This window comes from Heterodontus francisci, chromosome 8, assembly GCF_036365525.1.
Source record: "Heterodontus francisci isolate sHetFra1 chromosome 8, sHetFra1.hap1, whole genome shotgun sequence".
Classification (NCBI taxonomy): domain Eukaryota; kingdom Metazoa; phylum Chordata; class Chondrichthyes; order Heterodontiformes; family Heterodontidae; genus Heterodontus; species Heterodontus francisci.
Window position 1 is genome coordinate 124594778 of NC_090378.1, and position 288358 is coordinate 124883135.

The 288358-nt window shown below is 40.9% G+C and overlaps 1 gene segment (V, D, J or C); it reads left to right on the plus strand.

Annotated features, from left to right (window-relative positions):
• The first annotated feature begins 2494 nt into the window (after positions 1–2494).
• On the plus strand, positions 2495–231998 carry LOC137373143 (immunoglobulin lambda constant 1-like). The segment is given in 3 exon segments: positions 2495–2579; positions 2766–2897; positions 229772–231998. Coding segments are annotated over 3 exon segments (510 nt in total).
• Positions 231999–288358: the final 56360 nt, after the last annotated feature.

The following is a 288358-nucleotide window of genomic DNA, read 5'->3' on the forward strand; positions in this document are numbered from 1 at the left end:
GGGGGTGAGGGGTCTTTAGGAACAGTGATCAAAGGCTTGGGTGAAAGGATGGAGTTTGATGGAGCAGAGAGAGACCCGAAGAGGGGGGAGGGATTAATAGCGGGGTGTTCAGAGAGCAGGGCCGAGGCATCTGAAGACCCTGCTGTCAATGGTGGGATGAAGGAAGCAGCGATGGGCAGGAGAGCAGACTCAGAAGATGGAAGAGCGAGGGAGGGAATGTGAGTATGCTGGAGGAGGCAGAGGTAGGGAGGAGTGAGGCTATGGAGGGAAACAGAGGTCATTGAGATCATGAGTAACAGGGTCAGTGAGGTCAGGGATAGTGATGGTGTGAGACAGGGTATGGACGACTGCATTTCAGACATGTTGGAGTTTATGGAGCGTGGATGAAGGAAGCCGCAAGAGGACATAAGAATAAACCAGTCAGGAGGCGAGACAAGCAGGGATAAGGGTTTGTGTGGTCAAGAGGCTGACGTAGTGTAGAGACGGGCAATGTTGTGGAGATGGAAAAAACAGGCTGAAATGATGGAGAGGATGTGGAGCTTGAAGCTCAGCTACTGGATGTCCAGTGGGACGGAGGCCCATGTTTACTGGTCCCTATTGGAGGTCCAGTGGGACGGAGGCCCATGTTTACTGGTCCCTATTGGAGGTCCAGTGGGACGGAGCCCCATGTTTACTGGTCCCTACCAGAGATTCCAGTGGGACGGAGGCCCATGTTTACTGGTCCCTATTGGAGGTCCAGTGGGAAGGAGGCCTATGTTTCCTGGTCCCTATTGGAAGTCCAGTGGGAAGGAGGCCCATGTTTACTGGTCCCTACTGGAGGTCCAGTGGGAAGGAGGCCCATGTTTACTGGTCCCTATTGGAAGTCCAGTGGGAAGGAGGCCCATGTTTACTGGACCCTATTGGAAGTCCAGTGGGAAGGAGGCCCATGTTTATTGGTCCCTTTTGGAGGTCCAGTGGGGAGGAGGTGCATGTTTACTGGTCCCTATTGGAGGTCCAGTGGGAAGGGGGCCCATGTTTACTGGTCCCTATTGGAGGTCCAGTGGGAAGGAGGCCTATGTTTACTAGTCTCTACCAGAGAATCCAGTGGGAAGGAGGCCCATGTTTACTGGTCCCTTTTGGAGGTCCAGTGGGGAGGAGGCCCATCTTTACTGGTCCCTATTGGAGGGTCCAGTGGGAAGGAGGCCCATGTTTACTGGTCCCTATTGGAGGTCCAGTGGGTAGGAGGCCCATGTTTACTGGTCCCTATTGGAGGTCCAGTGGAACATGGACACCACGGTTGATGTGGAGGACAGCTCCTTCATGTTGTAAATATGTGACTATCCGTCCCTCATCCCAGTAAAACTCCATGATGTGCAGCCTGACCATGGAAGGGGATGGAGAGGGGACGGGATTAGAACATGTTATGAGCTGACAGGATGGGGCAGTGGGTCAGACCCTGTCCTGTCCCTCCAGCTCACGCTGATGGGGTGAGGATCTCCTCTCTCTGCTGGGCTTTCACGAAATGAACTTTCTGTACAAACCAGTCCCAGTGAGAATAGACCAACAGCACAGAACTGCCCTAAATTTCACAATAATCTGCCAGTTTTACCGAGAGAGGCCAAAGCATGGTCACTGTGAGGAATGGGGCCTTACTCCAGGAGAAGGCATGCTTCTGGGGTCAAGGGTTAACATACACTGGTGGGGCAGAGCAGAGGAAGTTTGACCCTTCATTTAACTGTGCTCCACCTGGGAGACTGTGGGAAAGAGAGGACGATGTGGAGGCTGTGAGACAGAGAGAGATAGAGAGGGAGGCATTTAACTGCTGCACCAGGCCTCAAAGTGTTCCAGTCTCCAGTAATAACTCCTGTTATAGAGATCAGATACAGAATTACAGAACAATGGAGGGTGGGAGAGAGAGATGAGTAGGCACAGAGACAAAGACAGAGAGAGGGAAAGAGAGAGAGAGAGAGAGACAGGGAAAGAGGGAGGGAGACAGGGAGAGAAGGAGAGAGCAAAACAGGGAGAGTGAGATTGGCAGAACAAGACAGAGAGAGAGAGATGAGTAGGCAGAGAGACAAAGACAGAGAGAGAGAGAGATACAGAAAGAGAATGAGAGAGAGAGAGGGGGAACAGAGAGTGGGGAGAGAGAGAGACAGTAAGAGATAGGGATGGAGAGATGCAGAAAAAGGAAGAAAGAGATGGGGAAAGAGAGAGAGAGACAAGGAGAGTGAGAGAGGGGGAGTGAGAAGGATTGCAGGAATGTGGGCGAGAGAGAGACTGAGCCAGTGAGAGGGAGAGGGAGAAAGAGGGATGGGGATAGAAGGAGAGGGGCAGAGAGAGAGAGGGGGTGAGAAAGAGTGGGAGGGAGGTAGTGAGGGAAACAGAATGAGAGAAGAGGAAGTGAGAGTTGCTGACGTGCCTTTCTCTGGGTGATGCCATTTACATACTGAGAAACAGGCAGTCAGACTCTCACAGGCTGCAGCTTTATAAAGCAGAGCCCAGTGAAGGAAGAGTTTATCAGTAACCAGGCACAGAGACAGGAGCAGGCACCATGATTTCACCCATCCAGCTGATCTGGCCTCTGGCATTCTGCGTCGCAGGTACAAAGCTCTCTCCTTCCATGTTTAATATTTTCCTGCTGTTTATTTCAGTCCAATTCTACTGACTTGTGATTGGACGGAAAATGCTGAAACAAGAGGAACGGTCACTGTCTCTAATAATATCTCATTTTACCGGGTCTTTCTGTGACAGTTCTTACTTCACTCTGTTTCTCTGTTACCCCTCAGGTATCAGTGGAGACACCATCATGACCCAGTTTCCACCGGCACTGTCAGTGACACTGGGGCAGAACGCAACTATCACCTGTACGGCCAGCCAGTCCGTAGGCAAATATGTAGCTTGGTATCAGCAGCGAGAAGGTCAGAAACCCACTCTCCTGATCTATTTTGCAACAACTCGTTACACAGGAATATCGGAACGATTCACCGGAACTCAACAGAACACCAAATACACTCTGACAATCAGTAATGTACAGAATGAGGATGTTGCAGATTATTACTGTCAGCAGTTTGACAGCTACCCTCTACACAGTGAGACAGAGCCTTACAAAAACCTCAATACACACAGTCCCACCTCCCGCACTGACACATCCCACAGTTATATATAATATATAATATTGGACACACAGTCCCACCTCCTGTACTGACACATCCCACTGTTATACATAATATATAATAATGGACACACAGTCCCACCTCCTGTACTGACACATCGCACAGTTATACCTTCTATATAATAATGGACACACAGTCCCACCTCCTGTACTGACACATCGCACAGTTATACCTTCTATATAATAATGGACACACAGTCCCACCTCCTGTACTGACACATCCCACACTTATATCTAACATATAATAATGGACACACAGTCCCACCTCCTGTACTGACACATCCCACAGTTATATATAATATATAATAATGGACACAAAGTCCCACCTCCTGTACTGACACATCCCACAGTTATATATAGTATATAATATTGGACAGACAGTCCCACCTCCTGGACTGACACATCCCACAGTATATATAATATATAATAATGGACACACAGTCCCACCTCCTGTACTGACACATCCCACAGTTATATATAATATATAATACTGGACACACAGTCCCACATCCTGTACTGAAACATCCCACAGTAAAAAATAATATATAATAATGGACACACAGTCCCACCTCCTGTACTGACACATCCCACACTTATAGCTAACATATAATAATGGACACACAGTTCCACCTCCTGTCCTGACACATCCCACACTTATATCTAACATATAATAATGGACACACAGTCCCACCTCCTGTACTGACACATCCCACACTTATATCTAACATATAATAATGGACACACAGTCCCACCTCCTGTCCTGACACATCCCACACTTATATCTAACATATAATATTGGACACACATTCCCACCTCCTGTACTGACACATCCCAAACTTATATCTAACATATAATAATGGACACACAGTCCCACCTCCTGTACTGACACATCCCACAGTTATAAATAATATATAATAATGGACACAAAGTCCCACCTCCTGTACTGACACATCCCAAAGTTATATATAATATATAATAATAGACACACAGTCCCACCTCCTGCACTGACACATCCCACAGTTATATATAAGATATAATAATGGACACACAGTCTCACCTCCTGTACTGACACATCCCACAGTTATATATAATATATAATAATGAACACACAGTCCCACCTCCTGTACTGACAGATACCACAGTTATATATAATATATAATAATGGACACACAGTCCCACCTCCTGTACTGACAGATACCACAGTTATATATAATATATAATAATGGACACACAGTCCCACCTCCTGTACTGACACATCCCACAGTTATAAATAATATATAATAATGGACACAAAGTCCCACCTCCTGTACTGACACATCCCAAAGTTATATATAATATATAATAATAGACACACAGTCTCACCTCCTGTACTGACACATCCCACAGTTATAAATAATATATAATAATGGACACAAAGTCCCACCTCCTGTACTGACACATCCCAAAGTTATATATAATATATAATAATAGACACACAGTCTCACCTCCTGTACTGACACATCCCACAGTTATAAATAATATATAATAATGGACACACAGTCCCACCTCCTGCACTGACACATCCCACAGTTATATATAATATATAATAATGGACACACAGTCCCACCTCCTGTACTGACACATCCCACAGTTATATATAATATATAATAATGGACACACAGTCCCACCTCCTGTACTGACACATCCCACAGTTATATATAATATATAATAATGGACACACAGTCCCACCTCCAGTACTGACACATCCCACAGTTATATATAATATATAATAATGGACACACAGTCCCACCTCCAGTACTGACACATCCCACAGTTAAATATAATGTATAATAATGGACACACAGTCCCACCTCCTGCACTGACACATCCCACAGTTATATATAATATATAATAATGGACACACAGTCCCACCTCCTGCACTGACACATCCCACAGTTATATATAATATATAATAATGGACACACAGTCCCACCACCTGCACTGACACATCCCACAGTTATATATAATATATAATAAAGGACACACAGTCCCACCTCCTGTACTGACACATCCCACAGTTATATATAATATATAATAATGGACACACAGTCCCACCTCCTTTACTGACACATCCCACAGTTATATATAATATATAATAAAGGACACAGTCCCACCTCCTGTACTGACCCATCCCACAGTTATATATAATATATAATAATGGACACACAGTCCCACCTCCTTTACTGACACATCCCACAGTTATATATAATATATAATAAAGGACACAGTCCCACCTCCTGTACTGACACATCCCACAGTTATATATAATATATAATAATGGACACACAGTCCCACCTCCTTTACTGACACATCCCACAGTTATATATAATATATAATAATGGACACACAGTCCCACCTCCTGTCCTGACACATTTCCCAGTTATATATAATACATAAGAATGGACACACAGTCCCACTTCCTGTACTGACACATCCCACAGTTATATATAATATATAATAATGGACACACAGTCCCACCTCCTGCACTGACACATCCCACAGTTATATATAATATATAATAATGGACACACAGTCCCACCACCTGCACTGACACATCCCACAGTTATATATAATATATAATAAAGGACACACAGTCCCACCTCCTGTACTGACACATCCCACAGTTATCTATAATATATAATAATGGACACACAGTCCCACCTCCTGTCCTGACACATCCCACAGTTATATATAATACATAATAATGGACACACAGTCCCACTTCCTGTACTGACACATCCCACAGTTATATATAATAGATAATAATGGACACACAGTCCCACCTCCCGTACTGACACATCCCACAGTTATATATAATATATAATAATGGACACACAGTCCCACCTCCTGTACTAACACATCCTACAGTTATATATAATATATAATAATGGACACACAGTCCCACCTCCTGTCCTGACACATCCCACAGTTATATATAATACATAATAATGGACACACAGTCCCACCTCCTGTCCTGACACATCCCACAGTTATATATAATACATAATAATGGACACACAGTCCCACCTCCAGTACTGACACATCCCACAGTTATATATAATATATAATAATGGACACACAGTCCCACCTCCTGTCCTGACACATCCCACAGTTATATATAATATTTAATAATGGACACACAGTCCCACTTCCTGTACTGACACATCCCACAGTTATATATAATAGATAATAATGGACACACAGTCCCACCTCCTGTACTGACACATCCCACAGTTATATATAATATATAATAATGGACACACAGTCCCACCTCCTGTACTAACACATCCTACAGTTATATATAATATATAATAATGGACACACAGTCCCACCTCCTGTCCTGACACATCCCACAGTTATATATAATACATAATAATGGACACACAGTCCCACCTCCTGTACTGACACATCCCACAGTTATATATAATATATAATAATGGACACACAGTCCCACCTCCTGTCCTGACACATCCCACAGTTATATATAATACATAATAATGGACACACAGTCCCACCTCCAGGACTGACACATCCCACAGTTATATATAATACATAATAATGGACACACAGTCCCACTTCCTGTACTGACACATCCCACAGTTATATATAATAAATAATAATGGACACACAGTCCCACCTCCTGTACTGACACGTCCCACATTTATATATAATATATAATATTGGAAACAAAGTCCCACCTCCTGTACTGACACATCCCACAGTTATATATAATAGATAATAATGGACACACAGTCCCACCTCCTGTACTGACACATCCCACAGTTATATATAATAGATAATAATGGACACACAGTCCCACCTCCTGTACTGACACATCCCACAGTTATATATAATAAATAATAATGGACACACAGTCCCACCTCCTGTACTGACACATCCCACAGTTATATATAATATATAATATTGGAAACAAAGTCCCACCTCCTGTACTGACACATCCCACAGTTATATATAATAGATAATAATGGACACACAGTCCCACCTCCTGTACTGACACATCCCACAGTTATATATAATATATAATATTGGAAACAAAGTCCCACCTCCTGTACTGACACATCCCACAGTTATCTATAATATATAGTAATGGACACACAGTCCCACCTCCTGTACTGACACATCCCACAGTTATATATAATAAATAATAATGGACACACAGTCCCACCTCCTGTACTGACACGTCCCACATTTATATATAATATATAATAATGGACACACAGTCCCACCTCCTGTACTGACACATCCCAAAGTTATATATAATATATAATAATAGACACACAGTCCCACCTCCTGCACTGACACATCCCACAGTTATATATAAGATATAATAATGGACACACAGTCTCACCTCCTGTACTGACACATCCCACAGTTATATATAATATATAATAATGAACACACAGTCCCACCTCCTGTACTGACAGATACCACAGTTATATATAATATATAATAATGGACACACAGTCCCACCTCCTGTACTGACAGATACCACAGTTATATATAATATATAATAATGAACACACAGTCCCACCTCCTGTACTGACAGATACCACAGTTATAAATAATATATAATAATGGACACAAAGTCCCACCTCCTGTACTGACACATCCCAAAGTTATATATAATATATAATAATAGACACACAGTCCCACCTCCTGCACTGACACATCCCACAGTTATATATAATATATAATAATGAACACACAGTCCCACCTCCTGTACTGACAGATACCACAGTTATATATAATATATAATAATGAACACACAGTCCCACCTCCTGTACTGACAGATACCACAGTTATAAATAATATATAATAATGGACACAAAGTCCCACCTCCTGTACTGACACATCCCAAAGTTATATATAATATATAATAATAGACACACAGTCCCACCTCCTGCACTGACACATCCCACAGTTATATATAATATATAATAATGGACACACAGTCTCACCTCCTGTACTGACACATCCCACAGTTATATATAATATATAATAATGAACACACAGTCCCACCTCCTGTACTGACAGATACCACAGTTATAAATAATATATAATAATGGACACAAAGTCCCACCTCCTGCACTGACAGATACCACAGTTATATATAATATATAATAATGGACACACAGTCCCACCTCCTGTACTGACAGATACCACAGTTATATATAATATATAATAATGGACACAAAGTCCCACCTCCTGTACTGACACATCCCACAGTTATAAATAATATATAATAATGGACACAAAGTCCCACCTCCTGTACTGACACATCCCAAAGTTATATATAATATATAATAATAGACACACAGTCCCACCTCCTGCAATGACACATCCCACAGTTATATATAAGATATAATAATGGACACACAGTCTCCCCTCCTGTACTGACACATCCCAAAGTTATATATAATATATAATAATGGACACACAGTCACACCTCCTGTACTGACACATCCCACAGTTATAAATAATATATAATAATGGACACAAAGTCCCACCTCCTGTACTGACACATCCCAAAGTTATATATAATATATAATAATAGACACACAGTCCCACCTCCTGCAATGACACATCCAACAGTTATATATAAGATATAATAATGGACACACAGTCTCCCCTCCTGTACTGACACATCCCAAAGTTATATATAATATATAATAATAGACACACAGTCCCACCTCCTGCACTGACACATCCCACAGTTATATATAAGATATAATAATGGACACACAGTCCCACCTCCCGCACTGACACATCCCACAGTTATATATAATATATAATAATGGACACAAAGTCCCACCTCCTGTACTGACCCATCCCACAGTTATATATAATATATAATAATGGACACACAGTCCCACCTCCTGTACTGACACATCCCACAGTTATATATAATATATAATAATGAACACACAGTCCCACCTCCTGTACTGACAGATACCACAGTTATATATAATATATAATAATGGACACACAGTCCCACCTCCTGTACTGACAGATACCACAGTTATATATAATATATAATAATGGACACACAGTCCCACCTCCTGGACTGACTCATCCCACAGTTATAGATAATATATAATAATGGACACACAGTCCCACCTCCTGGACTGACACATCCCACAGTTATATATAATATATAATAATGAACACACAGTCCCACCTCCTGTACTGACAGATACCACAGTTATATATAATATATAATAATGGACACACAGTCCCACCTCCTGTACTGACACATCCCACAGTTATATATAATATATAATAATGAACACACAGTCCCACCTCCTGTACTGACAGATACCACAGTTATATATAATATATAATAATGGACACACAGTCTCACCTCCTGTACTGACACATCCCACAGTTATATATAATATATAATAATGAACACACAGTCCCACCTCCTGTACTGACAGATACCACAGTTATATATAATATATAATAATGGACACAAAGTCCCAACTCCTGTACTGACCCATCCCACAGTTATATATAATATATAATAATGGACACACAGTCCCACCTCCTGTACTGACAGATACCACAGTTATATATAATATATAATAATGGACACAAAGTCCCAACTCCTGTACTGACCCATCCCACAGTTATATATAATATATAATAATGGACACACAGTCCCACCTCCTGTACTGACTCATCCCACAGTTATATATAATATATAATAATGGACACACAGTCCCACCTCCTGTACTGACACATCCCACAGTTATATATAGTATATAATAATGGACACACAGTGCCACCTCCTGTACTGACACATCACACAATTATATATAGTATATAATAATGGACACACATTCCCACCTCCAGGATTGACACGTCCCACAGTTATATATAATAGATAATAATGGACACACAGTCCCACCTCCTATACTGACACATCCCACAGTTATATATAATATATAATAATGGACAGACAGTCCCACCTCCTGCACTGACATATGCCGCAGTTATATAGAAGATATAATAATGGACACACAGTCCCACCTCCTGTACTGACATATCCCACAGTTATATATAATATATAATATTGGACAGACAGTCCCACCTCCTATATTGACACATCCCACAGTTATATATAATATATAATAATGGACACACAGTCCCACCTCCTGTACTGACACATCCCACAGTTATAAATAATATATAATAATGGACACAAAGTCCCACCTCATGTACTGACACATCCCAAAGTTATATATAATATATAATAATAGACACACAGTCCCACCTCCTGCACTGACACATCCCACAGTTATATATAAGATATAATAATGGACACACAGTCTCACCTCCTGTACTGACACATCCCACAGTTATATATAATATATAATAATGGACACACAGTCGCACCTCCTGCACTGACACTTCCCACAGTTATATATAATATATAATAATGGACACACAGTCCCACCCCCTTTACTGACACATCCCACACTTATATCTAATATATAATAATGGTCACACAGTCCCACCTCCTGTCCTGACACATCCCACAGTTATATATAATACATATTAAAGGACACACAGTCCCACCTCCTGCACTGACAGATACCACAGTTATATATAATATATAATAATGGACACAAAGTCCCACCTCCTTTACTGACACATCCCACAGTTATATATAATATATAATAAAGGACACACAGTCCCACCTCCTGTACTGACCCATCCCACAGTTATATATAATATATAATAATGGACACACAGTCCCACCTCCTTTACTGACACATCCCACAGTTATATATAATATATAATAAAGGACACACAGTCCCACCTCCTGTACTGACCCATCCCACAGTTATATATAATATATAATAATGGACACACAGTCCCACCTCCTGTATTGACACATCCCACAGTTATATATAATATATAATAAAGGACACACAGTCCCACCTCCTGTACTGACCCATCCCACAGTTATATATAATATATAATAATGGACACACAGTCCCACCTCCTTTACTGACACATCCCACAGTTATATATAATATATAATAATGGACACACAGTCCCACCTCCTTTACTGACACATCCCACAGTTATATATAATATATAATAAAGGACACAGTCCCACCTCCTGTACTGACCCATCCCACAGTTATATATAATATATAATAATGGACACACAGTCCCACCTCCTTTACTGACACATCCCACAGTTATATATAATATATAATAATGGACACACAGTCCCACCTCCTGTACTGACCCATCCCACAGTTATATATAATATATAATAATGGACACACAGTCCCACCTCCTTTACTGACACATCCCACAGTTATATATAATATATAATAAAGGACACACATTCCCACCTCCTTTACTGACACATCCCACAGTTATATATAATATATAATAAAGGACACAGTCCCACCTCCTGTACTGACCCATCCCACAGTTATATATAATATATAATAATGGACACACAGTCCCACCTCCTTTACTGACACATTCCACAGTTATATATAATATATAATAATGGACACAAAGTCCCACCTCCTGTACTGACACATCCCACACTTATATCTAACATATAATAATGGTCACACAGTCCCACCTCCTGTCCTGACACATTTCCCAGTTATATATAATACATAAGAATGGACACACAGTCCCACTTCCTGTACTGACACATCCCACAGTTATATATAATATATAATAAAGGACACACAGTCCCACCTCCTGCACTGACACATCCCACAGTTATATATAATATATAATAATGGACACACAGTCCCACCACCTGCACTGACACATCCCACAGTTATATATAATATATAATAAAGGACACACAGTCCCACCTCCTGCACTGACACATCCCACAGTTATATATAATATATAATAATGGACACACAGTCCCACCTCCTGCACTGACACATCCCACAGTTATATATAATATATAATAAAGGACACACAGTCCCACCTCCTGCACTGACACATCCCACAGTTATATATAATATATAATAAAGGACACACAGTCCCACCTCCTGCACTGACACATCCCACAGTTATATATAATATATAATAAAGGACACACAGTCCCACCTCCTGCACTGACACATCCCACAGTTATATATAATATATAATAATGGACACACAGTCCCACCACCTGCACTGACACATCCCACAGTTATATATAATATATAATAAAGGACACACAGTCCCACCTCCTGCACTGACACATCCCACAGTTATATATAATATATAATAATGGACACACAGTCCCACCTCCTTTACTGACACATCCCACAGTTATATATAATATATAATAAAGGACACAGTCCCACCTCCTGTACTGACCCATCCCACAGTTATATATAATATATAATAATGGACACACAGTCCCACCTCCTTTACTGACACATCCCACAGTTATATATAATATATAATAATGGACACACAGTCCCACCTCCTGTACTGACCCATCCCACAGTTATATATAATATATAATAATGGACACACAGTCCCACCTCCTTTACTGACACATCCCACAGTTATATATAATATATAATAAAGGACACACATTCCCACCTCCTTTACTGACACATCCCACAGTTATATATAATATATAATAAAGGACACAGTCCCACCTCCTGTACTGACCCATCCCACAGTTATATATAATATATAATAATGGACACACAGTCCCACCTCCTTTACTGACACATCCCACAGTTATATATAATATATAATAATGGACACAAAGTCCCACCTCCTGTACTGACACATCCCACACTTATATCTAACATATAATAATGGTCACACAGTCCCACCTCCTGTCCTGACACATTTCCCAGTTATATATAATACATAAGAATGGACACACAGTCCCACTTCCTGTACTGACACATCCCACAGTTATACATAATATATAATAAAGGACACACAGTCCCACCTCCTGCACTGACACATCCCACAGTTATATATAATATATAATAATGGACACACAGTCCCACCACCTGCACTGACACATCCCACAGTTATATATAATATATAATAAAGGACACACAGTCCCACCTCCTGCACTGACACATCCCACAGTTATATATAATATATAATAATGGACACACAGTCCCACCTCCTGCACTGACACATCCCACAGTTATATATAATATATAATAAAGGACACACAGTCCCACCTCCTGCACTGACACATCCCACAGTTATATATAATATATAATAAAGGACACACAGTCCCACCTCCTGCACTGACACATCCCACAGTTATATATAATATATAATAAAGGACACACAGTCCCACCTCCTGCACTGACACATCCCACAGTTATATATAATATATAATAATGGACACACAGTCCCACCACCTGCACTGACACATCCCACAGTTATATATAATATATAATAAAGGACACACAGTCCCACCTCCTGCACTGACACATCCCACAGTTATATATAATATATAATAATGGACACACAGTCCCACCTCCTGCACTGACACATCCCACAGTTATATATAATATATAATAATGGACACACAGTCCCACATCCTGCACTGACACATCCCACAGTTATATATAATATATAATAAAGGACACACAGTCCCACCTCCTGCACTGACACATCCCACAGTTATATATAATATATAATAATGGACACACAGTCCCACCACCTGCACTGACACATCCCACAGTTATATATAATATATAATAAAGGACACACAGTCCCACCTCCTGCACTGACACATCCCACAGTTATATATAATATATAATAATGGACACACAGTCCCACCTCCTGCACTGACACATCCCACAGTTATATATAATATATAATAAAGGACACACAGTCCCACCTCCTGTACTGACACATCCCACAGTTATATATAATATATAATAAAGGACACACAGTCCCACCTCCTGTACTGACACATCCCACAGTTATATATAATATATAATAATAGACACACAGTCCCACCTCCTGTCCTGACACATCCCACAGTTATATATAATATATAATAATGGACACACAGTCCCACCTCCAGTACTGACACATCGCACAGTTATCTATAATATATAGTAATGGACACACAGTCCCACCTCCTGTACTGACACGTCCCACAGTTATCTATAATATATAATAATGGACACACAGTCCCACCTCCTGTCCTGACACATCCCACAGTTTTATATAATACATAATAATGGACACACAGTCCCACTTCCTGTACTGACACATCCCACAGTTATATATAATATATAATAATGGACACACAGTCCCACCACCTGCACTGACACATCCCACAGTTATATATAATATATAATAAAGGACACACAGTCCCACCTCCTGTACTGACACATCCCACAGTTATATATAATATATAATAAAGGACACACAGTCCCACCTCCTGTACTGACACATCCCACAGTTATATATAATATATAATAATAGACACACAGTCCCACCTCCTGTCCTGACACATCCCACAGTTATATATAATATATAATAATGGACACACAGTCCCACCTCCAGTACTGACACATCGCACAGTTATCTATAATATATAATAATGGACACACAGTCCCACCTCCTGTACTGACACATCCCACAGTTATATATAATAGATAATAATGGACACACATTCCCACCTCCAGTACTGACACATCCCACAGTTATATATAATATATAATAATGGACACACAGTCCCACCTCCGGTACTGACATTTCCCACAGTTATGTATAATATATAATATTGGACAGACAGTCCCACCTCCTGCACTGACACATCCCACAGTTATATATAATATATAATAAAGGACACACAGTCCCACCTCCTGCACTGACACATCCCACAGTTATATATAATATATAATAAAGGACACACAGTCCCACCTCCTGTACTGACACATCCCACAGTTATATATAATATATAATAATGGACACAAATTCCCACCTCCTGTACTGACCCATCCCACAGTTATATATAATATATAATAATGGACACACAGTCCCACCTCCTTTACTGACACATCCCACAGTTATATATAATATATAATAATGGACACAAAGTCCCACCTCCTGTACTGACCCATCCCACAGTTATATATAATATATAATAATGGACACACAGTCCCACCTCCTTTACTGACACATCCCACTGTTATATATAATATATAATAATGGACACAAATTCCCACCTCCTGTACTGACCCATCCCACAGTTATATATAATATATAATAATGGACACACAGTCCCACCTCCTGTCCTGACACATCCCACAGTTATATATAATACATAAGAATGGACACACAGTCCCACATCCAGTACTGACACATCCCACAGTTATATATAATATATAATAATGGACACACAGTCCCACATCCTGTCCTGACACATCCCACAGTTATATATAATATATAATAATGGACACACAGTCCCACCTCCTGTACTGACATATCCCACAGTTATATATAATATATAATAATGGACACACAGTCCCACCTCCTATACTGACACATCCCGCACTTATATTTAACGTATAATAATGGACACAAAGTCCCACCTCCTTTACTGACACTTCCCACAGTTATATATAATATATAATAATGGACACACAGTCCCACATATTGTCCTGACACATCCCACAGTTATATATAATATATAATAATGGACACACAGTCCCACCTCCTGTATTGATACATCCCACAGTTATATATAATAAATAATAATGGACACACAGTCCCACCTCCTATACTGACACTTCCCGCACTTATATATCATAAAAAATAAAGGACACACAGTCTCACCTCCTGTACTGACACATCCCACAGTTATATATAATAGATAATAATGGTCACACAGTCCCACCTCCTGTCCTGACACATTTCCCAGCTATATATAATACATAAGAATGGACACACAGTCCCACCTCCTGTACTGACACATCCCACAGTTATATATAATATATAATAAAGGACACACAGTCCCACCTCCTGCACTGACACATCCCACAGTTATATATAATAGATAATAATGGACACACAGTCCCACCTCCAGTACTGACACATCCCACAGTTATCTATAATATATAATAATGGACACACAGTCCCACCTCCTGTCCTGACACATCCCACAGTTATATATAATACATAATAATGGACACACAGACCCACCTCCGGTACTGACATTTCCCACAGTTATGTATAATATATAATATTGGACAGACAATCCCACCTCCTGCACTGACACATCCCACATTTATATATAATATATAATAATGGACACACAGTCCCACCTCCTGCACTGACAGATACCACAGTTATATATAATATATAATAATGGACACACAGTCCCACCTCCTTTACTGACACATCCCACAGTTATATATAATATATAATAATGGACACAAAGTCCCACCTCCTGTACTGACCCATCCCACAGTTATATATAATATATAATAATGGACACACAGTCCCACCTCCTTTACTGACACATCCCACACTTATATCTAACATATGATAATGGTCACACAGTCCCACCTCCTGTCCTGACACATCCCACAGTTATATATAATACATAAGAATGGACACACAGTCCCACCTCCTGTACTGACACATCCCACAGTTATATATAATATATAATAAAGGACACACAGTCCCACCTCCTGCACTGACACATCCCACAGTTATATATAATAGATAATAATGGACACAAAGTCCCACATCCAGTACTGACACATCCCACAGTTATCTATAATATATAATAATGGACACACAGTCCCACCTCCTGTACTGACACATCCCACAGTTATATATAATATATAATAATGGACACACAGTCCCACATCCTGTACGGAGACATCCCACTGTAAAAAATAATATATAATAATGGACACACAGTCCCACCTCCTGTACTGACACATCCCACACTTATATCTAACATATAATAATGGACACACAGTCCCACCTCCTGTCCTGACACATCCCACAGTTATATCTAACATATAATAATGGACACACATTCCCACCTCCTGTCCTGAAACATCCCACACTTATATCTAACATATAATAATGGACACACATTCCCACCTCCTGTACTGACACTTCCCAAAGTTATATATAATATATAATAATAGACACACAGTCCCACCTCCTGTACTGACACATCCCAAAGTTATATATAATATATAATAATGGACACAAAGTCCCACCTCCTGCACTGACACGTCCCACAGTTATATATAATATATAATAATAGACACACAGTCCCACCTCCTGTACTGACACATCCCACAGTTATATATAATATATAATAATGGACACACAGTCCCACCTCCTGTACTGACACATCCCACAGTTATATATAATATATAATAATGGACACACAGTCCCACCTCCTGTACTGACACATCCCAAAGTTATATATAATATATAATAATGGACACAAAGTCCCACCTCCTGCACTGACACATCCCAAAGTTATATATAATATATAATAATAGACACACAGTCCCACCTCCTGTACTGACACATCCCAAAGTTATATATAATATATAATAATGGACACAAAGTCCCACCTCCTGCACTGACACGTCCCACAGTTATATATAATATATAATAATAGACACACAGTCCCACCTCCTGTACTGACACATCCCACAGTTATATATAATATATAATAATGGACACACAGTCCCACCTCCTGTACTGACACATCCCAAAGTTATATATAATATATAATAATGGACACAAAGTCCCACCTCCTGCACTGACACATCCCAAAGTTATATATAATATATAATAATGGACACACAGTCCCACCTCCTGTACTGACACATCCCAAAGTTATATATAATATATAATAATAGACACACAGTCCCACCTCCTGTACTGACACATCCCACATTTATAAATAATATATAATAATGGACACAAAGTCCTACCTCCTGTACTGACACATCCCAAAGTTATATATAATATATAATAATAGACACACAGTCCCACCTCCTGTACTGACACATCCCACAGTTATATATAATATATAATAATGGACACACAGTCCCACCTCCTGTACTGACACATCCCAAAGTTATATATAATATATAATAATGGACACAAAGTCCCACCTCCTGCACTGACACATCCCAAAGTTATATATAATATATAATAATGGACACACAGTCCCACCTCCTGTACTGACACATCCCACAGTTATATATAATATATAATAATGGACAGACAGTCTCACCTCCTGTCCTGACACATCCCACAGTTATATATAATATATAATCATGGACACACAGGCCCACCTCCTGCACTGACATCTGCCGCAGTTATATAGAAGATATAATAATGGACACATTGTACAGCGAGCTCGCCACTGGTATCAGACCCACCGGCCGTCCATGTCTCCGTTATAAAGACGTCTGCAAACGTGACATGAAATCGTGTGACATTGATCACAAGTCGTGGGAGTCAGTTGCCAGCATTCGCCAGAGCTGGCGGGCAGCCATAAAGACAGGGCTAAATTGTGGCGAGTCAAAGAGACTTAGTAGTAGGCAGGAAAAAAGACAGAGGCGCAAGGGGAGAGCCAACTGTGCAACAGCCCCAACAAACAAATTTCTCTGCAGCACCTGTGGAAGAGCCTGTCACTCCAGAATTGGCCTTTATAGCCACTCCAGGCGCTGCTTCACAAACCACTGACCACCTCCAGGCGCGTATCCATTGTCTCTCGAGATAAGGAGGCCCAAAGAACGAATAATGGACACACAGTCCCACCTCCTATACTGACACATCCCACAGTTACATATAATATATAATAATGGACACACAGTCCCAGCTCCTGTACTGACACATCCCACAGTTACATATAATATATAATAATGGACACACAGTCCCACCTCCTGCACTGACACATCCCACAGTTATATATAATATATAATAAAGGACACACAGTCCCACCTCCTGCACTGACACATCCCACAGTTATATATAATAGATAATAATGGACACACAGTCCCACCTCCAGTACTGACACATCCCACAGTTATCTATAATATATAATAATGGACACACAGTCCCACCTCCTGTCCTGACACATCCCACAGTTATATATAATACATAATAATGGACACACAGACCCACCTCCGGTACTGACATTTCCCACAGTTATGTATAATATATAATATTGGACAGACAGTCCCACCTCCTGTCCTGACACATCCCACAGTTATATATAATACATAATAATGGACACACAGACCCACCTCCGGCACTGACATTTCCCACAGTTATGTATAATATATAATATTGGACAGACAGTCCCACCTCCTGCACTGACACATCCCACAGTTATATATAATATATAATAAAGGACACACAGTCCCACCTCCTGCACTGACAGATACCACAGTTATATATAATATATAATAATGGACACAAATTCCCACCTCCTGTACTGACCCATCCCACAGTTATATATAATATATAATAATGGACACACAGTCCCACCTCCTTTACTGACACATCCCACAGTTATATATAATATATAATAATGGACACAAAGTCCCACCTCCTGTACTGACCCATCCCACAGTTATATATAATATATAATAATGGACACACAGTCCCACCTCCTTTACTGACACATCCCACACTTATATCTAACATATGATAATGGTCACACAGTCCCACCTCCTGTCCTGACACATCCCACAGTTATATATAATATATAATAATGGACACACAGTCCCACCTCCTGTACTGACACATCCCACAGTTATATATAATATATAATAATGGACACACAGTCCCACCTCCTGTACTGACACATCCCACAGTTATATATAATATATAATAAAGGACACACAGTCCCACCTCCTGCACTGACACATCCCACAGTTATATATAATAGATAATAATAGACACACAGTCCCACATCCTGTACGGAGACATCCCACTGTAAAAAATAATATATAATAATGGACACACAGTCCCACCTCCTGTACTGACACATCCCACACTTATATCTAACATATAATAATGGACACACAGTCCCACCTCCTGTCCTGACACATCCCACACTGATATCTAACATATAATAATAGACACACAGTCCCACCTCCTGTCCTGAAACATCCCACACTTATATCTAACATATAATAATGGACACACATTCCCACCTCCTGTACTGACACATCCCACAGTTATATATAATATATAATAATGGACACAACGTCCCACCTCCTGTACTGACACATCCCAAAGTTATATATAATATATAATAATAGACACACAGTCCCACCTCCTGTACTGACACATCCCACAGTTATATATAATATATAATAATGGACACACAGTCCCACCTCCTGTACTGACACATCCCACAGTTATATATAATATATAATAATGGACACACAGTCCCACCTCCTGTACTGACACATCCCACAGTTATATATAATATATAATAATGGACACACAGTCCCACCTCCTGTACTGACACATCCCACAGTTATATATAATATATAATAATGGACACACAGTCCCACCTCCTGTACTGACACATCCCACAGTTATATATAATATATAATAATGGACACACAGTCCCACCTCCTGTACTGACACATCCCAAAGTTATATATAATATATAATAATGGACACAAAGTCCCACCTCCTGCACTGACACATCCCAAAGTTATATATAATATATAATAATAGACACACAGTCCCACCTCCTGTACTGACACATCCCACAGTTATATATAATATATAATAATGGACACACAGTCCCACCTCCTGTACTGACACATCCCAAAGTTATATATAATATATAATAATGGACACAAAGTCCCACCTCCTGCACTGACACATCCCAAAGTTATATATAATATATAATAATAGACACACAGTCCCACCTCCTGTACTGACACATCCCAAAGTTATATATAATATATAATAATGGACACAAAGTCCCACCTCCTGCACTGACACGTCCCACAGTTATATATAATATATAATAATAGACACACAGTCCCACCTCCTGTACTGACACATCCCACAGTTATATATAATATATAATAATGGACACACAGTCCCACCTCCTGTACTGACACATCCCACAGTTATATATAATATATAATAATGGACACACAGTCCCACCTCCTGTACTGACACATCCCAAAGTTATATATAATATATAATAATGGTCACAAAGTCCCACCTCCTGCACTGACACATCCCAAAGTTATATATAATATATAATAATGGACACACAGTCCCACCTCCTGTACTGACACATCCCAAAGTTATATATAATATATAATAATAGACACACAGTCCCACCTCCTGTACTGACACATCCCACATTTATAAATAATATATAATAATGGACCCAAAGTCCTACCTCCTGTACTGACACATCCCAAAGTTATATATAATATATAATAATAGACACACAGTCCCACCTCCTGTACTGACACATCCCACAGTTATATATAATATATAATAATGGACACACAGTCCCACCTCCTGTACTGACACATCCCAAAGTTATATATAATATATAATAATGGACACAAAGTCCCACCTCCTGCACTGACACATCCCAAAGTTATATATAATATATAATAATGGACACACAGTCCCACCTCCTGTACTGACACATCCCACAGTTATATATAATATATAATAATGGACAGACAGTCTCACCTCCTGTCCTGACACATCCCACAGTTATATATAATATATAATCATGGACACACAGGCCCACCTCCTGCACTGACATCTGCCGCAGATATATAGAAGATATAATAATGGACACATTGTACAGCGAGCTCGCCACTGGTATCAGACCCACCGGCCGTCCATGTCTCCGTTATAAAGACGTCTGCAAACGTGACATGAAATCGTGTGACATTGATCACAAGTCGTGGGAGTCAGTTGCCAGCATTCGCCAGAGCTGGCGGGCAGCCATAAAGACAGGGCTAAATTGTGGCGAGTCAAAGAGACTTAGTAGTTGGCAGGAAAAAAGACAGAGGCGCAAGGGGAGAGCCAACTGTGCAACAGCCCCAACAAACAAATTTCTCTGCAGCACCTGTGGAAGAGCCTGTCACTCCAGAATTGGCCTTTATAGCCACTCCAGGCGCTGCTTCACAAACCACTGACCACCTCCAGGCGCGTATCCATTGTCTCTCGAGATAAGGAGGCCCAAAGAACGAATAATGGACACACAGTCCCACCTCCTATACTGACACATCCCACAGTTACATATAATATATAATAATGGACACACAGTCCCACCTCCTGTACTGACACATCCCACAGTTACATATAATATATAATAATGGACACACAGTCCCACCTCCTGTACTGACACATCCCACAGTTATATATAATATATAATGATGGACACACAGTCCCACCACCAGTACTGACATATCCCACAGTTATATATAATATATAATATTGGAAAGACAGTTCCACCCCCTTTGCTGACACATCCCATACTTATATCTAACATATAATAATGGACACACAGTCCCACTTCCTGTACTGACACATCCCACAGTTATATATAATATATAATAATGGACACACAGTCCCACCTCCTGCACTGAAACATCCTACAGTTATATATAATATACAATAATGGACACACAGTCCCACCTCCTGTACTGACACATCCCACAGTTATATCTAACATATAATAATGGTCACACAGTCCCACCTCCTGTCCTGACACATCCCACAGTTATATATAATACATAAGAATGGACACACAGACCCACCTCCGGTACTGACATATCCCACAGTAATATATAATATATAATAATGGACACACAGTCCTACATCCTGTACTGACACATCCCACAGTTAGATATAATATATAATAATGGACACACAGTCCCACATCCTGTCCTGACACATCCCACAGTTATATATAATATATAATAATGGACACACAGTCCCACCTCCTGTATTGATACATCCCACAGTTATATATCATAAAAAATAAAGGACACACAGTCTCACCTCCTGTACTGACACATCCCACAGTTATATATAATAGATAATAATGGTCACACAGTCCCACCTCCTGTCCTGACACATTTCCCAGTTATATATAATACATAAGAATGGACACACAGTCCCACCTCCTGTACTGACACATCCCACAGTTATCTATAATATATAATAATGGACACACAGTCCCACCTCCTGTCCTGACACATCCCACAGTTATATATAATACATAATAATGGACACACAGAACCACCTCCGGTACTGACATTTCCCACAGTTATGTATAATATATAATATTGGACAGACAGTCCCACCTCCTGCACTGACACATCCCACAGTTATATATAATATATAATAAAGGACACACAGTCCCACCTCCTGCACTGACAGATACCACAGTTATATATAATATATAATAATGGACACAAATTCCCACCTCCTGTACTGACCCATCCCACAGTTATATATAATATATAATAATGGACACACAGTCCCACCTCCTTTACTGACACATCCCACAGTTATATATAATATATAATAATGGACACAAAGTCCCACCTCCTGTACTGACCCATCCCACAGTTATATATAATATATAATAATGGACACACAGTCCCACCTCCTTTACAGACACATCCCACACTTATATCTAACATATGATAATGGTCACACAGTCCCACCTCCTGTCCTGACACATCCCACAGTTATATATAATACATAAGAATGGACACACAGTCCCACCTCCTGTACTGACACATCCCACAGTTATATATAATATATAATAAAGGACACACAGTCCCACCTCCTGCACTGACACATCCCACAGTTATATATAATATATAATAATGGACACACAGTCCCACATCCAGTACTGACACATCCCACAGTTATCTATAATATATAATAATGGACACACAGTCCCACATCCTGTACGGAGACATCCCACTGTAAAAAATAATATATAATAATGGACACACAGTCCCACCTCCTGTACTGACACATCCCACACTTATATCTGACATATAATAATGGACACACAGTCCCACCTCCTGTCCTGACACATCCCACACTGATATCTAACATATAATAATAGACACACAGTCCCACCTCCTGTCCTGAAACATCCCACACTTATATCTAACATATAATAATGGACACACATTCCCACCTCCTGTACTGACACATCTCACAGTTACATATAATATATAATAATGGACACAAAGTCCCACCTCCTGTACTGACACATCCCACAGTTATATATAATATATAATAATGGACACAAAGTCCCACCTCCTGTACTGACACATCCCAAAGTTATATATAATATATAATAATAGACACACAGTCCCACCTCCTGTACTGACACATCCCACAGTTATATATAATATATAATAATGGACACAAAGTCCCACCTCCTGTACTGACACATCCCAAAGTTATATATAATATATAATAATAGACACACAGTCCCACCTCCTGTACTGACACATCCCACATTTATAAATAATATATAATAATGGACACAAAGTCCTACCTCCTGTACTGACACATCCCAAAGTTATATATAATATATAATAATAGACACACAGTCCCACCTCCTGTACTGACACATCCCACAGTTATATATAATATATAATAATGGACACAAAGTCCCACCTCCTGTACTGACACATCCCAAAGTTATATATAATATATAATAATAGACACACAGTCCCACCTCCTGTACTGACACATCCCACAGTTATATATAATATATAATAATGGACACAAAGTCCCACCTCCTGTACTGACACATCCCAAAGTTATATATAATATATAATAATGGACACACAGTCCCACCTCCTGTACTGACACATCCCACATTTATAAATAATATATAATAATGGACACAAAGTCCTACCTCCTGTACTGACACATCCCAAAGTTATATATAATATATAATAATAGACACACAGTCCCACCTCCTGTACTGACACATCCCACAGTTATATATAATATATAATAATGGACACACAGTCCCACCTCCTGTACTGACACATCCCACAGTTATATATAATATATAATAATGGACACACAGTCCCACCTCCTGTACTGACACATCCCAAATTTATATATAATATATAATAATGGACACAAAGTCCCACCTCCTGCACTGACACATCCCAAAGTTATATATAATATATAATAATGGACACACAGTCCCACCTCCTGTACTGACACATCCCACAGTTATATATAATATATAATAATGGACAGACAGTCTCACCTCCTGTCCTGACACATCCCACAGTTATATATAATATATAATCATGGACACACAGGCCCACCTCCTGCACTGACATCTGCCGCAGTTATATAGAAGATATAATAATGGACACATTGTACAGCGAGCTCGCCACTGGTATCAGACCCACCGGCCGTCCATGTCTCCGTTATAAAGACGTCTGCAAACGTGACATGAAATCGTGTGACATTGATCACAAGTCGTGGGAGTCAGTTGCCAGCATTCGCCAGAGCTGGCGGGCAGCCATAAAGACAGGGCTAAATTGTGGCGAGTCAAAGAGACTTAGTAGTTGGCAGGAAAAAAGACAGAGGCGCAAGGGGAGAGCCAACTGTGCAACAGCCCCAACAAACAAATTTCTCTGCAGCACCTGTGGAAGAGCCTGTCACTCCAGAATTGGCCTTTATAGCCACTCCAGGCGCTGCTTCACAAACCACTGACCACCTCCAGGCGCGTATCCATTGTCTCTCGAGATAAGGAGGCCCAAAGAACGAATAATGGACACACAGTCCCACCTCCTATACTGACACATCCCACAGTTACATATAATATATAATAATGGACACACAGTCCCACTTCCTGTACTGACACATCCCACAGTTACATATAATATATAATAATGGACACACAGTCCCACCTCCTGTACTGACACATCCCACAGTTATACATAATATATAATGATGGACACACAGTCCCACCACCAGTACTGACATATCCCACAGTTATATATAATATATAATATTGGAAAGACAGTTCCACCCCCTTTGCTGACACATCCCATACTTATATCTAACATATAATAATGGACACACAGTCCCACCTCCTGTACTGACACATCCCACAGTTATATATAATATATAATAATGGACACACAGTCCCACCTCCTGCACTGAAACATCCTACAGTTATATATAATATACAATAATGGACACACAGTCCCACCTCCTGTACTGACACATCCCACAGTTATATCTAACATATAATAATGGTCACACAGTCCCACCTCCTGTCCTGACACATCCCACAGTTATATATAATACATAAGAATGGACACACAGACCCACCTCCGGTACTGACATATCCCACAGTAATATATAATATATAATAATGGACACACAGTCCTACATCCTGTACTGACACATCCCACAGTTATATATAATATATAATAATGGACACACAGTCCCACATCCTGTCCTGACACATCCCACAGTTATATATAATATATAATAATGGACACACAGTCCCACCTCCTGTACTGACATATCCCACAGTTATATATAATATATAATAATGGACACACAGTCCCACCTCCTATACTGACACATCCCGCACTTATATTTAACGTATAATAATGGACACAAAGACCCACCTCCTTTACTGACACTTCCCACAGTTATATATAATATATAATAATGGACACACAGTCCCACATATTGTCCTGACACATCCCACAGTTATATATAATATATAATAATGGACACACAGTCCCACCTCCTGTATTGATACATCCCACAGTTATATATAATAAATAATAATGGACACACAGTCCCACCTCCTATACTGACAATTCCCGCACTTATATATCATAAAAAATAAAGGACACACAGTCTCACCTCCTGTACTGACACATCCCACAGTTATATATAATAGATAATAATGGACACACAGTCCCACCTCCTGTACTGACGCATCCCACAGTTATATATAATATATAATAATGGACACACAGTCCCACCTCCTGTACTGACACATCCCACAGTTATATATAATATATAATAATGGACACACAGTCCCACATCATGTACTGACACAACCCACAGTAAAAAATAATATATCATAATGGACACACAGTCCCACCTCCTATACTGACACATCCCACAGTTATATATAATATATAATAATGGGCACACAGTCCCACCTCCTGTACTGACACATCCCACTGTTATATATAATATATAATAATGGACACACAGTCCCACCTCCTGTACTGACACATCCCACAGTTATATATAATATATAATAATGGACACACAGTCCCACATCATGTACTGACACAACCCACAGTAAAAAATAATATATCATAATGGACACACAGTCCCACCTCCTATACTGACACATCCCACAGTTATATATAATATATAATAATGAACACACAGTCCCACCTCCTGTACTGACACATCCCACAGTTATATATAATATATAATAATGGACACACAGTCCCACATCATGTACTGACACAACCCACAGTAAAAAATAATATATCATAATGGACACACAGTCCCACCTCCTATACTGACACATCCCACAGTTATATATAATATATAATAATGAACACACAGTCCCACCTCCTGTACTGACACTTCCCACAGTTATATATAATATATAATAATGGACACACAGTCCCACCTCCTGTACTGACACTTCCCACAGTTATATATAATATATAATAATGGACACACAGTCCCACCTCCTGTACTGACACTTCCCACAGTTATATATAATATATAATAATGGACACACAGTCCCACCTCCTGTACTGACACATCCCACAGTTATATCTAATATATAATAATGGACACACAGTCTCACCTCCTATACTGACACATCCCACAGTTTTCTATAATAGATAATAATGGACACACAGTCCCACCTCCTGTACTGACACATCCCACAGTTATATATAATATACATTAATGGACACACAGTCCCACCTCCTGTACTGACACATCCCACAGTTATATATAATATACAATAATGGACACACAGTCCCACCTCCTGTACTGACACATCCCACAGTTATATATAATAGATAATAATGGACACACAGTCCCACCTCCTGTACTGACACATCCCACAGTTATATATAATATATAATAATGGGTACACAGTCCCACCGCCTGCACTGACACATCCCACAGTTATATATAATACATAATAATGGACACACAGACCCACCACCGGTACTGACATATCCCACAGTTATACATAATATATAATATTGGACAGACAGCCCCACCCCCTTTACTGACACATCCCATACTTATATCTAACATATAATAATGGTCACACAGTCCCACCTCCTGTACTGACACATCCCACAGTTATCTATAATATATAATAATGGACACACTGTCCCACCTCCTGTACTGACACATCCCACAGTTATATTTAATATATAATAATGGACACACAGTCCCACCTCCTGTACTGACACATCCCACAGTTATATATGATATACAATAATGGACACACAGTCCCACATCCTGTACTGACACATCCCACACTTAAATCTAACATATAATAATGGACACACAGTCCCACCTCCTGTACTGACACATCCCACAGTTATATATAAAGTAAAATAATGGACACACAGTCCCACCCTCCTGTACTGACACATCCCACAGTAATATCTAATATATAATAATGGACACACAGTCTCACCTCCTGTACTGACACATCCCACAGTTATATATAACAGATAATAATGGACACACAGTCCCACCTCCTGGACTGACACATCCCACAGTTATATATAACCTACAATAAGGGACACACAGTCCCACCTCCTGTACTGACACATCCCACAGGTATATATAATAGATAATAATGGACACACAGTCCCACCTCCTGTACTGACACATGCCACAGTTATATATAATATATAATTATGGACACACAGTCCCACCTCCTGTACTGACACTTCCCACAGTTATATATAATATATAATAATGGACACACAGTCCCACCTCCTGTACTGACACTTCCCACAGTTATATATAATATATAATAATGGACACACAGTCCCACCTCCTGTACTGACACTTCCCACAGTTATATATAATATATAATAATGGACACACAGTCCCACCTCCTGTACTGACACATCCCACAGTTATATCTAATATATAATAATGGACACACAGTCTCACCTCCTATACTGACACATCCCACAGTTTTCTATAATAGATAATAATGGACACACAGTCCCACCTCCTGTACTGACACATCCCACAGTTATATATAATATACATTAATGGACACACAGTCCCACCTCCTGTACTGACACATCCCACAGTTATATATAATATACAATAATGGACACACAGTCCCACCTCCTGTACTGACACATCCCACAGTTATATATAATAGATAATAATGGACACACAGTCCCACCTCCTGTACTGACACATCCCACAGTTATATATAATATATAATAATGGGTACACAGTCCCACCGCCTGCACTGACACATCCCACAGTTATATATAATACATAATAATGGACACACAGACCCACCACCGGTACTGACATATCCCACAGTTATACATAATATATAATATTGGACAGACAGCCCCACCCCCTTTACTGACACATCCCATACTTATATCTAACATATAATAATGGTCACACAGTCCCACCTCCTGTACTGACACATCCCACAGTTATCTATAATATATAATAATGGACACACTGTCCCACCTCCTGTACTGACACATCCCACAGTTATATTTAATATATAATAATGGACACACAGTCCCACCTCCTGTACTGACACATCCCACAGTTATATATGATATACAATAATGGACACACAGTCCCACATCCTGTACTGACACATCCCACACTTAAATCTAACATATAATAATGGACACACAGTCCCACCTCCTGTACTGACACATCCCACAGTTATATATAAAGTAAAATAATGGACACACAGTCCCACCCTCCTGTACTGACACATCCCACAGTAATATCTAATATATAATAATGGACACACAGTCTCACCTCCTGTACTGACACATCCCACAGTTATATATAACAGATAATAATGGACACACAGTCCCACCTCCTGGACTGACACATCCCACAGTTATATATAACCTACAATAAGGGACACACAGTCCCACCTCCTGTACTGACACATCCCACAGGTATATATAATAGATAATAATGGACACACAGTCCCACCTCCTGTACTGACACATGCCACAGTTATATATAATATATAATTATGGACACACAGTCCCACCTCCTGTACTGACACATCCCACAGTTATATATAATATATAATAATGGACACGCAGTCCCACCTCCTGTACTGACACATCCCACTGTTATATATAATATATGATAATGGACACACAGTCCCATCGCCTGTACGGTCACATCCCACAGTTATATATGATATACAATAATGGACACACAGTCCCACATCCTGTACTGACACATCCCACACTTAAATCTAACATATAATAATGGACACACAGTCCCACCTCCTGTACTGACACATCCCACAGTTATATATAAAGTTAAATAATGGACACACAGTCCCACCCTCCTGTACTGACACATCCCAAAGTAATATCTAATATATAATAATGGACACACAGTCTCACCTCCTGTACTGACACATCCCACAGTTATATATAATAGATAATAATGGACACACAGTCCCACCTCCTGGACTGACACATCCCACAGTTATATATAACCTACAATAAGGGACACACAGTCCCACCTCCTGTACTGACACATCCCACAGGTATATATAATAGATAATAATGGACACACAGTCCCACCTCCTGTACTGACACATGCCACAGTTATATATAATATATAATTATGGACACACAGTCCCACCTCCTGTACTGACACATCCCACAGTTATATATAATATATGATAATGGACACACAGTCCCATCGCCTGTACGGTCACATCCCACAGTAATATATAATGTATAATAATGGACACACAGTCTCACCTCCTGTACTGACACATCCCACAGTTATATATAATATATAAGAATGGACACACAGTCCCACCTCCTGTACTGACACATCCCACAGTTACATATAATATATAATAATGGACACACAGTCCCACCTCCTGTACTGACACATCCCACTGTTATATATAATATATGATACTGGACACACAGTCCCATCGCCTGTACGGTCACATCCCACAGTTATATATAATATATAATAATGGACACACAGTCTCACCTCCTGTACTGATACATCCCACAGTTATATATAATATATAATAATGGACACACAGTCCCACCTCCTGTACTGACACATCCCACAGTTATATATAATATATAATAATGGACACACAGTCCCACCTCCTGTACTGACACATCCCACAGTTACATATAATATGTAATAATGGACACACAGTCCCACCTCCTGTACTGACACATCCCACAGTTACATATAATATATAATAATGGACACACATTCCAACTCCTGTACTGACACATCCCACAGTTACATATAATATATAATAATGGACACACAGTCCCACCTCCTGCACTGACACATCCCACAGTTATATATAATATATAATAATGGACACTCAGTCCCACCTCCTGTACTGACACATCCCACAGTTATATATAATATATAATAATGGACACACAGTCCCACCTCCTGCACTGACACATCCCACAGTTACATATAATATGTAATAATGGACACACAGTCCCACCTCCTGTACTGACACATCCCACAGTTACATATAATATATAATAATGGACACTCAGTCCCACCTCCTGTACTGACACATCCCTTAGTTATATATAATATATAATAATGGACACATAGTCCCACCTCCTGCACTGACACATCCCACAGTTACATATAATATATAATAATGGACACACATTCCAACTCCTGTACTGACACATCCCACAGTTACATATAATATATAATAATGGACACTCAGTCCCACCTCCTGTACTGACACATCCCTTAGTTATATATAATATATAATAATGGACACACAGTCCCACCTCCTGGACTGACACATCCCACAGTTACATATAATATATAATAATGGACACAGTCCCACCTCCTGTACTGACACATCCCACAGTTATATATAATATACAATAATGGACACACAGTCCCACATCCTGTACTGACACATCCCACAGTTATATAAAATATACAATAATGGACACACAGTCCCACCTCCTGTACTGACACATCCCACAGTTATATATAATATATAATAATGGACACACAGTCCCACATCCTGCACTGACACATCCCACAGTTATATATAATAAATAATAATGGACACACAGTCCCACCTCCTGTACTGATACATCCCACAGTTATATATCATGTATAATAATGGACACACAGTCCCACATCCTGTACTGACACATCCCACACTTATATCTAACGTATTATAATGGACACACAGTCCCACATCCTGCACTGACACTTCCCACAGTTATATATAATATATAATAATGGACAAACAGTCCCACCTCCTGTACTGACACATCCCACAGTTACATATAATATATAATAATGGACACACAGTCCCACCTCCTGTACTGACACATCCCACAGTTACATATAATATATAATAATGGACACACAGTCCCACCTCCTGTACTGACACATCCCACAGTTACATATAATATATAATAATGGACACACAGTCCCACCTGCTGTACTGACACATTCCACAGTTACATATAATATATAATAATGGACACACAGTTCCAACTCCTGTACTGACACATCCCACAGTTACATATAATATATAATAATGGACACACAGTCCCACCTCCTGTACTGACACATCCCACAGTTACATATAATATATAATAATGGACACACAGTCCCAACTCCTGTACTGACACATCCCACAGTTACATATAATATATAATAATGGACACAGTCCCATCTCCTGTACTGACACATCCCACAGTTATATATAAGATACAATAATGGACACACTGTCCCACATCCTGTAATGACACAACCCACAGTTATATATAATATACAATAATGGACACACAGTCCCATCTCCTGTACTGACACATCCCACAGTTATATATAATATATAATAATGGACACACAGTCCCACCTCCTGTACTGACAAATCCCACAGTTATGTATAATATATAATAATGGACACACAGTCCCACCTCCTGTACTGACACATCCCACAGTTACATATAATATATAATAATGGACATACAGTCCCACCTCCTGTACTGACACATCCCACAGTTACATATAATATATAATAATGGACACACAGTCCCACCTCCTGTACTGACACATCCCACAGTTACATATAATATATAATAATGGACACACAGTCCCACCTCCTGTACTGACACATCCCACAGTTATATATAATATATAACAATGGACACACAGTTCCACCTCCTGTACTGACACTTCCCACAGTTACATATAAAATATAATAATGGACACACAGTCCCACCTCCTGTACTGACACATCCCACAGTTATATATAATATATAATAATGGACACACAGTCCCACCTCCTGTACTGACACATCCCACAGTTATATATAATATACAATAATGGACACACAGTCCCACATCCTGTAATGACACATCCCACAGTTATATATAATATACAATAATGGACACACAGTCCCACCTCCTGTACTGACACATCCCACAGTTATATATAATATATAATAATGGACACACAGTCCCACATCCTGCACTGACACATCCCACAGTTATATATAATAAATAATAATAGTGGACACACTGTCCCACCTCCTGTAATGATACATCCCACAGTTATATATCATGTATAATAATGGACACACAGTCCCACATCCTGAACTGACACGTCCCACAGTTAAAAATAAATAATAATGGACACACAGTCCCACCTCCCATACTGACACATCCCACACTTATATCTAACGTATAATAATGGACACACAGTCCCACATCCTGCACTGACACTTCCCACAGTTATATATAATATATAAGAATGGACACACAGTCCCACCTCCTTTACTCACAGATCCCACAGTTATATACAATATACAATTATGGACACACAGTCCCACATCCTGTACTGACACATTCCACACTTATATATAAAAAATGATAATGGACATACAGTCCCACCTCCTGTACTGACACATTTCACAGTAATATATAATATATAATAATGGACACACAGTCTCACCTCCTGTACTGACATATCCCACAGTTATATATAATATATAAGAATGGACACACAGTCCCACCTCCTGTACTGACACATCCCACAGTTACATATAATATATAATAATGGACACACAGTCCCACCTCCTGGACTGACACATCCCACAGTTACATATAATGGATAATAATGGACACACAGTCCCACCTCCTGTACTGACACATCCCACAGTTACATATAATATATAATGATGGACACACAGTCCCACCACCAGTACTGACATATCCCACAGTTATATATAATATATAATATTGGAAAGACAGTTCCACCCCCTTTGCTGACACATCCCATACTTATATCTAACATATAATAATGGACACACAGTCCCACCTCCTGTACTGACACATCCCACAGTTATATATAATATATAATAATGGACACACAGTCCCACCTCCTGCACTGAAACATCCTACAGTTATATATAATATACAATAATGGACACACAGTCCCACCTCCTGTACTGACACATCCCACAGTTATATCTAACATATAATAATGGTCACACAGTCCCACCTCCTGTCCTGACACATCCCACAGTTATATATAATACATAAGAATGGACACACAGACCCACCTCCGGTACTGACATATCCCACAGTAATATATAATATATAATAATGGACACACAGTCCTACATCCTGTACTGACACATCCCACAGTTATATATAATATATAATAATGGACACACAGTCCCACATCCTGTCCTGACACATCCCACAGTTATATATAATATATAATAATGGACACACAGTCCCACCTCCTGTACTGACATATCCCACAGTTATATATAATATATAATAATGGACACACAGTCCCACCTCCTATACTGACACATCCCGCACTTATATTTAACGTATAATAATGGACACAAAGACCCACCTCCTTTACTGACACTTCCCACAGTTATATATAATATATAATAATGGACACACAGTCCCACATATTGTCCTGACACATCCCACAGTTATATATAATATATAATAATGGACACACAGTCCCACCTCCTGTATTGATACATCCCACAGTTATATATAATAAATAATAATGGACACACAGTCCCACCTCCTATACTGACACTTCCCGCACTTATATATCATAAAAAATAAAGGACACACAGTCTCACCTCCTGTACTGACACATCCCACAGTTATATATAATAGATAATAATGGACACACAGTCCCACCTCCTGTACTGACACATCCCACAGTTATATATAATATATAATAATGGACACACAGTCCCACCTCCTGTACTGACACATCCCACAGTTATATATAATATATAATAATGGACACACAGTCCCACATCATGTACTGACACAACCCACAGTAAAAAATAATATATCATAATGGACACACAGTCCCACCTCCTATACTGACACATCCCACAGTTATATATAATATATAATAATGGGCACACAGTCCCACCTCCTGTACTGACACATCCCACAGTTATATATAATATATAATAATGGACACACAGTCCCACCTCCTGTACTGACACATCCCACAGTTATATATAATATATAATAATGGACACACAGTCCCACATCATGTACTGACACAACCCACAGTAAAAAATAATATATCATAATGGACACACAGTCCCACCTCCTATACTGACACATCCCACAGTTATATATAATATATAATAATGAACACACAGTCCCACCTCCTGTACTGACACATCCCACAGTTATATATAATATATAATAATGGACACACAGTCCCACATCATGTACTGACACAACCCACAGTAAAAAATAATATATCATAATGGACACACAGTCCCACCTCCTATACTGACACATCCCACAGTTATATATAATATATAATAATGAACACACAGTCCCACCTCCTGTACTGACACTTCCCACAGTTATATATAATATATAATAATGGACACACAGTCCCACCTCCTGTACTGACACTTCCCACAGTTATATATAATATATAATAATGGACACACAGTCCCACCTCCTGTACTGACACTTCCCACAGTTATATATAATATATAATAATGGACACACAGTCCCACCTCCTGTACTGACACATCCCACAGTTATATCTAATATATAATAATGGACACACAGTCTCACCTCCTATACTGACACATCCCACAGTTTTCTATAATAGATAATAATGGACACACAGTCCCACCTCCTGTACTGACACATCCCACAGTTATATATAATATACATTAATGGACACACAGTCCCACCTCCTGTACTGACACATCCCACAGTTATATATAATATACAATAATGGACACACAGTCCCACCTCCTGTACTGACACATCCCACAGTTATATATAATAGAAAATAATGGACACACAGTCCCACCTCCTGTACTGACACATCCCACAGTTATATATAATATATAATAATGGGTACACAGTCCCACCGCCTGCACTGACACATCCCACAGTTATATATAATACATAATAATGGACACACAGACCCACCACCGGTACTGACATATCCCACAGTTATACATAATATATAATATTGGACAGACAGCCCCACCCCCTTTACAGACACATCCCATACTTATATCTAACATATAATAATGGTCACACAGTCCCACCTCCTGTACTGACACATCCCACAGTTATCTATAATATATAATAATGGACACACTGTCCCACCTCCTGTACTGACACATCCCACAGTTATATTTAATATATAATAATGGACACACAGTCCCACCTCCTGTACTGACACATCCCACAGTTATATATGATATACAATAATGGACACACAGTCCCACATCCTGTACTGACACATCCCACACTTAAATCTAACATATAATAATGGACACACAGTCCCACCTCCTGTACTGACACATCCCACAGTTATATATAAAGTAAAATAATGGACACACAGTCCCACCCTCCTGTACTGACACATCCCACAGTAATATCTAATATATAATAATGGACACACAGTCTCACCTCCTGTACTGACACATCCCACAGTTATATATAACAGATAATAATGGACACACAGTCCCACCTCCTGGACTGACACATCCCACAGTTATATATAACCTACAATAAGGGACACACAGTCCCACCTCCTGTACTGACACATCCCACAGGTATATATAATAGATAATAATGGACACACAGTCCCACCTCCTGTACTGACACATGCCACAGTTATATATAATATATAATTATGGACACACAGTCCCACCTCCTGTACTGACACATCCCACAGTTATATATAATATATAATAATGGACACGCAGTCCCACCTCCTGTACTGACACATCCCACTGTTATATATAATTTATGATAATGGACACACAGTCCCATCGCCTTTACGGTCACATCCCACAGTTATATATGATATACAATAATGGACACACAGTCCCACATCCTGTACTGACACATCCCACACTTAAATCTAACATATAATAATGGACACACAGTCCCACCTCCTGTACTGACACATCCCACAGTTATATATAAAGTTAAATAATGGACACACAGTCCCACCCTCCTGTACTGACACATCCCACAGTAATATCTAATATATAATAATGGACACACAGTCTCACCTCCTGTACTGACACATCCCACAGTTATATATAATAGATAATAATGGACACACAGTCCCACCTCCTGGACTGACACATCCCACAGTTATATATAACCTACAATAAGGGACACACAGTCCCACCTCCTGTACTGACACATCCCACAGGTATATATAATAGATAATAATGGACACACAGTCCCACCTCCTGTACTGACACATGCCACAGTTATATATAATATATAATTATGGACACACAGTCCCACCTCCTGTACTGACACATCCCACAGTTATATATAATATATGATAATGGACACACAGTCCCATCGCCTGTACGGTCACATCCCACAGTTATATATAATGTATAATAATGGACACACAGTCTCACCTCCTGTACTGACACATCCCACAGTTATATATAATATATAAGAATGGACACACAGTCCCACCTCCTGTACTGACACATCCCACAGTTACATATAATATATAATAATGGTCACACAGTCCCACCTCCTGTACTGACACATCCCACTGTTATATATAATATATGATACTGGACACACAGTCCCATCGCCTGTACGGTCACATCCCACAGTTATATATAATATATATTAATGGACACACAGTCTCACCTCCTGTACTGACACATCCCACAGTTATATATAATATATAATAATGGACACACAGTCCCACCTCCTGTACTGACACATCCCACAGTTATATATAATATATAATAATGGACACACAGTCCCACCTCCTGTACTGACACATCCCACAGTTACATATAATATGTAATAATGGACACACAGTCCCACCTCCTGTACTGACACATCCCACAGTTACATATAATATATAATAATGGACACACATTCCAACTCCTGTACTGACACATCCCACAGTTACATATAATATATAATAATGGACACACAGTCCCACCTCCTGCACTGACACATCCCACAGTTATATATAATATATAATAATGGACACTCAGTCCCACCTCCTGTACTGACACATCCCACAGTTATATATAATATATAATAATGGACACACAGTCCCACCTCCTGCACTGACACATCCCACAGTTACATATAATATGTAATAATGGACACACAGTCCCACCTCCTGTACTGACACATCCCACAGTTACATATAATATATAATAATGGACACTCAGTCCCACCTCCTGTACTGACACATCCCTTAGTTATATATAATATATAATAATGGACACACAGTCCCACCTCCTGCACTGACACATCCCACAGTTACATATAATATATAATAATGGACACACATTCCAACTCCTGTACTGACACATCCCACAGTTACATATAATATATAATAATGGACACTCAGTCCCACCTCCTGTACTGACACATCCCTTAGTTATATATAATATATAATAATGGACACACAGTCCCACCTCCTGGACTGACACATCCCACAGTTACATATAATATATAATAATGGACACAGTCCCACCTCCTGTACTGACACATCCCACAGTTATATATAATATACAATAATGGACACACAGTCCCACATCCTGTACTGACACATCCCACAGTTATATAAAATATACAATAATGGACACACAGTCCCACCTCCTGTACTGACACATCCCACAGTTATATATAATATATAATAATGGACACACAGTCCCACATCCTGCACTGACACATCCCACAGTTATATATAATAAATAATAATGGACACACAGTCCCACCTCCTGTACTGATACATCCCACAGTTATATATCATGTATAATAATGGACACACAGTCCCACATCCTGTACTGACACATCCCACACTTATATCTAACGTATTATAATGGACACACAGTCCCACATCCTGCACTGACACTTCCCACAGTTATATATAATATATAATAATGGACAAACAGTCCCACCTCCTGTACTGACACATCCCACAGTTACATATAATATATAATAATGGACACACAGTCCCACCTCCTGTACTGACACATCCCACAGTTACATATAATATATAATAATGGACACACAGTCCCACCTCCTGTACTGACACATCCCACAGTTACATATAATATATAATAATGGACACACAGTCCCACCTGCTGTACTGACACATTCCACAGTTACATATAATATATAATAATGGACACACAGTCCCAACTCCTGTACTGACACATCCCACAGTTACATATAATATATAATAATGGACACACAGTCCCACCTCCTGTACTGACACATCCCACAGTTACATATAATATATAATAATGGACACACAGTCCCAACTCCTGTACTGACACATCCCACAGTTACATATAATATATAATAATGGACACAGTCCCATCTCCTGTACTGACACATCCCACAGTTATATATAAGATACAATAATGGACACACTGTCCCACATCCTGTAATGACACAACCCACAGTTATATATAATATACAATAATGGACACACAGTCCCATCTCCTGTACTGACACATCCCACAGTTATATATAATATATAATAATGGACACACAGTCCCACCTCCTGTACTGACAAATCCCACAGTTATGTATAATATATAATAATGGACACACAGTCCCACCTCCTGTACTGACACATCCCACAGTTACATATAATATATAATAATGGACATACAGTCCCATCTCCTGTACTGACACATCCCACAGTTACATATAATATATAATAATGGACACACAGTCCCACCTCCTGTACTGACACATCCCACAGTTACATATAATATATAATAATGGACACACAGTCCCACCTCCTGTACTGACACATCCCACAGTTATATATAATATATAACAATGGACACACAGTTCCACCTCCTGTACTGACACATCCCACAGTTACATATAATATATAATAATGGACACACAGTCCCACCTCCTGTACTGACACATCCCACAGTTATATATAATATATAATAATGGACACACAGTCCCACCTCCTGTACTGACACATCCCACAGTTATATATAATATACAATAATGGACACACAGTCCCACATCCTGTAATGACACATCCCACAGTTATATATAATATACAATAATGGACACACAGTCCCACCTCCTGTACTGACACATCCCACAGTTATATATAATATATAATAATGGACACACAGTCCCACATCCTGCACTGACACATCCCACAGTTATATATAATAAATAATAATAGTGGACACACTGTCCCACCTCCTGTAATGATACATCCCACAGTTATATATCATGTATAATAATGGACACACAGTCCCACATCCTGAACTGACACGTCCCACAGTTAAAAATAAATAATAATGGACACACAGTCCCACCTCCCATACTGACACATCCCACACTTATATCTAACGTATAATAATGGACACACAGTCCCACATCCTGCACTGACACTTCCCACAGTTATATATAATATATAAGAATGGACACACAGTCCCACCTCCTTTACTCACAGATCCCACAGTTATATACAATATACAATTATGGACACACAGTCCCACATCCTGTACTGACACATTCCACACTTATATATAAAAAATGATAATGGACATACAGTCCCACCTCCTGTACTGACACATTTCACAGTAATATATAATATATAATAATGGACACACAGTCTCACCTCCTGTACTGACATATCCCACAGTTATATATAATATATAAGAATGGACACACAGTCCCACCTCCTGTACTGACACATCCCACAGTTACATATAATATATAATAATGGACACACAGTCCCACCTCCTGGACTGACACATCCCACAGTTACATATAATGGATAATAATGGACACACAGTCCCACCTCCTGTACTGACACATCCCACAGTTACATATAATATATAATAATGGACACACAGTCCCACCTGCTGTACTGACACATCATACAGTTATATATAATATATAATAATGGACACACAGTCCCACCTCCTGCACTGACACATCCCACAGTTATATATAATATACAATAATGGACACAAAGCCCCACATCCTGCACTGACACATCCCACAGTTATATATAATAAATAATAATGGACACACAGTCCCACCTCCTGTACTGATACATCCCACAGTTACATATCATGTATAATAATGGACACACAGTCCCACATCCTGCACTGACACATCCCACAGTTATATATAATAAATAATAATGGACACACAGTCCCACATCCTGCACAGACACATCCCACAGTTATATATAACATATAATAATGGACACACAGTCCCACATCCTGAACTGACACGTCCCACAGTAATATATAATAAATAATAATGGACACACAGTCCCACCTCCTATACTGACACATCCCACACTTATATCTAACGTATAATAATGGACACACAGTCCCACCTCCTGTACTGACACTTCCCACAGTTATATATAATATATAATAATGGACACACAGTCTCACCTCCTGTACTGACACATCCCACAGTTATATATAATATATAATAATGGACACACAGTCCCACCTCCTGTACTGACACATCCTACAGTTATATATAATATACAATAATGGACACACAGTCCCACCTCCTGTACTGACACATCCCACAGTTATATATAATATATAATAATGGACACACAGTCCCACCTCCTGTACTGTCACATCCCACAGTTATATATAATATACAATAATGGACACACAGTCCCACATCCTGTAATGACAAATACCACAGTTATACATAATATACAATAATGGACACACAGTCCCACCTCCTGTACTGACACATCCCTCAGTTATATATAATATATAATAATGGACACACAGTCCCACATCCTGTACTGACACATCCCACAGTTATGTATAATATATAATAATGGACACACAGTCCCACATCCTGTACTGACACATCCCACAGTTATATATAATATACAATAATGGACACACAGTCCCACCTCCTGAACTGACACATCCCACAGTTATATATAATATATAATAATGGACACACAGTCCCACATCCTGCACTGACACATTCCACAGTTATATATAATATATAATAATGGACACACAGTCCCACCTCCTGTCCTGACATATCCCACAGTTATATATAATATATAATAATGGACACACAGTCCCTCCTCCTGTACTGACACATCCCACAGTTATATATAATATATAATAATGGACACACAGTCCCACCTCCTGTACTGACACATCCCACACTTATTTATAATATATAATTATGGACACACAGTCCCACCTCCTGTACTGACATATCCCACAGTTATATATAATAATGGACACACAGTCCCACCTCCTTTACTGACACATCCCACAGTTATATATAATATACAATAATGGACACACAGACCCACCTCCTGTACTGACACATCCCACAGTTATATATAATATATAATAATGGACACACAGTCCCACATCCTGCACTGACACATCCCACAGTTATATATAATAAATAATAATAGTGGACACACTGTCCCACCTCCTGTACTGATACATCCCACAGTTATATATCATGTATAATAATGGACACACAGTCCCACATCCTGTACTGACACATCCCACAGTTATATACAATATACAATTATGGACACACAGTCCCACATCCTGTACTGACACATTCCACACTTATATATAATATATGATAATGGACATACAGTCCCACCTCCTGTACTGACACATCTCACAGTAATATATAATATATAATAATGGACACACAGTCTCACCTCCTGTACTGACACATCCCACAGTTATATATAATATATAAGAATGGACACACAGTCCCACCTCCTGTACTGACACATCCCACAGTTACATATAATATATAATAATGGACACACAGTCCCACCTCCTGGACTGACACATCCCACAGTTACATATAATGGATAATAATGGACACACAGTCCCACCTCCTGTACTGACACATCCCACAGTTACATATAATATATAATAATGGACACACAGTCCCACCTCCTGTACTGACACATTATACAGTTATATATAATATATAATAATGGACACACAGTCCCACCTCCTGTACTGACACATCCCACAGTTACATATAATATATAATAATGGACACACAGTCCCACCTCCTGTACTGACACATCCCACAGTTATATATAATATATAATAATGGACACACACTCCCACCTCCTGTACTGACACATCCCACAGTTATATATAATAGATAATAATGGACACACAGTACTACCTCCTGTCCTGACACATCCCACAGTTATATATAATATATAATAATGGACACACATCCCACCTCCTCTACTGACACATCTCACAGATACATATAATATATAATAATGGACACACAGTCCCACCTCCTGTACTGACACATCCCACAGTTACATATAATATATAATAATGGACACACAGTCCCACCTCCTGCACTGACACATCCCACAGTTATATATAATATACAATAATGGACACACAGCCCCACATCCTGTACTGACACATCCCACAGTTACATATAATATATAATAATGGACACATCAATCCCACATCCTGCACTGACACATTCCACAGTTATATATAATAAATAATAATGGACACACAGTCCCACCTCCTGTACTGATACATCCCACAGTTACATATCATGTATAATAATGGACACACAGTCCCACATCCTGCACTGACACATCCCACAGTTATATATAATAAATAATAATGGACACACAGTCCCACATCCTGCACAGACACATCCCACAGTTAGATATAACATATAATAATGGACACACAGTCCCACATCCTGAACTGACACGTCCCACAGTAATATACAATAAATAATAATGGACACACAGTCCCACCTCCTATACTGACACATCCCACACTTATATCTAACGTATAATAATGGACACACAGTCCCACCTCCTGTACTGACACTTCCCACAGTTATATATAATATATAATAATGGACACACAGTCTCACCTCCTGTACTGACACATCCCACAGTTATATATAATATATAATAATGGACACACAGTCCCACCTCCTGTACTGACACATCCTACAGTTATATATAATATACAATAATGGACACACAGTCCCACCTCCTGTACTGACACATCCCACAGTTATATATAATATATAATAATGGACACACAGTCCCACCTCCTGTACTGACACATCCCACAGTTATATATAATATACAATAATGGACACACAGTCCCACATCCTGTAATGACAAATACCACAGTTATACATAATATACAATAATGGACACACAGTCCCACCTCCTGTACTGACACATCCCTCAGTTATATATAATATATAATAATGGACACACAGTCCCACATCCTGTACTGACACATCCCACAGTTATGTATAATATATAATAATGGACACACAGTCCCACATCCTGTACTGACACATCCCACAGTTATATATAATATACAATAATGGACACACAGTCCCACCTCCTGAACTGACACATCCCACAGTTATATATAATATATAATAATGGACACACAGTCCCACATCCTGCACTGACACATTCCACAGTTATATATAATATATAATAATGGACACACAGTCCCACCTCCTGTCCTGACATATCCCACAGTTATATATAATATATAATAATGGACACACAGTCCCTCCTCCTGTACTGACACATCCCACAGTTATATATAATATATAATAATGGACACACAGTCCCACCTCCTGTACTGACACATCCCACAGTTATTTATAATATATAATTATGGACACACAGTCCCACCTCCTGTACTGACATATCCCACAGTTATATATAATAATGGACACACAGTCCCACCTCCTTTACTGACACATCCCACAGTTGTATATAATATATAATAATGGACACACAGTCCCACCGCCTGTACTGACACATCCCACAGTTATATATAATATATAATAATGGACACACAGTCTCACCTCCTGTACTGACACATCCCACAGTTATATATAATATATAAGAATGGACACACAGTCCCACCTCCTGTACTGACACATCCCACAGTTACATATAATATATAATAATGGACACACAGTCCCACCTCCGGTACTGCCACATCCCACAGTTACATATAATATATAATAATGGACACACAGTCCCACCTCCTGTACTGACACATCCCACAGTTATATATAATATGTAATAATGGACACACAGTCCCACCTCCTGCACTGACACATCCCACAGTTATATATAATATATAATAATGGACACACAGTCCCACCTCCTGTACTGACACATCCCACAGTTATATATAATATACAATAATGGACACACAGTCCCACCTCCTGAACTGACACATCCCACAGTTATATATAATATATAATAATGGACACACAGTCCCACATCCTGCACTGACACATTCCACAGTTATATATAATATATAATAATGGACACACAGTCCCACCTCCTGTCCTGACATATCCCACAGTTATATATAATATATAATAATGGACACACAGTCCCTCCTCCTGTACTGACACATCCCACAGTTATATATAATATATAATAATGGACACACAGTCCCACCTCCTGTACTGACACATCCCACAGTTATTTATAATATATAATTATGGACACACAGTCCCACCTCCTGTACTGACATATCCCACAGTTATATATAATAATGGACACACAGTCCCACCTCCTTTACTGACACATCCCACAGTTGTATATAATATATAATAATGGACACACAGTCCCACCGCCTGTACTGACACATCCCACAGTTATATATAATATATAATAATGGACACACAGTCTCACCTCCTGTACTGACACATCCCACAGTTATATATAATATATAAGAATGGACACACAGTCCCACCTCCTGTACTGACACATCCCACAGTTACATATAATATATAATAATGGACACACAGTCCCACCTCCGGTACTGCCACATCCCACAGTTACATATAATATATAATAATGGACACACAGTCCCACCTCCTGTACTGACACATCCCACAGTTATATATAATATGTAATAATGGACACACAGTCCCACCTCCTGCACTGACACATCCCACAGTTATATATAATATATAATAATGGACACACAGTCCCACCTCCTGTACTGACACATCCCACAGTTATATATAATATACAATAATGGACACACAGTCCCACATCCTGTACTGACACATCCCACAGTTATATATAATATACAATAATGGACACACAGTCCCACATCCTGGACTGACACATCCCACAGTTATATATAATATACAATAATGGACACAAAGTCCCACCTCCTGTACTGACACATCCCACATTTATATATAATATACAATAATGGACACACAGTCCCACCTCCTGTCCTGACACATCCCACAGTTATATGTAATATACAATAATGGACACACAGTCCCACCTCCTGTACTGACACATCCCACATTTATATATAATATATAATAATGGACACACAGTCCCACATCCTGCACTGGCACATCCCACAGTTATATATAATAAATAATAATGGACACACAGTCCCACCTCCTGTACTGACACATCCCACAGTTATATATAATAAATAATAATGGACACACAGTCCCACATCCTGCACTGACACATCCCACATTTATATATAATAAATAATAATGGACACACAGTCCCACATCCTGCACTGACACATCCCACAGTTATATATAATAAATAATAATGGACACACAGTCCCACCTCCTGTACTGACACATCCCACAGTTATATATAATAAATAATAATGGACACACAGTCCCACATCCTGCACTGACACATCCCACAGTTATATATAATATATAATAATGGACAGACAGTCCCACATCCAGAACTGACACGTCCCACAGTTATATTTAATAAATAATAATGGACACACAGTCCCAACTCCTATATTGACAAATCCCACACTTATATCTAACTTATAATAATGGACACACAGTCCCACCTCCTGTACTGACACTTCCCACAGTTATATATAATATATAATAATGGAAACAAAGTCTCACCTCCTGTACTGACACATCCCACAGTTATGTATGATATATAATAATGGACACACAGTCCCACCTCCTGTACTGACACATCCTACAGTTATATATAATATACAATAATGGACACACAGTCCCACCTCCTGTACTGACACATCCCACAGTTATATATAATATATAATAATGGACACACAGTCCCTCCTCCTGTACTGACACATCCCACAGTTATATATAATATATAATAATGGACACAGAGTCCCACCTCCTGTACTGACACATCCCACAGTTATATATAATATATAATAATGGAAACACAGTCCCACCGCCTGTACTGACACATCCCACAATTATATCTTCTAGATAATAATGGATACACAGTCCCACATCCTGCACTGACACATCCCACAGTTATATATAATATATAATAATGGAAACACAGTCCCACCGCCTGTACTGACACATCCCACAATTATATCTTCTAGATAATAATGGATACACAGTCCCACATCCTGCACTGACACATCCCACAGTTATATATAATATATAATAATGGACACATCAGTCCCAACTCCTGTACTGACACATTCCACAGTTATATATAATATATAATAATGGACACACAGTCCCACCTCCTGCACTGAGACATCCCACAATTATATCTTCTAGATAATAATGGATACACAGTCCCACCTCCTGCACTGACACATCCCACAGTTATATATAATATACAATAATGGACACATCAGTCCCACATCCTGCACTGACACATTCCACAGTTATATATAATAAATAATAATGGACACACAGTCCCACCTCCTGTACTGATACATCCCACAGTTACATATCATGTATAATAATGGACACACAGTCCCACATCCTGCACTGACACATCCCACAGTTATATATAATAAATAATAATGGACACACAGTCCCACATCCTGCACAGACACATCCCACAGTTATATATAACATATAATAATGGACACACAGTCCCACATCCTGAACTGACACATCCCACAGTAATATATAATAAATAATAATGGACACACAGTCCCACCTCCTATACTGACACATCCCACACTTATATCTAACGTATAATAATGGACACACAGTCCCACCTCCTGTACTGACACTTCCCACAGTTATATATAATATATAATAATGGACACACAGTCTCACCTCCTGTACTGACACATCCCACAGTTATATATAATATATAATAATGGACACACAGTCCCACCTCCTGTACTGACACATCCTACAGTTATATATAATATACAATAATGGACACACAGTCCCACCTCCTGTACTGACACATCCCACAGTTATATATAATATATAATAATGGACACACAGTCCCACCTCCTGTACTGACACATCCCACAGTTATATATAATAAATAATAATGGACACACAGTCCCACATCCCGCACTGACACATCCCACCGTTATATATCATGTATAATAATGGACACACAGTCCCACATCCTGTCCTGACACATCCCACAGTTATATATAATAAATAATAATGGACACACAGTCCCACACCTGCACTGACACATCCCACAGTTATATATAATATATAATAATGGACACACAGTCCCACATCCAGAACTGACACGTCCCACAGTTATATTTAATAAATAATAATGGACACACAGTCCCAACTCCCATACTGACAAATCCCACACTTATATCTAACTTATAATAATGGACACACAGTCCCACCTCCTGTACTGACACTTCCCACAGTTATATATAATATATAATGATGGACACACAGTCCCACCTCCTGTACTGACACATCCCACAGTTATATATAATATATAATAATGGACACACAGTCCCACCTCCTGTACTGACACATCCCACAGTTATATATAATATACAATAATGGACACACAGTCCCACCTCCTGTACTGACACATCCCACAGTTATATATAATATATAATAATGGACACACAGTCCCACCTCCTGTACTGACACATCCCACAGTTATATATAATATATAATAATGGACACACAGTCCCTCCTCCTGTACTGACACATCCCACAGTTATATATAATATATAATAATGGACACACAGTCCCACCTCCTGTACTGACACATCCCACAGTTATATATAATATATAATAATGGACACACAGTCCCACCTCCTGTACTGACACATCCCACAGTTATATATAATATATAATAATGGACACAAAGTCCCACCTCCTGTACTGACACATCCCACAGTTATATATAATATATAATAATGGACACACAGTCCCACCTCCTGTACTGACACATCCCACAGTTATATATAATATATAATAATGGAAACACAGTCCCACCTCCTGTACTGACACATCCCACAGTTATATATAGTATATAATAATGGACACACAGTCCCTCCTCCTGTACTGACACATCCCACAGTTATATATAATATATAATAATGGACACACAGTCCCACCTCCTGTACTGACACATCCCACAGTTATATATAATATATAATAATGGAAACACAGTCCCACCGCCTGTACTGACACATCCCACAATTATATATAATATATAATAATGGACACACAGTCCCACCTCCTGCACTGAGACATCCCACAATTATATCTTCTAGATAATAATGGATACACAGTCCCTCCTCCTGTACTGACACATCCCACAGTTATATATAATAAATAATAATGGACACACAGTCCCACACCTGCACTGACACATCCCACAGTTATATATCATGTATAATAATGGACACACAGTCCCACATCCTGTACTGACACATCCCACAGTTATATATAATAAATAATAATGGACACACAGTCCCACACCTGCAGTGACACATCCCACAGTTATATATAATATATAATAATGGACACACAGTCCCACATCCAGAACTGACACGTCCCACAGTTATATATAATATATAATAATGGACACACAGTCCCACCTCCTGTACTGACACTTCCCACAGTTATATATAATATATAATAATGGAAACACAGTCTCACCTCCTGTACTGACACATCCCACAGTTATATATAATATATAATAATGGAAACACAGTCTCACCTCCTGTACTGACACATCCCACAGTTATATATAATATATAATAATGGACACACAGTCCCACCTCCTGTACTGACACATCCCACAGTTATATATAATATATAATAATGGACACACAGTCCCACCTCCTGTACTGACACATCCCACAGTTATATATAATATATAATAATGGAAACACAGTCCCACCGCCTGTACTGACACATCCCACAGTTATATATAATATATAATAATGGACACACAGTCCCACCTCCTGCACTGACACATCCCACATTTATATATAAAAGATAATAATGGACACTCAGTCCCTCCTCCTGTACTGACACATTCCACAGTTATATATAATAGATAATAATGGACACACAGTCCCACCTCCTACACTGACATATCCCGCTGTAATATATAATATATAATAATGGACACACAGACACTGCTCCTGTACAGAAACATCCCACAGTTATATATAATATATAATAATGGACAGACAGTCCCACATCCTGCACTGACACATCCCACAGTTATAAATAATATATAATAATGGACACACAGTCCCACCTCCTGCACTGACACATCCCACAATTATATATTAAAAAAAAATTGGACACACAGTCCCTCCTCCAGTTCTGACATTTCCCTCAGTAATATATAATCAATAATAATGGACACACAGTCCCACCTCCTGTACTGACACATCCCACAGTTATATATAATATATAATAATGGACACAGAGTCCCATCTTCTGTACTGACACGTCCCACAGTTGTCTATAATATATTATAATGGACACAAAGTCCCACCTCCTTCACTGACATATCCCACAGTTATCTATAATATATAATAATGGACACACAGTCCCACCTCCTATACTGACATATCCCTCAGTTATATATAATATATAACAATGGACACACAGTCCCACCTCCTGTACTGACACATCCCACAGTTATGTATCATGTATAATAATGGACACGCAGTCCCACATCCTGTACTGACACATCCCACAGTTATATATAATATATAATAATGGACACACAGTCCCTCCTCCTGTACTGACACATCCCACAGTTATATATAATATATAATAATGGACACACAGTCCCACCTCCTTCACTGACATATCCCACAGTTATATATAATATATAATAATGGACACACAGTCCCTCCTCCTGTATGGACACATCCCACAGTTATATATAATATATAATAATGGACACACAGTCCCTCCTCCTGTACTGACACATCCCACAGTTATATATAATATATAATAATGGACACACAGTCCCTCCTCCTGTACTGACACATCCCACAGTTATATATAATATATAATAATGGACACACAGTCCCACCTCCTTCACTGACATATCCCACAGTTATATATAATATATAATAATGGACACACAGTCCCTCCTCCTGTATGGACACATCCCACAGTTATATATAATATATAATAATGGACACACAGTCCCACCTCCTTCACTGACATATCCCACAGTTATATATAATATATAATAATGGACACACAGTCCCTCCTCCTGTATGGACACATCCCACAGTTATATATAATATATAATAATGGACACACAGTCCCTCCTCCTGTATGGACACATCCCACAGTTATATATAATATATAATAATGGACACACAGTCCCTCCTCCTGTACTGACACATCCCACAGTTATATATAATATATAATAATGGACACACAGTCCCTCCTCCTGTACTGACACATCCCACAGTTATATATAATATATAATAATGGACACACAGTCCCACCTCCTTCACTGACATATCCCACAGTTATATATAATATATAATAATGGACACACAGTCCCTCCTCCTGTATGGACACATCCCACAGTTATATATAATATATAATAATGGATACACAGTCCCACCTCCTGTACTGACACATCCCACAGTTATATATAATATATAATAATGGACACACAGTCCCTCCTCCTGTACTGACACATCCCACAGTTATATATAATATATAATAATGGACACACAGTCCCACCTCCTTCACTGACATATCCCACAGTTATATATAATATATAATAATGGACACACAGTCCCTCCTCCTGTATGGACACATCCCACAGTTATATATAATATATAATAATGGATACACATTCCCACCTCCTGCACTGACACTTCCCACAGTTATATATAATAGATAATAATGGATACACAGTGCCACCTCCTGTACTGACACATCCCACAGTTATATCTAATATATAATAATGGACACACAGTCCCACCTCCTTCACTGACACATCCCACAGTTATATATAATATATAATAATGGAAACACAGTCCCTCTTCCTTTTCTGACACATCCCACATTTATATATAATATATAATAATGGACACACAGTCCCACCTCCTGCACTGAGACATCCCACAGTTATATCTTCTGGACAATAATAGATACACAGTCCCTCCTCCTGCACTGACACATCCCACAGTTATATATAATATATAATAATGGACACACAGTCCCACCTCCTGCACTGACATATCCCACAGTTATATATAATATATATAAATGCACACACAGTCCCACCTCCTGTACTGACACATCCCACAGTTATATATAATATATAATAATGGACACACAGTCCCACCTCCTGCACTGACATATCCCACAGTTATATATAATATATATAAATGCACACACAGTCCCACCTCCTGTACTGACACATCCCACAGTTATATATAATATATAATAATGGACACACAGTCCCACCTCCTGCACTGACACATCCCACAGTTATATCTTCTGGACAATAATAGATACACAGTCCCTCCTCCTGCACTGACACATCCCACAGTTATATATAATATATAATAATGGACACACAGTCCCACCTCCTGCACTGACATATCCCACAGTTATATATAATATATATAAATGCACACACAGTCCCACCTCCTGTACTGACACATTCCACAGCTTTATATAATATATAATAACGGACACACAGTCCCACCTCCTGTACTGACACATTCCACAGCTTTATATAATATATAATAACGGACACACATTCCCATCTCCTGCACTGACACATCCCACAGTTATATATAATATATAATAATGGACACACAGTCCCACCTCCTGTACTGACACATTCCACAGCTTTATATAATATATAATAACGGACACACATTCCCATCTCCTGCACTGACACATCCCACAGTTATATCTAATATATTATAATGGACACACAGTCCCTCCTCCTGCACTGACACATCCCACAGTTATATATAATCGCTAATAATGGACACACAGTCCCAGCTCCTGAACTGACACGTCCCACAGTAACATATAATAAATAATAATGGACACACAGTCCCACCTCCTGCACTGAAACCTCCCACAGTTATATATAATATATTATAATGGACACACAGTCCCACCTCCTGTACTGACACGTCACACAGTTGTAAATAATATATAGCAATGGACACACAGTCCCACCTCCTGTACTGAAACATCCCACAGTTATATATAATAGATAATAATGGACACACAGTCCCACCTCCTGTACTGACATATCCCACAGGTATATATAATAAATAATAATGGACACACAGTCCCTCCTCCTGTACTGACACATCCCACAGTTATATATAATATATAATAATGGACACAGAGTCCAATCTTCTGTACTGACACGTCCCACAGTTGTATATAATATATTATAATGGACACACAGTCCCACCTCCTGTCCTGACATATCCCACAGTTATATATAATATATAATAATGGACACACAGTCCCACATCCTGCACTGACACATCCCACAGTTATAAATAATATATAATAATGGACACACAGTCCCACCTCCTGCACTGACACATCCCACAATTATATATTTTAAAAAAATTGGACACACAGTCCCTCCTCCACTTCTGACATTTCCCTCAGTAATATATAATCAATAATAATGGACACACAGTCCCACCTCCTGTACTGACACATCCCACAGATATATATAATATATAATAATGGACACAGAGTCCCATCTTCCGTACTGACACGTCCCACAGTTGTCTATAATATATTATAATGGACACAAAGTCCCACCTCCTTCACTGACATATCCCACAGTTATCTATAATATATAATAATGGACACACAGTCCCACCTCCTATACTGACATATCCCACAGTTATATATAATATATAACAATGGACACACAGTCCCACCTCCTGTACTGACACATCCCACAGTTATGTATCATGTATAATAATGGACACGCAGTCCCACCTCCTGTATTGACACATCCCACAGTTATATATAATATATAATAATGGACACACAGTCCCACCTCCTGTACTGACACATCCCACAGTTATATATAATATATAATAATGGACACACAGTCCCACCTCCGATACTGAAACCTCCCACAGATATATATAATATATTATAATGGACACACAGTGCCACCTTCTGTCTGAAACATCCCACAGTTATATATAGTGTGTAAAAATGCACACACAGTCCCTCCTCCTGTACTGAAACATCCCACAGTTATATATAATAGATAATAATGGACACACAGTCCCACCTCCTGTACTGACATATCCCACAGTTATATATAATAAATAATAATGGACACACAGTCCCTCCTCCTGTACTGACACATCCCACAGTTATATATAATATATAATAATGGACACAGAGTCCAATCTTCTGTACTGACACGTCCCACAGTTGCATATAATATATTATAATGGACACACAGTCCCACCTCCTGTCCTGACATATCCCACAGTTATATATAATAAATAATAATGGACACACAGTCCCACACCTGCACTGACACATCCCACAGTTATATATAATATATAATAATGGACACACAGTCCCACATCCAGAACTGACACGTCCCACAGTTATATTTAATAAATAATAATGGACACACAGTCCCAACTCCTATACTGACAAATCCCACACTTATATCTAACTTATAATAATGGACACACAGTCCCACCTCCTGTACTGACACTTCCCACAGTTATATATAATATATAATGATGGACACACAGTCCCACCTCCTGTACTGACACATCCCACAGTTATATATAATATATAATAATGGACACACAGTCCCACCTCCTGTACTGACACATCCCACAGTTATATATAATATACAATAATGGACACACAGTCCCACCTCCTGTACTGACACATCCCACAGTTATATATAATATATAATAATGGACACACAGTCCCACCTCCTGTACTGACACATCCCACAGTTATATATAATATATAATAATGGACACACAGTCCCTCCTCCTGTACTGACACATCCCACAGTTATATATAATATATAATAATGGACACACAGTCCCACCTCCTGTACTGACACATCCCACAGTTATATATAATATATAATAATGGACACACAGTCCCACCTCCTGTACTGACACATCCCACAGTTATATATAATATATAATAATGGACACAAAGTCCCACCTCCTGTACTGACACATCCCACAGTTATATATAATATATAATAATGGACACACAGTCCCACCTCCTGTACTGACACATCCCACAGTTATATATAATATATAATAATGGAAACACAGTCCCACCTCCTGTACTGACACATCCCACAGTTATATATAGTATATAATAATGGACACACAGTCCCTCCTCCTGTACTGACACATCCCACAGTTATATATAATATATAATAATGGACACACAGTCCCACCTCCTGTACTGACACATCCCACAGTTATATATAATATATAATAATGGAAACACAGTCCCACCGCCTGTACTGACACATCCCACAATTATATATAATATATAATAATGGACACACAGTCCCACCTCCTGCACTGAGACATCCCACAATTATATCTTCTAGATAATAATGGATACACAGTCCCTCCTCCTGTACTGACACATCCCACAGTTATATATAATAAATAATAATGGACACACAGTCCCACACCTGCACTGACACATCCCACAGTTATATATCATGTATAATAATGGACACACAGTCCCACATCCTGTACTGACACATCCCACAGTTATATATAATAAATAATAATGGACACACAGTCCCACACCTGCAGTGACACATCCCACAGTTATATATAATATATAATAATGGACACACAGTCCCACATCCAGAACTGACACGTCCCACAGTTATATATAATATATAATAATGGACACACAGTCCCACCTCCTGTACTGACACTTCCCACAGTTATATATAATATATAATAATGGAAACACAGTCTCACCTCCTGTACTGACACATCCCACAATTATATATAATATATAATAATGGAAACACAGTCTCACCTCCTGTACTGACACATCCCACAGTTATATATAATATATAATAATGGACACACAGTCCCACCTCCTGTACTGACACATCCCACAGTTATATATAATATATAATAATGGACACACAGTCCCACCTCCTGTACTGACACATCCCACAGTTATATATAATATATAATAATGGAAACACAGTCCCACCGCCTGTACTGACACATCCCACAGTTATATATAATATATAATAATGGACACACAGTCCCACCTCCTGCACTGACACATCCCACATTTATATATAAAAGATAATAATGGACACTCAGTCCCTCCTCCTGTACTGACACATTCCACAGTTATATATAATAGATAATAATGGACACACAGTCCCACCTCCTACACTGACATATCCCGCTGTAATATATAATATATAATAATGGACACACAGACACTGCTCCTGTACAGAAACATCCCACAGTTATATATAATATATAATAATGGACAGACAGTCCCACATCCTGCACTGACACATCCCACAGTTATAAATAATATATAATAATGGACACACAGTCCCACCTCCTGCACTGACACATCCCACATTTATATATAATATGTAATTATGGACACACAGTCCCACCTCCTGCACTGACACATCCCACAATTATATATTTAAAAAAAATTGGACACACAGTCCCTCCTCCAGTTCTGACATTTCCCTCAGTAATATATAATCAATAATAATGGACACACAGTCCCACCTCCTGTACTGACACATCCCACAGTTATATATAATATATAATAATGGACACAGAGTCCCATCTTCTGTACTGACACGTCCCACAGTTGTCTATAATATATTATAATGGACACAAAGTCCCACCTCCTTCACTGACATATCCCACAGTTATCTATAATATATAATAATGGACACACAGTCCCACCTCCTATACTGACATATCCCTCAGTTATATATAATATATAACAATGGACACACAGTCCCACCTCCTGTACTGACACATCCCACAGTTATGTATCATGTATAATAATGGACACGCAGTCCCACATCCTGTACTGACACATCCCACAGTTATATATAATATATAATAATGGACACACAGTCCCTCCTCCTGTACTGACACATCCCACAGTTATATATAATATATAATAATGGACACACAGTCCCACCTCCTTCACTGACATATCCCACAGTTATATATAATATATAATAATGGACACACAGTCCCTCCTCCTGTATGGACACATCCCACAGTTATATATAATATATAATAATGGACACACAGTCCCTCCTCCTGTACTGACACATCCCACAGTTATATATAATATATAATAATGGACACACAGTCCCTCCTCCTGTACTGACACATCCCACAGTTATATATAATATATAATAATGGACACACAGTCCCACCTCCTTCACTGACATATCCCACAGTTATATATAATATATAATAATGGACACACAGTCCCTCCTCCTGTATGGACACATCCCACAGTTATATATAATATATAATAATGGACACACAGTCCCACCTCCTTCACTGACATATCCCACAGTTATATATAATATATAATAATGGACACACAGTCCCTCCTCCTGTATGGACACATCCCACAGTTATATATAATATATAATAATGGACACACAGTCCCTCCTCCTGTATGGACACATCCCACAGTTATATATAATATATAATAATGGACACACAGTCCCTCCTCCTGTACTGACACATCCCACAGTTATATATAATATATAATAATGGACACACAGTCCCTCCTCCTGTACTGACACATCCCACAGTTATATATAATATATAATAATGGACACACAGTCCCACCTCCTTCACTGACATATCCCACAGTTATATATAATATATAATAATGGACACACAGTCCCTCCTCCTGTATGGACACATCCCACAGTTATATATCATATATAATAATGGATACACAGTCCCACCTCCTGTACTGACACATCCCACAGTTATATATAATATATAATAATGGACACACAGTCCCTCCTCCTGTACTGACACATCCCACAGTTATATATAATATATAATAATGGACACACAGTCCCACCTCCTTCACTGACATATCCCACAGTTATATATAATATATAATAATGGACACACAGTCCCTCCTCCTGTATGGACACATCCCACAGTTATATATAATATATAATAATGGACACACAGTCCCTCCTCCTGTATGGACACATCCCACAGTTATATATAATATATAATAATGGATACACATTCCCACCTCCTGCACTGACACATCCCACAGTTATATATAATATATAATAATGGACACACAGTCCCACCTCCTGTACTGACACATCCCACAGTTATATATAATAGATAATAATGGATACACAGTGCCACCTCCTGTACTGACACATCCCACAGTTATATCTAATATATAATAATGGACACACAGTCCCACCTCCTTCACTGACACATCCCACAGTTATATATAATATATAATAATGGAAACACAGTCCCTCTTCCTTTTCTGACACATCCCACATTTATATATAATATATAATAATGGACACACAGTCCCACCTCCTGCACTGAGACATCCCACAGTTATATCTTCTGGACAATAATAGATACACAGTCCCTCCTCCTGCACTGACACATCCCACAGTTATATATAATATATAATAATGGACACACAGTCCCACCTCCTGCACTGACATATCCCACAGTTATATATAATATATATAAATGCACACACAGTCCCACCTCCTGTACTGACACATCCCACAGTTATATATAATATATAATAATGGACACACAGTCCCACCTCCTGCACTGACATATCCCACAGTTATATATAATATATATAAATGCACACACAGTCCCACCTCCTGTACTGACACATCCCACAGTTATATATAATATATAATAATGGACACACAGTCCCACCTCCTGCACTGACATATCCCACAGTTATATATAATATATATAAATGCACACACAGTCCCACCTCCTGTACTGACACATCCCACAGTTATATATAATATATAATAATGGACACACAGTCCCACCTCCTGCACTGACATATCCCACAGTTATATATAATATATATAAATGCACACACAGTCCCACCTCCTGTACTGACACATCCCACAGTTATATATAATATATAATAATGGACACACAGTACCACCTCCTGCACTGACATATCCCACAGTTATATATAATATATATAAATGCACACACAGTCCCACCTCCTGTACTGACACATTCCACAGCTTTATATAATATATAATAACGGACACACATTCCCATCTCCTGCACTGACACATCCCACAGTTATATATAATATATAATAATGGACACACAGTCCCACCTCCTGTACTGACACATTCCACAGCTTTATATAATATATAATAACGGACACACATTCCCATCTCCTGCACTGACACATCCCACAGTTATATCTAATATATTATAATGGACACACAGTCCCTCCTCCTGCACTGACACATCCCACAGTTATATATAATCGCTAATAATGGACACACAGTCCCAGCTCCTGAACTGACACGTCCCACAGTAACATATAATAAATAATAATGGACACACAGTCCCACCTCCTGCACTGAAACCTCCCACAGTTATATATAATATATTATAATGGACACACAGTCCCACCTCCTGTACTGACACGTCACACAGTTGTAAATAATATATAGCAATGGACACACAGTCCCACCTCCTGTACTGAAACATCCCACAGTTATATATAATAGATAATAATGGACACACAGTCCCACCTCCTGTACTGACATATCCCACAGGTATATATAATAAATAATAATGGACACACAGTCCCTCCTCCTGTACTGACACATCCCACAGTTATATATAATATATAATAATGGACACAGAGTCCAATCTTCTGTACTGACACGTCCCACAGTTGTATATAATATATTATAATGGACACACAGTCCCACCTCCTGTCCTGACATATCCCACAGTTATATATAATATATAATAATGGACACACAGTCCCACATCCTGCACTGACACATCCCACAGTTATAAATAATATATAATAATGGACACACAGTCCCACCTCCTGCACTGACACATCCCACAATTATATATTTTAAAAAAATTGGACACACAGTCCCTCCTCCACTTCTGACATTTCCCTCAGTAATATATAATCAATAATAATGGACACACAGTCCCACCTCCTGTACTGACACATCCCACAGTTATATATAATATATAATAATGGACACAGAGTCCCATCTTCTGTACTGACACGTCCCACAGTTGTCTATAATATATTATAATGGACACAAAGTCCCACCTCCTTCACTGACATATCCCACAGTTATCTATAATATATAATAATGGACACACAGTCCCACCTCCTATACTGACATATCCCACAGTTATATATAATATATAACAATGGACACACAGTCCCACCTCCTGTACTGACACATCCCACAGTTATGTATCATGTATAATAATGGACACGCAGTCCCACCTCCTGTATTGACACATCCCACAGTTATATATAATATATAATAATGGACACACAGTCCCACCTCCTGTACTGACACATCCCACAGTTATATATTATATATAATAATGGACACACAGTCCCACCTCCTGCACTGCAAGATCCCACAGTTATATATATTATATAATAATGGACACACAGTCCCATCTTCTGTACTGACACGTCCCACAGTTGTCTATAATATATTATAATGGACACAACGTCCCACCTCCTTCACTGACATATCCCACAGTTATCTATAATATATAATAATGGACACACAGTCCCACCTCCTATACTGACATATCCCACAGTTATATATAATATATAACAATGGACACACAGTCCCACCTCCTGTACTGACACATCCCACAGTTATGTATCATGCATAATAATGGACACACAGTCCCACCTCCTGTACTGACAATTCCGACAGTGATACATAATATATAATAATGGACGCACAGTCCCATCTTCTGTACTGACACGTCCCACAGTTGTATATAATATATTATCATGGATACACAGTCCCTCCTCCTGTACTGACACATCCCACAGTTATAGATAATATATAATAATGGACACACAGTCCCTCCTCCTGTACTGACACATCCCACAGTTATATATAATATATAATAATGGACACACAGTCCCACCTCCTTCACTGACATATCCCACAGTTATATATAATATATAATAATGGACACACAGTCCCTCCTCCTGTATGGACACATCCCACAGTTATATATAATATATAATAATGGACACGCAGTCCCACCTCCTGTACTGACAATGCCGACAGTGATACATAATATATAATAATGGACACACAGTCCCACCTCCTTCACTGACATATCCCACAGTTATATATAATATATAATAATGGACACACAGTCCCTCCTCCTGTATGGACACATCCCACAGTTATATATAATATATAATAATGGACACACAGTCCCTCCTCCTGTATGGACACATCCCACAGTTATATATAATATATAATAATGGACACGCAGTCCCACCTCCTGTACTGACAATGCCGACAGTTATATATAATATATAATAATGAACACACAGTCCCACCTCCTGTACTGACACATCCCACAGTTATATCTAATAGATATAATGGATACACAGTCCCTCTTCCTTTTCTGACACATCCCACATTTATAGATAATATATAATAATGGACACACAGTCCCTCCTCCTGTATGGACACATCCCACAGTTATATATAATATATAATAATGGACACACAGTGCCACCTCCTGTACTGACACATCCCACAGTTATATCTAATAGATATAATGGATACACAGTCCCACCTCCTGCACTGACATATCCCACAGTTATATATAATATATAATAATGAACACACAGTCCCACCTCCTGTACTGACACATCCCACAGTTATATATAATATATAATAATGAACACACAGTCCCACCTCCTGTACTGACACATCCCACAGTTATATATAATATATAATAATGGACACACAGTCCCACCTCCTGTACTGACACATTCCACAGCTTTATATAATATATAATAATGGACACACATTCCCATCTCCTGCACTGACACATGCCACAGTTATATCTAATATATTATAATGGACACACAGTCCCTCCTCCTACACTGACACATCCCACAGTTATATATAATCGCTAATAATGGACACAGTCCCACCTCCTGAACTGACACGTCCCACAGTTATATATAATATATAATAATGGACACACAGTCCCACCTCCGATACTGAAACCTCCCACAGATATATATAATATATTATAATGGACACACAGTGCCACCTTCTGTCTGAAACATCCCACAGTTATATATAGTGTGTAAAAATGCACACACAGTCCCTCCTCCTGTACTGAAACATCCCACAGTTATATATAATAGATAATAATGGACACACAGTCCCACCTCCTGTACTGACATATCCCACAGTTATATATAATAAATAATAATGGACACACAGTCCCTCCTCCTGTACTGACACATCCCACAGTTATATATAATATATAATAATGGACACAGAGTCCAATCTTCTGTACTGACACGTCCCACAGTTGCATATAATATATTATAATGGACACACAGTCCCACCTCCTGTCCTGACATATCCCACAGTTATATATAATAGATAATAATGGACACACAGTCCCACCTCCTGCACTGACTAATCCCAGATTTATATCTCATAGATAAAAATGGATACACAGTCCCACCTCCTGTACTGACATATCCCACAGTTATATATAATATATAATAATGGACACACAGTCCCACCTCCTGCACTGACATGTCCCACAGTTATATATAATATATAATAATGGACACAGAGTCCAATCTTCTGTACTGACACGTCCCACAGTTGCATATAATATATTATAATGGACACACAGTCCCACCTCCTGTCCTGACATATCCCACAGTTATATATAATAGATAATAATGGACACACAGTCCCACCTCCTGCACTGACTAATCCCAGAGTTATATCTCATAGATAAAAATGGATACACAGTCCCACCTCCTGTACTGACATATCCCACAGTTATATATAATATATAATAATGGACACACAGTCCCACCTCCTGCACTGACACATCCCACAGTTATATATAATAAATAATAATGGACACACAGTCCCTCCTCCTGTACTGACACATCCCACAGTTATGTATAATATATAATAATAGACACAGAGTCCCATCTTCTGTACTGACACGTCCCACAGTTGTATATAATATATTATAATGGACACACAGTCCCACCTCCTGTCCTGACATATCCCACAGTTATATATAATAAATAATAATGGACACACAGTCCCTCCTCCTGTACTGACACATCCCACAGTTATACATAATTTATAATAATGGACACACAGTCCCACCTCCTTCACTGACATATCCCACAGTTATATATAATATATAATAATGGACACACAGTCCCACCTCCTATACTGACATATCCCGCTGCAATATATAATATATAATAATGGACATACAGACACACCTCCTGTACAGAAACATCCCACAGTTATATATAATATATAATAATGGACAGACAGTCCCACCTCCTGTACTGACACATCCCACAGTTATATATAATATATAATAATGGACACACAGTCCCAGTTCCTGTACTGACACATCCCACAGTTATATATAATATATAATAATGGACAGACAGTCCCACATCCTGTACTGACACATCCCACATTTATATATAATATGTAATAATGGACACACAGTCCCACCTCCTGCACTGACCATCCCACATTTATATATAATATATAATAATGGACACACAGTCCCACCTCCTGTACTGACACATCCCACAGTTATATATAATATATAATAATGGACAGACAGTCCCACCTCCTGTACTGACACATCCCACAGTTATATATAATATATAATAATGGACACACAGTCCCACCTCCTGTACTGACACATCCCACATTTATATATAATATGTAATAATGGACACACAGTCCCACCTCCTGCACTGACCATCCCACATTTATATATAATATATAAAATTGGACACACAGTCCCTCCTCCTCTTCTGACATTTCCCTCAGTAATATATAATAAATAATAATGGACACACAGTCCCACCTCCTGTACTGACGCATCCCACAGTTATATATAATATATAATAATGGACACAGAGTCCCACCTCCTGTACTGACACATCCCACAGTTATATATAATATATCATAATGGACACACAGTCCCACCTCCTGTACTGACGCATCCCACAGTTATATATAATATATAATAATGGACACAGAGTCCCACCTCCTGTACTGACACATCCCACAGTTATATCTAATAGATAATAATGGACACACAGTCCCACCTCCTGTACTGACTATTGCCACAGTTATATCTAATAGATAATAATGGACACACAGTCCCACCTCCTGTACTGACACATCCCACACTTATATATAATGTATAATAGTGGACACACAGTCCCAACTCCTGTAATGACATATCTCATAGTAATATATAATATATAATAATGGACACAAAGTCCCACCTCCTCGTCTGACATATCCCACACTAATATATAATAAATAATAATGGACACACAGTCCCAACTCCTTCACTGACACATCCCACAGTTATATATAATATATAATAATGGACACACAGTCCCACCTCCTGTACTGACACATCCCACAGTTATATATAATATATAATAATGGACACACAATCCCACCTCCTGTAATGACACATCCCACAGTTATATATAATATATAATAATGGACACACAGTCCCACCTCCTGTAATGACACATCCCACAGTTATAAATAATATATAATAATGGACACACAGTCCCACCTCCTGCACTGACACATCCCAAAGTTATGTATAATATATAATAATGGACACACAGTCCCACCTCCGGTACTGACACGTCCCACAGTTATATATAATATATAATAAAGGACACACAGTCCCACCTCCTGCACTGCAACATCCCACAGTTATATATAATATATAATAATGGACACACAGTCCCACCTCCTGTACTGACACATCCCACAGTTATATATAATATATAATAATGGAAACACAGTCCCACCTCCTGCAATGACACATCCCACAGTTATATATAATATATAATAATGGACACACAGTCCCACATCCTGTACTGACACATCCCACAGTTATATATTATATATAATAATGGACACACAGTCCCACCTCCTGCAATGACACATCCCACAGTTATATATAATATATAATAATGGACACACATGCCCTCCTCCTATACTGACACATCCCACAGTTACATATAATATATAATTATGGACACAAGGTCAGAGATCCTGATCTGACACATCCCACAGTTATATTTAATGTATAATAATGGACACACAGTCCCACCTCCTGTACCGACACATCCCACATTTATATATAATAGATAATAGTGGACACACAGTCCCACCTCCTGTAATGACATATCTCACAGTAATATATAATATATAATAATGGACACACAGTCACTCCTCCTGCACAGACACATCCCACAGTTATATATAATATATAATAATGGACACACAGTCCCACCTCCTACGCTGATATATCCCGCTGTAATATATAATATATAATAATGGACACACAGACACAGCTCCTGTACAGAAACATCCCACAGTTTTATATAATATATAATAATGGACAGACAGTCCCACATCCTGTACTGACACATCCCACAGTTATAAATAATATATAATAATGGACACACAGTCCCACCTCCTGCACTGACACATCCCACATTTATATATAATATGTAATAATGGACACACAGTCCCACCTCCTGCACTGACACATCCCACAATTATATTTTTTTCAAAAATTGGACACACAGTCCCTCCTCCACTTCTGACATTTCCCTCAGTAATATATAATAAATAATAATGGACACACAGTCCCACCTCCTGCACTGACACATCCCTCAGTTATATATAATATATAATAATGGACACAGAGTCCCATCTTCTGTACTGACACGTCCCACAGTTGTCTATAATATATTATAATGGACACAAAGTCCCACCTCCTTCACTGATATATCCCACAGTTATCTATAATATATAATAATGGACACACAGTCCCACCTCCTATACTGACATATCCCACAGTTATATATAATATATAACAATGGACAAACAGTCCCACCTCCTGTACTGACACATCCCACAGTTATGTATAATATATAATAATGGACACATAGTCCCACATCCTCTTCCGACATATCCCACAGTAATATATAATATATAATAATGGACACACAGTCCCACCTCCTGCACTGACACGTCCCACAGTTATATATTATATATAATAATGGACACACAATCCCACCTCCTGTAATGACACACCCCACAGTTATATATAATATATAATAATGGACACACAGTCCCACCTCCTGTATTGACACATCCCACAGTTATATATAATATATAATAATGGACACATAGTCCCACATCCTCTTCCGACATATCCCACAGTAATATATAATATATAATAATGGACACACAGTCCCACCTCCTGCACTGACACGTCCCACAGTTATATATTATATATAATAATGGACACACAATCCCACCTCCTGTAATGACACACCCCACAGTTATATATAATATATAATAATGGACACACAGTCCCACCTCCTGTATTGACACGTCCCACATTTATATATAATATATAATAATGGACACACAGTCCCACCTCCCGCACTGACACATCCCACAGTTATATATAATAAATAATAATGGACACACAGTCCCACCTCCTGTACTGACACATCCCACAGTTATATATAATATATAATTATGGACACACAGTCCCACCTCCTGTACTGACACATCCCACAGTTATATATAATATATAATAATGGACACATAGTCCCACCTCCTTTACTGACACATCCCACAGTTTTAGATAATATATAATAATGGACACACAGTCCCACCTCCTGTATTGACACATCCCACAGTTATATATAATAAATAATAATGGACGCACATTCCCACCTCCTGTACTGACACATCCCACAGTTATATATAATATATAATAATGGACACACAGTCCCACCTCCTGTACTGACACATCCCACAGTTATATATAATATATAATAATGGACACACAGTCCCACCTCCTGTACTGACACATCCCACAGTTATATATAATATGTAAAAATGGACACACACTCCCACCTCCTGTACTGACACATCCCACAGTTACATATAATATATAATAATGGACACACAGTCCAACCTCCTGTACTGACACATCCCACAGTTATACATAATATGTAAAAATGGACACACAGTCCCACCTCCTGCAATGACACATCCCACAGTTATATGTTATATATTATAATGGACACACAGTCCCACATCCTGTACTGACACATCCCACAGTTATATATTATATATAATAATGGACACACAGTCCGACCTCCTGTACTGACACGTCCCACAGTTATATATAATACATAATAATGGACACACAGTCCCACCTCCTGTAATGACACATCCCACAGTTATATATAATATATAATAATGGACACACAGTCCCACCTCCTGTAATGACACATCCCACAGTTATATATAATATATAATAATGGACACACAGTCCCACCTCCTGTAATGACACATCCCACAGTTATATATAATATATAATAATGGACACACAGTCCCACCTCCTGCACTGACATACCCCTCAGTAATATATAATATATAATAATGGACACACAGTCACACCTCCTGTAATTACATCTCCCACAGTTATATATAATATATAATAATGGACACATAGTCCCACCTCCTGTACTGACACATCCCACAGTTTTAGATAATATATAATAATGGACACACAGTCCCACCTCCTGTATTGACACATCCCACAGTTATATATAATAAATAATAATGGACGCACAGTCCCACCTCCTGTACTGACACATCCCACAGTTTTAGATAATATATAATAATGGACACACAGTCCCACCTCCTGTATTGACACATCCCACAGTTATATATAATAAATAATAATGGACGCACAGTCCCACCTCCTGTACAGACACATCCCACAGTTATATATAATATATAATAATGGACACACAGTCCCACCTCCTGTACTGACACATCCCACAGTTTTAGATAATATATAATAATGGACACACAGTCACACCTCCTGTAATTACATCTCCCACAGTTATATATAATATATAATAATGGACACATAGTCCCACCTCCTGTACTGACACATCCCACAGTTCTAGATAATATATAATAATGGACACACAGTCCCACCTCCTGTACTGACACATCCCACAGTTATACATAATATGTAAAAATGGACACACAGTCCCACCTCCTGTACTGACACATCCCACAGTTTTAGATAATATATAATAATGGACACAGAGTCACACCTCCTGTAATTACATCTCCCACAGTTATATATAATACATAATAATGGACACACAGTCCCACCTCCAGTACGGACACATCCCACATTTATATATAATATATTATAATGGACACACAGTCCCACCTCCTGCACTGACATACCCCTCAGTAATATATAATATATAATAATGGACACACAGTCACACCTCCTGTAATTACATCTCCCACAGTTATATATAATATATAATAATGGACACACAGTCCCACCACCTGTACTGATACGTCCCACAGTTATATATAATATATAATAATGGACACACAGTCCCACCTCCTGTACTGACACAGCCCACAGTTATATATCATATATAATAATGGACACACAATCCCACCTCCTGTAATGACACAGCCCACAGTTATATATAATATATAATAATGGACACACAGTCCCACCACCTGTACTGACACAGCCCACAGTTATATATCATATATAATAATGGACACACAGTCCCACCTCCTGCACTGACACATCCCACAGTTATATATAATATATAATAATGGACACACAGTCCCACCTCCTGTAATGACACAGCCCACAGTTATATATAATATATAATAATGGACACACAGTCCCACCTCCTGCAATGACACATCCCACAGTTATATATAATATATAATAATGGACACACAGTCCCACATCCTGTACTGACACATCCCACAGTTATATATTATATATAATAATGGAAACAAAGTCCCACCTCCTGTACTGACACATCCCACAGTTATATATAATAAATAATAATGGACACACAGTCCCAACTCCTTCACTGACACATCCCACAGTTATATATAATATATAATAATGGACACACAGTCCCACCTCCTGTACTGACACATCCCACAGTTATATATAATATATAATAATGGACACACAATCCCACCTCCTGTAATGACACATCCCACAGTTATATATAATATATAATAATGGACACACACTCCCACTTCCTGTACTGACACATCCCACAGTTATATATAATATATAATAATGGACACACAGTCCCACCTCCTGTACTGACACATCCCACAGTTATATATAATATATAATAATGGACACACAGTCCCACCTCCTGTACTGACACATCCCACAGTTATATATAATATATAATAATGGACACACAGTCCCACCTCCTGCACTGACACATCCCAAAGTTATGTATAATATATAATAATGGACACACAGTCCCACCTCCGGTACTGACACGTCCCACAGTTATATATAATATATAATAATGGACACACATTCCCACCTCCTGCACTGCAACATCCCACAGTTATATATAATATATAATAATGGACACACAGTCCCACCTCCTGTACTGACACATCCCACAGTTATATATAATATATAATAATGGACACACAGTCCCACCTCCTGCAATGACACATCCCACAGTTATATATAATATATAATAATGGACACACAGTCCCACATCCTGTACTGACACATCCCACAGTTATATATTATATATAATAATGGAAACAAAGTCCCACCTCCTGTACTAACACATCCCACAGTTATATATAATAAATAATAATGGACACACAGTCCCATCTCCTGCACTGACACATCCCACAGTTATATATAATATATAATAATGGACACACAGTCCCACCTCCTGTACTGACTCATCCCACAGTTATATATAATATATAATAATGGACACACAATCCCACCTCCTGTAATGACACATCCCACAGTTATATACAATATATAATAATGGACACACAGTCCCACCTCCTGCAATGACACATCCCACAGTTATATATAATATATAATAATGGACACACAGTCCCACATCCTGTACTGACACATCCCACAGTTATATATTATATATAATAATGGAAACAAAGTCCCACCTCCTGTACTGACACATCCCACAGTTATATATAATAAATAATAATGGACACACAGTCCCACCTCCTGCACTGACACATCCCACAGTTATATATAATATATAATAATGGACACACAGTCCCACCTCCTGTACTGACACATCCCACAGTTATATATAATATATAATAATGGACACACAGTCCCACCTCCTGTACTGACACGTCCCACAGTGATATATAATATATAATAATGGACAGACCGTCCCACCTCCTGTACTGACACATCCCACAGTTATATATAATATATTATAATTGACAGACAGTCCCACCTCCTGAACTGACATACCCCACAGTAATATACAATATATAATAATGGACACACAGTCCCACCTCCTCTCATGACATATCCCACAGTTATATATAATATATAATAATGGACACACCGTCCCACCTCCTTTACTGACACGTCCCACAGTTATATATAATATATATGAATGGACACACAGTCCCACCTTCTGTATGACACATCCCACAGTTATATATAATATATAATAATGGTCACACAGTCCCACCTCCTGTCCTGACACTTCCCACAATTATATATAATATATAATAATGGACACACTGTCCCACGTTCTGTATGACACTTCCCACAGTTATATACATTCTATAATAAAGGACACGCAGTCCCACCTCCTGTCCTGACACTTCCCTCAGTTATATATAATATATAATAATGGACACACAGTCCCACCTTCTGTATGACACATCCCACAGTTATATATAATAAATAATAATAGACACACAGTCCCACCTCCTGTACTGACACATCCCACAGTTATATATAATATATAATAATGGACACACAGTCCCACATCCTGTACTGACACATCCCACAGTTATATATTATATATAATAATGGAAACAAAGTCCCACCTTCTGTATGACACATCCCACAGTTATATATAATAAATAATAATAGACACACAGTCCCACCTCCTGTACTGACACATCCCACAGTTATAAATGATATATAATGATGGACACACAGTCGCACCTCCTGTACTGACACATCCCACAGTTATACATCATATGTAAAAATGGACACACAGTCCCCCCTAGTGTACTGACACATCCCACAGTTATATATAATATATAATAATGGACTCAGAGTCCCACCTCCTGTACTGACACATCCCACAGATATACATAATATGTAAAAATGGACACACAGTCCCACCTCCTGTACTGACACATCCCACAGTTATATATAATATATAATAATGGACACACAGTCCCACCTCCTGTACTGACACATCCCACAGTTATATATAATATATAATAATGGACACACAGTCCCACCTCCTGCAATGACACATCCCACATTTATATATAATATATAATAATGGACGCACAGTCCCACATTCTGGACTGACACATCCCACAGTTATATATTATATATAATAATGGACACACAGTCCCACCTCCTTTACTGACACGTCCCACAGTTATATATAATATATAATAATGGACACACAGTCCCACCTCCTGTACTGACACGTACCACAGTTATATATAATATATAATAATGGACACACAGTCCCACCTCCAGTCAGGACACATTCCACAGTTATGTATAATATATTATAATGGACAGACCGTCCCACCTCCTGCACTGACACATCCCAAAGTTATGTATAATATATAATAATGGACACACAGTCCCACCTCCGGTACTGACACGTCCCACAGTTATATATAATATATAATAATGGACACACATTCCCACCTCCTGCACTGCAACATCCCACAGTTATATATAATATATAATAATGGACACACAGTCCCACCTCCTGTACTGACACATCCCACAGTTATATATAATATATAATAATGGACACACAGTCCCACCTCCTGCAATGACACATCCCACAGTTATATATAATATATAATAATGGACACACAGTCCCACATCCTGTACTGACACATCCCACAGTTATATATTATATATAATAATGGAAACAAAGTCCCACCTCCTGTACTAACACATCCCACAGTTATATATAATAAATAATAATGGACACACAGTCCCATCTCCTGCACTGACACATCCCACAGTTATATATAATATATAATAATGGACACACAGTCCCACCTCCTGTACTGACTCATCCCACAGTTATATATAATATATAATAATGGACACACAATCCCACCTCCTGTAATGACACATCCCACAGTTATATACAATATATAATAATGGACACACAGTCCCACCTCCTGCAATGACACATCCCACAGTTATATATAATATATAATAATGGACACACAGTCCCACATCCTGTACTGACACATCCCACAGTTATATATTATATATAATAATGGAAACAAAGTCCCACCTCCTGTACTGACACATCCCACAGTTATATATAATAAATAATAATGGACACACAGTCCCACCTCCTGCACTGACACATCCCACAGTTATATATAATATATAATAATGGACACACAGTCCCACCTCCTGTACTGACACATCCCACAGTTATATATAATATATAATAATGGACACACAGTCCCACCTCCTGTACTGACACGTCCCACAGTGATATATAATATATAATAATGGACAGACCGTCCCACCTCCTGTACTGACACATCCCACAGTTATATATAATATATTATAATTGACAGACAGTCCCACCTCCTGAACTGACATACCCCACAGTAATATACAATATATAATAATGGACACACAGTCCCACCTCCTCTCATGACATATCCCACAGTTATATATAATATATAATAATGGACACACCGTCCCACCTCCTTTACTGACACGTCCCACAGTTATATATAATATATATGAATGGACACACAGTCCCACCTTCTGTATGACACATCCCACAGTTATATATAATATATAATAATGGTCACACAGTCCCACCTCCTGTCCTGACACTTCCCACAATTATATATAATATATAATAATGGACACACTGTCCCACGTTCTGTATGACACTTCCCACAGTTATATACATTCTATAATAAAGGACACGCAGTCCCACCTCCTGTCCTGACACTTCCCTCAGTTATATATAATATATAATAATGGACACACAGTCCCACCTTCTGTATGACACATCCCACAGTTATATATAATAAATAATAATAGACACACAGTCCCACCTCCTGTACTGACACATCCCACAGTTATATATAATATATAATAATGGACACACAGTCCCACATCCTGTACTGACACATCCCACAGTTATATATTATATATAATAATGGAAACAAAGTCCCACCTTCTGTATGACACATCCCACAGTTATATATAATAAATAATAATAGACACACAGTCCCACCTCCTGTACTGACACATCCCACAGTTATAAATGATATATAATGATGGACACACAGTCGCACCTCCTGTACTGACACATCCCACAGTTATACATCATATGTAAAAATGGACACACAGTCCCCCCTAGTGTACTGACACATCCCACAGTTATATATAATATATAATAATGGACTCAGAGTCCCACCTCCTGTACTGACACATCCCACAGATATACATAATATGTAAAAATGGACACACAGTCCCACCTCCTGTACTGACACATCCCACAGTTATATATAATATATAATAATGGACACACAGTCCCACCTCCTGTACTGACACATCCCACAGTTATATATAATATATAATAATGGACACACAGTCCCACCTCCTGCAATGACACATCCCACATTTATATATAATATATAATAATGGACGCACAGTCCCACATTCTGGACTGACACATCCCACAGTTATATATTATATATAATAATGGACACACAGTCCCACCTCCTTTACTGACACGTCCCACAGTTATATATAATATATAATAATGGACACACAGTCCCACCTCCTGTACTGACACGTACCACAGTTATATATAATATATAATAATGGACACACAGTCCCACCTCCAGTCAGGACACATTCCACAGTTATGTATAATATATTATAATGGACAGACCGTCCCACCTCCTGTACTGACACATCCCACAGTTATATATAATATATTATAATTGACAGACAGTCCCACCTCCTGAACTGACATACCCCACAGTAATATACAATATATAATAATGGACACACAGTCCCACCTCCTCTCATGACATATCCCACAGTTATATATAATATATAATAATGGACACACCGTCCCACCTCCTTTACTGACACGTCCCACAGTTATATATAATATATATGAATGGACACACAGTCCCACCTTCTGTATGACACATCCCACAGTTATATATAATATATAATAATGGTCACACAGTCCCACCTCCTGTCCTGACACTTCCCACAATTATATATAATATATAATAATGGACACACTGTCCCACGTTCTGTATGACACTTCCCACAGTTATATACATTCTATAATAAAGGACACGCAGTCCCACCTCCTGTCCTGACACTTCCCTCAGTTATATATAATATATAATAATGGACACACAGTCCCACCTTCTGTATGACACATCCCACAGTTATATATAATAAATAATAATAGACACACAGTCCCACCTCCTGTACTGACACATCCCACAGTTATATATAATATATAATAATGGACACACAGTCCCACATCCTGTACTGACACATCCCACAGTTATATATTATATATAATAATGGAAACAAAGTCCCACCTTCTGTATGACACATCCCACAGTTATATATAATAAATAATAATAGACACACAGTCCCACCTCCTGTACTGACACATCCCACAGTTATAAATGATATATAATGATGGACACACAGTCGCACCTCCTGTACTGACACATCCCACAGTTATACATCATATGTAAAAATGGACACACAGTCCCCCCTAGTGTACTGACACATCCCACAGTTATATATAATATATAATAATGGACTCAGAGTCCCACCTCCTGTACTGACACATCCCACAGATATACATAATATGTAAAAATGGACACACAGTCCCACCTCCTGTACTGACACATCCCACAGTTATATATAATATATAATAATGGACACACAGTCCCACCTCCTGTACTGACACATCCCACAGTTATATATAATATATAATAATGGACACACAGTCCCACCTCCTGCAATGACACATCCCACATTTATATATAATATATAATAATGGACGCACAGTCCCACATCCTGGACTGACACATCCCACAGTTATATATTATATATAATAATGGACACACAGTCCCACCTCCTTTACTGACACGTCCCACAGTTATATATAATATATAATAATGGACACACAGTCCCACCTCCTGTACTGACACGTCCCACAGTTATATATAATATATAATAATGGACACACAGTCCCACCTCCAGTCAGGACACATTCCACAGTTATGTATAATATATTATAATGGACACACAGTCCCACCTCCTGCACTGACATACCCCACAGTAATATATAATATATAATAATGGACACACAGTCCCACCTCCTGTAATGACATATCCCACAGTTATATATAATATATAATAATGGACACACAGTCCCACCTCCTGTACTGACACATCCCTCAGTTATATATAATATATAATAATGGACACACAGTCCCACCTCCTGTACTGACACATCCCACAGTTATATATAATATATAATAATGGACACATAATCCCACCTCCTGTAATGACACATCCCACAGTTATATATAATATATAATAATGGACACACAGTCCCACCTCCTGCAATGACACATCCCACAGTTATATATAATATATAATAATGGACACACAGTCCCACATCCTGTACTGACACATCCCACAGTTATATATTATATATAATAATGGAAACAAAGTCCCACCTCCTGTACTGACACATCCCACAATTATATATAATAAATAATAATGGACACACAGTCCCACCTCCTGCACTGACACATCCCACAGTTATATATAATATATAATAATGGACACACAGTCCCACCTCCTGTACTGACACATCCCACAGTTATATATAATATATAATAATGGACACACAGTCCCACCTCCTGTACTGACACTTCCCACAGTGATATATAATATATAATAATGGACAGACCGTCCCACCTCCTGTACTGACACATCCCACAGTTATATATAATATATTATAATTGACAGACAGTCCCACCTCCTGAACTGACATACCCCACAGTAATATACAATATATAATAATGGACACACAGTCCCACCTCCTTTACTGACACGTCCCACAGTTATATATAATATATAATAATGGACACACAGTCCCACCTCCTGTACTGACACGTCCCACAGTTATATATAATATATAATAATGGACACACAGTCCCACCTCCAGTCAGGACACATTCCACAGTTATGTATAATATATTATAATGGACACACAGTCCCACCTCCTGCACTGACATACCCCACAGTAATATATAATATATAATAATGGACACACAGTCCCACCTCCTGTAATGACATATCCCACAGTTATATATAATATATAATAATGGACACACAGTCCCACCTCCTGTACTGACACATCCCTCAGTTATATATAATATATAATAATGGACACACAGTCCCACCTCCTGTACTGACACATCCCACAGTTATATATAATATATAATAATGGACACATAATCCCACCTCCTGTAATGACACATCCCACAGTTATATATAATATATAATAATGGACACACAGTCCCACCTCCTGCAATGACACATCCCACAGTTATATATAATATATAATAATGGACACACAGTCCCACATCCTGTACTGACACATCCCACAGTTATATATTATATATAATAATGGAAACAAAGTCCCACCTCCTGTACTGACACATCCCACAATTATATATAATAAATAATAATGGACACACAGTCCCACCTCCTGCACTGACACATCCCACAGTTATATATAATATATAATAATGGACACACAGTCCCACCTCCTGTACTGACACATCCCACAGTTATATATAATATATAATAATGGACACACAGTCCCACCTCCTGTACTGACACGTCCCACAGTGATATATAATATATAATAATGGACAGACCGTCCCACCTCCTGTACTGACACATCCCACAGTTATATATAATATATTATAATTGACAGACAGTCCCACCTCCTGAACTGACATACCCCACAGTAATATACAATATATAATAATGGACACACAGTCCCACCTCCTCTCATGACATATCCCACAGTTATATATAATATATAATAATGGACACACCGTCCCACCTCCTTTACTGACACGTCCCACAGTTATATATAATATATATGAATGGACACACAGTCCCACCTTCTGTATGACACATCCCACAGTTATATATAATATATAATAATGGTCACACAGTCCCACCTCCTGTCCTGACACTTCCCACAATTATATATAATATATAATAATGGACACACTGTCCCACGTTCTGTATGACACTTCCCACAGTTATATACATTCTATAATAAAGGACACGCAGTCCCACCTCCTGTACTGACACTTCCCTCAGTTATATATAATATATAATAATGGACACACAGTCCCACCTTCTGTATGACACATCCCACAGTTATATATAATAAATAATAATAGACACACAGTCCCACCTCCTGTACTGACACATCCCACAGTTATATATAATATATAATAATGGACACACAGTCCCACATCCTGTACTGACACATCCCACAGTTATATATTATATATAATAATGGAAACAAAGTCCCACCTTCTGTATGACACATCCCACAGTTATATATAATAAATAATAATAGACACACAGTCCCACCTCCTGTACTGACACATCCCACAGTTATAAATGATATATAATGATGGACACACAGTCCCACCTCCTGTACTGACACATCCCACAGATATACATAATATGTAAAAATGGACACACAGTCCCACCTCCTGTACTGACACATCCCACAGTTATATATAATATATAATAATGGACACACAGTCCCACCTCCTGTACTGACACATCCCACAGTTATATATAATATATAATAATGGACACACAGTCCCACCTCCTGCAATGACACATCCCACATTTATATCTCATAGATAAAAATGGATACACAGTCCCACCTCCTGTACTGACATATCCCACAGTTATATATAATATATAATAATGGACACACAGTCCCACCTCCTGCACTGACATGTCCCACAGTTATATATAATATATAATAATGGACACAGAGTCCAATCTTCTGTACTGACACGTCCCACAGTTGCATATAATATATTATAATGGACACACAGTCCCACCTCCTGTCCTGACATATCCCACAGTTATATATAATAGATAATAATGGACACACAGTCCCACCTCCTGCACTGACTAATCCCAGAGTTATATCTCATAGATAAAAATGGATACACAGTCCCACCTCCTGTACTGACATATCCCACAGTTATATATAATAAATAATAATGGACACACAGTCCCTCCTCCTGTACTGACACGTCCCACAGTTGTATATAATATATTATAATGGACACACAGTCCCACCTCCTGTACTGACACATCCCACAGTTATGTATAATATATAATAATAGACACAGAGTCCCATCTTCTGTACTGACACGTCCCACAGTTGTATATAATATATTATAATGGACACACAGTCCCACCTCCTGTCCTGACATATCCCACAGTTATATATAATAAATAATAATGGACACACAGTCCCTCCTCCTGTACTGACACATCCCACAGTTATACATAATTTATAATAATGGACACACAGTCCCACCTCCTTCACTGACATATCCCACAGTTATATATAATATATAATAATGGACACACAGTCCCACCTCCTATACTGACATATCCCGCTGCAATATATAATATATAATAATGGACATACAGACACACCTCCTGTACAGAAACATCCCACAGTTATATATAATATATAATAATGGACAGACAGTCCCACCTCCTGTACTGACACATCCCACAGTTATATATAATATATAATAATGGACACACAGTCCCAGTTCCTGTACTGACACATCCCACAGTTATATATAATATATAATAATGGACAGACAGTCCCACATCCTGTACTGACACATCCCACATTTATATATAATATGTAATAATGGACACACAGTCCCACCTCCTGCACTGACCATCCCACATTTATATATAATATATAATAATGGACACACAGTCCCACCTCCTGTACTGACACATCCCACAGTTATATATAATATATAATAATGGACAGACAGTCCCACCTCCTGTACTGACACATCCCACAGTTATATATAATATATAATAATGGACACACAGTCCCACCTCCTGTACTGACACATCCCACATTTATATATAATATGTAATAATGGACACACAGTCCCACCTCCTGCACTGACCATCCCACATTTATATATAATATATAAAATTGGACACACAGTCCCTCCTCCTCTTCTGACATTTCCCTCAGTAATATATAATAAATAATAATGGACACACAGTCCCACCTCCTGTACTGACGCATCCCACAGTTATATATAATATATAATAATGGACACAGAGTCCCACCTCCTGTACTGACACATCCCACAGTTATATCTAATAGATAATAATGGACACACAGTCCCACCTCCTGTACTGACTATTGCCACAGTTATATCTAATAGATAATAATGGACACACAGTCCCACCTCCTGTACTGACACATCCCACACTTATATATAATGTATAATAGTGGACACACAGTCCCAACTCCTGTAATGACATATCTCATAGTAATATATAATATATAATAATGGACACAAAGTCCCACCTCCTCGTCTGACATATCCCACACTAATATATAATAAATAATAATGGACACACAGTCCCAACTCCTTCACTGACACATCCCACAGTTATATATAATAAATAATAATGGACACACAGTCCCTCCTCCTGTACTGACACATCCCACAGTTATGTATAATATATAATAATAGACACAGAGTCCCATCTTCTGTACTGACACGTCCCACAGTTGTATATAATATATTATAATGGACACACAGTCCCACCTCCTGTCCTGACATATCCCACAGTTATATATAATAAATAATAATGGACACACAGTCCCTCCTCCTGTACTGACACATCCCACAGTTATACATAATTTATAATAATGGACACACAGTCCCACCTCCTTCACTGACATATCCCACAGTTATATATAATATATAATAATGGACACACAGTCCCACCTCCTATACTGACATATCCCGCTGCAATATATAATATATAATAATGGACATACAGACACACCTCCTGTACAGAAACATCCCACAGTTATATATAATATATAATAATGGACAGACAGTCCCACCTCCTGTACTGACACATCCCACAGTTATATATAATATATAATAATGGACACACAGTCCCAGTTCCTGTACTGACACATCCCACAGTTATATATAATATATAATAATGGACAGACAGTCCCACATCCTGTACTGACACATCCCACATTTATATATAATATGTAATAATGGACACACAGTCCCACCTCCTGCACTGACCATCCCACATTTATATATAATATATAATAATGGACACACAGTCCCACCTCCTGTACTGACACATCCCACAGTTATATATAATATATAATAATGGACAGACAGTCCCACCTCCTGTACTGACACATCCCACAGTTATATATAATATATAATAATGGACACACAGTCCCACCTCCTGTACTGACACATCCCACATTTATATATAATATGTAATAATGGACACACAGTCCCACCTCCTGCACTGACCATCCCACATTTATATATAATATATAAAATTGGACACACAGTCCCTCCTCCTCTTCTGACATTTCCCTCAGTAATATATAATAAATAATAATGGACACACAGTCCCACCTCCTGTACTGACGCATCCCACAGTTATATATAATATATAATAATGGACACAGAGTCCCACCTCCTGTACTGACACATCCCACAGTTATATCTAATAGATAATAATGGACACACAGTCCCACCTCCTGTACTGACTATTGCCACAGTTATATCTAATAGATAATAATGGACACACAGTCCCACCTCCTGTACTGACACATCCCACACTTATATATAATGTATAATAGTGGACACACAGTCCCAACTCCTGTAATGACATATCTCATAGTAATATATAATATATAATAATGGACACAAAGTCCCACCTCCTCGTCTGACATATCCCACACTAATATATAATAAATAATAATGGACACACAGTCCCAACTCCTTCACTGACACATCCCACAGTTATATATAATATATAATAATGGACACACAGTCCCACCTCCTGTACTGACACATCCCACAGTTATATATAATATATAATAATGGACACACAATCCCACCTCCTGTAATGACACATCCCACAGTTATATATAATATATAATAATGGACACACAGTCCCACCTCCTGTAATGACACATCCCACAGTTATAAATAATATATAATAATGGACACACAGTCCCACCTCCTGCACTGACACATCCCAAAGTTATGTATAATATATAATAATGGACACACAGTCCCACCTCCGGTACTGACACGTCCCACAGTTATATATAATATATAATAAAGGACACACAGTCCCACCTCCTGCACTGCAACATCCCACAGTTATATATAATATATAATAATGGACACACAGTCCCACCTCCTGTACTGACACATCCCACAGTTATATATAATATATAATAATGGAAACACAGTCCCACCTCCTGCAATGACACATCCCACAGTTATATATAATATATAATAATGGACACACAGTCCCACATCCTGTACTGACACATCCCACAGTTATATATTATATATAATAATGGACACACAGTCCCACCTCCTGCAATGACACATCCCACAGTTATATATAATATATAATAATGGACACACATGCCCTCCTCCTATACTGACACATCCCACAGTTACATATAATATATAATTATGGACACAAGGTCAGAGATCCTGATCTGACACATCCCACAGTTATATTTAATGTATAATAATGGACACACAGTCCCACCTCCTGTACCGACACATCCCACATTTATATATAATAGATAATAGTGGACACACAGTCCCACCTCCTGTAATGACATATCTCACAGTAATATATAATATATAATAATGGACACACAGTCACTCCTCCTGCACAGACACATCCCACAGTTATATATAATATATAATAATGGACACACAGTCCCACCTCCTACGCTGATATATCCCGCTGTAATATATAATATATAATAATGGACACACAGACACAGCTCCTGTACAGAAACATCCCACAGTTTTATATAATATATAATAATGGACAGACAGTCCCACATCCTGTACTGACACATCCCACAGTTATAAATAATATATAATAATGGACACACAGTCCCACCTCCTGCACTGACACATCCCACATTTATATATAATATGTAATAATGGACACACAGTCCCACCTCCTGCACTGACACATCCCACAATTATATTTTTTTCAAAAATTGGACACACAGTCCCTCCTCCACTTCTGACATTTCCCTCAGTAATATATAATAAATAATAATGGACACAGAGTCCCATCTTCTGTACTGACACGTCCCACAGTTGTCTATAATATATTATAATGGACACAAAGTCCCACCTCCTTCACTGATATATCCCACAGTTATCTATAATATATAATAATGGACACACAGTCCCACCTCCTATACTGACATATCCCACAGTTATATATAATATATAACAATGGACAAACAGTCCCACCTCCTGTACTGACACATCCCACAGTTATGTATAATATATAATAATGGACACATAGTCCCACATCCTCTTCCGACATATCCCACAGTAATATATAATATATAATAATGGACACACAGTCCCACCTCCTGCACTGACACGTCCCACAGTTATATATTATATATAATAATGGACACACAATCCCACCTCCTGTAATGACACACCCCACAGTTATATATAATATATAATAATGGACACACAGTCCCACCTCCTGTATTGACACATCCCACAGTTATATATAATATATAATAATGGACACATAGTCCCACATCCTCTTCCGACATATCCCACAGTAATATATAATATATAATAATGGACACACAGTCCCACCTCCTGCACTGACACGTCCCACAGTTATATATTATATATAATAATGGACACACAATCCCACCTCCTGTAATGACACACCCCACAGTTATATATAATATATAATAATGGACACACAGTCCCACCTCCTGTATTGACACGTCCCACATTTATATATAATATATAATAATGGACACACAGTCCCACCTCCCGCACTGACACATCCCACAGTTATATATAATAAATAATAATGGACACACAGTCCCACCTCCTGTACTGACACATCCCACAGTTATATATAATATATAATTATGGACACACAGTCCCACCTCCTGTACTGACACATCCCACAGTTATATATAATATATAATAATGGACACATAGTCCCACCTCCTTTACTGACACATCCCACAGTTTTAGATAATATATAATAATGGACACACAGTCCCACCTCCTGTATTGACACATCCCACAGTTATATATAATAAATAATAATGGACGCACATTCCCACCTCCTGTACTGACACATCCCACAGTTATATATAATATATAATAATGGACACACAGTCCCACCTCCTGTACTGACACATCCCACAGTTATATATAATATATAATAATGGACACACAGTCCCACCTCCTGTACTGACACATCCCACAGTTATATATAATATGTAAAAATGGACACACAGTCCCACCTCCTGTACTGAAACATCCCACAGTTACATATAATATATAATAATGGACACACAGTCCAACCTCCTGTACTGACACATCCCACAGTTATACATAATATGTAAAAATGGACACACAGTCCCACCTCCTGCAATGACACATCCCACAGTTATATGTTATATATTATAATGGACACACAGTCCCACATCCTGTACTGACACATCCCACAGTTATATATTATATATAATAATGGACACACAGTCCGACCTCCTGTACTGACACGTCCGACAGTTATATATAATACATAATAATGGACACACAGTCCCACCTCCAGTACGGACACATCCCACATTTATATATAATATATTATAATGGACACACAGTCCCACCTCCTGTAATGACACATCCCACAGTTATATATAATATATAATAATGGACACACAGTCCCACCTCCTGTAATGACACATCCCACAGTTATATATAACATATAATAATGGACACACAGTCCCACCTCCTGTAATGACACATCCCACAGTTATATATAATATATAATAATGGACACACAGTCCCACCTCCTGCACTGACATACCCCTCAGTAATATATAATATATAATAATGGACACACAGTCACACCTCCTGTAATTACATCTCCCACAGTTATATATAATATATAATAATGGACACATAGTCCCACCTCCTGTACTGACACATCCCACAGTTTTAGATAATATATAATAATGGACACACAGTCCCACCTCCTGTATTGACACATCCCACAGTTATATATAATAAATAATAATGGACGCACAGTCCCACCTCCTGTACAGACACATCCCACAGTTATATATAATATATAATAATGGACACACAGTCCCACCTCCTGTACTGACACATCCCACAGTTATACATAATATGTAAAAATGGACACACCGTCCCACCTCCTGTACAGACACATCCCACAGTTATATATAATATATAATAATGGACACACAGTCCCACCTCCTGTACTGACACATCCCACAGTTTTAGATAATATATAATAATGGACACACAGTCACACCTCCTGTAATTACATCTCCCACAGTTATATATAATATATAATAATGGACACATAGTCCCACCTCCTGTACTGACACATCCCACAGTTTTAGATAATATATAATAATGGACACACAGTCCCACCTCCTGTACTGACACATCCCACAGTTATACATAATATGTAAAAATGGACACACAGTCCCACCTCCTGTACTGACACATCCCACAGTTTTAGATAATATATAATAATGGACACAGAGTCACACCTCCTGTAATTACATCTCCCACAGTTATATATAATACATAATAATGGACACACAGTCCCACCTCCAGTACGGACACATCCCACATTTATATATAATATATTATAATGGACACACAGTCCCACCTCCTGCACTGACATACCCCTCAGTAATATATAATATATAATAATGGACACACAGTCACACCTCCTGTAATTACATCTCCCACAGTTATATATAATATATAATAATGGACACACAGTCCCACCACCTGTACTGATACGTCCCACAGTTATATATAATATATAATAATGGACACACAGTCCCACCTCCTGTACTGACACAGCCCACAGTTATATATCATATATAATAATGGACACACAATCCCACCTCCTGTAATGACACAGCCCACAGTTATATATAATATATAATAATGGACACACAGTCCCACCACCTGTACTGACACAGCCCACAGTTATATATCATATATAATAATGGACACACAGTCCCACCTCCTGCACTGACACATCCCACAGTTATATATAATATATAATAATGGACACACAGTCCCACCTCCTGTAATGACACAGCCCACAGTTATATATAATATATAATAATGGACACACAGTCCCACCTCCTGCAATGACACATCCCACAGTTATATATAATATATAATAATGGACACACAGTCCCACATCCTGTACTGACACATCCCACAGTTATATATTATATATAATAATGGAAACAAAGTCCCACCTCCTGTACTGACACATCCCACAGTTATATATAATAAATAATAATGGACACACAGTCCCAACTCCTTCACTGACACATCCCACAGTTATATATAATATATAATAATGGACACACAGTCCCACCTCCTGTACTGACACATCCCACAGTTATATATAATATATAATAATGGACACACAATCCCACCTCCTGTAATGACACATCCCACAGTTATATATAATATATAATAATGGACACACATTCCCACTTCCTGTACTGACACATCCCACAGTTATATATAATATATAATAATGGACACACAGTCCCACCTCCTGTACTGACACATCCCACAGTTATATATAATATATAATAATGGACACACAGTCCCACCTCCTGTACTGACACATCCCACAGTTATATATAATATATAATAATGGACACACAGTCCCACCTCCTGCACTGACACATCCCAAAGTTATGTATAATATATAATAATGGACACACAGTCCCACCTCCGGTACTGACTCGTCCCACAGTTATATATAATATATAATAATGGACACACATTCCCACCTCCTGCACTGCAACATCCCACAGTTATATATAATATATAATAATGGACACACAGTCCCACCTCCTGTACTGACACATCCCACAGTTATATATAATATATAATAATGTTCCGCACCTGAAGCTAAAGACCAGTTCTATGAACAACTCCATAACATCATTAGCAGCATCCCCAACACCGAACACCTATTCCTGCTGGGGGACTTTAATGCCAGGGTTGGGGCCGACCATGACTCATGGCCCTCCTGCCTTGGGCGCTATGGCGTTGGAAGGATGAATGAGAACGGGCAGAGACTGCTTGAGTTGTGTACCTATCATAACCTCTGCATCACCAACTCGTTCTTTCACACTAAACCCTGTCACCAGGTTTCATGGAGGCACCCAAGATCACGTCGTTGGCACCAGCTAGACCTCATTGTCACAAGGCGAGCCGCCTTAAACAGTGTTCAAATCACACGCAGCTTCCACAGTGCGGACTGCGACACCGACCACTCCCTGGTGTGCAGCAAGGTTAGACTCAGACCAAAGAAGTTGCATCATTCCAAGCAGAAGGGCCACCCGCGCATCAACACGAGCAGAATTTCTCACCCACAGCTGTTACAAAAATTTCTAAATTCACTTGTAACAGCCCTTCAAAACACTCCCACAGGGGATGCTGAGACCAAGTGGGCCCACATCAGAGACGCCATCTATGAGTCAGCTTTGACCACCTACGGCAAAAGTGCGAAGAGAAATGCAGACTGGTTTCAATCTCATAATGAAGAGCTGGAACCTGTCATAGCCGCTAAGCGCATTGCACTTTTGAACTACAAGAAAGCCCCCAGCGATTTAACATCCGCAGCACTTAAAGCAGCCAGAAGTACTGCACAAAGAACAGCTAGGCGTTGCGCAAACGACTACTGGCAACACCTATGCAGTCATATTCAGCTGGCCTCAGACACCGGAAACATCAGAGGAATGTATGATGGCATGAAGAGAGCTCTTGGGCCAACCATCAAGAAGATCACCCCCCTCAAATCTAAATCGGGGGACATAATCACTGACCAACGCAAACAGATGGACCGCTGGGTTGAGCACTACCTAGAACTGTACTCCAGGGAGAATGCTGTCACTGAGACTGCCCTCAATGCAGCCCAGCCTCTACCAGTCATGGATGAGCTGGACATACAGCCAACCAAATCGGAACTCAGTGATGCCATTGATTCCCTAGCCAGCGGAAAAGCCCCTGGGAAGGACAGCATTACCCCTGAAATAATCAAGAGTGCCAAGCCTGCTATACTCTCAGCACTACATGAACTGCTATGCCTGTGCTGGGACGAGGGAGCAGTACCCCAGGACATGCGCGATGCCAACATCATCACCCTCTATAAAAACAAAGGTGACCGCGGTGACTGCAACAACTACCGTGGAATCTCCCTGCTCAGCATAGTGGGGAAAGTCTTTGCTCGAGTCGCTCTGAACAGGCTCCAGAAGCTGGCCGAGCGCGTCTACCCTGAGGCACAGTGTGGCTTTCGTGCAGAGAGATCGACTATTGACATGCTGTTCTCCCTTCGTCAGATACAGGAGAAATGCCGTGAACAACAGATGCCCCTCTACATTGCTTTCATTGATCTCACCAAAGCCTTTGACCTCGTCAGCAGACGTGGTCTCTTCAGACTACTAGAAAAGATCGGATGTCCACCAAAGCTACTAAGTATCATCACCTCATTCCATGACAATATGAAAGGCACAATTCAACATGGTGGCTCCTCATCAGAGCCCTTTCCTATCCTGAGTGGTGTGAAACAGGGCTGTGTTCTCGCACCCACACTTTTTGGAATTTTCTTCTCACTGCTGCTTTCACATGCGTTCAAATCCTCTGAAGAAGGAATTTTCCTCCACACAAGATCAGGGGGCAGGTTGTTCAACCTTGCCCGTCTAAGAGCGAAGTCCAAAGTACGGAAAGTCCTCATCAGAGAACTCCTCTTTGCTGACGATGCTGCTTTAACATCTCACACTGAAGAATGCCTGCAGAGTCTCATCGACAGGTTTGCGTCTGCCTGCAATGAATTTGGCCTAACCATCAGCCTCAAGAAAACGAACATCATGGGGCAGGATGTCAGAAATGCTCCATCCATCAATATTGGCGACCATGCTCTGGAAGTGGTTCAAGAGTTCACCTACCTAGGCTCAACTATCACCAGTAACCTGTCTCTAGATGCAGAAATCAACAAGCGCATGGGTAAGGCTTCCACTGCTATGTTCAGACTGGCCAAGAGAGTGTGGGAAAATGGCGCACTGACACGGAACACAAAAGTCCGAGTGTATCAGGCCTGTGTCCTCAGTACCTTGCTCTACGGCAGCGAGGCCTGGACAACGTATGCCAGCCAAGAGCGACGTCTCAATTCATTCCATCTTCGCTGCCTTCGGAGAATACTTGGCATCAGGTGGCAGGACTATATTTCCAACACAGAAGTCCTTGAAGCGGCCAACATCCCCAGCTTATACACACTACTGAGTCAGCGGCGCTTGAGATGGCTTGGCCATGTGAGCCGCATGGAAGATGGCAGGATCCCCAAAGACACATTGTACAGCGAGCTCGCCACTGGTATCAGACCCACCGGCCGTCCATGTCTCCGTTATAAAGACGTCTGCAAACGCGACATGAAATCGTGTGACATTGATCACAAGTCGTGGGAGTCAGTTGCCAGCATTCGCCAGAGCTGGCGGGCAGCCATAAAGACAGGGCTAAATTGTGGCGAGTCGAAGAGACTTAGTAGTTGGCAGGAAAAAAGACAGAGGCGCAAGGGGAGAGCCAACTGTGCAACAGCCCCAACAAACAAATTTCTCTGCAGCACCTGTGGAAGAGCCTGTCACTCCAGAATTGGCCTTTATAGCCACTCCAGGCGCTGCTTCACAAACCACTGACCACCTCCAGGCGCGTATCCATTGTCTCTCGAGATAAGGAGGCCCAAAAGAAAGAAAGAAAGAAATAATAATGGACACACAGTCCCACCTCCTGCAATGACACATCCCACAGTTATATATAATATATAATAATGGACACACAGTCCCACATCCTGTACTGACACATCCCACAGTTATATATTATATATAATAATGGAAACAAAGTCCCACCTCCTGTACTAACACATCCCACAGTTATATATAATAAATAATAATGGACACACAGTCCCATCTCCTGCACTGACACATCCCACAGTTATATATAATATATAATAATGGACACACAGTCCCACCTCCTGTACTGACTCATCCCACAGTTATATATAATATATAATAATGGACACACAATCCCACCTCCTGTAATGACACATCCCACAGTTATATACAATATATAATAATGGACACACAGTCCCACCTCCTGCAATGACACATCCCACAGTTATATATAATATATAATAATGGACACACAGTCCCACATCCTGTACTGACACATCCCACAGTTATATATTATATATAATAATGGAAACAAAGTCCCACCTCCTGTACTGACACATCCCACAGTTATATATAATAAATAATAATGGACACACAGTCCCACCTCCTGCACTGACACACCCCACAGTTATATATAATATATAATAATGGACACACAGTCCCACCTCCTGTACTGACACATCCCACAGTTATATATAATATATAATAATGGACACACAGTCCCACCTCCTGTACTGACACGTCCCACAGTGATATATAATATATAATAATGGACAGACCGTCCCACCTCCTGTACTGACACATCCCACAGTTATATATAATATATTATAATTGACAGACAGTCCCACCTCCTGAACTGACATACCCCACAGTAATATACAATATATAATAATGGACACACAGTCCCACCTCCTCTCATGACATATCCCACAGTTATATATAATATATAATAATGGACACACCGTCCCACCTCCTTTACTGACACGTCCCACAGTTATATATAATATATATGAATGGACACACAGTCCCACCTTCTGTATGACACATCCCACAGTTATATATAATATATAATAATGGTCACACAGTCCCACCTCCTGTCCTGACACTTCCCACAATTATATATAATATATAATAATGGACACACTGTCCCACGTTCTGTATGACACTTCCCACAGTTATATACATTCTATAATAAAGGACACGCAGTCCCACCTCCTGTCCTGACACTTCCCTCAGTTATATATAATATATAATAATGGACACACAGTCCCACCTTCTGTATGACACATCCCACAGTTATATATAATAAATAATAATAGACACACAGTCCCACCTCCTGTACTGACACATCCCACAGTTATATATAATATATAATAATGGACACACAGTCCCACATCCTGTACTGACACATCCCACAGTTATATATTATATATAATAATGGAAACAAAGTCCCACCTTCTGTATGACACATCCCACAGTTATATATAATAAATAATAATAGACACACAGTCCCACCTCCTGTACTGACACATCCCACAGTTATAAATGATATATAATGATGGACACACAGTCGCACCTCCTGTACTGACACATCCCACAGTTATACATCATATGTAAAAATGGACACACAGTCCCCCCTAGTGTACTGACACATCCCACAGTTATATATAATATATAATAATGGACTCAGAGTCCCACCTCCTGTACTGACACATCCCACAGATATACATAATATGTAAAAATGGACACACAGTCCCACCTCCTGTACTGACACATCCCACAGTTATATATAATATATAATAATGGACACACAGTCCCACCTCCTGTACTGACACATCCCACAGTTATATATAATATATAATAATGGACACACAGTCCCACCTCCTGCAATGACACATCCCACATTTATATATAATATATAATAATGGACGCACAGTCCCACATCCTGGACTGACACATCCCACAGTTATATATTATATATAATAATGGACACACAGTCCCACCTCCTTTACTGACACGTCCCACAGTTATATATAATATATAATAATGGACACACAGTCCCACCTCCTGTACTGACACGTCCCACAGTTATATATAATATATAATAATGGACACACAGTCCCACCTCCAGTCAGGACACATTCCACAGTTATGTATAATATATTATAATGGACAGACCGTCCCACCTCCTGTACTGACACATCCCACAGTTATATATAATATATTATAATTGACAGACAGTCCCACCTCCTGAACTGACATACCCCACAGTAATATACAATATATAATAATGGACACACCGTCCCACCTCCTTTACTGACACGTCCCACAGTTATATATAATATATATGAATGGACACACAGTCCCACCTTCTGTATGACACATCCCACAGTTATATATAATATATAATAATGGTCACACAGTCCCACCTCCTGTCCTGACACTTCCCACAATTATATATAATATATAATAATGGACACACTGTCCCACGTTCTGTATGACACTTCCCACAGTTATATACATTCTATAATAAAGGACACGCAGTCCCACCTCCTGTCCTGACACTTCCCTCAGTTATATATAATATATAATAATGGACACACAGTCCCACCTTCTGTATGACACATCCCACAGTTATATATAATAAATAATAATAGACACACAGTCCCACCTCCTGTACTGACACATCCCACAGTTATATATAATATATAATAATGGACACACAGTCCCACATCCTGTACTGACACATCCCACAGTTATATATTATATATAATAATGGAAACAAAGTCCCACCTTCTGTATGACACATCCCACAGTTATATATAATAAATAATAATAGACACACAGTCCCACCTCCTGTACTGACACATCCCACAGTTATAAATGATATATAATGATGGACACACAGTCGCACCTCCTGTACTGACACATCCCACAGTTATACATCATATGTAAAAATGGACACACAGTCCCCCCTAGTGTACTGACACATCCCACAGTTATATATAATATATAATAATGGACTCAGAGTCCCACCTCCTGTACTGACACATCCCACAGATATACATAATATGTAAAAATGGACACACAGTCCCACCTCCTGTACTGACACATCCCACAGTTATATATAATATATAATAATGGACACACAGTCCCACCTCCTGTACTGACACATCCCACAGTTATATATAATATATAATAATGGACACACAGTCCCACCTCCTGCAATGACACATCCCACATTTATATATAATATATAATAATGGACGCACAGTCCCACATCCTGGACTGACACATCCCACAGTTATATATTATATATAATAATGGACACACAGTCCCACCTCCTTTACTGACACGTCCCACAGTTATATATAATATATAATAATGGACACACAGTCCCACCTCCTGTACTGACACGTCCCACAGTTATATATAATATATAATAATGGACACACAGTCCCACCTCCAGTCAGGACACATTCCACAGTTATGTATAATATATTATAATGGACACACAGTCCCACCTCCTGCACTGACATACCCCACAGTAATATATAATATATAATAATGGACACACAGTCCCACCTCCTGTAATGACATATCCCACAGTTATATATAATATATAATAATGGACACACAGTCCCACCTCCTGTACTGACACATCCCTCAGTTATATATAATATACAATAATGGACACACAATCCCACCTCCTGTAATGACACATCCCACAGTTATATATAATATATAATAATGGACACACAGTCCCACCTCCTGCAATGACACATCCCACAGTTATATATAATATATAATAATGGACACACAGTCCCACCTCCTGTACTGACACATCCCACAGTTATATATAATATATAATAATGGACACATAATCCCACCTCCTGTAATGACACATCCCACAGTTATATATAATATATAATAATGGACACACAGTCCCACCTCCTGCAATGACACATCCCACAGTTATATATAATATATAATAATGGACACACAGTCCCACATCCTGTACTGACACATCCCACAGTTATATATTATATATAATAATGGAAACAAAGTCCCACCTCCTGTACTGACACATCCCACAATTATATATAATAAATAATAATGGACACACAGTCCCACCTCCTGCACTGACACATCCCACAGTTATATATAATATATAATAATGGACACACAGTCCCACCTCCTGTACTGACACGTCCCACAGTGATATATAATATATAATAATGGACAGACCGTCCCACCTCCTGTACTGACACATCCCACAGTTATATATAATATATTATAATTGACAGACAGTCCCACCTCCTGAACTGACATACCCCACAGTAATATACAATATATAATAATGGACACACAGTCCCACCTCCTCTCATGACATATCCCACAGTTATATATAATATATAATAATGGACACACCGTCCCACCTCCTTTACTGACACGTCCCACAGTTATATATAATATATATGAATGGACACACAGTCCCACCTTCTGTATGACACATCCCACAGTTATATATAATATATAATAATGGTCACACAGTCCCACCTCCTGTCCTGACACTTCCCACAATTATATATAATATATAATAATGGACACACTGTCCCACGTTCCGTATGACACTTCCCACAGTTATATACATTCTATAATAAAGGACACGCAGTCCCACCTCCTGTACTGACACTTCCCTCAGTTATATATAATATATAATAATGGACACACAGTCCCACCTTCTGTATGACACATCCCACAGTTATATATAATAAATAATAATAGACACACAGTCCCACCTCCTGTACTGACACATCCCACAGTTATATATAATATATAATAATGGACACACAGTCCCACATCCTGTACTGACACATCCCACAGTTATATATTATATATAATAATGGAAACAAAGTCCCACCTTCTGTATGACACATCCCACAGTTATATATAATAAATAATAATAGACACACAGTCCCACCTCCTGTACTGACACATCCCACAGTTATAAATGATATATAATGATGGACACACAGTCCCACCTCCTGTACTGACACATCCCACAGATATACATAATATGTAAAAATGGACACACAGTCCCACCTCCTGTACTGACACATCCCACAGTTATATATAATATATAATAATGGACACACAGTCCCACCTCCTGTACTGACACATCCCACAGTTATATATAATATATAATAATGGACACACAGTCCCACCTCCTGCAATGACACATCCCACATTTATATATAATATATAATAATGGACGCACAGTCCCACATCCTGGACTGACACATCCCACAGTTATATATTATATATAATAATGGACACACAGTCCCACCTCCTTTACGGACACGTCCCACAGTTATATATAATATATAATAATGGACACACAGTCCCACCTCCTGTACTGACACGTCCCACAGTTATATATAATATATAATAATGGACACACAGTCCCACCTCCAGTCAGGACACATTCCACAGTTATGTATAATATATTATAATGGACACACAGTCCCACCTCCTGCACTGACATACCCCACAGTAATATATAATATATAATAATGGACACACAGTCCCACCTCCTGTAATGACATATCCCACAGTTATATATAATATATAATAATGGACACACAGTCCCACCTCCTGTACTGACACATCCCTCAGTTATATATAATATACAATAATGGACACACAATCCCACCTCCTGTAATGACACATCCCACAGTTATATATAATATATAATAATGGACACACAGTCCCACCTCCTGCAATGACACATCCCACAGTTATATATAATATATAATAATGGACACACAGTCCCACCTCCTGTACTGACACATCCCACAGTTATATATAATATATAATAATGGACACACAGTCCCACCTCCTGTAATGACACATCCCACAGTTATATATAATATATAATAATGGACACACAGTCCCACCTCCTGCAATGACACATCCCACAGTTATATATAATATATAATAATGGACACACAGTCCCACATCCTGTACTGACACATCCCACAGTTATATATTATATATAATAATGGAAACAAAGTCCCACCTCCTGCAATGACACATCCCACAGTTATATATAATATATAATAATGGAAACAAAGTCCCACCTCCTGCACTGACACATCCCACAGTTATATATAATATATAATAATGGACACACAGTCCCACCTCCTGTACTGACACATCCCACAATTATATATAATAAATAATAATGGACACACAGTCCCACCTCCTGCACTGACACATCCCACAGTTATATATAATATATAATAATGGACACACAGTCCCACCTCCTGTACTGACACATCCCACAGTTATATATAATATATAATAATGGACACACAGTCCCACCTCCTGCACTGACACATCCCAAAGTTATGTATAATATATAATAATGGACACACAGTCCCACCTCCGGTACTGACACGTCCCACAGTTATATATAATATATATGAATGGACACACAGTCCCACCTCCTGCACTGCAACATCCCACAGTTATATATAATATATAATAATGGACACACAGTCCCACCTCCTGTACTGACACATCCCACAGTTATATATAATATATAATAATGGACACACAGTCCCACCTCCTGTACTGACACATCCCACAGTTATATATAATAAATAAATATTGACACAAAGTCCCACCTCCTGTAATGACACATCCCACAGTTATATATAATATATAATAACGGACACACAGTCCCACCTCCTGTATTGACACATCCCACAGTTATATATAATAAATAATAATGGACACACAGTCCCACCTCCTATACTGACACATCCTTCAGTTATATATAATATATAATAATGGACACACAGTCCCACCTCCTGTACTGACACATCCCACAGTTATATATAATATATAATAATGGACACACAGTCCCACCTCCTGTACTGACACATCCCACAGTTATACATAATATGTAAAAATGGACACAGAGTCCCACCTCCTGTACTGACACATCCCACAGTTATATATAATATATAATAATGGACACACAGTCCCACCTCCTGCAATGACACATCCCACATTTATATATAATATATAATAATGGACACACAGTCCCACCTCCTGTACTGACACGTCCCACAGTTATATATAATATATAATAATGGACACACAGTCCCACCTCCAGTCAGGACACATCCCACAGTTATATATACTATATAATAATGGACACACAGTCCCACCTCCTGCACTGACACATCCCAAAGTTATGTATAATATATAATAATGGACACACAGACCCACCTCCGGTACTGACACGACCCACAGTTATATATAATCTATAATAATGGACACACAGTCCCACCTCCTGCACTGCAACATCCCACAGTTATATATAATATATAATAATGGACACACAGTCCCACCTCCTGTACTGACACATCCCACAGTTATATATAATATATAATAATGGACACAGAGTCCCACCTCCTGTATTGACACATCCCACGGTTATATATAATAAATAAAAATTGACACAAAGTCCCACCTCCTGTAATGACACATCCCACAGTTATATATAATATATAATAACGGACACACAGTCCCACCTCCTGTATTGACACATCCCACAGTTATATATAATAAATAATAATGGACACACAGTCCCACCTCCTATACTGACACATCCCACAGTTATATATAATATATAATAATGGACACACAGTCCCACCTCCTGTACTGACACATCCCACAGTTATATATAATATATAATAATGGACACACAGTCCCACCTCCTGTACTGACACATCCCACAGTTATACATAATATGTAAAAATGGACACACAGTCCCACCTCCTGTACTGACACATCCCACAGTTATATATAATATATAATAATGGACACACAGTCCCACCTCCTGCAATGACACATCCCACATTTATATATAATATATAATAATGGACACACAGTCCCACATCCTGGACTGACACATCCCACAGTTATATATTATATATAATAATGGACACACAGTCCCACCTCCTTTACTGACACGTCCCACAGTTATATATAATATATAATAATGGACACACAGTCCCACCTCCTGTACTGACACGTCCCACAGTTATATATAATATATAATAATGGACACACAGTCCCACCTCCAGTCAGGACACATCCCACAGTTATATATACTATATAATAATGGACACACAGTCCCACCTCCTGCACTGACACATCCCAAAGTTATGTATAATATATAATAATGGACACACAGACCCACCTCCGGTACTGACACGACCCACAGTTATATATAATCTATAATAATGGACACACAGTCCCACCTCCTGCACTGCAACATCCCACAGTTACATATAATATATAATAATGGACACACAGTCCCACCTCCTGTACTGACACATCCCACAGTTATATATAATATATAATAATGGACACAGAGTCCCACCTCCTGTATTGACACATCCCACGGTTATATATAATAAATAAAAATTGACACAAAGTCCCACCTCCTGTAATGACACATCCCACAGTTATATATAATATATAATAACGGACACACAGTCCCACCTCCTGTATTGACACATCCCACAGTTATATATAATAAATAATAATGGACACACAGTCCCACCTCCTATACTGACACATCCCACAGTTATATATAATATATAATAATGGACACACAGTCCCACCTCCTGTACTGACACATCCCACAGTTATATATAATATATAATAATGGACACACAGTCCCACCTCCTGTACTGACACATCCCACAGTTATACATAATATGTAAAAATGGACACACAGTCCCACCTCCTGTACTGACACATCCCACAGTTATATATAATATATAATAATGGACACACAGTCCCACCTCCTGCAATGACACATCCCACATTTATATATAATATATAATAATGGACACACAGTCCCACATCCTGGACTGACACATCCCACAGTTATATATTATATATAATAATGGACACACAGTCCCACCTCCTTTACTGACACGTCCCACAGTTATATATAATATATAATAATGGACACACAGTCCCACCTCCTGTACAGACACGTCCCACAGTTATATATAATATATAATAATGGACACACAGTCCCCCCTCCAGTCAGGATACATCCCACAGTTATATATAATATATTATAATGGACACACGGTCCCACCTCCTGCACTGACATACCCCACAGTAATATATAATATATAATAATGGACACACAGTCCCACCTCCTGTAATGACATATCCCACAGTTATATATAATATATAATAATGGACACACAGTCCCACCTCCTGTACTGACACATCCCTCAGTTATATATAATATACAATAATGGACACACAATCCCAAATCCTGTAATGACACATCCCACAGTTATATATAATGTATAATAATGGACACACAGTCCCACCTCCTGCAATGACACATCCCACAGTTATATATAATATATAATAATGGACACACAGTCCCACCTCCTGTACTGACACATCCCACAGTTATATATAATATATAATAATGGACACATAATCCCACCTCCTGTAATGACACATCCCACAGTTATATATAATATATAATAATGGACACACAGTCCCACCTCCTGCAATGACACATCCCACAGTTATATATAATATATAATAATGGACACACAGTCCCACATCCTGTACTGACACATCCCACAGTTATATATTATATATAATAATGGAAACAAAGTCCCACCTCCTGTACTGACACATCCCACAGTTATATATAATAAATAATAATGGACACACAGTCCCACCTCCTGCACTGACACATCCCACAGTTATATATAATATATAATAATGGACACACAGTCCCACCTCCTGTACTGACACATCCCACAGTTATATATAATATATAATAATGGACACACAGTCCCACCTCCTGCACTGACACATCCCAAAGTTATGTATAATATATAATAATGGACACACAGTCCCACCTCCGGTACTGACACGTCCCACAGTTATATATAATATATAATAATGGACACACAGTCCCACCTCCTGCACTGCAACATCCCACAGTTATATATAATATATAATAATGGACACACAGTCCCACCTCCTGTACTGACACATCCCACAGTTATATATAATATATAATAATGGACACACAGTCCCACCTCCTGTATTGACACATCCCACAGTTATATATAATAAATAAATATTGACACAAAGTCCCACCTCCTGTAATGATACATCCCACAGTTATATATAATATATAATAACGGACACACAGTCCCACCTCCTGTATTGACACATCCCACAGTTATATATAATAAATAATAATGGACACACAGTCCCACCTCCTATACTGACACATCCTACAGTTATATATAATATATAATAATGGACACACAGTCCCACCTCCTGTACTGACACATCCCACAGTTATACATAATATGTAAAAATGGACACAGAGTCCCACCTCCTGTACTGACACATCCCACAGTTATATATAATATATAATAATGGACACACAGTCCCACCTCCTGCAATGACACATCCCACATTTATATATAATATATAATAATGGACACACAGTCCCACCTCCTGTACTGACACGTCCCACAGTTATATATAATATATAATAATGGACACACAGTCCCCCCTCCAGTCAGGACACATCCCACAGTTATATATACTATATAATAATGGACACACAGTCCCACCTCCTGCACTGACACATCCCAAAGTTATGTATAATATATAATAATGGACACACAGACCCACCTCCGGTACTGACACGTCCCACAGTTATATATAATCTATAATAATGGACACACAGTCCCACCTCCTGCACTGCAACATCCCACAGTTATATATAATATATAATAATGGACACACAGTCCCACATCCTGTACTGACACATCCCACAGTTATATATAATATATAATAATGGACACAGAGTCCCACCTCCTGTATTGACACATCCCACAGTTATATATAATAAATAAAAATTGACACAAAGTCCCACCTCCTGTAATGACACATCCCACAGTTATATATAATATATAATAACGGACACACAGTCCCACCTCCTGTATTGACACATCCCGCAGTTATATATAATAAATAATAATGGACACACAGTCCCACCTCCTATACTGACACATACCACAGTTATATATAATATATAATAATGGACACACAGTCCCACCTCCTGTACTGACACATCCCACAGTTATATATAATATATAATAATGGACACACAGTCCCACCTCCTGTACTGACACATCCCACAGTTATACATAATATGTAAAAATGGACACACAGTCCCACCTCCTGTACTGACACATCCCACAGTTATATATAATATATAATAATGGACACACAGTCCCACCTCCTGCAATGACACATCCCACATTTATATATAATATATAATAATGGACACACAGTCCCACATCCTGGACTAACACATCCCACAGTTATATATTATATATAATAATGGACACACAGTCCCACCTCCTTTACTGACACGTCCCACAGTTATATATAATATATAATAATGGACACACAGTCCCACCTCCTGTACAGACACGTCCCACAGTTATATATAATATATAATAATGGACACACAGTCCCCCCTCCAGTCAGGACACATCCCACAGTTATATATAATATATTATAATGGACACACGGTCCCACCTCCTGCACTGACATACCCCACAGTAATATATAATATATAATAATGGACACACAGTCCCACCTCCTGTAATGACATATCCCACAGTTATATATAATATATAATAATGGACACACAGTCCCACCTCCTGTACTGACACATCCCTCAGTTATATATAATATACAATAATGGACACACAATCCCAAATCCTGTAATGACACATCCCACAGTTATATATAATGTATAATAATGGACACACAGTCCCACCTCCTGCAATGACACATCCCACAGTTATATATAATATATAATAATGGACACACAGTCCCACCTCCTGTACTGACACATCCCACAGTTATATATAATATATAATAATGGACACACAATCCCACCTCCTGTAATGACACATCCCACAGTTATATATAATATATAATAATGGACACACAGTCCCACCTCCTGCAATGACACATCCCACAGTTATATATAATATATAATAATGGACACACAGTCCCACCTCCTGTACTGACACATCCCACAGTTATATATAATATATAATAATGGACACACAATCCCACCTCCTGTAATGACACATCCCACAGTTATATATAATATATAATAATGGACACACAGTCCCACCTCCTGCAATGACACATCCCACAGTTATATATAATATATAATAATGGACACACAGTCCCACCTCCTGCACTGACACATCCCAAAGTTATGTATAATATATAATAATGGACACACAGTCCCACCTCCGGTACTGACACGTCCCACAGTTATATATAATATATAATAATGGACACACAGTCCCACCTCCTGCACTGCAACATCCCACAGTTATATATAATATATAATAATGGACACACAGTCCCACCTCCTGTACTGACACATCCCACAGTTATATATAATAAATAATAATGGACACACAGTCCCACCTCCTGTAATGACACATCCCACAGTTATATATAATATATAATAACGGACACACAGTCCCACCTCCTGTATTGACACATCCCACAGTTATATATAATAAATAATAATGGACACACAGTCCCACCTCCTATACTGACACATCCCACAGTTATATATAATATATAATAATGGACACACAGTTCCATCTCCTGGACTGACACGTCCCACAGTTATATATAATATATAATAATGGACACACAGTCCCACCTTCTGTACTGACACATCCCACAGTTATACATAATATGTAAAAATGGACACACAGTCCCACCTCCTGTACTGACACATCCCACAGTTATATATAATATATAATAATGGACACACAGTCCCACCTCCTGCAATGACACATCCCACATTTATATATAATATATAATAATGGACACACAGTCCCACATCCTGGACTGACACATCCCTCAGTTATATATTATATATAATAATGGACACACAGTCCCACCTCCTTTACTGACACGTCCCACAGTTATATATAATATATAATAATGGACACACAGTCCCACCTCCTGTTCTGACACAACCCACATTTATATATAATATATAATAATGGACACACAGTCCCACCTCCTGCAATGACACATCCCACATTTATATATAATATATAATAATGGACGCACAGTCCCACACCCTGGACTGACACATCCCACAGTTATATATTATATATAATAATGGACACACAGTCCCACCTCCTTTACTGACACGTCCCACAGTTATATATAATATATAATAATGGACACACAGTACCACCTCCTGTACTGACACGTCCCACAGTTATATATAATATATAATAATGGACACACAGTCCCACCTCCAGTCAGGACACATCCCACAGTTATATATAATATATTATAATGGACACACAGTCCCACCTCCTGCACTGACATACCCCACAGTAATATATAATATATAATAATGGACACACAGTCCCACCTCCTGTAATGACATATCCCACAGTTATATATAATATATAATAATGGACACACAGTCCCACCTCCTGTACTGACACATCCCTCAGTTATATATAATATACAATAATGGACACACAATCCCACCTCCTGTAATGACACATCCCACAGTTATATATAATATATAATAATGGACACACAGTCCCACCTCCTGCAATGACACATCCCACAGTTATATATAATATTTAATAATGGACACACAGTCCCACCTCCTGTACTGACACATCCCACAGTTATATATAATATATAATAATGGACACACAATCCCACCTCCTGTAATGACACATCTGACAGTTATATATAATATATAATAATGGACACACAGTCCCACCTCCTGCAATGACACATCCCACAGTTATATATAATATATAATAATGGACACACAGTCCCACATCCTGTACTGACACATCCCACAGTTATATATTATATATAATAATGGAAACAAAGTCCCACCTCCTGTACTGACACATCCCACAGTTATATATAATAAATAATAATGGACACACAGTCCCACCTCCTGCACTGACACATCCCACAATTATATATAATATATAATAATGGACACACAGTCCCACCTCCTGTACTGACACATCCCACAGTTATATATAATATATAATAATGGACACACAGTCCCACCTCCTGTATTGACACATCCCACAGTTATATATAATAAATAAAAATTGACACAAAGTCCCACCTCCTGTAATGACACATCCCACAGTTATATATAATATATAATAACGGACACACAGTCCCACCTCCTGTATTGACACATCCCACAGTTATATATAATAAATAATAATGGACACACAGTCCCACCTCCTATACTGACACATCCCACAGTTATATATAATATATAATAATGGACACACAGTTCCATCTCCTGGACTGACACGTCCCACAGTTATATATAATATATAATAATGGACACACAGTCCCACCTTCTGTACTGACACATCCCACAGTTATACATAATATGTAAAAATGGACACACAGTCCCACCTCCTGTACTGACACATCCCACAGTTATATATAATATATAATAATGGACACACAGTCCCACCTCCTGCAATGACACATCCCACATTTATATATAATATATAATAATGGACACACAGTCCCACATCCTGGACTGACACATCCCTCAGTTATATATTATATATAATAATGGACACACAGTCCCACCTCCTTTACTGACACGTCCCACAGTTATATATAATATATAATAATGGACACACAGTCCCACCTCCTGTTCTGACACAACCCACATTTATATATAATATATAATAATGGACACACAGTCCCACCTCCTGCAATGACACATCCCACATTTATATATAATATATAATAATGGACGCACAGTCCCACACCCTGGACTGACACATCCCACAGTTATATATTATATATAATAATGGACACACAGTCCCACCTCCTTTACTGACACGTCCCACAGTTATATATAATATATAATAATGGACACACAGTACCACCTCCTGTACTGACACGTCCCACAGTTATATATAATATATAATAATGGACACACAGTCCCACCTCCAGTCAGGACACATCCCACAGTTATATATAATATATTATAATGGACACACAGTCCCACCTCCTGCACTGACATACCCCACAGTAATATATAATATATAATAATGGACACACAGTCCCACCTCCTGTAATGACATATCCCACAGTTATATATAATATATAATAATGGACTCACAGTCCCACCTCCTGTACTGACACATCCCTCAGTTATATATAATATACAATAATGGACACACAATCCCACCTCCTGTAATGACACATCCCACAGTTATATATAATATATAATAATGGACACACAGTCCCACCTCCTGCAATGACACATCCCACAGTTATATATAATATTTAATAATGGACACACAGTCCCACCTCCTGTACTGACACATCCCACAGTTATATATAATATATAATAATGGACACACAATCCCACCTCCTGTAATGACACATCTGACAGTTATATATAATATATAATAATGGACACACAGTCCCACCTCCTGCAATGACACATCCCACAGTTATATATAATATATAATAATGGACACACAGTCCCACATCCTGTACTGACACATCCCACAGTTATATATTATATATAATAATGGAAACAAAGTCCCACCTCCTGTACTGACACATCCCACAGTTATATATAATAAATAATAATGGACACACAGTCCCACCTCCTGCACTGACACATCCCACAATTATATATAATATATAATAATGGACACACAGTCCCACCTCCTGTACTGACACATCCCACAGTTATATATAATATATAATAATGGACACACAGTCCCACCTCCTGTATTGACACATCCCACAGTTATATATAATAAATAAAAATTGACACAAAGTCCCACCTCCTGTAATGACACATCCCACAGTTATATATAATATATAATAACGGACACACAGTCCCACCTCCTGTATTGACACATCCCACAGTTCTATATAATAAATAATAATGGACACACAGTCCCACCTCCTATACTGACACATCCCACAGTTATATATAATATATAATAATGGACACACAGTCCCACCTCCTGCACTGACACATCCCACAGTTATATATAATATATAATAATGGACACACAGTCCCACCTTCTGTACTGACACATCCCACAGTTATACATAATATGTAAAAATGGACACACAGTCCCACCTCCTGTACTGACACATCCCAAAGTTATATATAATATATAATAATGGACACACAGTCCCACCTCCTGCAATGACACATCCCACATTTATATATAATATATAATAATGGACACACAGTCCCACATCCTGGACTGACACATCCCACAGTTATATATTATATATAATAATGGACACACAGTCCCACCTCCTTTACTGACACGTCCCACAGTTATATATAATATATAATAATGGACACACAGTCCCACCTCCTGTTCTGACACAACCCACATTTATATATAATATATAATAATGGACACACAGTCCCACCTCCTGCAATGACACATCCCACATTTATATATAATATATAATAATGGACGCACAGTCCCACACCCTGGACTGACACATCCCACAGTTATATATTATATATAATAATGGACACACAGTCCCACCTCCTTTACTGACACGTCCCACAGTTATATATAATATATAATAATGGACACACAGTACCACCTCCTGTACTGACACGTCCCACAGTTATATATAATATATAATAATGGACACACAGTCCCACCTCCAGTCAGGACACATCCCACAGTTATATATAATATATTATAATGGACACACAGTCCCACCTCCTGCACTGACATACCCCACAGTAATATATAATATATAATAATGGACACACAGTCCCACCTCCTGTAATGACATATCCCACAGTTATATATAATATATAATAATGGACACACAGTCCCACCTCCTGTACTGACACATCCCTCAGTTATATATAATATACAATAATGGACACACAATCCCACCTCCTGTAATGACACATCCCACAGTTATATATAATATATAATAATGGACACACAGTCCCACCTCCTGCAATGACACATCCCACAGTTATATATAATATTTAATAATGGACACACAGTCCCACCTCCTGTACTGACACATCCCACAGTTATATATAATATATAATAATGGACACACAATCCCACCTCCTGTAATGACACATCTGACAGTTATATATAATATATAATAATGGACACACAGTCCCACCTCCTGCAATGACACATCCCACAGTTATATATAATATATAATAATGGACACACAGTCCCACATCCTGTACTGACACATCCCACAGTTATATATTATATATAATAATGGAAACAAAGTCCCACCTCCTGTACTGACACATCCCACAGTTATATATAATAAATAATAATGGACACACAGTCCCACCTCCTGCACTGACACATCCCACAATTATATATAATATATAATAATGGACACACAGTCCCACCTCCTGTACTGACACATCCCACAGTTATATATAATATATAATAATGGACACACAGTCCCACCTCCTGTATTGACACATCCCACAGTTATATATAATAAATAAAAATTGACACAAAGTCCCACCTCCTGTAATGACACATCCCACAGTTATATATAATATATAATAACGGACACACAGTCCCACCTCCTGTATTGACACATCCCACAGTTCTATATAATAAATAATAATGGACACACAGTCCCACCTCCTATACTGACACATCCCACAGTTATATATAATATATAATAATGGACACACAGTCCCACCTCCTGCACTGACACATCCCACAGTTATATATAATATATAATAATGGACACACAGTCCCACCTTCTGTACTGACACATCCCACAGTTATACATAATATGTAAAAATGGACACACAGTCCCACCTCCTGTACTGACACATCCCAAAGTTATATATAATATATAATAATGGACACACAGTCCCACCTCCTGCAATGACACATCCCACATTTATATATAATATATAATAATGGACACACAGTCCCACATCCTGGACTGACACATCCCACAGTTATATATTATATATAATAATGGACACACAGTCCCACCTCCTTTACTGACACGTCCCACAGTTATATATAATATATAATAATGGACACACAGTCCCACCTCCTGTACTGACACGTCCCACAGTTATATATAATAAATAATAATGGACACACAGTCCCCCCTCCAGTCAGGACACATCCCACAGTTATATATAATATATTATAATGGACACACGGTCCCACCTCCTGCACTGACATACCCCACAGTAATATATAATATATAATAATGGACACACAGTCCCACCTCCTGTAATGACATATCCCACAGTTATATATAATATATAATAATGGACACACAGTCCCACCTCCTGTACTGACACATCCCTCAGTTATATATGATATACAATAATGGACACACAATCCCACCTCCTGTAATGACACATCCCACAGTTATATATAATATATAATAATGGACACACAGTCCCACCTCCTGCAATGACACATCCCACAGTTATATATAATATGTAATAATGGACACACAGTCCCACCTCCTGTACTGACACATCCCACAGTTATATATAATATATAATAATGGACACACAATCCCACCTCCTGTAATGACACATCCCACAGTTATATATAATATATAATAATGGACACACAGTCCCACCTCCTGCAATGACACATCCCACAGTTATATATAATATATAATAATGGACACACAGTCCCACATCCTGTACTGACACATCCCACAGTTTTATATTATGTATAATAATGGAAACAAAGTCCCACCTCCTGTACTGACACATCCCACAGTTATATATAATAAATAATAATGGACACACAGTCCCACCTCCTGCACTGACACATCCCACAGTTATATATAATATATAATAATGGACACACAGTCCCACCTCCTCTACTGACACATCCCACAGTTATATATAATATATAATAATGGACACACAGTCCCACCTCCTGCACTGACACATCCCAAAGTTATGTATAATATATAATAATGGACACACAGTCCCACCTCCGGTACTGACACATCCCACAGTTATATATAATATATAATAATGGACACACAGTCCCACCTCCTGCAATGACACATCCCACAGTTATATATAATATATAATAATGGACATGCAGTCCCACATCCTGTACTGACACATCCCACAGTTATATATTATATATAATAATGGAAACAAAGTCCCACCTCCTGTACTGACACATCCCACAGTTATATATAATAAATAATAACGGACACACAGTCCCACCTCCTATACTGACACATCCCACATTTATATATAATATATAATAATGGACACACAGTCCCACCTCCTGTACTGACACGTCCCACAGTTACATATAATATATAATAATGGACACACAGTCCCACCTCCTGTACTGACACATCCCACAGTTATATATAATAAATAATAATTGACACACAGTCCCACCTCCTGTAATGACACATCCCACAGTTATATATAATATATAATAATGGACACACAGTCCCACCTCCTGTACTGACACATCCCACAGTTATATATAATATATAATAATGGACACACAGTCCCAACTCCTGCACTGACACATCCCAAAGTTATGTATAATCGCTAATAATGGACACACAGTCCCACCTCCGGTACTGACACGTCCCACAGTAACATATAATAAATAATAATGGACACACAGTCCCACCTCCTGCACTGAAACCTCCCAGAGTTATATATAATATATTATAATGGACACACAGTCCCACCTCCTGTACTGACACGTCACACAGTTGTAAATAATATATAGCAATGGACACACAGTCCCACCTCCTGTACTGAAACATCCCACAGTTATATATAATAGATAATAATGGACACACAGTCCCACCTCCTGTACTGACATATCCCACAGGTATATATAATAAATAATAATGGACACACAGTCCCTCCTCCTGTACTGACACATCCCACAGTTATATATAATATATAATAATGGACACAGAGTCCAATCTTCTGTACTGACACGTCCCACAGTTGTATATAATATATTATAATGGACACACAGTCCCACCTCCTGTCCTGACATATCCCACAGTTATATATAATATATAATAATGGACACACAGTCCCACATCCTGCACTGACACATCCCACAGTTATAAATAATATATAATAATGGACACACAGTCCCACCTCCTGCACTGACACATCCCACAATTATATATTTTTAAAAAATTGGACACACAGTCCCTCCTCCACTTCTGACATTTCCCTCAGTAATATATAATCAATAATAATGGACACACAGTCCCACCTCCTGTACTGACACATCCCACAGTTATATATAATATATAATAATGGACACAGAGTCCCATCTTCTGTACTGACACGTCCCACAGTTGTCTATAATATATTATAATGGACACAAAGTCCCACCTCCTTCACTGACATATCCCACAGTTATCTATAATATATAATAATGGACACACAGTCCCACCTCCTATACTGACATATCCCACAGTTATATATAATATATAACAATGGACACACAGTCCCACCTCCTGTACTGACACATCCCACAGTTATGTATCATGTATAATAATGGACACGCAGTCCCACCTCCTGTATTGACACATCCCACAGTTATATATAATATATAATAATGGACACACAGTCCCACCTCCTGTACTGACACATCCCACAGTTATATATAATATATAATAATGGACACACAGTCCCACCTCCGATACTGAAACCTCCCACAGATATATATAATATATTATAATGGACACACAGTGCCACCTTCTGTCTGAAACATCCCACAGTTATATATAGTGTGTAAAAATGCACACACAGTCCCTCCTCCTGTACTGAAACATCCCACAGTTATATATAATAGATAATAATGGACACACAGTCCCACCTCCTGTACTGACATATCCCACAGTTATATATAATAAATAATAATGGACACACAGTCCCTCCTCCTGTACTGACACATCCCACAGTTATATATAATATATAATAATGGACACAGAGTCCAATCTTCTGTACTGACACGTCCCACAGTTGCATATAATATATTATAATGGACACACAGTCCCACCTCCTGTCCTGACATATCCCACAGTTATATATAATAAATAATAATGGACACACAGTCCCACACCTGCACTGACACATCCCACAGTTATATATAATATATAATAATGGACACACAGTCCCACATCCAGAACTGACACGTCCCACAGTTATATTTAATAAATAATAATGGACACACAGTCCCAACTCCTATACTGACAAATCCCACACTTATATCTAACTTATAATAATGGACACACAGTCCCACCTCCTGTACTGACACTTCCCACAGTTATATATAATATATAATGATGGACACACAGTCCCACCTCCTGTACTGACACATCCCACAGTTATATATAATATATAATAATGGACACACAGTCCCACCTCCTGTACTGACACATCCCACAGTTATATATAATATACAATAATGGGCACACAGTCCCACCTCCTGTACTGACACATCCCACAGTTATATATAATATATAATAATGGACACACAGTCCCACCTCCTGTACTGACACATCCCACAGTTATATATAATATATAATAATGGACACACAGTCCCTCCTCCTGTACTGACACATCCCACAGTTATATATAATATATAATAATGGACACACAGTCCCACCTCCTGTACTGACACATCCCACAGTTATATATAATATATAATAATGGACACACAGTCCCACCTCCTGTACTGACACATCCCACAGTTATATATAATATATAATAATGGACACAAAGTCCCACCTCCTGTACTGACACATCCCACAGTTATATATAATATATAATAATGGACACACAGTCCCACCTCCTGTACTGACACATCCCACAGTTATATATAATATATAATAATGGAAACACAGTCCCACCTCCTGTACTGACACATCCCACAGTTATATATAGTATATAATAATGGACACACAGTCCCTCCTCCTGTACTGACACATCCCACAGTTATATATAATATATAATAATGGACACACAGTCCCACCTCCTGTACTGACACATCCCACAGTTATATATAATATATAATAATGGAAACACAGTCCCACCGCCTGTACTGACACATCCCACAATTATATATAATATATAATAATGGACACACAGTCCCACCTCCTGCACTGAGACATCCCACAATTATATCTTCTAGATAATAATGGATACACAGTCCCTCCTCCTGTACTGACACATCCCACAGTTATATATAATAAATAATAATGGACACACAGTCCCACACCTGCACTGACACATCCCACAGTTATATATCATGTATAATAATGGACACACAGTCCCACATCCTGTACTGACACATCCCACAGTTATATATAATAAATAATAATGGACACACTGTCCCACACCTGCAGTGACACATCCCACAGTTATATATAATATATAATAATGGACACACAGTCCCACATCCAGAACTGACATGTCCCACAGTTATATATAATATATAATAATGGACACACAGTCCCACCTCCTGTACTGACACTTCCCACAGTTATATATAATATATAATAATGGAAACACAGTCTCACCTCCTGTACTGACACATCCCACAGTTATATATAATATATAATAATGGAAACACAGTCTCACCTCCTGTACTGACACATCCCACAGTTATATATAATATATAATAATGGACACACAGTCCCACCTCCTGTACTGACACATCCCACAGTTATATATAATATATAATAATGGACACACAGTCCCACCTCCTGTACTGACACATCCCACAGTTATATATAATATATAATAATGGAAACACAGTCCCACCGCCTGTACTGACACATCCCACAGTTATATATAATATATAATAATGGACACACAGTCCCACCTCCTGCACTGACACATCCCACATTTATATATAAAAGATAATAATGGACACACAGTCCCACCTCCTACACTGACATATCCCGCTGTAATATATAATATATAATAATGGACACACAGACACTGCTCCTGTACAGAAACATCCCACAGTTATATATAATATATAATAATGGACAGACAGTCCCACATCCTGCACTGACACATCCCACAGTTATAAATAATATATAATAATGGACACACAGTCCCACCTCCTGCACTGACACATCCCACATTTATATATAATATGTAATTATGGACACACAGTCCCACCTCCTGCACTGACACATCCCACAATTATATATTAAAAAAAAATTGGACACACAGTCCCTCCTCCAGTTCTGACATTTCCCTCAGTAATATATAATCAATAATAATGGACACACAGTCCCACCTCCTGTAATGACACATCCCACAGTTATATATAATCAATAATAATGGACACACAGTCCCACCTCCTGTAATGACACATCCCACAGTTATATATAATCAATAATAATGGACACACAGTCCCACCTCCTGTAATGACACATCCCACAGTTATATATAATCAATAATAATGGACACACAGTCCCACCTCCTGTACTGACACATCCCACAGTTATATATAATATATAATAATGGACACACAGTCCCTCCTCCTGTATGGACACGTCCCACAGTTGTCTATAATATATTATAATGGACACAAAGTCCCACCTCCTTCACTGACATATCCCACAGTTATCTATAATATATATTAATGGACACACAGTCCCACCTCCTATACTGACATATCCCTCAGTTATATATAATATATAACAATGGACACACAGTCCCACCTCCTGTACTGACACATCCCACAGTTATGTATCATGTATAATAATGGACACGCAGTCCCACATCCTGTACTGACACATCCCACAGTTATATATAATATATAATAATGGACACACAGTCCCTCCTCCTGTACTGACACATCCCACAGTTATATATAATATATAATAATGGACACACAGTCCCACCTCCTTCACTGACATATCCCACAGTTATATATAATATATAATAATGGACACACAGTCCCTCCTCCTGTATGGACACATCCCACAGTTATATATAATATATAATAATGGACACACAGTCCCGCCTCCTGTACTGACACATCCCACAGTTATATATAATATATAATAATGGACACACAGTCCCTCCTCCTGTACTGACACATCCCACAGTTATATATAATATATAATAATGGACACACAGTCCCTCCTCCTGTATGGACACATCCCACAGTTATATATAATATATAATAATGGACACACAGTCCCTCCTCCTGTACTGACACATCCCACAGTTATATATAATATATAATAATGGACACACAGTCCCTCCTCCTGTACTGACACATCCCACAGTTATATATAATATATAATAATGGACACACAGTCCCACCTCCTTCACTGACATATCCCACAGTTATATATAATATATAATAATGGACACACAGTCCCTCCTCCTGTATGGACACATCCCACAGTTATATATAATATATAATAATGGATACACAGTCCCACCTCCTGTACTGACACATCCCACAGTTATATATAATATATAATAATGGACACACAGTCCCTCCTCCTGTACTGACACATCCCACAGTTATATATAATATATAATAATGGACACACAGTCCCACCTCCTTCACTGACATATCCCACAGTTATATATAATATATAATAATGGACACACAGTCCCTCCTCCTGTATGGACACATCCCACAGTTATATATAATATATAATAATGGACACACAGTCCCTCCTCCTGTATGGACACATCCCACAGTTATATATAATATATAATAATGGATACACATTCCCACCTCCTGCACTGACACATCCCACAGTTATATATAATATATAATAATGGACACACAGTCCCACCTCCTGTACTGACACATCCCACAGTTATATATAATAGATAATAATGGATACACAGTGCCACCTCCTGTACTGACACATCCCACAGTTATATCTAATATATAATAATGGACACACAGTCCCACCTCCTTCACTGACACATCCCACAGTTATATATAATATATAATAATGGAAACACAGTCCCTCTTCCTTTTCTGACACATCCCACATTTATATATAATATATAATAATGGACACACAGTCCCACCTCCTGCACTGAGACATCCCACAGTTATATCTTCTGGACAATAATAGATACACAGTCCCTCCTCCTGCACTGACACATCCCACAGTTATATATAATATATAATAATGGACACACAGTCCCACCTCCTGCAGTGACATATCCCACAGTTATATATAATATATATAAATGCACACACAGTCCCACCTCCTGTACTGACACATCCCACAGTTATATATAATATATAATAATGGACACACAGTCCCACCTCCTGCACTGACATATCCCACAGTTATATATAATATATATAAATGCACACACAGTCCCACCTCCTGTACTGACACATCCCACAGTTATATATAATATATAATAATGGACACACAGTCCCACCTCCTGCACTGACACATCCCACAGTTATATCTTCTGGACAATAATAGATACACAGTCCCTCCTCCTGCACTGACACATCCCACAGTTATATATAATATATAATAATGGACACACAGTCCCACCTCCTGCACTGACATATCCCACAGTTATATATAATATATATAAATGCACACACAGTCCCACCTCCTGTACTGACACATTCCACAGCTTTATATAATATATAATAACGGACACACATTCCCATCTCCTGCACTGACACATCCCACAGTTATATATAATATATAATAATGGACACACAGTCCCACCTCCTGTACTGACACATTCCACAGCTTTATATAATATATAATAACGGACACACATTCCCATCTCCTGCACTGACACATCCCACAGTTATATCTAATATATTATAATGGACACACAGTCCCTCCTCCTGCACTGACACATCCCACAGTTATATATAATCGCTAATAATGGACACACAGTCCCAGCTCCTGAACTGACACGTCCCACAGTAACATATAATAAATAATAATGGACACACAGTCCCACCTCCTGCACTGAAACCTCCCACAGTTATATATAATATATTATAATGGACACACAGTCCCACCTCCTGTACTGACACGTCACACAGTTGTAAATAATATATAGCAATGGACACACAGTCCCACCTCCTGTACTGAAACATCCCACAGTTATATATAATAGATAATAATGGACACACAGTCCCACCTCCTGTACTGACATATCCCACAGGTATATATAATAAATAATAATGGACACACAGTCCCTCCTCCTGTACTGACACATCCCACAGTTATATATAATATATAATAATGGACACAGAGTCCAATCTTCTGTACTGACACGTCCCACAGTTGTATATAATATATTATAATGGACACACAGTCCCACCTCCTGTCCTGACATATCCCACAGTTATATATAATATATAATAATGGACACACAGTCCCACATCCTGCACTGACACATCCCACAGTTATAAATAATATATAATAATGGACACACAGTCCCACCTCCTGCACTGACACATCCCACAATTATATATTTTAAAAAAATTGGACACACAGTCCCTCCTCCACTTCTGACATTTCCCTCAGTAATATATAATCAATAATAATGGACACACAGTCCCACCTCCTGTACTGACACATCCCACAGTTATATATAATATATAATAATGGACACAGAGTCCCATCTTCTGTACTGACACGTCCCACAGTTGTCTATAATATATTATAATGGACACAAAGTCCCACCTCCTTCACTGACATATCCCACAGTTATCTATAATATATAATAATGGACACACAGTCCCACCTCCTATACTGACATATCCCACAGTTATATATAATATATAACAATGGACACACAGTCCCACCTCCTGTACTGACACATCCCACAGTTATGTATCATGTATAATAATGGACACGCAGTCCCACCTCCTGTATTGACACATCCCACAGTTATATATAATATATAATAATGGACACACAGTCCCACCTCCTGTACTGACACATCCCACAGTTATATATAATATATAATAATGGACACACAGTCCCACCTCCTGCACTGCAACATCCCACAGTTATATATAATATATAATAATGGACACACAGTCCCATCTTCTGTACTGACACGTCCCACAGTTGTCTATAATATATTATAATGGACACAAAGTCCCACCTCCTTCACTGACATATCCCACAGTTATCTATAATATATAATAATGGACACACAGTCCCACCTCCTATACTGACATATCCCACAGTTATATATAATATATAACAATGGACACACAGTCCCACCTCCTGTACTGACACATCCCACAGTTATGTATCATGTATAATAATGGACACACAGTCCCACCTCCTGTACTGACAATTCCGACAGTGATACATAATATATAATAATGGACACACAGTCCCATCTTCTGTACTGACACGTCCCACAGTTGTATATAATATATTATCATGGATACACAGTCCCTCCTCCTGTACTGACACATCCCACAGTTATAGATAATATATAATAATGGACACACAGTCCCTCCTCCTGTACTGACACATCCCACAGTTATATATAATATATAATAATGGACACACAGTCCCACCTCCTTCACTGACATATCCCACAGTTATATATAATATATAATAATGGACACACAGTCCCTCCTCCTGTATGGACACATCCCACAGTTATATATAATATATAATAATGGACACGCAGTCCCACCTCCTGTACTGACAATGCCGACAGTGATACATAATATATAATAATGGACACACAGTCCCACCTCCTTCACTGACATATCCCACAGTTATATATAATATATAATAATGGACACACAGTCCCTCCTCCTGTATGGACACATCCCACAGTTATATATAATATATAATAATGGACACACAGTCCCTCCTCCTGTATGGACACATCCCACAGTTATATATAATATATAATAATGGACACGCAGTCCCACCTCCTGTACTGACAATGCCGACAGTTATATATAATATATAATAATGAACACACAGTCCCACCTCCTGTACTGACACATCCCACAGTTATATCTAATAGATATAATGGATACACAGTCCCTCTTCCTTTTCTGACACATCCCACATTTATAGATAATATATAATAATGGACACACAGTCCCTCCTCCTGTATGGACACATCCCACAGTTATATATAATATATAATAATGGACACACAGTGCCACCTCCTGTACTGACACATCCCACAGTTATATCTAATAGATATAATGGATACACAGTCCCACCTCCTGCACTGACATATCCCACAGTTATATATAATATATAATAATGAACACACAGTCCCACCTCCTGTACTGACACATCCCACAGTTATATATAATATATAATAATGAACACACAGTCCCACCTCCTGTACTGACACATCCCACAGTTATATATAATATATAATAATGGACACACAGTCCCACCTCCTGTACTGACACATTCCACAGCTTTATATAATATATAATAATGGACACACATTCCCATCTCCTGCACTGACACATGCCACAGTTATATCTAATATATTATAATGGACACACAGTCCCTCCTCCTACACTGACACATCCCACAGTTATATATAATCGCTAATAATGGACACAGTCCCACCTCCTGAACTGACACGTCCCACAGTTATATATAATATATAATAATGGACACACAGTCCCACCTCCGATACTGAAACCTCCCACAGATATATATAATATATTATAATGGACACACAGTGCCACCTTCTGTCTGAAACATCCCACAGTTATATATAGTGTGTAAAAATGCACACACAGTCCCTCCTCCTGTACTGAAACATCCCACAGTTATATATAATAGATAATAATGGACACACAGTCCCACCTCCTGTACTGACATATCCCACAGTTATATATAATAAATAATAATGGACACACAGTCCCTCCTCCTGTACTGACACATCCCACAGTTATATATAATATATAATAATGGACACAGAGTCCAATCTTCTGTACTGACACGTCCCACAGTTGCATATAATATATTATAATGGACACACAGTCCCACCTCCTGTCCTGACATATCCCACAGTTATATATAATAGATAATAATGGACACACAGTCCCACCTCCTGCACTGACTAATCCCAGAGTTATATCTCATAGTTAAAAATGGATACACAGTCCCACCTCCTGTACTGACATATCCCACAGTTATATATAATATATAATAATGGACACACAGTCCCACCTCCTGCACTGACATGTCCCACAGTTATATATAATATATAATAATGGACACAGAGTCCAATCTTCTGTACTGACACGTCCCACAGTTGCATATAATATATTATAATGGACACACAGTCCCACCTCCTGTCCTCACATATCCCACAGTTATATATAATAGATAATAATGGACACACAGTCCCACCTCCTGCACTGACTAATCCCAGAGTTATATCTCATAGATAAAAATGGATACACAGTCCCACCTCCTGTACTGACATATCCCACAGTTATATATAATATATAATAATGGACACACAGTCCCACCTCCTGCACTGACACATCCCACAGTTATATATAATAAATAATAATGGACACACAGTCCCTCCTCCTGTACTGACACATCCCACAGTTATGTATAATATATAATAATAGACACAGAGTCCCATCTTCTGTACTGACACGTCCCACAGTTGTATATAATATATTATAATGGACACACAGTCCCACCTCCTGTCCTGACATATCCCACAGTTATATATAATAAATAATAATGGACACACAGTCCCTCCTCCTGTACTGACACATCCCACAGTTATACATAATTTATAATAATGGACACACAGTCCCACCTCCTTCACTGACATATCCCACAGTTATATATAATATATAATAATGGACACACAGTCCCACCTCCTATACTGACATATCCCGCTGCAATATATAATATATAATAATGGACATACAGACACACCTCCTGTACAGAAACATCCCACAGTTATATATAATATATAATAATGGACAGACAGTCCCACATCCTGTACTGACATATCCCACAGTTATATGTAATATATAATAATGGACACACAGTCCCACCTCCTGTACTGACACATCCCACAGTTATATATAATATATAATAATGGACACACAGTCCCAGCTCCTGTACTGACACATCCCACAGTTATATATAATATATAATAATGGACAGACAGTCCCACATCCTGTACTGACATATCCCACAGTTATATATAATATATAACAATGGACACACAGTCCCACCTCCTGTACTGACACATCCCACAGTTATATATAATATATAATAATGGACACACAGTCCCACCTCCTGTACTGACACATCCCACATTTATATATAATATGTAATAATGGACACACAGTCCCACCTCCTGCACTGACCATCCCACATTTATATATAATATATAAAATTGGACACACAGTCCCTCCTCCTCTTCTGACATTTCCCTCAGTAATATATAATAAATAATAATGGACACACAGTCCCACCTCCTGTACTGACGCATCCCACAGTTATATATAATATATAATAATGGACACAGAGTCCCACCTCCTGTACTGACACATCCCACAGTTATATCTAATAGATAATAATGGACACACAGTCCCACCTCCTGTACTGACTATTGCCACAGTTATATCTAATAGATAATAATGGACACACAGTCCCACCTCCTGTACTGACACATCCCACACTTATATATAATGTATAATAGTGGACACACAGTCCCAACTCCTGTAATGACATATCTCATAGTAATATATAATATATAATAATGGACACAAAGTCCCACCTCCTCGTCTGACATATCCCACACTAATATATAATAAATAATAATGGACACACAGTCCCAACTCCTTCACTGACACATCCCACAGTTATATATAATATATAATAATGGACACACAGTCCCACCTCCTGTACTGACACATCCCACAGTTATATATAATATATAATAATGGACACACAATCCCACCTCCTGTAATGACACATCCCACAGTTATATATAATATATAATAATGGACACACAGTCCCACCTCCTGTACTGACACATCCCACAGTTATAAATAATATATAATAATGGACACACAGTCCCACCTCCTGCACTGACACATCCCAAAGTTATGTATAATATATAATAATGGACACACAGTCCCACCTCCGGTACTGACACGTCCCACAGTTATATATAATATATAATAAAGGACACACAGTCCCACCTCCTGCACTGCAACATCCCACAGTTATATATAATATATAATAATGGACACACAGTCCCACCTCCTGTACTGACACATCCCACAGTTATATATAATATATAATAATGGAAACACAGTCCCACCTCCTGCAATGACACATCCCACAGTTATATATAATATATAATAATGGACACACAGTCCCACATCCTGTACTGACACATCCCACAGTTATATATTATATATAATAATGGACACACAGTCCCACCTCCTGCAATGACACATCCCACAGTTATATATAATATATAATAATGGACACACATGCCCTCCTCCTATACTGACACATCCCACAGTTAAATATAATATATAATTATGGACACAAGGTCAGAGCTCCTGATCTGACACATCCCACAGTTATATTTAATGTATAATAATGGACACACAGTCCCACCTCCTGTACCGACACATCCCACATTTATATATAATAGATAATAGTGGACACACAGTCCCACCTCCTGTAATGACATATCTCACAGTAATATATAATATATAATAATGGACACACAGTCACTCCTCCTGCACAGACACATCCCACAGTTATATATAATATATAATAATGGACACACAGTCCCACCTCCTACGCTGATATATCCCGCTGTAATATATAATATATAATAATGGACACACAGACACAGCTCCTGTACAGAAACATCCCACAGTTTTATATAATATATAATAATGGACAGACAGTCCCACATCCTGTACTGACACATCCCACAGTTATAAATAATATATAATAATGGACACACAGTCCCACCTCCTGCACTGACACATCCCACATTTATATATAATATGTAATAATGGACACACAGTCCCACCTCCTGCACTGACACATCCCACAATTATATTTTTAAAAAAAATTGGACACACAGTCCCTCCTCCACTTCTGACATTTCCCTCAGTAATATATAATAAATAATAATGGACACACAGTCCCACCTCCTGCACTGACACATCCCTCAGTTATATATAATATATAATAATGGACACAGAGTCCCATCTTCTGTACTGACACGTCCCACAGTTGTCTATAATATATTATAATGGACACAAAGTCCCACCTCCTTCACTGATATATCCCACAGTTATCTATAATATATAATAATGGACACACAGTCCCACCTCCTATACTGACATATCCCACAGTTATATATAATATATAACAATGGACAAACAGTCCCACCTCCTGTACTGACACATCCCACAGTTATGTATAATATATAATAATGGACACATAGTCCCACATCCTCTTCCGACATATCCCACAGTAATATATAATATATAATAATGGACACACAGTCCCACCTCCTGCACTGACACGTCCCACAGTTATATATTATATATAATAATGGACACACAATCCCACCTCCTGTAATGACACACCCCACAGTTATATATAATATATAATAATGGACACACAGTCCCACCTCCTGTATTGACACATCCCACAGTTATATATAATATATAATAATGGACACATAGTCCCACATCCTCTTCCGACATATCCCACAGTAATATATAATATATAATAATGGACACACAGTCCCACCTCCTGCACTGACACGTCCCACAGTTATATATTATATATAATAATGGACACACAATCCCACCTCCTGTAATGACACACCCCACAGTTATATATAATATATAATAATGGACACACAGTCCCACCTCCTGTATTGACACGTCCCACATTTATATATAATATATAATAATGGACACACAGTCCCACCTCCCGCACTGACACATCCCACAGTTATATATAATAAATAATAATGGACACACAGTCCCACCTCCTGTACTGACACATCCCACAGTTATATATAATATATAATTATGGACACACAGTCCCACCTCCTGTACTGACACATCCCACAGTTATATATAATATATAATAATGGACACATAGTCCCACCTCCTTTACTGACACATCCCACAGTTTTAGATAATATATAATAATGGACACACAGTCCCACCTCCTGTATTGACACATCCCACAGTTATATATAATAAATAATAATGGACGCACATTCCCACCTCCTGTACTGACACATCCCACAGTTATATATAATATATAATAATGGACACACAGTCCCACCTCCTGTACTGACACATCCCACAGTTATATATAATATATAATAATGGACACACAGTCCCACCTCCTGTACTGACACATCCCACAGTTATATATAATATGTAAAAATGGACACACAGTCCCACCTCCTGTACTGACACATCCCACAGTTACATATAATATATAATAATGGACACACAGTCCAACCTCCTGTACTGACACATCCCACAGTTATACATAATATGTAAAAATGGACACACAGTCCCACCTCCTGCAATGACACATCCCACAGTTATATGTTATATATTATAATGGACACACAGTCCCACATCCTGTACTGACACATCCCACAGTTATATATTATATATAATAATGGACACACAGTCCGACCTCCTGTACTGACACGTCCCACAGTTATATATAATACATAATAATGGACACACAGTCCCACCTCCAGTACGGACACATCCCACATTTATATATAATATATTATAATGGACACACAGTCCCACCTCCTGTAATGACACATCCCACAGTTATATATAATATATAATAATGGACACACAGTCCCACCTCCTGTAATGACACATCCCACAGTTATATATAATATATAATAATGGACACACAGTCCCACCTCCTGTAATGACACATCCCACAGTTATATATAATATATAATAATGGACACACAGTCCCACCTCCTGCACTGACATACCCCTCAGTAATATATAATATATAATAATGGACACACAGTCACACCTCCTGTAATTACATCTCCCACAGTTATATATAATATATAATAATGGACACATAGTCCCACCTCCTGTACTGACACATCCCACAGTTTTAGATAATATATAATAATGGACACACAGTCCCACCTCCTGTATTGACACATCCCACAGTTATACATAATATGTAAAAATGGACACACCGTCCCACCTCCTGTACAGACACATCCCACAGTTATATATAATATATAATAATGGACACACAGTCCCACCTCCTGTACTGACACATCCCACAGTTTTAGATAATATATAATAATGGACACACAGTCACACCTCCTGTAATTACATCTCCCACAGTTATATATAATATATAATAATGGACACATAGTCCCACCTCCTGTACTGACACATCCCACAGTTTTAGATAATATATAATAATGGACACACAGTCCCACCTCCTATACTGACACATCCCACAGTTATACATAATATGTAAAAATGGACACACAGTCCCACCTCCTGTACTGACACATCCCACAGTTTTAGATAATATATAATAATGGACACAGAGTCACACCTCCTGTAATTACATCTCCCACAGTTATATATAATACATAATAATGGACACACAGTCCCACCTCCAGTACGGACACATCCCACATTTATATATAATATATTATAATGGACACACAGTCCCACCTCCTGCACTGACATACCCCTCAGTAATATATAATATATAATAATGGACACACAGTCACACCTCCTGTAATTACATCTCCCACAGTTATATATAATATATAATAATGGACACACAGTCCCACCACCTGTACTGATACGTCCCACAGTTATATATAATATATAATAATGGACACACAGTCCCACCTCCTGTACTGACACAGCCCACAGTTATATATCATATATAATAATGGACACACAATCCCACCTCCTGTAATGACACAGCCCACAGTTATATATAATATATAATAATGGACACACAGTCCCACCACCTGTACTGACACAGCCCACAGTTATATATCATATATAATAATGGACACACAGTCCCACCTCCTGCACTGACACATCCCACAGTTATATATAATATATAATAATGGACACACAGTCCCACCTCCTGTAATGACACAGCCCACAGTTATATATAATATATAATAATGGACACACAGTCCCACCTCCTGCAATGACACATCCCACAGTTATATATAATATATAATAATGGACACACAGTCCCACATCCTGTACTGACACATCCCACAGTTATATATTATATATAATAATGGAAACAAAGTCCCACCTCCTGTACTGACACATCCCACAGTTATATATAATAAATAATAATGGACACACAGTCCCAACTCCTTCACTGACACATCCCACAGTTATATATAATATATAATAATGGACACACAGTCCCACCTCCTGTACTGACACATCCCACAGTTATATATAATATATAATAATGGACACACAATCCCACCTCCTGTAATGACACATCCCACAGTTATATATAATATATAATAATGGACACACATTCCCACTTCCTGTACTGACACATCCCACAGTTATATATAATAAATAATAATGGACACACAGTCCCACCTCCTGTACTGACACATCCCACAGTTATATATAATATATAATAATGGACACACAGTCCCACCTCCTGTACTGACACATCCCACAGTTATATATAATATATAATAATGGACACACAGTCCCACCTCCTGCACTGACACATCCCAAAGTTATGTATAATATATAATAATGGACACACAGTCCCACCTCCGGTACTGACACGTCCCACAGTTATATATAATATATAATAATGGACACACATTCCCACCTCCTGCACTGCAACATCCCACAGTTATATATAATATATAATAATGGACACACAGTCCCACCTCCTGTACTGACACATCCCACAGTTATATATAATATATAATAATGGACACACAGTCCCACCTCCTGCAATGACACATCCCACAGTTATATATAATATATAATAATGGACACACAGTCCCACATCCTGTACTGACACATCCCACAGTTATATATTATATATAATAATGGAAACAAAGTCCCACCTCCTGTACTAACACATCCCACAGTTATATATAATAAATAATAATGGACACACAGTCCCATCTCCTGCACTGACACATCCCACAGTTATATATAATATATAATAATGGACACACAGTCCCACCTCCTGTACTGACACATCCCACAGTTATATATAATATATAATAATGGACACACAATCCCACCTCCTGTAATGACACATCCCACAGTTATATACAATATATAATAATGGACACACAGTCCCACCTCCTGCAATGACACATCCCACAGTTATATATAATATATAATAATGGACACACAGTCCCACATCCTGTACTGACACATCCCACAGTTATATATTATATATAATAATGGAAACAAAGTCCCACCTCCTGTACTGACACATCCCACAGTTATATATAATAAATAATAATGGACACACAGTCCCACCTCCTGCACTGACACATCCCACAGTTATATATAATATATAATAATGGACACACAGTCCCACCTCCTGTACTGACACATCCCACAGTTATATATAATATATAATAATGGACACACAGTCCCACCTCCTGTACTGACACGTCCCACAGTGATATATAATATATAATAATGGACAGACCGTCCCACCTCCTGTACTGACACATCCCACAGTTATATATAATATATTATAATTGACAGACAGTCCCACCTCCTGAACTGACATACCCCACAGTAATATACAATATATAATAATGGACACACAGTCCCACCTCCTCTCATGACATATCCCACAGTTATATATAATATATAATAATGGACACACCGTCCCACCTCCTTTACTGACACGTCCCACAGTTATATATAATATATATGAATGGACACACAGTCCCACCTTCTGTATGACACATCCCACAGTTATATATAATATATAATAATGGTCACACAGTCCCACCTCCTGTCCTGACACTTCCCACAATTATATATAATATATAATAATGGACACACTGTCCCACGTTCTGTATGACACTTCCCACAGTTATATACATTCTATAATAAAGGACACGCAGTCCCACCTCCTGTCCTGACACTTCCCTCAGTTATATATAATATATAATAATGGACACACAGTCCCACCTTCTGTATGACACATCCCACAGTTATATATAATAAATAATAATAGACACACAGTCCCACCTCCTGTACTGACACATCCCACAGTTATATATAATATATAATAATGGACACACAGTCCCACATCCTGTACTGACACATCCCACAGTTATATATTATATATAATAATGGAAACAAAGTCCCACCTTCTGTATGACACATCCCACAGTTATATATAATAAATAATAATAGACACACAGTCCCACCTCCTGTACTGACACATCCCACAGTTATAAATGATATATAATGATGGACACACAGTCGCACCTCCTGTACTGACACATCCCACAGTTATACATCATATGTAAAAATGGACACACAGTCCCCCCTAGTGTACTGACACATCCCACAGTTATATATAATATATAATAATGGACTCAGAGTCCCACCTCCTGTACTGACACATCCCACAGATATACATAATATGTAAAAATGGACACACAGTCCCACCTCCTGTACTGACACATCCCACAGTTATATATAATATATAATAATGGACACACAGTCCCACCTCCTGTACTGACACATCCCACAGTTATATATAATATATAATAATGGACACACAGTCCCACCTCCTGCAATGACACATCCCACATTTATATATAATATATAATAATGGACGCACAGTCCCACATCCTGGACTGACACATCCCACAGTTATATATTATATATAATAATGGACACACAGTCCCACCTCCTTTACTGACACGTCCCACAGTTATATATAATATATAATAATGGACACACAGTCCCACCTCCTGTACTGACACGTCCCACAGTTATATATAATATATAATAATGGACACACAGTCCCACCTCCAGTCAGGACACATTCCACAGTTATGTATAATATATTATAATGGACAGACCGTCCCACCTCCTGTACTGACACATCCCACAGTTATATATAATATATTATAATTGACAGACAGTCCCACCTCCTGAACTGACATACCCCACAGTAATATACAATATATAATAATGGACACACAGTCCCACCTCCTCTCATGACATATCCCACAGTTATATATAATATATAATAATGGACACACCGTCCCACCTCCTTTACTGACACGTCCCACAGTTATATATAATATATAATAATGGTCACACAGTCCCACCTCCTGTCCTGACACTTCCCACAATTATATATAATATATAATAATGGACACACTGTCCCACGTTCTGTATGACACTTCCCACAGTTATATACATTCTATAATAAAGGACACGCAGTCCCACCTCCTGTCCTGACACTTCCCTCAGTTATATATAATATATAATAATGGACACACAGTCCCACCTTCTGTATGACACATCCCACAGTTATATATAATAAATAATAATAGACACACAGTCCCACCTCCTGTACTGACACATCCCACAGTTATATATAATATATAATAATGGACACACAGTCCCACATCCTGTACTGACACATCCCACAGTTATATATTATATATAATAATGGAAACAAAGTCCCACCTTCTGTATGACACATCCCACAGTTATATATAATAAATAATAATAGACACACAGTCCCACCTCCTGTACTGACACATCCCACAGTTATAAATGATATATAATGATGGACACACAGTCGCACCTCCTGTACTGACACATCCCACAGTTATACATCATATGTAAAAATGGACACACAGTCCCCCCTAGTGTACTGACACATCCCACAGTTATATATAATATATAATAATGGACTCAGAGTCCCACCTCCTGTACTGACACATCCCACAGATATACATAATATGTAAAAATGGACACACAGTCCCACCTCCTGTACTGACACATCCCACAGTTATATATAATATATAATAATGGACACACAGTCCCACCTCCTGTACTGACACATCCCACAGTTATATATAATATATAATAATGGACACACAGTCCCACCTCCTGCAATGACACATCCCACATTTATATATAATATATAATAATGGACGCACAGTCCCACATCCTGGACTGACACATCCCACAGTTATATATTATATATAATAATGGACACACAGTCCCACCTCCTTTACTGACACGTCCCACAGTTATATATAATATATAATAATGGACACACAGTCCCACCTCCTGTACTGACACGTCCCACAGTTATATATAATATATAATAATGGACACACAGTCCCACCTCCAGTCAGGACACATTCCACAGTTATGTATAATATATTATAATGGACACACAGTCCCACCTCCTGCACTGACATACCCCACAGTAATATATAATATATAATAATGGACACACAGTCCCACCTCCTGTAATGACATATCCCACAGTTATATATAATATATAATAATGGACACACAGTCCCACCTCCTGTACTGACACATCCCTCAGTTATATATAATATACAATAATGGACACACAATCCCACCTCCTGTAATGACACATCCCACAGTTATATATAATATATAATAATGGACACACAGTCCCACCTCCTGCAATGACACATCCCACAGTTATATATAATATATAATAATGGACACACAGTCCCACCTCCTGTACTGACACATCCCACAGTTATATATAATATATAATAATGGACACATAATCCCACCTCCTGTAATGACACATCCCACAGTTATATATAATATATAATAATGGACACACAGTCCCACCTCCTGCAATGACACATCCCACAGTTATATATAATATATAATAATGGACACACAGTCCCACATCCTGTACTGACACATCCCACAGTTATATATTATATATAATAATGGAAACAAAGTCCCACCTCCTGTACTGTCACATCCCACAATTATATATAATAAATAATAATGGACACACAGTCCCACCTCCTGCACTGACACATCCCACAGTTATATATAATATATAATAATGGACACACAGTCCCACCTCCTGTACTGACACATCCCACAGTTATATATAATATATAATAATGGACACACAGTCCCACCTCCTGTACTGACACGTCCCACAGTGATATATAATATATAATAATGGACAGACCGTCCCACCTCCTGTACTGACACATCCCACAGTTATATATAATATATTATAATTGACAGACAGTCCCACCTCCTGAACTGACATACCCCACAGTAATATACAATATATAATAATGGACACACAGTCCCACCTCCTCTCATGACATATCCCACAGTTATATATAATATATAATAATGGACACACCGTCCCACCTCCTTTACTGACACGTCCCACAGTTATATATAATATATATGAATGGACACACAGTCCCACCTCCTGTCCTGGCACTTCCCTCAGTTATATATAATATATAATAATGGACACACAGTCCCACCTTCTGTATGACACATCCCACAGTTATATATAATAAATAATAATAGACACACAGTCCCACCTCCTGTACTGACACATCCCACAGTTATATATAATATATAATAATGGACACACAGTCCCACATCCTGTACTGACACATCCCACAGTTATATATTATATATAATAATGGAAACAAAGTCCCACCTTCTGTATGACACATCCCACAGTTATATATAATAAATAATAATAGACACACAGTCCCACCTCCTGTACTGACACATCCCACAGTTATAAATGATATATAATGATGGACACACAGTCGCACCTCCTGTACTGACACATCCCACAGTTATACATCATATGTAAAAATGGACACACAGTCCCCCCTAGTGTACTGACACATCCCACAGTTATATATAATATATAATAATGGACTCAGAGTCCCACCTCCTGTACTGACACATCCCACAGATATACATAATATGTAAAAATGGACACACAGTCCCACCTCCTGTACTGACACATCCCACAGTTATATATAATATATAATAATGGACACACAGTCCCACCTCCTGTACTGACACATCCCACAGTTATATATAATATATAATAATGGACACACAGTCCCACCTCCTGCAATGACACATCCCACATTTATATATAATATATAATAATGGACGCACAGTCCCACATCCTGGACTGACACATCCCACAGTTATATATTATATATAATAATGGACACACAGTCCCACCTCCTTTACTGACACGTCCCACAGTTATATATAATATATAATAATGGACACACAGTCCCACCTCCTGTACTGACACATCCCACAGTTATATATAATATATAATAATGGACACACAGTCCCACCTCCTGCAATGACACATCCCACATTTATATATAATATATAATAATGGACGCACAGTCCCACATCCTGGACTGACACATCCCACAGTTATATATTATATATAATAATGGACACACAGTCCCACCTCCTTTACTGACACGTCCCACAGTTATATATAATATATAATAATGGACACACAGTCCCACCTCCTGTACTGACACGTCCCACAGTTATATATAATATATAATAATGGACACACAGTCCCACCTCCAGTCAGGACACATTCCACAGTTATGTATAATATATTATAATGGACACACAGTCCCACCTCCTGCACTGACATACCCCACAGTAATATATAATATATAATAATGGACACACAGTCCCACCTCCTGTAATGACATATCCCACAGTTATATATAATATATAATAATGGACACACAGTCCCACCTCCTGTACTGACACATCCCTCAGTTATATATAATATACAATAATGGACACACAATCCCACCTCCTGTAATGACACATCCCACAGTTATATATAATATATAATAATGGACACACAGTCCCACCTCCTGCAATGACACATCCCACAGTTATATATAATATATAATAATGGACACACAGTCCCACCTCCTGTACTGACACATCCCACAGTTATATATAATATATAATAATGGACACATAATCCCACCTCCTGTAATGACACATCCCACAGTTATATATAATATATAATAATGGACACACAGTCCCACCTCCTGCAATGACACATCCCACAGTTATATATAATATATAATAATGGACACACAGTCCCACATCCTGTACTGACACATCCCACAGTTATATATTATATATAATAATGGAAACAAAGTCCCACCTCCTGCAATGACACATCCCACAGTTATATATAATATATAATAATGGAAACAAAGTCCCACCTCCTGCACTGACACATCCCACAGTTATATATAATATATAATAATGGACACACAGTCCCACCTCCTGTACTGAGACATCCCACAATTATATATAATAAATAATAATGGACACACAGTCCCACCTCCTGCACTGACACATCCCACAGTTATATATAATATATAATAATGGACACACAGTCCCACCTCCTGTACTGACACATCCCACAGTTATATATAATATATAATAATGGACACACAGTCCCACCTCCTGCACTGACACATCCCAAAGTTATGTATAATATATAATAATGGACACACAGTCCCACCTCCGGTACTGACACGTCCCACAGTTATATATAATATATATGAATGGACACACAGTCCCACCTCCTGCACTGCAACATCCCACAGTTATATATAATATATAATAATGGACACACAGTCCCACCTCCTGTACTGACACATCCCACAGTTATATATAATATATAATAATGGACACACAGTCCCACCTCCTGTACTGACACATCCCACAGTTATATATAATAAATAAATATTGACACAAAGTCCCACCTCCTGTAATGACACATCCCACAGTTATATATAATATATAATAACGGACACACAGTCCCACCTCCTGTATTGACACATCCCACAGTTATATATAATAAATAATAATGGACACACAGTCCCACCTCCTATACTGACACATCCTTCAGTTATATATAATATATAATAATGGACACACAGTCCCACCTCCTGTACTGACACATCCCACAGTTATATATAATATATAATAATGGACACACAGTCCCACCTCCTGTACTGACACATCCCACAGTTATACATAATATGTAAAAATGGACACAGAGTCCCACCTCCTGTACTGACACATCCCACAGTTATATATAATATATAATAATGGACACACAGTCCCACCTCCTGCAATGACACATCCCACATTTATATATAATATATAATAATGGACACACAGTCCCACCTCCTGTACTGACACGTCCCACAGTTATATATAATATATAATAATGGACACACAGTCCCACCTCCAGTCAGGACACATCCCACAGTTATATATACTATATAATAATGGACACACAGTCCCACCTCCTGCACTGACACATCCCAAAGTTATGTATAATATATAATAATGGACACACAGACCCACCTCCGGTACTGACACGACCCACAGTTATATATAATCTATAATAATGGACACACAGTCCCACCTCCTGCACTGCAACATCCCACAGTTATATATAATATATAATAATGGACACACAGTCCCACCTCCTGTACTGACACATCCCACAGTTATATATAATATATAATAATGGACACAGAGTCCCACCTCCTGTATTGACACATCCCACAGTTATATATAATAAATAAAAATTGACACAAAGCCCCACCTCCTGTAATGACACATCCCACAGTTATATATAATATATAATAACGGACACACAGTCCCACCTCCTGTATTGACACATCCCACAGTTATATATAATAAATAATAATGGACACACAGTCCCACCTCCTATACTGACACATCCCACAGTTATATATAATATATAATAATGGACACACAGTCCCACCTCCTGTACTGACACATCCCACAGTTATATATAATATATAATAATGGACACACAGTCCCACCTCCTGTACTGACACATCCCACAGTTATACATAATATGTAAAAATGGACACACAGTCCCACCTCCTGTACTGACACATCCCACAGTTATATATAATATATAATAATGGACACACAGTCCCACCTCCTGCAATGACACATCCCACAGTTATATATAATATATAATAATGGACACACAGTCCCACATCCTGTACTGACACATCCCACAGTTATATATTATATATAATAATGGAAACAAAGTCCCACCTCCTGTACTGACACATCCCACAGTTATATATAATAAATAATAATGGACACACAGTCCCACCTCCTGCACTGACACATCCCACAGTTATATATAATATATAATAATGGACACACAGTCCCACCTCCTGTACTGACACATCCCACAGTTATATATAATATATAATAATGGACACACAGTCCCACCTCCTGCACTGACACATCCCAAAGTTATGTATAATATATAATAATGGACACACAGTCCCACCTCCGGTACTGACACGTCCCACAGTTATATATAATATATAATAATGGACACACAGTCCCACCTCCTGCACTGCAACATCCCACAGTTATATATAATATATAATAATGGACACACAGTCCCACCTCCTGTACTGACACATCCCACAGTTATATATAATATATAATAATGGACACACAGTCCCACCTCCTGTATTGACACATCCCACAGTTATATATAATAAATAAATATTGACACAAAGTCCCACCTCCTGTAATGATACATCCCACAGTTATATATAATATATAATAACGGACACACAGTCCCACCTCCTGTATTGACACATCCCACAGTTATATATAATAAATAATAATGGACACACAGTCCCACCTCCTATACTGACACATCCTACAGTTATATATAATATATAATAATGGACACACAGTCCCACCTCCTGTACTGACACATCCCACAGTTATACATAATATGTAAAAATGGACACAGAGTCCCACCTCCTGTACTGACACATCCCACAGTTATATATAATATATAATAATGGACACACAGTCCCACCTCCTGCAATGACACATCCCACATTTATATATAATATATAATAATGGACACACAGTCCCACCTCCTGTACTGACACGTCCCACAGTTATATATAATATATAATAATGGACACACAGTCCCCCCTCCAGTCAGGACACATCCCACAGTTATATATACTATATAATAATGGACACACAGTCCCACCTCCTGCTCTGACACATCCCAAAGTTATGTATAATATATAATAATGGACACACAGACCCACCTCCGGTACTGACACGTCCCACAGTTATATATAATCTATAATAATGGACACACAGTCCCACCTCCTGCACTGCAACATCCCACAGTTATATATAATATATAATAATGGACACACAGTCCCACATCCTGTACTGACACATCCCACAGTTATATATAATATATAATAATGGACACAGAGTCCCACCTCCTGTATTGACACATCCCACAGTTATATATAATAAATAAAAATTGACACAAAGTCCCACCTCCTGTAATGACACATCCCACAGTTATATATAATATATAATAACGGACACACAGTCCCACCTCCTGTATTGACACATCCCGCAGTTATATATAATAAATAATAATGGACACACAGTCCCACCTCCTATACTGACACATACCACAGTTATATATAATATATAATAATGGACACACAGTCCCACCTCCTGTACTGACACATCCCACAGTTATATATAATATATAATAATGGACACACAGTCCCACCTCCTGTACTGACACATCCCATAGTTATACATAATATGTAAAAATGGACACACAGTCCCACCTCCTGTACTGACACATCCCACAGTTATATATAATATATAATAATGGACACACAGTCCCACCTCCTGCAATGACACATCCCACATTTATATATAATATATAATAATGGACACACAGTCCCACATCCTGGACTGACACATCCCACAGTTATATATTATATATAATAATGGACACACAGTCCCACCTCCTTTACTGACACGTCCCACAGTTATATATAATATATAATAATGGACACACAGTCCCACCTCCTGTACAGACACGTCCCACAGTTATATATAATATATAATAATGGACACACAGTCCCCCCTCCAGTCAGGACACATCCCACAGTTATATATAATATATTATAATGGACACACGGTCCCACCTCCTGCACTGACATACCCCACAGTAATATATAATATATAATAATGGACACACAGTCCCACCTCCTGTAATGACATATCCCACAGTTATATATAATATATAATAATGGACACACAGTCCCACCTCCTGTACTGACACATCCCTCAGTTATATATAATATACAATAATGGACACACAATCCCAAATCCTGTAATGACACATCCCACAGTTATATATAATGTATAATAATGGACACACAGTCCCACCTCCTGCAATGACACATCCCACAGTTATATATAATATATAATAATGGACACACAGTCCCACCTCCTGTACTGACACATCCCACAGTTATATATAATATATAATAATGGACACACAATCCCACCTCCTGTAATGACACATCCCACAGTTATATATAATATATAATAATGGACACACAGTCCCACCTCCTGCAATGACACATCCCACAGTTATATATAATATATAATAATGGACACACAGTCCCACCTCCTGCACTGACACATCCCAAAGTTATGTATAATATATAATAATGGACACACAGTCCCACCTCCGGTACTGACACGTCCCACAGTTATATATAATATATAATAATGGACACACAGTCCCACCTCCTGCACTGCAACATCCCACAGTTATATATAATATATAATAATGGACACACAGTCCCACCTCCTGTACTGACACATCCCACAGTTATATATAATAAATAATAATGGACACACAGTCCCACCTCCTGTAATGACACATCCCACAGTTATATATAATATATAATAACGGACACACAGTCCCACCTCCTGTATTGACACATCCCACAGTTATATATAATAAATAATAATGGACACACAGTCCCACCTCCTATACTGACACATCCCACAGTTATATATAATATATAATAATGGACACACAGTTCCATCTCCTGGACTGACACGTCCCACAGTTATATATAATATATAATAATGGACACACAGTCCCACCTTCTGTACTGACACATCCCACAGTTATACATAATATGTAAAAATGGACACACAGTCCCACCTCCTGTACTGACACATCCCACAGTTATATATAATATATAATAATGGACACACAGTCCCACCTCCTGCAATGACACATCCCACATTTATATATAATATATAATAATGGACACACAGTCCCACATCCTGGACTGACACATCCCACAGTTATATATAATATATAATAATGGACACACAGTCCCACCTCCTGCAATGACACATCCCACATTTATATATAATATATAATAATGGACACACAGTCCCACCTCCTGTACTGACACGTCCCACAGTTATATATAATATATAATAATGGACACACAGTCCCCCCTCCAGTCAGGACACATCCCACAGTTATATATACTATATAATAATGGACACACAGTCCCACCTCCTGCACTGACACATCCCAAAGTTATGTATAATATATAATAATGGACACACAGACCCACCTCCGGTACTGACACGTCCCACAGTTATATATAATCTATAATAATGGACACACAGTCCCACCTCCTGCACTGCAACATCCCACAGTTATATATAATATATAATAATGGACACACAGTCCCACATCCTGTACTGACACATCCCACAGTTATATATAATATATAATAATGGACACAGAGTCCCACCTCCTGTATTGACACATCCCACAGTTATATATAATAAATAAAAATTGACACAAAGTCCCACCTCCTGTAATGACACATCCCACAGTTATATATAATATATAATAACGGACACACAGTCCCACCTCCTGTATTGACACATCCCGCAGTTATATATAATAAATAATAATGGACACACAGTCCCACCTCCTATACTGACACATACCACAGTTATATATAATATATAATAATGGACACACAGTCCCACCTCCTGTACTGACACATCCCACAGTTATATATAATATATAATAATGGACACACAGTCCCACCTCCTGTACTGACACATCCCACAGTTATACATAATATGTAAAAATGGACACACAGTCCCACCTCCTGTACTGACACATCCCACAGTTATATATAATATATAATAATGGACACACAGTCCCACCTCCTGCAATGACACATCCCACATTTATATATAATATATAATAATGGACACACAGTCCCACATCCTGGACTGACACATCCCACAGTTATATATTATATATAATAATGGACACACAGTCCCACCTCCTTTACTGACACGTCCCACAGTTATATATAATATATAATAATGGACACACAGTCCCACCTCCTGTACAGACACGTCCCACAGTTATATATAATATATAATAATGGACACACAGTCCCCCCTCCAGTCAGGACACATCCCACAGTTATATATAATATATTATAATGGACACACGGTCCCACCTCCTGCACTGACATACCCCACAGTAATATATAATATATAATAATGGACACACAGTCCCACCTCCTGTAATGACATATCCCACAGTTATATATAATATATAATAATGGACACACAGTCCCACCTCCTGTACTGACACATCCCTCAGTTATATATAATATACAATAATGGACACACAATCCCAAATCCTGTAATGACACATCCCACAGTTATATATAATGTATAATAATGGACACACAGTCCCACCTCCTGCAATGACACATCCCACAGTTATATATAATATATAATAATGGACACACAGTCCCACCTCCTGTACTGACACATCCCACAGTTATATATAATATATAATAATGGACACACAATCCCACCTCCTGTAATGACACATCCCACAGTTATATATAATATATAATAATGGACACACAGTCCCACCTCCTGCACTGACACATCCCAAAGTTATGTATAATATATAATAATGGACACACAGTCCCACCTCCGGTACTGACACGTCCCACAGTTATATATAATATATAATAATGGACACACAGTCCCACCTCCTGCACTGCAACATCCCACAGTTATATATAATATATAATAATGGACACACAGTCCCACCTCCTGTACTGACACATCCCACAGTTATATATAATAAATAATAATGGACACACAGTCCCACCTCCTGTAATGACACATCCCACAGTTATATATAATATATAATAACGGACACACAGTCCCACCTCCTGTATTGACACATCCCACAGTTATATATAATAAATAATAATGGACACACAGTCCCACCTCCTATACTGACACATCCCACAGTTATATATAATATATAATAATGGACACACAGTTCCATCTCCTGGACTGACACGTCCCACAGTTATATATAATATATAATAATGGACACACAGTCCCACCTTCTGTACTGACACATCCCACAGTTATACATAATATGTAAAAATGGACACACAGTCCCACCTCCTGTACTGACACATCCCACAGTTATATATAATATATAATAATGGACACACAGTCCCACCTCCTGCAATGACACATCCCACATTTATATATAATATATAATAATGGACACACAGTCCCACATCCTGGACTGACACATCCCTCAGTTATATATTATATATAATAATGGACACACAGTCCCACCTCCTTTACTGACACGTCCCACAGTTATATATAATATATAATAATGGACACACAGTCCCACCTCCTGTTCTGACACAACCCACATTTATATATAATATATAATAATGGACACACAGTCCCACCTCCTGCAATGACACATCCCACATTTATATATAATATATAATAATGGACGCACAGTCCCACACCCTGGACTGACACATCCCACAGTTATATATTATATATAATAATGGACACACAGTCCCACCTCCTTTACTGACACGTCCCACAGTTATATATAATATATAATAATGGACACACAGTACCACCTCCTGTACTGACACGTCCCACAGTTATATATAATATATAATAATGGACACACAGTCCCACCTCCAGTCAGGACACATCCCACAGTTATATATAATATATTATAATGGACACACAGTCCCACCTCCTGCACTGACATACCCCACAGTAATATATAATATATAATAATGGACACACAGTCCCACCTCCTGTAATGACATATCCCACAGTTATATATAATATATAATAATGGACACACAGTCCCACCTCCTGTACTGACACATCCCTCAGTTATATATAATATACAATAATGGACACACAATCCCACCTCCTGTAATGACACATCCCACAGTTATATATAATATATAATAATGGACACACAGTCCCACCTCCTGCAATGACACATCCCACAGTTATATATAATATTTAATAATGGACACACAGTCCCACCTCCTGTACTGACACATCCCACAGTTATATATAATATATAATAATGGACACACAATCCCACCTCCTGTAATGACACATCTGACAGTTATATATAATATATAATAATGGACACACAGTCCCACCTCCTGCAATGACACATCCCACAGTTATATATAATATATAATAATGGACACACAGTCCCACATCCTGTACTGACACATCCCACAGTTATATATTATATATAATAATGGAAACAAAGTCCCACCTCCTGTACTGACACATCCCACAGTTATATATAATAAATAATAATGGACACACAGTCCCACCTCCTGCACTGACACATCCCACAATTATATATAATATATAATAATGGACACACAGTCCCACCTCCTGTACTGACACATCCCACAGTTATATATAATATATAATAATGGACACACAGTCCCACCTCCTGTATTGACACATCCCACAGTTATATATAATAAATAAAAATTGACACAAAGTCCCACCTCCTGTAATGACACATCCCACAGTTATATATAATATATAATAACGGACACACAGTCCCACCTCCTGTATTGACACATCCCACAGTTATATATAATAAATAATAATGGACACACAGTCCCACCTCCTATACTGACACATCCCACAGTTATATATAATATATAATAATGGACACACAGTTCCATCTCCTGGACTGACACGTCCCACAGTTATATATAATATATAATAATGGACACACAGTCCCACCTTCTGTACTGACACATCCCACAGTTATACATAATATGTAAAAATGGACACACAGTCCCACCTCCTGTACTGACACATCCCACAGTTATATATAATATATAATAATGGACACACAGTCCCACCTCCTGCAATGACACATCCCACATTTATATATAATATATAATAATGGACACACAGTCCCACATCCTGGACTGACACATCCCTCAGTTATATATTATATATAATAATGGACACACAGTCCCACCTCCTTTACTGACACGTCCCACAGTTATATATAATATATAATAATGGACACACAGTCCCACCTCCTGTTCTGACACAACCCACATTTATATATAATATATAATAATGGACACACAGTCCCACCTCCTGCAATGACACATCCCACATTTATATATAATATATAATAATGGACGCACAGTCCCACACCCTGGACTGACACATCCCACAGTTATATATTATATATAATAATGGACACACAGTCCCACCTCCTTTACTGACACGTCCCACAGTTATATATAATATATAATAATGGACACACAGTACCACCTCCTGTACTGACACGTCCCACAGTTATATATAATATATAATAATGGACACACAGTCCCACCTCCAGTCAGGACACATCCCACAGTTATATATAATATATTATAATGGACACACAGTCCCACCTCCTGCACTGACATACCCCACAGTAATATATAATATATAATAATGGACACACAGTCCCACCTCCTGTAATGACATATCCCACAGTTATATATAATATATAATAATGGACACACAGTCCCACCTCCTGTACTGACACATCCCTCAGTTATATATAATATACAATAATGGACACACAATCCCACCTCCTGTAATGACACATCCCACAGTTATATATAATATATAATAATGGACACACAGTCCCACCTCCTGTACTGACACATCCCTCAGTTATATATAATATACAATAATGGACACACAATCCCACCTCCTGTAATGACACATCCCACAGTTATATATAATATTTAATAATGGACACACAGTCCCACCTCCTGTACTGACACATCCCACAGTTATATATAATATATAATAATGGACACACAATCCCACCTCCTGTAATGACACATCTGACAGTTATATATAATATATAATAATGGACACACAGTCCCACCTCCTGCAATGACACATCCCACAGTTATATATAATATATAATAATGGACACACTGTCCCACATCCTGTACTGACACATCCCACAGTTATATATTATATATAATAATGGAAACAAAGTCCCACCTCCTGTACTGACACATCCCACAGTTATATATAATAAATAATAATGGACACACAGTCCCACCTCCTGCACTGACACATCCCACAATTATATATAATATATAATAATGGACACACAGTCCCACCTCCTGTACTGACACATCCCACAGTTATATATAATATATAATAATGGACACACAGTCCCACCTCCTGTATTGACACATCCCACAGTTATATATAATAAATAAAAATTGACACAAAGTCCCACCTCCTGTAATGACACATCCCACAGTTATATATAATATATAATAACGGACACACAGTCCCACCTCCTGTATTGACACATCCCACAGTTATATATAATAAATAATAATGGACATACAGTCCCACCTCCTATACTGACACATCCCACAGTTATATATAATATATAATAATGGACACACAGTCCCACCTCCTGCACTGACACATCCCACAGTTATATATAATATATAATAATGGACACACAGTCCCACCTACTGTACTGACACATCCCACAGTTATACATAATATGTAAAAATGGACACACAGTCCCACCTCCTGTACTGACACATCCCAAAGTTATATATAATATATAATAATGGACACACAGTCCCACCTCCTGCAATGACACATCCCACATTTATATATAATATATAATAATGGACACACAGTCCCACATCCTGGACTGACACAACCCACAGTTATATATTATATATAATAATGGACACACAGTCCCACCTCCTTTACTGACACGTCCCACAGTTATATATAATATATAATAATGGACACACAGTCCCACCTCCTGTACTGACACGTCCCACAGTTATATATAATAAATAATAATGGACACACAGTCCCCCCTCCAGTCAGGACACATCCCACAGTTATATATAATATATTATAATGGACACACGGTCCCACCTCCTGCACTGACATACCCCACAGTAATATATAATATATAATAATGGACACACAGTCCCACCTCCTGTAATGACATATCCCACAGTTATATATAATATATAATAATGGACACACAGTCCCACCTCCTGTACTGACACATCCCTCAGTTATATATGATATACAATAATGGACACACAATCCCACCTCCTGTAATGACACATCCCACAGTTATATATAATATATAATAATGGACACACAGTCCCACCTCCTGCAATGACACATCCCACAGTTATATATAATATGTAATAATGGACACACAGTCCCACCTCCTGTACTGACACATCCCACAGTTATATATAATATATAATAATGGACACACAATCCCACCTCCTGTAATGACACATCCCACAGTTATATATAATATATAATAATGGACACACAGTCCCACCTCCTGCAATGACACATCCCACAGTTATATATAATATATAATAATGGACACACAGTCCCACATCCTGTACTGACACATCCCACAGTTATATATTATGTATAATAATGGAAACAAAGTCCCACCTCCTGTACTGACACATCCCACAGTTATATATAATAAATAATAATGGACACACAGTCCCACCTCCTGCACTGACACATCCCACAGTTATATATAATATATAATAATGGACACACAGTCCCACCTCCTCTACTGACACATCCCACAGTTATATATAATATATAATAATGGACACACAGTCCCACCTCCTGCACTGACACATCCCAAAGTTATGTATAATATATAATAATGGACACACAGTCCCACCTCCGGTACTGACACATCCCACAGTTATATATAATATATAATAATGGACACACAGTCCCACCTCCTGCAATGACACATCCCACAGTTATATATAATATATAATAATGGACATGCAGTCCCACATCCTGTACTGACACATCCCACAGTTATATATTATATATAATAATGGAAACAAAGTCCCACCTCCTGTACTGACACATCCCACAGTTATATATAATAAATAATAACGGACACACAGTCCCACCTCCTATACTGACACATCCCACATTTATATATAATATATAATAATGGACACACAGTCCCACCTCCTGTACTGACACATCCCACAGTTATATATAATAAATAATAATTGACACACAGTCCCACCTCCTGTAATGACACATCCCACAGTTATATATAATATATAATAATGGACACACAGTCCCACCTCCTGTACTGACACATCCCACAGTTATATATAATATATAATAATGGACACACAGTCCCAACTCCTGCACTGACACATCCCAAAGTTATGTATAATATATAATAATGGACACACAGTCCCACCTCCGGTACTGACACGTCCCACAGTTATATATAATATATAATAATGGACACACAGTCCCACCTCCTGCACTGCAACAACCCACAGATTTATATAATATATAATAATGGACACACAATCCCACCTCCTGTAATGACACATCCGACAGTTATATATAATATATAATAATGGACACACAGTCCCACCTCCTGCAATGACACATCCCACAGTTATACATAATATATAATAATGGACACACAGTCCCACATCCTGTACTGACACATCCCACAGTTATATATTATATATAATAATGGAAACAAAGTCCCACCTCCTGTATTGACACATCCCACAGTTATATATAATAAATAATAATGGACACACAGTCCCACCTCCTATACTGACACATCCCACAGTTATATATAATATATAATAATGGACACACAGTCCCACCTCCTGTAATGACATATCCCACAGTTATATATAATATATAATAATGGACACACAGTCCCACCTCCTGTACTGACACATCCCTCAGTTATATATGATATACAATAATGGACACACAATCCCACCTCCTGTAATGACACATCCCACAGTTATATATAATATATAATAATGGACACACAGTCCCACCTCCTGCAATGACACATCCCACAGTTATATATAATAAATAATAATGGACACACAGTCCCACCTCCTGCACTGACACATCCCACAGTTATATATAATATATAATAATGGACACACAGTCCCACCTCCTCTACTGACACATCCCACAGTTATATATAATATATAATAATGGACACACAGTCCCACCTCCTGCACTGACACATCCCAAAGTTATGTATAATATATAATAATGGACACACAGTCCCACCTCCGGTACTGACACATCCCACAGTTATATATAATATATAATAATCGACACACAGTCCCACCTCCTGCACTGCAACATCCCACAGTTATATATAATATATAATGATGGACACACAGTCCCACCTCCTGTACTGACACATCCCACAGTTATATATAATAAATAATAATGGACACACAGTCCCACCTCCTGTAATGACACATCCCACAGTTATATATAATATATAACAACGGACACACAGTCCCACCTCCTGTATTGACACATCCCACAGTTATATTTAATAAATAATAATGGACACACAGTCCCACCTCCTATACTGACACATCCCACAGTTATATATAATATATAATTATGGACACACAGTTCCACCTCCTGCAATGACACATCCCACATTTATATATAATATATAATAATGGACACACAGTCCCACATCCTGGACTGACACATCCCACAGTTATATATTATATATAATAATGGACACACAGTCCCACCTCCTTTACTGACACGTCCCACAGTTATATATAATATATAATAATGGACACACAGTCCCACCTCCTGTACTGACACGTCCCACAGTTATATATAATATATAATAATGGACACACAGTCCCCCCTCCAGTCAGGACACATCCCACAGTTATATATAATATGTTATAATGGACACACGGTCCCACCTCCTGCACTGACATACCCCACAGTAATATATAATATATAATAATGGACACACAGTCCCACCTCCTGTAATGACATATCCCACAGTTATATATAATATATAATAATGGACACACAGTCCCACCTCCTGTACTGACACATCCCTCAGTTATATATAATATACAATAATGGACACACAATCCCACCTCCTGTAATGACACATCCCACAGTTATATATAATGTATAATAATGGACACACAGTCCCACCTCCTGCAATGACACATCCCACAGTTATATATAATATATAATAATGGACACACAGTCCCACCTCCTGTACTGACACATCCCACAGTTATATATAATATATAATAATGGACACACAATCCCACCTCCTGTAATGACACATCCCACAGTTATATATAATATATAATAATGGACACACAGTCCCACCTCCTGCAATGACACATCCCACAGTTATATATAATAAATAATAATGGACACACAGTCCCACATCCTGTACTGACACATCCCACAGTTATATATTATATATAATAATGGAAACAAAGTCCCACCTCCTGTACTGACACATCCCACAGTTATATATAATAAATAATAATGGACACACAGTCCCACCTCCTGCACTGACACATCCCACAGTTATATATAATATATAATAATGGACACACAGTCCCACCTCCTGTACTGACACATCCCACAGTTATATATAATATATAATAATGGACACACAGTCCCACCTCCTGCACTGACACATCCCAAAGTTATGTATAATATATAATAATGGACACACAGTCCCACCTCCGGTACTGACACGTCCCACAGTTATATATAATATATAATAATGGACACACAGTCCCACCTCCTGCACTGCAACATCCCACAGTTATATATAATATATAATAATGGACACACAGTCCCACCTCCTGTACTGACACATCCCACAGTTATATATAATAAATAATAATGGACACACAGTCCCACCTCCTGTAATGACACATCCCACAGTTATATCTCATATATAATAACGGACACACAGTCCCACCTCCTGTATTGACACATCCCACAGTTATATATAATAAATAATAATGGACACACAGTCCCACCTCCTATACTGACACATCCCACAGTTATATGTAATATATAATAATGGACACACAGTTCCACCTCCTGTACTGACACGTCCCACAGTTATATATAATATATAATAATGGACACACAGTCCCACCTTCTGTACTGACACATCCCACAGTTATATATAATAAATAATAATTGACACACAGTCCCACCTCCTGTAATGACACATCCCACAGTTATATATAATATATAATAATGGACACACAGTCCCACCTCCTGTACTGACACATCCCACAGTTATATATAATATATAATAATGGACACACAGTCCCAACTCCTGCACTGACACATCCCAAAGTTATGTATAATATATAATAATGGACACACAGTCCCACCTCCGGTACTGACACGTCCCACAGTTATATATAATATATAATAATGGACACACAGTCCCACCTCCTGCACTGCAACAACCCACAGTTATATATAATATATAATAATGGACACACAATCCCACCTCCTGTAATGACACATCCGACAGTTATATATAATATATAATAATGGACACACAGTCCCACCTCCTGCAATGACACATCCCACAGTTATACATAATATATAATAATGGACACACAGTCCCACATCCTGTACTGACACATCCCACAGTTATATATTATATATAATAATGGAAACAAAGTCCCACCTCCTGTATTGACACATCCCACAGTTATATATAATAAATAATAATGGACACACAGTCCCACCTCCTATACTGACACATCCCACAGTTATATATAATATATAATAATGGACACACAGTCCCACCTCCTGTAATGACATATCCCACAGTTATATATAATATATAATAATGGACACACAGTCCCACCTCCTGTACTGACACATCCCTCAGTTATATATGATATACAATAATGGACACACAATCCCACCTCCTGTAATGACACATCCCACAGTTATATATAATATATAATAATGGACACACAGTCCCACCTCCTGCAATGACACATCCCACAGTTATATATAATATGTAATAATGGACACACAGTCCCACCTCCTGTACTGACACATCCCACAGTTATATATAATATATAATAATGGACACACAATCCCACCTCCTGTAATGACACATCCCACAGTTATATATAATATATAATAATGGACACACAGTCCCACCTCCTGCAATGACACATCCCACAGTTATATATAATATATAATAATGGACACACAGTCCCACATCCTGTACTGACACATCCCACAGTTATATATTATGTATAATAATGGAAACAAAGTCCCACCTCCTGTACTGACACATCCCACAGTTATATATAATAAATAATAATGGACACACAGTCCCACCTCCTGCACTGACACATCCCACAGTTATATATAATATATAATAATGGACACACAGTCCCACATCCTCTACTGACACATCCCACAGTTATATATAATATATAATAATGGACACACAGTCCCACCTCCTGCACTGACACATCCCAAAGTTATGTATAATATATAATAATGGACACACAGTCCCACCTCCGGTACTGACACATCCCACAGTTATATATAATATATAATAATGGACACACAGTCCCACCTCCTGCAATGACACATCCCACAGTTATATATAATATATAATAATGGACATGCAGTCCCACATCCTGTACTGACACATCCCACAGTTATATATTATATATAATAATGGAAACAAAGTCCCACCTCCTGTACTGACACATCCCACAGTTATATATAATAAATAATAACGGACACACAGTCCCACCTCCTATACTGACACATCCCACATTTATATATAATATATAATAATGGACACACAGTCCCACCTCCTGTACTGACACGTCCCACAGTTACATATAATATATAATAATGGACACACAGTCCCACCTCCTGTACTGACACATCCCACAGTTATATATAATAAATAATAATTGACACACAGTCCCACCTCCTGTAATGACACATCCCACAGTTATATATAATATATAATAATGGACACACAGTCCCACCTCCTGTACTGACACATCCCACAGTTATATATAATATATAATAATGGACACACAGTCCCAACTCCTGCACTGACACATCCCAAAGTTATGTATAATATATAATAATGGACACACAGTCCCACCTCCGGTACTGACACGTCCCACAGTTATATATAATATATAATAATGGACACACAGTCCCACCTCCTGCACTGCAACAACCCACAGTTATATATAATATATAATAATGGACACACAATCCCACCTCCTGTAATGACACATCCGACAGTTATATATAATATATAATAATGGACACACAGTCCCACCTCCTGCAATGACACATCCCACAGTTATACATAATATATAATAATGGACACACAGTCCCACATCCTGTACTGACACATCCCACAGTTATGTATTATATATAATAATGGAAACAAAGTCCCACCTCCTGTATTGACACATCCCACAGTTATATATAATAAATAATAATGGACACACAGTCCCACCTCCTATACTGACACATCCCACAGTTATATATAATATATAATAATGGACACACAGTCCCACCTCCTGTAATGACATATCCCACAGTTATATATAATATATAATAATGGACACACAGTCCCACCTCCTGTACTGACACATCCCTCAGTTATATATGATATACAATAATGGACACACAATCCCACCTCCTGTAATGACACATCCCACAGTTATATATAATATATAATAATGGACACACAGTCCCACCTCCTGCAATGACACATCCCACAGTTATATATAATAAATAATAATGGACACACAGTCCCACCTCCTGCACTGACACATCCCACAGTTATATATAATATATAATAATGGACACACAGTCCCACCTCCTCTACTGACACATCCCACAGTTATATATAATATATAATAATGGACACACAGTCCCACCTCCTGCACTGACACATCCCAAAGTTATGTATAATATATAATAATGGACACACAGTCCCACCTCCGGTACTGACACATCCCACAGTTATATATAATATATAATAATCGACACACAGTCCCACCTCCTGCACTGCAACATCCCACAGTTATATATAATATATAATGATGGACACACAGTCCCACCTCCTGTACTGACACATCCCACAGTTATATATAATAAATAATAATGGACACACAGTCCCACCTCCTGTAATGACACATCCCACAGTTATATATAATATATAACAACGGACACACAGTCCCACCTCCTGTATTGACACATCCCACAGTTATATATAATAAATAATAATGGACACACAGTCCCACCTCCTATACTGACACATCCCACAGTTATATATAATATATAATTATGGACACACAGTTCCACCTCCTGCAATGACACATCCCACATTTATATATAATATATAATAATGGACACGCAGTCCCACATCCTGGACTGACACATCCCACAGTTATATATTATATATAATAATGGACACACAGTCCCACCTCCTTTACTGACATGTCCCACAGTTATATATAATATATAATAATGGACACACAGTCCCACCTCCTGTACTGACACGTCCCACAGTTATATATAATATATAATAATGGACACACAGTCCCCCCTCCAGTCAGGACACATCCCACAGTTATATATAATATGTTATAATGGACACACGGTCCCACCTCCTGCACTGACATACCCCACAGTAATATATAATATATAATAATGGACACACAGTCCCACCTCCTGTAATGACATATCCCACTGTTATATATAATATATAATAATGGACACACAGTCCCACCTCCTGTACTGACACATCCCTCAGTTATATATAATATACAATAATGGACACACAATCCCACCTCCTGTAATGACACATCCCACAGTTATATATAATGTATAATAATGGACACACAGTCCCACCTCCTGCAATGACACATCCCACAGTTATATATAATATATAATAATGGACACACAGTCCCACCTCCTGTACTGACACATCCCACAGTTATATATAATATATAATAATGGACACACAATCCCACCTCCTGTAATGACACATCCCACAGTTATATATAATATATAATAATGGACACACAGTCCCACCTCCTGCAATGACACATCCCACAGTTATATATAATATATAATAATGGACACACAGTCCCACATCCTGTACTGACACATCCCACAGTTATATATTATATATAATAATGGAAACAAAGTCCCACCTCCTGTACTGACACATCCCACAGTTATATATAATAAATAATAATGGACACACAGTCCCACCTCCTGCACTGACACATCCCACAGTTATATATAATATATAATAATGGACACACAGTCCCACCTCCTGTACTGACACATCCCACAGTTATATATAATATATAATAATGGACACACAGTCCCACCTCCTGCACTGACACATCCCAAAGTTATGTATAATATATAATAATGGACACACAGTCCCACCTCTGGTACTGACACGTCCCACAGTTATATATAATATATAATAATGGACACACAGTCCCACCTCCTGCACTGCAACATCCCACAGTTATATATAATATATAATAATGGACACACAGTCCCACCTCCTGTACTGACACATCCCACAGTTATATATAATAAATAATAATGGACACACAGTCCCACCTCCTGTAATGACACATCCCACAGTTATATCTCATATATAATAACGGACAGACAGTCCCACCTCCTGTATTGACACATCCCACAGTTATATATAATAAATAATAATGGACACACAGTCCCACCTCCTATACTGACACATCCCACAGTTATATGTAATATATAATAATGGACACACAGTTCCACCTCCTGTACTGACACGTCCCACAGTTATATATAATATATAATAATGGACACACAGTCCCACCTTCTGTACTGACACATCCCACAGTTATATATAATAAATAATAATTGACACACAGTCCCACCTCCTGTAATGACACATCCCACAGTTATATATAATATATAATAATGGACACACAGTCCCACCTCCTGTACTGACACATCCCACAGTTATATATAATATATAATAATGGACACACAGTCCCAACTCCTGCACTGACACATCCCAAAGTTATGTATAATATATAATAATGGACACACAGTCCCACCTCCGGTACTGACACGTCCCACAGTTATATATAATATATAATAATGGACACACAGTCCCACCTCCTGCACTGCAACAACCCACAGTTAGATATAATATATAATAATGGACACACAATCCCACCTCCTGCAATGACACATCCGACAGTTATATATAATATATAATAATGGACACACAGTCCCACCTCCTGCAATGACACATCCCACAGTTATACATAATATATAATAATGGACACACAGTCCCACCTCCTGCACTGACACATCCCACAGTTATATATTATATATAATAATGGAAACAAAGTCCCACCTCCTGTATTGACACATCCCACAGTTATATATAATAAATAATAATGGACACACAGTCCCACCTCCTATACTGACACATCCCACAGTTATATATAATATATAATAATGGACACACAGTCCCACCTCCTGTAATGACATATCCCACAGTTATATATAATATATAATAATGGACACACAGTCCCACCTCCTGTACTGACACATCCCTCAGTTATATATGATATACAATAATGGACACACAATCCCACCTCCTGTAATGACACATCCCACAGTTATATATAATATATAATAATGGACACACAGTCCCACCTCCTGCAATGACACATCCCACAGTTATATATAATATGTAATAATGGACACACAGTCCCACCTCCTGTACTGACACATCCCACAGTTATATATAATATATAATAATGGACACACAATCCCACCTCCTGTAATGACACATCCCACAGTTATATATAATATATAATAATGGACACACAGTCCCACATCCTGTACTGACACATCCCACAGTTATATATTATATATAATAATGGAAACAAAGTCCCACCTCCTGTACTGACACATCCCACAGTTATATATAATAAATAATAATGGACACACAGTCCCACCTCCTCTACTGACACATCCCACAGTTATATATAATATATAATAATGGACACACAGTCCCACCTCCTCTACTGACACATCCCACAGTTATATATAATATATAATAATGGACACACAGTCCCACCTCCTGCACTGACACATCCCAAAGTTATGTATAATATATAATAATGGACACACAGTCCCACCTCCGGTACTGACACATCCCACAGTTATATATAATATATAATAATCGACACACAGTCCCACCTCCTGCACTGCAACATCCCACAGTTATATATAATATATAATGATGGACACACAGTCCCACCTCCTGTACTGACACATCCCACAGTTATATATAATAAATAATAATGGACACACAGTCCCACCTCCTGTAATGACACATCCCACAGTTATATATAATATATAACAACGGACACACAGTCCCACCTCCTGTATTGACACATCCCACAGTTATATATAATAAATAATAATGGACACACAGTCCCACCTCCTATACTGACACATCCCACAGTTATATATAATATATAATTATGGACACACAGTTCCACCTCCTGCAATGACACATCCCACATTTATATATAATATATAATAATGGACACACAGTCCCACATCCTGGACTGACACATCCCACAGTTATATATTATATATAATAATGGACACACAGTCCCACCTCCTTTACTGACACGTCCCACAGTTATATATAATATATAATAATGGACACACAGTCCCACCTCCTGTACTGACACGTCCCACAGTTATATATAATATATAATAATGGACACACAGTCCCCCCTCCAGTCAGGACACATCCCACAGTTATATATAATATGTTATAATGGACACACGGTCCCACCTCCTGCACTGACATACCCCACAGTAATATATAATATATAATAATGGACACACAGTCCCACCTCCTGTAATGACATATCCCACAGTTATATATAATATATAATAATGGACACACAGTCCCACCTCCTGTACTGACACATCCCTCAGTTATATATAATATACAATAATGGACACACAATCCCACCTCCTGTAATGACACATCCCACAGTTATATATAATGTATAATAATGGACACACAGTCCCACCTCCTGCAATGACACATCCCACAGTTATATATAATATATAATAATGGACACACAGTCCCACCTCCTGCAATGACACATCCCACAGTTATATATAATAAATAATAATGGACACACAGTCCCACATCCTGTACTGACACATCCCACAGTTCTATATTATATATAATAATGGAAACAAAGTCCCACCTCCTGTACTGACACATCCCACAGTTATATATAATAAATAATAATGGACACACAGTCCCACCTCCTGCACTGACACATCCCAAAGTTATGTATAATATATAATAATGGACACACAGTCCCACCTCCGGTACTGACACATCCCACAATTATATATAATATATAATAATGGACACACAGTCCCACCTCCTGCAATGACACATCCCACAGTTATATATAATATATAATAATGGACACACAGTCCCACATCCTGTACTGACACATCCCACAGTTATATATTATATATAATAATGGAAACAAAGTCCCACCTCCTGTACTGACACATCCCACAGTTATATATAATAAATAATAATGGACACACAGTCCCACCTCCTGCACTGACACATCCCACAGTTATATATAATATATAATAATGGACACACAGTCCCACCTCCTGTACTGACACATCCCACAGTTATATATAATATATAATAATGGACACACAGTCCCACCTCCTGCACTGACACATCCCAAAGTTATGTATAATATATAATAATGGACACACAGTCCCACCTCCGGTACTGACACGTCCCACAGTTATATATAATATATAATAATGGACACACAGTCCCACCTCCTGCACTGCAACATCCCACAGTTATATATAATATATAATAATGGACACACAGTCCCACCTCCTGTACTGACACATCCCACAGTTATATATAATAAATAATAATGGACACACAGTCCCACCTCCTGTAATGACACATCCCACAGTTATATCTCATATATAATAACGGACACACAGTCCCACCTCCTGTATTGACACATCCCACAGTTATATATAATAAATAATAATGGACACACAGTCCCACCTCCTATACTGACACATCCCACAGTTATATGTAATATATAATAATGGACACACAGTTCCACCTCCTGTACTGACACGTCCCACAGTTATATATAATATATAATAATGGACACACAGTCCCACCTTCTGTACTGACACATCCCACAGTTATACATAATATGTAAAAATGGACACACAGTCCCACCTCCTGTACTGACACATCCCACAGTTATATATAATATATAATAATGGACACACAGTCCCACCTCCTGCAATGACACATCCCACATTTATATATAATATATAATAATGGACACACAGTCCCACATCCTGGACTGACACATCCCACAGTTATATATTATATATAATAATGGACACACAGTCCCACCTCCTTTACTGACACGTCCCACAGTTATATATAATATATAATAATGGACACACAGTCCCACCTCCTGTTCTGACACATCCCACATTTATATATAATATATAATAATGGACACACAGTCCCACCTCCTGCAATGACACATCCCACATTTATATATAATAAATAATAATGGACGCACAGTCCCACACCCTGGACTGACACATCCCACAGTTATATATTATATATAATAATGGACACATAGTCCCACCTCCTTTACTGACACGTCCCACAGTTATATATAATATATAATAATGGACACACAGTCCCACCTCCTGTACTGACACGTCCCACAGTTATATATAATATATAATAATGGACACACAGTCCCACCTCCAGTCAGGACACATCCCACAGTTATATATAATATATTATAATGGACACACAGTCCCACCTCCTGCACTGACATGCCCCACAGTAATATATAATATATAATAATGGACACACAGTCCCACCTCCTGTAATGACATATCCCACAGTTATATATAATATATAATAATGGACACACAGTCCCACCTCCTGTACTGACACATCCCTCAGTTATATATAATATACAATAATGGACACACAATCCCACCTCCTGTAATGACACATCCCACAGTTATATATAATATATAATAATGGACACACAGTCCCACCTCCTGCAATGACACATCCCACAGTTATATATAATATTTAATAATGGACACACAGTCCCACATCCTGTACTGACACATCCCACAGTTATATATAATATATAATAATGGACACACAATCCCACCTCCTGTAATGACACATCCGACAGTTATATATAATATATAATAATGGACACACAGTCCCACCTCCTGCAATGACACATCCCACAGTTATATATAATATATAATAATGGACACACAGTCCCACATCCTGTACTGACACATCCCACAGTTATATATTATATATAATAATGGAAACAAAGTCCCACCTCCTGTACTGACACATCCCACAGTTATATATAATAAATAATAGTGGACACACAGTCCCACCTCCTGCACTGACACATCCCACAGTTATATATAATATATAATAATGGACACACAGTCCCACCTCCTGTACTGACACATCCCACAGTTATATATAATATATAATAATGGACACACAGTCCCACCTCCTGCACTGACACATCCCAAAGTTATGTATAATATATAATAATGGACACACAGTCCCACCTCCGGTACTGACACATCCCACAGTTATATATAATATATAATAATGGACACACAGTCCCACCTCCTGCACTGCAACATCCCACAGTTATATATAATATATAATAATGGACACACAGTCCCACCTCCTGTACTGACACATCCCATAGTTATATATAATAAATAATAATGGACACACAGTCCCACCTCCTGTAATGACACATCCCACAGTTATATATAATATATAATAACGGACACACAGTCCCACCTCCTGTATTGACACATCCCACAGTTATATATAATAAATAATAATGGACACACAGTCCCAAATCCTATACTGACACATCCCACAGTTATATATAATATATAATTATGGACACACAGTTCCACCTCCTGCAATGACACATCCCACATTTATATATAATATATAATAATGGACACACAGTCCCACATCCTGGACTGACACATCCCACAGTTATATATTATATATAATAATGGACACACAGTCCCACCTCCTTTACTGACACGTCCCACAGTTATATATAATATATAATAATGGACACACAGTCCCACCTCCTGTACTGACACGTCCCACAGTTATATATAATATATAATAATGGACACACAGTCCCCCCTCCAGTCAGGACACATCCCACAGTTATATATAATATATTATAATGGACACACGGTCCCACCTCCTGCACTGACATACCCCACAGTAATATATAATATATAATAATGGACACACAGTCCCACCTCCTGTAATGACATATCCCACAGTTATATATAATATATAATAATGGACACACAGTCCCACCTCCTGTACTGACACATCCCTCAGTTATATATAATATACAATAATGGACACACAATCCCACCTCCTGTAATGACACATCCCACAGTTATATATAATGTATAATAATGGACACACAGTCCCACCTCCTGCAATGACACATCCCACAGTTATATATAATATATAATAATGGACACACAGTCCCACCTCCTGTACTGACACATCCCACAGTTATATATAATATATAATAATGGACACACAATCCCACCTCCTGTAATGACACATCCCACAGTTATATATAATATATAATAATGGACACACAGTCCCACCTCCTGCAATGACACATCCCACAGTTATATATAATATATAATAATGGACACACAGTCCCACATCCTGTACTGACACATCCCACAGTTATATATTATATATAATAATGGAAACAAAGTCCCACCTCCTGTACTGACACATCCCACAGTTAAATATAATAAATAATAATGGACACAGAGTCCCACCTCCTGCACTGACACATCCCACAGTTATATATAATATATAATAATGGACACACAGTCCCACCTCCTGTACTGATACATCCCACAGTTATATATAATATATAATAATGGACACACAGTCCCACCTCCTGCACTGACACATCCCAAAGTTATGTATAATATATAATAATGGACACACAGTCCCACCTCCGGTACTGACACGTCCCACAGTTATATATAATATATAATAATGGACACACAGTCCCACCTCCTGCACTGCAACATCCCACAGTTATATATAATATATAATAATGGACACACAGTCCCACCTCCTGTACTGACACATCCCACAGTTATATATAAAAAATAATAATGGACACACAGTCCCACCTCCTGTAATGACACATCCCACAGTTATATATAATATATAATAACGGACACACAGTCCCACCTCCTGTATTGACACATCCCACAGTTATATATAATAAATAATAATGGACACACAGTCCCACCTCCTATACTGACACATCCCACAGTTATATGTAATATATAATAATGGACACACAGTTCCACCTCCTGTACTGACACGTCCCACAGTTATATATAATATATAATAATGGACACACAGTCCCACCTTCTGTACTGACACATCCCACAGTTATACATAATATGTAAAAATGGACACACAGTCCCACCTCCTGTACTGACACATCCCACAGTTATATATAATATATAATAATGGACACACAGTCCCACATCCAGAACTGACACATCCCAAAGTTATGTATAATATATAATAATGGACACACAGTCCCACCTCCGGTACTGACACGTCCCACAGTTATGTATAATATATAATAATGGACACACAGTCCCACCTCCTGCACTGCAACATCCCACAGTTATATATAATATATAATAATGGACACACAGTCCCACCTCCTGTACTGACACATCCCACAGTTATATATAATATATAATAATGGACACACAGTCCCACCTCCTGTATTGACACATCCCACAGTTATATATAATAAATAATAATTGACACAGAGTCCCACCTCCTGTAATGACACATCCCACAGTTATATATAATATATAATAACGGACACACAATCCCACCTCCTGTAATGACACATCCGACAGTTATATATAATATATAATAATGGACACACAGTCCCACCTCCTGCAATGACACATCCCACAGTTATATATAATATATAATAATGGACACGCAGTCCCACATCCTGTACTGACACATCCCACAGTTATATATTATATATAATAATGGAAACAAAGTCCCACCTCCTGTACTGACACATCCCACAGTTATATATAATAAATAATAACGGACACACAGTCCCACCTCCTATACTGACACATCCCACAGTTATATGTAATATATAATAATGGACACACAGTCCCACCTCCTGTACTGACACGTCCCACAGTTACATATAATATATAATAATGGACACACAGTCCCACCTCCTGTATTGACACATCCCACAGTTATATATAATAAATAATAATTGACACACAGTCCCACCTCCTGTAATGACACATCCCACAGTTATATATAATATATAATAATGGACACACAGTCCCACCTCCTGTACTGACACATCCCACAGTTATATATAATATATAATAATGGACACACAGTCCCACCTCCTGCACTGACACATCCCAAAGTTATGTATAATATATAATAATGGACACACAGTCCCACCTCCGGTACTGACACATCCCACAGTTATATATAATATATAATAATGGACACACAGTCCCACCTCCTGCACTGCAACATCCCACAGTTATATATAATATATAATAATGGACACACAGTCCCACCTCCTGTAATGACACATCCGACAGTTATATATAATATATAATAATGGACACACAGTCCCACCTCCTGCAATGACACATCCCACAGTTATATATAATATATAATAATGGACACACAGTCCCACATCCTGTACTGACACATCCCACAGTTATATATTATATATAATAATGGAAACAAAGTCCCACCTCCTGTATTGACACATCCCACAGTTATATATAATAAATAATAATGGACACACAGTCCCACCTCCTATACTGACACATCCCACAGTTATATATAATATATAATAATGGACACACAGTCCCACATCCTGTACTGAAACATCCCACAGTTATATATAATATATAATAATGGACACAGAGTCCCACCTCCTGTATTGACACATCCCACAGTTATATATAATAAATAAAAATTAACACAAAGTCCCACCTCCTGTAATGACACATCCCACAGTTATATATAATATATAATAACGGACACACAGTCCCACCTCCTGTATTGACACATCCCACAGTTATATATAATAAATAATAATGGACACACATTCCCACCTCCTATACTGACACATCCCACAGTTATATATAATATATAATAATGGACACACAGTCCCACCTCCTGTACTGACACATCCCACAGTTATATATAATATATAATAATGGACACACAGTCCCACCTCCTGTACTGACACATCCCACAGTTATACATAATATGTAAAAATGGACACACAGTCCCACCTCCTGTACTGACACATCCCACAGTTATATATAATATATAATAATGGACACACAGTCCCACCTCCTGCAATGACACATCCCACATTTATATATAATATATAATAATGGACACACAGTCCCACATCCTGGACTGACACATCCCACAGTTATATATTATATATAATAATGGACACACAGTCCCACCTCCTTTACTGACACGTCCCACAGTTATATATAATATATAATAATGGACACACAGTCCCACCTCCTGTACTGACACGTCCCACAGTTATATATAATAAATAATAATGGACACACAGTCCCGCCTCCAGTCAGGACACATCCCACAGTTATATATAATATATTATAATGGACACACGGTCCCACCTCCTGCACTGACATACCCCACAGTAATAAATAATATATAATAATGGACACACAGTCCCACCTCCTGTAATGACATATCACACAGTTATATATAATATATAATAATGGACACACAGTCCCACCTCCTGTACTGACACATCCCTCAGTTATATATGATATACAATAATGGACACACAATCCCACCTCCTGTAATGACACATCCCACAGTTATATATAATATATAATAATGGACACACAGTCCCACCTCCTGCAATGACACAACCCACAGTTATATATAATATATAATAATGGACACACAGTCCCACCTCCTGTACTGACACATCCCACAGTTATATATAATATATAATAATGGACACACAATCCCACCTCCTGTAATGACACATCCCACAGTTATATATAATATATAATAATGGGCACACAGTCCCACCTCCTGCAATGACACATCCCACAGTTATATATAATATATAATAATGGACACACAATCCCACCTCCTGTAATGACACATCCCACAGTTATATATAATATATAATAATGGACACACAGTCCCACCTCCTGCAATGACACATCCCACAGTTATATATAATATATAATAATGGACACACAGTCCCACCTCCTGTACTGACACATCCCACAGTTATATATAATATATAATAATGGACACACAGTCCCACCTCCTGCACTGACACATCCCAAAGTTATGTATAATATATAATAATGGACACACAGTCCCACCTCCGGTACTGACACATCCCACAGTTATATATAATATATAATAATGGACACACAGTCCCACCTCCTGCACTGCAACATCCCACAGTTATATATAATATATAATAATGGACACACAGTCCCACCTCCTGTAATGACACATCCCACAGTTATATATAATATATAATAACGGACACACAGTCCCACCTCCTGTAATGACACATCCCACAGTTATATATAATATATAATAACGGACACACAGTCCCACCTCCTGTATTGACACATCCCACAGTTATATATAATAAATAATTATGGACACACAGTTCCACCTCCTGTACTGACACGTCCCACAGTTATACATAATATATAATAATGGACACACAGTCCCACCTTCTGTACTGACACATCCCACAGTTATATATAATAAATAATAATGGACACACAGTCCCACCTCCTGTAATGACACATCCCACAGTTATATATAATATATAATAACGGACACACAGTCCCACCTCCTGTGTTGACACATCCCACAGTTATATATAATAAATAATAATGGACACACAGTCCCACCTCCTATACTGACACATCCCACAGTTATATATAATATATAATTATGGACACACAGTTCCACCTCCTGTACTGACACGTCCCACAGTTATATATAATATATAATAATGGACACACAGTCCCACCTTCTGTACTGACACATCCCACAGTTATACATAATGTGTAAAAATGGACACACAGTCCCACCTCCTGTACTGACACATCCCACAGTTATATATAATATATAATAATGGACACACAGTCCCACCTCCTGCAATGACACATCCCACATTTATATATAATATATAATAATGGACACACATTCCCACATCCTGGACTGACACATCCCACAGTTATATATTATATATAATAATGGACACACAGTCCCACCTCCTTTACTGACACGTTCCACAGTTATATATAATATATAATAATGGACACACAGTCCCACCTCCTGTTCTGACACATCCCACATTTATATATAATATATAATAATGGACACACAGTCCCACCTCCTGCAATGACACATCCCACATTTATATATAATATATAATAATGGACGCACAGTCCCACACCCTGGACTGACACATCCCACAGTTATATATTATATATAATAATGGACACACAGTCCCACCTCCTTTACTGACACGTCCCACAGTTATATATAATATATAATAATGGACACACAGTCCCACCTCCAGTCAGGACACATCCCACAGTTATATATAATATATTATAATGGACACACAGTCCCACCTCCTGCACTGACATACCCCACAGTAATATATAATATATAATAATGGACACACAGTCCCACCTCCTGTAATGACATATCCCACAGTTATATATAATATATAATAATGGACACACAGTCCCACCTCCTGTACTGACACATCCCTCAGTTATATATAATATACAATAATGGACACACAATCCCACCTCCTGTAATGACACATCCCACAGTTATATATAATATATAATAATGGACACACAGTCCCACCTCCTGCAATGACACATCCCACAGTTATATATAATATTTAATAATGGACACACAGTCCCACCTCCTGTACTGACACATCCCACAGTTATATATAATATATAATAATGGACACACAATCCCACCTCCTGTAATGACACATCCGACAGTTATATATAATATATAATAATGGACACACAGTCCCACCTCCTGCAATGACACATCCCACAGTTATATATAATATATAATAATGGACACACAGTCCCACCTCCTGCACTGACACATCCCAAAGTTATGTATAATATATAATAATGGACACACAGTCCCACATCCTGTACTGACACATCCCACAGTTATATATTATATATAATAATGGAAACAAAGTCCCACCTCCTGTACTGACACATCCCACAGTTAAATATAATAAATAATAATGGACACACAGTCCCACCTCCTGCACTGACACATCCCACAGTTATATATAATATATAATAATGGACACACAGTCCCACCTCCTGTACTGACACATCCCACAGTTATATATAATATATAATAATGGACACACAGTCCCACCTCCTGCACTGACACATCCCAAAGTTATGTATAATATATAATAATGGACACACAGTCCCACCTCCGGTACTGACACGTCCCACAGTTATATATAATATATAATAATGGACACACAGTCCCACCTCCTACACTGCAACATCCCACTGTTATATATAATATATAATAATGGACACACAGTCCCACCTCCTGTACTGACACATCCCACAGTTATATATAATATACAATAATGGACACACAGTCCCACCTCCTGTATTGACACATCCCACAGTTATATATAATAAATAATAATTGACACACAGTCCCACCTCCTGTAATGACACATCCCACAGTTATATATAATATATAATAACGGACACACAATCCCACCTCCTGTAATGACACATCCGACAGTTATATATAATATATAATAATGGACACACAGTCCCACCTCCTGCAATGACACATCCCACAGTTATATATGATATATAATAATGGACACGCAGTCCCACCTCCTGTACTGACACATCCCACAGTTATATATAATATATAATAATGGACACACAGTCCCACCTCCTGTACTGACACATCCCACAGTTATATATAATAAATAATAACGGACACACAGTCCCACCTCCTATACTGAAACATCCCACAGTTATATATAATATATAATAATGGACACACAGTCCCACCTCCTGTACTGACACGTCCCACAGTTACATATTATATATAATAATGGAAACAAAGTCCCACCTCCTGTACTGACACATCCCACAGTTATATATAATATATAATAATGGACACACAGTCCCACCTCCTGCAATGACACATCCCACAGTTATATATGATATATAATAATGGACACGCAGTCCCACATCCTGTACTGACACATCCCACAGTTATATATTATATATAATAATGGAAACAAAGTCCCACCTCCTGTACTGACACATCCCACAGTTATATATAATATATAATAATGGACACACAGTCCCACCTCCTATACTGACACATCCCACAGTTATATATAATGTATAATAATGGACACACAGTCCCACCTCCTGCAATGACACATCCCACAGTTATATATGATATATAATAATGGACACGCAGTCCCACATCCTGTACTGACACATCCCACAGTTATATATTATATATAATAATGGAAACAAAGTCCCACCTCCTGTACTGACACATCCCACAGTTATATATAATATATAATAATGGACACACAGTCCCACCTCCTGTACTGACACATCCCACAGTTATATATAATAAATAATAACGGACACACAGTCCCACCTCCTATACTGACACATCCCACAGTTATATATAATATATAATAATGGACACACAGTCCCACCTCCTGTACTGACACGTTCCACAGTTATATATAATAAATAATAACGGACACACAGTCCCACCTCCTATACTGACACATCCCACAGTTATATATAATATATAATAATGGACACACAGTCCCACCTCCTGTACTGACACGTCCCACAGTTACATATAATAAATAATAATTGACACACAGTCCCACCTCCTGTAATGACACATCCCACAGTTATATATAATATATAATAACGGACACACAATCCCACCTCCTGTAATGACACATCCGACAGTTATATATAATAAATAATAATTGACACACAGTCCCACCTCCTGTAATGACACATCCCACAGTTATATATAATATATAATAATGGACACACAGTCCCACCTCCTGTACTGACACATCCCACAGTTATATATAATATATAATAATGGACACACAGTCCCACCTCCTGCACTGACACATCCCAAAGTTATGTATAATATATAATAATGGACACACAGTCCCACCTCCGGTACTGACACGTCCCACAGTTATATATAATATATAATAATGGACACACAGTCCCACCTCCTGCACTGCAACATCCCACAGTTATATATAATATATAATAATGGACACACAATCCCACCTCCTGTAATGACACATCCGACAGTTATATATAATATATAATAATGGACACACAGTCCTACCTCCTGTAATGACACATCCCACAGTTATATAAAATATATAGTAATGGACACACAGTACCACATCCTGTACTGACGCATCCCACAGTTATATATTATATATAATAATGGAAACAAAGTCCCACCTCCTGTATTGACACATCCCACAGTTATATATAATAAATAATAATGGACACACAGTCCCACCTCCTATACTGACACATCCCACAGTTATATATAATATATAATAATGGACACACAGTCCCACATCCTGTACTGACACATCCCACAGTTATATATTATATATAATAATGGAAACAAAGTCCCACCTCCTGTACTGACACATCCCACAGTTATATATAATAAATAATAATGGACACACAGTCCCACCTCCTATACTGACACATCCCACAGTTATATATAATATATAATAATGGACACACAGTCCCACCTCCTGTATTGACACATCCCACAGTTATATATAATAAATAATAATTGACACACAGTCCCACCTCCTGTAATGACACATCCCACAGTTATATATAATATATAATAATGGACACACAGTCCCACCTCCTGTACTGACACATCCCACAGTTATATATAATAAATAATAATGGACACACAGTCCCACCTCCTGCACTGACACATCCCAAAGTTATATATAATATATAATAATGGACACACAGTCCCACATCCTGCACTGACACATCCCACAGTTATATATAATAAATAATAATGGACAGACAGTCCCACCTCCTATACTGACACATCCCACAGTTATATATAATATATAATAATGGACACACAGTCCCACATCCTGTACTGACACGTCCCACAGTTATATATAATATATAATAATGGACACACAGTCCCACCTCCTGTAATGACACATCCCACAGTTATATATAATATATAATAATGGACACACAGTCCCACATCCTGCACTGACACATCCCACAGATATATATAATAAATAATAATGGACACACAGTCCCACCTCCTATACTGACACATCCCACAGTTATATATAATATATAATAATGGACACACAGTCCCACATCCTGCACTGACACATCCCACAGTTATATATAATAAATAATAATGGACACACAGTCCCACCTCCTATACTGACACATCCCACAGTTATATATAATATATAATAATGGACACACAGTCCCACATCCTGTACTGACACGTCCCACAGTTATATATAATAAATAATAATGGACACACAGTCCCACCTCCTATACTGACACATCCCACAGTTATATATAATATATAATAATGGACACACAGTCCCACATCCTGTACTGACACGTCCCACAGTTATATATAATATATAATAATGGACACACAGTCCCACATCCTGTACTGACACGTCCCACAGTTATATATAATATATAATAATGGACACACAGTCCCACATCCTGTACTGACACGTCCCACAGTTATATATAATATATAATAATGGACACACAGTCCCACCTCCTGTAATGACACATCCCACAGTTATACATAATATGTAAAAATGGACACACAGTCCCACCTCCAGTACTGACACATCCCACAGTTATATATAATATATAATAATGGACACACAGTCCCACCTCCTGCAATGACACATCCCATATTTATATATAATATATAATAATGGACACACAGTCCCACATCCTGGACTGACACATCCCACAGTTATATATTATATATAATAATGGACACACAGTCGCACCTCCTTTACTGACACGTCCCACAGTTATATATAATATATAATAATGGACACACAGTCCCACCTCCTGTACTGACACGTCCCACAGTTATATATAATATATAATAATGGGCACACAGTCCCACCTCCAGTCAGGACACATCCCACAGTTATATATAATATATTATAATGGACAAACAGTCCCACCTCCTGCACTGACATACCCCACAGTAATATATAATATATAATAATGGACACACAGTCCCACCTCCTGTCATGACATATCCCACAGTTATATATAATATATAATAATGGACACACAGTCCCACCTCCTGTACTGACACATCCCTCAGTTATATATAATATACAATAATGGACACACAATCCCACCTCCTGTAATGACACATCCCACAGTTATATATAATATATAATAATGGACACACAGTCCCACCTCCTGTACTGACACATCCCTCAGTTATATATAATATACAATAATGGACACACAATCCCACCTCCTGCAATGACACATCCCACAGTTATATATAAAATATAATGATGGACACACAGTCCCACCTCCTGTACTGACACATCCCACAGTTATATATAATAAATAATAATGGACACACATTCCCACCTCCTGTACTGACACATCCCACAGTTACATATAATTTATAATAATGGACACAAAGTCCCACCTCCTGTACTGTCACATCCCACAGTTATATATAATATAATATAATGGACAGACAGTCCCACCTCCTGCACTGACATACACAACAGTAATATATAATATATAATAATGGACACACAGTCCCACCTCCTGTGATGACACATCCCACAGTTATATATAATATATAATAATGGACACACAGTCCCACCTCCTGTACTGACACATCCCACAATTATGTATAATATATAATAGTGGACACACTGTCCCACCTCCTGTAATGACATATCCCACTGTAATATATAATATATAATAATGGACACACAGTCCCACCTCCTGTGCAGACACATTCCACAGTGAGATATAATATATAATAATGGACACACAGGCCCACCTCCTGTACTGACACATCCCACAGTTATATATAATTTATAATAATGGACACAAAATCCCACCTCCTGTACTGACATAATGCACAGTTATATACAATATATAATAATGGACACACAGTCCCAACTCCTATACTGACATATCCCACTTTAATATATAATATATAATAATGGACACACCGTTCCACCTCCTGTCCAGACAAATCCCACAGTTATGTATAATATATTATAATGGACAGACAGTCCCACCTCCTGTACAGACACATCCCACAGTTATATATAATATATAATAATGGACAGACAGTCCCACATCCTGTACTGACACATCCCACAATTATATATAATACATAATAGTGGACAGACAGTCCCACCTCCTGCAATGACATATCCCACATTTATACATAATATATAATAATGGACACACAGTCCCACCTCCTGTAATGACACATCCCACAGTTATATATAATATATAATAATGGACATGCAGTCCCACCTCCTGTACTGACACATCCCACAGTTATATATTATATATAATAATGGACATGCAGTCCCAAATCCTGGACTGACACATCCCACAATTATATATAATACATATTAGTGGACACACAGTCCCACCTCCTTTTCTGACACATCCCACAGTTATATATAATATATAATAATGGACATGCAGTCCCACCTCCTGTAATGACACATCCCACAGTTATATATAATATATAATAATGGACACACAGTCCCACCTCCTGCAATGACACATCCCAGAGTTATATATAAAATATAATAATGGACAAACGGTCCCACATCCTGTACTGACACATCCCACAGTTATATATCATATATAATAATGGAAACAAAGTCCCACCTCCTGTACTGACACATCCCACAGTTATATATAATAAATAATAATGGACACACATTCCCACCTCCTGCACTGACACATCCCACAGTTATACATAATATGTAAAAATGGACACACAGTCCCACCTCCTGTACTGACACTTCCCACAGTTACATATAATTTATAATAATGGACACAAAGTCCCACCTCCTGTACTGTCACATCCCACAGTTATATATAATATAATATAATGGACAGACATTCCCACCTCCTGCACTGACATACACAACAGTAATATATAATATATAATAATGGACACACAGTCCCACCTCCTGTGCAGACACATCCCACAGTTATATATAATATATAATAATGGACACACAGTCCCACCTCCTGTGCAGACACATCCCACAGTTATATATAATATATAATAATGGACACACAGTCCCACCTCCTGTGCAGACACATCCCACAGTTATATATAATATATAATAATGGACACACTGTCCCACCTCCTGTAATGACATATCCCACTGTAATATATAATATATAATAATGGACACACAGTCCCACCTCCTGTGCAGACACATTCCACAGTTATATATAATATATAATAATGGACACACAGGCCCACCTCCTGTACTGACACATCCCACAGTTATATATAATTTATAATAATGGACACAAAGTCCCACCTCCTGTACTGACATCATGCACAGTTATATATAATATATAATAATGGACACACAGTCCCACCTCCTATACTGACATATCCCACTGTAATATATAATATATAATAATGGACACACAGTCCCACCTCCCGCACTGACACATCCCACAGTTATGTATAATATATTATAATGGACAGACAGTCCCACCTCCTGTACAGACACATCCCACAGTTATATATAATATATTATAATGGACAGACAGTCCCACCTCCTGTACAGACACATCCCACAGTTATGTATAACATATTATAATGGACAGACAGTCCCACCTCCTGTACAGACACATCCCACAGTTATATATAATATATTATAATGGACAGACAGTCCCACATCCTGTACTGACACATCCCACAATTATATATAATACATAATAGTGGACAGACAGTCCCACCTCCTGCAATGACATATCCCACATTTATACATAATATATAATAATGGACACACAGTCCCACCTCCTGTAATGACACATCCCACAGTTATATATAATATATAATAATGGACATGCAGCCCCACCTCCTGTACTGACACATCCCACAGTTATATATTATATATAATAATGGACATGCAGTCCCAAATCCTGGACTGACAAATCCCACAATTATATATAATATATAATAGTGGACACACAGTCCCACCTCCTGTACTGACACATCCCACAGTTATATATAATATATAATAATGGACATGCAGTCCCACCTCCTGTACTGACACATCCCACAGTTATATATTATATATAATAATGGACATGCTGTCCCAAATCCTGAACTGACACATCCCACAATTATATATAATATATAATAATGGACATACAGTCCCACCTCCTGTACTGACGCATCCCACAATTATATATAATATATAATAGAGGAAACACAGTCCCACCTCCTCTAATGACATATCCCACTGTAATATATAATAAATAATAATGGACACACAGTCCCAACTCCTCTTCTGACATATCCCACAGTAATATATAATATATAATAATGGACACACAGTCCCACCTCCTGTATTGACACGTCCCACAGTGATATATGATGTAAAATAATGGACACACAGTCCCAACTCCTCTTCTGACATATCCCACAGTAAGATATGATATATAATAATGGACACACAGTCCCACCTCCTGCACTGACACGTCCCACAGTTATATATAATATATAATAATGGACACACAGTCCCACCTCCTGCACTGACATACCCCACAGTTATATATTATATATAATAATGGACACACAGTCCCACCTCCGTCACTGACACATCCCACAGTTATGTATAATAATGGACACTCAGTCCCACCTCCTGTACTGACACGTCCCACAGTTATATATAATATATAATAATGGACACACAATCCCACTTACTGTAATGACACGTCCCACAGTTATATATAATACATAATAATGGACACACAGTCCCACCTCCTGCAATGACACATCCCATAGTTATATAAAACATAAAATATTGGACACACAGTCCCACATCCTGTACTGACACATCCCACAGTTATATATAATTTATAATAATGGACACAAAGTCCCACCTCCTGTACTGACATCATGCACAGTTATATATAATATATAATAATGGACACACAGTCCCACCTCCTATACTGACATATCCCACTGTAATATATAATATATAATAATGGACACACCGTTCCACGTCCTGTCCAGACACATCCCACAGTTATGTATAATATATTATAATGGTCAGACAGTCCCACCTCCTGTACAGACACATCCCACAGTTATATATAATATATAATAATGGACAGACAGTCCCACATCCTGTACTGACACATCCCACAATTATATATAATACATAATAGTGGACAGACAGTCCCACCTCCTGCAATGACATATCCCACATTTATACATAATATATAATAATGGACACACAGTCCCACCTCCTGTAATGACACATCCCACAGTTATATATAATATATAATAATGGACATGCAGCCCCACCTCCTGTACTGACACATCCCACAGTTATATATTATATATAATAATGGACATGCATTCCCAAATCCTGGACTGACAAATCCCACAATTATATCTAATATATAATAGTGGACACACAGTCCCACCTCCTGTACTGACACATCCCACAGTTATATATAATATATAATAATGGACATGCAGTCCCACCTCCTGTACTGACACATCCCACAGTTATATATTATATATAATAATGGACATGCTGTCCCAAATCCTGAACTGACACATCCCACAATTATATATAATATATAATAATGGACATACAGTCCCACCTCCTGTACTGACACATCCCACAATTATATATAATATATAATAGAGGAAACACAGTCCCACCTCCTCTAATGACATATCCCACTGTAATATATAATAAATAATAATGGACACACAGTCCCAACTCCTCTTCTGACATATCCCACAGTAATATATAATATATAATAATGGACACACAGTCCCACCTCCTGTATTGACACGTCCCACAGTGATATATGATATAAAATAATGGACACACAGTCCCAACTCCTCTTCTGACATATCCCACAGTAAGATATGATATATAATAATGGACACACAGTCCCACCTCCTGCACTGACACGTCCCACAGTTATATATATAATATAATAATGGACAGACCGTCCCACCTCCTGTACTGACACATCCCACAGTTATATATAATGTATTATAATGGACAGACAGTCCCACCTCCTGCACTGACATACCCCACAGTTTTATATTATATATAATAATGGACACACAGTCCCACCTCCGTCACTGACACATCCCACAGTTATGTATAATAATGGACACTCAGTCCCACCTCCTGTACTGACACCTCCCACAGTTATATATCATATATATGAAGGAAACACAGTCCCACCTCCTGTACTGACACATGCCACAGTTATATATAATATATAATAATGGACACACAATCCCACTTCCTGTAATGACACGTCCCACAGTTATATATAATACATAATAATGGACACACAGTCCCACCTCCTGCAATGACACATCCCATAGTTATATAAAACATAAAATATTGGACACACAGTCCCACATCCTGTACTGACACATCCCACAGTTATATATTATATATAATAATGGACATACAGTCCCACCTCCTGCACTGACACATCCCACAGTTATAAATAATATATAATAATGGACACACGGTCCCACCTCCTGCACTGACACATCCCACAGTTATATATCATATATAATAATGGACACACAGTCCCACCTCCTGTACTGACACATCCCACAGTTATATATAATATATAATAATGGACACACAGTCCCACCTCCTGCACTGACACATCCCAAAGTTATGTATAATATATAATAATGGACACACAGTCCCACCTCCGGTACTGACACATCCCAAAGTTATATATAATATATAATAATGGACACACAGTCCCACCTCCTATATTGACACATCCCACAGTTATATATAATAAATAATAATTGACACACAGTCCCACCTCCTGTAATGACACATCCCACAGTTATACATAATATATAATAACGGACAAACAGTCCCACCTCCTGTATTGACACATCCCACAGTTATATATAATAAATAATAATGGACACACAGTCCCACCTCCTATACTGACACATCCCACAGTTATATATAATATATAATAATGGACACACAGTCCCACCTCCTGTACTGACACGTCCCACAGTTATATATAATATATAATAATGGACACACAGTCCCACCTCCTGTACTTACACATCCCACAGTTATACATAATATGTAAAAATGGACACACAGTCCCACCTCCTGTACTGACACATCCCACAGTTATATATAATATATAATAATGGACACACAGTCCCACCTCCTGCAATGACACATCCCACATTTATATATAATATATAATAATGGACACACAGTCCCACATCCTGGACTGACACATCCCACAGTTATATATTATATATAATAATGGACACACAGTCCCACCTCCTTTACTGACACGTCCCACAGTTATATATAATATATAATAATGGACACACAGTCCCACCTCCTGTACTGACACGTCCCACAGTTATATATAATATATAATAATGGACACACAGTCCCACCTCCAGTCAGGACACATCCCACAGTTATATATAATATATTATAATGGACAAACAGTCGAACCTCCTGCACTGACATACCCCACAGTAATATATAATATATAATAATGGACACACAGTCCCACCTCCTGTCATGACATATCCCACAGTTAAATATAATATATAATAATGGACACACAGTCCCACCTCCTGGACTGACACATCCCTCAGTTATATAGAATATACAATAATGGACACACAATCCCACCTCCTGTAATGACACATCCCACAGTTATATATAATATATAATAATGGACACACAGTCCCACCTCCTGCAATGACACATCCCACAGTTATATATAAAATATAATAATGGACAAACAGTCCCACATCCTGTACTGACACATCCCACAGTTATATATAATAAATAATAATGGACACACATTCCCACCTCCTGCACTGACACATCCCACAGTTACATATAATTTATAATAATGGACACAAAGTCCCACCTCCTGTACTGTCACATCCCACAGTTCTATATAATAAATAATAATGGACACAAAGTCCCACCTCCTGTACTGTCACATCCCACAGTTATATATAATATAATATAATGGACAGACAGTCCCACCTCCTGCACTGACATACACAACAGTAATATATAATATATAATAATGGACACACAGTCCCACCTCCTGTGCTGACACATCCCACAGTTATATATAATATATAATAATGGACACACAGTCCCACCTCCTGTACTGACACATCCCACAATTATGTATAATATATAATAGTGGACACACTGTCCCACCTCCTGCAATGACATATCCCACTGTAATATATAATATATAATAATGGACACAGAGTCCCACCTCCTGTGCAGACACATTCCACAGTTATATATAATATATAATAATGGACACACCGTTCCACCTCCTGTCCAGACACATCCCACAGTTATGTATAATATATTATAATGGACAGACAGTCCCACCTCCTGTACAGACACATCCCACAGTTATATATAATATATAATAATGGACAGACAGTCCCACATCCTGTACTGACACATCCCACAATTATATATAATACATAATAGTGGACAGACAGTCCCACCTCCTGCAATGACATATCCCACATTTATACATAATATATAATAATGGACACACAGTCCCACCTCCTGTAATGACAAATCCCACAGTTATATATAATATATAATAATGGACATGCAGTCCCACCTCCTGTACTGACACATCCCACAGTTATATATTATATATAATAATGGACATGCATTCCCAAATCCTGGACTGACACATCCCTCAATTATATATAATATATATTAGTGGACACACAGTCCCACCTCCTGTACTGACACATCCCACAGTTATATATAATATATAATAATGGACATGCAGTCCCACCTCCTGTAATGACACATCCCACAATTATATATAATGTATAATAATGGACACACAGTCCCACCTCCTGCAATGACACATCCCACAGTTATATATAAAATATAATAATGGACAAACAGTCCCACATCCTGTACTGACACATCCCACAGTTATATATCATATATAATAATGGAAACAAAGTCCCACCTCCTGTACTGACACATCCCACAGTTATATATAATAAATAATAATGGACACACATTCCCACCTCCTGCACTGACACATCCCACAGTTATACATAATATGTAAAAATGGACACACTGTCCCACCTCCTGTACTGACACATCCCACAGTTACATATAATTTATAATAATGGACACAAAGTCCCACCTCCTGTACTGTCACATCCCACAGTTATATATAATATAATATAATGGACAGACAGTCCCACCTCCTGCACTGACATACACAACAGTAATATATAATATATAGTAATGGACACACAGTCCCACCTCCTGTGCAGACACATCCCACAGTTATATATAATATATAATAATGGACACACAGTCCCACCTCCTGTATTGACACATCCCACAGTTATATATAATAAATAATAATTGACACACAGTCCCACCTCCTGTACTGTCACATCCCACAGTTATATATAATATAATATAATGGACAGACAGTCCCACCTCCTGCACTGACATACACAACAGTAATATATAATATATAATAATGGACACACAGTCCCACCTCCTGTGCAGACACATCCCACAGTTATATATAATATATAATAATGGACACACAGTCCCACCTCCTGTCAGGACACATCGCACAATTATGTATAATATATAATAGTGGACACACTGTCCCACCTCCTGTAATGACATATCCCACTGTAATATATAATATATAATAATGGACACACAGTCCCACCTCCTGTGCAGACACATTCCACAGTTATATATAATATATAATAATGGACACACAGGCCCACCTCCTGTACTGACACATCCCACAGTTATATATAATTTATAATAATGGACACAAAGTCCCACCTCCTGTACTGACATCATGCACAGTTATATATAATATATAATAATGGACACACAGTCCCACCTCCTATACTGACATATCCCACTGTAATATATAATATATAATAATGGACACACCGTTCCACCTCCTGTCCAGACACATCCCACAGTTATGTATAATATATTATAATGGACAGACAGTCCCACCTCCTGTACAGACACATTCCACAGTTATATATAATATATAATAATGGACAGACAGTCCCACATCCTGTACTGACACATCCCACAATAATATATATTACATAATAGTGGACAGACAGTCCCACCTCCTGCAATGACATATCCCACATTTATACATAATATATAATAATGGACACACAGTCCCACCTCCTGTAATGACACATCCCACAGTTATATATAATATATAATAATGGACATGCAGCCCCACCTCCTGTACTGACACATCCCACAGTTATATATTATATATAATAATGGACATGCAGTCCCAAATCCTGGACTGACACATCCCACAATTATATATAATATATAATATTGGACACACAGTCCCACCTCCTCTAATGACATATCCCACTGTAATATATAATAAATAATAATGGACACACAGTCCCACCTGCTCTTCCGACATATCCCACAGTAATATATAATATATAATAATGGACACACAGTCCCACCTCCTGTACTGACACGTCCCACAGTGATATATGATATAAAATAATGGACACACAGTCCCAACTCCTCTTCTGACATATCCCACAGTAAGATATGATATATAATAATGGACACACAGTCCCACCTCCTGCACTGACACGTCCCACAGTTATATATATAATATAATAATGGACAGACCGTCCCACCTCCTGTACTGACACATCACACAGTTATATATAATATATTATAATGGACAGACAGTCCCACCTCCTGCACTGACATACCCCACAGTTATATATTATATATAATAATGGACACACAGTCCCACCTCTTGTACTGACACGTCCCACAGTTATATATCATATATATGAAGGAAACACAGTCCCACCTCCTGTACTGACACATGCCACAGTTATATATAATATATAATAATGGACACACAATCCCACCTCCTGTAATGACACGTCCCACAGTTATGTATAATACATAATAATGGACACACAGTCCCACCTCCTGCAATGACACATCCCATAGTTATATAAAACATAAAATATTGGACACACAGTGCCACATCCTGTACTGACACATCCCACAGTTATATATTATATATAACAATGGACACACAGTCCCACCTCCTGGACTGACACATCCCACAGTTATAAATAATATATAATAATGGACACACGGTCCCACCTCCTGCACTGACACATCCCACAGTTATATATCATATATAATAATGGACACACAGTCCCACCTCCTGCACTGACACATTCCACAGTTATATATAATATATAATAATGGACACACAGTCCCACCTCCTGTACTGACACATCCCACAGTTATATATAATATATAATAATGGACACACAGTCCCACCTCCTGCACTGACACATCCCACAGTTATATATAATATATAATAATGGACACACAGTCCCACATCCGGTACTGACACGTCCCACAGTTATATATAATATATAATAATGGACACACAGTCCCACCTCCTGCACTGCAACATCCCACAGTTATATATAATATATAATAATGGACACACAGTCCCACCTCCTGTACTGACACATCCCACAGTTATATATAATATATAATAATGGACACACAGTCCCACCTCCTATATTGACACATCCCACAGTTATATATAATAAATAATAATTGACACACAGTCCCACCTCCTGTAATGACACATCCCACAGTTATATATAATATATAATAACGGACACACAGTCCCACCTCCTGTATTGACACATCCCACAGTTATATATAATAAATAATAATGGACACACAGTCCCACCTCCTGTACTGACACATCCCACAGTTATATATAATATATAATAATGGACACATAGTCCCACCTCCTGTACTGACACGTCCCACAGTTATATATAATATATAATAATGGACACACAGTCCCACCTCCTGTACTGACACATCCCACAGTTAAACATAATATGTAAAAATGGACACACAGTCCCACCTCCTGTACTGACACATCCCACAGTTATATATAATATATAATAATGGACACACAGTCCCACCTCCTGCAATGACACATCCCACATTTATATATAATATATAATAATGGACACACAGTCCCACATCCTGGACAGACACATCCCACAGTTATATATTATATATAATAATGGACACACAGTCCCACCTCCTTTACTGACACGTCCCACAGTTATATATAATATATAATAATGGACACACAGTCCCACCTCCTGTACTGACACGTCCCACAGTTATATATAATATATAATAATGGACACACAGTCCCACCTCCAGTCAGGACACATCCCACAGTTATATATAATATATTATAATGGACAAACAGTCCCACCTCCTGCACTGACATACCCCACAGTAATATATAATATATAATAATGGACACACAGTCCCACCTCCTGTCATGACATATCCCACAGTTATATATAATATATAATAATGGACACACAGTCCCACCTCCTGTACTGACACATCCCTCAGTTATATAGAATATACAATAATGGACACACAATCCCACCTCCTGTACTGACACATCCCACAGTTATATATAATATATTATAATGGACAAACAGTCCCACCTCCTGCACTGACATACCCCACAGTTATATATAATATAGAATAATGGACACACAGTCCCACCTCCTGTCATGACATATCCCACAGTTATATATAATATATAATAATGGACACACAGTCCCACCTCCTGTACTGACACATCCCTCAGTTATATAGAATATACAATAATGGACACACAATCCCACCTCCTGTACTGACACATCCCACAGTTATATATAATATATTATAATGGACAAACAGTCCCACCTCCTGCACTGACATACCCCACAGTTATATATAATATATAATAATGGACACACAGTCCCACCTCCTGTCATGACATATCCCACAGTTATATATAATATATAATAATGGACACACAGTCCCACCTCCTGTACTGACACATCCCTCAGTTATATAGAATATACAATAATGGACACACAATCCCACCTCCTGTACTGACACATCCCACATTTATATATAATACATAATAATGGACACACATTCCCACCTCCTGTGCTGACACATCCCACAGTTATACATATTATGTAAAAATGGACACACTGTCCCACCTCCTGTACTGACACATCCCACAGTTACATATAATTTATAATAATGGACACAAAGTCCCACCTCCTGTACTGTCACATCCCACAGTTATATATAATATAATATAATGGACAGACAGTCCCACCTCCTGCACTGACATACACAACAGTTATATATAATATATAATAATGGACACACAGTCCCACCTCCTGTACTGACACATCCCACAATTATGTATAATATATAATAATGGACACACCGTTCCACCTCCTGTCCAGACACATTCCACAGTTATATATAATATATAATAATGGACACACCGTTCCACCTCCTGTCTAGACACATCCCACAGTTATGTATAATATATTATAATGGACAGACAGTCCCACCTCCTGTACAAACACATCCCACAGTTATATATAATATATAATAATGGACAGACAGTCCCACATCCTGTACTGACACATCCCACAATTATATATAATACATAATAGTGGACAGACAGTCCCACCTCCTGCAATGATATATCCCACATTTATACATAATATATAATAATGGACATGCAGTCCCACCTCCTGTACTGACACATCCCACAGTTATATATAATATATAATAATGGACAGACAGTCCCACCTCCTGTACAAACACATCCCACAGTTATATATAATATATAATAATGGACAGACAGTCCCACATCCTGTACTGACACATCCCACAATTATATATAATACATAATAGTGGACAGACAGTCCCACCTCCTGCAATGATATATCCCACATTTATACATAATATATAATAATGGACACACAGTCCCACCTCCTGTAATGACACATCCCACAGTTATATAGAATATATAATAATGGACATGCAGTCCCACCTCCTGTACTGACACATCCCACAGTTATATATTATATATAATAATGGACATGCATTCCCAAATCCTGGACTGACACATCCCACATTTATACATAATATATAATAATGGACACACAGTCCCACCTCCTGTACTGACACATCCCACAGTTATATATAATACATAATAATGGACACACAGTCCCACCTCCTGCAATGACACATCCCACAGTTATATATAAAATATAATAATGGACAAACAGTCCCACATCCTGTACTGACACTTCCCACAGTTATATATCATATATAATAATGGAAACAAAGTCCCACCTCCTGTACTGACACATCCCACAGTTATATATAATATATAATAATGGACACACAGTCCCACCTCCTGCAATGACACATCCCACAGTTATATATAAAATATAATAATGGACAAACAGTCCCACATCCTGTACTGACACATCCCACAGTTATATATAAAATATAATAATGGACAAACAGTCCCACATCCTGTACTGACACATCCCACAGTTATATATAATAAATAATAATGGACACACATTCCCACATCCTGTACTGACACATCCCACAGTTATATATAATAAATAATAATGGACACACAGTCCCACCTCCTGTACTGACACATGCCACAGTTACATATAATTTACAATAATGGACACAAAGTCCCACCTCCTGCACTGTCACATCCCACAGTTATATATCATATAATATAATGGACAGACAGTCCCACCTCCTGCACTGACATACACAACAGTAATATATAAGATATAATAATGGACACACAGTCCCACCTCCTGTGCAGACACATTCCACAGTTATATATAATATATAATAATGGACACACAGGCCCACCTCCTGTACTGACACATCCCACAGTTATATATAATTTATAATAATGGACACACAGGCCCACCTCCTGTACTGACACATACCACAGTTATATATAATATATAATAATGGACACACAGTCCCACCTCCTGTACTGACACATCCCACAATTATATATAATATATAATAGAGGAAACACAGTCCCACCTCCTGTGCAGACACATTCCACAGTTATATATAATATATAATAATGGACACACAGGCCCACCTCCTGTACTGACACATCCCACAGTTATATATAATATATAATAATGGACACACAGGCCCACCTCCTGTACTGACACATACCACAGTTATATATAATATATAATAGAGGAAACACAGTCCCACCTCCTGTGCAGACACATTCCACAGTTATATATAATATATAATAATGGACACACAGTCCCACCTCCTGTACTGACACATCCCACAATTATATATAATATATAATAGAGGAAACACAGTCCCACCTCCTGTGCAGACACATTCCACAGTTATATATAATATATAATAATGGACACACAGTCCCACCTCCTGTACTGACACATCCCACAATTATATATAATATATAATAGAGGAAACACAGTCCCACCTCCTGTGCAGACACATTCCACAGTTATATATAATATATAATAATGGACACACAGTCCCACCTCCTGTACTGACACATCCCACAGTTATATATAATATATAATAGAGGAAACACAGTCCCACCTCCTGTACTGACACATCCCACAGTTATATATAATATATAATAATGGACACACAGGCCCACCTCCTGTACTGACACATACCACAGTTATATATAATATATAATAGAGGAAACACAGTCCCACCTCCTGTGCAGACACATTCCACAGTTATATATAATATATAATAATGGACACACAGTCCCACCTCCTGTACTGACATGTCCCACAGTTATATATAAAATATAATAATGGACACACACTCCCACCTCCTGCAATGACATATCCCACAGTTATATATAATATGTAATAATGGACACACAGTCCCACTTCCTGTAATGACACATCCAACAGGTATATATAATATATAATAATGGACACACAGTCCCACCTCCTGTACTGACACATCCCACAGAGATATATAATATATAATAATGGACACACAGTCCCACCTCCTGTACTGACACATCCCACAGGTATATATAATATATAATAATGGACACACAGGCCCACCTCCTGTAATGACACATACCACAGTTATATATAATATATAATAGAGGTAACACAGTCCCACCTCCTGTGCAGACACATTCCACAGTTATATATAATATATAATAATGGACACACAGTCCCACCTCCTGTACTGACATGTCCCACAGTTATATATAAAATATAATAATGGACACACACTCCCACCTCCTGCAATGACATATCCCACAGTTATATATAATATGTAATAATGGACACACAGTCCCACTTCCTGTAATGACACATCCCACAGGTATATATAATATATAATAATGGACACACAGTCCCACCTCCTGTACTGACACATCCCACAGAGATATATAATATAATATAATGGACAGACAGTCCCACCTCCTGCACTGACATACACAACAGTTATATATAATATATAATAATGGACACACAGTCCCACCTCCTGTACTGACACATCCCACAATTATGTATAATATATAATAATGGACACACCGTTCCACCTCCTGTCCAGACACATTCCACAGTTATATATAATATATAATAATGGACACACAGTTCCACCTCCTGTCTAGACACATCCCACAGTTATGTATAATATATTATAATGGACAGACAGTCCCACCTCCTGTACAAACACATCCCACAGTTATATATAATATATAATAATGGACAGACAGTCCCACATCCTGTACTGACACATCCCACAATTATATATAATACATAATAGTGGACAGACAGTCCCACCTCCTGCAATGATATATCCCACATTTATACATAATATATAATAATGGACATGCAGTCCCACCTCCTGTACTGACACATCCCACAGTTATATATAATATATAATAATGGACAGACAGTCCCACCTCCTGTACAAACACATCCCACAGTTATATATAATATATAATAATGGACAGACAGTCCCACATCCTGTACTGACACATCCCACAATTATATATAATACATAATAGTGGACAGACAGTCCCACCTCCTGCAATGATATATCCCACATTTATACATAATATATAATAATGGACACACAGTCCCACCTCCTGTAATGACACATCCCACAGTTATATAGAATATATAATAATGGACATGCAGTCCCACCTCCTGTACTGACACATCCCACAGTTATATATTATATATAATAATGGACATGCATTCCCAAATCCTGGACTGACACATCCCACATTTATACATAATATATAATAATGGACACACAGTCCCACCTCCTGTACTGACACATCCCACAGTTATATATAATACATAATAATGGACACACAGTCCCACCTCCTGCAATGACACATCCCACAGTTATATATAAAATATAATAATGGACAAACAGTCCCACATCCTGTACTGACACTTCCCACAGTTATATATCATATATAATAATGGAAACAAAGTCCCACCTCCTGTACTGACACATCCCACAGTTATATATAATATATAATAATGGACACACAGTCCCACCTCCTGCAATGACACATCCCACAGTTATATATAAAATATAATAATGGACAAACAGTCCCACATCCTGTACTGACACATCCCACAGTTATATATAAAATATAATAATGGACAAACAGTCCCACATCCTGTACTGACACATCCCACAGTTATATATAATAAATAATAATGGACACACATTCCCACATCCTGTACTGACACATCCCACAGTTATATATAATAAATAATAATGGACACACAGTCCCACCTCCTGTACTGACACATCCCACAGTTACATATAATTTATAATAATGGACACAAAGTCCCACCTCCTGCACTGTCACATCCCACAGTTATATATCATATAATATAATGGACAGACAGTCCCACCTCCTGCACTGACATACACAACAGTAATATATAAGATATAATAATGGACACACAGTCCCACCTCCTGTGCAGACACATTCCACAGTTATATATAATATATAATAATGGACACACAGGCCCACCTCCTGTACTGACACATCCCACAGTTATATATAATTTATAATAATGGACACACAGGCCCACCTCCTGTACTGACACATACCACAGTTATATATAATATATAATAATGGACACACAGTCCCACCTCCTGTACTGACACATCCCACAATTATATATAATATATAATAGAGGAAACACAGTCCCACCTCCTGTGCAGACACATTCCACAGTTATATATAATATATAATAATGGACACACAGGCCCATCTCCTGTACTGACACATCCCACAGTTATATATAATATATAATAATGGACACACAGGCCCACCTCCTGTACTGACACATACCACAGTTATATATAATATATAATAGAGGAAACACAGTCCCACCTCCTGTGCAGACACATTCCACAGTTATATATAATATATAATAATGGACACACAGTCCCACCTCCTGTACTGACACATCCCACAATTATATATAATATATAATAGAGGAAACACAGTCCCACCTCCTGTGCAGACACATTCCACAGTTATATATAATATATAATAATGGACACACAGTCCCACCTCCTGTACTGACACATCCCACAATTATATATAATATATAATAGAGGAAACACAGTCCCACCTCCTGTGCAGACACATTCCACAGTTATATATAATATATAATAATGGACACACAGTCCCACCTCCTGTACTGACACATCCCACAGTTATATATAATATATAATAGAGGAAACACAGTCCCACCTCCTGTACTGACACATCCCACAGTTATATATAATATATAATAATGGACACACAGGCCCACCTCCTGTACTGACACATACCACAGTTATATATAATATATAATAGAGGAAACACAGTCCCACCTCCTGTGCAGACACATTCCACAGTTATATATAATATATAATAATGGACACACAGTCCCACCTCCTGTACTGACATGTCCCACAGTTATATATAAAATATAATAATGGACACACACTCCCACCTCCTGCAATGACATATCCCACAGTTATATATAATATGTAATAATGGACACACAGTCCCACTTCCTGTAATGACACATCCCACAGGTATATATAATATATAATAATGGACACACAGTCCCACCTCCTGTACTGACACATCCCACAGAGATATATAATATATAATAATGGACACACAGTCCCACCTCCTGTACTGACACATCCCACAGGTATATATAATATATAATAATGGACACACAGTCCCACTTCCTGTAATGACACATCCCACAGGTATATATAATATATAATAATGGACACACAGTCCCACCTCCTGTACTGACACATCCCACAGAGATATATAATATATAATAATGGACACACAGTCCCACCTCCTGCACTGACACATCCCACAGTTATATATAATATATTATGATGGACACACAGTCCCACCTCCTGTACTGACACATCCCACAGAGATATATAATATATAATAATGGACACACAGTCCCACCTCCTGTACTGACACATCCCACAGAGATATATAATATATAATAATGGACACACAGTCCCACCTCCTGCACTGACACATCCCACAGTTATATATAATATATTATGATGGACACACAGTCCCACCTCCTGTACTGACACATCCCATAGTTATATATAATATATTATGATGGACACACAGTCCCACCTCCTGTACTGACACATCCCACAGAGATATATAATATATAATAATGGACACACAGTCCCACCTCCTGCACTGACACATCCCACAGTTATATATAATATATAATAATGGACACACAGTCCCACCTCCTGTACTGACACATCCCACAGAGATATATAATATATAATAATGGACACACAGTCCCACCTCCTGTACTGACACGTCCCACAGTTATATATAATACATAATAATGGACAGACCATCCCACCTCCTGCACTGACACATCCCACAGTTATATATAATATATTATGATGGACACACAGTCCCACCTCCTGTCATGACATATCCCACAGTTATATATAATATATAATAATGGACACACAGTCCCACATCCTGTACTGACACATCCCACAGTTATATATAATATATAATAATGGACACACAGTCCCACCTCCTGGACTGACACGTCCCACAGTTATATATAATATATAATAATGGACAGACAGTCACACCTCCTGTACTGACACATCCCACAGTTACATATAATATATAACAATGAACACACAGTCCCACCTCCTGTACTGACATGTCCCACAGTTATATATAATATATAATAATGTACACACAGTCCCACCTCCTGTATTGACACATCCCACAGTTATATATAATATATTATAATAGACACACAGTCCGACCTCCTGCACTGACATACCCCACAGTTATATATAATCTATAATAATGGACACACAGCCCCACCTCCTGCAATGACATATCCCACAGTTATATATAATATATAATAATGGACACACAGTCCCACCTCCTGTACTGACACATCCCACAGATATATATAATATATAATAATGGACACACAGTCCCACCTCCTGTACTGACACGTCCCACAGTGATACATAATATATAATAATGGACACACAGTCCCACCTCCTGCACTGACACGACCCACAGTGATATATAATATATAATAATGGACACACAGTCCCACCTCCTGCACTGACACGACCCACAGTTATATATAATATATAATAATGGACAGACAGTCACACCTCCTGTACTGACACATCCCACAGTTACATATAATATATAACAATGAACACACAGTCCCACCTCCTGTACTGACATGTCCCACAGTTATATATAATATATAATAATGTACACACAGTCCCACCTCCTGTATTGACACATCCCACAGTTATATATAATATATTATAATAGACACACAGTCCGACCTCCTGCACTGACATACCCCACAGTTATATATAATCTATAATAATGGACACACAGTCCCACCTCCTGCAATGACATATCCCACAGTTATATATAATATATAATTATGGACACACAGTCCCACCTCCTGTACTGACACATCCCACAGATATATATAATATATAATAATGGACACACAGTCCCACCTCCTGTACTGACACGTCCCACAGTGATACATAATGTATAATAATGGTCACTCAGTCCCAACCCCTGCACTGACACGTCCCACAGTTATATATAATATATAATAATGGACAGACCATCCCACCTCCTGCACTGACATATCCCACAGTTATATATAATATATAATAATGGACACACAGTCCCACATTCTGTACTGACACATCCCGCAGTTATATATTGTATATAATAATGGACACACAGTCCCACCTCCTGGACTGACACATCCCACTGTTATAAATAATATAAAGTAATGGACACACGGTCCCACCTCCTGCACTGACACATCCCACAGTTATATATAATATATAATAATGGACACACAGTCCCACCTCCTCTACTGACACATCCCACAGTTAGATATCATATATAATAATGGACACACAGTCCCACCTCCTGTACTGACACATCCCACAGTTATATATAATATATAATAATGGACACACAGTCCCACCTCCTGCACTGGCACATCCCACAGTTATATGTAATATATAATAATGGACACACAGTCCCACCTCCTGTACTGACACATCCCACAGTTACATATAATTTATAATAATGGACACAAAGTCCCACCTCCTGTACTGACAAACACAACAGTAATATATAATATATAATAATGGACACACAGTCCCACCTCCTGTGCAGACACATCCCACAGTTATATATAATATATAATAATGGACACACAGTCCCACCTCCTGTACTGACACGTCCCACAGTTATATATAATATATAATGACGGACACACAGTCCCACCTCCTGTATTGACACATCCCACAGTTATATATAATAAATAATAATGGACACACAGTCCCACCTCCTATACTGACACATCCCACAGTTATATATAATATATAATAATGGACACACAGTCCCACCTCCTGTACTGACACGTCCCACAGTTATATATAATATATAATAATGGACACACAGTCCCACCTCCTGCACTGACACATCCCAAAGTTATGTATAATATATAATAATGGACACACAGCCCCACCTCCTGTACTGACACGTCCCACAGTTATATATAATATATAATAATGGACACACAGTCCCACCTCCTGCACTGACACGTCCCACAGTTATATATAATATATAATAATGGACACACAGTCCCACCTCCTGTACTGACACGTCCCACAGTTATATATAATACATAATAATGGACACACAGTCCCACCTCCTGTATTGACACATCCCACAGTTATATATAATAAATAATAATTGACACACAGTCCCACTTCCTGTAATGACACATCCCACAGTTATATATAATATATAATAATGGACACACAGTCCCACCTCCTGTACTGACACGTCCCACAGTTATATATAATATATAATAACGGACACACAGTCCCACCTCCTCTATTGACACATCCCACAGTTATATATAATAAATAATAATGGACACACAGTCCCACCTCCTATACTGACACATCCCACAGTTATATATAATATATAATAATGGACACACAGTCCCACCTCCTGTACTGACACGTCCCACAGTTATATATAATATATAATAATGGACACACAGTCCCACCTCCTGTACTGACACATCCCACAGTTATATATAATATATAATAATGGACACACAGTCCCACCTCCTGCAATGACACATCCCACATTTATATATAATAAATAATAATGGACACACAGTCCCACCTCCTGCACTGACACATCCCACAGTTATATATAATATATAATAATGGACACACAGTCCCACCTCCTGTACTGACACGTCCCACAGTTATATATAATATATAATAATGGACACACAGTCCCACCTCCTGTACTGACACATCCCACAGTTATATATAATATATAATAATGGACACACAGTCCCACCTCCTGCAATGACACATCCCACATTTATATATAATAAATAATAATGGACACACAGTCCCACCTCCTGCACTGACACATCCCACAGTTATATATAATATATAATAATGGACACACAGTCCCACCTCCTGCACTGACACATCCCACAGTTATATATAATATATAATAATGGACACACAGTCCCACCTCCTGTGCTGACACATCCCACAGTTATATATAATAAATAATAATGGACACACAGTCCCACCTCCTGCACTGACACGTCCCACAGTTATATATAATATATAATAATGGACACACAGTCCCACCTCCTGTACTGACACATCCCACAGTTATATATAAAATATAATAATGGACACACACTCCCACCTCCTGCAATGACATATCCCACAGTTATATATAATATGTAATAATGGACACACAGTCCCACTTCCAGTAATGACACATCCCACAGGTATATATAATATATAATAATGGACACACAGTCCCACCTCCTGTACTGACACATCCCACAGAGATATATAATATATAATAATGGACACACAGTCCCACCTCCTGTACTGACACATCCCACAGGTATATATAATATATAATAATGGACACACAGTCCCACTTCCTGTAATGACACATCCCACAGGTATATATAATATATAATAATGGACACACAGTCCCACCTCCTGTACTGACACATCCCACAGAGATATATAATATATAATAATGGACACACAGTCCCACCTCCTGCACTGACACATCCCACAGTTATATATAATATATTATGATGGACACACAGTCCCACCTCCTGTACTGACACATCCCACAGAGATATATAATATATAATAATGGACACACAGTCCCACCTCCTGTACTGACACATCCCACAGAGATATATAATATATAATAATGGACACACAGTCCCACCTCCTGCACTGACACATCCCACAGTTATATATAATATATTATGATGGACACACAGTCCCACCTCCTGTACTGACACATCCCATAGTTATATATAATATATTATGATGGACACACAGTCCCACCTCCTGTACTGACACATCCCACAGAGATATATAATATATAATAATGGACACACAGTCCCACCTCCTGCACTGACACATCCCACAGTTATATATAATATATAATAATGGACACACAGTCCCACCTCCTGTACTGACACATCCCACAGAGATATATAATATATAATAATGGACACACAGTCCCACCTCCTGTACTGACACGTCCCACAGTTATATATAATACATAATAATGGACAGACCATCCCACCTCCTGCACTGACACATCCCACAGTTATATATAATATATTATGATGGACACACAGTCCCACCTCCTGTCATGACATATCCCACAGTTATATATAATATATAATAATGGACACACAGTCCCACATCCTGTACTGACACATCCCACAGTTATATATAATATATAATAATGGACACACAGTCCCACCTCCTGGACTGACACGTCCCACAGTTATATATAATATATAATAATGGACAGACAGTCACACCTCCTGTACTGACACATCCCACAGTTACATATAATATATAACAATGAACACACAGTCCCACCTCCTGTACTGACATGTCCCACAGTTATATATAATATATAATAATGTACACACAGTCCCACCTCCTGTATTGACACATCCCACAGTTATATATAATATATTATAATAGACACACAGTCCGACCTCCTGCACTGACATACCCCACAGTTATATATAATCTATAATAATGGACACACAGCCCCACCTCCTGCAATGACATATCCCACAGTTATATATAATATATAATAATGGACACACAGTCCCACCTCCTGTACTGACACATCCCACAGATATATATAATATATAATAATGGACACACAGTCCCACCTCCTGTACTGACACGTCCCACAGTGATACATAATATATAATAATGGACACACAGTCCCACCTCCTGCACTGACACGACCCACAGTGATATATAATATATAATAATGGACACACAGTCCCACCTCCTGCACTGACACGACCCACAGTTATATATAATATATAATAATGGACAGACAGTCACACCTCCTGTACTGACACATCCCACAGTTACATATAATATATAACAATGAACACACAGTCCCACCTCCTGTACTGACATGTCCCACAGTTATATATAATATATAATAATGTACACACAGTCCCACCTCCTGTATTGACACATCCCACAGTTATATATAATATATTATAATAGACACACTGTCCGACCTCCTGCACTGACATACCCCACAGTTATATATAATCTATAATAATGGATACACAGTCCCACCTCCTGCAATGACATATCCCACAGTTATATATAATATATAATTATGGACACACAGTCCCACCTCCTGTACTGACACATCCCACAGATATATATAATATATAATAATGGACACACAGTCCCACCTCCTGTACTGACACGTCCCACAGTGATACATAATGTATAATAATGGTCACTCAGTCCCAACCCCTGCACTGACACGTCCCACAGTTATATATAATATATAATAATGGACAGACCATCCCACCTCCTGCACTGACATATCCCACAGTTATATATAATATATAATAATGGACACACAGTCCCACATTCTGTACTGACACATCCCACAGTTATATATTGTATATAATAATGGACACACAGTCCCACCTCCTGGACTGACACATCCCACTGTTATAAATAATATAAAGTAATGGACACACGGTCCCACCTCCTGCACTGACACATCCCACAGTTATATATAATATATAATAATGGACACACAGTCCCACCTCCTCTACTGACACATCCCACAGTTAGATATCATATATAATAATGGACACACAGTCCCACCTCCTGTACTGACACGTCCCACAGTTATATATAATATATAATAATGGACACACAGTCCCACCTCCTGCACTGGCACATCCCACAGTTATATGTAATATATAATAATGGACACACAGTCCCACCTCCTGTACTGACACATCCCACAGTTACATATAATTTATAATAATGGACACAAAGTCCCACCTCCTGTACTGACAAACACAACAGTAATATATAATATATAATAATGGACACACAGTCCCACCTCCTGTGCAGACACATCCCACAGTTATATATAATATATAATAATGGACACACAGTCCCACCTCCTGTACTGACACGTCCCACAGTTATATATAATATATAATAACGGACACACAGTCCCACCTCCTGTATTGACACATCCCACAGTTATATATAATAAATAATAATGGACACACAGTCCCACCTCCTATACTGACACATCCCACAGTTATATATAATATATAATAATGGACACACAGTCCCACCTCCTGTACTGACACGTCCCACAGTTATATATAATATATAATAATGGACACACAGTCCCACCTCCTGCACTGACACATCCCAAAGTTATGTATAATATATAATAATGGACACACAGCCCCACCTCCTGTACTGACACGTCCCACAGTTATATATAATATATAATAATGGACACACAGTCCCACCTCCTGCACTGACACGTCCCACAGTTATATATAATATATAATAATGGACACACAGTCCCACCTCCTGTACTGACACGTCCCACAGTTATATATAATACATAATAATGGACACACAGTCCCACCTCCTGTATTGACACATCCCACAGTTATATATAATAAATAATAATTGACACACAGTCCCACCTCCTGTAATGACACATCCCACAGTTATATATAATATATAATAATGGACACACAGTCCCACCTCCTGTACAGACACGTCCCACAGTTATATATAATATATAATAACGGACACACAGTCCCACCTCCTCTATTGACACATCCCACAGTTATATATAATAAATAATAATGGACACACAGTCCCACCTCCTATACTGACACATCCCACAGTTATATATAATATATAATAATGGACACACAGTCCCACCTCCTGTACTGACACGTCCCACAGTTATATATAATATATAATAATGGACACACAGTCCCACCTCCTGTACTGACACATCCCACAGTTATATATAATATATAATAATGGACACACAGTCCCACCTCCTGCAATGACACATCCCACATTTATATATAATAAATAATAATGGACACACAGTCCCACCTCCTGCACTGACACATCCCACAGTTATATATAATATATAATAATGGACACACAGTCCCACCTCCTGTACTGACACGTCCCACAGTTATATATAATATATAATAATGGACACACAGTCCCACCTCCTGTACTGACACATCCCACAGTTATATATAATATATAATAATGGACACACAGTCCCACCTCCTGCAATGACACATCCCACATTTATATATAATAAATAATAATGGACACACAGTCCCACCTCCTGCACTGACACATCCCACAGTTATATATAATATATAATAATGGACACACAGTCCCACCTCCTGCACTGACACATCCCACAGTTATATATAATATATAATAATGGACACACAGTCCCACCTCCTGTGCTGACACATCCCACAGTTATATATAATAAATAATAATGGACACACAGTCCCACCTCCTGCACTGACACATCCCACAGTTATATATAATATATAATAATGGACACACAGTCCCACCTCCTGTGCTGACACATCCCACAGTTATATATAATATATAATAATGGACACACAGTCCCACCTCCTGCACTGACACATCCCAAAGTTATGTATAATATATAATAATGGACACACAGTCCCACCTCCGGTACTGACACGTCCCACAGTTATATATAATATATAATAATGGACACACAGTCCCACCTCCTGCACTGCAACATCCCACAGTTATATAGAATATATAATAATGGACACACAGTCCCACCTCCTGTACTGACACATCCCACAGTTATATATAATATATAATAATGGACACACAGTCCCACCTCCTGTATTGACACATCCCACAGTTATATATAATAAATAATAATTGACACACAGTCCCACCTCCTGTAATGACACATCCCACAGTTATATATAATTTATAATAATGGACACAAAATCCCACCTCCTGTACTGACATAATGCACAGTTATATACAATATATAATAATAGACACACAGTCCCAACTCCTATCCTGACATATCCCACTGTAATATATAATATATAATAATGGACACACCGTTCCACCTCCTGTCCAGACACATCCCACAGTTATGTATAATATATTATTATGGACAGACAGTCCCACATCCTGTACTGACACATCCCAAAATTATATATAATACATATTAGTGGACAGACAGTCCCACCTCCTGCAATGACATATCCCACATTTATACATAATATATAATAATGGACACACAGTCCCACCTCCTGTAATGACACATCCCACAGTTATATATAATATATAATAATGGACATGCAGTCCCACCTCCTGTACTGACACATCCCACAGTTATATATTATATATAATAATGGACATGCAGTCCCAAATCCTGGACTGACACATCCCACAATTATATATAATATATATTAGTGGACACACAGTCCCACCTCCTGTACTGACACATCCCACAGTTATATATAATATATAATAATGGACATGCAGTCCCACCTCCTGTAATGACACATCCCACAGTTATATATAATATATAATAATGGACACACAGTCCCACCTCCTGCAATGACACATCCCACAGTTTTATATAAAATATAATAATGGACAAACAGTCCCACATCCTGTACTGACACATCCCACAGTTATATATCATATATAATAATGGAAACAAAGTCCCACCTCCTGTACTGACACATCCCACAGATATATATAATAAATAATAATGGACACACATTCCCACCTCCTGCACTGACACATCCCACAGTTATACATAATATGTAAAAATGGACACACAGTCCCACCTCCTGTACTGACACATCCCACAGTTACATATAATTTATAATACTGGACACAAAGTCCCACCTCCTGTACTGTCACATCCCACAGTTATATATAATATAATATAATGGACAGACAGTCCCACCTCCTGTACTGACACATCCCACAGTAATATATAATATATAATAATGGACACACAGTCCCACCTCCTGCACTGACACATCCCAAAGTTATGTATAATATATAATAATGGACACACAGTCCCACCTCCGGTACTGACACGTCCCACAGTTATATATAATATATAATAATGGACACACAGTCCCACCTCCTGCACTGCAACATCCCACAGTTATATATAATATATAATAATGGACACACAGTCCCACCTCCTGTACTGACACATCCCACAGTTATATATAATATTTAATAATGGACACAGAGTCCCACCTCCTGTATTGACACATCCCACAGTTATATATAATAAATAATAATTGACACACAGTCCCACCTCCTGTAATGACACATCCCACAGTTATATATAATATATAATAATGGACACACAGTCCCACCTCCTGTTTTGATACATCCCACAGTTATATATAATAAATAATAATTGACACACAGTCCCACCTCCTGTAATGACACATCCCACAGTTATATATAATATATAATAATGGACACACAGTCCCACCTCCTGTATTGACACATCCCACAGTTATATATAATAAATTATAATGACACACAGTCCCACCTCCTGTACTGACACATCCCACAGTTATATATAATATATAATAATGGACACACAGTCCCACCTCCTGTATTGACACATCCCACAGTTATATATAATAAATAATAATTGACACACAGTCCCACCTCCTGTAATGACACATCCCACAGTTATATATAATATATAATAACGGACACACAGTCCCACCTCCTGTATTGACACATCCCACAGTTATATATAATAAATAATAATGGACACACAGTCCCACCTCCTATACTGACACATCCCAAAGTTATATATAATATATAATAATGGACACACAGTCCCACCTCCTGTACTGACACGTCCCACAGTTATATATAATATATAATAATGGACACACAGTCCCACCTCCTGTACTGACACATCCCACAGTTATATATAATATATAATAATGGACACACAGTCCCACCTCCTGCAATGACACATCCCACATTTATATATAATAAATAATAATGGAAACACAGTCCCACCTCCTGCACTGACACATCCCACAGTTATATATAATATATAATAATGGACACACAGTCCCACCTCCTGCACTGACACATCCCACAGTAATATATAATATATAATAATGGACACACATTCCCACTTCCTGCACTGACACATCCCAAAGCTATGTATAATATATAATAATGGACACACAGTCCCACCTCCAGTACTGACACGTCCCACAGTTATATATAATATAAAATAATGGACACACAGTCCCACCTCCTGCACTGCAACATCCCACAGTTATATATAATATATAATAATGGACACACAGTCCCACCTCCTGTACTGACACATCCCACAGTTATATATAATATATAATAATGGACACACAGTCCCACCTCCTGTATTGACACATCCCACAGTTATATATAATAAATAATAATTGACACACAGTACCACCTCCTGTAATGACACATCCCACAGTTATATATAATGTATAATAATGGACACACAAGTCCCACCTCCTGTATTGACACATCCCACAGTTATATATAATAAATAATAATGGACACACAGTCCCACCTCCTATACTGACACATCCCACAGTTATATATAATATATAATAATGGACACACAGTCCCACCTCCTGTACTGACACATCCCACAGTTATAGATAATATGTAAAAATGGACACACAGTCCCACCTCCTGTACTGACACATCCCACAGTTATGTATAATATATAATAATGGACACACAGTCCCACCTCCTGTACTGACACATCCCACAGTTATAGATAATATGTAAAAATGGACACACAGTCCCACCTCCTATACTGACACATCCCACAGTTATATATAATATGTAAAAATGGACACACAGTCCCACCTCCTGTACTGACACATCCCACAGTTATGTATAATATATAATAATGGACACACAGTCCCACCTCCTGCAATGACACATCCCACATTTATATATAATATATAATAATGGACACACAGTCCCACATCCTGGACTGACACATCCCACAGTTATATATTATATATAATAATGGACACACAGTCCCACCTCCTTTACTGACACGTCCCACAGTTATATATAATATATAATAATGGACACACAGTCCCACCTCCTGTACTGACACGTCCCACAGTTATATATAATATATAATAATGGACACACAGTCCCACCTCCAGTCAGGACACATCCCAAAGTTATATATAATATATTATAATGGACAAACAGTCACACCTCCTGCACTGACATACCCCACAGTAATATATAATATATAATAATGGACACACAGTCCCACCTCCTGTCATGGCATATCCCACAGTTATATATAATATATAATAATGGACACACAGTCCCACCTCCTGGACTGACACATCCCTCAGTTATATATAATATACAATAATGGACACACAATCCCACCTCCTGTAATGACACATCCCACAGTTATATATAATATATAATAAAGGACACACAGTCCCACCTCCTGCAATGACACATCCCACAGTTATATATAAAATATAATAATGGACAAACAGTCCCACATCCTGTACTGACACATCCCACAGTTATATATTATATATAATAATGGAAACCAAGTCCCACCTCCTGTACTGACACATCCCACAATTATATATAATATATAATAATGGACACACAGTCCCACCTCCTGTACTGACACATCCCACAATTATGTATAATATATAATAGTGGACACACTGTCCCACCTCCTGTAATGACACAACCCACAGTTATATATAATATATAATAATGGACACACTGTCCCACCTCCTATACTGACATATCCCACTGTAATATATAATATATAATAATGGACACACAGTCCCACCTCCTGTGCAGACACATTCCACAGTTATATATAATATATAATAATGGACACACAGGCCCAACTCCTGTACTGACATAATGCACAGTTATATACAATATATAATAATAGACACACAGTCCCAACTCCTATACTGACATATCCCACTGTAATATATAATATATAATAATGGACACACCGTTCCACCTCCTGTCCAGACACATCCCACAGTTATGTATAATATATTATAATGGACAGACAGTCCCACCTCCTGTACAGACACATCCCACAGTTATATATAATATATAATAATGGACAGACAGTCCCACATCCTGTACTGACACATCCCACAATTATATATAATACATATTAGTGGACAGACAGTCCCACCTCCTGCAATGACATATCCCACATTTATACATAATATATAATAATGGACACACAGTCCCACCTCCTGTAATGACACATCCCACAGTTATATATAATATATAATAATGGACATGCAGTCCCACCTCCTGTACTGACACATCCCACAGTTATATATTATATATAATAATGGACATGCAGTCCCAAATCCTGGACTGACACATCCCACAATTATATATAATATATATTAGTGGACACAAAGTCCCACCTCCTGTACTGACACATCCCACAGTTATATATAATATATAATAATGGACATGCAGTCCCACCTCCTGTAATGACACATCCCACAGTTATATATAATATATAATAATGGACAAACAGTCCCACATCCTGTACTGACACATCCCACAGTTATATATCATATATAATAATGGAAACAAAGTCCCACCTCCTGTACTGACACATCCCACAGTTATACATAATATGTAAAAATGGACACACTGTCCCACCTCCTGTACTGACACATCCCACAGTTATACATAATATGTAAAAATGGACACACAGTCCCACCTCCTGTACTGACACATCCCACAGTTATATATAATATAATATAATGGACAGACAGTCCCACCTCCTGCACTGACATACACAACAGTAATATATAATTTATAATAATGGACACAAAGTCCCACCTCCTGTACTGTCACATCCCACAGTTATATATAATATAATATAATGGACAGACAGTCCCACCTCCTGCACTGACATACACAACAGTAATATATAATATATAATAATGGACACACAGTCCCACCTCCTGTGCAGACACATCCCACAGTTATATATAATATATAATAATGGACACACAGTCCCACCTCCTGGAAGGACACATCCCACAATTATGTATAATATATAATAGTGGACACACTGTCCCACCTCCTGTAATGACATATCCCACTGTAATATATAATATATAATAATGGACACACAGTCCCACCTCCTGTGCAGACACATTCCACAGTTATATATAATATATAATAATGGACACACAGTCCCACCTCCTGTACTGACACATCCCACAGTTATATATAATTTATAATAATGGACATAAAGTCCCACCTCCTGTACTGACATCATGCACAGTTATATATAATATATAATAATGGACACACCGTTCCACCTCCTGTCCAGACACATCCCACAGTTATATATAATATATAATAATGGACAGACAGTCCCACCTCCTGTACTGACACATCCCACAGTTATATATAATAAATAATAATGGACACACAGTCCCACCTCCTGTACTGACACATCCCACAGTTACATATAATTTATAATAATGGACACAAAGTCCCACCTCCTGTACTGTCACATCCCACAGTTATATATAATATAATATAATGGACAGACAGTCCCACCTCCTGCACTGACATACACAACAGTAATATATAATATATAATAATGGACACACAGTCCCACCTCCTGTGCAGACACATCCCACAGTTATATATAATATATAATAATGGACACACAGTCCCACCTCCTGCACTGACACATCCCAAAGTTATGTATAATATATAATAATGGACACACAGTCCCACCTCCGGTGCTGACACGTCCCACAGTTATATATAATATATAATAATGGACACACAGTCCCACCTCCTGCACTGCAACATCCCACAGTTATATATAATATATAATAATGGAAACACAGTCCCACCTCCTGTACTGACACATCCCACAGTTATATAGAATATTTAATAATGGACACACAGTCCCACCTCCTGTATTGACACATCCCACAGTTATATATAATAAATAATAATTGACACACAGTCCCTCCTCCTGTAATGACACATCCCACAGTTATATATAATATATAATAATGGACACACAGTCCCACCTCCTGTATTGACACATCCCACAGTAATATATAATATATAATATTGGACACACAGTCCCACCTCCTGTATTGACACATCCCACAGTTATATATAATAAATAATAATTGACACACAGTCCCACCTCCTGTAATGACACATCCCACAGTTATATATAATATATAATAACGGACACACAGTCCCACCTCCTGTATTGACACATCCCACAGTTATATATAATAAATAATAATGGACACACAGTCCCACCTCCTATACTGACACATCCCACAGTTATATATAATATATAATAATGGAGACACAGTCCCACCTCCTGTATTGACACATCCCACAGTTATATATAATAAATAATAATGGACACACAGTCCCACCTCCTATACTGACACATCCCACAGTTATATATAATATATAATAATGGACACACAGTCCCACCTCCTGCAATGACACATCCCACATTTATATATACTAAATAATAATGGAAACACAGTCCCACCTCCTGCACTGACACATCCCACAGTTATATATAATATATAATAATGGACACACAGTCCCACCTCCTGCACTGACACATCCCAAAGTTATGTATAATATATAATAATGGACACACAGTCCCACCTCCAGTACTGACACGTCCCACAGTTATATATAATATATAATAATGGACACACAGTCCCACCTCCTGCACTGCAACATCCCACAGTTATATATAATATATAATAATGGACACACAGTCCCACCTCCTGTACTGACACATCCCACAGTTATATATAATATATAATAATGGACACACAGTCCCACCTCCTGTATTGACACATCCCACAGTTATATATAATAAATAATAATTGACACACAGTCCCACCTCCTGTAATGACACATCCCACAGTTATATATAATGTATAATAACGGACACGCAGTCCCACCTCCTGTATTGACACATCCCACAGTTATATATAATAAATAATAATGGACACACAGTCCCACCTCCTATACTGACACATCCCACAGTTATATATAATATATAATAATGGACACACAGTCCCACCTCCTGTACTGACACGTCCCACAGTTATATATAATATATAATAATGGACACACAGTCCCACCTCCTGTACTGACAAATCCCACAGTTATACATAATATGTAAAAATGGACACACAGTCCCACCTCCTGTACAGACACATCCCACAGTTATATATAATATATAATAATGGACACACAGTCCCACCTCCTGTACTGACACGTCCCACAGTTATATATAATATATAATAATGGACACACAGTCCCACCTCCTGTACTGACACATCCCACAGTTATACATAATATATAATAATGGACACACAGTCCCACCTCCTGCAATGACACATCCCACATTTATATATAATATATAATAATGGACACACAGTCCCACATCCTGGACTGACACATCCCACAGTTATATATTATATATAATAATGGACACACAGTCCCACCTCCTTTACTGACACGTCCCACAGTTATATATAATATATAATAATGGACAAACCGTCCCACCTCCTGTACTGACACGTCCCACAGTTATATATAATATATATGAAGGAAACACACTCCCACCTCCTTTACTGACACGTCCCACAGTTATATATAATATATAATAATGGACACACAGTCCCACCTCCTGTCATGTCATATCCCACAGTTATATATAATATATAATAATGGACAAACCGACCCACCTCCTGTACTGACACGTCCCACAGTTATATATAATATATATGAAGGAAACACAGTCCCACCTCCTGTACTGACACATGCCACAGTTATATATAATATATAATAATGGACACACAATCTCACCTCCTGTAATGACACGTCCCACAGTTAAATAAAATATATAATAATGGACACACAGTCCCACCTCCTGCAATGACACATCCCATAGTTATATAAAACATAAAATATTGGACACACAGTCCCACCGCCTGTACTGACACATCCCACAGTTATATATTATATATAATAATGGACACACAGTCCCACCTCCTGGACTGACACATCCCACAGTTATATATAATATATAATAATGGACACACAGTCCCACCTCCTGTACTGACACATCCCACAGTTATATACAATATATAATAATGGACGCACAGTCCCACCTCCTGGACTGACACATCCCACAGTGATATATAATATATAATAATGGACACACAGTCCCACCTCCTGTACTGACACATCCCACAGTTATATACAATATATAATAATGGACGCACAGTCCCACCTCCTGGACTGACACATCCCACAGTTATATATAATATATAATAATGGACACACAGTCCCACCTCCTGTACTGACACGTCCCACAGTTATATATAATATATAATAATGGACAGACAGTCACACCTCCTGTACTGACACATCCCACAGTTATATATAATATATAACAATGAACACACAGTCCCACCTCCTGTACTGACATGTCCCACAGTTATATATAATATATAATAATGGACACACAGTCCCACCTCCTGTATTGACACATCCCACAGTTATATATAATATCTTATAATAGACACACAGTCCGACTTCCTGCACTGACATACCCCACAGTTATATATAATCTATAATAATGGACACACAGTCCCACCTCCTGCAATGACACATCCCACAGTTATATGTAATATATAATAATGGACACACAGTCCCACTTCCTGTCATGACACATCCCACAGGTATTTATAATATATAATAATGGACACACAGTCCCACCTCCTGTACTGACACATCCCACAGTTATATATAATATATAATAATGGACACACAGTCCCACTTCCTGTAATGACACATCCCACAGGTATTTATAATATATAATAATGGACACACAGTCCCACCTCCTGTATTGACACGTCCCACAGTAAGAGATAATATATCATAATGGTCACACATTCCCACTTCCTGGACTGACACGTCCCACAGTTATATATAATATATAATAATGGACAGACCGTCCCACCTCCTGCACTGACACATCCCACAGTTATATATAATATATTATGATGGACAGACAGTCCCACCTCCCGCACTGACACATCCCACAGTTATATATAATATATAATAATGGACACACAGTCCCACCTCCTGTACTGACACATCCCACAGTTAAATATTATATATAATAATGGACACACAGTCCCACCTCCATCACTGACACATCCCACAGTTATGTATAATAATGGACACACAGTCCCACCTCCTGTACTGACACATGCCACAGTTATATATAATATATAATAATGGACACACAGTCCCACATCCTGTACTGACACATCCCACAGTTAAATATTATATATAATAATGGACACACAGTCCCACCTCCATCACTGACACATCCCACAGTTATGTATAATAATGGACACACAGTCCCACCTCCTGTACTGACACATGCCACAGTTATATATAATATATAATAATGGACACACAATCCCACCTCCTGTAATGACACGTCCCACAGTTATATATAATATATAATAATGGACACACAGTCCCACCTCCTGCAATGACACATCCCATAGTTATATAAAACATAAAATATTGGACACACAGTCCCACCTCCTGTACTGACACATCCCACAGTGATATATAATATATAATAATGGACACACAGTCCCACCTCCTGTACTGACACATCCCACAGTTATATACAATATATAATAATGGACACACAGTCCCACCTCCTGTACTGACACATCGCACAGTTATATATAATATATAATAATGGACACACAGTCCCACCTCCTGTACTGACACGTCCCACAGTTATATATAATATATAATAATGGACAGACAGTCACACCTCCTGTACTGACACATCCCACACTTACATATAATATATCACAATGAACACACAGTCCCACCTCCTGTACTGACATGTCCCACAGTTATATATAATATATAATAATGGACACACAGTCCCACCTCCTGTATTGACACATCCCACAGTTATATATAATATATTATAATAGACACACAGTCCGACCTCCTGCACTGACATATCCCACAGTTATATATAATCTATAATAATGGACACACAGTCCCACCTCCTGCAATGACATATCCCACAGTTATATATAATATATAATAATGGACACACAGTCCCACTTCCTGTAATGACACATCCCACAGGTATATATAATATATAATAATGGACACACAGTCCCACCTCCTGTACTGACACATCCCACAGATATATATAATATATAATAATGGACAGACCGTCCCACCTCCTGCACTGACACATCCCACAGTTATATATAATATATTATGATGGACAGACAGTCCCACCTCCTGTACTGACACATCTCACAGTGATATATAATATATAATAATGGACACACAGTCCCACCTCCTGTACTGACACATCCCACAGTTATATATAATATATAATAATGGACACACAGTCCCACCTCCTGTATTGACACATCCCACAGTTATATATAATAAATAATAATTGACACACAGTCCCACCTCCTGTAATGACACATCCCACAGTTATATATAATATATAATAACGGACACACAGTCCCACCTCCTGTATTGACACATCCCACAGTTATATATAATAAATAATAATGGACACACAGTCCCACCTCCTATACTGACACATCCCACAGTTATATATAATATATAATAATGGACACACAGTCCCACCTCCTGTATTGACACATCCCACAGTTATATATAATAAATAATAATGGACACACAGTCCCACCTCCTATACTGACACATCCCACAGTTATATATAATATATAATAATGGACACACAGTCCCACCTCCTGCAATGACACATCCCACATTTATATATAATAAATAATAATGGACACACAGTCCCACTTCCTGCACTGACACATCCCACAGTTATATATAATATATAATAATGGACACACAGTCCCACCTCCTGTACTGACACATCCCACAGTTATATATAATATATAATAATGGACACACAGTCCCACCTCCTGCACTGACACATCCCAAAGTTATGTATAATATATAATAATGGACACACAGTCCCACCTCCAGTACTGACACGTCCCACAGTTATATATAATATATAATAATGGACACACAGTCCCACCTCCAGTACTGACACATCCCACAGTTATATATAATATATAATAATGGACACACAGTCCCACCTCCTGTATTGACACATCCCACAGTTATATATAATAAATAATAATTGACACACAGTCCCACCTCCTGTAATGGCACATCCCACAGTTATATATAATGTATAATAATGGACACGCAGTCCCACCTCCTGTATTGACACATCCCACAGTTATATATAATAAATAATAATGGACACACAGTCCCACCTCCTATACTGACACATCCCACAGTTATATATAATATATAATAATGGACACACAGTCCCACCTCCTGTACTGACACGTCCCACAGTTATATATAATATATAATAATGGACACACAGTCCCACCTCCTGTACTGACACATCCCACAGTTATATATAATATATAATAATGGACACACAGTCCCACCTCCTGCAATGACACATCCCACATTTATATATAATATATAATAATGGACACACAGTCCCACATCCTGGACTGACACATCCCACAGTTATATATTATATATAATAATGGACACACAGTCCCACCTCCTTTACTGACACGTCCCACAGTTATATATAGTATATAATAATGGACAAACCGTCCCACCTCCTGTACTGACACGTCCCACAGTTATATATAATATATATGAAGGAAACACAGTCCCACCTCCTTTACTGACACGTCCCACAGTTATATATAATATATAATAATGGACACACAGTCCCACCTCCTGTCATGTCATATCCCACAGTTATATATAATATATAATAATGGACAAACCGACCCACCTCCTGTACTGACACGTCCCACAGTTATATATAATATATATGAAGGAAACACAGTCCCACCTCCTGTACTGACACATGCCACAGTTATATATAATATATAATAATGGACACACAATCCCACCTCCTGTAATGACACGTCCCACAGTTAAATAAAATATATAATAATGGACACACAGTCCCACCTCCTGCAATGACACATCCCATAGTTATATAAAACATAAAATATTGGACACACAGTCCCACCGCCTGTACTGACACATCCCACAGTTATATATTATATATAATAATGGACACACAGTCCCACCTCCTGGACTGACACATCCCACAGTTATAAATAATATATAATAATGGACACACGGTCCCACCTCCTGCACTGACACATCCCACAGTTATATATCATGTATAATAATGGACACACAGTCCCACCTCCTGTACTGACACATCCCACAGTGATATATAATATATAATAATGGACACACAGTCCCACCTCCTGTACTGACACATCCCACAGTTATATACAATATATAATAATGGACGCACAGTCCCACCTCCTGTACTGACACATCCCACAGTTATATATAATATATAACAATGAACACACAGTCCCACCTCCTGTACTGACATGTCCCACAGTTATATATAATATATAATAATGGACACACAGTCCCACCTCCTGTATTGACACATCCCACAGTTATATATAATATCTTATAATAGACACACAGTCCGACTTCCTGCACTGACATACCCCACAGTTATATATAATCTATAATAATGGACACACAGTCCCACCTCCTGCAATGACACATCCCACAGTTATATGTAATATATAATAATGGACACACAGTCCCACTTCCTGTCATGACACATCCCACAGGTATTTATAATATATAATAATGGACACACAGTCCCACCTCCTGTACTGACACATCCCACAGTTATATATAATATATAATAATGGACACACAGTCCCACTTCCTGTCATGACACATCCCACAGGTATTTATAATATATAATAATGGACACACAGTCCCACCTCCTGTATTGACACGTCCCACAGTGATATATAATATATAATAATGGACACACAGTCCCACTTCCTGTCATGACACATCCCACAGGTATTTATAATATATAATAATGGACACACAGTCCCACTTCCTGGACTGACACGTCCCACAGTTATATATAATATATAATAATGGACACACAGTCCCACCTCCTGTACTGACACATCCCACAGGTAAATATTATATATAATAATGGACACACAGTCCCACCTCCATCACTGACATATCCCACAGTTATATATAATATATAATAATGGACACACAGTCCCACATCCTGTACTGACACATCCCACAGGTAAATATTATATATAATAATGGACACACAGTCCCACCTCCATCACTGACACATCCCACAGTTATGTATAATAATGGACACACAGTCCCACCTCCTGTACTGACACATGCCACAGTTATATATAACATATAATAATGGACACACAATCCCACCTCCTGCAATGACACATCCCATAGTTATATAAAACATAAAATATTGGACACACAGTCCCACCTCCTGTACTGACACATCCCACAGTTATATATAATATATCATAATGGACACACAGTCCCACCTCCTGCAATGACACATCCCATAGTTATATAAAACATAAAATATTGGACACACAGTCCCACCTCCTGTACTGACACATCCCACAGTGATATATAATATATAATAATGGACACACAGTCCCACTTCCTGTACTGATACATCCCACAGTTATATACAATATATAATAATGGACACACAGTCCCACCTCCTGTACTGACACATCGCACAGTTATATATAATATATAATAATGGACACACAGTCCCACCTCCTGTACTGACACGTCCCACAGTTATATATAATATATAATAATGGACAGACAGTCACACCTCCTGTACTGACACATCCCACACTTACATATAATATATCACAATGAACACACAGTCCCACCTCCTGTACTGACATGTCCCACAGTTATATATAATATATAATAATGGACACACAGTCCCACCTCCTGTATTGACACATCCCACAGTTATATATAATATATTATAATAGACACACAGTCCGACCTCCTGCACTGACATATCCCACAGTTATATATAATCTATAATAATGGACACACAGTCCCACCTCCTGCAATGACATATCCCACAGTTATATATAATATATAATAATGGACACACAGTCCCACTTCCTGTAATGACACATCCCACAGATATATATAATATATAATAATGGACAGACCGTCCCACCTCCTGCACTGACACATCCCACAGTTATATATAATATATTATGATGGACAGACAGTCCCACCTCCTGTACTGACACATCCCACAGTGATATATAATATATAATAATGGACACACAGTCCCACCTCCTGTACTGACAGATCCCACAGTTATGTACAATATATAATAATGGACACACAGTCCCACCTCCTGTACTGACACATCCCACAGTTATATATAATATATAATAATGGACAGACCGTCCCACCTCCTGCACTGACACATCCCACAGTTATATATAATATATTATGATGGACAGACAGTCCCACCTCCTGTACTGACACATCCCACAGTGATATATAATATATAATAATGGACACACAGTCCCACCTCCTGTACTGACACATCCCACAGTTATATACAATATATAATAATGGACACACAGTCCCACCTCCTCTTCTGACATTTCCCACAGTAAGAGATAATATATCATAATGGTCACACAGTCCCACCTCCTGAACTGACACGTCCCACAGTTATATATGATACATAATAATGGACAGACCGTCCCACCTCCTGCACTGACACATCCCACAGTTATATATAATGTATTATGAAGGACAGACAGTCCCACCTCCTGTACTGACACATCCCACAGTGATATATAATATATAATAATGGACACACAGTCCCACCTCCTGTACTGACACATCCCACAGTTATATACAATATATAATAATGGACACACAGTCCCACCTCCTGTACTGACACATCCCACAGTTATATATAATATATAATAATGGACACACAGTCCCACCTCCTGTACTGACACGTCCCACAGTTATATATAATATATAATAATGGACAGACAGTCACACCTCCTGTACTGACACATCCCACACTTACATATAATATATAACAATGAACACACAGTCCCACCTCCTGTACTGACATGTCCCACAGTTATATATAATATATAATAATGGACACACAGTCCCACCTCCTGTATTGACACATCCCACAGTTATATATAATATATAATAATGGACACACAGTCCCACCTCCTGTATTGACACATCCCACAGTTATATATAATATATAATAATGGACAGACAGTCACACCTCCTGTACTGACACATCCCACACTTACATATAATATATAACAATGAACACACAGTCCCACCTCCTGTACTGACATGTCCCACAGTTATATATAATATATAATAATGGACACACAGTCCCACCTCCTGTATTGACACATCCCACAGTTATATATAATATATAATAATGGACAGACAGTCACACCTCCTGTACTGACACATCCCACACTTACATATAATATATAACAATGAACACACAGTCCCACCTCCTGTACTGACATGTCCCACAGTTGTATATAATATATAATAATGGACACACAGTCCCACCTCCTGCACTGACATACCCCACAGTGATATATAATCTATAATAATGGACACACAGTCCCACCTCCTGCAATGACATATCCCACAGTTATATATAATATATAATAATGGACACACAGTCCCTCTTCCTGTAATGACACATCCCACAGGTATATATAATATATAATAATGGACACACAGTCCCACCTCCTGCACTGACACATCCCACAGTTATATATAATATATTATGATGGACAGACAGTCCCACCTCCTGTCATGACATATCCCACAGTTATATATAATATATAATAATGGACACACAGTCCCACATCCTTTACTGACACATCCCACAGTTATATATTATATATAATAATGGACACACAGTCCCACCTCCTGCACTGACACATCCCACAGTTATATATAATATATCATAATGGACACACAGTCCCACCTCCTGTACTGGCACATCCCACAGTTATATGTAATATATAATAATGGACACACAGTCCCACCTCCTGTACTGACACGTCCCACAGTTACATATAATATATAATAATGGACACACAGTCCCACCTCCTGTACTGACACATCCCACAGTTATATATAGTACATTATAATGGACTCACAGTCCCACTTCCTGTAATGACACATCCCACAGTTATATATAGTACATTATAATGGACTCACAGTCCCACCTCCTGTACTGACACATCCCACAGTTATATATAATATATAATAATGGACTCACAGTCCCACCTCCTGTACTGACACATCCCACAGTTATATATAATATATAATAATGGACACACAGTCCCACCTCCTCTTCCGACATATCCCACAGTTATATATAATATATAAGAATGGACACACAATCCCACCTCCTGTAATGACACATCCCACAGTTATATATAATATATAATAATGGACACACAGTCCCACCTCCTGTATTGACACGTCCCACAGTTATATATAATAAATAATAATGGCCACACAGTCCCACCTCCTGTACTGACACATCCCACAGTTATATATAATATATTATAATGGACAGACAATCCCACCTCCTGCACTGACATACCCCACAGTAATATATAATATATAATAATGGACACACAGTCCCACTTCCTGTCATGACATATCCCACAGTTATATATAATATATTATAATGGACAGACAATCCCACCTCCTGCACTGACATACCCCACAGTAATATATAATATATAATAATGGACACACAGTCCCACTTCCTGTCATGACATATCCCACAGTTATATATAATATATAATAATGGACACACAATCCCACCTCCTGTACTGACACGTCCCACAGTTATATATAATATATATGAAGGAAACACAGTCCCACCTCCTGTACTGACACATGCCACAGTTATATATAATATATAATAATGGACACACAATCCCACCTCCTGTAATGACACGTCCCACAGTTATATATAATATATAATAATGGACACACAGTCCCACCTCCTGCAATGACACATCCCATAGTTATATGTAACATATAATATTGGACACACAGTCCCACCTCCTGTACTGACACATCCCACAGTTATATATAATATATAATAATGGACACACAGTCCCACCTCCTGTACTGACACATCCCACAGTTATATATAATATATAATAATGGACACACATTCCCACCTCCTGTACTGACACATCCCACAGTTATATGTAACATATAATATTGGACACACAGTCCCACCTCCTGTACTGACACATCCCACAGTTATATATAATATATAATAATGGACACACAGTCCCACCTCCTGTACTGACACATCCCACAGTTATATATAATATATAATAATGGACACACATTCCCACTTCCTGTACTGACACATCCCACAGTTATATATAACATATAATATTGGACACACAGTCCCACCTCCTGTACTGACACGTCCCACAGTGAAATATAATATATAATAATAGACACACAGTCCGACCTCCTGCACTGACATACCCCACAGGGAGAACAGCATGTCAATGGTCGATCTCTCTGCATAAAAGCCACACTGTGCCTCAGGGTAGACGCGCTCGGCCAGCTTCTGGAGCCTGTTCAGAGCGACTCGAGCAAAGACTTTCCCCACTATGCTGAGCAGGGAGATTCCACGGTAGTTGTTGCAGTCGCCGCGGTCACCTTTGTTTTTATAGAGGGTGATGATATTGGCATCGCGCATGTCCTGGGGTACTGCTCCCTCATCCCAGCACAGGCATAGCAGTTCATGTAGTGCTGAGAGTATAGCAGGCTTGGCACTCTTGATTATTTCAGGGGTAATGCTGTCCTTCCCAGGGGCTTTTCCGCTGGCCAGAGAATCAATGGCATCACTGAGTTCCGATTTGGTTGGCTGTATGTCCAGCTCATCCATGACTGGTGGAGGCTGAGCTGCATTGAGGGCAGTCTCAGTGACAGCATTCTCCCTGGAGTACAGTTCTAGGTAGTGCTCAACCCAGCGGTCCATCTGTTTGCGTTGGTCAGTGATTATGTCCCCCGATTTAGATTTGAGGGGGGCGATCTTCTTGATGGTTGGCCCAAGAGCTCTCTTCATGCCATCATACATTCCTCTGATGTTTCTGGTGTCTGAGGTCAGCTGAATATGACTGCATAGGTGTTGCCAGTCGTCATTTGCGCAACACCTAGCTGTTCTTTGTGCAGTACTTCTGGCTGCTTTATGTGCTGCGGATGTTAAATCGCTGGGGGCTTTCTTGTAGTTCAACAGTGCAATGCGCTTAGCGGCTATGACAGGTTCCAGCTCTTCATTATGAGATTGAAACCAGTCTGCATTTCTCTTCGCACTTTTGCCGTAGGTGGTCAAAGCTGACTCAGATGGCGTCTCTGATGTGGGCCCACTTGGTCTCAGCATCCCCTGTGGGAGTGTTTTGAAGGGCTGTTACAAGTGAATTTAGAAATTTTTGTAACAGCTGTGGGTGAGAAATTCTGCGCGGGTGGCCCTTCAGCTTGGAATGATGCAACTTCTTTGGTCTGAATCTAACCTTGCTGCACACCAGGGAGTGGTCGGTGTCGCAGTCTGCACTGTGGAAGCTGCGTGTGATTTGAACACTGTTTAAGGCGGCTCGCCTTGTGACAATGAGGTCTAGCTGGTGCCAACGACGCGATCTTGGGTGCCTCCATGAAACCTGGTGACAGGGTTTAGTGTGAAAGAACGAGTTGGTGATGCAGAGGTTATGATAGGTACACAACTCAAGCAGTCTCTGCCCGTTCTCATTCATCCTTCCAACGCCATAGCGCCCAAGGCAGGAGGACCATGAGTCATGGTCGGCACCAACCCTGGCATTGAAGTCCCCCAGCAGGAATAGGTGTTCGGTGTTGGGGATGCTGCTAATGATGTTATGGAGTTGTTCATAGAACTGGTCTTTAGCTTCAGGTGGGGAGCAGAGTGTTGGAGCATAGATGCTGAGTATGTGTACTGGACCAGAGGTGGTGAGCAGTCGGATGGACAGTATGCGTTCCGAGCCATTTGAGGGAGGCTCTATCATGCTGAGCCAGGAGTTTCTGATGGCGAAGCCCACTCCATGCTGTCTTGGTTCTTCAGGATCCCTGCCCTGCCAGAAGAAGGTGTAGTCTTGCTCTGTTAGAGATCCGCTCGCAGGGAGGCGTGTCTCCTGAAGTGCTGCAATGTCCACATTGAATCTACTGAGCTCGTTGTTAATGATGGCGGTCTTCCGAGAATCGTTGATTTGTGTAAGGTCTTCCGACAGGCCAGGACACACAGTTCTGACGTTCCAGCTTGCAAAACGAAGGGCTGGTACCTTCTTTCCTTTTTTCATGTTGTTTGGTGCGGTGTATCAGTCCACCTTTCGGGCAATGACCCTGAGCTCCAAGCACCCATTGAAGCAGGCAGACTGTGGCGGGACAGAACCTTATTGAACTGGGGCTGCCCGGTTTGAGGCGGGCAGTAGCTGTCCAGTGAGGTGCGATGACCTCTCCCACCGACAAAGGCAACCCGTGGCGCCCAGTTTCTATGCCAATTTATCTGGACTTATAACCCGTAACTGCTGCCTTCCGTGTTGTGTCAGTCGCTGTGAGGCAACTATGGAGTGACCTCTCCATGGCGCATGCCTGGGCAAGTTTATGGAGGTTGAGAGTTGCCCAGTCGTCAAAACCCCCCTCTCGGCCTTTCTGGTGGGGTCCAAAGGAGTGCAGGACACGACGTTTGGCACCAGTATGGCTGCAGGAACTGCCGGAAACATGCCAAAGGTGACACATGACCGCCTACGGGGTTCCGCTCCGGATTATCTGTTAGGGTTTACTCCCTTAGCCTTGGTCTCTCCTGAGACAGGTGTAGGGCCCCTACACAGGTGTAGGATGGTGCCGGTGGGAGGAGGGGATGCAAGGGGGAGGGGTAGAGGGAGGGGGTGGGGGGGGGTTGCAGGGGAAGGGTGTGCGGGGTGAAGATGGTGCGAGGGGGGGGGGCGGGCTGGGACGGGGTTGTGAGGGGGTGAGCTGAGAGGGTGGAGCAGGGAAGGGGACGGGGGGGGTGGAAGGGGGGTAAAGGGCGGGGGGGGGGGAAGCTGGTGCAGGTGGGAAGAAAGTAAACTGATCAAATTAAACCATGACGTTATGTTCACTATCCACTACACCCCCCTGCCCCTGTGGTGCCCACTGCTCATTGAAGGCTTCAGTTGTTCCTCGAACACTCCATGTGCACATATGAAGAGATGCTGAAAATGTTTTCATCGAATTGGGATTCCAACTCTCCCGAGCACTGCTGCATGCAGCTCAGACACAGCGAGACACAGAAACAGTGAGAGGCAGAATGTGAGAGAGATACAGATGGAGGGAGAGACAGAATGAGTGAGAGAAGGTGGGAGAGGGACAGGGAGGCATAGAGGCACAGAGACACACACACAGACATTGAGAGAGAGACAGACGGAAAGAGACACTCACATCCACACACACACAACGGGAGACACGCAGGCAATGAGAGACAAACACAGACTTTGAAAAAAAATGATAGAATTATAGAATGGTTACAGCACAGAAGAAGGCCATTCAGGCCATCATTTCTGTGCTGGATCTCTGAAAGAGCAATTCACCTCGTGACACTCCGGCACCTTCTCCCCGTCATCCTGCACATTCTTCCTTTTAGGAGAATAATCCAATTCCCTTTTGAATGCATCAATTGAACCTGCCTCCACCACACTCTCAGGCAGTGCATTCCAGATCCTAACTACTCCCTGTGTGAAAAAGTTTCTCCTCATGTCACCATTGCATCTTTTGCCAATTACCTTAAATCTCTGCCCTCTGGTTCTCGATCCTTCCACCAATGGTAATAGTTTCTCCCTATCTACTCTGTCCAGAGCCCTAATGATTTTGAATACCCCCATCAAATCTCCTCTCAACCTTCTCATCTCCAAGGAAACAGTCCCAGCTTCTCCAATTTATCCACATAACTATCCCTGGAATGATTCTTGTGAATCCTTTCTGCACCCTCTCTAATGCCTTCACTTCCTTCCTAAATTGTGGCACCCAGAACTGGACACAGTCCTCCAGTTGAGGCTGAACTAGTGTTTTATACAAGTTTAACATAACCTCCTTGCTCTTGTACTCTGTGCCCCTATTAATAAAGCCCAGGATACTGTATGCTTTATTAACCTCTCTCTCAACCTGTCCTGCCACCTTCAATGACTTATGCACATCTGCACTTAGGTCCCTCTGCTCCTGTACCCCCTTTAGAATTATACCCTTTATTTTATATTGTCTCTCCGCATTCTCTCTACCACATCACACTTCTCTGCATTTAAATTTGATCTGCCACTTGTCAGCCCATTCCACCAACCTGTCTGTATCCTTTTGAAGTTCTGCACTGTCTTCCTCACAGTTCACATACTTCCAAGTTTTGTATCATCTGCAAATTTTGAAATTGTGCCCTGCACACCAAGGTCTAGGTCATTAATATATATTAGGAAAAGCAAGGATCCCAACACTGATCCCTGAGGAACTCCACTACAAACCTTCCTCCAGCCAGAAAAATATCCATTAACTACTCTCTTTTTCCTGTCACTCAGCCAATTTTGTATCCATGTTGCTATCATCCCTTTTATTCCATGAGCTATAACTTTGCTCACCAGTCTGTTGTGTGGCACTGTATCAAACACCTTTTGAAAGTCCATGTACACAACATCAACAACATTGTACTCATCAACTCTCTCTGTTACCTCATCAAAAAACTCCAGCAAGTTAGTTAAACATGATTTGCCCTGAACAAATCAATGCTGGCTTTCCTTAACTAACTTGCACTTGTCCATGTGACTATTAATCTTGTCCCGAATTATTCTTTCTAGAAGTTTCCCCACCACTGATGTTAAACTGACTGGCTTGACATTGCTGGGCTTATCTTTGCACCCTTTTTTGAACAAGGGTGTCACATTTACAATTCTCCAATCCTCTGCCACCATCCCTGAGTTTAACGAAGACTGTAAAATTATGGCCAGTGGCTCTGCAATTTCCACTCTCACTCCCTCAGTATCCTTGGGTGCATCTCATCCGGTCCTGGTGTTTAATCCACTTTAAGTACAGACAGCCTATCCAATAACTCCTCTTTATCAATTTTAAACCCATCTGGTGTCTGAATTACCTTCTCTTTCACTATGACCTGTGCAGCATCTTCTCGCTTGATAAAGACAGATGGAAAGTATTCATTTCATACCTCAGCCTTGCTCCTACCTCCATGTGTAAATCCCCTTTTTGGTCCCTAATCGCCCCAATACACCTTTTACCACCCTTTTACTATATACATGCTGATACAAGATTTCTGGATCCGCTATTGTATTGGCTGCCAGTCTCTTTTCATTCTCTCTCTTTTCTTTTTGCTTTTTAAATTTCCCTCTGAGCCTTCTACATTCAGCCTGGCTCTCGGTTGTATAATCCTCCTGACATTTATCAGAAACACACTTTTTCTTCTTCATCTTAACCCTCTCTTTTGTCATCCAGGGAGCTCTGGATTTGTTTGCCCTGTGTTTCCCCTTCATGGAAATACACCTTGGTTTTGCCCGAACTATCTCTGCTTTAAAAGCAGCCCATTGTTCAGTTACAGTTTTCCAATTTATCTGGGTCAGATCCATTCTTACCCAAAGAGAGAGAGAGACACAGGGGCACACACCGGGAAGTAAACACAGAGAGAGACACACACAAATACAGATGGAGAGACAGACACACACAGAGGCACACACCGAGAAGGAAACACAGAGAGAGAGACACACACAAATACAGATGGAGAGACAGACACACACAGAGGCACAACCGGGAAGGAAAGATAGAGAGAGACACACACAGTGACAGTGAGAGACAGTGAGAGGGTGAGAGTGAGTGAGTGAAACAGAGAGCAGAGGATATTGTACAGCCCCTGCACTGGAAGCTGTCAGTGTGGTTAACGTTCGGTAAAGGAACCAAGCTCAGACTGAGTAAGTAAACCTCAATCCTCCGTTATTAATCCTTTAAATACTGAAACATTCTAAAACACAAATGCTGAATAGTGGAAGGTGTTCGTCAGGAGCTGCAGTCAATGAAATGGTTCATTGAAGAGCACTGTGTATGACAGGGTGCCCAGCTGTATTTCTTTAGTTACATTCCCCCTTTAACCAGCAAGATATAAGTAACCAACTTTTACCGAGTGTGTAGAGGAGATCTGGACGTTTGCAGACTGTGGTCACATTCCTGCTCCATGGAGTGAAATCCCTCACTAGACTCCTGCCAGTCTCAGTGTGAGCTCTGGGTCTCTGTCACAGTCTCTGATATAACTGATCTCAGCACCAGCACAGTGAGACACCGAGGTCCCACCTTCCCCAGCTTTAACTCTGCTCTGTCCACTCCCTGCTTATCTCTTGTCAAAGTTCTGATGACAAACAGTGACAGCAGGGCTCCCAATCCAGTGGCTTCAGTGTCCCAGGGTTTTGGGGAGACTCTCAGTTGCTTTGTCTTTGGGTGAAGTTCAGGCCAATATTTATCTCTGAACCGACATTGCTAAAAATGCTCATTTACCTCATTGCTGTTTGTGGGATCTTGCTGTGCACAAATTGTCTGCCACATTTCCTACATTCCAACAGTGACTGCTCTTTAAACAAGTCCTTCATTGTCTGTAAATGACTTTGGGAGGTCCTGAGGTGTGAAATACTCGATATAAATACAAGTCTTTCTTTTATTTTTATTAACCGGGAGCTCCCACAATACCCTGTTGATTAAAGCTGAACCCAGCAGAAAATCCACAGAAAACTGACTAATGTTTGTCTGATTTGTCTGTGTGTTTATTAGACATGACTGAGCAGATAGCAAGAGTTTCAGCAGCAACAAAGGTGTTACTCTAGTGCCCCTCCCACTTTCCCCATCGACTTACAAAATACTTACGGGGAAAGGGCTCAGCACCTGCCATCGACTGGTTAAATGTCACCCCTCTAGACTACAGGTCTCCCGCAATCTGCTCTCCATCTCTCTCCTGAAGGCACTATCTCTGGCTGGGGCACAGCTCCACCCTCCCCAAGTGGCCTCATTCCTCCAAGTGTGAGCCGGGAGGTTGAGAATGGCAGGCTATTCGACTGTGAGGTTTTAGTGTTGCCTCAGTGGGTAGCACTCTCACCTCTGAGTCAGAATGTCGTGGCTTCAGGTCCCACTCCAGAGACTGGAGCACATAATCCAGGCTGACACTGCAGTGCAGTATTGAGGGAGTGCTGCACTGTCAGAGGTGCTGTCTTTCAGATGAGACAAACTGACGTCTGCCCTCTCAGGTGGATGTAAAGGATCCCACTGCGCTATTAGAAGAGCAGGGGAATTCTCCTCGGTGTTCTGGACAATGTTTATCACTCAACCAACATCATTGAAAATCAGATTATCTGCTCATTATCACTCTGCACGGTGGGATCTTGCTGTGCATAATTGGCCATAAAACACTTTGGGACATCCTGAGGTGTTTTTTTTTTCTCGTTATTTTTTATTCATTCATGGGATGTGGCCGTCGCTGGCCAGGCCAGCATTTATTGACCATCCCTAATTGCCCTTGGGAAGGTGGTGGTGAGCTGCCTTCTTGAACCGCTGCAGTCCATTTGGGGTTTGGTAAACCCACAGTGCTGTTAGGAAGGGAGTTCCAGGATTTTGACCCAGCGACAGTGAAGGAACGGCGATATAGTTCCAGGTCAGGATGGTGTGTGACTTGGAGGGGAACTTGCAGGTGGTCGTGTTCCCATGTATGTGCTGCCCTTGTCCTTCTAGTTGGTAGAGGTCGCAGGTTTCGAAGGTGCTGTCTAAGGAGCCTTGGTGCGTTGCTGCAGTGCATCTTGTAGATGGTACACACTGCTGCCAATGGACGTCAGTGGTGGAGGGAGTGAATGTTTGTGGATGGGGTGCCAATCAAGCAGGCTGCTTTGTCCGAGATGGTGTTGAGCTTCTTGAGTGTTGTTGGAGCTGTACCCATCCAGGCAAATGGAGAGTATTCCATCACACTCCTGACTTGTGCCTTGTAGATGGTGGGCAGGCTTTGGGGAGTCAGGAGGTGAGTTACTCGCCTCAGCATTCCTAGCCTCTGACCTGCTCTTGTAGCCATGGTATTTATATGGCTACTCCAGTTCAGTTTCTGGTCAATGGTAACCACTAGGATGTTGATAGTGGGGGATACAGCAATGGTAATGCTGTTGAATGTCAAGGGGAGATGGTTAGATTCTCTCTTGTTGGAGATGGTCATTGCCTGGCACTTATGTGGCATGTCTTACTAATTTGATTGAGTTTTTTGAGGAAGTGATGAAGATGATTGATGAGGGAAGGGCAGTGGATGTTGTCTATATGGACTTCAGTAAAGCCTTTGACAAGGTCCCACATGGCAGACTGGTGCAAAAGGTGAAGTCACACGGGATCAGAGGTGAGCTGGCAAGATGGACACAGAACTGGCTCGATCATAGAAGACAGAGGGTAACAGTGGATGGGTGTTTTTCTGAATGGAGGGATGTGACTAGTGGTGTTCCGCAGGGATCAGTGCTGGGACCTTTGCTGTTTGTAGTATATATAAATGATTTGGAGGAAAATGTAGCTGGTCTGATTAGTAAGTTTGCGGACGACACAAAGGTTGGTGGAGTTGCGGATAATGATGAGGACTGTCAGAGGATACAGCAAGATTTAGATCGGTTGGAGACTTGGGTGGAGAAATGGCAGATGGAGTTTAATCCGGACAAATGTGAGGTAATGCATTTTAGAACGTCTAATGCAGGTGGGAGGTATACAGTAAATGGCAGAACCCTTAGGAGTATTGACAGTCAGAGAGATCTGGGCGTACAGGTCCACAGGTCACTGAAAGTGGCAACGCCCATCGATAAGGTAGTCAAGAAGGCATACGGCATGCTTGCCTTCATCGGTCAGGGCATAGAGTATAAAAATTGGCAAGTCATGCTGCAGCTGATCAGAACCTTAGTTAGGCCACACTTAGAATATTGCGTACAATTCTGGTCGCCACACTACCAGAAGGACGTGGAGGCTTTGGAGAGGGTACAGAGGAAGCTTACCAGGATGTTGCCTGGTCTGGAGGGCATTAGCTATGAGGAGAGGTTGGAAAAACTCAGATTGTTTTCACTGGAACGATGGAGGTGGAGGGGCGACATGATAGAGGTTTACAAAGCTAAGAGTGGCATGGACAGAGTGGATAGTCAGAAGCTTTTTCCCAGGGTGAAAGAGTCAGTTACTAGGGGACATAGATTTAAGATGCGAGGGGCAAAGTTTAGAGGGGATGTGCGAGGCAGGTTTTTTACACAGAGGGTGGTGAATGCCTGGAACTTGCTGCCAGGAGAGGTAGTGGAAGCAGATACGATAGCGACGTTTAAGAGACATCTTGACAAATACATGAATAGGGAGGGAATAGAGGGATATGGGCCTCAGAAGTGCAGAAGGTGTTAGTTTAGGCAGGCATCAAGATCGCGCTTGGCTTGGAGGGCTGAATGGCCTGTTCCTGTGCTGTACTGTTCTTTGTTCTTTGTTGTTTGTTCGAATGTTACTTGCCACTTATTAGCCCAAGCCTGGATATTGTCCAGGTCTCGCTGCATTTCTACACGGACTGCTTCAGTATCTCAGGAGTCACGAATGGTGCTGAACATTGTGCAATTATCCGCGAACATCCCCACTTCTGGCCTTATGATTGAAGGAAGGTCATTGATGAAGCAGCTGAAGATGGTTGGGCCTAGGACACTACCCTGAGGAACTCCAGCAGTGATGTCCTGGAGCTCAGATGATTGACCTCCAACAACCACAACCATCTTCCTTTGTGCTCGGTATGACTCCAGCCAGTGGAGGGTTTTCCCTCTGATTCCCATTGACTCCAGTTTTGCTAGGGCTCCTTGATGCCATATTCGGTCAAATGCTGCCTTGCTGTCAAAGGCAGTCACTCTCACCTCACCTCTTGAGTTCAGCCCTTTTGTCCATGTTTGAACCAAGGCTGTAATGAGGTCAGGAGCTGAGTGGCCCTGGCGGAACCCAAACTGAGCGTCACTGAGCAGGTTATTGCTAAGCAAGTGCCGCTTGATGGCACTGTTTATGACACCTTCCATCACTTTACTGATGATAGAGAGTAGACTGATGGGGTGGTAATTGGCCGGGTTGGATTAGTCCTGCTTTTTGTGTACAGGACATACCTGGGCAATTTTCCACATTGCAGGGTAGATGCCAGTGTTGTAGCTGTACTGGAACAGCTTGGCAAGTGGCGTGGCAAGTTCTGGAGCACAGGTCTTCAGTACTATTGCCGGTAACAGGCACTATAGAAATGCAAGTCATTCTTTGAGGTTGGAGGCTCCTGATCCTGACCCTCGCCAATTGTCCGCATACTCTCACCTTCCAGGGGTCATTGGATCATTCGGAGCAGTGACCCTGCCTGACCCCAGTCCACTGAGACTAATTATAGCCTCACCCTTGACCTCACCCCAGTGCTGGGCAGGAAGGTTTTTAATGAAATCTAGAACGTTCTACACTGCCACCCAACATGAATCCTTTCTGAAGTGTGTTGATAAGTGAGACCCCCACTATCAACAGCGTAGGGGCTACCATTGACCAGAAACTGAACCGGAGTAGCCATATAAATACCGTGGCTACAAGAGCAGGTCAGAGGCTAGGAATCCTGAAGCAATTAACTCACCTCATGACTTCCCAAAGCCTGTCCACCATCTACAAAGCACAAGTCAGGATTGTGATGGAATGCTGTCTACTTGCCTGGATGGGTGCATCTCCAACAACACTCAAGAAGCTCGACACCATCCAGGACAAAGCAGCCCGCTTGATTGACACCCCATCCACAAACATTCACTCCCTCTACCACCGACGTACATTGGCAGCAGTGTGTACCATCTACAAGATGCACTGCAGCAACGCACCAAGACACCTTAGACAGCACCTTCCAAACCCGCGACCTCTACCAACTAGAAGGATAAGGGCAGCAAATACATGGGAACACCACCATCTGCAAGTTCCCCTCCAAGTCACACACCATCCTGACTTGGAACTATATCGCCGTTCTTTCACTGTCGCTGGGCCAAAATCCTGGAACTCCCTTCCTAACAGCACTGTGGGTATACCTACCTCAAATGGACTGCAGCGGTTCAAGAAGGCAGCTCACCACCACCTTCTCAAAGGGCAATTAGGGATGGGCAATAAATGCTGGCCTAGCCAGTGACAATTTATCCCATGAATAAATTTTAAAAAAATGCAAGTCTGCTCCAGTGTTCTCGGAGAAAGTTCTCCGGATGTGTGTGTGATCTGAGATTTGTTAACACTGAGCCTGTTTCCTCCAGATAGACTGATCTATAGTTCGAGCTTCCTGTCAGGTTAACAGTGTCTTAAAGGGACACTGAGTCTTTAAACACTCTTACTATTAACCATTTCAGTGCTGAATTGGTGATTAACCTTCATTAGAGACGTTTAAACAGAGAAATATAGAAAGATTTGTGGTGCAGATGAGGCCATTCGGCCCATGGTGTCCATGCCAGCTGAAAATGAGCTAACCAGCCTAATCCCACTTTCCAGTTCTTATTCCTGCAAGTTTCAGCACCTCAAGTGCATATCCAAGTGTTTTTTAAATGTAATGAGTGTTTCTGCCTCTACCACCCTTTCAGGCAGTGAGTTCCAGACCCCCAACACCCTCTGGGTGAAAAAAGTACTCCTCAAATCACCTCTCATCCTTCCACCAATTAATTTAAATCTATGCCGCTGGGTTATTGACCTCTCTGCTGCGGGAAATAGGTCCTTCCTATCCACTCTATCTAGGCCCCTCATAATTTTATACACCTCAATTAAATCTTCCCCTCAGTCACCTCCGTTCCAAAGATAACAAGCCCAGCCATTCCAATCTTTCCTCATTGCTAAAGTTTTCCATTCCTGGCAACATCCTCGTAAATCTCCTCTGTACCCCCTCTTGTTTGATCACATCCTTCCTGTAATGTGGTGACCAGCACTGTACACAGTTTTCTAGCTGTGGACTAACTAGTGTTTTATACAACTCTGAGGAATCTCTTTGTTCTTATACTCTAGGCATCAGCCAGTAAGGGCAAGTATCCCATATGCCTTCTTAACCACCTCATCTAGCAGTCCTGCTACCTCAGAGATCTGTGGACAGGTACTCCAAGGTCCCTCAGTTCCTCTACACTTCTCAGTATCCTAGCATTTATTGTATATTGCTTTGCCTTGTTTGTCCTCCCCAAATGCATTACCTCACATTTCTCCACATTAAATTCCATTCTCCATTTTCTGCCCACCTGACCAGTCTACAGCTCTCCTCCTCACAGATAACCACAAGGCCAATGTTTGTATCATCTGCAAACATCTTAATCATCAGTCTAAATCATTGATATATATTATAAACAGCAGGGAACCCAGTAATGAACCCTGCAGAACCCCACTGAAAACAGCCTTCCACTAACAATAACAGCCATTGACAATAAACCTTTGCTTCCTGTCACTAAGTCAATTTTGGATCCAATTTCCCATGGATCCCATGGGCTTTTAATTTTCTGACCAATCTGCCATGTGGGATCTTATCAAAGGCCTTGCTAAAATCCATGTAGACTATATCAAACATGCTGCCCTCATTGACACTCCTTGTAACCTCTTCTAGAAATGTAATCGTTAGTCAGACACAAACTTCCCTTAACAAATCCATGCTGACTGTCCTGAATTAATCCCGTGTTTCTCTAAATGATGGTTTTTACTGTCTCTCAGAACTTTTTCCAATAATTTTCCCACTGCCGAGGTTATGCTGACTGATCTGTAATTACTTGGTCCATCCATTCTTTCCTTTTTAAACAACAGTACAACATTAGCAGTCCTCCAGTCCTCAGGTACCATGCCTTTAACCAGAGAGAATTGGAAAATGAGGATCAGAGCCTCCGCTATTTCTTCCATTGCTTCCTTTGCAGCCTGGGATATATTTCACCTGGGCCTGGTGATTTATCCATTTTCAAGGATGTGAAACACCTTAATATTTCCTCCCTCACTAAGTTTATCCCATCCAAGATTTCACACTCCTCCTCCTTAACTACAATGTCTGCTTTGTCACTCTCTGTGAAAAAAGGCACAAAGTATTCATTCAGAAACATGTCCATATCCTCCGCCTCCACACACAGGTTAGGTTTTTGGACTCTAATTGTCGCTGTTCTTTCCTTCGTAATCCTCTTGCTCTTTATGTATTTATTAAACATCTTTGGATTTTCCTTGATTTTATTTGCCAATATTTTTTCATGTCCTCTCTTTGCTTCCCTAATTTCCTTTTCAATTTCATTGCTGAACTTTCTCTACTCTTCTAGGCTTTCTGCAGTTTCTCAGTATCCGATATAAGTTTCCCATTTGTCCCTTATCCTACTGCGTATGCTCTTTGACATCCGGGGGAAATCGAGATTTGGGAGTCCCACCGTTTTTCTATTTGAGAACTATTTGTTCTGAGGCCTCACTATCTCCTGCTTCAATGCCTCCCACTGCTCTCACACTGATTTACCTCCAGGCTACTGGGGAAGTGGTGGCGTAGTGGTAATATCACTGGACTCGTACTTAAGAACCCAAACTAATGCTTTAGGGACACAGCTTTGAACCCCACCACGTCAGATGAAAACATTAGAATGCAATTAATAAACATCTGGAATTAAAAGCTCATCTGATGGTGACCATGAAACCATTGTCAATCATTGTAAAAACCCATCTGGTTCACTAATGTCCTTTCGGGAAGGAAATCTGCTGTCCTTACCTGGTCTGGCCTACATGTGACTCCAGACCAACAGCAATCTGGTTGACCCTTAAAATGCCCCTCAGTTCAAGGACAATTAGGGATGAACAATAAATGCTGGCCTAGCCAGCGATACCCACATCCCATGAGCAACTTAAAAAAAATTAACAAAAAGCTGTTTCCAGTCTAATTCTGACAAATCACATCTCAGCTTAGTAAAATTGGCCTTTCCCCAGTTTAAAACTTTTACTCTTGGTCCATCTTTAACCTTTTCTATAACTGCTCTAAATCTAACTGAATTATAATCACTGCCACTAAAACACTCTCACATTGATCCCCTTCCACCTGCCCAGATTCATTCCTGAAAACTAAGTCCAGAACTGTATCTTCTCTTGTTGGTCTTTCTACTGATGAGAAAAGTTCTCCCGAATGTATTTTAGGAATTCTGCGCCCTCTGCACCTTTTATACTGAATTTATCCCAGTTAATATTTGGAAAGTTGAAATCCCCTCCTATTACTGGCCTGTTGTTTCTGCACTTTTCAGTAATTTGCCGACACATTTGCTCTTCTCTCTCCCTCTGACTGTTTGAGGGTCTATAGCAGGAGTCTGGAACCTGCGGCTCCGGAGACACATGTGACTCTTTAACAGCTCATTTACAGCTGCCAACCTTTTCCAGTTGGATCACATTAACATGAAAAAGGCCGAAAAAATTCAGTCAAGGAAAGTAAACTGTGTTTTTATTGTGGGGATAAAAGGCTAATCATTATGTTGTACTTTATAGTTTCAAATGATTATTTAAATGAAAAGCATCATCATTGTCTAAATGAACTTGTTTGAGTGGTACAGCTTCCATTGGAGGAACAGCTTTTATGTTTGTGACCATTATTGTTTCTAATATCACTGAGATGATAAATTATTCTGCTATTACAAACTTCTTTTTTATTACGAGAATCAATAGCTGCAAAAATTGTCTTAATTCTGCAGTTAAAGTTGGGTTTTAAGATGACTTTACTGACAAAATTATATTTTTAAAAAATCAAAAAAACACAATAATTCAGAGTGAAACCTATTCTGATTTTGACTTTTTTTCTTTTGATACATAAATTCAATACATGTATTTTATTTATTATATATACAAAGTGTGCATTCTACCAGAGACACTTGTCAATTTAGAAGGTATTTGGTTTAGAAATGCTGAATTTTGGTCTTGACGCTCCCAGTAGTTTTTATTTTAGGTAATATTTTTGAAAAAGGTCTCTTCCTTTTTTATCCCCCTCTCTATCCCATCTGAAAACCCAGTATCAGGATCATTGAGCTGCCATTCCTGCCCTTCTTTAAGCCATGTTTCAGTAATTCCTACGATATCATACTTCCAAGAGCAGTCCAACATAATTTAACCATCAGAACATCAAACCACCCAGTGTCATCGTATTTTAGACTAAACTTAGCAAGTGAGGCAAAAAAGAAGCAAATTAAGAATCAGTGATGCTCATTTCTAATGATTCAACACCAGCCGTAGTTCATCAACCCAGCTGTCTGTTATCTGATGTGACATATCCAAACACGGAAACACCTACAGAAACATACGCATAAATATACACATTTTATCTGCAGCACCCGTGGAAGAGTCTGTCACTCTAGAATTGGCCTTTATAGCCACTCCAGGTGCTGCTGCACAAACCACTGACCACCTCCAGGCGCTTACCCATTGTCTCTCGAGACAAGGAGGCCAAAGAAGAAGAAGAATATACACATAGAACACACAAATATACACACAGAACACATAATTATACACACAGAACACACAAATATATGCAGAGAACACACAAATATATACAGAGAACACACCAATATACACACTGAACACACAAATATATACAGAGAATACACAAACATATACAGAGACTATGCAAATATATACAGGACATACAAATATAGAGACAGAACACACAAATATACAGAGAGAACACACCAATAACGGAACATAGAAATATACAGAGAGAACACACCAATATACACACAGAACACACAAATATACAGAGAGAACACACCACTATACACATAGAACACACAAATATACTAAGAGAACACACAAATATACACAAAGAACACACAAATACACATGAAGAACACACAAGTATACATAGAGAATGCCTAAATGTACACAGGGAACACAAAAATATATACCTAGAACACATAAATACACACAAAACACACAAACATGCAGTGATTAACAGTCTTTCTCTTCTCTTTCAGGCCGAGAGAAGTCTCAGCCCACACTGACCCTGCTGCCCCCCTCCCTCGAGCAGGTCAAGGCCAAGGGCACTGCCACCCTGGTATGCCTTGTCAATCACTTCTATCCCGATGAAGTGGGGGTGGAGTGGAAGAAGGATGGTGCAGCCATTTCAGCCGGGGTTCAGACCAGCAACTACCTGCGAGCTTCGGACAGCACCTACAGTGTCAGCAGCCTGCTGACCCTCTCTGGGTCCGAATGGGAGTCCAACGCCCGCTTCTCCTGTGCCCTCACCCACGAGACCCTCTCCTCTCCCCTCAGTAAGAGTGTCAGCAGATCAGAATGTGTGTAGAGTGTTAGAGACAGTCCGCAGAGGAGACACAACTTTAAATATAACAGGGGTGAACTGGGAGGATAAAGGTCATTGTCAGCACGGAATTTCAACTCTCTTCCTTCTCGTGACTGGGTCTGAGACACTTCTGAGGATCAGGGGTTAAGGCACGAAATTGGGACAGTGTAGAGGGAGCTTTACTCTGCATCTAACCCGTACTGTACCTGCCCTGGGAGTGTTTAATGGGGACAGTGTAGAGGGATCTTTACTCTGTATCTAACCCGTACTGTACCTGCCCTGGGAGTGTTTGATGTGGACAGTGTAGAGGCAGCTTTACTCTGTATCTAACCCGTACTGTACCTGCCCTGGGAGTGTTTAATGGGGACAGTGTAGAGGGATCTTTACTCTGTATCTAACCCGTACTGTACCTGCCCTGGGAGTGTTTGATGTGGACAGTGTAGAGGCAGCTTTACTCTGTATCTAACCCGTACTGTACCTGCCCTGGGAGTGTTTGATTGGACAGTGTAGAGGGAGCTTTACTCTGTATCTAACCCGTACTGTACCTGCCCTGGGAGTGTTTGATTGGACAGTGTAGAGGGAGCTTTACTCTGTATCTAACCCGTACTGTACCTGCCCTGGGAGTGTTTGATTGGACAGTGTAGAGGGAGCTTTACTCTGTATCTAACCCGTACTGTACCTGCCCTGGGAGTGTTTGATTGGACAGTGTAGAGGGAGCTTTACTCTGTATCTAACCCGTACTGTACCTGCCCTGGGAGTGTTTGATTGGACAGTGCAGAGGGAGCTTTACTCTGTATCTAACCCCGTACTGTACCTGCCCTGGGAGTGTTTGATTGGACAGTGTAGAGGGAGCTTTACTCTGTATCTAACCCGTACTGTACCTGCCCTGGGAGTGTTTGATTGGACAACGTAGAGGGAGCTTTACTCTGTATCTAACCCGTACTGTACCTGCCCTGGGAGTGTTTAATGGGGACAGTGTAGAGGGATCTTTACTCTGTATCTAACCCGTACTGTACCTGCCCTGGGAGTGTTTGATGTGGACAGTGTAGAGGCAGCTTTACTCTGTATCTAACCCGTACTGTACCTGCCCTGGGAGTGTTTAATGGGGACAGTGTAGAGGGATCTTTACTCTGTATGTAACCCGTACTGTACCTGCCCTGGGAGTGTTTGATGTGGACAGTGTAGAGGCAGCTTTACTCTGTATCTAACCCGTACTGTACCTGCCCTGGGAGTGTTTGATTGGACAGTGTAGAGGGAGCTTTACTCTGTATCTAACCCGTACTGTACCTGCCCTGGGAGTGTTTGATTGGACAGTCAGAGGGAGCTTTACTCTGTATCTAACCCGTACTGTACCTGCCCTGGGAGTGTTTGATTGGACAGTCAGAGGGAGCTTTACTCTGTATCTAACCCGTACTGTACCTGCCCTGGGAGTGTTTGATTGGACAACGTAGAGGGAGCTTTACTCTGTATCTAACCCCGTACTGTACCTGCCCTGGGAGTGTTTGATTGGACAACGTAGAGGGTGCTTTACTCTGTATCTAACCCGTACTGTACCTGCCCTGGGAGTGTTTGATTGGACAATGTAGACTCGTGATGCCAAGTAAAACCTCACTAAGATGCTGAAGACTGTCAGCTGAGCTAAAATAATGTGAACCTCAGAAGTCGCCGCTCAGTAAACCAGACCTCCTTCCTGCTCACTCTGCAGTTACAATTTAAAGTTTAGTCTCTGTTTAAAGCGACAGGATTCTGATGTTATTGAGAAAATCTCCACAACTGTTTTAATAAACCTTCATTCCCCCTGTGAACTTCTCCAGCTTCCTCTCGCTGGGCTCTTTATTCAAGTCTTTTCTCTGTAAATGTAAATCTGTAAAAGGTAATAAACATTAAGAATATTCAGTAAATGTCTCGGGAGTGTTTTAGAAATGTCCCACCTTCCTGTCAGTCGATTGGCTGCATTTCAGCAAGTGGATCTAATAATTGGCTGGTTGACCTGTCAATAAACTATCAATCACCAGCACATCAGCAGAAAATTTAGTTCAAAGCCAATTATCAATCATTTAAAAATGAATGGTTTTATTTCGAATTCCTTGTGATTACAAGATTAAAAACATGGGGAACTGAGGGGACAGAGACACTAATCACTAAACATTGTGATGCCAGTTAATAAGGACATAAAAGAATCAAGTCAAGCATGAGGATTTATTTCCAGCGGATAGAATTGAAAACCAGAGAAATTATGTTAAATTTGTATAGAATCTTGGTAAGGCCACACTTGACATACTCCGATGTAATGACCAGGTGAGAAAGGTGTCTAGGGGTCCCTCTCAGCCTTCACCTGGTCTTACTGTAAAATAGTTTAATTTTAAACACACCCTGTTTTTAGCTCCTCCCCACCCCCCCCCCCCCGCCCCCCCCGGGTGAATCCTTGTTCACCGCTTTCCAATTATAAGGCAAAAAAAACAGCACAAACAGGTTTTCTTAGGTTTAAAGACGAAAGATTGAAATTTATTAAACTTGAAGTGAAACTCTAATTCGGTTAACGCCTACGGATACACGATGCACCCACGCCAGCATGCATATACGATACACACATGCAAATAGAGACAGAAAAGAGCAGAAGAAATAAAGTGGAAAAGTTTAAGACAATATCTGAAGAGTTTTTGTTACAGTTCTTCAAGCTCATTGTAGAGTCCTTGATTGCAGGTAGATCTTGCTTTTCGTTGGGGCCCAGTATTCTTCTAAAACCTTGTTCACTGTTGGAGACTTTTCTTTCTTGGGGTTCATTTGTCTTCAATGGATTCAGAGGCTTGTGCAAAAGAGATAGGAGCAGACAGGAGAGAGATCTCAGTCCAGGAGCAAACAGACACACTCAGTTCAAACTGTTTGTACGATTCAGAAAACCTCAGGTTGCCAAGCAGGTTAGTCATGTGACTAACTGGTCTGACCATGTCTCGGCTCTGTAGATTGTATCATCTTATCATATATAGGATGATATAGATGGGCTGGTAAGATGGACAGAGCAGTGGAAAATGGCATTTAATCCTGAGAAGGGTGAGGTGATGCACTTTGGGAGGACTAACAAGGCAAGGGAATATACAATGGGTGGTAAGACCCTAGGAAGTATAGAAAGTCAGAGGGATCTTGGTGTACTTGTCTGAGCACTGAAGGCAGAAGTACAGGTAGATAAGGTGGTTAGGAAGGCATATGGGATACTTGCCTTTATTCGTCGAGGCATAGAATATAAGAGCAGGGAGGTTATGTTGGAGCTGTATAAAATGTTAGTTAGGCCACAGCTGGAGTACTGTGTACAGTTCTGGGCACCACATTACAGGAAGGATGTGATTGCACTGGAGAGGGTGCAGAGAAGATTCACCAGGATGCTGCCTGGGCTGGAGCATTTCAGCTATGAAGAGAGACTGAAAAGGCGAGGGTTGTTTTCCTTACAAAAGAGAAGGCTGAGGGGGGACATGATTGAGGTATTAAAAATTATGAGGGGCATTGATAGGTTAGATAGGAAGAAACTTTTTCCCTTGGTGGAGGGGTTAATAACTAGGGCTATAGATTTAAGGTAAGGGGCAGGAGGTTTAGAGGGGATTTGAGGAAAATGATTTTCACCAGGAGGGTGGTTGGAATCTGGAACACACTGCCCCTGAAGAGGTGGTAGAGGCAGGAACCCTTGCAACATTTAAGAAGTATTTAGATGAGCACTTGAAACACCATAGCATACAAGGCTACAGGCCACGTGCTGGAAAATAGGATCAGAATAGTTAGGTGCTTGATGGCTGGCATGGACACGAAGGGCCGAAGGGCCTGTTTCTGTGCTGTATAATTCTATGACTCTATCTTAGCAGGGCCTGGAATGCTCCTCTTACACACAATACCTGGTGATCAAAGTGCATTGTGGGTTGAATGTGTCAGGGAATGGCTGATTGTCCTTCCAATCACCGTCTGTTAATATGCAAATGTCTTTTCCAGCCATGGCTGATCCGCTTAACAAGTCATTTCCTTGCTGCAGCAACAATTTAAAATCAATGTTCATGACAAAATTAATGTGCCTCATTCTTGGCAGGTGGGGGGCAGTACGACACCGAACAGTTCTGGTCTCCATGTTATCAAAATGAGATAGAGGGTCTGGAGAAGTTGCAAAACAGATTGACGAGGAAGAGACCAGAACTGAGATGATGTGCTGATCAGGAAAGGCTGAACAGGCTGGGGAACTTTCTCTAGAACTGAGGAGGCTGAGGATTGATCTAATGGAGGTCTTTAAAAATATGAAGAGGTTTGATAGGGTAGGTCAGGAAAAGATGCATCCACTTATGGGTGAGACCAGAACTCTTGGCCGTGAATATAGGATAATCACCAATAAATCTGATAGGTAATTCAGGAGGAACAACTCTGAGAGATAGCATGAGTGTTAAATAACAGGTTTTATTGTTATTTCTTTGGACAGAAAACGTTATATACCAGAATTTCATTGTTTTTTAGTCAATGACCTCCTGATTTTAGTTTGAGTTAAACAAAACTCTCCTGAAACATTTTTGAATTTAAGGAACATTTCTTTGTAAAAAAAAAAGCATTATTTTTGAACATTGAGGTAATTTGTTTGAATGAGCATTGATGTTCAAGACTTATGTTTGGGACTGTATAAGTTCGCAAACAAAATAGTGCAATAGATTTTCAATTCTTCATTTCTTTTAGATGTTGGGGATGACAGGAGCTGGTTCGGAAAATAGAGAAAGGATGTTTTTTTTTATTTGTTCATGGGATGTGGGCGTCGCTGGCCAGCATTTATTGCCCATCCCTAATTGCCCTTGAGAAGGTGGTGGTGAGCTGCCTTCTTGAACTGCTGCAGTCCTTGTGATGTAGGTACACCCACAGTGCTGTTAAGAAGGGAGTTCCAGGATTTTGATCCAGCGACAGTGAAGGAACGGCGATATAGTTCCAAGTCAGGATGGTGTGTGACTTGGAGGGGAACTTGCAGGTGGTGGTGTTCCCATGTATTTGCTGCCCTTGTCCTTCTAGTTGGTAGAGGTCGTGGGTTTGGAAGGTGCTGTCTAAGGAGCCTTGGTGCATTGCTGCAGTGCATCTTGTAGATGGTACACACTGCTGTCACTGTGCGTTGGTGGTGGAGGGAGTGAATGTTTGTAGATGGGGTGCCAATCACGTGGGTTGCTTTGTCTTGGATGGTGTCGAGCTTCTTGAGTGTTGTTGGAACGGCACCCATCCAGGCAAGTGGAGAGTATTCCATCACAATCCTGACTTGTGCCTTGTAGATGGCTTTGGGGAGTCAGGAGGTGAGTTACTCGCCGCAGGATTCCTAGCCTCTGACCTGCTCTTGTAGCCACGGTATTGATATGGCTACTCCAGTTCAGTTTCTGGTCAATGGTAACCCCCAGGATGTTGATAGTGGGGGATTCAGTGATTGTAATGCTGTTCAATGTAAAGAGGGGATGGTTCGATTCTCTCTTGTTCAAGACAGAGATGTAAAAGAAACTGTCGGCGTGTTGGGCGAAACTCTGATGATGGAAACATGGGGGAGATTGGGAACAGGGGCTTTGAAAGTCGCCAAAAGGCAGTTTTAATTCCAAATCTCTTGGGTTGACAGGATGGTATGAACTTGTTTCCCTCAATACTGCCCGCTCCCTGCTCCCTCCAATACTACCAGCTCGTTATTCCCTCCAAAAGCCAGCTCCCTACTCCCTCCAAAATCAGCTCCCTGTTACCTCCAATACTGCCAACTCCCTGTTCCCTCTAATACTGCCAGCTCCCTGTTCCCTCCAATACTGCCAGCTCCCTGTTCCCTCCAATACTGCCAACTCCCTGTTCCCTCCAATACTGCCAGCTCCCTGTTCCCTCCAATACTGCCAGCTCCCTGTTCCCTCCAATACTGCCAACTCCCTGTTCCCTCCAATACTGCCAGCTCCCTACTCGCTCCAAAATCAGCTCCCTGTTCCCTCCAATACTGCCAGCTCCCTGTACCCTCCAATACTGCCAGCTCCCTGTACCCTCCAAGACTGCCAGCTCCCTACTCCCTCCAAAATCAGCTCCCTGTTACCTCCAATACTGCCAGCTCCCTGTTCCCTCTAATACTGCCAGCTCCCTGTTCCCTCCAATGCTGCCAACTCCCTGTTCCCTCCAATACTGCCAGCTCCCTACTCGCTCCAAAATCAGCTCCCTGTTCCCTCCAATACTGCCAGCTCCCTGTACCCTCCAATACTGCCAGCTCCCTGTACCCTCCAATACTGCCAGCTCCCTGTTCCCTCCCATACAGCCAACTCCCTGTACCCTCCAATACTGCCAGCTCCCTATTCCCTCCAAAACTGCCAGTTTCCTGTTCCCTCTAATACTGCCAGCTCCCTATTCCCTCCAATACTGCCAGTTCCCTGTTCCCTCCAATACTGCCAGCTCCCTATTCCCTCCAATACTGCCAGTTCCCTGTTCCCTCTAATACTGCCAGCTCCCTGTTCCCTCCAATACAGCCAACTCCCTGTTCCCTCTAATACTGCCAGCTCCCTGTACCCTCCAATACTGCCATCTCCCTGTACCCTCCAATACTGCCAGCTCCCTATTCCCTCCAAAACTGCCAGTTTCCTGTTCCCTCTAATACTGCCAGCTCCCTGTACCCTCCAATACTGCCAGCTCCCTATTCCCTCCAATACTGTCAGTTCCCTGTTCCCTCCAATACTGCCAGTTCCCTGTTCCCTCCAATACTGCCAGCTCGCTATTCCCTCCAATACCGTCAGTTCCCTGTTCCCTCCAATACTGCCAGTTCCCTGTTCCCTCCAATACTGCCAGTTCCCTGTTCCCTCTAATACTGCCAGCTCCCTGTACCCTCCAATACTGTCAGCTCCCTGTTCCCTCCAATACTGCCAGCTTCCTGTACCCTCTAATACTGCCAGCTCCCTAATCCCTCCAAAACTGCCAACTCCCTGTTCCCTCTAATACTGCCAGTTCCCTGTTCCCTCCAATACTGCCAGCTCCCTACTCGCTCCAAAATCAGCTCCCTGTTCCCTCCAATACTGCCAGCTCCCTGTTCCCTCCAATACTGCCAACTCCCTGTTCCCTCTAATACTGCCAGCTCCCTGTTCCCTCCAATACTGCCAACTCCCTGTTCCCTCTAATACTGCCAGCTCCCTGTACCCTCCAATACTGCCAACTCCCTGTTCCCTCTAATACTGCCAGCTCCCTGTACCCTCCAATACTGCCAGCTCCCTGTACCCTGCAATACTGCCAGCTCCCTGTTCCCTCCAATACAGCCAACTCCCTGTTCCCTCTAATACTGCCAGCTCCCTGTACCCTCCAATACTGCCATCTCCCTGTACCCTCCAATACTGCCAGCTCCCTATTCCCTCCAAAACTGCCAGTTTCCTGTTCCCTCTAATACTGCCAGCTCCCTGTACCCTCCAATACTGCCAGCTCCCTGTTCCCTCCAATACTGCCAGTTCCCTGTTCCCTCCAATACTGCCAGTTCCCTGTTCCCTCTAATACTGCCAGCTCCCTGTACCCTCCAATACTGCCAGCTCCCTATTCCCTCCAATACTGTCAGTTCCCTGTTCCCTCCAATACTGCCAGTTCCCTGTACCCTCCAATACTGCCAGCTCCCTATTCCCTCCAATACCGTCAGTTCCCTGTTCCCTCCAATACTGCCAGTTCCCTGTTCCCTCCAATACTGCCAGTTCCCTGTTCCCTCTAATACTGCCAGCTCCCTGTACCCTCCAATACTGTCAGCTCCCTGTTCCCTCCAATACTGCCAGCTTCCTGTACCCTCTAATACTGCCAGCTCCCTAATCCCTCCAAAACTGCCAACTCCCTGTTCCCTCTAATACTGCCAGTTCCCTGTTCCCTCCAATACTGCCAGCTCCCTACTCCCTCCAAAATCAGCTCCCTGTTCCCTCCAAAACTGCCAACTCCCTGTTCCCTCTAATACTGCCAGCTCCCTGTACGCTCCAATACTGCCAGCTCCCTGTTCCCTCCAAAACTGCCAACTCCCTGTTCCCTCTAATACTGCCAACTCCCTGTTCCCTCCAAAACTGCCAACTCCCTGTTCCCTCTAATACTGCCAGCTCCCTGTACCCTCCAATACTGCCAGCTCCCTGTACCCTCCAATACTGCCAGCTCCCTGTTCCCTCCAAAACTGCCAACTCCCTGTTCCCTCTAATACTGCCAGCTCCCTGTACCCTCCAATACTGCCAGCTCCCTGTTCCCTCCAAAACTGCCAACTCCCTGTTCCCTCCAATACTGCCAGCTCCCTGTACCCTCCAATACTGCCAGCTCCCTGTACCCTCCAATACTGCCAGCTCCCTATTCCCTCCAAAACTGCCAGTTCCCTGTTCCCTCTAATACTGCCAGCTCCCTTTACCCTGCAATACTGCCAGCTCCCTGTTCCCTCCAATACTGCCAACTCCCTGTTCCCTCCAATACTGCCAGCTCCCTACTCGCTCCAAAATCAGCTCCCTGTTCCCTCCAATACTGCCAGCTCCCTGTACCCTCCAATACTGCCAGCTCCCTGTACCCTCCAATACTGCCAGCTCCCTACTCCCTCCAAAATCAGCTCCCTGTTACCTCCAATACTGCCAGCTCCCTGTTCCCTCTAATACTGCCAGCTCCCTGTTCCCTCCAATGCTGCCAACTCCCTGTTCCCTCCAATACTGCCAGCTCCCTACTCGCTCCAAAATCAGCTCCCTGTTCCCTCCAATACTGCCAGCTCCCTGTACCCTCCAATACTGCCAGCTCCCTGTACCCTCCAATACTGCCAGCTCCCTGTTCCCTCCCATACAGCCAACTCCCTGTACCCTCCAATACTGCCAGCTCCCTATTCCCTCCAAAACTGCCAGTTTCCTGTTCCCTCTAATACTGCCAGCTCCCTATTCCCTCCAATACTGCCAGTTCCCTGTTCCCTCCAATACTGCCAGCTCCCTATTCCCTCCAATACTGCCAGTTCCCTGTTCCCTCTAATACTGCCAGCTCCCTGTTCCCTCCAATACAGTCAACTCCCTGTTCCCTCTAATACTGCCAGCTCCCTGTACCCTCCAATACTGCCATCTCCCTGTACCCTCCAATACTGCCAGCTCCCTATTCCCTCCAAAACTGCCAGTTTCCTGTTCCCTCTAATACTGCCAGCTCCCTGTACCCTCCAATACTGCCAGCTCCCTATTCCCTCCAATACTGTCAGTTCCCTGTTCCCTCCAATACTGCCAGTTCCCTGTTCCCTCCAATACTGCCAGCTCGCTATTCCCTCCAATACCGTCAGTTCCCTGTTCCCTCCAATACTGCCAGTTCCCTGTTCCCTCCAATACTGCCAGTTCCCTGTTCCCTCTAATACTGCCAGCTCCCTGTACCCTCCAATACTGTCAGCTCCCTGTTCCCTCCAATACTGCCAGCTTCCTGTACCCTCTAATACTGCCAGCTCCCTAATCCCTCCAAAACTGCCAACTCCCTGTTCCCTCTAATACTGCCAGTTCCCTGTTCCCTCCAATACTGCCAGCTCCCTACTCGCTCCAAAATCAGCTCCCTGTTCCCTCCAATACTGCCAGCTCCCTGTTCCCTCCAATACTGCCAACTCCCTGTTCCCTCTAATACTGCCAGCTCCCTGTTCCCTCCAATACTGCCAACTCCCTGTTCCCTCTAATACTGCCAGCTCCCTGTACCCTCCAATACTGCCAACTCCCTGTTCCCTCTAATACTGCCAGCTCCCTGTACCCTCCAATACTGCCAGCTCCCTGTACCCTGCAATACTGCCAGCTCCCTGTTCCCTCCAATACAGCCAACTCCCTGTTCCCTCTAATACTGCCAGCTCCCTGTACCCTCCAATACTGCCATCTCCCTGTACCCTCCAATACTGCCAGCTCCCTATTCCCTCCAAAACTGCCAGTTTCCTGTTCCCTCTAATACTGCCAGCTCCCTGTACCCTCCAATACTGCCAGTTCCCTGTTCCCTCCAATACTGCCAGTTCCCTGTTCCCTCCAATACTGCCAGTTCCCTGTTCCCTCTAATACTGCCAGCTCCCTGTACCCTCCAATACTGCCAGCTCCCTATTCCCTCCAATACTGTCAGTTCCCTGTTCCCTCCAATACTGCCAGTTCCCTGTACCCTCCAATACTGCCAGCTCCCTATTCCCTCCAATACCGTCAGTTCCCTGTTCCCTCCAATACTGCCAGTTCCCTGTTCCCTCCAATACTGCCAGTTCCCTGTTCCCTCTAATACTGCCAGCTCCCTGTACCCTCCAATACTGTCAGCTCCCTGTTCCCTCCAATACTGCCAGCTTCCTGTACCCTCTAATACTGCCAGCTCCCTAATCCCTCCAAAACTGCCAACTCCCTGTTCCCTCTAATACTGCCAGTTCCCTGTTCCCTCCAATACTGCCAGCTCCCTACTCCCTCCAAAATCAGCTCCCTGTTCCCTCCAAAACTGCCAACTCCCTGTTCCCTCTAATACTGCCAGCTCCCTGTACGCTCCAATACTGCCAGCTCCCTGTTCCCTCCAAAACTGCCAACTCCCTGTTCCCTCTAATACTGCCAACTCCCTGTTCCCTCCAAAACTGCCAACTCCCTGTTCCCTCTAATACTGCCAGCTCCCTGTACCCTCCAATACTGCCAGCTCCCTGTACCCTCCAATACTGCCAGCTCCCTGTTCCCTCCAAAACTGCCAACTCCCTGTTCCCTCTAATACTGCCAGCTCCCTGTACCCTCCAATACTGCCAGCTCCCTGTTCCCTCCAAAACTGCCAACTCCCTGTTCCCTCCAATACTGCCAGCTCCCTGTACCCTCCAATACTGCCAGCTCCCTGTACCCTCCAATACTGCCAGCTCCCTATTCCCTCCAAAACTGCCAGTTCCCTGTTCCCTCTAATACTGCCAGCTCCCTTTACCCTGCAATACTGCCAGCTCCCTATTCCCTCCAAAACTGCCAGTTCCCTGTTCCCTCTAATACTGCCAGCTCCCTGTACCCTGCAATACTGCCAGCTCCCTTTTCCCTCCAAAACTGCCAGTTCCCTGTTCCCTCTAATACTGCCAGCTCCCTGTACCCTCCAATACTGCCAGCTCCCTGTACCCTCCAATACTGCCAGTTCCCTGTTCCCTCTAATACTGCCAGCTCCCTGTACCCTCCAATACTGCCAGCTCCCTGTACCCTCCAATACTGCCAGCTCCCTATTCCCTCCAAAACTGCCAGTTCCCTGTTCCCTCTAATACTGCCAGCTCCCTGTACCCTCCAATACTGCCAGCTCCCTATTCCCTCCAAAACTGCCAGTTCCCTGTTCCCTCTAATACTGCCAGCTCCCTGTACCCTCCAATACTGCCAGCTCCCTATTCCCTCCAAAACTGCCAGTTCCCTGTTCCCTCTAATACTGCCAGCTCCCTGTACCCTCCAATACTGCCAGCTCCCTATTCCCTCCAAAACTGCCAGCTCCCTATTCCCTCCAATACTGTCAGTTCCCTGTTCCCTCCAATACTGCCAGTTCCCTGTTCCCTCCAATACTGTCAGTTCCCTGTTCCCTCCAATACTGCCAGTTCCCTGTTCCCTCCAATACTGCCAGCTCCCTATTCCCTCCAATACTGCCAGTTCCCTGTTCCCTCCAATACTGCCAGCTCCCTATTCCCTCCAATACTGCCAGTTCCCTGTTCCCTCCAATACTGCCAGCTCCCTATTCCCTCCAATACTGTCAGTTCCCTGTTCCCTCCAATACTGCCAGTTCCCTATTCCCTCCAATACTGTCAGTTCCCTGTTCCCTCCAATACTGCCAGCTCCCTATTCCCTCCAATACTGTCAGTTCCCTGTTCCCTCCAATACTGCCAGTTCCCTGTTCCCTCCAATACTGTCAGTTCCCTGTTCCCTCCAATACTGCCAGTTCCCTGTTCCCTCTAATACTGCCAGCTCCCTATTCCCTCCAATACTGCCAGTTCCCTGTTCCCTCCAATACTGCCAGTTCCCTGTTCCCTCCAAAACTGCCAGCTCCCTATTCCCTCCAATACTGTCAGTTCCCTGTTCCCTCCAATACTGCCAGTTCCCTATTCCCTCCAATACTGTCAGTTCCCTGTTCCCTCCAATACTGCCAGCTCCCTATTCCCTCCAATACTGTCAGTTCCCTGTTCCCTCCAATACTGCCAGTTCCCTGTTCCCTCCAATACTGTCAGTTCCCTGTTCCCTCCAATACTGCCAGTTCCCTATTCCCTCCAATACTGTCAGTTCCCTGTTCCCTCCAATACTGCCAGTTCCCTATTCCCTCCAATACTGTCAGTTCCCTGTTCCCTCTAATACTGCCAGCTCCCTATTCCCTCCAATACTGCCAGTTCCCTGTTCCCTCCAATACTGCCAGTTCCCTGTTCCCTCTAATACTGCCAGCTCCCTGTACCCTCCAATACTGTCAGCTCCCTGCTCCCTCCAAAACTGCCAGCTCCCTGTTCCCCCCAATACTGTCAGCTCCCTGTACCCTCCAATACTGTCAGCTCCCTGTACCCTCTAATACTGCCAGCTCCCTGCTCCCTCCAAAACTGCCAGCTCCCTGTTCCCCCCAATACTGTCAGCTCCCTGTACCCTCCAATACTGTCAGCTCCCTGTACCCTCCAATACTGACAGCTCCCTGTTCCCTCCAATACTGCCAGTTCCCTGTTCCCTCTAATACTGCCAGCTCCCTGTACCCTCCAATACTGTCAGCTCCCTGCTCCCTCCAAAACTGCCAGCTCCCTGTTCCCCCCAATACTGTCAGCTCCCTGTACCCTCCAATACTGTCAGCTCCCTGTACCCTCTAATACTGCCAGCTCCCTGTACCCTCCAAAACTGCCAGCTCCCTGTTCCCCCCAATACTGTCAGCTCTCTGTACCCTCCAATACTGTCAGCTCCCTGTACCTTCCAATACTGCCAGCTCCCTGTACCCTCCAATACTGCCAACTCCCTGCACCCTCCAATACTGCCAACTCCCTGCACCCTCCAATACTGTCAACTCTCTACTCCCTTCAATACTGCCAGCTCCCTGTTCCCTCCAATACTGCCAGCTCCCTGTTCCCTCCAATATGCCAACTCCTGTACCCTCCAATACTGTCAACTCTCTGCTCCCTTCAATACTGCCAGCTCCCTGTTCCCTCCAATATGCCAACTCCCTGTACCCTCCAATACTGCCAACTCTCTGCACCCTCCAATACTGTCAACTCTCTGCTCCCTTCAATACTGCCAGCTCCCTGTTCCCTCCAATACTGCCAGCTCCATGCACCCTCCAATACTGCCAGCTCCCTGTTCCCTCCAATATGCCAACTCCTGTACCCTCCAATACTGCCAGCTCCATGCACCCTCCAATACTGCTAGCTCCCTGTTCCCTTCAATACTGCCAGCTCCCTGTTCCCTCCAATACTGCCAGCTCCATGCACCCTCCAATACTGACAGCTCCCTGTTCCCTCCAATATGCAAACTAAATGTACCCTCCAATACTGCCAGCTCCCTGTACCCTCCAATACTGCCAGCTCCATGCACCCTCCAATACTGACAGCTCCCTGTTCCCTCCAATATGCAAACTAAATGTACCCTCCAATACTGCCAGCTCCCTGTACCCTCCAATACTGCCAACTCCCTGCACCCTCCAATACTGCCAACTCCCTGCTCCCTTTAATACTGCCAGCTCCCTGCTTCCTCCAATACTGCCAACTCCCTGCTCCCTCCAATACTGCCAGCTCCCTGCACCCGCCAATACTGCCAACTCTCTGCTCCCTTCAATATTGCCAGCTCCCTCTGGTCAGAGACTCACGTCAGGATCAAACATGACACCAAGTTTGCTCACTGTCTGCTTCAGCAGCAGACAATTTCCAGTTGTCACTAAGCAGTCCCACTGTTTTCCAGTTATTGATCCTAGATTTAATCTGAATCTTTTTTCTATTGATAGTTTCTTGGAGTGAGCAATATCTCAGGAAGTTGGAGGGAGGGAAGTTGATTCATCACCACACTCACTGGCACTGGAGAAATGTCACTGGGGTCACAAAGCAGATCTGGTGGGTCATGAACCCCGGGGAGTTATTTTCGGGAAAGGGTGAAACCAGGCACTAAGTGGATGCAGTGTGAAGAAGAAATATCTGTTTGAAAGTCTGGATTTAGTCCACATTTTGGGACTAATTGGTGATTCCCATGATTTAAACGTGCCTCCAGCTGCTAAAAGAGACTCCTGCATGTCTAACACCCAAGCACTGATAAGCAGCAATCTTCCTGGAGATGTATATGTAGCCAGCACTCAACCACTTCCATTGAAGGAGTGGAGTGTGCTGGCTGTGAGAGAAACAAGCATTGCAGGATGGCTCAGTGAATGAGGGAGAGGGTTCACAGGTTCTCAGATGTGACCCTGGAGGTCCTGATGGAGGAGGTCCAGAGGAGGAGGGATGTTCATCAACCACAGTGGGGAAGGAGGTCACAGAGGTAGATAATGCAGTGCATATGAAAGGAGATCACCCAGGAAGTGACAGCCAGGAGCACTGCCCCCCGGACATGGCTCTGGTGTTGCAAGAAATTCAATGACTTGACACGATTGGTCAAGGTAAGGTCTCACAAACACAATGCAGAATAACTGCACCACCACCAGCAACACAACCTCAACACACTGCATCCACCATCTAAATATACACTGGTATTCACACAGCCCACACTACTGCATCCTTCACAGGCACAACTCACATTTCAGATACATCTCACATGTGGGGCATCTCACACACACACACGCATATACAAAGCTACCAGTATCCTACAACAACAGCTTGTACTTGGATAGTGCCTTTAACATAATAAAGCTCAAGGTGCATCACAGGAGAGCTATAAAGCAAAATTTGACACGGAGCTACCTAAGGAAATATTAGGGCAGGTGACCAAAAGCTTGGTCAAAGAGGTAGGTTTCAAGGAGCATCTTAAAGGAGGAAAGTGAGGTGGAGAGGTGTTGGGAGGGAATTCCAGGGCTTAAAGCCTTGGCAGCTGATATAATGACCACCAATGGTGGAGCAATAAAGATCAGGGACTTTTTTTATTCTTTCATGGGATGTGGGCGTCATTAGTAAGGCCAGCAACTGTTGCCCATCCCGAATTGCCCTTGACAACTGAATGGCTTGCTCGGCCATTTCAGAGGGCAGTTAAGAGTGAACCACATTGCTGTGGGTCTGGAGTCACATGTCGGCCAGACCAGGTAAGGATGGCAGATTTCCTTCCCTGAAGGGCCAATGGTTCCCTAAAGTGAAGCAGGTAAGTTTTTACAACAATCGATGATAGTTTCATGGCACCATTAACTGAGCCTAGCTTTCAATTCCAGATTTTTATGAACTAATTGAGTTTTATTAATTAATTGAATTTAAATTCCACCAACTGCCATGAACAATTGCCTGGATTATTGGTCCAATGACATCGCCACTGGGCCACCTCTCTGCAAGGTGAAGGCCATGTTCCCCAGCTGGTCAGACACAGCCCTGACCGGTGCTCAAAAAAGGAGGGTCTTGGTGGCTTTACCCCCAAGCGGGTTCACGACCTCGTTGTGACATTTAAGTCCTGTCAGCTCCATGATCTCAAACCTTGCAGCACTTTATGTGTTTGGTGGTGACACATATAATATAAAATCAGGGATGCTCAAGATGCCAGAATTAGAGGAGTGCAGAGATCTCAGAGGATAGTAGGGCTGGAGGAAATTACAGAGGGAAGCAAACAATGAGGAGTTATAACATCAAGGCTTTGATTAACCCGGAGCCAATGGATGTGAACGAGGAGAGGCGGTGATGAGGGAATGGGACACAGGCAGCAGAGTTTTGGATGACCACCAGATTAAAAAAGGTTAAATGTGAGAAGTCTTCCAGGAGTGCATTCGAATAGTTAAGTCTGGAGGTGATAAACTCATAGATGAAGGTTTCAGCAGCAGATGAGGTGAGACAGGAACAGACTCAGTCAACGTCATGGAGGTGGAAATATGCAACCTTAACAATGGTCCAAAAGCATAGTCGGAAGCTTACCCCAGAGGGCAGCACAGTGGCGCAGTGGTTAGCACCGCAGCCTCACAGCTCCAGCGACCCGGGTTCAATTCTGGGTACTGCCCGTGCGGAGTTTGCAAATTCTCCCTGTAACCGCGTGGGTTTCCGCCGGGTGCTCCGGTTTCCTCCCACAGCCAAAAACTAGCAGGTTGATAGCTAAATTGGCCATTGTAAATTGCCCCTAGTGCAGGTAGGTGGTAGGGAAATTGAGGGAAGGAGTGGGTGCGTTAGGAATATGGGATTAGTGTAGGATAAGTATAAATGGGTGGTTGATGGTCGGCACAGACTCGGTGGGCCAAAGGGCCTGTTCCAGTGCTGTATCTCTAAATAAAATAAAAATAAATAACAAAATAAAATGTATCACCAACATTGCAAACAGTCACAAAGCTGCCAGGGAGAGGGATGGAGTCTGTAGAGAGGCAATGGAATTTCAAGCGGGGATCGAAGACATTGTGTTACCCAGTACTGTCTGTAGGTGAGTGTCTCTGAGTGTGGGTGTGTTACCCAGTACTGTCTGTAGGTGAGTGTCTCTGAGTGTGGGTGTGTTACCCAGTACTGTCTGTAGGTGTGTGTCTCTGAGTGTGGGTGTGTTACCCAGTACTGTCTGCAGGTGAGTGACTCTGAGTGTGGGTGTGTTACCCAGTACAGTCTGTAGGTGTGTGTCTCTGAGTTTGAGTGTGTTACCCAGTACTGTCTGTAGGTGAGTGTCTCTGAGTGTGGGTGTGTTACCCAGTACTGTCTGTAGGTGTGTGTCTCTGAGTGTGGGTGTGTTACCCAGTACTGTCTGTAGGTGTGTGTCTCTGAGTGTGGGTGTGTTACCCAGGACTGTCTGTAGGTGTGTGTCACTGAGTGTGGGTGTGTTACCCAGTACTGTCTGTAGGTGAGTGTCACTGAGTGTGGGTGTGTTACCCAGTACTGTCTGCAGGTGTGTGTCTCTGAGTGTGGGTGTGTTACCCAGTACTGTCTGTCGGTGTGTGTCACTGAGTGTGGGTGTGTTACCCAGGACTGTCTGTAGGTGTGTGTCACTGAGTGTGGGTGTGTTACCCAGTACTGTCTGTAGGTGTGTGTCTCTGAGTGTGGGTGTGTTACCCAGTACTGTGTGTAGGTGTGTGTCACTGAGTGTGGGTGTGTTACCCAGTACTGTCTGTAGATGGGTGTCTCTGAGTGTGGGTGTGTGTCTCTGAGTGTGGGTGCGTTACCCAGTACTGTCTGTAGGTGTGTGTCACTGAGTGTGGGTGTGTGTCTCTGAGTGTGGGTGTGTTCCCCAGTACTGTCTGTAGATGGGTGTCTCTGAGTGTGGGTGTGTGTCTCTGAGTGTCAGTGTGTTATCCAGTACTATCAGTAGGTGTGTGTCTCTGAGTATGAGTGTGTTACCCAGTACTATCTGTAGATGTGTGTCTGCGACTGTTACCCAGAGGAGTCTGTCGGTGTGTATTTCTGAGTTTGGGTGTGACTGTTACCCAGTACTGTCTGCAGATGAGTGTCTCGGAGTGTGAGTGTGTTACCCAGTACTGTCTGTAGGTGTGTGTCTCTGAGTCTGAGTGTGTTACCCAGTACTGTTTGCAGATGTGTGTCTGCGACTGTTACCCAGAGGAGTCTGTCGGTGTGTATTTCTGAGTTTGGGTGTGACTGTTACCCAGTACTGTCTGTAGATGAGTGTCTCTGAGTGTGAGTGTGTTACCCAGTACTGACTGCAGGTATGTGTCTCTGAGTGTGAGTGTGTTACCCACAAATGTCTGTAGGTGTGTGTGTCTGAGTGTGGGTGTAATACCCAGTACTGTCTGTAGGTGTGTGTCTCTGAGTGTGAGTGTGTCACCCAGTACTGTCTGTAGGAGTGTATCTCTGAGGGTTGGTGTGTTACCCAGTATTGTCTGTAGGTGTGTGTCTCTGAGTGTGAGTGTGTTTCCCAATACTATCTGTAGGTGTGTGTCTCTGAGTATGAGTGTCTTACCCAGTACTATCTGTAGGTGTGTGACTGTGGGTATGAATGTTACCCAGTACCGTCTGTAGGTGGGTATCTCTGAGTGTGGGTGCGACTGTTACCCAGTACTGTCTGTCGATGTGTGTCTCTGAGTGTGGGGGTGTTACCCAGAATGACTGTAGGTGTGTGTCTCTGAGTATGAGTGTGTTACTCAGTACTGTCTGTAGATGTGTGTCTCTGAATGTGGGTGTATTACCCAGTACTGTCTGTACGTGAGTCTGTCTCTGAGTCTGAGTGTGTTACCCACTACTGTCTGTAGATGTGTATCTCTGAGTGTGGGTGTGTTACCCAGACTGAATGTAGGTTTGTGTCTCTGAGTGTGAGTGTGTTACCCAGTACCGTCTGTAGACGATTGTCTCCGAGTGTGAGTGTGTTACCGAGTACTGTCTGTAGATGCGTATCGCTGAGTGTGGGAGTGTTACCCAGACTGACTGAAGGTGTGTGTTTCTGAGTGTGAGTGTGTTACCTAGTACTGTCTGGAGGAGTGTGTCTCTGAGTGCGGGTTGTCACCCTGTACTGTCTGTAAGTGTGTGTCTCTGAGTTTGGGTGTGTTACCCAGTACTGTCTGCAGATGAGTGTCTCTGAGTGTGGGTGTGTAACCCAGAATGACTGTAGGTGAGTGTGTCTGAATGTTGCTGTGTTACCCAGTACTGTCTGTAGATGTGTGTCTCTGAGGGTGGGTGTGTTACCCAGTACAGTCTGCAGATGTGTTACTCTGAGTGTGGGTGTGTTACACAGTACTGTCTGCAGATGTGTGTCTCTGAGTGTGGGTGTGTTACACAGTACTGTCAGTAGATGTGTATCTCTGAGTGTGGGTGTGTTACACAGTACTGTCTGCAGATGTGTGTCTCTGAGTGTGGGTGTGTTACCCAGTACTGTCTGTAGATGTGTGTCTCTGAGTGTGGGTGTGTTACCCAGTACTGTCTGTAGATGTGTGTCTCTGAGTGTGGGTGTGTTACCCAGTACTGTCTGCAGATGTGTTACTCTGAGTGTGGGTGTGTTGCCTAGTACTGTCTGTAGGTGAGTGTGTCTGAATGTTGCTGTGTTACCCAGTACTGTCTGTAGATGTGTGTCTCTGAGGGTGGGTGTGTTACCCAGTACTGTCAGTATGTGTGTGTCTCTGAGTGTGAGTGTGTCACCCAGTACTGTCTGTAGGTGTGTCTCTCTGAGTGTGGGTGTGACTGTTACCCAGTACTGTCTGTAGGTGTGTGTATCTGAGTGAGGGTGTGTTACCCAGTACTGTCTGTAGATGTGTCTCTCTGAGTGTGGGTGTGTTACCCAGTACTGTCTGTAGGTGTGTGTCTCTGAGTGTGAGTGTGTCACCCAGTACTGTCTGTAGGAGTGTATCTCTGAGGGTTGGTGTGTTACCCAGTATTGTCTGTAGGTGTGTGTCTCTGAGTGTGAGTGTGTTTCCCAATACTATCTGTAGGTGTGTGTCTCTGAGTATGAGTGTCTTACCCAGTACTATCTGTAGGTGTGTGACTGTGGGTATGAATGTTACCCAGTACCGTCTGTAGGTGGGTATCTCTGAGTGTGGGTGCGACTGTTACCCAGTACTGTCTGTCGATGTGTGTCTCTGAGTGTGGGGGTGTTACCCAGAATGACTGTAGGTGTGTGTCTCTGAGTATGAGTGTGTTACTCAGTACTGTCTGTAGATGTGTGTCTCTGAGTGTGGGTGTATTACCCAGTACTGTCTGTACGTGAGTCTGTCTCTGAGTCTGAGTGTGTTACCCACTACTGTCTGTAGATGTGTATCTCTGAGTGTGGGTGTGTTAACCAGACTGAATGTAGGATTGTGTCTCTGAGTGTGAGTGTGTTACCCAGTACCGTCTGTAGACGATTGTCTCCGAGTGTGAGTGTGATACCGAGTACTGTCTGTAGATGCGTATCGCTGAGTGTGGGTGTGTTACCCAGACTGACTGTAGGTGTGTGTTTCTGAGTGTGAGTGTGTTACCCAGAATTGTCTGTCGGTGTGTGTATCTGAGTGTGAGTGTGTTACCTAGTACTGTCTGGAGGAGTGTGTCTCTGAGTGCGGGTTGTCACCCTGTACTGTCTGTAAGTGTGTGTCTCTGAGTTTGGGTGTGTTACCCAGTACTGTCTGCAGATGAGTGTCTCTGAGTGTGGGTGTGTAACCCAGTACTGTCTGTAGATGTGTGTCTCTGAGTGTGGGTGTGTTACCCAGTACTGTCTGTAGGTGTGTGTCTCTGAGTGTGGGTGTGTTACCCAGTACTGTCTGCAGGTGAGTGACTCTGAGTGTGGGTGTGTTACCCAGTACTGTCTGTAGATGTGTGTCTCTGAGTTTGAGTGTGTTACCCAGTACTGTCTGTAGGTGAGTGTCTCTGAGTGTGGGTGTGTTACCCAGTACTGTCTGTAGGTGTGTGTCTCTGAGTGTGGGTGTGTTACCCAGTACTGTCTGTAGTTGTGTGTCTCTGAGTGTGGGTATGTTACCCAGGACTGTCTGTAGGTGTGTGTCACTGAGTGTGGGTGTGTTACCCAGTACTGTCTGTAGGTGTGTGTCACTGAGTGTGGGTGTGTTACCCAGTACTGTCTGTAGGAGTGTATCTCTGAGGGTTGGTGTGTTACCCAGTATTGTCTGTAGGTGTGTGTCTCTGAGTGTGAGTGTGTTTCCCAATACTATCTGTAGGTGTGTGTCTCTGAGTATGAGTGTCTTACCCAGTACTATCTGTAGGTGTGTGACTGTGGGTATGAATGTTACCCAGTACCGTCTGTAGGTGGGTATCTCTGAGTGTGGGTGCGACTGTTACCCAGTACTGTCTGTCGATGTGTGTCTCTGAGTGTGGGGGTGTTACCCAGAATGACTGTAGGTGTGTGTCTCTGAGTATGAGTGTGTTACTCAGTACTGTCTGTAGATGTGTGTCTCTGAGTGTGGGTGTATTACCCAGTACTGTCTGTACGTGAGTCTGTCTCTGAGTCTGAGTGTGTTACCCACTACTGTCTGTAGATGTGTATCTCTGAGTGTGGGTGTGTTACCCAGACTGAATGTAGGATTGTGTCTCTGAGTGTGAGTGTGTTACCCAGTACCGTCTGTAGACGATTGTCTCCGAGTGTGAGTGTGTTACCGAGTACTGTCTGTAGATGCGTATCGCTGAGTGTGGGTGTGTTACCCAGACTGACTGTAGGTGTGTGTTTCTGAGTGTGAGTGTGTTACCCAGAATTGTCTGTCTGTGTGTGTATCTGAGTGTGAGTGTGTTACCTAGTACTGTCTGGAGGAGTGTGTCTCTGAGTGCGGGTTGTCACCCTGTACTGTCTGTAAGTGTGTGTCTCTGAGTTTGGGTGTGTTACCCAGTACTGTCTGCAGATGAGTGTCTCTGAGTGTGGGTGTGTAACCCAGTACTGTCTGTAGATGTGTGTCTCTGAGTGTGGGTGTGTTACCCAGTACTGTCTGCAGGTGTGTGTCTCTGAGTGTGGGTGTGTTACCCAGTACTGTCTGCAGGTGAGTGACTCTGAGTGTGGGTGTGTTACCCAGTACTGTCTGTAGGTGTGTGTCTCTGAGTTTGAGTGTGTTACCCAGTACTGTCTGTAGGTGAGTGTCTCTGAGTGTGGGTGTGTTACCCAGTACTGTCTGTAGGTGTGTGTCTCTGAGTGTGGGTGTGTTACCCAGTACTGTCTGTAGGTGTGTGTCTCTGAGTGTGGGTGTGTTACCCAGGACTGTCTGTAGGTGTGTGTCACTGAGTGTGGGTGTGTTACCCAGTACTGTCTGTAGGTGTGTGTCACTGAGTGTGGGTGTGTTACCCAGTACTGTCTGCAGGTGTGTGTCTCTGAGTGTGGGTGTGTTACCCAGTACTGTCTGTCGGTGTGTGTCACTGAGTGTGGGTGTGTTACCCAGGACTGTCTGTAGGTGTGTGTCACTGAGTGTGGGTGTGTTACCCAGTACTGTCTGTAGGTGTGTGTCTCTGAGTGTGGGTGTGTTACCCAGTACTGTGTGTAGGTGTGTGTCACTGAGTGTGGGTGTGTTACCCAGTACTGTCTGTAGATGGGTGTCACTGAGTGTGGGTGTGTGTCTCTGAGTGTGGGTGCGTTACCCAGTACTGTCTGTCGGTGTGTGTCACTGAGTGTAGGTGTGTTACCCAGTACTGTCTGTAGGTGTGTGTCACTGAGTGTGGGTGTGTTACCCAGTACTGTCTGCAGGTGTGTGTCTCTGAGTGTGGGTGTGTTACCCAGTACTGTCTGTCGGTGTGTGTCACTGAGTGTGGGTGTGATACCCAGGACTGTCTGTAGGTGTGTGTCACTGAGTGTGGGTGTGTTACCCAGTACTGTCTGTAGGTGTGTGTCTCTGAGTGTGGGTGTGTTACCCAGTACTGTGTGTAGGTGTGTGTCACTGAGTGTGGGTGTGTTACCCAGTACTGTCTGTAGATGGGTGTCTCTGAGTGTGGGTGTGTGTCTCTGAGTGTGGGTGCGTTACCCAGTACTGTCTGTCGGTGTGTGTCACTGAGTGTGGGTGTGTGTCTCTGAGTGTGGGTGTGTTCCCCAGTACTGTCTGTAGATGGGTGTCTCTGAGTGTGGGTGTGTGTCTCTGAGTGTGGGTGTGTTACCTAGTTCTGTCTGTAGGTGTGTGTCACTGAGTGTGGGTGTGTTCCCCAGAGCTGTCTGTAGGTGTGTGTCTCTGAGTGTCAGTGTGTTATCCAGTACTATCAGTAGGTGTGTGTCTCTGAGTATGAGTGTGTTACCCAGTACTATCTGTAGATGTGTGTCTGCGACTGTTACCCAGAGGAGTCTGTCGGTGTGTATTTCTGAGTTTGGGTGTGACTGTTACCCAGTACTGTCTGCAGATGAGTGTCTCGGAGTCTGAGTGTGTTACCCAGTACTGTTTGCAGATGTGTGTCTGCGACTGTTACCCAGAGGAGTCTGTCGGTGTGTATTTCTGAGTTTGAGTGTGACTGTTACCCAGTACTGTCTGTAGATGAGTGTCTCTGAGTGTGAGTGTGTTACCCAGTACTGACTGCAGGTATGTGTCTCTGAGTGTGAGTGTGTTACCCACAAATGTCTGTAGGTGTGTGTGTCTGAGTGTGGGTGTAATACCCAGTACTGTCTGTAGGTGTGTGTCTCTGAGTGTGAGTGTGTCACCCAGTACTGTCTGTAGGAGTGTATCTCTGAGGGTTGGTGTGTTACCCAGTATTCTCTGTCGGTGTGTGTCACTGAGTGTGGGTGTGTTACCCAGGACTGTCTGTAGGTGTGTTTCACTGAGTGTGGGTGTGTTACCCAGTACTGTCTGTAGGTGTGTGTCTCTGAGTGTGGGTGTGTTACCCAGTACTGTGTGTAGGTGTGTGTCACTGAGTGTGGGTGTGTTACCCAGTACTGTCTGTAGATGGGTGTCTCTGAGTGTGGGTGTGTGTCTCTGAGTGTGGGTGCGTTACCCAGTACTGTCTGTAGGTGTGTGTCACTGAGTGTGGGTGTGTGTCTCTGAGTGTGGGTGTGTTCCCCAGTACTGTCTGTAGATGGGTGTCTCTGAGTGTGGGTGTGTGTCTCTGAGTGTGGGTGTGTTACCTAGTTCTGTCTGTAGGTGTGTGTCACTGAGTGTGGGTGTGTTCCCCAGAGCTGTCTGTAGGTGTGTGTCTCTGAGTGTCAGTGTGTTATCCAGTACTATCAGTAGGTGTGTGTCTCTGAGTATGAGTGTGTTACCCAGTACTATCTGTAGATGTGTGTCTGCGACTGTTACCCAGAGGAGTCTGTCGGTGTGTATTTCTGAGTTTGGGTGTGACTGTTACCCAGTACTGTCTGCAGATGAGTGTCTCGGAGTATGAGTGTGTTACCCAGTACTGTCTGTAGGTGTGTGTCTCTGAGTCTGAGTGTGTTACCCAGTACTGTTTGCAGATGTGTGTCTGCGACTGTTACCCAGAGGAGTCTGTCGGTGTGTATTTCTGAGTTTGGGTGTGACTGTTACCCAGTACTGTCTGTAGATGAGTGTCTCTGAGTGTGAGTGTGTTACCCAGTACTGACTGCAGGTATGTGTCTCTGAGTGTGAGTGTGTTCCCCACTACTGTTTGGAGGTGTTTGTCTCTGAGTGTGAGTGTGTTACCCACAAATGTCTGTAGGTGTGTGTGTCTGAGTGTGGGTGTAATACCCAGTACTGTCTGTAGGTGTGTGTCTCTGAGTGTGAGTGTGTCACCCAGTACTGTCTGTAGGAGTGTATCTCTGAGGGTTGGTGTGTTACCCAGTATTGTCTGTAGGTGTGTGTCTCTGAGTGTGAGTGTGTTTCCCAATACTATCTGTAGGTGTGTGTCTCTGAGTATGAGTGTCTTACCCAGTACTATCTGTAGGTGTGTGACTGTGGGTATGAATGTTACCCAGTACCGTCTGTAGGTGGGTATCTCTGAGTGTGGGTGCGACTGTTACCCAGTACTGTCTGTCGATGTGTGTCTCTGAGTGTGGGGGTGTTACCCAGAATGACTGTAGGTGTGTGTCTCTGAGTATGAGTGTGTTACTCAGTACTGTCTGTAGATGTGTGTCTCTGAGTGTGGGTGTATTACCCAGTACTGTCTGTACGTGAGTCTGTCTCTGAGTCTGAGTGTGTTACCCACTACTGTCTGTAGATGTGTATCTCTGAGTGTGGGTGTGTTACCCAGACTGAATGTAGGTTTGTGTCTCTGAGTGTGAGTGTGTTACCCAGTACCGTCTGTAGACGATTGTCTCCGAGTGTGAGTTTGTTACCGAGTACTGTCTGTAGATGCGTATCGCTGAGTGTGGGTGTGTTACCCAGACTGACTGTAGGTGTGTGTTTCTGAGTGTGAGTGTGTTACCCAGAATTGTCTGTCGGTGTGTGTATCTGAGTGTGAGTGTGTTACCTAGTACTGTCTGGAGGAGTGTGTCTCTGAGTGCGGGTTGTCACCCTGTACTGTCTGTAAGTGTGTGTCTCTGAGTTTGGGTGTGTTACCCAGTACTGTCTGCAGATGAGTGTCTCTGAGTGTGGGTGTGTAACCCAGAATGACTGTAGGTGAGTGTGTCTGAATGTTGCTGTGTTACCCAGTACTGTCTGTAGATGTGTGTCTCTGAGGGTGGGTGTGTTACCCAGTACAGTCTGCAGATGTGTTACTCTGAGTGTGGGTGTGTTACACAGTACTGTCTGCAGATGTGTGTCTCTGAGTGTGGGTGTGTTACACAGTACTGTCAGTAGATGTGTATCTCTGAGTGTGGGTGTGTTACACAGTACTGTCTGCAGATGTGTGTCTCTGAGTGTGGGTGTGTTACCCAGTACTGTCTGTAGATGTGTGTCTCTGAGTGTGGGTGTGTTACCCAGTACTGTCTGCAGATGTGTTACTCTGAGTGTGGGTGTGTTGCCTAGTACTGTCTGTAGGTGAGTGTGTCTGAATGTTGCTGTGTTACCCAGTACTGTCTGTAGATGTGTGTCTCTGAGGGTGGGTGTGTTACCCAGTACTGTCAGTATGTGTGTGTCTCTGAGTGTGAGTGTGTCACCCAGTACTGTCTGTAGGTGTGTCTCTCTGAGTGTGGGTGTGACTGTTACCCAGTACTGTCTGTAGGTGTGTGTATCTGAGTGAGGGTGTGTTACCCAGTACTGTCTGTAGATGTGTCTCTCTGAGTGTGGGTGTGTTACCCAGTACTCTCTGTAGGTGTGTGTTTCTGAGTGTGAGTGTGTCACCCAGTACTGTCTGTAGGAGTGTATCTCTGAGGGTTGGTGTGTTACCCAGTATTGTCTGTAGGTGTGTGTCTCTGAGTGTGAGTGTGTTTCCCAATACTATCTGTAGGTGTGTGTCTCTGAGTATGAGTGTCTTACCCAGTACTATCTGTAGGTGTGTGACTGTGGGTATGAATGTTACCCAGTACCGTCTGTAGGTGGGTATCTCTGAGTGTGGGTGCGACTGTTACCCAGTACTGTCTGTCGATGTGTGTCTCTGAGTGTGGGGGTGTTACCCAGAATGACTGTAGGTGTGTGTCTCTGAGTATGAGTGTGTTACTCAGTACTGTCTGTAGATGTGTGTCTCTGAGTGTGGGTGTATTACCCAGTACTGTCTGTACGTGAGTCTGTCTCTGAGTCTGAGTGTGTTACCCACTACTGTCTGTAGATGTGTATCTCTGAGTGTGGGTGTGTTACCCAGACTGAATGTAGGTTTGTGTCTCTGAGTGTGAGTGTGTTACCCAGTACCGTCTGTAGACGATTGTCTCCGAGTGTGAGTTTGTTACCGAGTACTGTCTGTAGATGCGTATCGCTGAGTGTGGGTGTGTTACCCAGACTGACTGTAGGTGTGTGTTTCTGAGTGTGAGTGTGTTACCCAGAATTGTCTGTCGGTGTGTGTATCTGAGTGTGAGTGTGTTACCTAGTACTGTCTGGAGGAGTGTGTCTCTGAGTGCGGGTTGTCACCCTGTACTGTCTGTAAGTGTGTGTCTCTGAGTTTGGGTGTGTTACCCAGTACTGTCTGCAGATGAGTGTCTCTGAGTGTGGGTGTGTAACCCAGAATGACTGTAGGTGAGTGTGTCTGAATGTTGCTGTGTTACCCAGTACTGTCTGTAGATGTGTGTCTCTGAGGGTGGGTGTGTTACCCAGTACAGTCTGCAGATGTGTTACTCTGAGTGTGGGTGTGTTACACAGTACTGTCTGCAGATGTGTGTCTCTGAGTGTGGGTGTGTTACACAGTACTGTCAGTAGATGTGTATCTCTGAGTGTGGGTGTGTTACACAGTACTGTCTGCAGATGTGTGTCTCTGAGTGTGGGTGTGTTACCCAGTACTGTCTGTAGATGTGTGTCTCTGAGTGTGGGTGTGTTACCCAGTACTGTCTGCAGATGTGTTACTCTGAGTGTGGGTGTGTTGCCTAGTACTGTCTGTAGGTGAGTGTGTCTGAACGTTGCTGTGTTACCCAGTACTGTCTGTAGATGTGTGTCTCTGAGGGTGGGTGTGTTACCCAGTACTGTCAGTATGTGTGTGTCTCTGAGTGTGAGTGTGTCACCCAGTACTGCCTGTAGGTGTGTCTCTCTGAGTGTGGGTGTGACTGTTACCCAGTACTGTCTGTAGGTGTGTGCATCTGAGTGAGGGTGTGTTACCCAGTACTGTCTGTAGATGTGTCTCTCTGAGTGTGGGTGTGTTACCCAGTACTGTCTGTCGGTGTGTGTATCTGAGTGAGGGTGTGTTACCCAGTACTGTCTGTAGATGTGTCTCTCTGAATGTGGGAGTGTTACCCAGTACTGTCTGTAGATGTGTATCTCTGAGTGTGAGTGTGTCACCCAGTATTGTCTGTCGGTGTGTCTCTCTGAGTGTGGGTGTGTTACCCAGTGCTGTCTGTAGGTGTGTGTATCTGAGTGAGGGTGTGTTACCCAGTACTGTCTGTAGATGTGTCTCTCTGAGTGTGGCTGTGTTACCCAGTACTGTCTGTAGGTGTATCTCTGAGTGTGAGTGTGTCACCCAGTACTGTCTGTAGGTGTGTCTCTCTGAGTGTGGGTGTGTTACCCAGTACTATCAGGAGGTGTGTGTCTCTGAGTATGAGTGTGTTACCCGGTACTATCTGTAGGTCTGTGAGTGTGGGTATGGCTGTTACGCAGTACTGTCAGCAGATCTTTGTCTCTGAGGGTGGGTGTGTTACCCAGTACTGTCTGCTGATGTGTATCTCTGGGTGTGGGTGTGTTACACAGTACTGTCAGTAGATGTGTATCTCTGAGTGTGGGTGTGTTGCACAGTACTGTCTGCAGATGTGTGTCTCTGAGTGTGGGTGTGTTACCCAGTACTGTCTGTAGATGTGTGTCTCTGAGTGTGGGTGTGTTACCCAGTACTGTCTGCAGATGTGTTACTCTGAGTGTGGGTGTGTTGCCCAGTACTGTCTGTAGGTGAGTGTGTCTGAATGTTGCTGTGTTACCCAGTACTGTCTGTAGATGTGTGTCTCTGAGGGTGGGTGTGTTACCCAGTACTGTCAGTATGTGTGTGTCTCTGAGTGTGAGTGTGTCACCCAGTACTGTCTGTAGGTGTGTCTCTCTGAGTGTGGGTGTGACTGTTACCCAGTACTGTCTGTAGGTGTGTGTATCTGAGTGAGGGTGTGTTACCCAGTACTGTCTGTAGATGTGTCTCTCTGAGTGTGGGTGTGTTACCCAGTACTGTCTGTAGGTGTGTGTCTCTGAGTGTGAGTGTGTCACCCAGTACTGTCTGTCGGAGTGTATCTCTGAGGGTTGGTGTGTTACCCAGTATTGTCTGTAGGTGTGTGTCTCTGAGTGTGAGTGTGTTTCCCAATACTATCTGTAGGTGTGTGTCTCTGAGTATGAGTGTCTTACCCAGTACTATCTGTAGGTGTGTGACTGTGGGTATGAATGTTACCCAGTACCGTCTGTAGGTGGGTATCTCTGAGTGTGGGTGCGACTGTTACCCAGTACTGTCTGTCGATGTGTGTCTCTGAGTGTGGGGGTGTTACCCAGAATGACTGTAGGTGAGTGTGTCTGAATGTTGCTGTGTTACCCAGTACTGTCTGTAGATGTGTGTCTCTGAGGGTGGGTGTGTTACCCAGTACAGTCTGCAGATGTGTTACTCTGAGTGTGGGTGTGTTACACAGTACTGTCTGCAGATGTGTGTCTCTGAGTGTGGGTGTGTTACACAGTACTGTCAGTAGATGTGTATCTCTGAGTGTGGGTGTGTTACACAGTACTGTCTGTAGGTGTGTGTGTCTGAGTGTGGGTGTAATACCCAGTACTGTCTGTAGGTGTGTGTCTCTGAGTGTGAGTGTGTCACCCAGTACTGTCTGTAGGAGTGTATCTCTGAGGGTTGGTGTGTTACCCAGTATTGTCTGTAGGTGTGTGTCTCTGAGTGTGAGTGTGTTTCCCAATACTATCTGTAGGTGTGTGTCTCTGAGTATGAGTGTCTTACCCAGTACTATCTGTAGGTGTGTGACTGTGGGTATGAATGTTACCCAGTACCGTCTGTAGGTGGGTATCTCTGAGTGTGGGTGCGACTGTTACCCAGTACTGTCTGTCGATGTGTGTCTCTGAGTGTGGGGGTGTTACCCAGAATGACTGTAGGTGTGTGTCTCTGAGTATGAGTGTGTTACTCAGTACTGTCTGTAGATGTGTGTCTCTGAGTGTGGGTGTATTACCCAGTACTGTCTGTACGTGAGTCTGTCTCTGAGTCTGAGTGTGTTACCCACTACTGTCTGTAGATGTGTATCTCTGAGTGTGGGTGTGTTACCCAGACTGAATGTAGGATTGTGTCTCTGAGTGTGAGTGTGTTACCCAGTACCGTCTGTAGACGATTGTCTCCGAGTGTGAGTGTGTTACCGAGTACTGTCTGTAGATGCGTATCGCTGAGTGTGGGTGTGTTACCCAGACTGACTGTAGGTGTGTGTTTCTGAGTGTGAGTGTGTTACCCAGAATTGTCTGTCTGTGTGTGTATCTGAGTGTGAGTGTGTTACCTAGTACTGTCTGGAGGAGTGTGTCTCTGAGTGCGGGTTGTCACCCTGTACTGTCTGTAAGTGTGTGTCTCTGAGTTTGGGTGTGTTACCCAGTACTGTCTGCAGATGAGTGTCTCTGAGTGTGGGTGTGTAACCCAGTACTGTCTGTAGATGTGTGTCTCTGAGTGTGGGTGTGTTACCCAGTACTGTCTGTAGGTGTGTGTCTCTGAGTGTGGGTGTGTTACCCAGTACTGTCTGCAGGTGAGTGACTCTGAGTGTGGGTGTGTTACCCAGTACTGTCTGTAGGTGTGTGTCTCTGAGTTTGAGTGTGTTACCCAGTACTGTCTGTAGGTGAGTGTCTCTGAGTGTGGGTGTGTTACCCAGTACTGTCTGTAGGTGTGTGTCTCTGAGTGTGGGTGTGTTACCCAGTACTGTCTGTAGGTGTGTGTCTCTGAGTGTGGGTGTGTTACCCAGGACTGTCTGTAGGTGTGTGTCACTGAGTGTGGGTGTGTTACCCAGTACTGTCTGTAGGTGTGTGTCACTGAGTGTGGGTGTGTTACCCAGTACTGTCTGCAGGTGTGTGTCTCTGAGTGTGGGTGTGTTACCCAGTACTGTCTGTCGGTGTGTGTCACTGAGTGTGGGTGTGTTACCCAGGACTGTCTGTAGGTGTGTGTCACTGAGTGTGGGTGTGTTACCCAGTACTGTCTGTAGGTGTGTGTCTCTGAGTGTGGGTGTGTTACCCAGTACTGTGTGTTGGTGTGTGTCACTGAGTGTGGGTGTGTTACCCAGTACTGTCTGTAGATGGGTGTCACTGAGTGTGGGTGTGTGTCTCTGAGTGTGGGTGCGTTACCCAGTACTGTCTGTCGGTGTGTGTCACTGAGTGTAGGTGTGTTACCCAGTACTGTCTGTAGGTGTGTGTCACTGAGTGTGGGTGTGTTACCCAGTACTGTCTGCAGGTGTGTGTCTCTGAGTGTGGGTGTGTTACCCAGTACTGTCTGTCGGTGTGTGTCACTGAGTGTGGGTGTGTTACCCAGGACTGTCTGTAGGTGTGTGTCACTGAGTGTGGGTGTGTTACCCAGTACTGTCTGTAGGTGTGTGTCTCTGAGTGTGGGTGTGTTACCCAGTACTGTGTGTAGGTGTGTGTCACTGAGTGTGGGTGTGTTACCCAGTACTGTCTGTAGATGGGTGTCTCTGAGTGTGGGTGTGTGTCTCTGAGTGTGGGTGCGTTACCCAGTACTGTCTGTAGGTGTGTGTCACTGAGTGTGGGTGTGTGTCTCTGAGTGTGGGTGTGTTCCCCAGTACTGTCTGTAGATGGGTGTCTCTGAGTGTGGGTGTGTGTCTCTGAGTGTGGGTGTGTTACCTAGTTCTGTCTGTAGGTGTGTGTCACTGAGTGTGGGTGTGTTCCCCAGAGCTGTCTGTAGGTGTGTGTCTCTGAGTGTCAGTGTGTTATCCAGTACTATCAGTAGGTGTGTGTCTCTGAGTATGAGTGTGTTACCCAGTACTATCTGTAGATGTGTGTCTGCGAATGTTACCCAGAGGAGTCTGTCGGTGTGTATTTCTGAGTTTGGGTGTGACTGTTACCCAGTACTGTCTGCAGATGAGTGTCTCGGAGTGTGAGTGTGTTACCCAGTACTGTCTGTAGGTGTGTGTCTCTGAGTCTGAGTGTGTTACCCAGTACTGTTTGCAGATGTGTGTCTGCGACTGTTACCCAGAGGAGTCTGTCGGTGTGTATTTCTGAGTTTGGGTGTGACTGTTACCCAGTACTGTCTGTAGATGAGTGTCTCTGAGTGTGAGTGTGTTACCCAGTACTGACTGCAGGTATGTGTCTCTGAGTGTGAGTGTGTTCCCCACTACTGTTTGGAGGTGTTTGTCTCTGAGTGTGAGTGTGTTACCCACAAATGTCTGTAGGTGTGTGTGTCTGAGTGTGGGTGTAATACCCAGTACTGTCTGTAGGTGTGTGTCTCTGAGTGTGAGTGTGTCACCCAGTACTGTCTGTAGGAGTGTATCTCTGAGGGTTGGTGTGTTACCCAGTATTCTCTGTCGGTGTGTGTCACTGAGTGTGGGTGTGTTACCCAGGACTGTCTGTAGGTGTGTTTCACTGAGTGTGGGTGTGTTACCCAGTACTGTCTGTAGGTGTGTGTCTCTGAGTGTGGGTGTGTTACCCAGTACTGTGTGTAGGTGTGTGTCACTGAGTGTGGGTGTGTTACCCAGTACTGTCTGTAGATATGTGTCTCTGAGTGTGGGTGTGTGTCTCTGAGTGTGGGTGCGTTACCCAGTACTGTCTGTCGGTGTGTGTCACTGAGTGTGGGTGTGTGTCTCTGAGTGTGGGTGTGTTCCCCAGTACTGTCTGTAGATGGGTGTCTCTGAGTGTGGGTGTGTGTCTCTGAGTGTGGGTGTGTTACCTAGTTCTGTCTGTAGGTGTGTGTCACTGAGTGTGGGTGTGTTCCCCAGAGCTGTCTGTAGGTGTGTGTCTCTGAGTGTCAGTGTGTTATCCAGTACTATCAGTAGGTGTGTGTCTCTGAGTATGAGTGTGTTACCCAGTACTATCTGTAGATGTGTGTCTGCGACTGTTACCCAGAGGAGTCTGTCGGTGTGTATTTCTGAGTTTGGGTGTGACTGTTACCCAGTACTGTCTGCAGATGAGTGTCTCGGAGTGTGAGTGTGTTACCCAGTACTGTCTGTAGGTGTGTGTCTCTGAGTCTGAGTGTGTTACCCAGTACTGTTTGCAGATGTGTGTCTGCGACTGTTACCCAGAGGAGTCTGTCGGTGTGTATTTCTGAGTTTGGGTGTGACTGTTACCCAGTACTGTCTGTAGATGAGTGTCTCTGAGTGTGAGTGTGTTACCCAGTACTGACTGCAGGTATGTGTCTCTGAGTGTGAGTGTGTTCCCCACTACTGTTTGGAGGTGTTTGTCTCTGAGTGTGAGTGTGTTACCCACAAATGTCTGTAGGTGTGTGTGTCTGAGTGTGGGTGTAATACCCAGTACTGTCTGTAGGTGTGTGTCTCTGAGTGTGAGTGTGTCACCCAGTACTGTCTGTAGGAGTGTATCTCTGAGGGTTGGTGTGTTACCCAGTATTGTCTGTAGGTGTGTGTCTCTGAGTGTGAGTGTGTTTCCCAATACTATCTGTAGGTGTGTGTCTCTGAGTATGAGTGTCTTACCCAGTACTATCTGTAGGTGTGTGACTGTGGGTATGAATGTTACCCAGTACCGTCTGTAGGTGGGTATCTCTGAGTGTGGGTGCGACTGTTACCCAGTACTGTCTGTCGATGTGTGTCTCTGAGTGTGGGGGTGTTACCCAGAATGACTGTAGGTGTGTGTCTCTGAGTATGAGTGTGTTACTCAGTACTGTCTGTAGATGTGGGTCTCTGAGTGTGGGTGTATTACCCAGTACTGTCTGTACGTGAGTCTGTCTCTGAGTCTGAGTGTGTTACCCACTACTGTCTGTAGATGTGTATCTCTGAGTGTGGGTGTGTTACCCAGACTGAATGTAGGTTTGTGTCTCTGAGTGTGAGTGTGTTACCCAGTACCGTCTGTAGACGATTGTCTCCGAGTGTGAGTTTGTTACCGAGTACTGTCTGTAGATGCGTATCGCTGAGTGTGGGTGTGTTACCCAGACTGACTGTAGGTGTGTGTTTCTGAGTGTGAGTGTGTTACCCAGAATTGTCTGTCGGTGTGTGTATCTGAGTGTGAGTGTGTTACCTAGTACTGTCTGGAGGAGTGTGTCTCTGAGTGCGGGTTGTCACCCTGTACTGTCTGTAAGTGTGTGTCTCTGAGTTTGGGTGTGTTACCCAGTACTGTCTGCAGATGAGTGTCTCTGAGTGTGGGTGTGTAACCCAGAATGACTGTAGGTGAGTGTGTCTGAATGTTGCTGTGTTACCCAGTACTGTCTGTAGATGTGTGTCTCTGAGGGTGGGTGTGTTACCCAGTACAGTCTGCAGATGTGTTACTCTGAGTGTGGGTGTGTTACACAGTACTGTCTGCAGATGTGTGTCTCTGAGTGTGGGTGTGTTACACAGTACTGTCAGTAGATGTGTATCTCTGAGTGTGGGTGTGTTACACAGTACTGTCTGCAGATGTGTGTCTCTGAGTGTGGGTGTGTTACCCAGTACTGTCTGTAGATGTGTGTCTCTGAGTGTGGGTGTGTTACCCAGTACTGTCTGCAGATGTGTTACTCTGAGTGTGGGTGTGTTGCCTAGTACTGTCTGTAGGTGAGTGTGTCTGAATGTTGCTGTGTTACCCAGTACTGTCTGTAGATGTGTGTCTCTGAGGGTGGGTGTGTTACCCAGTACTGTCAGTATGTGTGTGTCTCTGAGTGTGAGTGTGTCACCCAGTACTGCCTGTAGGTGTGTCTCTCTGAGTGTGGGTGTGACTGTTACCCAGTACTGTCTGTAGGTGTGTGTATCTGAGTGAGGGTGTGTTACCCAGTACTGTCTGTAGATGTGTCTCTCTGAGTGTGGGTGTGTTACCCAGTACTGTCTGTCGGTGTGTGTATCTGAGTGAGGGTGTGTTACCCAGTACTGTCTGTAGATGTGTCTCTCTGAATGTGGGAGTGTTACCCAGTACTGTCTGTAGATGTGTATCTCTGAGTGTGAGTGTGTCACCCAGTATTGTCTGTCGGTGTGTCTCTCTGAGTGTGGGTGTGTTACCCAGTGCTGTCTGTAGGTGTGTGTATCTGAGTGAGGGTGTGTTACCCAGTACTGTCTGTAGATGTGTCTCTCTGAGTGTGGCTGTGTTACCCAGTACTGTCTGTAGGTGTATCTCTGAGTGTGAGTGTGTCACCCAGTACTGTCTGTAGGTGTGTCTCTCTGAGTGTGGGTGTGTTACCCAGTACTATCAGGAGGTGTGTGTCTCTGAGTATGAGTGTGTTACCCGGTACTATCTGTAGGTCTGTGAGTGTGGGTATGGCTGTTACGCAGTACTGTCAGCAGATCTTTGTCTCTGAGGGTGGGTGTGTTACCCAGTACTGTCTGCTGATGTGTATCTCTGGGTGTGGGTGTGTTACACAGTACTGTCAGTAGATGTGTATCTCTGAGTGTGGGTGTGTTGCACAGTACTGTCTGCAGATGTGTGTCTCTGAGTGTGGGTGTGTTACCCAGTACTGTCTGTAGATGTGTGTCTCTGAGTGTGGGTGTGTTACCCAGTACTGTCTGCAGATGTGTTACTCTGAGTGTGGGTGTGTTGCCCAGTACTGTCTGTAGGTGAGTGTGTCTGAATGTTGCTGTGTTACCCAGTACTGTCTGTAGATGTGTGTCTCTGAGGGTGGGTGTGTTACCCAGTACTGTCAGTATGTGTGTGTCTCTGAGTGTGAGTGTGTCACCCAGTACTGTCTGTAGGTGTGTCTCTCTGAGTGTGGGTGTGACTGTTACCCAGTACTGTCTGTAGGTGTGTGTATCTGAGTGAGGGTGTGTTACCCAGTACTGTCTGTAGATGTGTCTCTCTGAGTGTGGGTGTGTTACCCAGTACTGTCTGTAGGTGTGTGTCTCTGAGTGTGAGTGTGTCACCCAGTACTGTCTGTCGGAGTGTATCTCTGAGGGTTGGTGTGTTACCCAGTATTGTCTGTAGGTGTGTGTCTCTGAGTGTGAGTGTGTTTCCCAATACTATCTGTAGGTGTGTGTCTCTGAGTATGAGTGTCTTACCCAGTACTATCTGTAGGTGTGTGACTGTGGGTATGAATGTTACCCAGTACCGTCTGTAGGTGGGTATCTCTGAGTGTGGGTGCGACTGTTACCCAGTACTGTCTGTCGATGTGTGTCTCTGAGTGTGGGGGTGTTACCCAGAATGACTGTAGGTGTGTGTCTCTGAGTATGAGTGTGTTCCTCAGTACTGTCTGTAAATGTGTGTCTCTGAGTGTGGGTGTATTACCCAGTACTGTCTGTACGTGAGTCTGTCTCTGAGTCTGAGTGTGTTACCCACTACTGTCTGTAGATGTGTATCTCTGAGTGTGGGTGTGTTACCCAGACTGAATGTAGGTTTGTGTCTCTGAGTGTGAGTGTGTTACCCAGTACCGTCTGTAGACGATTGTCTCCGAGTGTGAGTTTGTTACCGAGTACTGTCTGTAGATGCGTATCGCTGAGTGTGGGTGTGTTACCCAGACTGACTGTAGGTGTGTGTATCTGAGTGTGAGTGTGTTACCTAGTACTGTCTGGAGGAGTGTGTCTCTGAGTGCGGGTTGTCACCCTGTACTGTCTGTAAGTGTGTGTCTCTGAGTTTGGGTGTGTTACCCAGTACTGTCTGCAGATGAGTGTCTCTGAGTGTGGGTGTGTAACCCAGAATGACTGTAGGTGAGTGTGTCTGAATGTTGCTGTGTTACCCAGTACTGTCTGTAGATGTGTGTCTCTGAGGGTGGGTGTGTTACCCAGTACAGTCTGCAGATGTGTTACTCTGAGTGTGGGTGTGTTACACAGTACTGTCTGCAGATGTGTGTCTCTGAGTGTGGGTGTGTTACACAGTACTGTCAGTAGATGTGTATCTCTGAGTGTGGGTGTGTTACACAGTACTGTCTGCAGATGTGTGTCTCTGAGTGTGGGTGTGTTACCCAGTACTGTCTGTAGATGTGTGTCTCTGAGTGTGGGTGTGTTACCCAGTACTGTCTGCAGATGTGTTACTCTGAGTGTGGGTGTGTTGCCTAGTACTGTCTGTAGGTGAGTGTGTCTGAATGTTGCTGTGTTACCCAGTACTGTCTGTAGATGTGTGTCTCTGAGGGTGGGTGTGTTACCCAGTACTGTCAGTATGTGTGTGTCTCTGAGTGTGGGTGTGACTGTTACCCAGTACTGTCTGTAGGTGTGTGTATCTGAGTGAGGGTGTGTTACCCAGTACTGTCCTTAGATGTGTCTCTCTGAGTGTGGCTGTGTTACCCAGTACTGTCTGTAGGTGTATCTCTGAGTGTGAGTGTATCACCCAGTACTGTCTGTAGATGTGTCTCTCTGAGTGTGGGTGTGTTACCCAGTACTGTCTGTCGGTGTGTGTATCTGAGTGAGGGTGTGTTACCCAGTACTGTCTGTAGATGTGTCTCTCTGAGTGTGGGTGTGTTACCCAGTACTGTCTGTCGGTGTGTGTATCTGAGTGAGGGTGTGTTACCCAGTACTGTCTGTAGATGTGTCTCTCTGAATGTGGGAGTGTTACCCAGTACTGTCTGTAGATGTGTATCTCTGAGTGTGAGTGTGTCACCCAGTATTGTCTGTCGGTGTGTCTCTCTGAGTGTGGGTGTGTTACCCAGTGCTGTCTGTAGGTGTGTGTATCTGAGTGAGGGTGTGTTACCCAGTACTGTCTGTAGATGTGTCTCTCTGAGTGTGGCTGTGTTACCCAGTACTGTCTGTAGGTGTATCTCTGAGTGTGAGTGTGTCACCCAGTACTGTCTGTAGGTGTGTCTCTCTGAGTGTGGGTGTGTTACCCAGTACTATCAGGAGGTGTGTGTCTCTGAGTATGAGTGTGTTACCCGGTACTATCTGTAGGTCTGTGAGTGTGGGTATGGCTGTTACGCAGTACTGTCAGCGGATCTTTGTCTCAGAGGGTGGGTGTGTTACCCAGTACTGTCTGCTGATGTGTATCTCTGGGTGTGGGTGTGTTACACAGTACTGTCAGTAGATGTGTATCTCTGAGTGTGGGTGTGTTACACAGTACTGTCTGCAGATGTGTTACTCTGAGTGTGGGTGTGTTGCCTAGTACTGTCTGTAGGTGAGTGTGTCTGAATGTTGCTGTGTTACCCAGTACTGTCTGTAGATGTGTGTCTCTGAGGGTGGGTGTGTTACCCAGTACTGTCAGTATGTGTGTGTCTCTGAGTGTGAGTGTGTCACCCAGTACTGTCTGTAGGTGTGTCTCTCTGAGTGTGGGTGTGACTGTTACCCAGTACTGTCTGTAGATGTGTCTCTCTGAGTGTGGGTGTGTTACCCAGTACTGTCTGTCGGTGTGTGTATCTGAGTGAGGGTGTGTTACCCAGTACTGTCTGTAGATGTGTCTCTCTGAATGTGGGAGTGTTACCCAGTACTGTCTGTAGATGTGTATCTCTGAGTGTGAGTGTGTCACCCAGTATTGTCTGTCGGTGTGTCTCTCTGAGTGTGGGTGTGTTACCCAGTGCTGTCTGTAGGTGTGTGTATCTGAGTGAGGGTGTGTTACCCAGTACTGTCTGTAGATGTGTCTCTCTGAGTGTGGCTGTGTTACCCAGTACTGTCTGTAGATGTATCTCTGAGTGTGAGTGTGTCACCCAGTACTGTCTGTAGGTGTGTCTCTCTGAGTGTGGGTGTGTTACACAGTACTGTCTGCAGATGTGAGTCTCTGAGTGTGGGTGTGTTACCCAGTACTGTCTGCAGATGTGAGTCTCTGAGTGTGGGTGTGTTACCCAGTACTGTCTGTAGATGTGTGTCTCTGAGTGTGGGTGTGTTACCCAGTACTGTCTGCAGATGTGTTACTCTGAGTGTGGGTGTGTTGCCTAGTACTGTCTGTAGGTGAGTGTGTCTGAATGTTGCTGTGTTACCCAGTACTGTCTGTAGATGTGTGTCTCTGAGGGTGGGTGTGTTACCCAGTACTGTCTGTGGGTGTGTCTCTGAGTGAGGGTGTGTTATCCAGTACTGTCTGTGGGTGTGTCTCTGAGTGAGGGTGTGTTACCCAGTACTGTCTGTTGGTGTGTCTCTCTGAGTGTGGGTGTGTTACCCAGTACTGTCTGTTGGTGTGTGTCTCTGAGTGTGAGTGTGTTACCCAGTACTGTCTGCAGATGTGTATCTCTGGGTGTGGGTGTGTTACCAAGTACTGTCTGTCGGGGTATCTCTGAGTGTGAGTGTGTCATCCAGTACTGTCTGTAGGAGTGTATCCATGAGTGTGGGTGTGTTACGCAGTGCTGTCTGTAGGTGTGTGTCTCTGAGTGTCAGTGTGTTACCCAGTACTATCAGTAGGTGTGTGTCTCTGAGTATGAGTGTTTTACCCAGTACTATCTGTAGATGTGTGCCTCTGAGTGTGGGTGTGACTGTTATCCAGTACTGTCTGTAGGTGTGCGTCTCTGAGTATGACTGTGTTACCCAGTACTATCTGTAGATGGGTGTCACTGAGTGAGAGTGTGTTACCCAGTAGTCTCTTTAGGTGTGTGTCTCTGAGTCTGAGTGTGTTACCCAGTACTGTTTGCAGATGTGTGTCTGCGACTATTACCCAGAGGAGTCTGTCGGTGTGTATCTCTAAGTGTGGGTGTGATTGTTACCCAGTACTGTCTGCAGATGAGTGTCTCCGAGTGTGAGTGTGTTACCCAGTACTGTCAGTAGATGTGTGTCAGCGACTGTTACCCAGAGGAGTCTGTCGGTGTGTATCTCTAAGTGTGGGTGTGATTGTTACCCAGTACTGTCTGCAGATGAGTGTCTCCGAGTGTGAGTGTGTTACCCAGTACTGTCTGCAGGTGTGTATCTCTGAGTGCGGGTGTGTTACCCAGTACTCTCTGTAGGTGTGCGTCTCTGAGTCCGAGTGTGTTACCCAGAACTGTCTGCAGATGTGTGTCAGCGACTGTTACCCAGAGGAGTCTGTCGGTGTGTATCTCTAAGTGTGGGTGTGATTGTTACCCAGTACTGTCTGCAGATGAGTGTCTCCGAGTGTGAGTGTGTTACCCAGTACTGTCTGGAGGTGTGTATCTCTGAGTGCGGGTGTGTTACCCAGTACTCTCTGTAGGTGTGTGTCTCTGAGTCCGAGTGTGTTACCCAGAACTGTCTGCAGATGTGTGTCAGCGACTGTTACCCAGAGGATCCTGTCGGTGTGTATCTCTAAGTGTGGGTGTGATTGTTACCCAGTACTGTCTGCAGATGAGTGTCTCCGAGTGTGAGTGTGTTACCCAGTACTGTCTGCAGGTGTGTATCTCTGAGTGCGGGTGTGTTACCCAGTACTCTCTGTAGGTGTGTGTCTCTGAGTCTGAGTGTGTTACCCAGTACTGTATGTAGATGTGTGTCTCTGAGTGTGAGTGTGTTCCCCACTACTGTTTGGAGGTGTTTGTCTCTGAGTGTGAGTGTGTTACCCACAAATGTCTGTAGGTGTGTGTGTCTGCGTGTGGGTGTGTTACCCAGTACTGTCTGTAGGTGTGTGTCTCTGAGTGTGAGTGTGTCACCCAGTACTGTCTGTAGGAGTGTATCTCTGAGGGTTGGTGTGTTACCCAGTATTGTCTGTAGGTGTGTGTCTCTGAGTGTGAGTGTGTTTCTCAATACTATCTGTAGGTGTGTGTCTCTGAGTATGAGTGTCTTACCCAGTACTATCTGTAGGTGTGTGACTGTGGGTATGAATGTTACCCAGTACCGTCTGTAGGTGGGTATCTCTGAGTGTGGGTGCGACTGTTATCCAGTACTGTCTGTAGATGTGTGTCTCTGAGTGTGGGTGTGTTACCCAGAATGACTGTAGGTGTGTGTCTCTGAGTATGAGTGTGTTACTCAGTACTGTCTGTAGATGTGTGTCTCTGAGTGTGGGTGTATTACCCAGTACTGTCTGTACGTGAGTCTGTCTCTGAGTCTGAGTGTGTTACCCACTACTGTCTGTAGATGTGTATCTCTGAGTGTGGGTGTGCTACCCAGACTGAATGTAGGTTTGTGTCTCTGAGTGTGAGTGTGTTACCCAGTACCGTCTGTAGACGATTGTCTCCGAGTGTGAGTGTGTTACCGAGTACTGTCTGTAGATGCGTATCGCTGAGTGTGGGTGTGTTACCCAGACTGACTGTAGGTGTGTGTCTCTGAGTGTGAGTGTGTTACCCAGAATTTTCTGTCGGTGTGTGTATCTGAGTGTGAGTGTGTTACCTAGTACTGTCTGGAGGAGTGTGTCTCTGAGTGCGGGTTGTCACCCTGTAGTGTCTGTAGGAGTGTGTCTCTGACTATAAGTGTGTTACCCAGTACTGTCGACAGATATGTGTCTCTGAGTGTGGGTGTGTTACCGAGTACTGTCTGTAAGTGTGTGTCTCTGAGTATGGGTGTGTTACCCAGTACTGTCTGCAGATGAGTGTCTCTGAGTGTGGGTGTGTTACCGAGAATGACTGTAGGTGTGTGTCTCTGAGTATGGGTGTGTTACCCAGTACTGTCTGTAAGTGTGTGTCTCTGAGTATGGGTGTGTTGTCCAGTACTTTCTGTAGGAGTGTGTCTCTGAGTGTGAGTGTGTAACGCAGTACTGTCTGCAGATGAGTGTCTCTGAGTGTGGGTGCGTTACCCAGACTGACTGTACGTGTGTGTCTCTGAGTGTGAGTGTGTTACCCAGAATTGTGTGCAGGTGTGTGTCTCTGAGTGTGAGTGTGTTACCTAGTACTGTCTGGAGGAGTGTGTCTCTGAGCGCGGGTTGTCACCCTGTACTGTCTGTAGGTGTGTGTCTCTGAGTGTAAGTGTGTTACCCAGCACTGTCTACAGATATGTGTCTCCAAGTGTGGGTGTGTTACCCAGTACTGTCTGTAAGTGTGTGTCTCTGAGTTTGGGTGTGTTACCCAGTACTGTCTGTAGGAGTGTGTCTATGAGTGTGAGTGTGTAACGCAGTACTGTCTGCAGATGAGTGTCTCTGAGTATGGGTGTGTTACCCTGTACTGACTGTACGTGTTTGTCTCTGAGTGTGAGTGTGTTACCCAGTACTGTCTGTAGGTGTGTATCTCTGAGATTGGTTCTTACTGTTACCCAGTACTGTCTGCAGATGGGTTTCTCTGAGTGTGGGTGCGTTACCCAGTACTGTCTTTAGGTGTGTGTCTCTGAGTGTGGGTGTGACTATTACCCTGCACTGTCTGTAGGTGTGTGTTTCTGAGTGTGAGTGTGTTACCCAGTACTGCCTGTAGGTGCGTTTCTCTGAGTGTGAGTGTGTTACCCAGTATTTTCTGTAGATGTATGTCACTGAGTATGGGTGTGATACCCAGTACTGTCTGCACGTGTGTCTGTCTATGAGTCTGAGTGTGTTACCCACTACTGTCTGTAAATGTGTATCTCTGAGTGTGGGTGTGTTACCCAGACTGACTGTCGGAGTGTGTCTCTGAGTGTGAGTGTGTTACCCAGAATTGTCTGCAGGTATGTGCCTCTGAGTGTCAGTGTGTTACCTAGTACTGTCTGTAGGAGTGTGACTCCGAGTGTGGGTGTGTTACCCAGTAATCTCGGTAGGAGTGTATCTCTGAGTGCGGGTGTGTTACCCAGTACTCTCTGTAGGTGTGTGTCTCTGAGAGTGAGTGTGTTACCCAGTACTATCTGTAGATGGGTGTCTCTGAGTGTGAGTGTGTTACCCAGTACTCTCTGTAGGTGTGTGTCTCTGAGTGTGAGTGTGTTACCCAGTACAGTTTGCAGATGTGTGTCTGCGACTGAAACCCAGAGGAGTCTGTCGGTGTGTATCTCTCAGTGCAGGTGTGACTGTAACCCAGCACTGTATGTAGATGCGTGTCGCTGAGAGTGGGTGTGTTACCCAGTACTGTCTGTATGTTTGTGTCTCTGAGTGTGAGTGTGTTACCCAGTACTGTCTGTAGATATGTGTCTCTGAGTGTGGGTGTATTACCCAGTACTGTCTGTAGCTGTGTGTCTCTGAGTGTGAGTGTGTTACCCAGTACTCTCTGCAGATGTGTGTCTTTGACTGTCAACCAGTGGAGTCTGTAGGTGTGTATCTCTGAGTGTGGTTCTTACTGTTACCCAGTACTGTCTGCAGATGCGTTTCTCTGAGTGTGGGTGTGTTACCCAGTACTGTCTTTCGGTGTGTGTCTCTGAGTGTGGGTGTGACTGTTACCCTGTACTGTCTGTAGGTGTGTGTCTCTGAGTGTGAGTGTGTTACCCACTACTGCCTGTAGGTGCGTTTCTCTGAGTGTGTGTGTTACCCAGTACTTTCTGTAGATGTGTGTCTCTGAGTATGGGTGTGATACCCAGTACTGTCTGTACGTGTGTCTGTCTCTGAGTCTGAGTGCGTTACCCACTACTGTCTGCAGATGTGTATCTCTGAGTGTGGGTGTGTTACCCACACTGACTGTAGGTGTGTGTCTCTGAGTGTGAGTGTGTTACCCAGAATTGTCTGCAGGTATGTGCCTCTGACTGTGAGTGTGTTACCCAGTACTGTCTGTAGGTGTGTGACTGCGAGTGTGGGTGTGTTACCCAGTACTCTCTGTAGGAGTGTATCTCTGAGTGCGGGTGTGTTACCCAGTACTCTCTGTAGGTGTGTGTCTCTGAGAGTGAGTGTGTTACCCAGTACTATCTGTAGATGGGTGTCTCTGAGTGTGGGTGTGTTACCCAGTACTGTCTGCAGATGTGTGTCTGCGACTGTTACCCAAAGGAGTCTGTCGGTGTGTATCTCTGAATGTAGGTGTGACTGTTACCCAGTACTGTCTGTAGATGTGTGTCTCTGAGTGTGGGTGTGTTACCCAGAGTGACTGTAGGTGTGTGTCTCCGAGTGTCAGTATGTTACGCAGTCCTGTCTGCAGGTGTGTATCTCTGAGTTTGGGTGTGTTACCCAGACTGACCGTAGGTGTGTGTCTCTGAGTATGGGTGTGATACCCAGTACTGTCTGTACGTGTGTGTGTCTCTGAGTCTGAGTGTGTTACCCACTACTGTCTGCAGATGTGTATCTCTGAGTGTGGGTGTGTTACCCAGACTGACTGTAGGTGTGTGTCTCTGAGTGTGAGTGTGTTACCCAGAATTGTCTGCAGGTATGTGCCTCTGAGTGTGTGTGTTACCCAGAACTCTCTGCAGATATGTGTCTTTGACTGTCACCCAGTGGAGTCTGTAGGTGTGTATCTCTGAGTGTGGTTCTTGCTGTTACCCAGTACTGTCTGCAGCTGGGTTTCTCTGAGTGTGGGTGTGTTACCCAGTACTGTCTTTAGGTGTGTGTCTCTGAGAGTGGGTGTGACTGTTATCCTGCACTGTCTGTAGGTGTGTGTCTCTGAGTGAGAGTGTGTTACCCGGTACTGCCTGTAGGTGCGTTTCTCTGAGTGTGAGTGTGTTACCCAGTACTTTCTGTAGGTGTGTGTCTCTGAGTGTGGGTGTGATACCCAGTACTGTCTACAGATATGTGTCTCTGACTGTGGGTGTGTTACCCAGTACAGTCTGTAAGTGTGTGTCTCTGAGTATGGGTGTGTTACCCAGTACTGTCTGTAGGAGTGTGTCTCTGAGTGTGAGTTTGTAATGCAGTACTGTCTGCAGATGAGTGTCTCTGAGTGTGGGTGTGTTACCCAGAATGACTGTAGGTGTGTGTCTCTGAGTATGGGTGTGTTACCCAGTACTGTCTGTACGTGTTTGTCTCTGAGTGTGAGTGTGTTACCCAGTACTGTCTGTAGATCTGTGTCTCTGAGTGTGCGTGTGTTAACCAGTACTGTCTGTAGATGCGTGTCGCTGAGAGTGGGTGTGTTACCCAGTACGGTCTGTATATGTGTGTCTCTGAGTGTGAGTGTGTTACCCAGTACTGTCTGTAGATATGTGTCTCTGAGTGTGGGTGTATTACCCATTACTGTCTGTAGGTGTGTGTCTCTGAGTGTGAGTGTTACCCAGTACTGTCTGCAGCTGTGTATCTCTGAGTGTGGGTCTGTTACCCAGACTGACTATAGGTGTGTGTCTCTGAGTGTGAGTGTGTTACCCAGTACTGTCTGTAAGTGTGTGTCTCTGAGTATGGGTGTGTTACCCAGTACTTTCTGTAGGAGTGTGTCTCTGAGTGTGAGTGTGTAACGCAGTACTGTCTGCAGATGAGTGTCTCTGAGTGTGGGTGCGTTACCCAGACTGTCTGTAGGTGTGTGTCTCTGAGTGTGAGTGTGTTACCCAGAATTGTGTGCAGGTGTGTGTCTCTGAGTGTGAGTGTGTTACCGAGTACTGTCTGGAGGAGTGTGTCTCTGAGCGCGGGTTGTCACCCTGTACTGTCTGTAGGTGTATGTCTCTGAGTGTAAGTGTGTTACCCAGCACTGTCTACAGATATGTGTCTCTGAGTGTGGGTGTGTTACCCAGTATTGTCTGTAAGTGTGTGTCTCTGAGTATGGGTGTGTTACCCAGTACTGTCTGTAGGAGTGTGTCTATGAGTGTGAGTGTGTAATGCAGTACTGTCTGCAGATGAGTGTCTCTGAGTATGGGTGTGTTACCCAGTACTGTCTGTACGTGTTTGTCTCTGAGTGTGAGTGTGTTACCCAGTACTGTCTGTAGATGTGTGTCTCTGAGTGTGCGTGTGTTAACCATTACTGTCTGTAGATGCGTGTCGCTGAGAGTGGGTGTGTTATCCAGTACTGTCTGTAGGTGTGTGTCTCTGAGTGTGAGTGTGTTACCCAGTACTGTCTGTAGCTGTGTGTCTCGGAGTGTGAGTGTGTTACCCAGTACTCTCTGCAGTTGTGTGTCCTTGACTGTCAACCAGTGGAGTCTGTAGGTGTGTATCTCTGAGTGTGGTTCTTACTGTTACCCAGTACTGTCTGCAGATGGGTTTCTCTGAGTGTGGGTGTGTTACCCAGTACTGTCTTTAGGTGTGTGTCTCTGAGTGTGGGTGTGACTGTTACCCTGCACTGTCTGTAGGTGTGTGTTTCTGAGTGTGAGTGTGTTACCCAGTACTTTCTGTAGATGTGTGTCTCTGAGTAAGGGTGTGATACCCAGTACTGTCTGTACGTGTGTCTGTCTCTGAGTCTGAGTGTGTTACCCACTACTGTCTGCAGATGTGTATCTCTGAGTGTGGGTGTGTTACCCAGAATAACTGTAGGTGTGTGTCTCTGAGTGTGAGTGTGTTACCCAGAATTGTCTGCAGGTATGTGCCTCTGAGTGTGAGTGTGTTACCTAGTACTGTCTGTAGGTGTGTGACTGCGAGTGTGGGTGTGTTACCCAGTACTCTCTGTAGGAGTGTATCTCTGAGTGCGGGTGTGTTACCCAGTACTCTCTGTAGGTGTGTGTCTCTGAGAGTGAGTGTGTTACCCAGTACTATCTGTAGATGGGTGTCTCTGAGTGTGAGTGTGTTACCCAGTACTCTCTGTAGGAGTGTATCTCTGAGTGCGGGTGTGTTACCCAGTACTCTCTGTAGGTGTGTGTCTCTGAGTGTGAGTGTGTTACCCAGTACTGTCTGCTGATGTGTGTCTGCGACTGTTACCCAGAGGAGTCTGTCGGTGTGTATCTCTGAGTGTAGGTGTGACTGTTACCCAGTACTTTCTGTAGATGTGTGTCTCTGAGTTTGGGTGTGTTACCCAGACTGACTGCAGGTGTGTGTCTCTGAGTATGGGTGTGATACCCAGTACTGTCTGTATGTGTGTCTGTCTCTGAGTCTGAGTGTGTTACCCACTACTGTCTGCAGATGTGTATCTCTGAGTGTGGGTGTGTTACCCAGACTGACTGTAGGTGTGTGTCTCTGAGTGTGAGAGTGTTACCCAGAATTGTCTGCAGTTATGTGCCTCTGACTGTGAGTGTGTTACCCAGTACTCTCTGTAGGAGCGTGTCTCTGAGTGTGAGTGTGTTTACCTAGTACTATCTGGAGGAGTGTGTCTCTGAGTGTGTGTTGTTACCCTGTACTGTCTGCAGGTGTGTGTCTCTGAGTGTAAGTATGTTACCCAGTACTGTCTGCAGATATGTGTCTCTGAGTGTGGGTGTGTTACCCAGTACTGTCTGTAAGTGTGTGTCTCTGAGTGTGAGTGTCTTACCCAGTACTGTCTGGAGGTGTGTATCTCTGAGTATGGGTGTGTTCCCCAGTACTGTCTGTAGGTATGTTTCTCTGAGTGTGAGTGTGTTACCCAGACTGACTGCAGGTATGTGTCTCTGAGTGTCAGTGTGTTACCCAGTACTGTCTGTGGGTGTGTGTCACTGAGTGTGAGTGTGTTACCCAGTACTGTCTGTAGATGTGTGTCCCTGAGTGTGCGTGTGTTAACCAGTACTGTCTGTAGATGCGTGTCGCTGAGAGTGGGTGTGTTACCCAGTACGGTCTGTATATGTGTGTCTCTGAAAGTGAGTGTGTTACCCAGTACTGTCTGTAGATATGTGTCTCTGAGTGTGGGTGTATTACCCATTACTGTCCGAAGGTGTGTGTCTCTGAGTGTGAGTGTGTTACCCAGTACTTTCTGTACGTGTGTATCTCTGAGTGTGGGTGTGTTACCCAGTACTGTCTGTAGCTGTGTATCTCTGAGTGTGGGTGTGTTACCCAGACTGACTATAGGTGTGTGTCTCTGAGTGTGAGTGTGATACCCAGTACTGTCTGTACGTGTGTCTGTCTCTGAGTCTGAGTGTGTTACCCACTACTGTCTGCAGATGTGTATCTCTGAGTGTGGGTGTGTTACCCAGACTGACTGTAGGTGTGTGTCTCTGAGTGTGAGTGTGTTACCCAGAATTGTCTGCAGGTATGTGCCTCTGAGTGTGTGTGTTACCTAGTACTGTCTGTAGGTGTGTGACTCCGAGTGTGGGTGCGTTACCCAGTACTCTCTGTAGGAGTGTATCTCTGAGTGCGGGTGTGTTACCCAGTACTCTCTGTAGGTGTGTGTCTCTGAGTGTGAGTGTGTTTACCCAGTACTATCTGGAGGAGTGTGTCTCTGTGTGTGTGTTGTTACCCTGTACTGTCAGTAGGTGTGTGTCTCTGAGTGTAAGTATGTTACCCAGTACTGTCTGCAGATGGGTTTCTCTGAGTGTGGGTGTGTTACCCAGTACTGTCTGTAAGTGTGTGTCTCTGAGTGTGAGTGTCTTACCCAGTACTGTCTGGAGGTGTGTATCTCTGAGTATGGGTGTGTTCCCCAGTACTGTCTGTAGGTATGTGTCTCTGAGTGTGAGTGTGTTACCCAGACTGACTGTAGGTATGTGTCTCTGAGTGTCAGTGTGTTACCCAGTACTGTCTGTAGGTGTGTGTCAATGAGTGTGAGTGTGTTACCCAGTAGTGTCTGTAGGCGTGTGTCTCAGAGAGTGAGTGTGTTACCCAGTAATGTCTTTACGTGTTTGTCTCTGAGTGTGAGTGTGTTGCCCAGTACTGTCATTAGCTGTGTGTCTCTGAGTGTGAGTGTGTTACCCAGAACTCTCTGCAGATATGTGTCTTTGACTGTCACCCAGTGGAGTCTGTAGGTGTGTATCTCTGAGTGTGGTTCTTGCTGTTACCCAGTACTGTCTGCAGCTGGGTTTCTCTGAGTGTGGGTGTGTTACCCAGTACTGTCTTTAGGTGTGTGTCTCTGAGAGTGGGTGTGACTGTTATCCTGCACTGTCTGTAGGTGTGTGTCTATGAGTGAGAGTGTGTTACCCGGTACTGCCTGTAGGTGCGTTTCTCTGAGTGTGAGTGTGTTACCCAGTACTTTCTGTAGGTGTGTGTCTCTGAGTATGGGTGTGTTACCCAGAATGACTGTAGGTGTGTGTCTCTGAGTATGGGTGTGTTACCCAGTACTGTCTGTACGTGTTTGTCTCTGAGTGTGGGTGTGATACCCAGTACTGTCTACAGATATGTGTCTCTGAGTGTGGGTGTGTTACCCAGTACAGTCTGTAAGTGTGTGTCTCTGAGTATGGGTGTGTTACCCAGTACTGTCTGTAGGAGTGTGTCTCTGAGTGTGAGTTTGTAACGCAGTACTGTCTGCAGATGAGTGTCTCTGAGTGTGGGTGTGTTACCCAGAATGACTGTAGGTGTGTGTCTCTGAGTATGGGTGTGTTACCCAGTACTGTCTGTACGTGTTTGTCTCTGAGTGTGAGTGTGTTACCCAGTACTGTCTGTAGATCTGTGTCTCTGAGTGTGCGTGTGTTAACCAGTACTGTCTGTAGATGCGTGTCGCTGAGAGTGGGTGTGTTACCCAGTACGGTCTGTATATGTGTGTCTCTGAGTGTGAGTGTGTTACCCAGTACTGTCTGTAGATATGTGTCTCTGAGTGTGGGTGTATTACCCATTACTGTCTGTAGGTGTGTGTCTCTGAGTGTGAGTGTTACCCAGTACTGTCTGTAGCTGTGTATCTCTGAGTGTGGGTCTGTTACCCAGACTGACTATAGGTGTGTGTCTCTGAGTGTGAGTGTGTTACCCAGTACTGTCTGTAAGTGTGTGTCTCTGAGTATGGGTGTGTTACCCAGTACTTTCTGTAGGAGTGTGTCTCTGAGTGTGAGTGTGTAACGCAGTACTGTCTGCAGATGAGTGTCTCTGAGTGTGGGTGCGTTACCCAGACTGACTGTAGGTGTGTGTCTCTGAGTGTGAGTGTGTTACCCAGAATTGTGTGCAGGTGTGTGTTTCTGAGTGTGAGTGTGTTACCGAGTACTGTCTGGAGGAGTGTGTCACTGAGCGCGGGTTGTCACCCTGTACTGTCTGTAGGTGTATGTCTCTGAGTGTAAGTGTGTTACCCAGCACTGTCTACAGATATGTGTCTCTGAGTGTGGGTGTGTTACCCAGTACTGTCTGTAAGTGTGTGTCTCTGAGTATGGGTGTGTTACCCAGTACTGTCTGTAGGAGTGTGTCTATGAGTGTGAGTGTGTAATGCAGTACTGTCTGCAGATGAGTGTCTCTGAGTATGGGTGTGTTACCCAGTACTGTCTGTACGTGTTTGTCTCTGAGTGTGAGTGTGTTACCCAGTACTGTCTGTAGATGTGTGTCTCTGAGTGTGCGTGTGTTAACCATTACTGTCTGTAGATGCGTGTCGCTGAGAGTGGGTGTGTTATCCAGTACTGTCTGTAGGTGTGTGTCTCTGAGTGTGAGTGTGTTACCCAGTACTGTCTGTAGCTGTGTGTCTCGGAGTCTGAGTGTGTTACCCAGTACTCTCTGCAGTTGTGTGTCCTTGACTGTCAACCAGTGGAGTCTGTAGGTGTGTATCTCTGAGTGTGGTTCTTACTGTTACCCAGTACTGTCTGCAGATGGGTTTCTCTGAGTGTGGGTGTGTTACCCAGTACTGTCTTTAGGTGTGTGTCTCTGAGTGTGGGTGTGACTGTTACCCTGCACTGTCTGTAGGTGTGTGTTTCTGAGTGTGAGTGTGTTACCCAGTACTTTCTGTAGATGTGTGTCTCTGAGTAAGGGTGTGATACCCAGTACTGTCTGTACGTGTGTCTGTCTCTGAGTCTGAGTGTGTTACCCACTACTGTCTGCAGATGTGTGTCTCTGAGTGTGGGTCTGTTACCCAGAATAACTGTAGGTGTGTGTCTCTGAGTGTGAGTGTGTTACCCAGAATTGTCTGCAGGTATGTGCCTCTGAGTGTGAGTGTGTTACCTAGTACTGTCTGTAGGTGTGTGACTGCGAGTGTGGGTGTGTTACCCAGTACTCTCTGTAGGAGTGTATCTCTGAGTGCGGGTGTGTTACCCAGTACTCTCTGTAGGTGTGTGTCTCTGAGAGTGAGTGTGTTACCCAAACTATCTGTAGATGGGTGTCTCTGAGTGTGAGTGTGTTACCCAGTACTCTCTGTAGGAGTGTATCTCTGAGTGCGGGTGTGTTACTCAGTACTCTCTGTAGGTGTGTGTCTCTGAGTGTGAGTGTGTTACCCAGTACTGTCTGCAGATGTGTGTCTGCGACTGTTACCCAGAGGAGTCTGTCGGTGTGTATCTCTGAGTGTAGGTGTGACTGTTACCCAGTACTTTCTGTAGATGTGTGTCTCTGAGTGTGGGTGTGTTACCCAGAGTGACTGTAGGTGTGTGTCTCCGAGTGTCAGTATGTTACGCAGTCCTGTCTGCAGGTGTGTATCTCTGAGTTTGGGTGTGTTACCCAGACTGACTGCAGGTGTGTGTCTCTGAGTATGGGTGTGATACCCAATACTGTCTGTATGTGTGTCTGTCTCTGAGTCTGAGTGTGTTACCCACTACTGTCTGCAGATGTGTATCTCTGAGTGTGGGTGTGTTACCCAGACTGACTGTAGGTGTGTGTCTCTGAGTGTGAGTGTGTTACCCAGAATTGTCTGCAGTTATGTGTCTCTGACTGTGAGTGTGTTACCTAGTACTGTCTGTAGGTGTGTGACTCCGAGTGTGGGTGTGTTACCCAGTACTCTCTGTAGGAGTGTGTCTCTGAGTGTGAGTGTGTTTACCTAGTACTATCTGGAGGAGTGTGTCTCTGAGTGTGTGTTGTTACCCTGTACTGTCTGCAGGTGTGTGTCTCTGAGTGTAAGTATGTTACCCAGTACTGTCTGCAGATATGTGTCTCTGAGTGTGGGTGTGTTACCCAGTACTGTCTGTAAGTGTGTGTCTCTGAGTGTGAGTGTCTTACCCAGTACTGTCTGGAGGTGTGTATCTCTGAGTATGGGTGTGTTCCCCAGTACTGTCTGTAGGTATGTGTCTCTGAGTGTGAGTGTGTTACCCAGACTGACTGTAGGTATGTGTCTCTGAGTGTCAGTGTGTTACCCAGTACTGTCTGTGGGTGTGTGTCACTGAGTATGAGTGTGTTACACAGTACTGTCTGTAGATATGTGTCTCTGAGTGTGGGTGTATTACCCATTACTGTCCGAAGGTGTGTGTCTCTGAGTGTGAGTGTGTTACCCAGTACTTTCTGTACGTGTGTATCTCTGAGTGTGGGTGTGTTACCCAGTACTGTCTGTAGCTGTGTATCTCTGAGTGTGGGTGTGTTACCCAGACTGACTATAGGTGTGTGTCTCTGAGTGTGAGTGTGATACCCAGTACTGTCTGTACGTGTGTCTGTCTCTGAGTCTGAGTGTGTTACCCACTACTGTCTGCAGATGTGTATCTCTGAGTGTGGGTGTGTTACCCAGACTGACTGTAGGTGTGTGTCTCTGAGTGTGAGTGTGTTACCCAGAATTGTCTGCAGTTATGTGCCTCTGAGTGTGTGTGTTACCTAGTACTGTCTGTAGGTGTGTGACTCCGAGTGTGGGTGCGTTACCCAGTACTCTCTGTAGGAGTGTATCTCTGAGTGCGGGTGTGTTACCCAGTACTCTCTGTAGGTGTGTGTCTCTGAGTGTGAGTGTGTTTACCCAGTACTATCTGGAGGAGTGTGTCTCTGAGTGTGTGTTGTTACCCTGTACTGTCAGTAGGTGTGTGTCTCTGAGTGTAAGTATGTTACCCAGTACTGTCTGCAGATGGGTTTCTCTGAGTGTGGGTGTGTTACCCAGTACTGTCTGTAAGTGTGTGTCTCTGAGTGTGAGTGTCTTACCCAGTACTGTCTGGAGGTGTGTATCTCTGAGTATGGGTGTGTTCCCCAGTACTGTCTGTAGGTATGTGTCTCTGAGTGTGAGTGTGTTACCCAGACTGACTGTAGGTATGTGTCTCTGAGTGTCAGTGTGTTACCCAGTACTGTCTGTAGGTGTGTGTCACTGAGTGTGAGTGTGTTACCCAGTAGTGTCTGTAGGCGTGTGTCTCAGAGAGTGAGTGTGTTACCCAGTAATGTCTTTACGTGTTTGTCTCTGAGTGTGAGTGTGTTGCCCAGTACTGTCATTAGCTGTGTGTCTCTGAGTGTGAGTGTGTTACCCAGAACTCTCTGCAGATATGTGTCTTTGACTGTCACCCAGTGGAGTCTGTAGGTGTGTATCTCTGAGTGTGGTTCTTGCTGTTACTCAGTACTGTCTGCAGCTGGGTTTCTCTGAGTGTGGGTGTGTTACCCAGTACTGTCTTTAGGTGTGTGTCTCTGAGAGTGGGTGTGACTGTTATCCTGCACTGTCTGTAGGTGTGTGTCTCTGAGTGAGAGTGTGTTACCCGGTACTGCCTGTAGGTGCGTTTCTCTGAGTGTGAGTGTGTTACCCAGTACTTTCTGTAGGTGTGTGTCTCTGAGTATGGGTGTGTTACCCAGAATGACTGTAGGTGTGTGTCTCTGAGTATGGGTGTGTTACCCAGTACTGTCTGTACGTGTTTGTCTCTGAGTGTGGGTGTGATACCCAGTACTGTCTACAGATATGTGTCTCTGAGTGTGGGTGTGTTACCCAGTACAGTCTGTAAGTGTGTGTCTCTGAGTATGGGTGTGTTACCCAGTACTGTCTGTAGGAGTGTGTCTCTGAGTGTGAGTTTGTAACGCAGTACTGTCTGCAGATGAGTGTCTCTGAGTGTGGGTGTGTTACCCAGAATGACTGTAGGTGTGTGTCTCTGAGTATGGGTGTGTTACCCAGTACTGTCTGTACGTGTTTGTCTCTGAGTGTGAGTGTGTTACCCAGTACTGTCTGTAGATCTGTGTCTCTGAGTGTGCGTGTGTTAACCAGTACTGTCTGTAGATGCGTGTCGCTGAGAGTGGGTGTGTTACCCAGTACGGTCTGTATATGTGTGTCTCTGAGTGTGAGTGTGTTACCCAGTACTGTCTGTAGATATGTGTCTCTGAGTGTGGGTGTATTACCCATTACTGTCTGTAGGTGTGTGTCTCTGAGTGTGAGTGTTACCCAGTACTGTCTGTAGCTGTGTATCTCTGAGTGTGGGTCTGTTACCCAGACTGACTATAGGTGTGTGTCTCTGAGTGTGAGTGTGTTACCCAGTACTGTCTGTAAGTGTGTGTCTCTGAGTATGGGTGTGTTACCCAGTACTTTCTGTAGGAGTGTGTCTCTGAGTGTGAGTGTGTAACGCAGTACTGTCTGCAGATGAGTGTCTCTGAGTGTGGGTGCGTTACCCAGACTGTCTGTAGGTGTGTGTCTCTGAGTGTGAGTGTGTTACCCAGAATTGTGTGCAGGTGTGTGTCTCTGAGTGTGAGTGTGTTACCGAGTACTGTCTGGAGGAGTGTGTCTCTGAGCGCGGGTTGTCACCCTGTACTGTCTGTAGGTGTATGTCTCTGAGTGTAAGTGTGTTACCCAGCACTGTCTACAGATATGTGTCTCTGAGTGTGGGTGTGTTACCCAGTATTGTCTGTAAGTGTGTGTCTCTGAGTATGGGTGTGTTACCCAGTACTGTCTGTAGGAGTGTGTCTATGAGTGTGAGTGTGTAATGCAGTACTGTCTGCAGATGAGTGTCTCTGAGTATGGGTGTGTTACCCAGTACTGTCTGTACGTGTTTGTCTCTGAGTGTGAGTGTGTTACCCAGTACTGTCTGTAGATGTGTGTCTCTGAGTGTGCGTGTGTTAACCATTACTGTCTGTAGATGCGTGTCGCTGAGAGTGGGTGTGTTATCCAGTACTGTCTGTAGGTGTGTGTCTCTGAGTGTGAGTGTGTTACCCAGTACTGTCTGTAGCTGTGTGTCTCGGAGTGTGAGTGTGTTACCCAGTACTCTCTGCAGTTGTGTGTCCTTGACTGTCAACCAGTGGAGTCTGTAGGTGTGTATCTCTGAGTGTGGTTCTTACTGTTACCCAGTACTGTCTGCAGATGGGTTTCTCTGAGTGTGGGTGTGTTACCCAGTACTGTCTTTAGGTGTGTGTCTCTGAGTGTGGGTGTGACTGTTACCCTGCACTGTCTGTAGGTGTGTGTTTCTGAGTGTGAGTGTGTTACCCAGTACTTTCTGTAGATGTGTGTCTCTGAGTAAGGGTGTGATACCCAGTACTGTCTGTACGTGTGTCTGTCTCTGAGTCTGAGTGTGTTACCCACTACTGTCTGCAGATGTGTATCTCTGAGTGTGGGTCTGTTACCCAGAATAACTGTAGGTGTGTGTCTCTGAGTGTGAGTGTGTTACCCAGAATTGTCTGCAGGTATGTGCCTCTGAGTGTGAGTGTGTTACCTAGTACTGTCTGTAGGTGTGTGACTGCGAGTGTGGGTGTGTTACCCAGTACTCTCTGTAGGAGTGTATCTCTGAGTGCGGGTGTGTTACCCAGTACTCTCTGTAGGTGTGTGTCTCTGAGAGTGAGTGTGTTACCCAGTACTATCTGTAGATGGGTGTCTCTGAGTGTGAGTGTGTTACCCAGTACTCTCTGTAGGAGTGTATCTCTGAGTGCGGGTGTGTTACCCAGTACTCTCTGTAGGTGTGTGTCTCTGAGTGTGAGTGTGTTACCCAGTACTGTCTGCTGATGTGTGTCTGCGACTGTTACCCAGAGGAGTCTGTCGGTGTGTATCTCTGAGTGTAGGTGTGACTGTTACCCAGTACTTTCTGTAGATGTGTGTCTCTGAGTTTGGGTGTGTTACCCAGACTGACTGCAGGTGTGTGTCTCTGAGTATGGGTGTGATACCCAGTACTGTCTGTATGTGTGTCTGTCTCTGAGTCTGAGTGTGTTACCCACTACTGTCTGCAGATGTGTATCTCTGAGTGTGGGTGTGTTACCCAGACTGACTGTAGGTGTGTGTCTCTGAGTGTGAGAGTGTTACCCAGAATTGTCTGCAGTTATGTGCCTCTGACTGTGAGTGTGTTACCCAGTACTCTCTGTAGGAGCGTGTCTCTGAGTGTGAGTGTGTTTACCTAGTACTATCTGGAGGAGTGTGTCTCTGAGTGTGTGTTGTTACCCTGTACTGTCTGCAGGTGTGTGTCTCTGAGTGTAAGTATGTTACCCAGTACTGTCTGCAGATATGTGTCTCTGAGTGTGGGTGTGTTACCCAGTACTGTCTGTAAGTGTGTGTCTCTGAGTGTGAGTGTCTTACCCAGTACTGTCTGGAGGTGTGTATCTCTGAGTATGGGTGTGTTCCCCAGTACTGTCTGTAGGTATGTGTCTCTGAGTGTGAGTGTGTTACCCAGACTGACTGCAGGTATGTGTCTCTGAGTGTCAGTGTGTTACCCAGTACTGTCTGTGGGTGTGTGTCACTGAGTGTGAGTGTGTTACCCAGTACTGTCTGTAGATGTGTGTCCCTGAGTGTGCGTGTGTTAACCAGTACTGTCTGTAGATGCGTGTCGCTGAGAGTGGGTGTGTTACCCAGTACGGTCTGTATATGTGTGTCTCTGAAAGTGAGTGTGTTACCCAGTACTGTCTGTAGATATGTGTCTCTGAGTGTGGGTGTATTACCCATTACTGTCCGAAGGTGTGTGTCTCTGAGTGTGAGTGTGTTACCCAGTACTTTCTGTACGTGTGTATCTCTGAGTGTGGGTGTGTTACCCAGTACTGTCTGTAGCTGTGTATCTCTGAGTGTGGGTGTGTTACCCAGACTGACTATAGGTGTGTGTCTCTGAGTGTGAGTGTGATACCCAGTACTGTCTGTACGTGTGTCTGTCTCTGAGTCTGAGTGTGTTACCCACTACTGTCTGCAGATGTGTATCTCTGAGTGTGGGTGTGTTACCCAGACTGACTGTAGGTGTGTGTCTCTGAGTGTGAGTGTGTTACCCAGAATTGTCTGCAGGTATGTGCCTCTGAGTGTGTGTGTTACCTAGTACTGTCTGTAGGTGTGTGACTCCGAGTGTGGGTGCGTTACCCAGTACTCTCTGTAGGAGTGTATCTCTGAGTGCGGGTGTGTTACCCAGTACTCTCTGTAGGTGTGTGTCTCTGAGTGTGAGTGTGTTTACCCAGTACTATCTGGAGGAGTGTGTCTCTGTGTGTGTGTTGTTACCCTGTACTGTCAGTAGGTGTGTGTCTCTGAGTGTAAGTATGTTACCCAGTACTGTCTGCAGATGGGTTTCTCTGAGTGTGGGTGTGTTACCCAGTACTGTCTGTAAGTGTGTGTCTCTGAGTGTGAGTGTCTTACCCAGTACTGTCTGGAGGTGTGTATCTCTGAGTATGGGTGTGTTCCCCAGTACTGTCTGTAGGTATGTGTCTCTGAGTGTGAGTGTGTTACCCAGACTGACTGTAGGTATGTGTCTCTGAGTGTCAGTGTGTTACCCAGTACTGTCTGTAGGTGTGTGTCAATGAGTGTGAGTGTGTTACCCAGTAGTGTCTGTAGGCGTGTGTCTCAGAGAGTGAGTGTGTTACCCAGTAATGTCTTTACGTGTTTGTCTCTGAGTGTGAGTGTGTTGCCCAGTACTGTCATTAGCTGTGTGTCTCTGAGTGTGAGTGTGTTACCCAGAACTCTCTGCAGATATGTGTCTTTGACTGTCACCCAGTGGAGTCTGTAGGTGTGTATCTCTGAGTGTGGTTCTTGCTGTTACCCAGTACTGTCTGCAGCTGGGTTTCTCTGAGTGTGGGTGTGTTACCCAGTACTGTCTTTAGGTGTGTGTCTCTGAGAGTGGGTGTGACTGTTATCCTGCACTGTCTGTAGGTGTGTGTCTATGAGTGAGAGTGTGTTACCCGGTACTGCCTGTAGGTGCGTTTCTCTGAGTGTGAGTGTGTTACCCAGTACTTTCTGTAGGTGTGTGTCTCTGAGTATGGGTGTGTTACCCAGAATGACTGTAGGTGTGTGTCTCTGAGTATGGGTGTGTTACCCAGTACTGTCTGTACGTGTTTGTCTCTGAGTGTGGGTGTGATACCCAGTACTGTCTACAGATATGTGTCTCTGAGTGTGGGTGTGTTACCCAGTACAGTCTGTAAGTGTGTGTCTCTGAGTATGGGTGTGTTACCCAGTACTGTCTGTAGGAGTGTGTCTCTGAGTGTGAGTTTGTAACGCAGTACTGTCTGCAGATGAGTGTCTCTGAGTGTGGGTGTGTTACCCAGAATGACTGTAGGTGTGTGTCTCTGAGTATGGGTGTGTTACCCAGTACTGTCTGTACGTGTTTGTCTCTGAGTGTGAGTGTGTTACCCAGTACTGTCTGTAGATCTGTGTCTCTGAGTGTGCGTGTGTTAACCAGTACTGTCTGTAGATGCGTGTCGCTGAGAGTGGGTGTGTTACCCAGTACGGTCTGTATATGTGTGTCTCTGAGTGTGAGTGTGTTACCCAGTACTGTCTGTAGATATGTGTCTCTGAGTGTGGGTGTATTACCCATTACTGTCTGTAGGTGTGTGTCTCTGAGTGTGAGTGTTACCCAGTACTGTCTGTAGCTGTGTATCTCTGAGTGTGGGTCTGTTACCCAGACTGACTATAGGTGTGTGTCTCTGAGTGTGAGTGTGTTACCCAGTACTGTCTGTAAGTGTGTGTCTCTGAGTATGGGTGTGTTACCCAGTACTTTCTGTAGGAGTGTGTCTCTGAGTGTGAGTGTGTAACGCAGTACTGTCTGCAGATGAGTGTCTCTGAGTGTGGGTGCGTTACCCAGACTGACTGTAGGTGTGTGTCTCTGAGTGTGAGTGTGTTACCCAGAATTGTGTGCAGGTGTGTGTTTCTGAGTGTGAGTGTGTTACCGAGTACTGTCTGGAGGAGTGTGTCACTGAGCGCGGGTTGTCACCCTGTACTGTCTGTAGGTGTATGTCTCTGAGTGTAAGTGTGTTACCCAGCACTGTCTACAGATATGTGTCTCTGAGTGTGGGTGTGTTACCCAGTACTGTCTGTAAGTGTGTGTCTCTGAGTATGGGTGTGTTACCCAGTACTGTCTGTAGGAGTGTGTCTATGAGTGTGAGTGTGTAATGCAGTACTGTCTGCAGATGAGTGTCTCTGAGTATGGGTGTGTTACCCAGTACTGTCTGTACGTGTTTGTCTCTGAGTGTGAGTGTGTTACCCAGTACTGTCTGTAGATGTGTGTCTCTGAGTGTGCGTGTGTTAACCATTACTGTCTGTAGATGCGTGTCGCTGAGAGTGGGTGTGTTATCCAGTACTGTCTGTAGGTGTGTGTCTCTGAGTGTGAGTGTGTTACCCAGTACTGTCTGTAGCTGTGTGTCTCGGAGTCTGAGTGTGTTACCCAGTACTCTCTGCAGTTGTGTGTCCTTGACTGTCAACCAGTGGAGTCTGTAGGTGTGTATCTCTGAGTGTGGTTCTTACTGTTACCCAGTACTGTCTGCAGATGGGTTTCTATGAGTGTGGGTGTGTTACCCAGTACTGTCTTTAGGTGTGTGTCTCTGAGTGTGGGTGTGACTGTTACCCTGCACTGTCTGTAGGTGTGTGTTTCTGAGTGTGAGTGTGTTACCCAGTACTTTCTGTAGATGTGTGTCTCTGAGTAAGGGTGTGATACCCAGTACTGTCTGTACGTGTGTCTGTCTCTGAGTCTGAGTGTGTTACCCACTACTGTCTGCAGATGTGTGTCTCTGAGTGTGGGTCTGTTACCCAGAATAACTGTAGGTGTGTGTCTCTGAGTGTGAGTGTGTTACCCAGAATTGTCTGCAGGTATGTGCCTCTGAGTGTGAGTGTGTTACCTAGTACTGTCTGTAGGTGTGTGACTGCGAGTGTGGGTGTGTTACCCAGTACTCTCTGTAGGAGTGTATCTCTGAGTGCGGGTGTGTTACCCAGTACTCTCTGTAGGTGTGTGTCTCTGAGAGTGAGTGTGTTACCCAAACTATCTGTAGATGGGTGTCTCTGAGTGTGAGTGTGTTACCCAGTACTCTCTGTAGGAGTGTATCTCTGAGTGCGGGTGTGTTACTCAGTACTCTC